The 249,818-nt window shown below is 38.9% G+C and overlaps 2 protein-coding genes across 11 annotated transcripts; one reads left to right on the top strand and one right to left on the bottom strand.

Moving 5' to 3' along the window:
- Positions 1 to 39,833: 39,833 nt before the first annotated feature.
- Rpgr (retinitis pigmentosa GTPase regulator) lies at positions 39,834 to 152,870 on the bottom strand. Of its 8 annotated transcripts, none has more exons than XM_076918298.1 (18): positions 152,709 to 152,870; positions 84,915 to 85,040; positions 84,123 to 84,215; positions 83,116 to 83,178; positions 82,073 to 82,231; positions 80,416 to 80,565; positions 77,833 to 77,991; positions 75,003 to 75,158; positions 72,072 to 72,196; positions 69,131 to 69,313; positions 68,005 to 68,170; positions 63,619 to 63,728; positions 59,153 to 59,218; positions 56,820 to 57,680; positions 48,611 to 48,823; positions 47,239 to 47,296; positions 45,249 to 45,337; positions 39,834 to 41,913 (listed from the first exon to the last, which is right to left on the bottom strand). In XM_076918298.1, exons 3-18 carry the CDS (start codon positions 84,196 to 84,198, stop codon positions 41,707 to 41,709), a joined length of 2,841 nt encoding a protein of 946 aa, XP_076774413.1. In that variant the 5' UTR covers positions 84,199 to 84,215; positions 84,915 to 85,040; positions 152,709 to 152,870; the 3' UTR covers positions 39,834 to 41,706. The 8 variants fall into 8 exon arrangements, with proteins under 8 accessions (XP_076774413.1, XP_034341689.1, XP_076774411.1 ...); XM_034485798.2 differs by lacking the exon at positions 152,709 to 152,870 and adding an exon at positions 87,719 to 88,111; XM_076918296.1 differs by lacking the exon at positions 152,709 to 152,870 and adding an exon at positions 87,719 to 88,111 and having other exon boundaries at positions 39,834 to 41,882.
- Otc (ornithine transcarbamylase) lies at positions 118,414 to 183,054 on the top strand. Of its 3 annotated transcripts, none has more exons than XM_034485625.2 (10): positions 118,416 to 118,622; positions 130,571 to 130,709; positions 132,881 to 132,962; positions 142,777 to 142,864; positions 163,771 to 163,924; positions 166,575 to 166,697; positions 172,262 to 172,315; positions 172,403 to 172,552; positions 176,029 to 176,166; positions 178,245 to 180,228. In XM_034485625.2, exons 1-10 carry the CDS (start codon positions 118,546 to 118,548, stop codon positions 178,314 to 178,316), a joined length of 1,077 nt encoding a protein of 358 aa, XP_034341516.1. In that variant the 5' UTR covers positions 118,416 to 118,545; the 3' UTR covers positions 178,317 to 180,228. The 3 variants fall into 3 exon arrangements, with proteins under 3 accessions (XP_076774414.1, XP_034341516.1, XP_034341517.1); XM_034485626.2 differs by lacking the exon at positions 178,245 to 180,228 and adding an exon at positions 182,566 to 183,054 and having other exon boundaries at positions 118,422 to 118,622; XM_076918299.1 differs by lacking the exon at positions 172,262 to 172,315 and having other exon boundaries at positions 118,414 to 118,622.
- Positions 183,055 to 249,818: the final 66,764 nt, after the last annotated feature.

The following is a 249,818-nucleotide window of genomic DNA, read 5'->3' as shown; positions in this document are numbered from 1 at the left end:
AACCAGATCTCTGGTTCATCCTTTTCCACATCTTCTCATGATAAATGGATGGGAAGAGGAACTTTAAATGACTCACTCATCATTCCTTAGAAAATGAGTTGTCATGATGGTAAAAGCCAGGAACATCTCCTTAGTTTTCACCATGTTCAAGTGTACTGTAATGATGCCAGGTTTTGTTCTGTACCATCTCTTTGTATACATATATCCAAAACATTGACTCCTATTGAAACAAATGGAAAACCAAGTACAAGGCCATAATGAGAGTTTGGCATGATGTGTTAGATTAATATTTGGCTAAATTTATTGAGCATGATTAACTGGGAAATAATGTTTTCTGGGTATAGTAGATCAATTTCTTGTTAGCTAAGACAGTGTTTACTGCACAGGTCATAGACATTCCCTATTAACTGATAGAAGGCTTTAACTTTTCATTTTGTTATGTTTCATTGTATATATCTATGGAGCTGTAGCTCACATGTCGGCATGGGTCCTGTTGGGCTGAGTTGTGGGTCCTTCATTTCTGCTGCCCCAGGCACCTGGAACTGTGGCTCAGGGGGCAGAAGTGCAGGAATTCAACTGAGTTCATTCGACTGAGTTCACAGCACAAAGTGCTGGACAAATGCCGGGCTATGGGAAGCCACAGAGCTCCACTCTGGGCATGAGGAGATCCCATTCTGAGGTCCTATAGGGGCTGGAGCTCTTGGGATGGAAACCCCCGGGCAAGAAGGCGGGTGGGGATCTACTTGAGTTCCCAGGTGCTACTGAGGGGCCACAGAAGGACCAAGATGTGGTGAGCAGGAGATAAGCTCCTGCGGCCTTATGGGAAAAGAGACTCTTGGTCACAGCGACTCTCTTGGCTCAGCTAGCCCCGCTTGGGTTGGCAGCCTCTCTGTGGCTGGAACATAGAGAAGTCCTCCAAGGTAGATTAGGGAGCAGCTAGTTAGTTGAAGACCTTCTCCATAGTCCCCCATGGTGGGCTCCAAGTAGGAGAGGAAGTCCATGGTCTTAAAAGGTTTATTGTCATGGCAGAAAGTGGATGAAGCTGTACCCTGTGTTCTCAGGGTGGCCTGAAGTTAAATACCTTTTGCAAGTAGGAGAAGGGTCTAGGAAGGAATGCTTAATTGGCTAAGCCCTCTGGCCTTTAGGTAACTCATGAATATGGAGATCTCTTGAGGCTCTGCAGCCAGTAGTCACACTCTCTACCTGTGCTATGTGACACAAACCTCTCTTTGGGAGGGGCTGTCCTAAGTGAAAGGAACCAGGGCCCAGGAGCAAGGCCAAACACCTACTGTCCCTTTAGGGTCTCTAGGGTTCAAGGCCTGTGCTCAACCAGGTACCCAGCTGCCTCTCACAACCCACCTCCCACATATATCCATGGCCAAGATTTTACAACTGAGAAACACATTGTTTAATGGATCTGATATAAAAAGATCTGACATGCAGTTAAGTATGAATATTTTAAATTAGATTTTTCATATATCAAGTGACTATCAAATGGCTGTGTCAGTTTCTAAAGTCTTATTCTATGTATGTGTACTTACTGCAGTTTGTACCAAACACGTCAGAGAGTAACACTTATACAAGCTGTGAACTGTATTAGACATTCTAAGAATGAAGAATAGATGTACAAGGCAATTTGACATACATTTATTGGACAGGTGATGAAAGAATACAAAATCAAGGTGAGTTTGGTTACTGGTTTATTGGTTTCTACTTAAAAACCTAACTCTGAGACGTCCAAAGTAATCAGGACAGTGTAAGAGTAAGATGTGGTGGAGGGGGATTGCAACACTTTTAGAAGAACAACATGCCAGGCAGTGGTGGTGCATGCCTTTAATCCCAGCACTTGGGAGGCAGAGGCAGGCAGATTTCTGAGTTTGAGGCCAGCCTGGTCTACAGAGTGAGCTCCAGGACAGCCAGGACTACACAGAGAAACCCTGTCTCAAAAAAACAAAACAAAAAAAGAACAACATAAGTTGGCCTGACTTCTCAGTTCTTCCAAAGTCTAGACTACCAACCAAGGTGTGTACCTGGAGGGATCCATGGCTCCAGATATACATATGTAGCACAAGATGGCCTTGCCTGACATCAATGGGAGGGGAGGCCCTTAATCCCTGGGGTTGGATGCCCCAGTGTAGGGGATTCTGGAGTGATGGTGTGGGAGATTGTGGGTGGATGGGAGAGGGCAGATATGGGATGGGTGGTTGGTGGAGGGGTAACCGGGAAGTGTTATATCATTTGAGATGCAAATGAATGGAATGATTAATAAAAAAGATGTGCTTATAATCTTTTAATTTAGAGATTCTCTTACTATGTTACTTAAAATGATTCAACACAAGTAATACAGAATATATACACTGTGAAGTTGCAAAGAAAAACAGATCTGAGATATGAAAAATAATACTATAGAAAGGCAGAGAAAGCAGAAATGATTTCAGCAACAGTTGATTTGATGTATGCAGTGAAGATTCAGGAATAAAATATTTTTATAAAGGATGAAGAGGAAAGCATAAGGAGAATACAGAAATGCCAGAAGGTCAAATTTAAAGAAACAAAATAACTTGTGATAGCTCTTTTTTTGCTTAGAAGACTTTGAAGTTACCCTTACAACCAAAGTGGACTGAATACCCTGGAAAAGGACACCTTTCTTTCTACCCCAAAGAGAACTGAGTTTTCAGGGCAAATTGCCATCTTCCAACATCTGGAAAGACAGACAAGTCAGTGAATCCCAACTGAGATCTGAAACAGAAGACATGTTGTAGCTATAATTTAAATAATAAATCAACAACTTGCTGGAAGCTTAGTGTGGAATAATGTGAAAGTAAAGAGCTCCTAGAGAGTAACCAGAGTCATATCAATTGACCCTCACACCGCTGGGGGGCTTTACCTTCAGGAGTTCTATCAAACTTTCAGGATGAAGGTCTAAGAAAGACCTTTTCAGTTCTGGCGCGGGGGATGGGGGAGGGGGAAAGAAGTCTGATAGTTTGAAATATTCAGAGATGACTTTAAATAAAAGAGGGAAGACTCAGTCAATCCATAAAAGAGAGAAGACTCAATCTACAGCTTTATTCCATCTAAGGAATGGCGTGTTCCTGCTTTCAGGTTGCTTAACCACATCTTATATTACCTATGAGAGGACTTTTTTTTTTTTTTTTAAAGTAATGATCGAGAAGGTTAACAGCCCAAAAGAGCAGCAATACAATGTGTGTGGATTTCAGCTGAGCTGAGAAAAACCCAATGAGAAGGCTTTGCAAAGCACAAAGTCAAGAAAGGAGACAGACAATGGAAATCCAAAGAAGAAAACATCCAGCATCATTGGCTGCAGCAAACATTGATCATGGTCCATGTTCTAGCAGCCAGGTCCTTTCCACTTAAAGACTGACATTGAGACTTTTCTTAGTAAGGAGTCTCCACCCCTACAACCTTGTCCTTGTCCTTGTCCTGGTCTGCAGCACACAATTTGCTTCATGATCTTAATTTTACAGAAATAGTTCCTACTATTCTATTAGATAACATAATCATGGGAGTAGCTTCAGGAAGAAATGGTAAAGATAGCCACTTCAGAATTCTACCTAACACCATCAGTTCTGTGAAGAATACAAGTTGAAAATGTATGCTGACTCAAAGTTTTATTATGTAACTAATCTGTACATATCCTCAAATTTATAGAATTTAGAGGAAGACTTAAAGAAACAGATGCATTATTTTTATGAAAAAAGAGTAAAGATGAATAGGAGTTTAATCCGGGCAAGGGTAGGCTTTGATTTATTTTCCAAAACAAGGTCATTTTTAAACTTCTTTAACTACAGATACCTCAAAACCTTTCTTGTCTTAAGTGTGGGCACATTAATTATTCCAAGTAGATAATAGAATTTGGTTTCCAGATTGTTAGTAAGATCAGCCCAGGTACCAGATAGATGAATGCTTGCTTAGTAATCTTTAAAACAGAAGCTGTTGAGTATACCTCTTACTTTCCTCTTTGGCTGAAACATAGAAAATACTGGTTTTAAATAGAGGCTCAGAACAAGATAGGACTTTTGTATAGACTGGAATGCAAGGTGCTTAATAATTTGGGGCCATACAACCCAGAAGATGCAGTGCTACAAGTAGAAGACAGTATTGCATTTTAAAGTATGTGGCTTAGCCATAAGATGCTTATCACAAACAGGATATTTATTGTTCAACTGCCCAAGCCATAAAACTATGTGTGCATAGCACCACTCTATCATCAAATGGAAGAGGCAGAGATGGTATGAGACTCTAGTGGGCCTGGAAGGCACAAGTAAAATGATAAGAGGCTCCAGCAGGCCATAGGCACAAGTTACATAAAGAAGTAGCTCTATGCTCATGGTCTCTACTTCTGCTACATAGAGTTCAAGTGATAAATTGGCTGGAGATGAGAACCACAGGCCTGGTTTATAGGTGGTTCTACATGACTTTGTAGTCACTTACCTAAAAGAACACAGTAGCAGCGTTTATATGCCTATACAGCATCTTCTAAGAGGCAGCCATAAGAAGAAATCTCAATAAGCATGATTTTAAGTACCTGCTTGGTCACTTAAAAGAACATTTAAACTGGATATGGATTAACCTTCTCTGCCATAGTACTTCTGCCACAACAACCATTTATACCTTGTCCACTGTTATTCTCCTCTACAGAACAGAACTTTCATACCAAACTCAAACTCAACCACAACAAATGAGGTTGAACACTGGGCCCATTTTCATATGAGGGTTTTTATCCGTTCTTCATTATCCTTGATTCAGAAATGTGGACTTGTCTTCTAAAGACACAAGTTTGGCATCAGATAGGAGCTACCACCTTACAGGCCTGGACAATGTCCTCTCAGATGTTTTGAGTCAGAACTCTATGTTGTTCCTCACTCAGCCAAAATTCATGAATCCAGGAGGCCAGGGATGAAAGTAGAAAGGCTACTATGTATGGCAGTGCATGGTACATTCCATGAACTTGAGAGATAGAAGCAAGAAGACTTTTGAGCTGCAGGCCAGACTGAGCTACATAGAGGAACATTCTCAAGAAAAGAGAAGAAAAAGAAGGAAAGGGAATAGGGAATAGATAGGAAGGGAAGGGGAAGGGAGGGGAAGGGAGGGATGGGGAGGGAAAGGGAAGGGAAGGGAAGGGAGGGGAGGGGAAGGGAAGGGAGGGGAAGGGAAGGAAAGGGATAAGGAGGGAAAGGGAAGGGAGGGGAAGGTAAGGTAAAGGATTGGGAGGGAAGGGATGGGGAGGGAAAGGGAAGGGAGGGGAAGGGAAGAGAAAGGGAAGGGAAGGGGAGAGAAGGGAAGGGAAGGGGAGGGAAAGGGAAGGGAAGGAAAGGGATGGGGAGGGAAAGGGAAGGGAAGGGATGGGGAGGGAAGGGATGGGGAGGGAAAGGGCAGGGGAGGGAAAGGGAGGGGAAGGGTAGGGATGGGAAGGGGAGGGAAAGGGAAGGGAAGGGATGGGGAGGGAAAGGGAAGGGATGGGGAGGGAAAGGAAAGGGAAGGGAAGGGATGGGGAGGGAAGGGATGGGGAGGGAAAGGGAAGGGAAGGGAAGGGATGGGGAGGGAAGGGATGGGGAGGGAAGGGATGGGGAGGGAAAGGGAAGGGAAGGGAAGGGAAGGGAAGGGAAGGGAAGGGAAGGGAAGGGAAGGGAAGGGAAGGGAAGGGAAGGGAAGGGAAGGGAAGGGAAGGGGAATTAGAGGAACACTATTCACTATCATCTTTAGTGATCTAATAGCAAAATGTAGCTTCCTGTATCTGTTGGTCAAGAGGTTATAGTTCGAAAGGGACCCAACACAGATTCCATTTAGTGAGATTGTTGCCTGGACACTCTAGGTACAGCATACAATTGAATTAATAAGAATAATAACAAGGGAAATATTGGAAGAAAGCACTTATTGATATCATCTATAACCATTGTAGAAATGAGAACTATTATGCTTAGTTTTTTCCTTATTTTAACGTTTAAGAAAACATTTACTTGTACACTAGCAAGATATTTTTAATTTCTTCCTATTATCTAGCACAAAATAAAATCTCAGTACAGGAGTGGTGGGGCACACCTTTAATCCCAGCACTCAAGAGGCAGAGATAAATAGACCTCTGTGAGTTCTCAGCAAGCCTGGTCTACAAAGTGAGTTCCAAGACAGTCAGGGTTCTGTTACACAGAGAAACTCTGTCTCGAAAAACCCAAAAAGACATCACAACTTAAATATGTAAGTTACAATATATCAAAGAAAGAGTGTGAATCAGCTTGGGAAAAAAATAAAAAGATAAAAATGAACTTTGTAATCTCTTTTGGGGAAAGAACATTTTTCTCAGTTGTACCTGGCAGCAGAAGGCCTTAATATGTCTTTATTCAGAGACTAAGTACATGTTTAGGAGATGTATATGGACTTCAGATTGGTTGGGGGTGGACTTTAATGGTTTTTCTAACCATTCCAACATGCCTAGGCTGAGGTACATTTCCCACAATTCACTCTCTCTTTTTCTTTGTTTTTTTGTTTCCAGTTAGGATCAGCCACAGGGGAGATTTTGGGAAATTTTTGAGACTGGAAGGGAAGCAATGGACATTCTCAAACACATATGTTCCTGCTCTGTCTGCTGAGTCACCTCACTGGTGTGAAACAACAACAGGGCTTGCAAATGACCTGTCTTCCCCAGATAGATAAACTCTCCTTCAGCTCCCCACTCTTAAGCCATGATGTACTTAATGCTGACTAAGGTCAGAATTGAGAAATCACATGATTTCCAGTTCTTCCTTGTGGGGTTTTAGCTCATCCTTGTTGGTTCTGGCCTGTTCTTAATTTCTTCTGCTTTATATCTCTCTCCTTCCCTATTGTTTGTCCCACGTTCCTTTTTCAAGCTCCAGCAGCAGACCCAGAGACAATGGCCACGGAGAGCCTGCTCAGCCGGTTCCCACAGTTCCACGAAAGCAGTTGCCTTTAACCTATCCATGATAGAGTGCTTTAACATACTTCCTACAGATTTTGCTTTTCTGGTTGGTCTTGGACTGCAGCTGTTGAGGAGCCAGCGGGGAGGGAAAAGATGCATTTAATTTTGAGCTTGTCAAGATTACAATGTCAATTGAACAACCACGTGGGGCTATCTAGAAATAAGATCAACTGAAATTCAGTAGAAAAATGAGGGAAGGTGGTAGATTCGAAATGTAAGATATGAAGGCTGCAGCTGTCTTTACCACAGTGCACAAGATCCTTGAAAATAGTAGAGTGAAAGAAAAAGGAACAGTAGGATAGTCAAACAGGGAAGCTATGGTGAGCACTAACATCCGTATGTCAATGGTGGTAGAACATCTGAGTCCCATATCAGTCTGCCTCCAGCTGTGAGCTGAAGAAATATATAGAAGAGAACGTGACTCAGGACAAAGGACATACAGGAGTATGATGCGGGGCCAGGAAAGATAAAAGGAAAATGGAACAAGGTGAAGAAATTTGGGTTAAATGCTTTTTTTAAAAAAAAAAATATTTAATTTATTTTTAATTGTATGTATGTGTATGTCTGTGTGAGGGTGTCTGATCCCCTAGAACTGGAGTTACAGACAGCTGTGAGCTGCCATGTGAATGCTTGGAGTGAAACTTGGATCCTCTTCACTGCTCTTAAGAGGTGCTCTTAACTGCTAACCCATCTCTCCAGTCCCTCCTTTAAAATATAAATGGATGTTTTATCTGCATGTACCTCTATCTGTACACCAGAAGAGGTCATCTGATCCCATGAGATTACGGTTATAGATAGATGAGAGCTATAGATGGTGCTGGGAATTGAACTCAGGACCTTTGAGAGATCAGCTAGTCCTCTTAACCACTGAGCTACCTTGCCAGACAATTAAAAGAACACTTAAAATGATTTATTTATTCTTATTTGATGTGCATTGGTGTTTTTCCATGTATGCATATCTGTGTGAAGATGTTAGATCACCTGGAACTGGGGTTACAGAGAGTTGTGAGCCACCACGTGGGTGCTAGGAATTGAATCAGGGCCCTCTAGAAGAGCAGTCAGTGCTCTTAACCACTGAGCCATCTCTCCATCTCTGTTTGTTTTTAACATTAACTATTTATTGACTTTTTGAGAGTTTCACATTATGTATCCTAATCCTGTTCATCTCCCCATCTCCTCATATCTGATATCTGCCCTTGCAACCTCCACCCCAGTTAAAACACACACACACACACACACACACACACACACACACACACAAAGCACAGAAAACATCACATCATGAAAGTTGCATTATGTCACAGTGTGTCCCCCAGCTTATTCCTCTGTCCACACATCATCTTTGCTTGCAAATGTTCATTGCAATGAGTCATTGGTCTGGTTCAAGATCTCTGGCTTCTGTGATACCATCACTATGGGATCTTCACTGGGACTTTACCTACTTATCTCATTGCTGCCCTGTGTCATGGAGATCCTGCAGCTTTGGATCAGCAGGACTGGCCCTTTCACAAGTCCTAACCATTTGCAGATGATACAAATTTTGGGATGGGCCAACTCTGGACCATGGATCTGGGGCTGGGTGGTAGCTGAGGTGGACAGTGACTTTGCTCTCTGACCTGCACCACCAGGCTGAACTCTCCAGCACTGCTCCAGCTAGGCCACCCAATGCCACCATCAGCAGGAGGCAAGGGCAGCTCTTGGGCCTCCCTTGGGCCTGTTTCTTAATTAATGATTGAGCCCCATAACTTCAAAGACTTCATTCAACCTCCCTTGTACTTTAGTTTATAGCATATATGGTGTGAATCTGCTTGGCCCAGGGAGTAGCAATTTTAGGAGGTGTGGCCTTGTTGGAGTAGGTGCAGCCTTGCTGGAGTAGGTATGTCACTGTGGGTGTGGGACTTAAGACCCTCCTCCTAGCTGCCTGGAAGCCAGTCTTGGCCTTCAGATGAAGATGTTGAACCCTCAGCTTCTCCTGCACCAAGCCTGTCTGCACGTTGCCTTGATGATAATGGACAGAACCTCTGAACCTTTAAGCCAGCCTCAATTAAATGTTGCTTTCACAAAGGAAGTTCCAAAACAGTTTGCTGTAAATTCTGCTCTCTGGTTACTAAAGGTCACTCTTACAAAAAGTATTTTCATGAAAAGGAGGAAGCTCAAAAAGGAAAAAAAAATTATGAAATATATGGTTCAAGTAATACAGGGGGGACCAGGAAATGAAATGGAGCTGAATCCTGTGTTCAAAGATATTAAATTGAATTAAGGGAGTGGTGACCTTGGGGCAAGATCCCACCCAGCTAAATTTAGGTTCAGGCATGGTAGTACAAGCCTTTAATCCCAGGAGGCAAAGGCAAGCAGATCTCTGAGTTCAAGGCCAGCCTGGGAAAGAGCAAGTTCTAGGAGAAGAAAAGCTAAAGTCCAGGCACGGTGGTACATGCCTTTAATCCCAGCATTTCAGGAGACAGGCATGCAGATCTCTGAGTTCAAGGTCAATCTACAAAGCAAGATCCAGGACAGACAAGCTTAGGCAGAGAGGGAGTTGGAAACCAGAAAGCTGGTAATAGAATAAGAGGTGGGGGCGTGTTCCAGCCCCAGCAGCGTTGGACACATAGCTCTGGCTTTAGAGTCCAGAATAGAAGGGACTGCTGGGACAAGTGGTGCTGGTTAGCTGGAGTTAAGAAATCAGTGGTGACTAAGAAGAGACCAGCATCACTGAGGTGAAACCTGGGAAGTGTTTTCTGAGAGCACAGAGAAATTGTGTTCCAGACAGAGCTATAGTCAATGTTGTACCTGTGCTGTAGCTGGACTTGGTAATGTGGAAGAGTCACCCAGGTGGTACTGATTTGAAGACATGAAGGGGTCATGGAGAGCAGCTGAGGTTTGGCACTGTGAGAGGCCATGGAAGGCCATTGGAGGAAGGTACAGCCTCAGCTGTAGTTGATGGCCCAGGACTGAAGGGATCATGCAGAGAAATTGAGGCTTGGCACCATGAAGAGAGCCTATGAGAGGCTATCGGTGAAGCCTAGTTGCAGTGGAAGACCCCAGTGTATTGGAGATACCAGTACCATAAGATGATCACCAAGAACATTAGCAGCAGTGAAATAGAGTCAACCAGAGCCTACAGTACTACAGAGGGCAGAGCTAGAAAGGTGATGCCAGCCCTTTGGAGGAGCCCAGAAGATCATGTATGGATCCCAGACATTAAACATGAAGCCATAACATTGACATTGCCTTGGAGACCCCAAGGTGTTCGATATGTCAGAGCTATGGGCTATCTGCCGAGGAAAGGAAGTGAAACCAGTCCAGGAGAAAGAAGTTTTTTTGCTGTCAATAAAGATGAAAAAGAAGTTGGAGATCTGAAGATCTCTTTGACATCAGACACAGAGTTTGGAGTTTGCCCAGCTGGTTTTCTGTCTTGCTTTGGGGATTACAGTTAAGTGATTGGATGAATCTCAGAAGAGACTTTGAACTTTAGACTTTAAACATTGTTGAGACTGCTATAGACTATGGGGACTTTGGAAGTTGGACTAAAGGTATTTTGCATTATGTTATGTTTAGGTATGGCCCCCATAGACTCAATACGTTTGGACAAGCCTATGGGAGCCAGGGAGTGGAATGTGGTGATTTTAATATTTGGCCAAGGGAGTGGCACTATTAGGAGATGTGGTCTTGTAGAAGTAGGTGTGGCCTTGGTGGAGTAGGTGTGTCACCGTGGGTGTGGGCTTTAAGACTCATTTTAGCTGCTTGGAAGTCAGTATTCTCCTAGCAGCTTTCAGGTGAAGATGTAAACTCTCAGCTCTTCCTGCACCATGCCTGCCTGGATGCTGCCATGTTCCAGCCTTGATGATAATGGACTGAAACTCTGAACCTGTAAGCCAGCCCCAATTAAATGTTGTCCTTATAAAAGTTGCCTTGGTCATGGTATCTGCTCACAGCAGTAAAACCCTATCTAAGACAGCATAGTTACTCCTCTTTCCTATCAGGCAAGTAGTGAAAACAGGAGGTCAGAAAACTTCAGAGGCAAAAATAGCTTAATATGATAATGAGAAAATAATTTGCGTCCTTCAGGCTATGAATTTGAAGAGGACTTTTCTAGCATACAGACTATTGTCAGATGTATGTCTCAACACAAATATAATTATATTGGTTTGCACAGCTCCCTACACACACACACACACACACACACACACACACACACACACACACAGACACACACACACACACACACACACACACACACACACACACACACACACACACAGTTGTTCCTGCACCCCATGTCTAGATCTAGTAGAATCAGCTCAGGTTTCTACAGAGGTAGTTCTGGCCCTGCCATTTTTTACTTACAACCAGGTTATCAGGCTGCCAACTGAATGACAGAGCTGCCTTCCTGCAGATGGCTATATCCTTTCAACTCTCTCCCTGCTCTTCCCAATCTTTGTTAATTCTCGCGATGCTTTGGTACATCCCTGGGGGCTTAGCATTTTCAAATGTTGCTTCATCCAGAAAGGATTTGCTGGAAATGACAACCTTATGACATAGTTCAAGTCAAAGAAAGATGATCGGGAGTAGGTGGAAAGATCTGATGTACCCTTGTGTAATCAATCCAAAAGACAGCATTACTACTGAGTCTTATCCTAGAAAATTAGTTCTAGAATATAGAAAAGTGCTTCCAGCTGTAACAGTTGGCAACACTTGACCATTTTACTCCATCCCTCCTTCTTCCTCTGTATGCATGTTTGCTTATAGGCTGCCATTCATGGTTGTGCCCATGGTCTTTCTCCTCCTTTTCCTAAAGATTTTCCTTGGACGTGGAATACTTCTGACTCATTGGGAGGTCCTCAGGGAGAACAGAGAACACACAGAAACCCTGCTGTTTGGCCAGAGCTCTGAGGGCTGAAGCCAAATACAGAACCAAAGCCAAGTTTAAAAACAATGAGTCCTTCCTGGCTTGCATCATCTTGTTAATGATAACTAATCAAATGCTTCATTTAGCCAAATCCGATGGGACTTTTTGTTCCAAGCAGTTTCCAAGGATCAGTCTTTCTCTGACCCTAGTAAAGAGCCAAAGCAAAATTGATCCATGGGATGATTACATGATTTGCACAAGAGCTGAGCACATTCAAGCCAATAAAGATTTTGAGCTATAGAATATTTTTCATATAGTTGTCTAATGCTTCCCTGATTTGCTCTGTATTCAACCTCTGCCCTGGGCTATTGTGGGTCTAAATTGTGTTTGTGTATATCACATAAGATATATGAAATTCTCCATTTGCCTCATGCTCCCTTCTTTTAAAAAGAAACACACTGTGATATCTTTAGGGCGTATGATCTGGTACTATGAAACCTAGTGTTCAATATATCTGGATTATAGTACATGACAACTTCATTGCTTGGTTCATTTTTAACTATCCCAAAAGCTGTCTAAACTCCTGCTTCAGTTGTAAAAGGCTGCCCCTGAAATAATGATGTGGCCGTTGCTTTTTTTTTTTTTTTTTTTTTTTTTTTTTTTTTTTTTTTGGATTTTCAGCAGCTTTGAATACCTGCACAAAACTACATCCATTAACATGCTCTCATGGAAGGGAAATGGGCATACAAGGTCTTGTCCCTTTCTAAGGATCCCCAAGCAGCTAACCAGTTGCTAGGGAAGGAACAGAATTTTTCAGTGGTATAGCCACTCCCAAATTTACCAGGCCCTTGCAAATAACTTTGTATCCATGCCCCTTTAAATAATCTCAGTTAAATACATTTGTTCACTAAGTGGGACTTGAGTGCAATTCTTTGTTTTGTCATTAGTACCTGGTCTGAGATGAATACACATCTGTTTATTTCTTCATAAAAAGTAGCACAATAACTTCCAACATCATACTCCCGAGGAAAAACAACTCCCATTGTAATGACACGACGTGCACACTGTTGACCCCAGTAGACATATTTTAATTACTACTCTTCTATTCCCTTAGAAAGCATTCACTACTGATAACTTACTACTTCTAGTAATATGACCAGCTATAAGCTGTCAGTAAACTAACATGCACTACTAACTATAGTAATTTTTATTATTTAAGCTTACCTCCAACTTCACATATACTGGACCTCAACTTTTCAAATCTATATCTTTTCTGTATTTCTGTGGTTGACACCACAATCCACCCTTGATTCATGCCTTCCACTACACCCCACTCATCAACCCATCTGTAAGTCTCATTGATTCTTCCTCCTTGGAGTGCCTGAGTCCAGGTATGTCTCTCCATCCTCCTGCAACTCTTTTAGCCAGTGCTGTCTCCCATCATGTCTCACCTGAAGTGCTAGTTATGGACATCTAAGTCATTCTCTGCATCTATTCCTGTTTCTTCTGCATCCTCAGTATTCTCTTCATTTAGTATAATTAGTCAACGCCACCTGCCTGCTTAGGACCTTGACATGTTTTTGGATTAAAAAACGAAACCCTGAACATTAACAAGAAAGTACTGTTTAATCTGTACCTTGTATCCCTAGTACATAACATCAACTTGCCTCATCCATTTTTTTCTGTCCCAAGGGCTGTTCTGTTCTGTCTCGGGTCTTTTCATATATTTTTGTCTGCTTGTTTTTCCTATTTTTTCAAAACATCTCCTTGTTTTCCAGATCTTACCTTATATTATGCTTCTTCAGAAAACTACCCCTGATCCTAGCAGATCATTCTTATATGCCATATGCTATAAATTTTCCAAAATGGCTATAGCCATCACTAATATTCCTTATGCTATTCTTACTATGTGACGTTGCCATTCTTCCTATATAGGGTTTCTGTACCCTTTTCCTTAGTATTAAGACATGAGAATAAGAAAAAGCCCAAGATTGCCTTAACTCCAATAACTGTTCCACTGCAGAGGAATGAAAGGCTGTGTGTAAAAACTGTCCAACTAAGCCAAAGTGACTCATAGGCAAGAAATGATCAGTGTTTATTCAATTTTGACTTGATTCATTACACAACACTAGATAACAAAAATGCCAGCTTAATAGCATCAATCTATTTGTGCAAAGTACTTGGACCCGTACTAGAATTTATTTCTTTGCATTTCCCAGTGGGCTAAAATTGTTTGGATGCGAATGGAGACAGTGTCCCATTTGCTCATCATTATCCTTACACTCAGAATCAGTAAAAAGAACATGGTGTGTACTCAACCTATTTTACTTACTTACTTATTAATTCTATTGTTTATGTAAGTTTTGGAAAATCTTCCATGAGGAAGCTTGAAATAACAGTTTGAAAGTATCTAATTATGAAAATTTCAATACATATTTGAGATGACATTTCTTACAAAAAATGTAAATGACTTAAAGTACAGTGTGATCATTTTATGTTCATTCACCAGTTTGAGAATACTAAGTACTATACCATAGTGGTATTTCACTCTGGTGACTCATATGTGGAATGTTTAAATAATTTTCCCCAAACCATTGATATTCATGCATTCTACAGTTCCTGTTACTATGTTCTAAATGTTTGTATTCCTCTATAATTCATCTGTTGAAACTATAACCACCATGGTAATGATATTAAGAGATAAAACCTGGAGAGATAATTCAGATGATCAGATTGTTCATGAGTGGGATGTGTTGCCTTGTGAAAGAGGACTGAGGGAACATGTTTGCCCCTTTTAACAGGAAATGTACTGACTAGGCATCGTTTATAAATAATCACCCAATCCCTCACCAGAATCAGTTGCATTGCACCTTCATCTCAGACTTCCCGGCATCTAGAACTGTGAAGGGTAAAGTTATTTTATATATATATATATATATATATATATATATATATATATATATATATATCTTAGTTTATGGCATTTTGTTATATAATCCTAAATGTATTAAGATATCTGTTTAATTTTGAAGTTGGAAATTAATGAATGAATTATTTAAATGTATCTTAAAGATTTTGATGTTTATCTTGTGTGCAAACTATCTTAATAACTCTCTAGTGGTTAAATGTTCTTAAAGTGATTATGCCGCTGTGTCCTTGTGGTTACATGCAAGAGTCACTTAATTGTATAAAAATATGATTAGAGAAAAAATCTGGAACAAGTACATATATATGTATATACTGTATGGGATATTATATATATTATACATTATATTTTATATATGATATACTGTATATCCCATATATTATATATAATGTCTTCTAGACTTTGCAATTCTTTGTCAATACTGAATCATAAACATTTCATTTGAACTATTCCCATAGGCTCATATATTGGAGACTTGATCCTTAGTTGTTTTACAAGGTTGTACAAAGCAGAAAATATGGCCTAGCTGGTGAAAGAAATTGACTGGAAGAATGCCCTTAACACATACATGCTAGTCCTAGGATCTGACTGTCCTCCTTTGCTTCTTGGATGCTAAGGACAAATAGACCTCCTTGAAACCAGTCCTGCTTCCATGATGTTTCTGTCTTATAACGGGCTTCAAATCAGAGAATCCAGTGGGCCATGGACTAAAATCTTTCAAACTGTGAACCCAAATAAATCTCCTTCTTTTAAGTTTTTTATGTCAGCTATTTGTCATGGTGAAAGAAAAGAGAGAAATAACCCCAAGTATTTGCCATGTAACACTATGAGTGGTACATAGGAAAAAAATTCAACATGGGCTGGAGTAGTTAAGAAAGTCATCATTGGTTCTTCAGAAAATTGGACATAGTATTACTTGAGGACCCAGCTATACCACTCCTGGGCATATACCCAAAAGATGCCCCAACATATAACAAGAACATATGCTCCACTATGTTCATAGCAGCCTTATTTATAATAGCCAGAAGCTGGAAAGAACCCAGGTGTACTTCAGCAGAGGAATGGATACAGAAATTGTGGTACATTTACACAATGGAGTACTACTCAGCTATTAAAAATAATGAATTTGTGAAATTCTTAGGCAAATGGATGGAACTAGAAAAAATCATCCTGAGTGAGGTAACCTAATCACAAAAGAACACACGTGGTATAAAGTCACCGAGAAGTGGATATTATAGCCCAAAAGCTCACAATACCCAAGATATAACTCACAGACCACATGAAGCTCAAGAAGAAGCAAGACCAAAGTGTGGGCGCTTCAGACCTTCTTAGAAGGAGTAACAAAATATTCACAGGAGCAAATATGGGAGACAGAGTGTGGAGCAGAGACTGAAGGAGGGGTTTTCTTGAGACTTTTTCACCTAGGTATCCATCCCATGTGCAGTCACCAAAGGCAGATGCTGATGTGGATACCAGGAAGTGCATGCTGACAGGATCCTAATATACCTGTCTCCTGAGAGGTTTTGCCAGAGCCTGACACATACAGAGGCTGATGCTTGAATCTAACCATCGAACTGATCATGGGGTTCCCAGTGGAGGAGGGAGAGAGAAAACTGAAAGAGCTGTAAAGGTTTGGGGCCCCATGGGGAAAGCAACAATACCAACCAACCAGAGCTCCCTGAGTCTAAACAGCTAGCCTGGGAACACACATGGAGGGACCCATGGCTCCAGCTGTATATGTAGTGGAGAATGGCCTTGTCCTGCATCAGTGGGAGAAGAGGGCCTTGGTTCTGTGAAGGCCCCAGTGTGGGGGGAATTCGAGGACAGGGAGGTGGGAGTGGGTGAATGGGTAGGGGGACATCCTCATAGAAGTAGGAGGGGGATTGTATAAGGGTTTTTGGGGGTGGATGGGAAAATGGAATAAGATCTGAAATGCAGATAAATATATTATCAAAAAAACAGATACTGGAACTGGCTATCTCAGTTGAGCATTTGAGACTTTTTGTCAGCAACTTAATATTATCCATATTACTGGGATTTTCTTATAACTGTCAAGGACAAGGGACTGTGGAAGGGGTCCATGGACCTTTAAAACAATATCATCATAAAATAAAATTGGGGGAGGTGTATCCCCATACACCACAAATTTATTTAAATCATGTTCTTTTTATTTTAAATTTTTTAAAAAATTTGGATGCCAAGGAACTTTCTGCTGAGTGTCTATGGCACTCTACAACTAGGCATACTTATGCCTAGTTGAAAGAGAAGGATCCACTTACTGGCATATGGCATGATCCCGATCAGGTATTTAATATGGGGAAGAGGGCATGTTTATGGTTTTTTTTTTTTTTTTTTTTTTGGTAGGATGTTGAAGGAGCATGGTGGCTTCCAGAGTGATTGGTGAAACATGCTGATGCTGGGACAAAGAATGATGCTGACCTGTGAGCTTGCTGAGTGCCCTGACAATGGTGACTGCGAAGCTGTATTGGATGTATGTTCCTGACCCACCTTTGCTTGCCTATATCCCAGATGGTACAAGCTGCTTTGCCTCAAGTTTTTAGACTTCGAGGGACAGAGAATCAAAAAGAGAAGTTATAATGACTCTTGTATATTTCTTAAATGTGACCAGTTATTCTGACTCAATCATCTAGAAATCAATCCAATATTGGAAATAACAGTCTTCATTTGGAAGGCTGGTTCTGGATATTTTCAGAGACATATTTGGAAGTTAGCTGCAGTTCTCTATGATGTTATATTAGCAAGAGATAAAGTTTGGACAGGATCTGAATTTCAAACAAGTGTTAGTACATGTGTTAAGGCTCTTTTAATTGTCAAGTTAAAATTACTTTTGTTTCTTCTATAGTATTTAATGTAAGTTGCATTAATTGTACACTTTCTAATTGTGTTAGTGTATTGAAACCCAGCAATGTCTGTTATGGAAGTCTATAAACCAGTTTTTGTTTTATTGCCCTGAGTATCACAGAACCTTGGTCTACTGAAAATAGCTTGCAAGTACTGGAAGAAGTGAGTCAGGCTTTAAGTAGAAACAAGAGGGTAGTGGGCTTGATTATTGCTGGCATAACAGCTTTAATTACATTAACCACTAACACCACTGCTTCTGCAATTGCTGTGACACAAGAAGTTAAGACAGCTACTTTTGTTAATCATTTAGACAAAAAGGTTATTAATGTGTTGAATATACAAGAGGATTTAGATAGGCATTTGGAACAACAGATTGATGCTCTCTATCCTATTCAAATTATTGGAAGGAGGTTCAGAGTTTAAGGGTAAGGAGCCAACTCAAATGCCATGCCAAATACCATTGTATTCCTGTTAGTTCTAAAATTTATAGCCATAGACATTATAATTAGGAAAAAGTTTAAAGACACTTGCAGTGTATTTGGCATAATTCTAACACCTCTCTGGATGTTTTAACTTTGCATAGTGAGCTTATGAAGAATGCTGTTCTGCTGAGTTTTGAAGCAGCAGATACTGTTGATAAAATTACCCATGACCTGAGGTCAATATTTTTATTTTGGTCAAGGTTCAAGAATGGCATATATAGCTTGATCATGCTAGCTCTTTTTGTCCTGGGATTACTTTTATTTCTTCCCATCGTGTTAAAGCTTGTCTTTAACAACATCAACATGTTGGCAGCCAAAGTACATGGCTTGAAACTGAAAATGGAACCCCAGACAGAGTTATTAAATTAACAGGCTGACAAGCCAAGGACTGGTAAGATTCTGCACAGAGCCTTATCAACCTAAGACATAAGTGCATTGCTTTTGATAATGCATATTCCATGATGAGTAAGGAAGGCATTCTTGTCAGAAACCTAAGACGGACTCAGTCTTGTTTATGAAATAAAAAAGGGGGAGAGACAAAGAGCTTTTGGGGCTGCTTGGCAAGAATCTGACATGGGCCAAGGACAAGGAAATGGGCTGCTTGGCAAGAATATGATATTGATCAAGGACAAGGAAGTGAGCTTCAGGCAGGAATTTGACATTAAGCTAGAACAAAGAAGTAATTTCAGGCAGGAATCTAAATCTTAGGCTAGAACAAGGAAGTAGGCTTCAGACATGAAAGTGACTTTGGGCAAGGACAGGGAAAAAGGCTCAAATATCTTGGTCATCCTGATAAGCCTTTAGAAACAGTGACCATGGGAGTTATCAGGGAACTTTGTTTATTGCCTTGCTTGTTCTTTGACTATTTGTGTTTATTGTCTTGCTGTTCTTTGACTATTTGCATCTCTTGTATTGCTAGTTCTTCAACCTACAACTGACTTTAATACTTGCATGTAATTAAAATGATATAAAAACAAAAAGGAGGAGGGGAGATGGGATAGGGGTTTTCTAGGGAGGGGAAATGGAGAAAGGGAATGACATCTGAAATGTAAATAAATAAAATATCCAATAATAAAAACAAAAAAATCTTAGGCAAATGGACGGAACTAGAAAATGTCATCCTGAGTAAGGCAACCCAATCACAAAAGAATACACATGGTATATACTCACTGATAAGTGGATATTAGCCCAAAAGCTTGGAATACCCACGATACAACTCACAGACCACATGAAGCTCAAGAGGAAGGAAAACCAAAGTGTGGATGCTTCAGTGCTTCTTAGAATGGGGAACAAAATACTCATGGGGGGAAATACAGAGACAAAATGTGGAGCAGAGACTGAAGAAAAGGCTATCCAGAGACTGCCCTACCTGGGGAATCCATCCCATATACATTCATCAAACCCAGACACTATTGTGGATGCCAAGAAGTGCTTGCCGACAGGAGCATGATATAGCTGTATTCTGAGAGGCTCTGCCAGAGCCTGACAAATACAGAGGTGGATGCTCACAGCCAACTATTGGACTGAACATAGGGCTCCCAAATGGAGGAGTTAGAGAAAGGACTGAAGGAGCTGAAGGGGTCTGCAACCCCATAGGAAGAACAAAACTATCAACCAACCAGAGCCTCCAGAGCTCCCAGGGACTAAACCACCAACCAAAGAGTACACATGGAGAGACCCATGGCTCCATCCACATACGTAGCAGAGAATGGCATTGTTAGGCATCAATGGGAGGAGAGGCCCTTGGTCCTGTGAATGCTTGATGCTTCAGTGTAGAGGAATGCTAGGGCAGGGAGGCAGGAGTGGGGGGGCACCCTCATAGAAGCAGGGGGAGGGTGTAGGATAGGGAGTTTCCAGGGGTGTGGGAGGAAACTGGGAAAAGGGATAACATATGAAATGTAAATAAAGAAAATATCCAATAAAAAAGTCATCACAAGTCTCTAATTGGCCTGGTTCTTGCTTGGCCATTCTGTCAGTCTCTGCTGCATCCCCTGTCCCTACATTTCTTATAGGTAGGATAAAGGGGAAAGGGGCTCCACAGGAAGACCAACAGAGTCAACTAACCTGGACCCTTGAGGCTCTCAGAGACTGAACCACCAACCAAAGAGCATACAAGGGCTGGACCTAGCTCTGCCCACCTCATCCCCAAACTGTAGCAGATGTGTAGCGTCAGTCTTCATGTGGATCCCGAACAACTGGAGTGGGGGCTCCTACTAAAGCTGTTGTCTGTATGTGGAATCTGTTCCCCTAACTCAGCTGTCTTGTCTAGCCTTAGTGGGAGAAGCAGCACCCAGTCCTGCAGAAACTTGATGTTCCAGGGTGTGGGAGATACCCAGGGGTGGGCTCTACTTTCTCAGAGGAGAAGGGGAGGATGAAGGAGTAACTATTGGAGGGGGGACTGGGAGCAGAGACAGCAATTGGGATTGTAAAGTGAATGAATGAATAAATGAATGAATGCAAGTCATCAAGAAGTATTTGAGCCTTCTGGTCTGGGCCCAGGAACTGAGCAGATCCCGGACAGCAGCTCTACCCCCAATCACACAGAACCCAGAGGAAGTGGGGCTCCCAGAGCTCTAACCTAGGCAGTATCCTGTCTGCGCCTGAGCACTGAGCAGATTTTGGGCCCCAGCTTTTACTCCAGTAGTAACGTCCACCCCACACAGTTCTGATACAACCAAGATAATAGAAAAGACAGGCTCCAGTCAGAGACAGGGCAGGTAGCACTAAGGAGATACAGATGGCAAAAGGCAAGCACAAAAACATAAGCATCAGCAACCCGGGGTACTTGACATCAACAGAACCTAGTTCTCCCACACTAACTAGAAAGTCCTGAATTCCCCATATTACTAGGAAAGCAAGATTCAAATTTAAAATCCCTTCTAATGATTATGATAGGGGACTTTAAGAAGGACATAAATAACACTCTCAAGGAATTTGAGAAGAACACAGGTAAACGGGTAGAAGCACTTAAAGTGGAAACACAAAAATCCCTTAAAGAATTACAAGAGAACACAACCAAACAGGTGAAGGAATTGAACAAAACCATCCAGGACATAAAAATGGAAGTAGAAACAATAAAGAAATCACAAAGGGAGACTACCCTGGAGATAGAAAACCTAGGAAAGAAATCAGGAGTCATAGACACAAGCACCACCAACAGAATACAAGAAATAGAAGAGAGAACCTCAGGTGCAGAAGATACCATAGAAAATATTGACACAACTGTCAAAGAAAGCACAAAATGCAAAGGGTTCTTAACACAAAATATCCAGGAAATCCAGGACACAATGAGGAGACCAAACCTAAGGATAATAGGTATAGATGAGAGTGAAGATTCTCAACTTAAAGGGCCAATAAATACCAATAAAACTTCCCTAATCTAAAGACCGAGATGCCCATAAACATACAAGAAGCCTATAGAACGCCAAATAGACTAGACCAGAAAAGAAATACCTCCCGTCACATAAGAACCAAAACACCAAGTGCACAAAACAAAGAAAGAATATTAAATGCAATAAGGGAGAAAGGCCAAGTAACATATAAAGGCAGGCCTATCAGAATTACACCAGACTTCTCACCAGATACTATAAAAGCTAGAAGATGCTGGACAGATGTCATACAGACCCTAAGAGAACACAAATGCCAGCCCAGGCTACTATACCCAGCAAAACTCTCAATTACCATAGATGGAGAAACCAAGATATTCCACGACAAAACCAAATTTACACAATATCTTTCCACAAACCCAGCATTACAAAGGATAATAGCAGGAAAGCTCCAATACAAAGGAGGGAAATTATATAGAAAGAGCAAGAAAGTAACCCTCTTCCAAAAAATCCAAAAGAAGATAGCCACACAAAGATAATTTCACCTCTAATAACAAAAATAACAGGAAGCAACAATCACTGTTCCTTAATATCTCTTAACATCAATGGACTCAATTCCCCCAATTAAAAGACATAGGCTAATGGACTGGATACATAAACAGGACCCAGCATTTTGCTGCATACAGGAAACCCACCTCAGTGCAGACAGACTCTACCTTAGAGTAAAAGCCTGGAAAACAATTTTTTCAAGCAAATGGTCCTAAGAAACAAGCTGGAGTAGCCATTCTAAAATCTCCAGCCCAAGAACACAAAGGGAGGGACTCATGGCTCCACCTGTATAGGTAGTTGAGGGTAGCCTTGCCAGACATCAGTGGAAGTGGACAGCCTTGGTACCTGAAAGTTTGGATTCCCTAGTGTTGGGGAATTGAAAGAGCAGGTAGGCTAAAATGGGAGGATGGTGGGAGCACACCCTCATAGAAACTCCCAGAATTATATGGATTAGACATGAGAGAGGCAGGCTGCCAGAAGACTAGATTCCAGAATTCAAACAACTATCTTGATACTAAAATTTGTTTTGAGAATTATATATTGCAGAACACATAGCCTTGGTGTATCTACTCATCAAGCAAGCTGAGAAGACCTGCTCGAATCTCTGATGTTCTGGAATTCCAGTTGGATGCAGTGAAGACACAGTGTCAGAGGTTTATCAATTTACTCTTCCCCCCACCCCTATTCTAATATCTCAACACCCATAATCAGCTTGAAGAAGTTAATGAAGAGTCAGCACCCCTATTCCCTGGGCTTGGGGACTGAGGTGGTAAATATTGGGCTGTCTTTCTAGGGAAAAGTAGTGGTTTTGGTGGAACAGGGAGGATTAGCTAGGATTTATCGCATAACCATAATCTACTGGTAGAAATAAGTATAATTGTTATTAAGATGAAGTTATAATTTCTTAAATGGTACAAAATTTACTTTGATTTCAAATTTATATAGAGAGATGAATATTGTTACTATCATAGGCATTGCACCTGTTTAGACATTTAGACATTTAGAAATACAAGGCTTAGACCCAGTCCTTCTTTAACTTTTTTAACTTATTTGAGATGGTTAGCCTGTGAGTTAAGGGCCTATAGCAAATTCATGGCTTTGAGTTTATTGTTAGGGTGTTTTCCATGTTTTCTTTAGAAATAGCTGAGAGGAGTTAACAGACAACAGTCCAGATTGCCTTACACGGATAGTTGGTTTTCAAAACATCAGAAGTCCACAGAACTGACGTTACAAACATTTCTATATTAATGTTCATTTTGAATAGAGACCTGTCTGCTCCTGAAAGCTTCCTGTCGTGGATTCTTAGAAAAAATTGAGCATCCTTGGAGTTACTCCAGTTGTGCAGTGAGAGCCACTAGGCAAGAATTGCCCCTTTCCATCTACAGACAAATCACTGTCCAGAAAAGGACACACTTGCAGAAGGACACACTTGCAGAATAGTCGACTGATTATATCTGCCAAGACAGAGTAATCAACCCTTAATCATTCTGCATCACTAGGTCTGTCAGATGATCCTGGGCCAGAAGGCTGAAGAGCAGATGCTCCAATGTTCTGTAGTATAGGGACTGTCCAGGTGTTCAGCGGTCTCTATAAATTGGCTAAGTTTTAGAAGCTATGCTTTGTGCTTCCCATAATTTCAGTTAACTCGGTCATTCTGGATTACTGACAGGGTTGAAAACTTATAGTCTCATAGCCAATCCTTGCTATTTACTTTGAGGGAAAAGATTTGAGAGGATGGTTTTCAGCTGACATTCATTCTAAAGCCAAGGAAAAAAGCCAGGTTCAGAACTAAGTCTTTTAGTTAGGAGAGATGACAGAGGTTCTGCTTAGTCAACAAAATGATGGACTGGGTATTAGGACTATCTTGTATCTTACTGACGTAAATTGGTATAGTTATGCTTTAACTGTATTTTGAGAGAAAAGTTTCATTTTAACAGGAAGGGTGATATGTAGGAGGAGCTAAGGTGGGAGGAGTACAGAGAGGAGGAGTATGGAGAGGAGGAGAAGAAGGAGAGGAGGAGCTAGGTGATGAGAGAGAAAGAGAGAGGGGGGACAGACATGGAGGCAGATGTTCACATGTCTCCGCCAGTCAAAGATAGTTGATATATCTAGGCTGGGTATTAGGTTACACTTCTGATTGATATTGAACATTACCAAACTTATAAAGCCTTTGGTTAACATTAAAAAAATGTATAAAAGCAAAAAGGAGAAGGGGGCATGGTATAGGGGTTTTCTAGGGAGGGGAAATGGGGAAAGGGGATGGCATCTGAAATGTAAATAAAATCTCCAATAAAAAATAATTTAAAAAAAAAGTATTTGTGGCTTAGCTTAAGTTTTGAAATATGGAAGCAGAAGGAGGAATGTGACCAGAAATCTAGAGGTGTGCTGTGTAGCACAGTAAGTCCACAATTAATTTTGCAATGCTGTGATTAAAATATCCAAAGAACAATACAAAGGAGGAAAGGTCTATTCTGTACACAGTTTCAAAGATTTCAGTCCTTACTCCTTAGTTCTGCTGCTTCTTGGCTTAAGGTGAAACACAACACTGCGGTGGTGGAAAAGTGTGGAGGAGCAGGAGGATGGTCACCTTGTGGTAGACAGGAAACAGAGGGGCAGGGCTAGAGGCCAGGTTTAATCTTCAGAATTACACTTTCAGTGACCTACACCTTCCCATCTCTTAAGGTTTTTCAGAACCTCAGCAAGTGAATTCCAGCACTTGAGGGCCAAGTGCTCGATACATGAGCCTGTGGAATGACAGTTATCTTAGATCTAAACAGTAAAGGGTGGAATAAAGTTACCATGGGCTGGGGCAGTGGGAAAGGGAGGTGAAAAGGCAAACTGGAGCCCCAAATATGTTGCTCTTTGTAGAGGAGACTGCAACCTGTTTGACCATAGAGCCCAGAATTACAGGTGAGTGCTTCTCAAACACTAAACAGCTTCCTTATGTGTCTAACATAAGCTTTGGAAAAGCTTGAGGTGTACCAGTTCTGTGTTCCTTCCGTGCTCAAATCGTGAGCAGCAAGCTTTTCTTCTGTGTGTGCTGAATAGCCTAATAGCATGTTTTGCTTTCCTGTGTGAGTTGAAGAAATTACAATGAGAAAATTAAAATTATCTATAACATGATGTATGAATATCGACTGAAGGCTTTTTAGGTTTATACCGTTTATAATACATGTGTAAGCAGTATGTGTAATTGTTATCCATTACATGAATAAAAGCGTCTGATGGATTAGCTATGGCAGTGGGTACAATGAATAATAAGAACAACCTAGAGGTGGGAAGCTGATGTTTCAGACACTGTTAGTTGCCAACATGGTATCCCTTGCATACGGTTCACTGCTGCCAGAGCCCCAGTTCGGATCAGTTCTAATGTCTTCATTATAAGACTTAGGTAGGAGACATTGATTCCAATCCACCTTAGAGGGCAAATTCACTTGTAATCCATTTCTGACAGTGCTGTTCTCCTTAACAAGAATCCATCTGTTACAGGTGTGCATTTGTTACTGAAGGACACCAAAGTAGAAGAGGAGACCTGTGAATGTTCCTTCATTTCTCATTGCAAATAAGGTTTCCCGAAAAGTGGACTCTGAGACAGCAATGAACAGGCAGGAAGTTCACAAAGGAATGAACTTGGACAGATGTGGGATGAAAGTAAAGGCCATGATGTAGTTTTAGTGAACACCCCAGGCAACATGGCAAGAAACTCTGAAGGTAGAGCTATGCATTTGTTTTGAGTTTTGATGAGGCGATTTGAACTGATAGACTTGGGGCAAAGAGTTATTAGCCTTTGACTGCTCCCAAGAAGGGAATAACAACTTGCACATGGCAGGTATCCTTCACAAAGGGAATTTACATAAAGCATCAACATCTGCAGGTATTCTGCTGAAAATCCTCCCAGCATATATGTGATAATAACAACTCCATCGGTCATAAAGATAGTTATAAGCTGCATATTGCAGTTCCCACTACAATCCTAAAACTATCATACAGCCAAGGAAAAACGCTTTTCCCCTCTGATGATCCTGAAATGTTATAGCTATTTCTCTGCATGCTCAGATTAGAACTGACACAGGAAGAGGAGAATGAAGATAGCTGCAAGGTAAACAGAAACAGAGGCCATGCACATGGTGCATGAAAACTTCACTAAGGCCCTGGACACCTTCATAGATGTAGCTGTGTTTCTACATAGATCTGACGAGTTAGGCTTTATTCTCTTAGCTGCCTTTTAACAGCCTAGCCAGGGCATCAGCCAAATATGACCTCACTTAGGAACATACAAACATTGAGGGGAAGAAAGGGAAAATGCAAAAACCATTGCACTGACCTCTGCCAAATCTAGTTGATGGCAGGATATGGGGTAAAATGGTGATGTCTTTGCCCCAAGCTTACTTGTATTTGGAACTGCCAAAGAAAGTGAACAATAGATTCATTCTTCTGAAAACCATTTTAAGTGATTGCTGTGGTAGATAGGTATTTGGTCATAGTCATGTGCCTCTTCCATGTGTGTCCCAATTCTTTTTAGAAAACTTTTCTCATATGTGTGTGTGTGTGTGTGTGTGTGTGTGTATGTATGTATGTATGTATGCATGTATTGATATGGGAGCTTAGAATTTTTCTTCTCCCAATTGTAGCCCCAAAGACTAAGGATTTTCAGAAATGTGGCACCCATCTGATTTCTCCTTATTTCTCCTATACAATGTAAGACAGCTACATTCTCTTGGCTATTGGACATAGAATCTATGCTCCAAACCAAGAAATGACATGTGGTTATGCCTTTAACTTTTATAGCAGCACCCCAATCATCCCCATAGAGCTTACATACCAGTCCTATGCCCCTCCCACCACAGCATCCCCTTTTTGCTTGTACCAAGGCACCCAGCTTTCCTACCAACACAGTACTCTCCTGAAACCCTACCCTTCACTAATATCCAGTCTCCCTTCCTCTAGTTATATAACTATCTCCTTTGTTTTAGCCAGATACTGGGTTTCTCAACTCAGGATGATATTTTATACTTCTTTGAAATTTGATGTGCTCATGAGACTAAATTTTGTTCACTGCAGGTAAGAAAAAATATGCTACTTCCAAGGTATCACTCCATAAAGGGAAGTTCATGTGTGTTTTGGAAAGTTTCCCTTTATTCTTGGCTGGAACACAATGCTGATAAGACAGTTGTCTTGAAAACAGAAAGAGATGCCATACTTTGAGGATCTCACAGTAGCTTGACTAGGCTTATACTGTAAATTTATGCGTGATTCGATACAGGAAAAGAGAGCATTCTGAATAAGCAACTAAACAGTGTGTGTGGTTAGGTTTTTGTCAACCTGATACAAGTTATTCATGTGGGATAAGGTAACTTCCGTTGAGAAAATGCCTCCATAAGACTGGCTGGTAGGCAAGCTTGTAGGGTATTTTCTTGATTCATGATTGAAGTGGGGGAGTCCAGCTCATTGTGGGTGGTGCTACCTCTAGGCACTTGCTCTCGGGGTGTATATTAAGTGAAGGGGAACAAGCCAGTAAGGAGCACTCCTCCATAGCCTCTGCATCAGTACCTGCCTCCAAGTTCTTACCTTTAGTTCCTCCCCTGGCTTCCCTGAGTGATGGAGTACGACCTAGGAATTGTAAGATGAAATAGATGCTTTCCTCCACAACTTGCTTTTTGTCATGGTGTTTATCACAGCAACCAAATCCTAATCAAGGCACAGTGGATCTCGTTTGCTGCATATGCCATATACCTGAGTACATGAACTGAGTATTGGAAACTCAGTTTCCAATAAAATCACAGTCATGAACAAATAAAGTTATCTGGTATGAGCAATACATTAATATTAATGACAAAATATTAATAATATTTAAAACATCTCTGGGTTTTTTTTAGTAATTCAAATAATGGTGGATAGGAAACATTTAAACAGACACTGGAATATTTATATATTCCACTATAAATATTCCAGTGCCACAGACACTGGAATATTTATAGTGGAAGACAGGAAGAATCATGGTATTTGTGTTTCCATAAGATGAAGGAACCAGTTTCATCTTGGATCCACTCTAGACCACTTTCCCTGCCAAAGCCAAACTTGGATAAAGTCCTTTACAAATGTCAAGCAGAAGCCATAGGAGTAGAAAATTAAGTTTCCATTGAACAGAGAACAGAGCCATAGCTCTGGCCATGAGATAATATTTTCAGACTTGCATGATAAAAGCAGTGGCCTTTTGGCAGGGCCCTGAAGGGGACAAATGAACATAGTGATGTAACTGGAAGCCATCAGAGCTTAAAGCAAGCTTTCAGCAATTTCTAATGTGTGTACAACTTTCTATACATTTTCAAAAAAGATCTTGTGTTCCTTTTTAAAAAATCCTTAAATTGTTTGTGTATACATGAGTGTGGTGCATTCACACATATGTATACAGGAATGTTTGAATCTACATTCCTGAAGAGGACAGAAGGGAACATTGGGCATCAAACTCCATCATTCCCAACCTTGATAGTTTAAGACAGGGTCTCTTTCATTGAATCTGGAGCTAGGCTAGTGACCAGCAAGCCCTAGTCATGATACTCTTGTTTCCTGTCTTCTACTGTGTTTGGGTTATAGGCATGTGCAGCTATACATACATGGCTTTTCACATTGATGATGCAGATTTGAACTTAGGTATTCATGCTTATATCATAAGTATGCTTGCCTCCTGACTCAGGTAAGAATCTATGTGTTCCTAGTTATTCCTGGATCTTCTTGCCAGTAAATGGGACCACCCAGATGGTTCTAATGGTAAAGGACTTTCCACAAAATAAAGTCCAGCTCCAACTGAAATTATACCTATTATTGAAGGAAGAGTTTGTATTCTCACCAGCTTTCAGAGAAAATTGAAGGGGGGAAGAATAAGTCTCTGTTCATTCTATGAGGCCAGAATAGCTTTGATATCAAAAGACATTACTAAAGAGAAAACCATAATCAATTTCCCTCAAAAAATAAATATAAAATGTTGTACATTTTTGGAAATTAAATAAAGATATTTAATATAAAATTGAATCATCATGACCAGTTGGGGTTTATCCTGGGAACAGAAATCCTCCATTACTTAATCAAGATAATTCTCCATCTTAACAGATTAATAAAGAAGAAATCGATGCTCTGAGCAGATGCAGACTATTATATTTCTGATAAGATAGTTTGGCAAGCTAAGACAAGAAGGAACCATCAACCCAGCAGAGATAAAAGATCCTTCAAGGGGTTGACAGCTAATACCATACTTGAAGACCAAATCATTGTTCTTTGTACTGGTTAGATTTTTGTCAACTCAACACAAACTAGAGTCAAGAGCTAAGAGAGCTAGGTTTCCTAAAAAGTTAATGCATCCATATTTACCATGGGATCCAGTCATTCTACTCAGTAATTTTGAGTGAATGAAGTTGCATGGAAAGGGGTGCAGACTGTCTGAGCTCATTTACATGTTGTGATGGCTTGAATATGCTTGGCCCATGGGAAGTGGCCCTATCAGGAGATGTGTCCTTGTTGGAGGAAGTGCGAGACTGTAGGGTGGGCTTTAAGGTCTAGTGCTCAAGCTCTTCCCAGTGTGGAATCAGACCCTCCTGGATGACTGCTGAAGACAGTCTCTTTCTGGTTGCCTTCAGATCAAGGACTCTCAGTTCCTTCAGCACCATATCTGTCTGCACACTACCATTCTTCCCACCATGACGATAATGGACTAAACCTCTGAAACTGTAAACTAGCACCAATTAAATGTTTGCCTTTATAAATAGAGTTGCCATGGTGATGGTGTCTGTTCACAGCAGTAAAACCCTAAAGCACATATATTCTAGAATCTGCAAATGAATCTATACTCAGAAACCATTTAAGTGATTGCTAAGGGGAGGGGATGAAAAGGTGTAAGTAAATTTTGAGGAGTAATTAATAAAATATTGGCAAGGCAAAAACATATGCAAAAATGTGATTAAAATGTGTACTTCAAGTGCTTCTGATATATTTATTCAAATTGCACTTCAAGAAATCATTCCTCCTAAATACTGTAAAGTTCAGGATACGAGTGTAGGCATCAGTAAAACTTCTAATCTCTAAAAACTACTTGGGGAAAATATGAATGTGGTTATGAGCTTCTTTATCCCCTCTGGATTTCTTCAGCATTGCATATATAAAAAGAGGGATGCTGTATTCATGATGAGATGGATTAAATCCACTCATTATATATAAAGAAAGAGAAAAATGAAACCAGCAAAACATGTGCCAAATCTGTAAACTATATCTAAAACATGGCCATTCATGAAGTTATGTATCACCTCAAGTGTAATTGCATTTCATCACAGATTGAACATGTGTGTATTCATGTTCATGTGTTCTGGTGTGAATGTCTATGTGTGCGTGTACTGTGTATTTGTATTTATGTGTAGAGGTCAGAGGTCAAGCTCAGATGTCCATCCTCAGGAACCTCCATCTTTTTTTTTTTTTTTTAACAGAGGTCTTTCACTTGCTTGGAGCTCACCAACTAGTCTGGGGTGACTGGCCAGCAAGTCTCAAGTCTTCTTGTCTCCACTTCGCAAGAGCTAGGACTGTATGTGCATAATACAGACTGAACTATATCAACAGCCCTAATATGATTATATTTTAACATTTACAAAATAGCAGTTTCATTAAACATTGTAAAACCAATATATTTTCATCACCCCAAAAGAAATACTATAACAATTAGCAGCCATCTCTCCTTTTCTCTGTCATACCTCCCCAGACCCAATATATGGTGCTTGAGAGATGTCTCAGTGGTTAAGAACACATACTGGTCTATCAAAGGACCTTTTTAGTTTTGATTCCTAGCACGGACATCAGGAATCTAAAAACAAAACAACAACAAAAAAAAAAACCAAAACCACAACCACCACCACCACAACAACATGTACCTCCAAGTAATCTGACATTTCTGGCATTTGTAGGCATCTGCATTTGTGTGTGTGTGTCTGTCTACATGTATGCACACACAAAATTTAACATAATAAAAAGAAACATTACTGTACATTTTCTTTGTGCTTATGTATTCTTATATAAATCGAACTATACAATTGTAGAACACTGGCATTTGACTTCTGTCACTTAACATAATGTTTCTCAGCATCACTTACCCTGTAGCCGGGGTTACAGTTTCATTCTGTTTTAGATGAATAATCTTCCATTACAAGGATACAATGGCTTATTTATTCATCTGTTCACTAATATGCTTCATAAATGCTATTTCTATTTAATGTGCATGAGAGTTTTGCTTATACGTATATGTGTGTACTGTGTACGTTTCTTGTGCCCATAGAGATCAGAAGAGGAGGGTGCCAGATCCCCTGGAACTGGAGTCATAAACAGCTATAAGCTGTTATACAGGTACTGGGGAACCAAACACTGGTTCTCTGCAACAGCATCAAGTACTTATAACTGCTGAGCCATTTGTCCCATCCCACTACTAGCCACTTAAGAGTTGCACACCACAAGAGTAGTCACGATTCTGGGTAAAACAAGTGAAACAGTAAAAAAGAAGACTTAATAACCATCTTGAAACTCTATCATTTTTTTCTTTCAAATATATATACATACAAACATATATATTTAACACCTTTGATTACACAATTGCCAATAATAAAACAGAAAAAGTTACACATACAGAAAGAGGACATATATGTCATTCAAGAACTTAACCTAGGCATGACAAAAGAGCAAAACAGAAAAGAAAGAACTGCTAAAAGGAAGATCTAAAAACCATAAAGATCAGCGAATAATAGCATTTCCCTTGATGTTAGGGCCGGATTCAGAATTTTCTTCACTTACAACAAAAGTACTTCCACTTATCTGTAGGGGAGGGTTTTGGAAGTGCTGAATCAAAGGACTGTTTCTGTGTCCTTTTCCTTTCCAAGCACAGACCATGTTTACTGTCACTATCATGTTATATATGGGATGGAAAGGAAGGCCAGATAATTTTTTTCTCCTTTGCTCTCTAAACCAAGAAAAAAAAAAAAAAACAAGGAATGGCTCTGCTGTAAAGACATTTATGCATCATCTAGAAATAAAAAAAATGAGTTAGATTCATTTAGTAGATGGTACTTAGTGCACTCACTTAGGGAATGGTAGAAGGCAGTTTACATGATGTTTCAGATCAAGTGTTCTGGAAATAGTACCTAATATTCTTTTCTTCAAATTATTTATTGGGGGTCTTTTTCTCTGAATAAAGGAATTTAAAGAGTGATCATCACTCAGGAAGATTTCAGTGGAAAATATGGTATTGCACAGAATAACTTCAGTTTGGAATGCATAATAATTCTGGATTAGTTATCTGAACTTTACAGCAAAGATGACTTACAGAACCCCATGTCATTCCATTACTAATGGAAGTTCACATTCCCTCTCCCAAGGGATAAAAATATCATCTTCTGTTCACTCAGACCTTCGCTCTGGCCAATGGCAACATTCCATAAGCAGTCTTCTCTGGAATTCTCAATATGTACTGTTCCTAAGAATTGTGTGCACCTGTTCAATAAAAGGCATGAAGATGGACCACCAATAGCATATACTACTGGGAAAAGAGAAGCCAAGGGATAGTGGGAGAAATATGGACTGAGGCAGAGACATTTACTCTTCATTGAATATCCATGTTCCCCTATGTTCCAAGTACTCTTTACAGGCAAATGCTCAAAGAATTCGATAGGACCTATCACTGAATCTCAAGCTAGGCTGCCTGGCTTTCAAGCCTCAGTGATTCTTCATTTCTGTGCCCTTACAGTTCTAGGACTAAAATCATATGCAAAACCATTCCTGAGTATCTTTGTGGATTTTAAGGATTTGAACTTGGTTTCTTATACTTACTCAGCAAGTGGTCTGACTGAGCCATCTTTCTAATCCTCAAGCAGCTCTTTATTTATTTATTTATTTATTTATTTATTTATTTATTTATTTATTTGATGTTTTGAGACAAGGTTCCACTACGGAGCCCTGACGGGCTTGAATGTATATAGATAGGCCATGCTGACCTTGAACTCACAGAAGTCCTCCTGTCTTTGCTTCTCAAGTGTTGGAATTAAAGACATGTGACACCATGTGGGGCTCCACCCTCTTATTTTGAGAAAGTAAAATGCTATGTAGTTCAGGCTGGCTTGGAACTCCCTATGTATGTAAGGACAAACAGGAATCAATGTTTTAGACATCACCCCCAGCTTTAACAATATGGATCGCCCACAGACATTGGTAGACTGAAGATCAGGAACTGGCTGTGTCTAACTCAAGATTCAAGAGAGCCCAAGGATGTTAGGAAGGAGTTGAAGATTTCATGGGCCTAGCTGCTCTCCCATATCAACAAAATAAGCTAGCATATCAGGAGTAATCCAGCCTGCAGCATTGCCTAGCATCTTCTACTAGTGTTTAGAAAATAGTGAGTCTTTCTCTCTCTCTCTCTCTCTCTCTCTCTCTCTCTCTCTCTCTCTCTCTCTCTCTCTCTCTCACACACACACACACACCACACTGTGTGTATAGCAATATTAATTAAAGAATAAGAGGTTGTGAATTTGAGGAGGAGTTGGAGGAAGGAGAGGGAGAAATAATCTAAATATAGTAGTCGTGTCAAATTCTCAAAAAAAAAAAAAGAGAGAGAGAGAAATTTTATATACTGGAAGCTAGATTGTTCAGAAACCTATGGTGGAACCAAACACGACTGACAAAAACCAAAGTCAGTGAGATGATTCCTAATGATATTCTGCTATCCTCATAGATTGGTACATAGCTCAGAGAGGCTTCCTCGGACAGCTGATGAAAGCAGATGCAGAGAAACACAGCTAAACATTAAGTGAACTTAGGAGAACCCCTCAGAATAAGAAAAAGGATTGTAGGAACCCAAGAGTAAAGAATACCAGGAGAACATGACCCACAGAATGAACTAAGCAGGGCTCATAGGGGCTCACAGAGACTGAAGTGACAATCACAGAACCTGTATGGACCTTACCTAGGGATCCTCACATGTTATGGTCGTGTAGCTTGGTGTTCTTGTGAGACTTCTAACAGTGGTAGTTGGGGTGTCTCTGATTCTTTTTCCTGCTCTTGGACCCTTTCCCTACTCCTGGGTTGTCTCGTCCAGCCTTGATATGAAGGTTTGTGCCTACTCTTATTGCATCTTGTTATGCCATGTTTGGCTGATATTCCTGGAAGGCCTGATCTTTTCTGAAGGGAAACAGCAGCACTGGGAAAGGGAGGGTGTGGGGGAGGTGTGGAGGGAAAGGAGGCTGCAGTTAGGATATACTTTGTGAGAGAAGAATTAAAAAAAAAAGAAGAAAAAGAAAGAAGGAAAAAGTGGAGGTGCTGTCAGTTATTTGAAGATTTGTGGTCAGTTTCTTATCTCAGATCACAGAACATTTCTAGACCCCAAGCTTCAGCCAATCACAAACTACTTGGCCAGTCTTTAGCCACTGAGGGCCTGACTATCAACTTGTGCCATGTTGATGAAGTTTGTTTCCAGGGTTGGTAGGCCAGATAGAACCAGTTCTGGTCAGTAGTAGCTATGTCCTGAAAGGTGGTGTCCCTCAAGACAAGGGTCCTGCTGCTGGAGCGGTGGGCAGGAATGCACGTCCAATGGAGCACAGCTTAGCCAGCTATGTAGCAGTCCTCCCACTGCCACCCACTCTGTATACAAATATGTCACTGACACAGGATTCCTGAGCTACATAAAAGATGCATTTACATCTGTGAATAATTAGAGAAAAACCAAAACAGCTTAGAGGACAAAACAAAACAACAAAGTCCTCTAAAATCTTCCACGGGACCAGGGACATGTGGCTCCCTGGTAAAGCATGCATCTAGCATTTGCTAGGCTTTAAGGTTCAATTCCAACTACCACTACGAAAATCAAGTCAAATCAAATCTGTCTTGTGGGTACAAAAAGAGCTCTTTCGTCCACGTAGAATAATACATAAAACCAAAGAACTCAGCAAGTGTGGTGTGATTCATCAGACTCAGATCTAGATCAGAGAGAAAGGGAGGGAGGGAAAGAGAGGGGGGAGGTGTGCATTTGTGTATAATCAAATGTTTAGGATCAGAGTTACATTTGGTAGATTTTTACAACCAACTTGGTCAAATGTATCTTCTTTCTTTAATGCATTCAGTGTTTTTGTGGGGTTAGAACTACAGAGCCAAATGGTAAGACCAAACAGATTAAGAAAGGTTTTATGGGGCCATCTCTCTTTTGTTAACATAGATATGTCTAGATCTTTCCTGTTTCTTTTACCAACTATAAGTCTGATGATATATTTAAAATCAGAAGGCTGCATCTGTTGTGTGTGCATGTGGGGTACATTTACTATCTGATATCCATGGATCCCACCACCCAGTTGTATGAAAGAAGACCTCATTTCTAGTGCGCCCTATATAAAAACTATTTCTCCTTCCTTGTTCTTTAACTTTTCAGCTTAAATCAGACCAATGAGAATTTTTTTTCAGTGTCTTGATGTGTGACCCAGATGTTTGTTTTGTACTAACAATTCTCCTGCCTTGGTCTCCACTGTCCTAGAATAACATTTTTAACATGGTGTATTACCATGTTAAAAAATGCACATCTGTATATTTTTTTTAAAGCTGAAATATAAGTTAAGGCAAAGACTTTTGTTTAATGACAGTCTTAAAGGGCTGGTAGTGTGGCTCAGTGGTGGAATACATCAACAGGCAATGGCACTGATTTCCAGCGTTGAATAAACGAGTCCTTTGGTTTTTTAATTAGGGATACTGCATCCAAGACACAGACTACACTTTCTGGCTCCCCTTGTAGAAATGTAAGCACGTTCTTGTGAATGAGAAATGTTGGAAGTTGTTTTTCCCACATTTGGAGAAAGCTGACAAAGGGATAAAGCTAGTTGGGGGTAGATCAGGATGTTTTTCCAGTTTCTTTTCATCCTGAACTCTAGGTATAACACCTGTTTTCAAATCAGTGTGACTGCTGTCTGTTAAAGTCAAGGGAAGCCACAGGATGTGCAGATTATCAAAGAATAAGCAAGTTCTATTATTCTGTTTCCTCCTTGGTAGAGCCTAGTCAATTCCATGATTCCACTTCCTCATTTTCTCACCCCTTCTCCCACCATGCTTTTCACAACATTGCCATACAAGTAAAATCATTGTTTTCACAGTGCTCAGTGGAGGGGAATATGGTAAAGGATACACAAGGTATTTTCTTGCCATATCACTGAGATGCTCTTGCATACAATCATATTCAATCTATTGTATGCACTATAACATCTGGTTCATGTTTTGTGTTAGAGATATTTCCACACGCTATAATAATGTGTAATGAGTTTTTTTTTTTTCACTGTGGGAGGCAGAGAGGGTGGAAACACATCTGTTTAGATATCATTGACTACCCTGCAGCAAAACAGCTGGAAAAGCAAGTAAGCAAACAAAAACCCCTTCTGGGTAAAAGATGCCACTTGAGTACTAGGAAATAATCGGGGGTTATGCTAGTAGGCTTCAGACCTCACAATCTCAACACAGTTTCCAGTCTTCTATCTCTTCTAGTTCCTAGTGGTAGCTGACCCAGATATCTGCCTTCCACAGCTGTTGTTTAAATTCGTCCCCATGAGACAGCTAGACGCAGCTGTGGAATGGCTCTATTGACTCACATACCCTACATGATACTGTGAAGATAGGGTTCAGGAAATCAGCTCAGTCACGGTGGGAATCCAAAGAATTTACATCTACTTGCCCTAAACCACCCCATCACATTCCCTGCGGAAAAACTGCTTTGGTGATTATGTCCTAGATCTCAATAAAGTCTGTGGTTCTACAGTTCCTTTCTCTCTCTCTCTCTCTCTCTCTCTCTCTCTCTCTCTCTCTCTCTCCCTCCCTCCCTCCCTCCCTCCCTCCCTCCCTCCCTCCCTCCCTCCTTGCTGGCAAAACATACATGCTTTGGCTGCCCCATCGCCATTGTCACGGCGGGGGTACTCCCTCTTCTCTGTAGGGTCTGTAAGTACGCACCGTGTTCTCTGCCATATTGCCTCTTCTGTGCCTCACCAGGTCACACACCTGACTTCAGCTATTTCTAGATCCAGGCTTTCACGGAGCCTTGCTACAGAGTAAGTGGCTTTCTTGCTACAGATAAGACACAGGTCAAACAAGAGCCACACATATGTCTGCCAATATAAATAAGCTACTGGGAGAATAACATACTGTCAGGTTTGAATACTTGGACAATAGATTGTCCAATAGGATCAGGAAGTATCTCGTGAAAGACTCATTGTAATCAACCATAATCAAATTTGAGGAAAATGACAATACAAATATGCTTGGAAATGAACTATTTTATGTTTTGTCATTTAAAATGAAGTTTATATCATAACAAGTTTATAACACAGGGGCTCACTTTTCATTGGCACGTGGGGTAAGAATATTTAATTACAATAATTTTCTTGCCTTCCTGAACTCACAAACAAGCCTACATTTTCTGAGTTTCCTTGCAGAATGTTGGGCACATGCCCATGGAGTGTGGGCAAAAAGTATACATGCTACTCTCAGGCCTGTAGATTAAGCCCACTGAAAATGCCAAAGTTACTGGATGATCAGAGTTCAGGTTTCTGAATGATAAGGCCATGCTCTTACCTTTGGTGAATTATGACATCCTCACATTTTCAATTTTACAAGGCACAATGACTCAGATTTGGAAAGATTTTTGTCACATCATGTAAACAACATACATTAATGCAACAATTGTTTTTCATGGACAACAATATGGACATCTTATTAATTATTAGTAGGAGTCAGCTTGTGAGATATAACATCCTGGAATCTCATGATGATTGCTATTCAAACTGCTGCATCACAAGATGCTACTGTAAAGAACATAGTCTCCAAAATGGCTTTATTTGACCTACTGGATCAGAACTAGGCAAGGCATAGTTGTTACTTGCTTGAGTTTTATGGCTCTCACTTCATTGCTTTGGATCCATTTGATTTAAATGCACTGAACTGAGTTACTTAAGATTTGTTTTATAGATTTTAAAATCAACATGCAATCCAGTGCAGCCGTTTAGCTTTATAGTTTTATGAACTGCATACAATTTCATGTAGTAAGCCCCCAGGTCAGAATAGAGAACAGTTTCACTGAAATACTGACCAGGGCTCTTTGAAGAGCCTTGCTTAGCTACCTGGGACCATTGATTTGTTTCCCATTGCTGCAGTTTTGGATTTAGAACAATGCCAACAGAAACAGAAATAGCAGGTAACCAGTGGAGAGAAGTTTCTTTACCCAGCATCCTTTTCAGATTCACTTGAATGGGGAGAATATATCAAGAGTCTATATCTTTTTCAAATTTTTAAAATTTATTTTTTAGTAATTATTTTATTTATATTTTAAATGTCCCCCTTCCCAGTCCCCTCTTCACGAGGCCCCTCTTCTCCCCTCCCCTTTGCCTCTAAGACAGCATTCTCTCCCTTACCCACCCATTCAGTCTCATGTCACCCCTCTAGCACCCTCTTCTCTGGAGCATCAAGCCTCCACTGGAGCAAGCACATCCCCTTCCACTGAGACCAGACAAGGGCAATCCTGTGCTAGTGAAGTATTCTCTCCTAGGGGCAGCTACGTTTTACTTTCCATTCACTGTTGACAGTTATTGGATTCTTTCTGGGCCTGAGGATTATGCCTGAGGCTACTATAAAATATTTAAATACTCTGTGTGTGTGTGAACCTAACTTGTTTTCATTAAGATGGGTTATTTTAAATGTTAGTATTATTGACATTTCGAAGAGAATTGCGCTCTGCAGGAGCATCTTCCTTCCTCTACCTCCCTGAATTGTGACAACCAAAAGCATCTCCAGATGTTGCTAAATGTCCTCTGGGGAAGGGGGATAATCCTGATTAAGAGCTACTGTGTTAGGAGCACAAAAATATTTATTAACACTTTAGTGTAAACTTGGTATAGGCAAATCTTACCTTTTGTATCGAAATGTCTCTATTCACATTTATGAAGGAAATTATCTGCCTATAAAATTCTAATTTGGAAATTGTTTTTAGCACATTTAAAAGTTATTACCTTATTTTCTGGATTTTTAAAATTTAAGTTTTTAGATCATAATTTAATTACATTTCTTCCTCCCCTTTCCTCTCTCTAATCCCTCACATAGCCCCCACCACTCTCCTAATTCATGGCCTCTTTTTTCACTATTTGTGTATATGAATATGCATTCCTAAATACAGCCTGCTCAGTCTGTATAATGTTACTTGTATGTATATTTTCAGTGTTAGACCATTTGGCACTGATCAATCAATTGGTGTGCTCTTCCTTGAGAAAGGACACCTCTCCTGCCCCAGCCTTTCTCAGTTGCCTATATTCCATTGTGTAGCTCAGAGGCCTCATAGGCTACCCCCATACACACACCATGCAGATTGGCATATTCATGGGTGCTATCTTTGTTGAGCTCACATTTGGGGCACTCATGTTCATGAAAATTTATAGGTATAGCTTCTACATTTGCTGTTTGTTTGTTTGTTTGTTTGGTATGGAAGCCAGTTCTCACTATAGAGCCCTGACTGACTGGCCTGAAACTTACTATGTATGCATGCATTGAAAAATCTGAAATTATTGAGGTGAATAATAATTACTCTAGTGAGTTTTTAAGCTATCAATTCCTTATTCAAATTTAATGTCAAATTAGTGATTACTATAGCCAAGATAAATCTAAGGTCTACTTATTTCAACATGTTTTCATTATACACTTAATTTGTCTTACCAAAACAATGCACTCACTTAAAACAGAGGAGGAGAAGGAGGAGGAGGAGGAAGAGGAGGAGGAGGAGGAAGAGGAGGAGAAGGAAACCATAACTTGACTTATCAAATTTTGTATGTGATGACTATGGTTTAGCACTTTCTAGTTTTGCACACACACACACAGAGTGAGAAAGAGACAGAGAGAGAGAGAGAGAGAGAGAGAGAGAGAGAGAGAGAGAGAGAGAGAGAGAGAGAGAGACAGAGAGACAGAGACAGAGACAGAGACAGAGACAGAGACAGAGACAGGGGCAATTGCTATAAAAATTCTAAAGAGAATCACCATACATTTCATAGATGAAAACTCCCTCCATGTACCCATAGTTTCATGAGATTTGAAGGGCAGGTGTATGACCACTGCTCCACTGGGTCTTCTGCTCCAGGGCTCAAAGGACTGAAGCAATATGCTAGCCAGGGCTATGATCTAATCTACAGTCTGTGTTCCTCTCCTGGGCTCACTGGTTTTGGGTAGAATTCAGTTCCCAACAGTTACAGATCTGCAAGGCTGTCCTATACTCTCTGGTATAACACGTTCTCCCATTACACCTGTAAACTCTTTATAATAGAGACTCAGGTAACACAAGCAAGAACGTGTCATTCTATCGTAGTCATTGGTCTCACATACTCAGAGGGAAGGGATTACTCAAGGCATGTGGCACCAAGACTAATCTTAGGGGTCACCTTAGAATTCCATCTACTACCAATAGCATGCTTTAGTATCATTTTTGAGTTTGACTTCCACTTAGCTGTTAAAGCTTCTGCTTCATATACTTTTGTAATATCATCCTGGTACTGAGGCTTCAACAACACAAGTTTTGAAAGTGTGTTTACCTTTAATAAAAATAAGAAATCTACTAAGTGTAATATCCATTCAGAAAACTACATTTTTAAGATTTCAAAACCACATCCACTTTAGATTAACATTCTTTTAACCCTGTAGATAAAAATAAAAAGATGGGGTTCTGTTTTCTTTGTTTAGATGGGGGCAATGATCATTGCAACTGAAAAGTGACATGATTCACTGACAAGGAAGGGTAGAGAAAGTAAGTATGCTTCACCTTTCTAAAGACACAGTGTGAACAAGGTGGCAGCACTCCCATCAGAGCAGATTAATAGCTTTCGCATTCCTATGTATTTCAAGGCATGAGGCAGCACATGTCATTGCTAGAGACAGCTAAAATGAGCAAGCCAGACTGTTTTAAGGTCTTTTATGGTGGCAGGGTTACATTTTCTAGATGATTCATATCTTTGATGAGTGATAAAGATATTTTGTACCTTTTAATTAAAAAACATTTAGGCTTATTTTTTATTTATTTTGATTATTTTGCCTACAGGTATGCCTGCACCATGTGTCTGCCTTGTACCTTCAGAGACTAAAAAAAGGGCATCTGACCCCCTGAAACTGGAGTTAAAGGCAGCTATAAGACCCATGTGGGTGCTGGGAACCAAGCTCAAATCTTCTGCAAGAGAATCAAATGATCCATCTCTTTTTTTGCCACTTATTGATCAATAAATATGTCTAAGTACTTATCCATTTTGACAGCAAAACCAACCAGATATAATTTATTAAAATAAGTTCATTACAATGTAGCCTGTTTTTAAATGTTGTAAATATATTCAAAACTGTTTCAGTGTTGTAATATCATAAACATTGTCTTAGGAAATTACAAAGTACAATAACTGTGTTGGCAAAACTATGAAATAGCTCCATTCGGTTTTCAAATATAAAAATATATTGTTTTATGCAACACTGAGCAGTTTTAAGGCCAGAACACTTCAAAGAGAGTTGGAGGTACATGTATTTTGGAAACTGTTAAGAATATTAACATAAATAAATATGAAAACTGTTCATATTGTTCAAACCAAGCCAAACATACTAATTTATATCTTTTTAAACAGTGTTATCAGGGAATTTCCTTCAGAAGTCACAACATGTTTCAAGTATGAAGAACAAATATGCTCGGTGACCATGGAAACATAAACATACATTTATAGTATTGTACAGGATTTGGACTTTCCCTCCATATTTGGTGTTGCGGTATCCTGAAGATTTTGACCCAAGTGGTTCTGGTTGGCATCTTTCTTATCGCTTTGTAAGGCTATTTGATCTCCTATTGGCTTTATCTCTGGGAGTGGATCGTTAGTATTCTGCATCAGTTTCTGACCTGTCAATGACATCCGATTAAAGAAGGAAATCTAGCAAAAACACACAAACAAAAAAAGATTTCATTTCAGTAAGTAAAATATTCAGAAAGTATGCAGGGACATAATTTTTTTAACAGGCATGAGCATAAATTAAATCACATTCTGGTGTACATATATGTACAACAATGTGTCAACATCCCAAACAGATTTTTATCCCTTTCATAAGGGATGCAGTCATAAGTAAAGTAAGACTAGCTTTCAACACTAATAATACCTTTATCATCATGGTTCTTCACAGGTGAAAATTAAGATGTCACTTGTTTTGTCTTGTAAGAGGAACAGATGAAAACACGGAAATCACTCACTACTGTCACCATTTGAATGTAAGAGGACTAGGTCATTTGGGGGAGACTTTTTCCTGGTACCACTAGTGTACCTCAACTACAGATCACTTCTGTCATGACACTTTAGAAAAGGAGGACATACCTCACATTCCTGAGATCAGAAATTCTGAAAAAGAAATGTCACAGTTGGCAAATGCAGGCCATGTGAGGCCTGTGGGTGTGAGTCAGCAGTGGAGTGATGGAGGGGCTGCACTGGGAGGCCAGCACTGGGAAGTGCAGGACACAGAAACAGATGCAAGTGGCCAGGGTCCTCAGCAGACACAGAAGAGAGCCAAAGAATGGCTTATGAGGAGTAATGAGTGAGAGTCAGGCAGATGTGGCAAGGCATCCCTGAGGACCGAGGTCTATAAGGACAAAATTGGAAAACGAAGGCAGCTTGGAAGTCAGGGAAGGAAAACATACTAAAGAGTATGGGCGACAGGGCCATGTGCAAGAGACAGCGGGTAAGATCATCATCTTACCCATCTCATCTGACTTAGGACCTTTTAAGACTTATCCAGGAAGAAATTAGTGTCCTTTAATAACACTAATGACAAGACCTACTTCTGAAGAGATAGCAGAACCAGGAAAAACACAGGACATGAAAAATTCATGAGGATGTGACTGTTTCAGAAGTCAAAATGGAGCTAACAACAACAACTCTTTAACCATAAGATAGAAACAACATAAAATTTATAAAGACTTCTAGCAAAAGAGTAAATGGATTAAAACGGAGGCACTCCTTGACTTGCTACACTGGAGGGTACACATCTTGGAAAACTGCTCCATTACAAAACAGCAACCCCTCATTAAGTTAAAGAAGTATAACCTTGTAAATATGCAGGTAATTGCTCAAGAATGTAAAGATAGTTCCTATGGGTCCTAAAATGAGAAAGAAACATGCTCCTGGGATGATCACCAAAACAGCATTTAAGAAATTGGAGTTCACAAAGTGTAGGGAACTGGACCAAGTCAACTCTTAAATAATATGGGGCTCCTCAAAAGACTATTTACTCTCCATAAGTCCACACATAAAAGCACCAAGAGACAACGAAAGAGTATGTACCATTTGGTTTTTGAATAAAGAAGAAACATGTTGTTGAGGTAAGTTTGAAGTTCATATGACCAGTGTGAACAGGCAATCTTTAAAACAGACATTGACCAGAAGCCATTTCAGGTCTAACAGAGAGACCAATCACCATTTTCTATGGATGGACTGATGCTTACCTAGGGTTAAGAGGACTTACACGCAAATGTCCTGGTTGAACATGAATTCAATCCAAATTTTAAAACATATACAGAGACAAAGCACTATTATTAGTAAGTGAGCCAAGACAACTTATAGATTAGAAAAAAGATAGAAAATGAGTATGCTTAAGTTATTTAAAGAAGAAATCATTACATCAATGATTTTAAAATAACAAAAAGTTCACTTTTTAAAATAAGAAAAGTTCACTTAAAATGCAAGGGGAAAAAGGCTGGAAAGATGGTGTAGTGAACATTTATTACTCTTGCAGAGGACCCACATTTGGTTCTCAGCACCCATATGGCAGCTACCAGTCTACAAGTCCAGTTCCAGGGCTTGTAATGCCATGTTTTAGCACCTGTACACAAGTGGTATACACACCACATGCGTGCAGGCAAACAAATAAAAATAAAAATAAAAATAAATATATCTTTAAAAGCAATGGGACTGGAAAGATGGGTCAGCAGTTCAGAGACCTTGCTGCTCCTTCAGAGGACCTGGGTTCAGTTCCCAGCAGCCACCTGTTGGCTCATGATCTCCTGTTAATTCCAGTCCCAGGGCTCTGTGATGTCTTCTAGCCTTCATGGGCACTGCACGCATGTGATGCAGGTAAAACATTCAGACACAGAAAATAAACATTTTTAAATGCAAAAAAATCATTAAAATTAAAACTCAAAAGGTATGCTAAAAAGCAGAACAGTTCAAGCAAAAGAGAAAATTTAAAATCAACAAAAACCTAGAAATTACCCAAAGTATTAAGAGACATAGGAAATATTAAACTGACATTAAAAACATGAACAACAGAAAGAAAATGTATGTCATAATCTGAAACAGAGGTCCCATGTTCAAAGACATAATGGAGAACAAATTTTAAAAATATAAATTAAATGACTTCTCAGATTCAAGGGTAATATGTTTCAACTAAGTTAAAATTAAAGATGAATATTTAAAAATAAAGCACATATAAAATTATAAAGCTCTCAACATGTATATGAAAGCAATATTTGTTTTATGGTGCTGGGGAGGGAACCCAGGGTCTCAAGTACACTGGGAATCTGGTCTACCGAGGTAAACCTCTACTCTATTTCTAAAGTAATCTTCTTAATAGCAACAACTGGAACAGATACAATACTAGCCAAGTAGCTATACTATTTATCAGTAAAAAACTCTGACTAAATAAAAATGTATTCAAGTGGATTCAAGCCAAGTGATGCCAGGTATGAGCCACCAAGAGACACCTATGAAAAGAACTTGCAAAGGATCTCTTTGGGGAGAATGAGAACCCAGAAAGGACATCTGAGCAGTAAAAAGTAATGGCGAGCACAACATATGCCATCAAAAACAAGTAACAACTTGGTTCAGAACATCAATAAAATTAAAACATTGGGTACAGTCATTTGTAAAATGAGAAAGAAGGGACAGCAAGGCAGAACATCATTCCAAGATTCTGTGATGGTTTGAGAAAACAATGTAACAACAATGGCCAGTTTCAGACACTAGGTATGCACATAAAACATTCAAAGTAAAATCCAGCTGTCTAGAATATTTACAATGTATCCGTTTAAAATACATGTAAACAGAATAAGGGGTTAAGTATCTCTAGCAGGCAAAGGTTTTTAAACATATGAAGCACAACCTTAAACCCTTTACATACTTTGGGGGTGATACAGCTCCTATAAGAAACTAGCCTAGGAAAAGCAGAGTGTGAATTCAATACTTTGGTCTTAATACCAAAATGAAAAATTCACTTCACTTACTTTTTTAGCCTTTTTTATGTCTTTACTTGTTGGTTCATTACCTCCAAGAATTTCTGAAGAGCTGCTCTTTACACGATCATACATGTGTCCTACAAATGGATACATGTAAAAATATTATTCTAACTAAAGAGAAAGAAATTCTCCATGCTTTCAGGGAAACTGTCAACTCCGAGTTGTGGAATACACAGAAAGAGCTCACTACTGGACAAGTAAGTAATATCATACCACATAGTTCCTGAAAAATAAAGTTCAGTTATGGTAAGATGCTTGGATAACTTAACCAATGCAAAAGTATCTAGATTATGACTATCCAAATATTTCCTATTATGAATAGTAAGCAGGAAATGCCAGAGAAGACACGTGAAAACATATATATTATTTTAAAAGATCTCTCTCTTTCCTCTCATCTCCCTCTGTCCCTCCCTCCTCCCCACCCCCGTGTGTGTGTGTGTGTGTGTGTGTGTGTGTGTGTGTGTGTGTATGTGTGTGTGTGTGTGTGTATGAATGTGTGTGTACGCCAGAGGGCAATGATTGATGTTTTCCTTTATGGTCTCCACATTAGGTTTTGAGACAGGATTTCCCATTGAACCTGGAGATTACTGACTGGGCAATGTTATTCGACCAGAGAGTTTGAGACACCCTCTTTGTCCCTGCCTCCCCAGCACTAGGAATACTGGAGTATGCCACCACACCCAGCTTTTAAATGTGGGTGCTGGGAACATAAATTCAGGTCTTCATGATTACTTTCTGTGGAAGTTATAAGGACAAAATAATCGCGGAAACTATTTCTTCCTCTGTTTAGTTCATACCAGTCAGATATCCAGTCGCATGAATAGTTAATTTATTTATTTCTGAGGTACTGGAGACCAAACCCAGAGTCTTGACTATATTAGGCAAGAGTTCTACCACTGGGCTACATCCCAAGCCCACGAACAGTTTTTTTCCTAATGAAAACACAGTAGAATGCATATGTAGACTGCTGATGTAAAATTACAATGGATAAGGCACAAGCACAGCTGGTCTGCAGCTAAGACAAAGTGCACTCACAGTCTCCTGTACTGTATGGCATCTGCTGCTACACTAATATGCTTAAGATACTTTTTCAGTGCCTGCAGTGACATCAGAGACACAAGTGCAGGTCCTGGAGAAAATAACGAGGCTCTAGGACAGCTCGATCATAATAACTTGTTCCAAGAAGACCCTAGTATTTGACAAGGATTAAGTTGGGATTTGAGGCAAAAGGCCCAAGATCCTACTGCTTGGGTAGGAGGGAAGAAGAGGTAGATTAGTCCTCAATCTTTGACCAGTGACGCATAAGCAGCCATGGCTAATGAGTGTAGAGTGCATCTGAAGACGCTGAGTGGAAAAGTCAATATGGATAAGCCTATTTAAAGGGTCATATGAAAATAAACATAAGTAACAAGATGAGAAGGGGTAAGCCCTTCTCATCTTGTGACTTACTGCTGCCATTCTGTGTACACTGTGGCTTATTTAAGAAAGTGGCGGTTACTCTCCACATGTTCACTCAAATGCCCTGGCCAAGCAAGACTATTCCTCTGTACTTCTAACAAAAGAATGCCATGTACCTTTTCTCCTCCACCCCATTTCACAGAACTAGCTTGTGGATCTCCGTATTTCAAGGTTTTATAGACATATAGAAAACAAATATACTATTGTAACACCATTTTTACCCACATCATATATCTAATTGATGACAAAATAATAATTCTTAGGCAGGTTGGGGGGCTGGAGAGATGGACCAGCAGTTAAGAGGATTTACTTGTTGGGATTCAGATTCAATTCTGTGAATCCACAGCAGACAACTCACAACCCATTTGAAACTCTGGGTCCAGGGGATTTATAGTGTTCTCTTCTGTCTTCCATAGGCACCTGAACTCATATGCACATACCAACACAGACACACAGACATATACAGAATTAAAACTACAATCAATTGAAAATACCATTTGGAAGTCAACAGAGCTTATACCTTTTGGATTTTCATTGTACTCACGAAGGGTCCGTTGCAGAAGGCTGGTACTGTCTTCCTATAACCAATAAAAAAACAATATGGGAAAACACACAAACAAAAAACAACTTGCTTCCCATATTTGCGCTGGTAGAAAACCTGGTTTTGGTTTCAAAGCCTGGTTCTAGAGCCTGCATCTAATTAATGACATAGGCATGTGATAATTTATTTTGCTGGGCTTCTGAGCAATGGGAAACCTCAGATGTTCAGTGATTGCTAATGTTCTCAGTGACTATTCTAAACCAGGCACAGTGGTACATGCCTGTAAGTCCCAGGAAGCAGAAGCAGGTAGTTCCCAGGAGTCAAGGCCAGTGTGGTCTACATAACAACTTTGATGATGGCTAGGTCTGTATAGCGAGACCCTGTCTTAAAAACCTATGATGAAAACAAGTTGTATGAACTTGTGAAAACTGTAGGATTCCATCATCTGTAGATAACTGAGGAATAGCACACAATTTCTCTTAAAAATTTATAACAGCAAATGGGTATTTAATGTTTTCTGTGTTAAAACATTTTACTGGCCACCAAAACCTAGAGTTAATAAAAATTTTCACAAACAGGGTATTTTTTATTCTGTAAGAAAATAATATATACCAGAACATTTTTTTTCCTCAGTGAAAGCAAAAAGTCTTGAGAAAAACAGAAACCAAGGAAACCTGACCTCTACATAGCAATCATATCTTAAATTTAAAATGACAAGGACATAGGTTGAATGTAACTTTAATACCGGCCAAATATAAGGTCAGCTATGTTTTGGTAGTTGTTTATGTTTAGAGAAAGAGAATGAATTTCAAAAATAGTCTTTTCTAGAACAGAAATGAGAGAGTATTTCATTAGCTAGAAAGCATGTCTAACTCAGTGTTTTGTGCAAGTGTTCTGGAAGGTGAAAATGAACACAAGCCATTCCATTTGGGTTGCAGCATTCCACACCTCTCAGCTAGAGTACTGTTGGTAGAGTCCTGACTGCATCCATGACAAACATTATGAATTCAAATACTGCTGTGGCTGTATGCATTTGCATGTGTGTATGCGTGGATATATGCACATTTTAACACACATCATTTCTGTCACTAGCACTAGGTTCCCAACTTTTATTCTTAAGCATTTCAAAGACAGATATCAAGCTTTCTGGTTCATTTCCCAAGAGTATACTACCTGGAGCCATTTTCACTTATATAGGAATAAAATAGTGGCAAGTGCGCTAGATACAAGGCTTGCTTAATTCCTAGACTAAACCAAAATCCTTTCAGCTTATGAAAAAGCTCCCATAGGAAGCTACAATGCACTCTCCCCTTCTCAGGTGCCACCTCAGGACATAACTTTGTCAAAATACCTCTTTAATGTCGGCTGATTTCTCATCATCAGGATCAACAGTTTCTGAGCCTTCTATTTCAGGAAGGCCATTTTCAGGTATACTTCTTTCTTCTACAATCTCCTTCTTTCCTTCCTCCCTTTCTTCTTCTATAGTGTCTTCTACATTCAGGACACTAATTTGCTCATCCATGCCTTCTGCTTCTGCTTTCAGAGTTTCTGAAAGTTGAGGAGTCTATGACAAAAGTGATCACAAAAGATTTTCTCTTTTTAATGAACAGATGTCTTCTTTTAAAAATACAATATATAGAAGTTGTTACTGCAACTTTTATGATCTCAGTGAGCATGTACACTATAAAAATCACATTTAGAAGCCAAAGACATAAAACACTGTAGAACCTATGCTGACCATCACACTACTGCATCACTGAGGGTTTCATGTCTATTGTTCTGTGTATGTCTGCTGCTGTGGGGCAATGCCTAGTATTCCTGAAAATCTCTTAGTACATTTTCTTGGCTTTCTCCAAACAATGATCTTAACCTTAGAAGAAATTAAAAAGTTTTTTTCCTTATTATAGTATGATAATATAATTATACCTATGTACAATGCTCATTTTCTAAATATAGGGATTTAGAGTTCTCCCCCAAACTTTACAATTCACTTATATTATGAAAGTATAACTATTTATAACACAGAAAAAAGATAAAGAACACATTTTAAATGCTATTAAATACTGTATTTTTTACTAAAAGACATTAACTATAGCACTTTGAACTTAAGCACATTTAAAGATACAAAACCACATCTGTATAACTACTATAAGCCACATAAAACACTTACCTTTAAAACTGAGATAATTTAGGAGATATTGGCCGAATACTGGCATTTTATAAAAAGAAAAGGTAAAGTTTCAGTACATTCTTAAAATGATAGTCTGGAATGTTCAAGTACATGTCCTGTGTTATGACCATGGTGAAGAAGTGAATGGGCCTGACAAATGCAACTGGACCATCATTTCCTTGATCGCACACTACAGTGAGCTCTGGTCTTTGGTTTGGTTCAACACATACTTTGTATGTCTCAGGAAGGATATCAATATTCCCTGTGATGGTTCAGTTTGCCAAAGGACCCACTCACTCTGTCTACCTCCATCTCCAAAATCTGTATTCTAGATTAGTGCCTTGGTTGCTAGGAGAGATAAGAAGAAGGCTTTCCTATGCCTACCAGAAACAGCCATGAGACCACAGTGACTGTTGAAGACAAGGAACTCTGGGCTAAAGCTTTAGGCCAGGGTAGTGCTAGAATTTAGTGCCCAATGATGCTGAGGCCCTCCAAGAGAAGCTTATTAGGGAGGTAAATACATAAGAAGAGAAGAGGTTAATTGTCTGGAAAAAAGTCATACAAGTAACTGTCTAAACGAATCTACAATACATGCAATTCTGTGTATAAATATACATAGACAGATGAAATGAAAATTTCTCATTTGGGATAGAAATGCCCCTCTGAGAGTCAAAGACAGACTAACAAGAATCCTAATACCACACAGGATACCAGGCCCTCCTTTGAGTTGTTGGTTGGAGCTGTCCAAGAGACTCCCTAAATTTGAGGTTCTTGCTATTTCCTCTGGTTGCCTCCCAGAGATAGAAGGTTTAAGTCCCTATTGCTGAAGACACTATGCATTTCAGAAACAAGGCATAGAGGCCTCAGTGATGGAACAGACTTGAATGTCCCCTCCATGAAGTTGAGCTTCCATAGTACCAGAAGGCATCATTCAAGCTTCCAAAGGAGGGAAAACAATATTCCTACCCAGCTCTGATGCCTATGAACCACAACAATGATCAGCAAGGCACCACAACCCTAAGGGTGCTATAGTGGCATGCATAACTTAGTAGTAAGTAATAGCTTTCTAATAGGTCCTAAGACCTGTTCAGCAGGGGGGAAATTATGCCTGGTATTGAAAACAGCCAACTACTCAGTGTTAGTAAAGTCATGGATACTGGAGAACCAATAACCACTACTTTACTAAACTAGCATAATAACTAATAATAGTATAGACATTTGTTTTTATACCCACAGATAAGTGTAGTCCTCACCATTTATCAAATAAACTTCTCTTTGCAACAGTTGGAGACCATTACAAAACACACACACACACACACACACACACACACACAATTAAAATCCAGGGTTATGGAATCCAGTTCCAACTGACACATCTATAATACACTCTCACACCTAAGGCTCAGGGAACATTTTGGAAAAGGGGGATTAAAAACCCCTAAGAGCCAGAGGATCAGGGAGGTTGCTTTGAGATTGTATCTCTTAGAAGTATGAGAAGTGACACCCACAAAGTCTCATCAACATGACAGCCTAAATATGAGCTAGACAAAGACACCAATAGATATGCCAAAGAGGACAGGGAAAAGCTCGCAAGGACTCAACACAAAGAACTCAAGTCATGCTCATAGTGGGAGAAAGAGTATTCCCAATGGAAGTGTATAGCAATTGGCTATCCAATATCAGATAGTCAGCCCTGAAATCATACATATAAGTTAACATTAGGCAGACTGGGTGGGTTATATTTTTAGGAATATATATACATATATACACATATATGCACATAATAACAATTGATGAAAAAGGAAGCCATGAAATCGAAAGGGAACAAGGAGTAGTCAATGGGAGAGCTTGGAAGAAGGAAGGGGAAGAGAGAAATGTGACTATTAAAAATCTCAAAAAAAACCCCCACTCAATTCTGTAAAAAAATGTTTTAAACATTTTAGGCAAAGTTATGGAGTTTCTTTTAAAGCTTTTAATATGCTAGCACACCGTAGACTTTTTGAAGTGTAACTAAAGAATTTTTTAAATGAAATTAAAGGTTCAATTTTTTTAACTCACCATTGGGTGATTTGATGCTTAACATAACAAATGAGATCTTGAAGAAAAGTATCTAATTGTTTATATTAAATTCTGTATTTTAATGAAAAACTTAGAGTTCCTGTGGCTTTCCATCCTTGCCAGTATTTAATATGATGTGTCCTCATCTCAAGTATCAGTAACATCTCATTGTTGCTGTAAACAGTACTTCAGACAGTGAGCCAAATCAAATATTTATTTTAATTGATTAGCTATTTTTTACTCAGTTGATCTATAGGGCTTTGTTTTAAAAATAATTTGGCCTGCTTTATTATATTCTATTTGAAAACAAAACACACACACACATACACACACACACACACACACAATTTTAGTGTTTAAAGCACAGAGAAATTGAACCCTCTCTCTCTCTCTATTTTGTTTATATTTCAATATTGACAAACAATTTGAATTAAATAATTTACACCACCATTCCTGACTTTATTCCTGCCAGCTTCAATCATTCTTCATATTGCCACCAGAATAACCTTACAAAACCTCAAGTGCAGTCAATGAATTCTTTTCCCTGTAACATCTTGTGTGAGTATAAAAACCCCTTTGCTGGTGAAGTTTTACTTAAGATTTATTTCAAAATTACTCTGCTAACATACTCTACCGTACTAGTGGATTTCCTGTTGGCTTATAGAGTCCTCTGAAATCAGGGGCCATGTCAGATGACTTCCCAATCTAAGACACAAAAGTTGTCTTCTCTTTAATTAGTCTGTTTTTAAAAAGCAAGGTCTATGTGTATTTTGGAGCTCAATTTTCATCTTAGTGCAGCTTTGGCTAAAGAGTTGAAAACAGGAGTTGAAAAACAAACGGCACTGTTATGTTATGCAGATAATTAACAAGAAAACATGTACAAAAAGGAAATAGTCATGCCAGAAGTACCTTGTAGTTTCCAAGTGTTCTTTGGAAAACCATTTTCAGTCCTCCTGACAGTTAAGACAGAGTAAAAGTGGGCCATGAGAGGTGGATTAATACCTGCCTTCCTTTTTAAGGTCTATCTGACTAGAGGAAGACCACTCATTTGGGGGAGGGGGGCTGATACATAAATATTTGATTCAATAATATGTACCTGATATTAAGCTACATGCTAGGAACTAATCATGCTATAGCACATTGAATTTTCACAATAAAAAGAATGAAGAAAAAGATGACGGAGCCTTCCCTTACTGACACAGTGATTGGAGAGGGCACACAGGCATGTAAACTGATCTCTCCAGTCAATCATTATCAATCAAAACACACTTCAGCGTTACTCACCTTGAGAGCTGTTGTTGAACAACCATAGATGTTCTGCAGAAATTCTTTGTGGTTTACCTGAAAGTCCCTTTCTGCCAGAGTCCACATTAGGAAACGGTAACTCAAGGGATTCTCCACAGATAACGCCTCACATTTACCTCAGTAGTGATCAGTGAGCTAAAACAAGCACTTGAGCAACTAGCACATTCACCACACCTGCAATCCCAGCCCTGGAGAGGTAGCAAGAGAAGGCTCAGAAGTTCAAGGCCATCCTTTGCTACACAGTAAGCCAAATACTTTCTAAGCAAGCCTAGGCTATGAGAGACACTGTCTCAAAAACAGAAAAGGAGGAGGTCTACGTGACCAGCCGCCAAGTCAGGAAGGGCCTAATGGTCTTATTCTTCACTCATGTTTCTTATTTATACAAGCGTCATAATAAAGTCTACTTATGAAAGTTTGTGTTCTTTCACACCCCAACTCAATGGATCACTAACCACCAACAAACTCCTAGCCATAAACTTATTAGGCCTGCCACAATGTATTAGTGTAGTAGGCCTGCCTCGATGTGTGATTTACTGTTAGTTGAACAATGGGCAGAGAAAGTTAGCATGCTTTGTTTAGGGCTACTGCTTACTTCCATATAACTGTTTGAAGACTAGGTGAGTCTTGTGACTAAACTTAAGGCTTCTGTTTTAAACTGAGGAATAGGGAAAGCAGGAATTATGGTGTGACAATGCTCTATCAATGCTGTTCCTATGGATTTCCTTAGGTCTCACATCCTAATTCTGTATGTTTCTAGAAGAAACAAACAAACGAAAACAAAAACAAAAACAAACAAACACCAAAAAGGACATCTACAACGACAAAGAAGCTGGTGTAACTTCACAACAGCTTGAAAGCACAAGTTGTCAGTAGGGCCCTGGAGGCAAAATGACTACATAAACTCTCTTTTGACTGTACCTTGTAGGAACTATTAGTTCTAAAGGGTACCATATGTTTTGGAGCAGAGAAATGTAATGAAACTGGTCAGAAATGCTGCTTAAAAGTGGATATCTCTATCAGTTCAAACAGTGAAACAGATGTACTTTTAGAACATAACTTCAGTACTCCTGGCTGATTCTCTTCATGGAAAACCAATGCCCCACCACCCTACCCAGCCACCTCCCCCTCCTCCGCTGCCTTTGACATGATTCAAAGTTTAGCTTCTTATCTCCCTGGCATTTTCTTATGAATTTCCTTTATGAACTTCATGCTTGCCACCCCTTTTATTTAATCGTTTCAAAACTATTGTTAAATGATCACCTTCAGTACATACACCTTAGCATCCTACGAATTCTACTCTACAAACAGTAAATATGGTAGACTCTGGCCAAGAACTGTAGTGTCAAATCAACATAGTCCATTATTCAGGGATACTACGTGCTATCTTTGTAGCAAGTCCTAATTTACAGACTGTTCTAAGGAAATGCTACTTCATTTGATTCCTGTCCATCTCATGCTCATTCTTACAGAGAATCAAATATCTAAAGTTCAACTACACAACATTTATAATGAAGATATGGAACAGGCTGAGAAAGAAAATCAACTGGAAAAAGAAGTTAAGAACAGACAACCAAAGAAGAGAACAAAAAAAAAAAAAAAAAAAAAAAAAAAAAAAAGAAAGAAAGAAAAAGAAAAAAGAGAGAAAAAAAGAAGAAAAAAAAGAAAAAGAAAAAAAAGAAAACCAAAATAGCTCCAATATGTAACGTTAATCAAATGTATCTAATTTAGACAGTTTATCCTCCACAAACAATACTGAGTATATAAATTTAATCTTTATTTTACTTGAAACATTCCGATGAGCAACAGACAAAGAGAATTACAGAAGTCAGTGAAAATCCATTGAGGCTGCATACCACACAATGAGATGGAAGCTCTGATGAAAAAGTTAGTACAGAAATCACTTGAGTTCAGAAATTTCAAATTACAGACGACAGGAGACATGGAAGTTATCACTTTTAAGAGGAGACAAATGAGTGTTAGTGCTTAATGTTATTTCTCAAAATGTTTGAACTTCTCTGAGCCTCTATACTGTGTTTCAGCTACTCATTCAGAAGCTATTCTGTCATGGGCCTATGCAGCAATCACAAGATGTTACATCATTAAGCCTCGAACACCTGAACATAGCTGTCACTTTATAGATTTTTATCAAAGGGTACAAAAAAAGTAAAGGGACAAATGTCATTTCTTAAAATACAGATTTCTCACCTTAGTTTTAAATTATCATCTCTTCTTACAAAATATTTTAAGTCATAGAGACTGAAAAGGGGTACTAAAATATTTATTAAAACCCAGAAGTTTTGATAGCCCTTAGACATCTGTACTGTTTTAAACAGACTGGATTTTATATACATAGTACTTAGAGTAGGCTTCTAGTATATAAACCTGTCATTAATGAGGAATATATAATGTTAACTATAACAAAGGACCTTTTAATAATTTTTTAGTTATGGATTGGTAATTTGGGGGCAGAACACAAGATATGAGTTTAGGAGGAATCAAGACAACACTATCTCCTGTTGCCTTTGACACCTTAGTACAAATGTCATCAGTTGTCTGCTTATTAACCACATGTAAAAGTACCATCATAAGTGATCAGCTTAATAAGATGTAATGAGCACACTTATTATACATAAGGCATGCAACTGACTTCACTGGTCAGAAGCAGGTCAAATTGAGTCTGTTACTTCAATTCCAAATAAAGTGGTAAAATATCATTCCAGAACCTTTTGGAACCTGGGAGCCCATTCTCTAAAAGTTGTTTGGACCTCATTGGCATTTTAGGCGTCTGCTCTTTCCCCCTTCTCCCTGGGTTAGTAATGGACTTTTCTGAGTATGCGCCATGTCTGCCATATTTCATAGACCTGTTTATTTTACTCACTTTTGGGGACTGTTTTCTGTCTTCTGAACTTTCATTGTCAGCCACTTTTCCAATTGCCTCCTTGTATTCTCCTTCTTCCTCTACACTGTCCTCACAACTTCCATGTTCTTCCTTTTTTCTTTCTTCCCCCTCTTGTCCCTCTTCCTCATTTTCTTCCTCTGCACCTTCTCCTTCCTCCTCTTTTAGCTCCTCTCCTTCATCATCTGCCCCATCTTCTACTTCTTCCTCCTCTTCTTTCTCTTTTTCTTCCCCCTCTTCTTCTCCCTCTTCCTCTCCTTCCCCCTCCCCCTCTTCCTCCCCCTCTCCTTCTCCCTCTCCTTCCCCCTCCCCCTCTTCTTCTCCCTCCCCCTCTTCTTCCCCCTCCCCCTCTTCCTCCCCCTCTCCTTCTTCTTCCCCCTCCCCCTCTTCTTCCTCCTCCCCATATTCTTCCCCCTCCCCCTCTTCTTCCCCCTCTCCCTCTCCTTCCCCCTCCCCCTCTTCTTCTCCCTCCCCCTCTTCTTCTCCCTGCCCCTCCTCTTCCTCTCCCTCTTCTCCCTCCCCCTCGTCTTTTCTGTCCCCATCTTCTTCTCCCTCACACTCTTCTTCTCCCTCTCCTTCCCCTTCTTCCTCTCCTTCTCCTTCTTCCTCCTCCTCTTCTTCTGCTTCCTCTACTTCCTCCTCCTGCTCTTGCCCCTCTCCTTCCTTCCACTCTTCTCCCTCATCTTCCTGCCCTCCTTTGCCCTCCCTTCCCCTTTCTTTCTCTTGCCTAGCTCCTTCCTCCTCACTTTGCTCTTCTGATGTGCCTTCTCCCTCTTCCTCTCCTTCTTCCTCTTCTCCCCCTTCTTCTGTCTCTTCTTCTTCCCCTTCCTCTTCATTTCCACCATCCCCTGCTTCTCTTTCTTCCATCTCTTGGTTTCTTGCCTCTCGGTTTCCTTCACCTTTCTCTATTTTCTCACCTCTCTCACCCCCTTTTTCCCATCCTTCATCCTCTCTCTCTTCCATATCCAAGATGCACTTTTCTCTTTTACTCTTACCTTTCTTCCTCTCTTGTTTTTCCTGTACCCTTTGCCATCGGTCTTCTCTTAAACTCTCCTTCTCACAGATTTGACCCCTTTCACTCTCAAATCCATCCCCTCCCTCTCCCTCTGACTCTCCCTCACTTTCACTCACCTCTTTTTCTGTAATGACATCTGACAGAACATCTGCTTTTGCCTCCTTTCTGTCTCCTTCCAATTCCATATTTTCCTCTTGTGCCTGTACCACTTGCTCCACTACTATATTTCCTTCTGAATCCTCTGGTCCTTCCTGCTCCTCTGGTATCCCTGACAAGTGGTCATGCTTAAGATCATACTTTGGAAGGAATCTGGTGGTTCTGAGCTCATTCTCGGTTGCTTGCTCAGCATACTTCCTGCTGTACCATAAGTAGTGCTCAGTCTCTACTTCATCGTCATCTTTCTCTTCGTTACTAGATTCTACTAGCTTGTTCTGCTCCACCTCCTCAGCACTGTCTCGCTCACTATGCTTTTCACATTCCATGTACCTGTCTGGCTCTTCTACCAATTCTGTTTCGCCGTCAAAGATCAGATTCTGTTCACTGCTTTTACTTTCCTCGGCAATATCTTTATTTTCTTCACTCTCAGAATTCATGTCTTTATCTGGTAAGTCATCAAAAAACGAATCTGATTTTGAGTTCTCTTCACTGTCTCTAATCTTTTTCACATCTGCCATTTCCATCGCCTTAGTTTTCTTCTCAGAGACTATTTCTTCATCATTTTCCTTTCCTACTTGCTCACTTTGTAAGCCCTTTACATCAGGGAAGACGTTCGGCTCCACCTGGTCTAGGCCATTACCCTCTTCCTTATCTGAAAATGCTCCCAAAATCTCAGGTGGTCGTATCATGAAGATCCCTTTTGCTAAATATTGTTTGTACACTGTCCCTTCTTTTATTTTTGACATCTCTTCATATTCATAACTATTCTCATTTTCAGTGCACGGTGTACTTTCCGTCACTTCCTCAACCGTGTCTTGATTCTGTAAAGTTTTTGAAGTAACCACCAAACTATTATTAGTTGACAAAGACATCATAGTTATATAAACCACTGCAAAGATTTTACATTTGTATCTACAAGCTTATATGGGGTGAAGGCTCATTAATTCAAACTTTACAAACTGGGAAACATGCTATAACTAGAGGTTCATTAGTATTTGCCAAATAAATTCTTAAAAACAGGAGTTACTAATTAACAAGCTAATACCCAGAAATAGTATAAGAAATACAATCTTTTTTACTCACTAAAGTAGGCCTGACAGAGTCTAATATAAAAGCAATATGTGAAATATGGACAATACATCAGTTTCTTAAAAAGTAATGTCCATTTCTATTGTTTCTAGAAACTTTCTAAATTTTTAAGTTCTTTTTATAATCCTAAGGGAGTCAGGCCCAGCTGCTAGAACTTATTTCTAAATGTATGTTCCCTTCTTGTCCCAGCAACTCAGAAAAACTAAGCCTAGCATCTACTGGAAAGAAAGACCCTGCTTGAGGCAGAGTAGGCCACCAAGGCAGTGAGTGCTCTCAGAGCTTCTCCAACCCTGTCAAGAGAACAGCTCACCCATGTTGAAAGGCATGCTGTTCCCCACTGTGCCTCTCACTTTTCAAGGGCTGGCTATGCATTGTTATAATTAAACAAGATCTTCCTGAATTTTGTAGGATCTGTCTTTTTGTTAAACTAATGAGGTAGCAAAGGCAGTAGAAAATAGAAATTCCATTATTTCCACAGCCAAATGTCAGTTAATTGCTTTATTTTAGTAACTGCCAAACACCTCATATTTTTATTTCATTGGCCCCTAAAGTCATTAAAAGCAAAATGTCAGGAGAAACAGAAAGACCACAGAGCAGGTTTGCATTTATCTAAGGTTATAGAACCACAGACTGATTTTTTTGCTACTAACACTGTTACTAACTAAAATTTCTTCCTTACCCATTTATAGCCTCTTAACAATTTCCAACTTTCATTTTAATCCTGTTTAATGCTAATCCTTCCTTATTACAAAATGGTTATCAACTAGTTAATGCTAAAAAAAAAACCCACATAAAATCTTAGAGCTAGCAACATGGGAATATTATCCAGATAAGTCAGCATAGTGACTCAAGCAAAGTCATTCACAACCAAGTTCAGAGATCCATTCTGAATTGGATCCAATACTAGCCCCTTCCCCAAAGTAAGCTAAGATGGCTAGCTATTGCTCAGTTTAAAAGAATCATTAACACAGGGTAGGTAAATAACTGGAAGAACAAATTCTAGCAGTCATATTCTATGAGGAAATAGCTACCATTAAAAGAAACCAAATAGGAGTCCCCTACATTACAATCCTGTCTTTTAAATTTCAATATGAGTGATTACCTTCTTGTCTTCTTTCCAAAAACTTTTCAAAGAAATAATTAAAACCATTCTTACCCACAACAACAATAATAATATAATATCAGTAACAGCTATGCTTTATACCTGTTGTTTTTGAATTGGTGAAAAATCTAATGACTTCTCATTGGAACTCGTGGTCATCATATGTGTCTGAAATAAATAGAAATATATCTTCTAGATAAATGGAAAACTACAAATGAATAATGAATGTAAAGAAACCCGGGCATTAATACAATCTATCCACACTGTCATACTAATAAAACTAGGGGAAAAAAGCTACTTAGAACACCACAAATAGACTTAGTATGCAAAATACAGCTTAGAGCAAGCCAGTGCCTTTCAGCTTTTCCATATTAGAAGCAAAAGAAGAGCTTCTCCTAGTTCTTTAGGAGGATGAAGAAAGGTAAACGCAGCATGTAATACTCCATACTCCAGTGACAGATTCTCAGAGATGCATGGAGTTAGGGCATAGAAGTGTGAGGAAAGAGGTGTCCCAAAGACCACTCACATGGCAGCTGGCTAAGGGGAGGCATCCTGGGAGGTTAACAGGGCAAGACAAAATGCCCTAGTGAACTCCACGGGGGCAGACTTTGGAACTCAGGGATATGGAAATGCCTGGCGTGAGCTAACAGATTTCTGGTTTCACTCTTGATAGTCCTAGATATAAAAAGCTAAAACCATTTCCTAATCTGACAATATACAATGTGTCATCATGGCATCCCCATGCATGCACGGTATGTGCCCCAGCAACACGTATCCTACCACCTTCCCATACCATTGCCCCTGCCCCGAACAGGTCCTCGTCTACTTTCATGTCACCTTTTCAGTCAAGAGTCCGTCCATGCATGAGAGAAAACAATGGCTATGCGTCTTTCTGAGTCTATGAGCTTATATTTGGCTTCCTTTCAGCTGTGGCACTAATTGCTATTCATCGCTCAGCTTCAGAACTATAAGAAATTACACTTGTGGGCTGGGAAAGACACACAGTCTAGATAGACAAGAGACTTAAAATCAGCACAGCAAGCTCTCTCTGGAGAATTTCTCTATATTTCCAAGATTCTTCTCAGGTGCTGTAACTGGAAAGCCATGTTATGATAGTTTACTAAGATCAACATCTCTGGAAATGAAAACCTCTTATATTTTCCTATCTTTGCAACCATGTTGTGTAGCAATTTCCTGCCAATCAAAGTATCTCATCTTGAAAAAGAAGCTCCCTAAGACTTTGGAAGGAAATAAATCACAAGTCTCAAGTAGTGAGTGACACTTGTGAGATTCCCCCATTCCCTCCTTCCAGGTTACAGAAGCAGTAAGGACTACTGGTAAGGGGAGGCTCTCAGGCCTGCTGAGCCGCCTTGAAGTTATCACAGGGATTCCAGAGAAGCAATTGCTGGGCAACATCACACACACACTGGGATGGGATTTTCAGTAAGAGCATTTTCATAGATGACCTTGGATCATCTATGCACTTGTACTTAACTCCTCATTGTGGGGTTATTCCTGTAAGTAACCCACAATAAACTCATTGGGTCATCTTCTTGGATTTTGGTAGTACTGTCACTTTGGTCTATTGTTAGTTTCCTATATGTAATGAATACATTTGTTCATGCCTCACCAGCAAAGGCTGCACAACAGTTCCAGGCAATACCGCACTAGCTCATAAGCCTACTGTCAGGTTGGCCAGGAAGAAGACATACTGACACAATGCCCCCTGAGAATTCTGTGTAGTGGGGAATCAGAATACAATGTTGAGTGGAAAGAAAGAAGCTTTCCATGAAAATAGGAATCTTTAGAAACCAACTGTCAGAAGCTAGAGGAAAGTTGTATGAGATTCTGCATGATAGCCTCATGTGACTGTACAGAGAGTGGGTTTACCAAACTGACATTGTATACACCTCAGGTCAAAAACTGATCACTGCCAAATATTCTACAAGCACTTTATACTAGAAAGTTCGATCACAATTGAAATCAACACTAGCAGCAAACAGAGACCTCAAGTTATACCATAAGGAACAGGGTGCTTACTAAGGAGGAACTCACATAATAGTGTAAGATACATCCACTCCAACAAATGTGGAGACCTCAACATAGAAACATGTTAGGAAGGCTGTAGCCTTTAGGCCATCATAAGTTCAAGGCCAACCTGGACTAAAGAGTGAATTCTCAGACAAAATAGCTACAGAATGAGCTCTTCACCTCAAAATCAACCAACAACAAACAAGCTATGAGAGAGGCACTCAGTTATATTTAAAGGCAAATCAATTAGAATAAGGTAAGATTTATCAGCAGGACCTAAAGACTAGAGAGAATGGAATGATAATATATTTCATTCAATTAACAGAAAAAATGCCAATAAAAATTACCACACCTAGTGTGTTGGTTAGTTTAGTGTCAACTTGACATAAGCTAAAATCATCTGAGAGAAGGAAACCCCAATTTAAAAAATGCTCCCATAAGATCAGACTATAAGCAAGCCTGGAGGGCATTTTCTCAATTAGTAATTGATGTGGGATGGCCCAACCCATTGTGGCTAATAATCCTGGGTTCTATAAGAAAACAGGCTGAACAGGTCAGGGGAGCAAGCTAGTAAGCAGCACCCGTCCATGACCTCTGCATCAGTTCCTGCCTCCAGATCCCTGCCCTGTATGAGTTCTGCCCTCACTGCTTTTGATGATGAACCGTTATACAGAACTGTGAGTGAAATGTGAAATAAAAAACTTTCCCAAGTTACTTTTGGTCATGGTGTTTCATCATAGCAATAGTAACCCTAAGACTCCTAGCAGGTTTGTCCTTCAAAATCGAAGGAGACCTTTCAAAATAAGTATATAAGCCATGACTAATAGATCATCAGCATCTCAGAAGACAACAAAATACTCTACCCAGAAGAGGAAAATGGGCAAACACAACCATGAGAGCACTGAAAAGAATACATCTTTTAGTCTTGCTCTAAGACTAGGTACATATATGAGAAATATTATCAGTATAGTCAACCACCACTTCTAGGATGAGACAAAGACATTCTACGACAAGAAGAAATTAACTGACCTCTTTATTTTTTGGAAATAAATCAGCAACATATACACACCTTTCAATAAGAATAATCCAAATGTAAATGGTGTCAATTTACCAATTAAAAGACACCAATTGGGTGACTGGATTTAACAAAATAATGGACAATATGCTTTATACAAATGAAAAACCCTGCATCAGCAAAACATACAGAGAACTGAATGGAACAGAAATTTATTTCACAGTGAATTAAATCTGCACATAAGCCGGAGTAGCTATACTAATATCTAACAAAAAAATACTGAAACCCAAAATTAGAAACTGAGACTGTCACTACATATTGAGCAAGGGAACAATTCATCAAAAAGACATTTCACACACACACACACACACACACACACACACACACACACACATACACACACGTACACCAAGTACTGAAGCACTCAACTTTTAATAAAATTGGCTCCAACACAGTAATAGTGGTGACTTCAGTACTGCATTCTTATTCAAGCAAACAATCAATATAGTAATGGTAGTGATAAATTACACTATAGATCAAGTGGATTTAACATATATTTCAACAGATGTAGAATGCACATTTCTTGACATCAATATACAGAGCTTATTCTAAAATAGACCATATGTAAGGCCAAAGAAAACTTAGAAAATTCAAAGACATTTTAATGTCTAACATCTTATCAGAGCATATGGAGTAAAAGAGAAACTAGTGGAAATCAATAGCAAGGAAAACTCTCCCCATTACACAAGCACATGGAGGTAAATAATAGTTCTCAGTGAGCATCAATCACTACAGAACTTCAAGGGAGGCTGAAGGGGTCAGTATGGCTCAGGAGTCCAAGACCAAGTTCTCGGCACAAAGGAGACTTATTTGCTACAGAGATACAAAAGGCATAGAATGAGAGAGAAAGACAGGGGTAGAGGATGAGAGAGAAGGAGAAGGGAACAAGGGAGAGGGAGGAGGGGTGTTTGTCATGGAAAACAAAGGCCTGACTCTGGATATAGGCAACACATGTGGAAAAGGAAAGGGGCAGTTTTTAAAGGTACAAGGGGAAAGCTTCGTTAGGATGACATGTTCAATTTTGATTGGGCAAGTTAATTAGGGTAGCCAAAGGGGGCTTTTGATTGCAGAGAAAGAAGTAGCTAAATAAGGAAATAGACCTGAGCTTTGGGCATTTAATCTAACCATTTTTAGCAAGGCAGAGGGAATCGGGGAGAAGGGCAAGGCCATGTTGCCATTCTGAGATTGGCTAGAGTCCCTTCGGAGGAGTGAAGGAGATGGGAGGAAGCAGGCAGGCTAGCAGAAAGGAATCAGAGGAGGGCCAGGTGGTAAAAGGGAGGGGACACATGATCAAAGGTTCAGTTATTTGGGAATGGAAATGTCACAGTGAAACTCACTAATATTAATATGTACTATCAAATATTAACAGAATCAGCTTTTCACACATAAAAGAACACATACACCAGTTCATGAGGAATTAGAATTCACATATCTCATATCTAAATAGCCAGGAAATAATTACCACATTTAAGATATCAGTAGTTTCACCAAGGTTTTCTGAATCCACTGTTGAAGAATTTTCTGTCTCTGTCTCTGTCTCTGTCTCTTTGTTCATTTTATCTTCAAAATAATCTGAATGAGTAAAAGGGAAAAGTCAAACTCAGGTCTTAACAGAAATGAGAAAAGCAAATGAACAAAACTTCATTCTATAATACATCTGGGGTATAACTGCAGGCAAGGCCCTTTAGTTATGTGGCTGGAGATCAACAGGAGTCATTTATAGTAGTAGCACATTCTCAAGTCTCATATTTAAAGTTTAATTACTTTGTTGCCAACTATGTAGCAACAATTTCATTCACAAGAACATGCAAACACTATTCCTTCAGAATAAATACTTCTCAGCTTAGCTGTATCAAGTACTGCCAGCTAGCCTTAAGACAGTCCCAGTGACCCACACACCCATGACATTCTTTCCTCAGTGTAGTTAAGATTCTCATCCTAGCTGCCTGGAAGCCAATCTTCTGCTAGCTGCCTTCAGATGAAGATGTAGAACTCTCAGCTCTACCTGCAACATGCCTACCTAGATTTTGCCATGTTCTGGCCTTGATGATAATGGACTGAACTTTTGAACCTGTAAGCCAGTCCCAATTAAATGTTGTCCCTAAAAGAGTTGCCTTGGCCATGGTGTCTGCTCACAGTAGTAAGACCCTATACCCTATGACAATAAGAAAGAGCTTCGGTGACTCTTCTGGTGTCTAGTTCCCATCTCAATTCCGTCTGACTCTACAGAGCATGCTGTTTTCAGTAAGTTAAACTGAATCACCCACTTTGATTAATACCAAGGCACTAAGGTAAGATAGTTAACATCTGAGGATTTTTTTTTTTAAGTTTCTTATGTTTAGTAAGGACAAGAACTATCCTTAACATGTGAAACTTTAAAAACTCTTTTATTACTCTTAGTGTGTATGTGTTTGTGTGTGTATGTAACAGAGAGAGAGACATACACAGAGACACATGGGGGGGGTACCTGGAAAAGAGTGTCTGATCCCCTGCAGCTGGAGTTATAGGTGGTTGTGAGCTATCCAGCATGGGTGATGGGACCCTAATTCAGGCCTTCTGTAAGAGCAAGTGCTCTTCACATCTTGCCTTTCTCTCCATTTGACACTTCAGCATGGAAAGCAGCCACTTACAATATACAAAAGAACTGGGATGCCTGGGTTTCCTTACATTTTCACTTACAAAAATAAGACACCAGCTAGATTTGGCTCCTGTTTGTTGTCTCCTAACCTAGATGAATAAGGAAATGCTATTGAAAGATAAAACTAGAAGAGCAGATGGGATGCATATGGGAAATTTTACACTTACTTTCATGAAAATCAGGAATCTTCAAAGGACAAAGAACAGACAGGCATTAAACTACACTACAGAAAGACTGATGTGAAACTATCACAGAAAGATGGAATGTCACACAGAGAATGTAGGCGTGGAAAAGATAGCAACTTATATAGACTGGTATAGCCTTGCCTCAGGATTGACTGACAAAATGTAAAGTTGCCAAACCAGATCTACTTTGTCCTCTCACCTATCTCCCCCCCTGCCCCAACCCTCCGACACACAGACACTTCTCATTTTCCTACTAAAGTGTAGTATATCTTCCTGGCCTCCACAGGCTGTTGTTCTGTGTGCCAGCCTCTCAAGTATTTCTCCAGTATTACCATGCTCTCCTGCACCACTGGTTCACCTCCATTGGCTTCCACATGGTTTCCCATTGGCCTTACAATTCCCTCCAGCAGCTAGGCCAGTTCTTTGGGATGCCTCATAACCAAATAGGCAACAGAATGATCTACATCCCTCTTCACTTCCTCATTCTCCAGTCAAGTCTCAACTATTAACACTCTGGCTTCTACCCAGATCTTTCTCAAGAACTTCTAGTGTTGAGGTTGCAGGTACTCTCCACGATGCAAAATGCATTGGGAACTCAGAGCTATTTTTGTTTGAGCTCTGACCAGTGGTATTTTACATTCAAGATACCACTTTCTCAGATACTAATTTCCTGAGATCATTCTTACTAATATTAGCCCTTCCAAATTTACCTTCTAAATGACACATGTTATTCCTCCTTACAGTTTGACTTCCCTACAATCCACAATGACCCAGAAGTGACTACCTTAAAAGGTCAACTGGACTGGAACACATCAGGTAGAAACCCATTAGACCAAAGAAAAACATTCAATTCAAATAGGTCTCTTCTAACCTATAAAATGAATATTCTTTTACCATGTCTTTCTCCCACAACAAATGCACCTGAATTTCCCCACCACATCTTCTATTCATACAGTGGTTGCCTTTACACTGCCTCCAAATCTTTGTCTCTACTATTTTCTTAGCCTGGAATATGTATATTTTGTCTCTTTGTGTGGCTCTTTTAAATATTTTCCTAATATTTTTTATTAAATTTTAGCATAAAGGTTTAATTTAAACTTTAAATTTAATTCTTATTTATTCAAGCTACAAAAGTATAAAATCGTATATCATTTCCATATATTGAGATCTCTTGAAGTGTGAAATAACTTTCCTAAACTATAAACATGTCTTTTCTCTGCACACATTGCTCAGCAGAATGTGCTACTACTTTAAACATTTTTAAATGCTTCTGAAATGTTTATTTTTGAGAACTTCAAATGTGTATACAATGAAATATGACCATCTCTGCCCACATACCCCTCCTCTAATTCTCCCCACACTCTCTTCCACCTTCAAATCTTTTTATGTCTAGGGTTAAAAACCACCATCTGATGTTGATTCTTATTCCAACGTGAACCCTAAGAGAGGGTATGTCAGACACAGTTCATCATTGACACCCTGTGTATACTGACTATTCCATGATCTGCTCTTGGTGGGTTCCTGGCCCTTTATTAGTTCTGTCATTTGCCTAGGTTCCTCAAAGATACAAAAAGTCATCTCTGCCATGCTTTATCCCCAACTTTTAGGTTTCATTTTCAACATTATTGATTGGAATGTGTGTGTGTGTGTGTGTGTGTATGTGTGTGTGTGTGTGTGTCTACCTATATGATATAGCATAGGGGGTCAGAAGACTAGTTTGTGGAGTCAGTTCTCTCCTTCTAACTTTATGTGAAAACCAGGAATGAAACTCAGGTCACCAGGTCTTCCATAGCAAATGCTTTTAACCCCTAAGCCATGCCACCTTTGGTTTTACATTTTAATCCCCAGACTACTGTTTCTCTGATCTCTTGGTCATGAGGTTATAGTCAAGTATACACTTGTAGTAACAGACAAATTCTCCTGAGATATACTTAATGTCTACAAATAAAATTATGTAGAAGAGGAACATAATAGTAAAGGGTTAAAGATTTATATAATCTGAAGAGAAAGTAGAGTACAAGAGATACACAGTAGTGAAAGAGCTGGGATTGTCATTTCAATAATAAAATCTATAGGTTAGATGCAATGAGGGAGAGGCATTAGTGATCTTAAGTGTATATAGGAAGGGTTTAGAGAGGTGCTGAATGCATTGCCAAGTATTTTACATGCTGGATCTCACTTAACCCACACAACCTCTCTTAATTATGCATTTATATAATTTTTTGAATTATTAGTGTTAGGTATGCACAGTATATGATATACAATGTGTCACATGAGACAACTTTATGCAGTCAATCAGTTCTCTCTTTTGACCTCTATGTGTGTTCCAGAGATCAAAATTAGGTTGCCAGTCATACATAGGAAGGACCTTTATCTTCTGTACCTCTTTCCCAGACCTTTACTTCAGTATTATCAAACCCATTTCAAAAATACACTGAGGCTTTGAGAAAATAAGTTGGTCCCATTATTTAGAAGTACCCAACCAAGCATGCAACTTAGATCAATTGAACAGCACAACCCCTGCTAAGCACATAACAAGTGCTTTAGTGTGTTCCAGCTACACTACAGAACTTCTATCTGTATCCTGTCCACTACATTCATCAGCTCCATGATCGGGAGAAAGCCACTCCATCTCTTTGAGCCTTGCTTTACTTACCAATAAAATAAAGACTATCATTCCCACCTACTTTATGAAATGTGCAGGCCTAAAATGATTCTATGTATATTACCCATTGTTCCATAGTTGCTACTGTGCTGAGAGGTGTATGGTATATCTAGATTTTGGCTCCAATTAAAGATGTCAGACTCTATCCAGGGGCAGGATTGTATAACAAATGTTAGGGGCAAATCCAAGCATTTCATTAATTTCCAGTGCTAGGACTCAATCCTAGGGCCTAACCCTCATTAGGCAAGTACTGTATTATACCAGTGACCTAGGTCCCTAGCCCAGGAGAAAACATCTCAAGGAAAGCATGAAAACAGCAGGAATACAGGGCCCATGTTCTTTGAAAGCAGCCAACATTACCTGAGTCCAGTGGCTCCATGGAGTCAGAGGGGCTTTTCTCTGGGTAGTTATTCACAGACAAATGGAAGGGGACTGAACTGGGGGGAAAACAAGCTGAAGTGGAGGCAGAAGTCCCCTCTAATGGAGGCAGTGTTCCCACCATTGAAGCAGAACATGGGGGTCTCTCCTTTAAAATAATTTAAAAAGACTGTCAAATGCCATTACATACAACATCTGCGCACACTTTCTTACAGTTACTGAAAATCTATGGTGCCCTAAACTGTCATAACAAAGTCTATTTTTCATGCGTTAGGGAGTGTGTTTGTGTTTTATCTGCCTGGTCCAAGAAACAAAACTTTGCTCTTAAGAAACAAAACTTGCCACAGATTCAAGGGACCGTTTTCAGTATTTCCGTGCATGCTTTTCCCTAGTAAAATACAGACTTAACCTTTTTCCCTTCAAAAGGAACACATTTTAGAACTTAAAATAATTTTCAAAGCTTTTAAGTATTAATATTTTCTTTTAAAAGATGTGAAACTTCTATAGCAAATTTCAAGAACAGCAAGAGGGTGTCTAAATGTAGGAAGCCTTCCATGTCTACAAGTAAATGACTTATTTCTTTGTTTCCATGATTCATTATTTAGTCTGTTGCCTTCTACTGCTTAGGAGGCTTAACACAAAAGTCCTCCATATCTGCTATACAATATTACACTATACCTTTTATGCTAATACTGTACTGTACATTCTGAAAGTTGTGTTACATGAATAGAAATGTTCTTACCACAGTATTAGAAAAAAACATGTAACAATTAATCCACATATAGCTTAGAAACAATCAAGGAACCACTCACTTTGAGGTAAGGAAGATCTATAAAAATATGCTGTGTGTTTTTGTTTAATAATGATCTATAAACAAAGGTTATCCAGGATAATCATTTATATTCTTTAATATCTTAATTTGAACTTACTATAAAAGTTTAAAAGACTTTACCTCTGACCATTTTATTACCGCTTTCATCTTGAAAGACCCTCCTTTGACTTAAAAAGTAAACAAGTTTGTTTTTGCAGTGGTAGATAATACTATCATACAGAACGGAGCCCCACTGTACCCGCTAATGCTATCATACAGAACGGAGCCCCACTGTACCCGCTCTCTTCGCCGCAGACGTGCGGATAAAGATCTATTCAGTGAACTTCCTGGGGAGAGGTCACTGATGGGCAAAGAACCTGTACTTATATAAGGCTCATACACTTCTTCAAATTCAGATTCATCTATTGTACCAAGTCGTGGAGTGGCAAAAACTAGCATGTGACATCCACCACAGGCAATCTGTAAGCATAAGTCCACAGAAAAATTCATCAATGTTAACATCAAACACAAATGGGCTAACACTTACCAAATTAGCACTAAGACATTTTCTTAGAAGCAAACTTAGAGACTGTCTGGTTCACAGCTTTTCTCTATCACTCTCCGTGTGTGTGTGTGTGTGTGTGTGTGTGTGTGTGTGTATATACACACAAATAGACATATATGCATGCATCTATATATGTATACATGTATAGAAATATACATATATATGGATTAAATATATATTCCTTAAACATTGACTAAAACTTAAAACCAATTTAATCTACCATTTACTTTCAATTTAATATAGAGAAAATGACCTTGTTGCAGGTATCTCATAACTTTGAAAATGTTATGTTTTGATCTTGGAAGAACATTAAAAAGCCACAAATATCCAGAGAGTAATTACTAGGGAAATTACTTAAGAATAACTATGTATATGACCATTATAATAAATATACAGCAGTTATACATATCTGTAAAAAGTCTTCATAAGATTGGGTACTTCAACAAGTGGTCAAGGAAGAGGGAGAGGCACCCATGAAATCCCACTCTGTTCTAAGGGAACTATTGGCAATTAATGGTTACAGAGGGAGAGGGAGACATTTTCTTTAGTGCTGAAGCTAGTAGTATGTTGGCCATGTTCTAGCAAATAGCCTATCATCATGCTTATGTAAGCAATCCTAAATTCAGCTAACCAAAAAAAAAAAAAAAAAAAGAAAATGACAGAAGAGTAAGAGATGTACTAGTTGAGAAGAAAGCATTAAGGAGAAGAGAATATGACAGAGTAATGAGATAAACACATTCATAACAAACACACATATATACATATATACATATATACATAAAATTTCCAAAAATAAATAAAAAGAGATTATGTCTCCAAGCCTTTTCCTTTCAAGAATACTTTCTAAATTAAAGGCTTATAAGTCTTTAGAGGAAAGTATAAGCACACTGGATGAGATAATGAAAAATATAACTACCAATGAGTTTTAAGAAGTAAATGCTTTCTAGAAAAATGTTAACAAAAACCCTGTACTAACACCTGCAGTGAGAGAGAGAGTAGTCTTCTTTAGCCAAGGGGGTCAGCCCTACATTATGTACATGCAAGCAACACTGAATAACTCAGCATTTTATATAACATATATACATTTATATATTACACACACACACATTGCTAAAGAAGGAGAGGTTGGGAATTTAGGAGAAAGGGGTATGGGAGGAGTTAGACAGAGAAGTGATATAATTATGTTTTTATTAATGTTTTACTTATAGGAATTAGAAATTTATCTCAATAATAATCCTAAATATAAATGGTCTTAACTTGCCAATAGAAGCCATTGAAGAGAGCCTATACTATCTTTCAGCCTCAGATTTGAGCCACTTTGGAGGGCTCCTCCTGGTGACAGAAGAACTGCATACTTTCAAAACATCTTCTCCATAAAGGTCACCAAACAGTGATCTGAATAGTTGGTATTTTGTTCATCAGTGAGTAACTTGTATTCTTAATATTTAGACCAATATCTTACACACAGTAGGCTTTCAATGGTTATTATCTTATTTTTCTCTTCCTGTTCTTGGGTTAAAATAACCTGAAAAAAGCAACTTAGGGGAGAAAGGGTTTATTTTCGCTATCGGTTGCAGATTCAGAGCCACCATGGCAAGTAGATCCTGGTGACAGGAGCTTCAGGGAGGTAAACACATCATACCCAGAACCAGGAGCAGAGAGCATACATGCCAGTTAGGGCCCAGCCTGTGAACTGGTGCTGCTAACATTCAGGACAGGGCTTCAGATGACAATGAACCTAATTAAGAAAATTCCTCAGAGGTATGCCCACAGGCCAACTTAATGTAGACAACCTCCCCAGGTGATTCTAGATTGTGTCAAGCTGGCAACTAAAACTATCCCAGTTATGAAATGAATAAGAGAAGTGCCACAGTATGAGGCACTATGTCTTTGGAGAGGCAATAGGAGTACCACAAAGTAACCAGAGCTTACATGTCTACTGTTCCCTTTTAAAAATATTTTTAACATTTTTATTTTATGTGTAGAGATGTTTTGATGCATATATGCCAGTGTCCTGTGTCAGATCCCCTGGAACTGGAGTTGTAGACAGTTGTGGGCTGCCATGTGGATGCTGGGAATTGAACCTGGGTTCTCGGGAAGAACCGCCAGTGCTCTTAACCACTCAATCAGCTCTCCAGCCCACATCTATAGTCCTTAACTGTCAAAAATTCTAGAAACAAGAAAACTGGAAGGCTGATGGTGATGTGGCTGTGGGCACTGAAAAGATTAATTCTTATCTCAGTGTTCAATCAATAAATCATTTGCAACATTCTTCATTTAGTATCAAGTCTCTTCTTGTGCAGGCTTTGAGAGTGTCCGTCCAGTGACACTGCATTTGCCCTGGAGTTAGCATTGTGAACAACACATTCTACGGTGCTTGCTACATGAGACACAAAGCTTAAAGATGTGGCCCAGTCCTACTTTTCAAGAAAAGTTAAAAGGAAGCAGAAAACTCAGTATTTGTAGAAAAATGTTAAAGGAGAAAAATTAGAAAAGGAGCTTTTTCAGAGGGGGTACAATGCCCATGGTTCGCCTCTTACAGACATGCTTATAGTTAGTAGTAGCCGTGCCTAAGAAACCCTCACACAGACAAAAATATGCATTTTCTATGAGATAACAAAAGCCTCAAATCTAGAAATATAAAATATACAAGAGGGAATGTGAAGCCCTTACCAATTGAACTGTAAATCTCAAAAAATTAGAGCACAAAGTAGGGAAGAACTGATTGGTAAAATTCTCCATCCCAAGTCCTAATTTTCCATGTCGGCCGTCTCCGAAAGTATACATAAGGCCTATATCTACAATGTAAACAAAATTGATGTTATACAAGGTCCATTTCTAGTTACAGACAAATATATCAAGTTCTACTGCAATTATAATCTTTTCATAGAATTCTAAATTAAATTCACTCTGCTCTACTGAGCCATGCAAAGTATAGTGTTTATGGTTCTACATACAACAGTAGGCAATCAAACTGAGAATGGACCACTACATCTTGGTGGTCAAAGTATCCTTGTGTGTCTGCCCTATGCCTTGCAGTCTGTGTACCGCCATCACTAGCATTTGTCCACTACTTGCCAGTAGAATAACTCCTTTCTGTAGCAGTGAAAATCAGAAATGTCCCCAGACATCACTTATGTCTCCCAGGGTTGCAAACCTGTCACTGGTGGAGAACTATGTCACTTAGAATACAGCTGTCTCTTTCGTTATTTTAGCTCTTGGGCTGTGGAATGCTGCCTAAGCAATGTCAGAGGTGACAACCATTCTAACTAATCCACATATCAATATCTGAGTCCCCTCCTGATGGGCATAAAATGATAAGCAATCCTGGTACCTCTCTCTAACCCTGTCAGATATTAACACAGTGTTACATTTAACTTTTGCACTTCTTCACTAGCCCCCCCCTTCATAACCTACATTTAAAAGATGTGGGGCAAGGGCCACAGAAGTGGAAGCCAATCAGGGTACAGAGGAGGAGAATTTCCCGCTAGTCAGGGGATTAGAGAAGGCTGTCATAGTGAATCTTAAAAGATAGAATTTCTCTATGAGAAAGAAAGAGTGCATACTCCAGGAAGAGTCAGCACTACATGGGAAGGTTTGTATAATAGAAACCAAAGGTTAGACAAGAAGCTGACCGGTAATCGGCAAGCCAAATGAGTAAGACTGTTGGAGAGTCGGGCTCTAAGGGAGTAAAGCAGGGCCACACTAGGGACAGGAGAATTTGTTCAGGTTATGCATTCTTTCATTGTATTTGGAGAGTGGTAAGGTTTTTGTAAAGTATATAGCTTCAAGCTGGGAAACAATCAGCTCATATCTGGGGATTTCTGAATGAAGAAGGCAAAGCGGTTACACACTCAGTGAATCTCCAACACCTCACTCAAGACTGACTTGAAATGTTATCATTCAGTAAGATGGTAAGTACTAGTTTAAATTACAAAAATAAACAAATTCCTTCTTTTGACTTTGATTTATCCAAGGTCAAAATTCATCCAAATTTTGATTATCCAAAAATTATTTTTAATGTGTGCTTTTCCAAGGTGATTTTCCTCCAGAGAGTAAACCCTAATCTCATTTGCTTCACTGTACTTCTAAGCTCAAAAAAGATTTACGAATATAAGCTGTTGATAGGTGCTTGCGAGAACTTCAAACTCACTACATATATCTCATTGTATGAGAGAGAAGAAAATCTGTAACACTTATTTCCTGGGAGGATGCAAGAGCAAAACGGCAGGCAAACATAATATGCAGTTTTTTTGTGCCAGACTCTCTTCATAAGGAAAGGCACTATGCAAACTTAACAATCTACAGTAAGACACAAGATTCACACAAAGGATAGTCCCCATCAGTGATAACTTAGAGTCGATGAAAACTGGTGCTCTGGACAGAGAGCTATCATTAGGACACCACAGTGAGGAGCACGCATCAACAGCTCCTATAGGAAGGACAATGAAGGTGTGATACATTTTCATACTCTACATCATGTTGTTGTATGCTATGCAAAGGAAATCAGCAATACTTGATAATGGGCAGGTCCTTTTTCTTGAAGAGTTCTGTGAGAAAGAACTATTTACAGTAGTAAACTACCAGAAGAACTATTTATGGTAGTAGCTCATGCTTATCAGTTTCTACTTTTTTCTAAACAAATGCTGTTACACGAGCTCCACTCTTTTTGGAGCTGTTTTGGATAGAAGGAGAGTCTGGATTATTCAATATACGAGAACTATTTCTGACTTTTCATGTATTACTTTGTTTTTACATAAAACAATTGAATAATAGGTCCTTTTGCTACAAAGCACTAAGTCACTTCAAGGAAGATTTTTATTGAGTCCCACATTGTCAACAGCATCTAGTTTATAACACTGAGAAGTAAGTAGGCCAAAGGAACATCTCTTTTGGTAAGTAGGCCAAAGGAACATCTCTTTTGGTAACAGAGAAGGCAACAAAGAGGACGATGTATTTGCTCTGTAGTTTTTACAGTGCTCTTCTCCCTACTACTTTGCCATGGGAAGTAAGGAGTCAGTGCACAAACGCCCCCTGGTGGTCACTGCAATGCCCTTCTCTGTCTACTACTTTCCAAAGGGAAAAACGGAGTCAGTCCTGAAACGCCCCCTGGTGGTCAAAGCATCCTAAAATGTCACTGAGCATTAACTACAGCTCTTCTATACTGAGTATAGAAAAACAAGCTTTTCTTATATGATTTCTCTCTCTGGCTTGAGAGAAGTTGGTAAAAGTTAAGAGCCTTTCAACAAACACAATTTCAGAAGAATTTTAAGGTCTTACTCCTCATCAAAGGTCTACTTTAAGGTTCTAAATGTGGCTAATTTTTGGTTTGGGTGCTGGGATTGAGCTCAAGGCCTCAGAAAGCTAAGAACATGTGTTGCCACTGAGCCATATTACAGCACCATATTTATTTTAGTCTGAATTATACCTTAATTGACTTTTAAATTTATTTATTACCTTATATTTAGAATATCAATCCCATAATTCCATTTTCTCAGGCATAAATTCCATAAAAAGTTAGATACACTCATTCTACATTATCATTCATATTATGATAAACTATATCCAATTCTAGAAACAAAAATTAGAAAAATGATCTCATACCTGTCATCAAAGCTGTATGGTTTTCTCCACAGGAAATATGACTTATTTTCTGATCCTTAATACGTTCAATAATTTTGGGTTCTGGTGTTTCAAAAAGAAAAGTGCCAAGGCCCAGCTGTCCAAACTGTCCCAGCCCAAAGGCATATACAACTTTCTCTGAGAGGAAGTGAACACATAAATAGAGTTGCATGGAAATACATCATATCTGAAATACCTGGCATTCAAACTTTTAGAATGTACATTAATTGCCTGCGAAAGAACTGTTCATAAAAATACTGATATGAATGAAGTGCAAGTTTTCAATGATGAAAGAGGAGAAAAATAAGTGTTATAAAATAATGATCTGGGTCTGATTTTGTCTTTTATGAATAACCATAAAAGGAATTATTGTAATCATCAGGTAGGTTATAAGATGTATAATTCAGAGAACTACCTAAAATGCATTTATAATTACATCAGCTCAGAAAGCTCACCTGATATCAACCTATTTCCTTTCACTGCCACAAACTAAAAAAAGAAGTTTCCTACAAAGATATTCCCTTACTTTTAAAAGTGGTTTAATAAAATTCTGTGAAACACAATTTGTGAGCTGGAGGTAAATCACAGGCCTAGCATGCACAAGGCCACAGGCTCTACCTGTTGAACACAGCATGCATGTGCAAATCAAAACACATGAACACACAGAGACACACATGCACACAGACACACACACATACATGAACATGTGCACGGCACACACAGGCACACATACAATATCAGAAAATTATTTGAAGAAGAATTAAAATTTATAGTAGCTATGCTAGATGCATTCATAAACAAATTGTCTTTAAAATACCAGAGGGGAAAGACTTCCTCTATATTGTTGCTATAATGAGGCAACAGCAAATGTCCTTCAGTATTTCAATAAATTTGAACTCACTTATCATCTAGAGATGGGAAGTACAAAACAGGATATATGATTGATTTAAAAGTTACTGATGAAACAATCTCACCAGTTAATATGATTCCCAGTTACTGGGAATCGTGATGATCACTTTACTTTCTTATGTGGAATCTCATAGAAAGGAGAGCACAAATTCCCCCACTAAAGCCAGAAGCAAATGTTATTATTGCTAGCTGCAGCCAGTGGGAAAGTTCTTCTGATCATCTGGTGTTAAAAGCCTAGCTAATAAATCCTACAAAAACATCTATCCAGGTAAATTTTAAAATATTCAATTGTGAAGATTTATTTTTTAAAAAGTAGCTAATCAGCTCCTCTGAGAACAAGGGCTGCTAATGAACACGTGATAATAATTCTCTCTAATAAGAATATTGGAAATATAAATAGAGATAAAACCCCTTAAAGAAACTACATTCATAACAAGGATATAAAGGTATGTTGAGGCAATGGCAAGAGATTCTTATTTTAATATAGCATATCTCTTAATCAGTAGGTTATATATCATATTGCCTGTTCTAACTGTACTAATTTTATCTACACTTTTCCTTTATCACAATATTTTCTTCTGTACCTCCCCATTCAATCTTGCCTACCACAGTCAGACAGATAGGAAATGGCTATTCAAATCTTTCTAGAGCATTTTGAATTCTGGGTTGCTGCAGATTAAGCAATGACTATGTGTGCTTGTGAACCATATGCATGTGAGTGTCTATAGGGGCCAGAAGAGTGCACTGCATACTCTGGAACTGGAGCTGCAGGCAGTTAGGAGCCCAATATGGGTGCTCAGAATGGTACCCAGGTTCTCTGGAAGAGCAGTAAGTGCTCTTAACCACTGAGCCATCTCTCCAGCCCTTATTAGTTTTTTTTATTTAAAAATCCATAATAAAAACACATCATCTAAAGACAATACTACTTTCGTAAATTAAACCTGATGATTAACAAATTTGGAGACAACTATTTGGTTTTCATATTACAAAATGCTGAGTATAATTCAACATATTGAATAGAAACCCCCCAAAACTGGCATATCACACTAAATAAGAAATTCACAAGCCAAACTGACACTATTTTGAAGGTTTCAAATTTCTTTTTTACCTTTAAGTAAAACTTTACCACCTTTAATGAATTATTATAACAGAATATAAAATCACAAAAATTATTTACATTTACACATTATAAATATATAAAACATTATTACAATCAGAAAATAGCATGAAGACAGCTTCTTGAAATGGAAATAGTTTAAGAAAAATAATATTAATTTTAGATGCATATGATTCAGCAGAATTCAATTTTTCCTACTTAAAAAGGTTTCTCCTGAGCCAGAAATATGTATTAACTATATATATGAAAGGCAGGAATCATAACCAAAAGACATTCAAGCCTGCTTCCTTATAGGATCTCCAGGAGTCAAACTCATAGAGACTAAAAATGGTAGTTTCCAGGAGCCATGGAAGGGTATGAGGTTGTACTGTAAAGCAGACAAGTATCTCAGTTATATCTAAGAAAGGTTTCAAAAATACAGCATCATATGTATATATAACAATCCTACATTATACTTTAAAATCTCTTTAGAAGTTATAGCTCATGTTAAATACTCCTCTTTTTAGACTTACTTTATTATTTATGTGTTGTGTGTGGAGGTGCCCACTTAGACCGAAAGAAGGTGTTTGGTCTTTTAGAGCTGGAATTACACAGCCATTTGTGAGCTGCCCAACTCCAGTGCTCGAGTCCCAACTCAGGACTTCATGATAGAAGAACAAGTGTTCTTAATCACTGGGCCATCTCTATGGCCTTAAGTATTCATATCTTGTCACAGTAAAGAGGATCATTTAAATGTCCTTAGCTACTACTGAATACAGGGAATAGAGCAGCGCATTGCACACATACCTGTGAGAACCACAGTGTGCCCTCCACCACAGGCTACTTGAATGACCCTCTCAGGAATCCCCAGCACACGCTGGGGTGATCTGTGATTGATCAGCAGCTGATTGGGAAGGCCCAACTTTCCATTCTCAGGTTCTCCAAATGTGTACAGCTCCCCGTCCACTGTTGGAGGACAAGCACACTGATTAATGGGGACACAAATAAACAGAATGCTGGTCGTCTGCCACATGTTCTCATGCTCCATGAAACCTCATCTAGTAATTAAGAAAATCTGAGCTTTCCTAAGATATCTGTCACTACAAAGTTAAAAAAAAGACTGGATTTTTTTCTCTTTATTCCTCAGTTATTTTAATTTAGTACCCTTCATAAAGAATTCATTACTATAAAGAATTGGAAAATCATTTTAGCTGCTTCAGAAAACATAGCAAAGACTACCTCACATATTCCCTATACCTTTGTGGCATGCGTGTGTGTACCTGTGGTGATGGTGGTACTGGGGATTAACTCTAGGGCCTCACACATGTTAGTCACAAGCTGGAGCACCAGTTCAAACCCAAGTACCCCTTTATACATTTCAAATGTTGAGAGTGGGTTTTACTAGGTTTCCCACGCTGCCCTTGAACTCACTCTTGTAGCAGGCCTTGAACTTGGAATCCTTATCTCTTAGCTTTCTGAGTAGTGAGAATTACAGGCCTTTGTAGCCAGGCCAAGACTGTTTGCCTTTGTTTTTTAATGATACTTGCTCTAGAAAGTTTGGTTATGTATGAAATACCTTATTTAAATTACTATGAAGATAACATTGTATTAGATAGCACTACCAACTATTTCCACCTTGTCCACACTAACACTACTTTCTTTCCTCTGTATTAGTTATCACATGAGTGTGAGCTTCTTGAAAGCAGAGACTTTCTTATTCTTTTATTCACTTCCATAATCCTGTAACTTATTTTCTGAGTCCACTAGTAATCACTGGTGCTCTGAGATCACAAGAAAAGAGCCCACATCTTGGAGTTGCTGTTTCATACAGAGAAACAAAATAGTGACTAGGCAAGTACTGAGGAGATCTAGGCAGTGATTATTCATTTTGAGTTGCTGTTGGATCTTCTGCCTCATTGTGTGTGTGTGTGTGTGTGTGTGTGTGTGTGTGTGTGAGGAAACTGCATGCTGAGAGAAACCATGAAGGTCTATAAAGTGTAAAGATCAATCAGGCTTGGTAACTCATGTGCGCCATCACCTGGGCTCTAGCTGGTGGTATATGAAACCACAGAAGGCACACATTTCACACAAAGTTGTTGGGAGAGTAAATAAAATATCTTTGGAGTTTTAAATGCCTTCTAGATAGATAAACATTCGATATCTTGGAGCTTTAAACTTCTAAATGATAAGTACTATGCTTTTATCAACTTAATTTTCTACAGAACACTGGAAACTTGCCTCTTCTTATTCTTTTGACAATTGCATGCCTGTAAACCCCTCATCCCTCTCCCACCAAGGCACTTCTCCCACTTCCACCCCTGTGTTCATTTCTTTTGTCTGTTTGCTGATCCACTAATTGGGGGTTCTCACATGAGCACTGGTACTGAAGCACCGGTCACCTACTAGCAGTGACTCCACTGCAAATAACTGACTCCCCCTCTGGCTGTAACCATTAATTAGCTGAGAAGGGATGGTGCCTCATCAGTCCTCCCAATCCATGATAGCCCCCCATCTTGTGCAGGTCTTGTATGTGGGTAACCCCAGCACTGTGACACACATGTCCAGTGCTACATCACGTCCAGAGACGGCATGTCAAACATTCCTCCCTAGCTTCCAGCTCTTACATTTTCTGTTCCTAAGCTTTTGAGGAAGTGATTTGGGGCTGAGCACTTGGCAACCACGTATTCTCAGCACTCTGTCCAGTTATGAGTCTCTGAATTAACTACTATTCTAAGAGAATCCACTGAACTGTTTCATCTGGGCATCTAATTATTAAGGAAATCCACGATCATCCTTCCACTGTTAACTAGTATAGCTAGGAATTTAGATATCAACATAGAAGTAGACTTCTGTGTTGCTTCCAAGAAAAGACTATGAATAGGCCCAGAAATGAAAAAAGCTGCAGATACTGTCGATACTGCAGATACTGAGAAATGCATTACCAAAGGGCCAAGGCCACATCCTTCTCCATCAAATCTTCATCCTGGTTCTCACAAGAATACTCTATGACTCACTTATTTGAAACAATTAAAGAAGTTGGCAGGAAGAATAGAGCAGGTCAAAGTATAGAAGTACACCCAGGGGAAAATGGCTCATGAGTCTTTGTTTTTAATGCCATACAAGGCTATGAAGTTTGAGAACCAACATTTAGAAAAGGTTCTAAAATAGCAATTTAAAATTTTTATAACAGACCTAGTATTCACTTTCTAAAAAGTTGGCATGTCAGAGAATATTTGAAATTATACTGTCAATACAGAAACAGATAAATGGTTTTAATTAAAACATACATTATTTCAGTAGTTGAACAACATGTGAACTGCAAATAATTTTATTAGCAGCAATAATTGAGAAATGAGAGACAATATAATGAATCCAAAATGTTCATCTTACTTGTTACAAAAGCTGAATGGTAATATCCACAAGAGATCCATGAGATTGGCTTCCCAACGGTCACTTCATGAGGGATACATACATTACTTTTATTTTTTAAACCAATCTGTCCTTCAGAATTGTCACCCCACATAAAAAGTTTTCCATCCTCTATGAAGAAAGCATAAGGGAAGAAAAGTCTTTAAAGAGCTGGCCAGGCACTCGAGCCATAACATTTCCTACAGACTATTATATGCCTTCTGGATTACACTTTTAGTCTTATTTTATTCTTTACTAGTATATAGTAACTATAGATATTTATGGAATGTGATATGATACTTCAAAATGCATGTGTGTGTGTGTGTGTGTCTGTCTGTGTGTGTATATGGATATGTGTGTTAATGATCAAATAGGGTCATTTGTATAGCATTAGTTTTTCCTTGGGTTGAAAACACTCAAAATCCTCTGTCACTTTGAAAGGAGTATCAGCTCATGTCTCTAATATGAGAGAGAGCTCAAGGGGCTGTGACAGGAGGACTGCTTCAAGTGAACTTAAAGCCAGTCGGAGCTATGTAATACATACCAAGCCAGCTAGGTTTACCAAGTAAGACTGTCTCAAAACAAACAAAGAGGAAAAAGTAATACACAACACATCATTATTCTGTTCCTCCTTTGAAACTCTAACTCAGTATCGGAAATGGTATGTCATAAAAGTAACAAGGCATTTACACCAACTCGGGACCTGGGAGTTCAATTTCTACTGCCATATGCTCTACAAGGATAAAAAGCACAGAATGATGCTAAATCACTATAGTTACCATATTTTTCTCAATAGTAAACACAGAATGCCATTTCCTTCGTGTCCTTCTAATGTCACCACACAGGAACAATTACATCCTTCTAGGTAGTCTGGCTGCCACTGAACTGAGAGACAACAAAAAGCACCTACTATGTAGCACAGGCTAGCCACGAAGTCATGATCATCATGCCTCTGACCTTGAAGTTAAAGAGATTAACACTGCAAGAATACCCAGCAACTTCTTTTAGTGAGTTAAAAAGTGGATCCTTAAGATGATTTAATAAGCCAAAATTAAAATGGGAAATAAAAACTGAAGAAGTAAGATTGAACAGTAAATTATTATAGTTGACAAAGCAAACAGAACTCTGGTTTTCCCAGTGGCCAAAAGAAACACTAGATCTGTACAGAATCTCTGGCTTGGAAGAAAGCTGCAAGCCAGCAGCTTCCTGAGATCACATGGATCATGGCTCTGAATTTGAAAGCCTAGTTCTCATATCTACTTTAGAAAAGGAGGACACAGGAATGTAACAAGCATTACAACCCACACTTTAACAACCTACATCCTAACTGATTTCAATCGAGAACTCTGGTACTAAGCTCAGGTAAAGGCTGCAAGTATGCTCTTCAGAATATGCAATGATGATAACCTTTAATAATTATCTAAAAGAATAATGGATAGCTAGCATAGCACAGAACTTATTTATCAATCACCTTCTACATGTGTATTTATCTCCCTCTCAAAATATACCTATAGCTCTACCATTCCATTTTTAGTCTTTTGGATGTACATAGAATGCTGATGCTGCCATCATTTACTGAGTTGGTGTATCCTGTCTGAAAGAAAAGATGTGTCCAGCCAGAAACACAAATCTTACTCACCAGTTAAAGCAGCTGATGTATTAGCGCCAGCAGAGAGCTGTTTAATGGTATCACTAGGTGTAAAGAAGCCAATTTGATGAAAGGTGTCTCTGTCATCAGTGTCACCAAGCCCCAGTTGGCCTTCATTATTTCCACCAGCTGCATATACACAACCAGTATCTGTACATAGGAAAGAAATATTAACACTGTAGTCACCCTACTTCTGAGACATGGCACCAAACAGCAGATATCTCCTGTATTAACAGTTAAAACATATAGGCAAAGGTAAGAGAGGTATAGCAAAGCTCCAGCAAAGAGAACAGCTAGGAGACAGAAGTAAGCAGGGGAGGAGAGAGCAGGAGGGACTAGTAAATACGGCACTGCTGACTCGTCAACAGCATGTGGAAAGAATAGTATACTTTCCTCCACTCAACTGTCCCCAAACGTTAGAAATCAAGTGTTGGGGCTACAGCTTAATAGGAGAGAACCTAGCAGCAGAAATTAGTTATACATATATGCGCTGGCCTGCTTCTCAACACTACTGTGCTTCATTAAGCTTTATCTAATCTTCATCAATACTGCATTTCCATAATTATTGTAGCTTTATGACAGGGACTGAAATCAGAATACTGTTAGCCCCAAATTTTGTCCTTTTGGAAATTGTTTTGACAAGTGTGTCTCTCCTTTGATTTTTCTATAGAAACTTATAAATCACTTTATCAGCTTCTAGATAAACTATACTGCTTAGTTAGATTTTGATTAAAATGGAGATGACTGCTATCAGTAGATATTCCTGTGGCTTCCACGAAACGTCTGTCACAAAGAATGGAGAACAAGAAACAAGAGCAGCATGCACTAATGCTCCCCCTTGATCTTTAGGTACTCGACACTTCCTTGTATGGTCACAAAGGCAAACACATGTACTAAACACCTACATTGTTCAAACTCTATTCTACCTACCACCAAAGTCCAATGCATATCAATTTTAGAAAGCCACAAATACTACTAAAGTGAGACCTCAGTTCTCAAGGCTGGATACAAGTTGTACAGGATGAATACTGTACCTGTTGAAACTAAGGTATGGTTCCTTCCACAGGCAGCAAGTTTCACCTTTTCAGGCTTAAGAGCTAGACACGAGAATATGACAATTACGATATTTTATGGATATGAAAATAATAAATAATCCAGGTCATATGATAAGTAACTGGTAAAACTGAGATTGCTTCATTTACTGTACTTCAAGGGATAAAACCCAGAGCTTTGAGCATACTAAGCACTCAGAAACTTAACTATATCTGTAACCCCACAACCAAAGTTTAAAACCCTATATATGTCACTGTAAATCAGTGTTTTTAAGTACTAATCCAGGTTAATACACAGTTTATTGTATATCATAAAAACCAGTGGAGTATGGTAGTGACTCATTGAGTCAAAGGTAGGCTCAAGACATCTAATTTAAAAAACTTTAGGTAACTAATACATCAAGGTCCAGTACATTCTATACTGTGTTGCTTCTCACCAATTGCCATATTCCACAAAGGCTCTAAGATTAATAGTTCTAAGCCTGCACTTGGGTTGAAGTTGTTCATCTACATATTTTGAAACATTTACAAATATCTCCTATTTAATTGGCAAAGCATCTGCACAGCTGACCAAGCATCTCTATGTTCATGGATCTCACAATCCACAATAATACTCTATTAGGTATTTGTAAGGGCATGGTGTTTAGTAGTCTGTGCCCATCTAAATGCTTTCTAACCATAACATTAGAAGTTCAATAATAATGCATATAAATAGCATGATTATGATAAGTTTGCAACAACATTTTAAGCTGAAACTGAAATTTGGGCCCTGAAGATAATGCTGTTCCGATTACACCCCCAGAACTCTCCACCCCTACTAAACGTAGGTGCTAAAAATATTCAAGTAAATCTTACAAAATAAAAACATTAAAGATCATTTCATTTATAATATTAAAGAGTCAAAGAATCAGTAACTAAAATTACTTCTTGTAATCTGGAAGATATTTTTTAAAAGTATATAAGTAACATAATATAGAAAAGAGCCAAACCTTTGATACATGTTGGTTTGCTGATAGCGGCTTTTGATCCTAATCCTAACTGACCCCAGTTGTTACTGCCAAACATGTACAGTTTATTATTTCCTAGTGGGACGGAAAAAGAAATAACAAGTTAAAGCAATCTGCACATAGATAACAAGAAATGAATCACAAGGAAATAAAAAATATACACTTAAAAATATCAAAGAACAAAAAGTAGGAGTGGGTTATCTTGTCTCTGTATGCACATATTTGATTCAGTATGGAGTTTTTAAGATTTTATGGTAACAATTTTCTATTGTAATGAAGTCGAATCCAAGAAAGGTATGCATGTAGAAAAACCACTTAAGCATACAAAAGTAGGTTAAAGGTGAAAAGGCTCTCTTGAATCAATTTATAAAAAAATTCTCTGACAAGTACAAAACCACATTCTATATACTTTCAATATGTTTAACACACGATAAAGCCTCTTCCCTATATATACAGTAACAGTAATGTTTAAGTCATTTTTAAAGTAAAAATATAGTCAAATGAAATGCTAGAAGATCATCACCCTCCTTGGGGTCCCTGGGTTTCAAATCTATGATATTTTTAAACATAAAACAAATATACTAGAGACAATAGAAAAAATCAGAATTTTAAAATGTATCTTTCTGTGTTGAAGCAGGTTACTATGTATGAGCTGACTCTATTAAGTGTAAAAGTTCCTAACATTAGGCAGAAAAAAATTTTATTAAATACAATACTAATAATATTTAGGTTTCTCAAAGAATTACGGTCTTCATTTAAGATTATAATACTAACCTGTAACAATAGCAGTATGTTCATCTCCACATGAAAGACATATGGGTATGTCATTTTTAAACCAGAATTTGCTTGGAATATTTTCAGCAAATTTAGTTTTTCCAAATGTAAACACAGCACCTGTATCTGCAAATGTAAGACAGTTTTGACTTCACAACTTGAACCGTGACATGTGTTAGTAAAATATTTCCAATTACACACGTATAAACCTTTTCTCCCCTGAAGGCTCTGCCTCTGCCTGAACACTGTTTAAGCCTTCATTCCTTCACCTTAATTCCATCCTAATCCTCAGACTTCATTTTAGTTTCATCAATGACACCTGTTAATTTGAATATGTGCTATTCATTGAGACAAATTTATACAATGACAAAAAAGTATCATCCATTACTAATTGTTCTGCTGTAACTCAATGGAAAACCAATTTCTGAATGAGCTGATACAATACGTACCTTCTACTCACTCTGGTTAATACCCCATACATAGTCTGGTTCCTGACTGAGGACCTTTTTCCCACACTCAGAACCGAAACAGTATTGCATTTTTTCCTTTACACTACAGGAAGTTCATGGGAAGGGTCTATCTGAGTGAGTTTGGATTTTCTTTACTCCTTCCAAGGAATTGCCGGTGTCTGCATACAAGGAAGGGATGCTTCTACAAAAACTGAACTCTGACTCGCAATGCTCGGAACTATCCATTAAAGCTAGGTGCAGGGTAGACATAAGCACATAATTTACATACTGTCTCACTGGCATTAAGGGAAGCTGAGCCCCAGCACCCACATAATAAGAATGAACAGACTACAGAAATTTGGCACACACAGTGAGATAGAAGAGAGAACGTTTTAAAATGGAAGGGTAATCATGTATTCAAATTGTTAATCTAATAATTAATATGATACTCAATGGGTTACTTTACCAAACCTTAACTCCCTCCTTTAATCACTAAGGTTATTAGCAAAGGGTGTTTAAATACCATTACACCTTCTTATATGCCTTGAATCTAACACAAGTACAAACAGGTTTACTGTACACAATCTATTTACAATAGTGTAAGCAAAGGGTTGTACTAATCTCTCTTTTATGCATAAAGAATCGAGTACAGAATCTATAATCTCCAACGTATTTGCTTATGGCTATAAAGTCCGATTACAAACATTGGAAGTTACTGGTTTTTCAGAATCTTGCAATAGAGGCTATATGGCAATTAATGATGCACCACACAGTAATCTCTCCAATTAAATCACTACCAAAATATTTATTGATAGAGTATTTTATTTGTTCAACTGTATTACTGATAGTGTAGGTTTTCCTTAGTACTTATACCCATCGCACAAGTTTCACTGAAGTCTGTGCTAAGTTTCAAACAGAAAACTTCCCTTCTACACTATCTATCGCCAGACCACCATTTTTACATCACTAGAATGCTTTCAAAAAACACAGCTTCCAACACTTTCAGTGTGAAAGATAGCAGATTAACCAGGTTTTAACATGGAAACACTCGAGAATTCAAGTTACGGATCAGGCCATAGAGATTGGAGATGGGTGCTGAGATTTAACATTCTTAAATTGCCATTGTCTGGTCTAAGGTATATTCACAGACTTGGACCAGTACCATTTTCAAAAGACTAAATATCTTTTAACATTTCCAAATAACTATTTTAAAACACATATGCATGCATGCATGCATGCATGTGCACGTGCACACACACACACAGACACACACACACACACACACTCAAATAGAAAGCCAGATCCAGTTTGGGGTAAACTTCCAGAGAAAGCATACTGAATGTAAATATTAATAATATATATCTATGTGCAAGGGACTAAATCACTCTTGAGAACTACTACGAGGCAAGCCAGTTCAACTCAGTAACTGAGCCTTGGGAGGACAGGACCTAGAAATGATTCAAGGCTTCCCTGCAGGGAATTATTTAACTGTTTATATTCTGGTTCCCCCAAATGTCTTTTCAGACACTCCCCTAACCCAACAACCAGGGCATAGTGGCTCCTTTCTATCCTCTGGCATCTAATGTCAAGCCTATTGTAACTTTACTTTCTTGTACCCTCACTAAGGTATGGGCTCCAGGTGGTGTAGAATCAAATTGTTTGAGCCAAGACCACAGCAGAAAGTGCAATACATATTTAAATATCCATTTCTGCTCTAATATAGTGGTTATTTTTCAAAATGTTAGTAATAGCCCATTAGAATATATGTGAAAATCAATTCAGTGGATTATGACCACCATTTTAACTGAGCAACTCTGCATTCCATTTATAATAAATGCTGCTTCAGGAAATGTCTACCTGGGCTACCCAGTACGGAAGCCGTACGGAGTCATAATTTTAAAAGACTTAACCACAATCTTAAAAAGTCACTGAAGGGCCTCCTTCTCCCTTTATCCAGTTCGCTTCTTCCAATCTTTTTTAAACTTTCATCCCGTGTTCCACTTATTACTGCATTCTGTACCTAATTGGGTCCTGGGGACATTCCACATGCTCAAGTGTTTAGAGACCCTGGGATGCTTGGCGAGAGAATAATGGCTGCCGCCGCCGCCGCCTCCAAGAAAAGTCATGAAAAGCTTACTAATAACACACACAGAGTCCCCTGTACCCTAGGTCCCTGTCCCTTCCTCCGATCCCGATAAAGGTTATTTATTCCCAAATGCAAATATAAGACTGTTGGACTCAGGCTCGGGTTGCGGCCTGTCCACGACAGGACCGGCCCGGAGGCGGGGCCTGGCCTCTCGCCTGCTCGCGGACCCCTCCCTCCAGGCCAGCCACCACGATGGGGGCGCGACTCACCGGGCACCAGTGACTCAGGTTCTGCCATGCCGGAGACTGCGAACGGAATCTGTGCCTGCTTTGGAAAGACAGCAGGGGCGACTCGATTTGGCCTAAGGTACTGTCCAACCCCCTGGGGCCCCCATCGCGACCCTCTTGGCATCGACCACTGCTGCGCTCCCGGAAGTCAACAAACAGACGCTAGGGGCAACGGAGGCGGAGCCTTGCAGGGCGGGGCGGGGCGGGGCGGGGCGAAAGGTGGTTGGAAGGAAGGAGGCGGAAGAGCGATGTTAATGCGGCGCAAGCGCAGATGTCCTGGTCGAAGTGGTAGGTGACCGCGCGCCCTCTAGCGGCCACGCCACAGGCTGCGAGGTGTTGGGAGCGCATCTACTTCTGAAGGGATCCTGGCCATGCAGGGACCTAGAGGGGATGGTGACAACATCATGTCTTACATAGGCCTAACTTCTGTGACACATGCAAACGTCAACACACAGCTTTGACAACACACTAACAGTAACAATCTGTAGCAGAGCAAGGCACTAGGCGTTTTACATCCTGAATGTCGTTTGTAGTCCTAGAAACAAAACAAATATACTAGATGTACACATTAGATCTTTATTGAATAAATGACCGATCGTAATAAATGCTGTTATAACCGTGCAAGTTGAATATCACTCCTGCTTGCAGAGATGCCAAATATACATAGGAAGAGAAGCCCAGTTAAGGTTGTTTAGCCTGAGGGCTAAACAGTCTGCCTGCATCTCCCATAAAAAGGAAAAGGCCAAGATACATAAAATTTCCTCTGAAATATTATGTTTTTCTGGATAGACCTTGGTTTACCATCATAACAGTTGGCCACAATAAAATAAATAGGAAAAAAATCTTTCAGGATGAGTACATTTCTATACCTGGGGTAGTCAGGTCTCAATCAAGCACAACTGGATTACCTGAATTAGAGAATATTACCTTCACTTACTCAAGGCATTTTTTTTATTATGAAGGCAAGAAGGAATCAAATCGAATCACTTGTGTACAAACTAAAACTGGGAAAGAGATACAAGTAAAGAAGCTTACCCAGGAGCACCAGCCTGGGAACACGGATTTTAAAAGACAAAAGCTTGTCTGATGAAGACTTAGTCAGTGTAAGGACTGAAGACAAAGAAACTTAAAAGGAATTAGAGATCTCTGGACATAGCCAACTGGACGCAAAGACTCATTAAGTGATTGATTCTTCTCAAGACCTTGATGGGGCCGATTCGAGGTGAGATGGCGTGTTAACAGAATCTGATGTTTTATCCTAAAGACTAGGGGAAATCATGGAGGAGCTTCAAGCCCAGAAGTGACAGGAAAGGACCAGGTATGCATGTTCTTGAAGTGATTCTGCCTGTCCTGGCTAATTTTCTGACAGGCATTTTGAGCAGTGAGAGGCAATGTAAAGGCAATTACAGGTATTTAGGTACACAAAAGTGGTCAGACTTCCAGAAGTTGAGTGTTTTAGCACACAGGAAATAGTGTCTAGTTGTCAACTCCTGGAAAATGCTCGACTATTAAATAACTTCCACCAGTAGAAAGGAACAAAAACGGTAGTGTAACTTACTTTGAGGAGGACTTAATACTCATGCTTAAAAGCTCATAATAATCATGATGAGAAAAATCAGAATATTTAAAGACTTGCTTTCTGCATCACTAAGGTCTGTCAGATGACTCTGGGCCAGAAGGCTGAAGAGTTGATGCTCCAACGTTCGGTAGTATAGGGGCTTTTCAGGTGTTCAGCGGTCTCTATAAATTGGCTAAGTTTTAGAAGCTATGTTTAGTGCTTCCCATAACTTCAGTTAACTCAGTCATTCTGTATTTCTGATGGGGTTGAAGACCTATAGTCTCATAGCCAATCCTGGCTATTTACTTTGAGAGAAAAGATCTGAGTAGATAGTTTTCAGCTGACATTCATTCTAAAGCCAAAAAAAAAAAAAAAAAAAAAAAAAAAAAAAAAGCCAGGATCAAAAGTAAGTGTTTTAGTTAGAAGAGATGACAGAGGTTCTGGTTAGTCAACAGAATGATGGACTGGGTATTAGGACTATCTTGTACCTCACTGGTACAATTAGGAATAAGTATGCTCTAATTGTATTTTGAAAGAAAAGTTTTACTTTAACAGGAAGAGTGATATGTAGGAGGAGCTAAGTGGGAAGGAGTACTGAGAGAAAGAGATGGAACAAGGAGAGAAGATGAAGAAGAGGAGAAGCTAGGTGATGAGAGAGAGAGAAAGCGGGGGCATGGAGGCAGATGTTCACATGTCTCCACCAGTCAAAGATAGTTTTTATATCTAGGTTGTGTATTGGGTTATGCTTCTGATTGAGCATTACCAAACTTATAAATCCTTTGATTAACATTTTAAAAAATCGTATAAAAGCAAAAAGGAAAGGGGGGGCCTGGGACAGGGGTGTTCTAGGGAGGGGAAATGTGGAAAGGGGATGGCATCTTAAATGTAAATAAAATATAAAATAAAATTTTAAAAAAAGACTTGCTTTGTTTATACTGTTATTTCATTTACTTTTAAAAATAAATTTCAGAATATAATAAAGGCAGGTGTGGTGCTGAGTACTTCCATGCTGGTTTCTCACATAAGTGACTAGGAAAGGGTGGTGCCATTTACAGAGATGAGAAACACTATGCACGGAGCAGAGGAGGTTAGAGTTAGGTCAGTGAGGGGATGGAGAAGATAGTGAGTGAGCTCAGCCCTTGAACACATAGGAAAGTCAGGTGGAGTTGCTGAGCAGAGCGAGCAGTTGCTGAGCAGAAGTTCCAGATGGAGCCAGACATATGGAATGCCTGGACCAACATGATCATGACAGTCTCGGGGAAAAGAAAGAAAGGACAAAGAACTCTAAGATGGATCATGAAGAATGCCAAAGTGTAATATCCTAGCAATGGGCCATAAAAGATGACGAGAGAGAGAGAGAGAGAGAGAGAGAGAGAGAGAGAGAGAGAGAGAGAGAGGAGGAGGGACCGAGGGAGAGGGAGGGAGGAAGGGAGAGGGAAGGAGGGAGGGAGGGAGAAAGAAAGGCTGCAAAATACTGCACCAAACAAGAATGTAGTCAAGTTGTCCGCATAATGTGAACGAATTAAGTGAAACCTAATTATCTTCTGAGGTCAAAAACATGATGATCATTCTCTGTGTTAAAAAAAGAGAGCAGTTTGGTGGGGCAATGGAAGAAGAAACAACGTTGGAGTAGGAAGTTGAAGAAGCTGAGGGAAAAGCATCCCCTAGGGCAACAGCATTCAAGACCTTAATTCAGAGGGAGAGAGGGAGAGAGGAAACAGCATTTGAGCAGTGAAGGGAGGCGGAAGGAGGACTTCCGTGAAACTAGAAACTGCCTGATAGCACTGGGAGATCAAATTGAATAGATGGGGAGAGAATACTTCTTTGGAAAAGCAATAGAATAGAAATCCTGGAAGACAGCAAGGCTTTGCATCCAGAGAGTGTGGTGGAGGAGATGACATAAGCTCAGACACACAGCTTTCTAGCAAATAGGAAGAGAGGAAGAAAGCTTTCTTTACAATATAATATTATATTTACAATATAATAATATTGATACTTGTGATTCATCTAATATTTATAATCTAAGGGTGCCACACACACATATAGCTATGATGGTACCTTAGATTATTTATATTATATAATATCTGTTAATATGCTCTGTCTCAGAACATTTCTTAGAGATACAAGGTAATGAATGTCAAACTTCTATCTTAGTGCCTGGAATCAAGTAGCACTTAATACTATTAGGTATTAGTAAGAAGACAAAGTTGGCTATGGTCACTGTACTGGAAGGTAAAACCCAGGCTGAATGTGCCACAATGGAAACAGCACTTGCATCCTGGCAACAGCACAAAAGTTTCATTTTATTCCTACCACATGCCTAGCAAGGCTCAATGGCTTCCCTGGGTCACATGGGTGCCTGGGCTACTGATGCAGGTGTATGCATGTTTTAGCTGTGTTTTAAGCATGACCTCCTTGTTAACCACATGAGGGCAAGAGAGAGGAGCTGGGAATTCTGTTTTTTAGATCAGAAGAGATTTTTTTCCACTTTTGTGTGCATTCCAAGGGGACTGGAAAATAGGAGAGAGCCGCTGGCTCTTCAGAAATAATAAGGGCCTCTTCCACAATCCTGACAGTTACACTCTTTGGACCCATGACACCACCTTTCTCATGTCAGAGAGACTGAAGTCCCCGATTTCCAAACTGTGGTTTGTACTATCCTAAGGGGTCATGAAACTGAATGTGGAGGGCCACAAAATGTTTGCCAATGGTGAAAGGTTTTAGAATACATTATGACCAAAAGGTAAATTTAGAATCGAATGTGTAATGAGCTGAGGGGTTTCTGGCCATCAATTACCTGTGTAGTCTCCTGTGACTTTACCACAGCCTCACTCCTAAAACACAGGACCTGTGCACTTTGAACTGTGTGTGTTCTTATGCCATACAGTGCAGTGATGGTTTGTATACTATTGGCCCAGGGAGTGGCACTATTTGAAGGTGTGACCTTATCTGCCTGGAAGGCAGTATTTTGCTAGCAGCCTTTAGATGAAGATGTAGAACTCACAGATCCTCCTGTGTACCATGCCTGCCTGGATGCTGCCAGGATGATACTGGACTGAACCTCTGAACCTGTAAGACAGCCCCAATTTAAATGTGTCCTTTATAAGACTTGCTTCAGTCATGGTGTCTGTTCACAGCACTAAAACCCTAACTAAGTACCAACAAACTTCTGTGGTTCCTCAGCTTAGAGGCATATATATATATATATATATATATATATATATATATATATATATATATATATCCTGTATATATATGCACTGCATGGCATAAGAACACACACAGTTCAAAGTGCACAGGTCCTGTGTTTAGGAGTGAGGCTGTAGTAAAGTCACAGGTGACAGGTAATTGATGGCCAGTTTATGCTATAAACTTTACATGTAGTGTTTTATTGTACTTGCAGGAACATGGTGCTTTAATTCTTAAAAAAACTTTTTATATTTTCTTAGTGTCATTTCTCAGCTAGTAAGCATCAAATTAGTAAATATTTGCATTATGTTGCCTTAGAATATTTGGTTTTCAAAAATCACTATTTTAATTGAAGACTGAAATTTCATTTTAGAAAGTCATTAAATAAATTTTGTTGTAGGATTAGGACAGATTTTTCCAAGAATTTTTCAGATGGTCTTAAGATATTTCTACCATTCTGAATTGTATATTTATGCAAAATAGCATTCTTGGCATTGGTGATCCTAAAAATCAAAACATTGATTAATTTTGAAAGAAAATTGAAGATGCCATGTCCTGAAGTATGAACTATTAGGTCAAAAAGGAATTCTTTATGTAAAAATAAATGGGCATGGCCATTTTACTAGGATGGAAATTCGCATGCTTCTTTAATAAATGGTAAAAGAGAAATCTCTGCTCTTAGGTATATTCGTGTCACTCTCAAAATAAATTGTATTCCCTTCTGATGCCCTCTGCACACACAGTCAAAATCTCAGATAATCCTGGGAAATCATGTTGATTCTCATGATTTTTCACATATCTGAGAAAAAAGTAGAACTCTTGGCTATTAACTGTATTACATCTAGCTTGGAGTAATTTCTGAGGGCGTTTGTGTCAACTAAAAATAGAAGCATGTATGAACAAGGAAGACATTTGATGTACTGTGTTTTCTTCCTGCATTGCCAGCTTTGAAGAAAAGCTTCCAGGATTTGCATTTTGAGTCACATTACAGTGCAGCTGCCTTCCCTGGTTCTCAGGCTGCAGGAACATCAGCAGGTGTGACCATACTTCGAAAATCCCACTGTGAGATCCCCAAACAGCCAAACTCACTGAGAGCTTCTAATATATTTGATTTCTGAAATGTTTTAATCATTAAATAAAATATTATAAGATACAACAAAAACAAACACACTGGAATTGGACGAAAAAAGACAAGAAACAAAAGGAAAAGAGCCTGAGAGCAAGCACAAGAAACAGAGACCCACTTGTTTGCACACTCAAGAATCTCATAGAAACACTAACCTGGAAGCCATAATGCATATGAAAAGGACCTGGGCAGGCCCTGCACAGGCTACTTCAGTCTCTGTACATTCTTATATGATACCTCTAGCAATTCTTTTATTATTTAGGATAATTTTAGCTATCCTAGGCTTTCTGTGGATTTTATGAAGCTAAAAATTGTCTTTACAAAATCTGTGAAGAATTGAATTGGGACTTTGATGGGGATTGCATTAAATCTGTAGGTTGCTTTTGGTAGGGTGGTCAATTTTGCTATATTAATCCCATCAATCCATGAGCATGGGAGATCTTTCCATCTTCTGATAGCCTCTTCAATTTTTTTTTATCATATAAATCTTTTACTTACTTAGAGTTGCTCCAGGATTGGTTATAGTATTTGAGGATATTTTAAAAGATGTTGTTTCCCTGATTTTTTTTCTCAGTCCATTTGTCATTTGTATCTAGGATGGCTACTGAATTTTGTGAGTTAATTTTGTTTCGAACCACTTTGCTGAAAATGTTTGTCAGCTATAGGAGTTTCCTTGTAGAACTTTTAGAGTCACTTATGTATACAATCACATAATTTGTGAATAAAGATTGTTCAACTTCGTCATTTCCAATTTGTATCCCCTTGATCTCCTTCAGTTGTCTTACTGCTCTATGTAAGACTTCACGTACTATATTGGATATGTATGAAGAGAGTGGACAACCTTATCTTGTTCCCGATTTTAGTGAACTGCTTTGAGTTTCTCTGCATTTATTTTGGCTATGGGCTTGCTGTAAACTGCCTCTATTATGTTGAAGTATGTCCCTTGTATCCCTAGTCTCTCCAGGACTTTTATCATGAAGGGTTGCTGGATTTTTTATTAAAGGCCTTTTCTGCATCAGATGAGATGAACATGTGGCTTTGCCTTTCAGTCTGTTTATTTGGTGAATTACATTAATAGATCTACATATGTTGAACCAATCCTATAACTCTGGGATGGAGACTACTTGATAATGGTGGATGGTATTTTTGATATATTCTTGGATTTGGTTTTCAAGCATTTTATTGAGAATTTTTTATCTGTGCTCATAGGGGTAACTGATGTCTAATCCTTTCTTTGTTAGTACTTTATGTGGTTTAGGTGTCAGGGTAACTGTGCTCTAATAAAACACACTGGACAATGTTTCTTCTGATTCTATTTTGTGGAATAATTTGAGGATTATTGGCATTAACTCTTCATTAAAGGTCTGGCAGAATTCTGTGCTAACACCATCTGGCACAGGACTTTTCTTGGTTGGGAAACTTTAAAGATTGCTTCTTTTTCACTAGGGTTTATAGGTCTATTTGAATTGCTTGTCTGATCTTTATTTAAATTTGGTAAATGTTATGTATCTAAAAAATTATCTTTTTTTTTGGTCTTCCAATTAGTTGGAGTTTAGGTTTGTAAAGCACACCTTTATTATTCTCTGGATTTCTTGGTGTCTGTTGTTATGCCCCCCTTTCATCACTAATTTTGTTAACTTGGATATTCTCTTTGCCTTTTAGTAAATTTGGATGAGAATTTATCATTCTTCTTGATTTTCTTAAAGAACAAACACTTTGTTTCATTGAGTCTTCATTTTTGTTTCTATTTTGTTGATTTCAGCCATGAGGTTGTTTTTATTTCTTGTCATCTACTCCTTTTGGATGATTTTTTTTTTTTTTTTTTTTTTTTTTTTTTTTTTTTTTTTTTTTTTTTTAGTTTTGGTTCTAAGATTTTCCAGTGTGCTGTTAAGTTACTTGTACAAGGTCTCTGCAGTTTTTTTATGTAGAAACTTAGTGCTATGAACCAGATCCACTGTGTCACATAAATATGTGGATGCTGCCTATACATTTTCATTCAATTCTAGGAAGTCTTTTATTTCTTTCTTAATTTCTTTCTTGACCCATTTTGCATTCAGTAGAGAGTTGTTCAATTTCCATGAGTTAGTAAGTTTTCTGTTGTTTTTGTTGTTGTTGACATGTAGCTTTAATCAGTGTTGGTTTGATAGGATAAGGGAGTTATTTCAATTTTCTTTTATCTCTTCAGACTTGCTGTGTGTCTGAAACTGTGGCCAGTTTTGGAAAAGATTCTGTCCGGTGCTGAGAGATATATTCCTTTGTGTTTGGGTGAAATGTTCTATAAATATCTGTTAGGCCCATTTGATTTAAAACATCAATTAGTGCCAGCATTTCTCAGTGTAGTTTTCATTTGAATAATCTATCTATTAATGAGAGTGGGGCATTAAGCTGTAGTAGTGTTTCTTTTATAAACTTGTGTGCCCGTGTTCTCTTGGTGGATTTTTCCTTTGATGCATATGTAGTGTCCTTCCCTGTCTCTTCTGATCAGTTTTGGGGTAAAGTCTATTTTGTCAGATATTAAACTGGCTATACCAGCTTGGTTTTTTTTAGGTACATTTGCTTGGAATATCTTGTTCTATTCTCTTACCCTAAGATGATGTTAATCCTCAATGTTACGCTGTATTTCTTAAATGCAACAGATGGATGGATCCTGTTTTCTAATTCATAATGTAACTCTTTATCTTTTCACTGGAGAATGGAGTCCATTGGTTTTGAGATATATCAACTTGTTGAGATCTCTTCTTGTGTCTGTTGATTCCTGTTATTTTGTTCTTACTGGTGTTTTTGTTTTGGGGTGTGTGTGTGTGTGTGTGTGTGTGTGTGTGCATGCTTCCCCTCTTTTGATTTGTTAATCTGGAATTATTTATTCCTTGTGCTTTTTTTGGCATAGTTAACCTCTTTCAATTGGAGTTTTCCTTAGAATACCTTCTGTAGGGCTGAATTTGTATACCAATATTGCATCAATTTGGTTTTTTATTGAATGTCATTTTTCACTATCTTTTGTGATTGAAACTTTTGCTGGGTATAATAGTCTGGGATGGCATTTGTGGTCCCTTAGAGTCTATAGAACATCTTCCAAGGACCTTTTGACTATTAGTATCCTTGTTGAGAATTCAGCTGTTATTCTAGTAGGTCTGCTTATATGTTACTCAGGCCTTTACCCTTGCAGCTTTTAATAAATACTTTTTCTTTTTATCTGTATGCTAAGTGTTTTGATTATTATGTGCCAAAAGGACTTTCTTTGCAGGTCCACTGTATTTGAAAAGAAAAGACTGTTTTGATAAATTGATTATATACACAAACAGAGGAAGGACAGAAACCTGGAGGCAGGAGCTGATGCAGAGGCCATGAAGGGTGCTGCTTACTGGCTTGCTCATCATGGCTTACTCAGCCTGCTTTCTTAGAGCACCCAGGACCACCAGCCCAGGGATGGCCCCACCTACAATGGGCTGGGCCCTCCCACATCAATCACTAATTAAGAAAATGCCTTAAATCTTATGGAAGTATTTCTACAACTGAGGTTTCCAGAGGACTCTAGCTTGTGTCAAGTTGATTTAAAACTATTCAGCTTTAGTTTTAAAACACGAACAAGGTTCAGTTCTCAGCACCCACAAAGCAACTTACAGCCATTTGTAATTTAACTTCAGGAAGTCCAGCACCCTTTTCTAGCCTCTATGGACACCAGGCATGCACACAGTACATATACATACATACAGGCAAAACACTTATACACATAAAATACATAAAAATATGTCTTAAAAACTATCTAAAATCTTAGTTATGTGAACATGCGCATGAATGTGCACACACACATGCGCACGAGCACACACACACACACACAGACACATACCACCTGAAGTAATCATTCATATGATTCACTTTGGAATAAGAAAATAAGAAGGCAAGAAGGATGAGCAGTGAAACTTCATTCATATCTATAATTGAAGATGAGAGATCTAAAACAAATATGGCACAATTTTATTAACTTTTTAATTAAAAAGAAGGTTATGTGTTATTCTCTATATTTTAATATGCATCTGTAATGTTTTACTATTTCAGGGGGCAGAAGAGCTGGCCCTGCCTACTCACTGGCTGTAGCAGTCAGGAGAGCAGGCCTTGCACCTCAGCACAGTGGCCCTGTTGGCAAAGGTGCAGCCGAGCCAACCCCAAGGGTGTAAGAGCAGAAGAGCTGTCCCTGCCCCTCACAGCCTGCCGCACTTGGGAGAGTGGACGCTGCACCTTGACTGGGCAGCACAGTGGAGCTGGCTCTGGAGGTGTGAGTGTGGGTGAGCTGGACCAGAAGACATGAGAACAGGAGAGATTACTCTGCTTCCTGCTGATGAGGGCATTGGATGGCCTAGCCAGAGCAGTGCTGGAGAGCTCGCCCTGGTGGTGCGAATAAGAGAGATCCCTGAGGCTCTATTGCTACCTACGCCTAGATCCAGCGAACTGAGTTGGCTCACCCTAAAATTAATATCATCTGAGAATGGTTGAGATGTGTGAAAGGACCAGTCCTGCTGATCCAAAGCTGCAGAATCTCCGTGACTCAGGGCAGCAACAGGATGACTCGGAAGAGTTCCAGTGAGAATCCAATTTTGATGGTGTCACAGAAGCCAGAGATCTCAAACCAGACCGACGACTCATGGCAATGAGCATTTATTTGCAAGTGAAGATGTGTGAACAAAGAGATATACTATGGGACACACTGTGACATACTACATCTTCCACAATGAGATGTTTTCTTCTATGCTTTGTTTTTTTTTGTTTGTTTGTGTGTTCTTTATTTGGGGGGGTTTGCAAGGGTGAAGGGCAGATATGGAGGGACAGGGAGATGAATGGGATTGGAGTGCAAGATGTGAAACTCAGAAAGAACCAATAAAAAGTTTTTTAAAAGAACTATTTCGTCTCTTTAAGTAGATTTCATTGAGGTATAATTATATGGAATAAATTAAATATATTTACTTAATATAATGATTATAAAATAATAATTCATTATAAATATCTTAAATATATTCAGTATATTCTTGGATGAGTCTCCTCCCAGTGGATATTCACCGTGCATGGTCCTGGTATGAACAAAGACATTCTTATCCAAGTATTACGTGATTTGACATCATTGACACAGGACCATTTCTTTTCTTCCCCATCCATCTGCCTTCCTATTAACCTGCTTTGTTCTCAAAGACAGTCTCACTTTCACTTCTATTGCGTGTGTGTGTGTGTGTGTGTGTGTGTGTGTATCATACAAAATCTAGGAATCACAAATGAGATAGGGAATTTGTGCAAAAAAAAAAAAATCCAAATTTCATTGAGTGCATGCCTTTAATCCCAGCACACGGGAAGCAGAGTTAGGTGAATCTCTGTGAGTTTGAAGTCAGTCTGGTGCACATAGTGAATTCCAGGACAACCAGGACTATGTAGAGAGAGACCAAATGAGAGAGGGAGACAGAGACAGAGAGACACACAGACAGACAGAGACAGATGAAAAAGAAAAGAGAAAATCCAAGCATATTTACCATTAATATAACCCAAGTTGCACATCTCCTACATATGAGCTGGTAGGCCTAGCTAAGTCCAGCCCATGTAAGTTCTTTGGTTGGTGGCTCAGTTTCTGAGACCCACAGTGGTCCAGGTTGATTGGGCTTCCTGTAGAGTTCCTATCCCCTTTGGGGCCTGCCATCCTTCCTCCTATTCTTCCATAAGAGTCCCCAAGCTCCATCCACTGTTTGGCTGTGGGTGTCTGTGTCTGTCTCAGTCAGCTGCTGGGTGCAGCCTCTCAGAGGACAGCCATGCTAGACTTTTGTCTGCAAGCAGAACAGAGTATCATTAATAGTGTCAGGGATTGGTGCTTGCCCATGGGATGGGTCTCAGGTTGGGCCAGTTATTGGTTGACCATTCCCTCAGTCTCTGCTCCATACCCCTTGCCTGCATTTCTTGTAGACAGGATACATTTTGGGGTTGGAAGTTTTGTGGGTGTGTTGGTGTCTCTATCACTTCCACTGGGAAGTGCCTGACTGCAAGAGGTGGCCTCTTCAGGTTGCATATCCCCAATGCTTCTAGAGACAGCTAAGGTCACCCCATTGATTCCTGGGCACCTCCCTTACCCCAGGTCTCTGTCACATCCTGAAGATGCCCCCCTACCTCCCCACCTTAGTCAGTTGCAGGTTTCCATTCATTCTCATGGCCATCTGGGCCTCTCTTATCCCTCTTCACACTTGATCCATAGCACCCTGTTCCCCTCCCCACCCCCTGTCCCTCCTAGTTCCCTCCCTCCATCTGCCTCTTACGATTATTTTATTCCCCCTTCTAAGTGAGAACAAGCATCTTTGCTTGAGCTGCCCTTCTTGTTTAGCTTCTTTGTTTCTGTGGAATGTAGCCTCACTGCACAGATGTAGCAGATGTGCAGCTTGGTCTTCATGTGGGGCCTGAACAACTGGAATGGGGACTATCCCAAAAGCTGTTACCTGGACATAGGATATGTTCTAGCTCTGCTGCCTTGTCTGGCCTCAGTGGGAGAGAAAGCACCTAGCCTCGCAGAGACTTGATGTGCCAGGGTAGGGAGATACCCAGGGGGGCCTCATCTGCTCAGAGGAGAGGATAGGGGAGAAGGAATATCGGAGGGGGTGACCAGGAGGGGACAGTGAGTGGGATGTGAAATGAATACGTAAAATAGTAATAATAATGATAATAATAATAATATCTATATAAATAAAAAATTATGAAATTGTAAAAAGGTAAAATCTGGTTATTGCAATACCTTTTTAAAGCCCTTTCTTCCAAATTCATATTCTTTTATGATTTACAGAGAAGCTATACTGATTTCTTAAAATAGAAAGTAAGTCATATCATTTCCCTGCCTAGCAGTTTTTAAGGGTCTCTCATTTCATATTTAAAAAAAATTCCAAACACTTTTATTTTGTATACACATACCCAGAATTTAATTCTATTTTAAATAAACTGCACCACTACTATGTCTTTGGATGTATATTGAGGAGTTCATTTTGTTACGGATTTCCTGGCTTTGTACTTTTCTTGTGTGCTTATTTGCTCAGTTGCAAATCAGCAATGAAGCTCAGCAAGGAAGCAACAACAAAAATGTAACCCAAACCAGCCCAGCATGGTACACAGCCAGTTCTAGAGCTAGGGTGCATTAGCCAGAGGATCTATGAGGTAGAGGCCAGCCTGATCTACAGAGAGAGTTCCAGGACAGTCAGAGTTATGCAGAAAAACTGTCTCAAAAACAAAACAACAAACAAACAAAGGAAACAAAACCAAACAACAAAGTTGCTTGCTTTTTGGTTTTGGAGGTGGGGGAGGGTTGCCTGTTAAATTGACAAATTAGCCATAGTGATGTATGGCTTCAATTCCATCACTAGGGAGACAAGGGCAGGTGGATCTCTGTGGGTGCAAGGGCAGCCTGGTCTACAGAGTGAGTTACAGGCCAGTCAGGGCTACGCAGTGAGATCCTGTCTTAGAAAACAGAAGAAAGAAGATTCTCTGCATCAGGATTTAAGCTAGTGAATCTAACTTTTCAGCCTTTCCAAAACACAATTTGACAATAAAATTACAGTTTTTAAAACTCTTTATAATGCTTACTAAGCACAATTACTTCTTTAGACTAACTCCCTCTAAATTGTTTCACAAACATATAGATATATGAAATGAAACTAGTCTAGCTGTGGCTAGTCCGTGAATTTTTACTCAGCTCTCAAGAAAAAAATGAAATGGTGACATTTTCAGGCAAATTAATCTAATATTATGTTATGTAAGGTAACCTAACGTCAGAAGGACACATGGCTCTCATTTTCTCTCAGATGAAGATGATAACTTTTAATGTGTGATGCATTTAAATAAGGAGCCGTGAGAATGGCATAGTTTATGAAACTACATAGGAGGCCAAGTGGGGGCAAGAAGTGTTGAGAATGAGGGACAAGGGGGCAAAAGGTCACATGAAACAAGGAAGTGGAAAGAAGGCTACTGGGCACAGGTGACAAAAGATGGAAAAGAAGATCATGGGGTGGAGAAACAACAATTTATTTTAACAAAATGTTTCTGTTAGCAAATAATATGTATTTAAAAGTATATCATTGGTTGAATAAAATTACAGATGTCTAAAACCAAAATATTTCAAGCACTCCTTTTTTTGTAGTAAGGGCTGTGGTCCCAAGAATGAAACCTAGGCCCTGGCACAGACTCTCTGAGCCGATCCACACCCTTCATTTTCCCTTTCATGTGGAGGGCAAGGTCTAACCAGGTCAGCCAAGCAAGCCTTGAATTTGCAATCTTCCGACCTCAGCCTCCCAAGCAAGAGAGATTATAGGTTTGCACCACCTGGCGTGACTTAATAAATATGTCCTAGGAACTATTAAATCACTTTCTAGAGGTTAGTGATCTGTAAGTGATTCTATTAGAAAATATTGGCCCATGATTCAGTCCTAGTTTTATTAGACATGGATGACTGAACCTCTTCCATTACACCATGCTCTAATAAAACGGTGCAATTTTTGCAGTACCTGGAGCATTATTTTCCTATAGGCATAACTTATGCATCCAAATGGGACATTTACTGTCTTTTAGTAGGTCACACAGCCTAGCAGTGCTCTCATTGCTAAGAATTTTTTGACTCTTCATTTTAAACAGGTGCTAGAACATAAGATACGTTCTGATACATTACAAAAAGCCATAGGCATATAGCAGTGGTTCTCAACCTGTGGGTTGTGATCTTCTTGGTGGGGGGGGGGGTGTGTGTGTCAAATAACCCGTTCACAGGGGTCTCCTAAGACAATTGGAAAACACAGATATTTACATTATAATTCATAACAGTAACAGTTAGTAATAAAAATTAACTTATGGTTGGGGGTCACCACAACATAAGGAACTGTATTAAAGGTTGCAATTAGGAAGGTTGAGAAGCACTGGGCTAGGGAATAACTTACTCTTCCCATTTAAACACTATTTTGAAAATAGAATTACTTTATTTCAAGTTTAGAAAACAAGGTTACTTTGAAAAATTATTTGAAGCTGAAGCTGATGGACACTTAAAACACTATCAAGAAGAAACAAAGTATTGTCATTGTGCTGGTTAGGTTTTTTTGTCTTTTTTTTTCTTTTTCTTTCTTTCTTTCTTTCTCTTTCTTTCTTTCTTTCTTTCTTTCTTTCTTCCTTTCTTCCTTTCTTCCTTTCTTCCTTTCTTCCTTTCTTTCTTTTTGTCAACTTGATACAAGCTTGGATCATCCAAGAAGGGGGAAATCACAACTGGAAAAATATACCCATCAGATTAGACTAGAGGCAAGCTTGTGGGGGCATTTTTTTTGATTAGTAATTGATATGGAAGACTCTATTCTACTATGGGGAGCACCACTCCTGGGCAGGTAGTCCTGAGTATATAAAAACAAAAAGTAAGTTGAGCAAGCCATGGGGCTGCGGGGGTGGGGGGAGCCAGTAAACATAGTTCCTCTATAGTCTCTCTCTTTTAATTTCTGCCTCCAAGTTCTTGCCCTGACTTCCCTCAGTGAATCAGATTTTGTGAGCCAAATCAACCCTTTCCTCCCCACACTGCTTTTGAGTATGGTGTTTATCACAGCAATGGACAGAGAACTAGGACAGCAGGCATAGCTAAATGTTCTATTATTTGCTTTCTCCAACCAAGGTAGACTGACTTGAACACTCCCAGGGGAGTCGTCACTCCCTGCAATGCTCATATAAGAGAACAAGCCTGATATAAGCGAGGCTTTACATTCCTGTTTTGTTGTTATTTTTCCGTAGTACCCCAGGCGAGTTGTTTCTTCCCTGTCTCTTATTCTTCATCTGTTTAATCAGGATCCAAACTTGTAACTTGCAAGATTGTGTGCTTTCAAATGAGAGGGTGTGAACAAATCGTACAGTGGCGGGCTTCCAGCAAGCTCTTTACACATTTCTTACCTTGCTGCATGGCTTTCATTCTCATTACTTGTGTCTCGTGACCTGTTTTTCTAAAACCATATGGCTTGTCCAAGCTTTCATAATCAAATGGAGGCAGCCCTGCAGTTAAACCTGGTACATCTAGATGGAGCCAGATTAATAGCTTTCTCGTGCTGCCTCATTCCAAACAGAGCACAGCTTTTCTTTTTGATAGCAAAGAACACTGGAGAGGAAGCATCTGGTAAAAACCTATGTTCTTTTTGAGCAGCACCGTAGGATCAGAGAGGGCGAACCTAATGACTGTCAGATGTTTCAAAATAAATGTCCCAACTGTTGACCAACTGTATGTTTGTGAACACAAACCCTCTCTTGTATCAGCTATTAGTCATTGTCATTTGTGACTGGAAATCAGGCTTTTAAAATTTCTAAGTGTCAATTGAACTCTTTTCAACTGTGCTTTTGAGTGACATTTTTATTAGCATATATTCAGGGAAATGACAGGTTTCATAAATGATGCTTTCATCCAAGTACATGATATACTTTGACCATATTCGTGCCTCATTAATCTCTCTGGTTCTCTTCCTCTTCTCTTGGCCATTGATGGCTTTTGCCCAACAGGGTCCTTCATATATATTCAGTCTCATTTATAAGACAGTTATTTATAACTGTTTACTTAAAATTTCACCTTTCATGTCAGTTCTGAGGTTTTGTTCCTTCTTGGTCCTCTTCCTAGTATGCTAGGTCTGTTGTGTTTCTTTATAAGCATGATATTAACCAGAAAAAGTTTGCACTTGCATAAGTTTCTAACTAACAAATAACAGTCTATTATTAAGCTAATTGGTGGGTAGAACAAACAGAAAGCAATGGTACTAGGACTCAGAGCTATAACGTCAGTGGGGCTGTTACTGCTGTGTGGCTTAAAGCAACAAAGAAAGAGAGCATTTGTTACAACCCAAATGGCGAGAGTCAGGGTGGGGCCACCTTGAGGAAAATAGTGCATTTGTATTAAGAATAGGTCAACCTAAGAAGAGTGGAAGAATTGGAATGTATAGCTTCACTTCACTCTATCCCTCCATTCTCCTTCTGTGACTCCAGTGGCCAACCCCATCCAGAAGCTGGAAGACATGGCAATTCACTGATACAGGCTATGCACATGTGTTTCATAGGCACTATATGCACCACTTAAGACTATCGGCTGATAACGAGATTAAATGAGAAGGCCAGGCTCAGAAAAAAAAAAGAAAGAAAGAAAGAAAGAAAGAAAGAAAGAAAGAAAGAAAGAAAGAAAGAAAGAAAAAGACAGGGATCTAGATCAGCAAGGTAGCAGGACCAAACTGGATAGGACACCAGTGCCAGATGCAACAATTGCTTTCAACATGCTGCTAATGTCACGGTCCTTTATATTTTGCTCAAGAGCAAAGTCCTGAGTGAGAACATCCATGTGGGTGAGGTCAGCACCCCTGCCTCCATCTTTGCTGAAGAATAAAGTGCCCTAGTGGGAACCCATGTGCTTTCTTCTTTAAATACTCATTTTTAATTTTTTTAAAAAAGCTCACATAACTGGAGATTTCTAGATATTAAAAAAAAATGAGTTCAGGGTCGGGGGTACAACTCAAGTGGTAAAGTGCTTCTTACATATGTATGGGTGCCGAGTTGAAGCCTCAGTACAAGTAAATAAACAGAATTCAGAAAGAATGTTCTGTCCCTTCTTTAAAAAGAAGCTGTCACTACTAAATGACCTCTGAAATCTTTATTAATCTATGGCAGCAAGACAATTGGGAATGAAGTGGGCTGGGGTTTGTATTTGCAGTTTCATATCGTCTCTCTCATTTCCTTCCTCCGTTTCCTGTGCTCAAGAATTCCTCTTCGTCCTTTATCGTTCTAGATCTTTAGACAAAAAGGCAGGGACTGCTAAGTTACACATCTGGGTTAAGAGTTCAAGCAGTGGGTGGTTGAAATACAGATACGAGAGCTCCCTCCGCCCTTGGGACTGCTGCTTTAGAAACTTCAATGAACATGACTTTCAATATCATCTTAGGGCTTTTTTTTTTTTTTTTAGCCACCATTTATGAGACACTTATAAAATGTTTCCATACTTACAATGCAACGTGACGTTTGTAAGAGTCAGAGTAGTTTATTCAGAAATATAGAGGAGTGATAAAGAGGACAGACTCAAGGTTCCTCCATGTGGTGTGTCTTCCAGTGCACCCTCAACAGTCTTAACCTAGGAAAAGGCCATATACATTTTTCTGAAAACCCTTCTTGCCACCAACCCTTAAATTTATTCCCCCTTTCCCACCTCTCTGGAACTATTAACCACTAGACTAGACGTGAAGGATGCATGGTTAAGTGCCTCAGCTCTTCTCTCCCTCTAAGCGAAAGACCCCATGGGAAGCTTTGCTCACTGGATTCCTCGCCTTATGTATACCTGGATTTGGGATAGCTGCCCAGTCTACAAGGAATTCCGAGGTGTTAGATCCACACTCATCTAAGATTGCATTTCTCAGCAATGAGCAGACATCCTCGTAGTCTCCGTGTACACTTCTCTGAGCACACACTTTCCCATGTAGTTGCTAGGGTTTTTTTTTTTTTTTTTTCCCAAAATAAAATAGAAATCTAGAAATGCGTTGGCTTTCTCTGGCTTTTGACTTTGTTAGTACCGCTTCCCCTGGGTTAAATCTGACACATGTTAAATCTGACACAGACAGGGAAGTGAGGTGAGAAAAAAAAAAAAACCCGGCTTCACATTCCAAGGCAACAACTCCCTCAGGTGAAATACTAGTTTCAAGCAAGGTAACAAACAGTTTCGTCACACAAGGTAGGAGAGATTTCTTAATCTGGCAAGGGAGATTGAATGAGAATTAAGGATTCAGCCTTCACAGGGCCTACTAAAATCCTCTCATATATTTCCACATCAATTTCTCAGCTTTCAAATTAAATCAGATAATACCACAATATGCACCTCTAAAATCTGTCAGGGCTGTGAATGTCACCAATATTATAATTCATCAGCACACTGGATCAAAGTCTGAATTTATATTTGACTGTCTAAGTTCAACTGAGGCAAATGCCTTTTTTTCACACTCTAAAGCTATTTATTCTAAAGAACAGCCACCTCATTAGCTGTCACTGAATTTCTCAGGCCCTTTCTACAACTCTCTCTGAATCGGATACAGGATGGACACCGCAGGTGACTATTGGCAACTGATAAGCTAGTTTGTTGCTGTGTTTCTGAAGAGGGCTGTTAGTGCCTGTCAACCAACTGTGATTTTTAATCAAGATTTTTCTGCAGCTTGGCAATTTCTGAATCACTCAGAGTTCTTGGAAGAAAACAGATTCAGTAAGAAAACATAAGGTAAGGCAGAATTAACAGACATCCTGAAGAGAAGTGCCCTGAGAGAGAGTAGTAAACTGGGAAGGAAGGCAACAGAGGAGCAGGTCTGAATACAACTGATGCCTTTGCGTAGTCTATGGGTACTATTCATAGACCTTGGTTGCCAAGGCAAGACCTGGGTGAGAATTTGACAAAACCAGGACCGCTTATTGTTTACAATACTACAAATCTCATCTCAACTGTACAGTTTCTTCAGTGATCCAAGTTTCAGAGTCCTAGGTTGGAGCATCCACTGTGTCCTCTGTATTCTATAACTTGGCTTTCACCCCCTCTAGGGTATAAAGAAGCACTAAAATTATACAGTAAGACCCATGGTGGGGCCTGGATATGAGAGTCTGCTGTTATAAATTAAAAACTCCTTCTTTTTTCTCGGTCCATGGTGGAAGAGCTTTTATTAGGAACCCCAAAATTATTTTTGATTTCTCACTTTCTCCTCACCTTTTCTGAATGTCACTGTACTTTTCTAGTGTTTCTGGAGACTAGAATTTAGGGTCCATCACTAAAACACTATGATTGCAAACATCTCCTGACTGCATTTTGGAGGGTACTATGCTCATATTAAGAATATAAGAAATACACCAAGGAAGATTTTCCTTTTTTTATACAATGGATTGTTTTAAAGGATCATGTTAAGCCAGCTCCTCTTTGAATATGAGACTTTTCTACATGCTAGATTCTATATATTTATTGAATTTCTCTATGATACTAAATTAGAAGCATTTTCCTTACTTGCTTCTTGACACACTCTTATTGATTTTAGTAGTTTCCTTAATAACCTGCCTCCTCTTTATCTATATAAGATGCATATAAAAATCAAGGTGAATCTAACAGAGGTCAACGGTAAAGGAAGTTGGCATTTCAGGAAGCCTTAAGGTCTTATCAAGGTTGAGGAATCCGTTTTACTTTAAATCTCTTATCTATCTAATTATTTCACCACTTTGATTAACTAAAGGTAAAATTGGTATTGACGAAAACAGAGAGCACAATCAGACAAGCAGATAAGCAAATAATTGAACACAAATAACTTTTAATTATACTTACTTAATAGAGTTAAGGAACAATGTCAGGTGCCAACTTCACTTTAGCAAAACAAAAGGCAGTGGCAGGATGGAAACAAGAAAATATCCGAGTGTTTAGAAGATTTTTGCTTAGTTTCAAAATTGCGAAATACCTTTATATTAATTTGGTTCCAGAGTGGCCCTAAAATATGAATGAAGGGCATGTTCAAGCCCTTCAGTGAAAACACAAGGTTTTGGTTTTCTTTTTTCATCCTTTCACGCTGTGACCATTTGTAGACTCCTATGAAAGTCCCCAGGTTCCTTCAAACCCAGAACTGGATGGACTTCCAAGGAAGAAGTACATGCTGACAGGAGCCTAATACAGCTGTCTCTTGAGAGGCTCTGCCAGAGCCTGACAAATACAGAGGAAGAACATAGGAAGAACAACAATATTAACCAACCAGACCCCCCAGAGCTCATAGGGACTAAACCACCAAGCAAAGAGTACACATGGAGGGACCCATGGTTCCAGCTGCATATGTAGCAGAGGATGTCAGACATCAATGGGAGGAGAGGCCCTTGGTCCAGTGAAGGTTCAATGCCCCAGTGTAGGGGAATGCTAGGGCGGAGAGTGGGTGGGTGGTTGGGGGAATACCCTCATAGAAACAGGGGGAGGGGGATGGGATAGGAGGATGGGGGGGAGATAGAAACTGGGAAAAGGGATAACATTTGATATGTAAATAAAAATATCTAATAGAAAAGTGTTGTCATACTTCAAATGAAAGCAGGATAACTAGCAAATAGCTTTCTTTTAAGTATATCATATGGTTTCATTTAAACTAAATAATGCACTTATCCTTCTGTTCTCTTCTTAAACCAAGATTGCCTGGATTAGTTATCCTATCTATCCAGGGAAAAATGATAGTGAGATTTGTCTTAGCTTGTGATTTATAACCAGTGATATGAAATAATACACATTTAACAGAAAATGAACATGCAATCTAATTTTAAAACCCTTTTCAATCTAATATCATAAGTCTGATGAACTCCTGTGTTAGATATTAAGATCAAGCCACAGTGCCCACTCAACTGCATGATCCCAAAGGGAAACAACTAGCAGTTTACCGTTGCTAAGCTACGACTTTCAGTAAAGTAGGCTTATTGAATGCATGAGTTTATATGGACATAGCCCTGTTATAGTTGAAGAACATTTGAAAGCTAACCAATACGTGCAAAAGAGATGTGAACAGCACATTCATTAATTACAGAAAGGGACTCTGGCTTAGGTGATTCGGTGACATCAGAAATTGAAGGTAATCTTAATAAATTACTGTCTTCGGATCTTGATTGGGGAAAACCTACTTTAGAAAATGACTGAAATGCTTTCATGTTTCTTACTGCTTTGAATAAGCAGTATTTAATTGCAAATTTTAACTGGAAATACAGGGTTATGGGCATAGTAGTGAAGCAATTTTATGAACCATGTTTAATGTACTTCTACTTTACACTGGAGGGTTCTAGGCATTATAGAGTGCTTTGTATTTTTGAAGCACTTCAGGATTGTTAATTACATTATCTCCTTTCTATCTCAAATGAGATAGGTTGATTAGCATGGCAGGGCTATGTAAGAACAATAAGAGATTAGAAACTTGCAATGTTAGGCAGTTGACGAACTGAGTGAGAACAACATTCTTTGTTTTCATATCATTTATGAACAAAAGGAACGCTGAGATGACACCACTTCTCACTGAGAAATGTTGAATTTGGTTTTTTTTTTTGTTTGGTTTTTAATTAGTTTAGAGGATGGCAATTTGATTTAAAAGTGACCCTTTTAGGGAAGAAACTGAGACTTTAGAGAGACTGAATAATTCATGCAAAATAAGACCCTCTCCAACCTGTAACTGACTCCAAAACCTTTGGGTCAGTTCTCTTTATAGTGAATCCCATGTGACCTGACCTGAATATTCCTTTATGGCAGTACTATGGATAACAATCCAGAGTGACAAAATATCCATGAACTACTTGATTTCCTCAAAGAAATTTTCCAGCTGAACTCCACTGAAGAACTTTGAAGGATTAAAATCAATGATGGTGAATATCTAAATCTAATAAGCAAGCCTTGAACGAGTTCTGTGCAAACTTTCATGTTGGACACAAAAAGGTTTTCATAAAGTCTACCTTCAGGATATGTCTAGGTACCATTTTATACACTGCAAAGTTGTTAATAGAGTGACAATCTTAGGAAAAGATGGCTGCACCAAACCAAGAGCTTAAGGTAAGGCAATACCTTTGTTTGGCTAGCAGATATTGACCGAAGACAACTTAGAGCAGAGGAAGAAGAATTCACAAGTAGGCTTTAGTATCAACCAGAAAGGTGACTACAGGATCCCTCAAGAACTAGAATTGGGAAAGAAGGCATTCACCAAGCCTTTGAGGGTATTCAAGGACTTGTGACCTGCCTGCCCTCCAAGAGTGAATATTGTCATGGAAATTATTACCTAGATAGTGCTTTTATACTAAGCACTTGTCAACGGGAAACATTGGCAAAGTTCTCACAAGGCCTCCATTATCCTGGCCTTGGAAGTGTCTGTTACTCACTTAGCTGTTAGATGAACTTTAAACCTTTGTGATTTCCATGTTTGTTTAATGCCCGATAGCCTTTGGTGTGTTAATAAATCTCCTTTATGCACAGCTTGACCTCTGAACTTCTAAGGGGTGGGATAGGAATCAGCCTATGGGAAAGGAGATGGCTCTAGAATTCTGAGTGGGATCATGAGCAAACAAAAGGTATCCTTGGAAGAGATTGGCTCTTTTCATCTCATTTGCCTCAGATACAAACTTGGATCTGCCTTTTTTCCAGTTTTATTAATTGTGCTGTGCATTTCATAATCTGGTCTGCTTTACCAGATCACAAAATAAAAAGCATCTGGAAACGGTTGAGATTTTTCTATTGCTATCTAAACACAGAAAAATTCCTAGCTCTGCTCAAAATGAAGTACTGCCAGGGTAAGTGATAGAGGGAGACTGACTTCAATGGTAATGTCCTCTACTAGAAATGTTGGAATTAAATCCCTTAATCAGCATTTCACATTGTTCAGAACTTTGGTCTTCCAATGTCTATGTTGAAAGAGTTTAGTGAGGAAGGGGGTGGAGAAAATCTTTACTGATTTCACAGTTTTCCCTAAGGCCTGACTATTTGAACAAATATTTAGCAATGACGTATAAAGAAAACATCCCTAAGTCAATATTTTTAGTCAAAGTCCCATTACCATCTGTTAATTGAACAGTAATTTTCAGAGTTTCTATAAATCATGAGCTCCTTGGATGACATATTTATACATAAAAAGAAAAATATAGCCAGATGATAGGTAATGTGGTTTTTCACTATCTTGATTCAATTTTATTTCCTATTGCCAGTTCTCATACACATCTAAGCTATATACAGCTTATGACACACTGCCAAGATACTAAGAATTACTAAATTCTCCAGAATGTGGTTATGAACTAGGACACAGAACTTGAGCAAATTACATTTATTTATTTATTTATTTATTTACTCTCCTGAGAATTTAAAAAAGCTATATTCAATAAAGGAGTTGTACCAAGAAAACACACACACACATGCAAGCACATGCATGCACGTGCACAAAAAGGTGCACGTGCATGCATGCACATAAGCAGTAGATATGTGTGCTAAGAAAACAAGTCAATTTTGACAGCAGGCAAAAGATTTATCTTATATTTCACAAAAGAAGATATAATAATGACAATCACAGAAAAATTTTCTTGACATTATTAGTTTTTAGAAAAATGCAAAATATTACCAATTAGAATGACAACCATGAAAAACTAATGACAATACCATATTCTGACAGGGATGTGCAGCAACTAGACCTTTGTTATATTCCTTAGGATACTGCAAAATCATGCAGTCATTCTAGACATCCCTGACAGTTTCTTCAAAAGTTAAGCCTATATCTACTGTTTTATGAAGCCGTTCTTTGATAAGTGTTTACTTTAGACAAATAATATTTATATTCTTTGCAAAATCTATATATAGATGTTTGCAGAAGATCTATTGACAAGCTCTTTAAACAAGAAATAAATGATACATTCCTTAATGGAAGAAACTGGGAAAGAAATTAATATAGCCACACAATGAGATACTATTTCACAATAAAAAGGAACACAGTAGTAACAGTACAATAATTATGGATAAATGATAAATCTCTAAGTTGTTACACTGAGTGAAAGAAGCAGTGTCAAAAGATTATAGCTGTATAGTTCCATTTGCATTTTGTCATGGAAAAAAGCAAAAATATAGGGAAGAGAGAAATGATTAATATTTCGTGGCTTATGATAGAAGAGAATGTGGTTATATTCTGTTGCATGTGATTACATGTTCATTTAAAAAGGTAGTTTTATCTTTGTAGACTGTTCTGTGCCCAGTTGTATTGGTGATTACCCAATCTGTACTATTCACACAATAATAGTGGGGTGCTTCGGTAGTCTACTCTCAAATTTGGATAGGTCTTAAAAAAAACACTGAACAAAGTTTATGATATACTAATTTACAACTTTTAAACAATAATAAAACACATCAGGCTGGAGAGATGGTTCAGTAGTTAAGAGTACTTACTACTCTTAAAAGGGACCCAAATATAGGTTCCCAGAACATACCAGTAGGTTCTGTATCTCTATCTCCAGAAGATCTAATGCTACCTTCTAGCCTTCATGGGTGCCTGCATTCCCACACACACACACACACACACACACACACACACACACACACACACCACTGAGAGTCTCTCTCCCCCACATACACACACACAATTACATAATTAAAAATTAAATAAGTCTCTAAAGATCAAATATATTCATTTAAACAAAAAGAAAAATTATGTGTATTGTTTTCCATTTGCAAATGAGGTAACTACTTGTTCAAGGGCATTTAACCAATAAATATGGATCTGAACCAGAATTCACACATTTTGGAAAGATTTTGATATTTTTGTGTTGTTGTAGGAGAAATAAATTTTCAACCCCTAAGATAATTTTGTGTTGTTATTTGACTACCAGTGCACAATTTTAAACTAAAAAAAAAATCCAACTTCAGAATAATTTTAAATAGCAAGGGGTGGTGGTGATATGAAAGATCATGAGGTTGGCTGGTGTTGAAATTTAATAAGGTCATGAATGAGTGAGATTCATACCCTCTTCTAAGACTGCTAGTTGCAACCTCATTCTCAGGTTGCTTCCCCTTCCTGCTCATGTGATGTGCATATATCTTCTCAGACAAGCCTTTCTTGTTCAATTCCATCTTAAGTTATATTACCCTCAACAATTTCAGAAAACTTTTAGGATTCAGATATATACTGCATTCAAACACTATGGTTTCTAAGACTCTTCAAAGATTTATTCTTATATAGGTATGTGGGAAGGTGTCTGTGTGAGTGTGTGTGTGTGTGTGTGTGTGTGTGTGTGTGTGTGTGTGTGTGTTCCTGCAGATTCCAGAGGCATTTGGATTTCCTGAAGCTGAACTTATAAAGGCAGCTCCACTCAAAGGGAGTTCTGGAAACTGAAATTGGGTGCTCTAGAAGAACAGGGAATGTTCCTAATAACTGAGCCATCTGTCTGGTCCTGATTTTTAAAAGTCATGAAGATTACAGACAACAATTATTCATGCAGGAGCTGGAGAAATGGCTCAGTGGTTAAGAGCACTAGCTGCTCTTTCGGAGGTTCTCAGTTCAATTCCCAGCAACCACATGGTGGCTCACAAATATCTATAGACCTGGTGCCCTCTTCTGGTGTGCAGGCACACATGTAGGTAGAATTCTTTATACATAGTAGGTAAAACATCTTTTAAAATTATTTATGCAATTAGTAACACTTTGTAGTAAATCAAAACTCCTCTCTGTAGTAATTTAACTTATTTGTACAGATCTAAAATTTGTAATCTTTTAAAATATATTTATTTTATTTTTATTTTATGTGTATGGGTGTTTTGCCTGTATGGACATCTGTATAGCATGTGCATGCTTGGTGCCTTTGGATATCAGAAGAGGTTATTAGTTCCCCAGGCATTGGAGTTACAGATGGTTGTCAGCAATCATGTGGATGATGGAAACTGAATCTGGGTTCCTGTAGGAGCAGCAAGTGTACTTAGCCACTGAGACACCTCTACAGGCATCATGTGTAGCGGTAAGCTTTTGCTACATCACTTTGGCTCCTGATGGATCTCACACGTGCACCTACTCAGGAGCTATTTTTGGATCCATGAATGAAAGATGCAAACTCATTAGCAGCAGATGTTAAGCTCCACAGAAGGGAGAAGGTAGGGAGAATGAGTGAACAAATGCTTTAACGATATTTAAGTCTTGCCAGAGTAAATTCTCAGGATCGTTGAATGTGGTCAACATGGGATTTCTGGGATTGTCAGCCAGGTATGACAAATATTAGAGCCTAGAAATAGGCTTATACAGTAAGTAGAAGGGAATTTAATTGAAGTTAATTACACAGATGTATAAAGTATTGAGGCATTTTATCTTAAAAACAATTAGATTGAAAGCAGGGGATAGGAAGCCTAACCTATCTCAGATAGCAGAAGCTTGTGCCTTGAAAATTAAATAAAGAGAAAGGGGCATACTACAATATGTACCCACGGAGATATTAATCTCCATAGTAGGGAGGACTTACTTATAAATAGATGTATAATATATTGAAGCTTTTGATCTTAAATTATATGTCAAAAAACAGGAGGTGGTAAAGAAGCACTGTCTCAATGTTTAATATTTGTTTGAATTGCTTTAACTGGTTTTTATTGTTTTAATTATCAAAATGCATGTGGTTATGAGTTTGGAGGTTATATTAAAATTCCTCTGGGAGAGAGGTCAAGATATATCATTACTGATTTCTGGCTACTGAGCCAAGGGTATGCCATTTTGGGAGAGAGGCTCTGTATTTGTGTTGACAGGAAAGGAGAAAAGGCTCTGGACCCATTTCAGAGTGAGATGGATCAGATATGACAGTGGAAGACCTCCTGAGGATCTCAAAAGATTCAAGAAAATCGAAAAGGACAGGTAATCTGATCTGCCGATTCCTGGACATGGAAACACCCAGGATCTGTCTTAGACATAAAAATGTCTCTAGCCAAAACTTCAGCTAAAATGAGACAATAATTTTTGTTGGTTATAGAATCCTTAAGATTCTTCGTACCCTCCTTCATATGGCATGAATGAAGATTTACTACAATTGATTAAATTGATTTTACAAGTTGATAAAATTAACTCATAATAAAAGACAGTTGTCTTTCACATGCTCAAACAAGGAGCAACATTTCATCCTTAACTGATCTGTGCACCCTGAACAATCCATAAAAAATCTCTTAATGGTACTAACATTTTGGTTGTGAGATGCATATACTACAGAATGTACAAGATTCATCCTCAGAGATGCTGAACTAACCTGCTGTTCCAGCACCCTGCTTCCTGATGCTGTCCAGAGACTTGCTTCCAGAACAGCTTCAGGAATTGTTACTGCTTCCAGATGATTTCGCCTCATCCAACCTTTCAGACAGATCCAGTCAGAACTTCAGTCAAGCCCTGAATCTTCTAAGCATAGAGACTGGATAACAGATGCTAAAGCCAGCTTTCTTAAGTCTAACCAATATTCTAATTTTTCTATCCCTCCCCACCCCTTGAAAGAATTTCTCATTGTACCTATTCAGCAGGAAGAAGCCATGGAGAGTCAGCCCAATTCCTTGGGTTTGGGTGTCTGGTTATGGCTATTTTACAAATCATAGGTTATCATTTTAATCCACCTAATACCACACAGTAGTCTGGCCCAAGCTAGGGAAGTGGGTGTCTCACGTGTCCTGAAGTGAAAGAATAAGTGGCAAGCCACCTGGGGCTCAGTTAAGGTTTATGTCCAGAGACAGAAGCTGGTGTGCTTAAGTCATTTCAAATCATGAAGATTACATAGACAGTGGCTCATCTTCCCCGTTCATCACTATGTTTCTCAGAGACCATCCAGAACAGGGATTTAGCATGGCTGCTTCTCTCTCTCTCCTCTCTCTCTCTCTCTCTCTCTCTCTCTCTCTCTCTCTCTCTCTCTCTCTCTCTCTCTCTGTGTGTGTGTGTGTGTGTATAGGTGTGTATGTGTGTAGTGGAGACAGATGAATGAGTGTCAGAAAATAAAGGTGGGGAGCCAAAGAAGGCAGCTGATGCTCAATCAGAGAAATGGAGGGATCAATCAGTGCACATGAATGAATTCTGAGGATGAACACTGTGATGATAAATCTTGATTATCAACTTGATGGGATTCTGAACCACCATGGGAACAAATGCCTGGGTCTGTCAGATGCCCTATCTAAATTAGGTTATTTGAGGCAGAAAACCCATCCTGCATTTGAGCAATGCCATTCCAAGGACTTGAGTCCTAGACTAAATGCAAAGAAGAAGATAAACTAAGAGCTAGCCTTCATCTCTTTCTGCTTTCCAACTGTGGATACAATAGGACCAGCTACTTCAGGCTCTCCTACTTGGTACATCCATCCTCTATCTCCTTTCATGTGGCTTTTACGAACAATTGCTTCTGCCTGGAGTGCTCTTTCCAGACTCTATTGCGGATTTTCACCATAATAAAGTTTCTCGATCAAATTCTAAGAGAAAGTAATCCTTTTATTCCTTAAATTGCCCTTTCTTGGTGTTTCCTGGCAACGGGGAGACAAGTAACTAATACAAACACAAAAGCCTGCAAGGAAAAGAGCCCCATGTATGGTTGTATCAGCGGAAGCGAGCTACTTGAGATATACTTCCCTAGTCCACTCCAATAGCTTACCGTTTGAGATTCAGTGAAATAGCCATGTGCACCCTCCCAACTGCAGCACAGCCCCTCAATTCCCATCTCTGTGCTAGTTTCAGTCTCTCTTAGCCCCCTCTGATGTTGGGCTTCTACCTTCTTAAAATTAGAAGGGCTGTTGAGTCGCTTTGTAAAATGCTGCCCACATTTTCTAGCATAAAACTACAGACAAAGCTTGCCCTTTTGCCCAAACATTGTTTCTATGCATTGTTTGGTAAGTACAAATAACTAACAATGCGCTAAGCTGGAAGCTTTCTCTTAGTGTGTGCTCTTCAGACTCCTTAAAAGCAAACACTTTCCTTCCTTGCAGTATAAGAATACTTTCAGTCCCTGAGACCTGTCCAGCTGGCCTGCCTTTCCACTTCAAAGGAGCTTTCCTGTCCTTTCCAACAAGCAGCCATCTATTCTCCTACCTGGCATGTTCACCTTCTACCTCCTTTCTTGTGATTTTTACAAACAATTGCTTCTGCCTGGAGTGCTCTCTCCAAAACATATGATTTAGCAGAAGTTTGGAAATTCGATTTTCTTTCTGATCATCCAAAATCCTTCTCCATAAGTAGAAGGCAAGTATGTTGAGATTTATTTCCTTGGCAATATCAATGATAATCTCATAACCATTTTCTGCTCCTAAAGCAGCCATAGCTGACTTTCAAATGACATTTACTGGTGGTATTCTATAAACTTCTAGCAAGTACACATCAGGGTTTGCTAAGGCATATGAATTGACGATAGGAGGCACCTGCCTCCCCTCTCCCTCGTCCCTCATCTTCTACCCTTCCTGGCCTAAAGGTTTCCCTCTTCTGTGTTACGAAGGACGACGTTATCTGGACCTTTCATATGGGCCTGGACTAGGACGATTATTTACAAATGTGATCACCCTTGTTGAAATCTTAAGCTCTGCCAAGATGAGATCATTTCCTCTTTTGAAATTCTAGTCTCCCCTGATGTCTCACACAGATGAGAATTTCAAGCCAGTCCATTTCAAGCTGTGGCTGAATGAACAAATGTGAAACTTTTTTTTTTCAGGCCCTTGGTGACCTGAGGAGTTGCTGAGGTGGTGGTGGTGGTGGTGGTGGTGGTGGGCACTCACTGGTACTTGATGGCAACTCACACCAGAATCAGTAAGTGCCTACTGACTTACTAAACACCTATTATGTGCAAGATATAAAGGGAACCTTGGGACTGAGATCTTTTTATTATACCTCTACACCTCTCTAACGTGCTGCCATGGAAACCCAACTTTGAGTCCATCCCTTTCTATTTGTTTTTGTGGACCGGATGGGAGTGCTAGGTAGGAAAGTGAAATCAACAGGAATACACAGGGCTGTCACAGCTCCATCTGGGGTTTTGTACTGTCAATTTACATTTTCTGAATGCGTTATTGTTATTTCAGTGTACCTCCACAGCAGCCCCAGCACGGCAGTGCCTTGCTTGCATAATTACATGCTCAATGGGTACTTGTCAACAGATTTTTATCCAAGCAAGTGACAGCATAAATACATTATGAAAAAACAAAGAGGCTGGTCTCTGAAAGAGTTAGGAATCTTTCTTTAAAAAAAAAAAAAAGAAAAAAACAACCCCAGAGTTAGGCTTAAAGTTCAAGTGCCCCTGTACCCTGCCCTGCTCTATCTCTAACCAGGCTGATCTGATAAGGTAGTAGAAGGGTGCTGGGACCTTTGCTCCCTCTCTGCAACTGAAAGCATTCGTAGCTTGCCAGTGGCCCCCACTGCCTGCCTGACTGTGGAGCTCTCTAGACCATAGATTCCTCCTTCACTCTAGCAAAAGAAGATGTTGTCTAATCTGAGGATCCTGCTCAGCAATGCAGCTCTTAGAAAGGGTCACATTTCCGTGGTTCGAAACTTTCGGTAAGTGACAGAGACTGGGTTCAGGTCAGTGGTGAAAAATTGGAATTTTGTTCTGCAGGGGAATGTCCCTTTCAGCAAAGTAAGTGTAGCGCCACAGTTAGCAGTTGCACGAGACAGCTGTCTCGAATTCTAGCTAAGTTTTGCATCTCTCACTCATGCTGTAGTTGAATGGTACCATGCTAACCATTTAGTACAACAGACTAAATGCTCTTGACATCTTCCATTTCTGTACATTCTAAATGAGCTACTGGCTGAAAGCACTCTGCACAACGACCTTGACCTCCCTGGATTACTAAGGGAAGGTTCTCACTTTTAAGAAATGGATCTGTGATGGTGGTCCTGGGTTTCCTTGCTCTCAACTACATTGATAGACCTAAGTTCACTGGACCTAGATGGTGTCTTTAGCACCCCTTTCTTTGGTGAGTATAAGGCTCTCAGATGCAAGCATAATATTATTCATGATATTATCAATGAATCCCATGTTATCAGACTTAGCTGAGAACTCGAGTCATCTAATCATGAATTTGCTCATTTTATAGGTAGGGTAAGCAGAACCCAGAGAGACTGCAGGGAGTCTATCCATTAGTGCTAATCACATCATATAAATAAACTTTAAAGATCACCTGGAACAAAACACAACCCAGGATTTAACAAATTATAAGAAATGATTCTTAAGGTATAGTCTCACCCCGAGGTTTTGGAATCTATAAACCTGGGCTCCAGGCTTAGCGTTACTAATTGGGTACAGGACCTTGAGCAAGTCACTAAACTTTTCTGCAATGTTTCTTCACCTACACAATGGATAGGGTATAATATATGCTCCATGTTATAGAGTGATTCAATCATTCAATGATTATTTATCGAGTACCTATCTTGTTTCATTCACTATTCATTGTGTTAAAATGCAATGGTAGAGTCCTTGGAGAGGAGGGAGTCTCAATTGAGAAAATACCTCCAGAAAATTGGGCTGTCGGCAAGCCTGTAGGGGATTTTCTTAATCAGTAGTTGATGGGGATTGTGGGTGATGCCACCCTTGGACTTGTTGTCCTGAGTATTATTAAAAAAAAAAAAAAAAAAAAGAGGCTGAACAAGCCATTGGGAAAAGCCTGTACATAGCACTATTCCATGGCTTTTACATCAGCTTCTGCCTCCAGGTTTCTGCCATGTTTGAGTTCTGGTCCTGACTTCCTTCAATGATCCACAGCAAAGTGGAAGCACCATCTAAATAAAGCCTGTCTTATCCAAGTTACTTTGGCCATGGTGTTTCATCACATCAATAGAAACCCTAACTAGGACATAAGATACTCCATTCCTCCAGCCACATGAAGTCACACTCCAGTGATAATCAATAAGATAATTTGTGCAAAACCTGGAAAATAACAGATGAGTGCTCTCTGTTTTTCATTCCGCCTCACTGAGTAACATTGGATAAAAGGATGAGTCCAATTTACTCCACAGGTTTTAACACAGGAAAATCACTGAATTGAGGATACTACGGTGCCTGCTGACTTGCTGTTTATTAATAACCAATTTTAAAGCTTAGCCATATATCCCTTTCAGCATATATATGTATATGCATACATATATATGTGTGTTTGTGTGTCTATATATATGTATATATATAATCTACTTTATTTTTTGTAATCATAGCACATTAAATTTTACATTTATAGTTGCCCTCTTGATCAATACTAATATTTTCAATGTGTACCAGCCTCAGCATTGATATTCTCTTCTTAATATCTGCTAGCCAGATTGCATTTCTAAAAACTCTAGTTAGTTATTTCTAAATCTAAATAGGATCTGGAGCAAAATCCAGCTGAACGAGCCCAAATCTGTCTTCAGCTTTTTGAAAATATGGGAAAAAAACCTAGACTTTTGAGAAACTCAATATTATTTGTCCTATTAAAGCTAACATAATAGTATGCAATGGTTAATCTTTTTAAGCTGAGGTAGTTGAACACCAGCAAGTAGGACGTTCCTAAAGTGCAGCCCAAGATGTGGTAGAATGATCTCATTGGGAAGCCTTGCCAGTTCTTTCTGCTTTCTGGCCACCATGATGTGAGCTACTCTTGTTTGACACATCTTTTCCAACAGATTGAACTGAAATTCTCGAAAGTCTGAAGAAAATGATTTTCTCTCTTAAGTTGTTTATATTGTTTATTTCATTGCAATAACGCAGAAGCTATGACTAGACACTGAAATGGTTTTCATAGGATATTCTCATGTATTATGTATATTTGGCACCCCTACTGCACCATTTAAGCATATTGTCTGCCATATAGATTTACTCCAAACTGTTGATCTCGATCAGGACCCTCAGACTTTGACAAGCCTCCTTCATAACAGAGAACAGCTCCTTGTCAACACTGTTACACTTTTGCTTTACCCAAATTTGACTACTTTTCTCTCTTTTCCATCCCTGGAGGAAAGTAGAGGATCCCTCTCATACAACATAACATCTGAATTTACCATTAGAGCTGACAGGAAATGTGTGGTTAAGGTTTGGCAGTGCCACAAGAGCTGAGGTTGAAGTTTTGAAGTGAATAGTCATGTATCATAATGTGCATACTAAAATGACAGCTAAGGTGAGGCCGAAGCCATCCACACAGATACTTGGATTAATCAGTTTTAGTCAATTATTTTTTCGTTCTCCTTTTTTTTTTCTTATTCTACAAAATCAATAAGATCAGACACCAGGGATGGTGAAAACATAGAATCAGCAGGCACGCTGTCTCAGGCATGCGGTTGTGGAGCCTGGCTGGGTTGGGATAATAGCGTTCTATGATTTGTTGCCTGTTAGGAAAACCACTTATAGCTTTTAAAGAAACCACTAAAAATCTCTTTCTTTGTCAGAGAAGACCAATTTATAAGTTCACTTCAATTTCATCTTCCAAATAGAAATTTCTTCAGAGAATATTGAACTAAGCCAGCCAATTCTGTGGAGGTTATAGATTGGAGCCGGAGGTGACTGGTTTTCAGGTATTTCATTCCAGACCTCCATAAAGGCTCACATAACTCATTATGCTTCCGTCGTACCCCACCCCACCCCCACATCCACCCCCACACATGGACACTCAGGTGAAGTGATCACTGACTGAACATAGAGAGACAAAACTGAATGATCTTTGTGTTTTAATGTCAAAAATTAAATTGCTGAAAACGTTTTTCCCATTCTGACCTCAGTAAACTAACTATACAAGGCAAAAACTGGAATGGAGATACAGGATCTCCTTTGGAAAACTGTATTTTTTCCCAACCTACCATTTAGTAATTTAACAAAAATAATGGAAGTCATATACTTTCAGCATTCTCTTGTTTTAGATAAGAAAACTCTTCAGGCTTTTGATAATAGGTCCATGCAAAGCTAGTCCTGATCTACATTCTTCAGTTCTCAAAGACTTTCCACAATTTGGCATACTGAAGTTCTAAAATGTTTCAGAAATAGTCATTGAGTTATCAACAATAATTTATAGTACAGATGGGTATATAGCACCAATAAGAAAGTTTTCAAATATTTTTTGTTAAAAAATTATTATAACTGCTAGCAACAAAAAGTTTGTAAATTTGGAAAAGGACTTGGGGATTTCTGTTCACACCAATGGGATCCATTCAAGGGTTTTGTGAAAATAAGGTCCCTTGACAGCTTTCTAATGTGCCTTTTAAAGAAAGTGAATGGGATTTAAAGGAGACATTGCAAATTCTCATACTTACTAACTTCATGGATGTTTCAGAAGACAAAAGCATAAAGAACCATTGACTTAGTTCTGTGGTTTAGCTTTTCAGATAAGAAAGTGAGGTCAGAACTGGCAAATGACCTTCTCAAGGTCATAGTTTATTACTGTGTCTGGGCTAAGCTGGAACTGCAACTCAATACTTTAAAAAAGGTAGTTTTCCTATTTTGGCCCTTTGATCCCTCCAAACTGATGAAGGTGGCCAACCTACAAAGGTCTGGTATCCTTTTTTTAGATAAAGTCAAAATACATAAATATAAACAAAAAATAAGTAAATACACCCTAACTTTCACATCACTGCAGCATAAAGAAGCATCAGGATCGTAGCCATAAGACCCATTGGCTCTCTTTAAGGTCTGCAGATGCTAAAGTCTTTATCTTCAATTCTCTATAGGGACCAGGGGGGTCATTTTCCACTCAAGCTTTCCTGCTCTGGAAAAGTCAGTTTCTAACCGCATACATTTTACTCAAATCATGCAGTTTCTCTTCCAATAAAATACAATGATAGCAGAGAAACACATCCAAGTCTTCCCCACCTCCTAAGTAACTTGTCAGAAGTGGGTGATGCAGACTGTAGTGATGAAAGGCTTTATTGTGCCAGTAGTCCACGCTCTCCCACTTCCAGTTAGATATTTAGGTAAAACTAATCTGCAAATCTTCACTCAGCGTGTTAGTATTCAGTGGTTTGGGGGTAAGAAGCCTCTGCACATTTATTTTTTTTCACATGATGCAATGTAAGGAACTAATTGTGCTTTTCTCAAAGGCTGTGGCTCTAATTAGACTGCAAATTGGCTTCTAAATCTTACTTGATTTTTGCTTTGAATTTGGCAGATGGTATTTGTATTTATTTACAAGGTACGATATCTTTTGATTCATGTATATATTGAGTAAAACCCAAGTATAGGTAATTAGTACACACATCACCTTGATATTGTTGGTGGGAGAATTGTACATGATTCTCATTGGCTCCAGGGTTGTATTCTTTCTGTTATATGTGCTCAGAAAAATGATAGTATGTGACTATAGAGGTACCTCACCGGTAGGGGCTTTTCTGGCATATGAAAATAAGAGAAAATAAAATATATTTCTAAGAAAGAGAGCTAAGGTAGCTCGGATCTGATTTGAGAGATGACTTTTTGTTTAGTTTTAGTTTCTTTCTTATATAACTTAGTACAAGAAACGTAAATACTTCATGGGAAAAGTAAAGTGGTTTGTGTGGGGCTGAAGGCTAACTCAGTCGTTAAGACCCTATACTGCTCTTGCCGAAGATGTTGAGTTTGTATCCTAGCACCCACATCTGGCAGTTTACAAACTTCTGTAACTCCAGCTCCACAGGGACTCCAGGGCCCCTAGCCCAAGCAGGCACCTGCACTTCCATGGACATAGACCTCTCTACCAACCCCACAAACAAAAACAAAATACATCTCCTTTTAAAAAGAGTGATTTGTGCCTTCCTTTAGTTTCTCTGAGCTAAAGTGGTCTGGGTCTGATTGGAAATGAAACATAGTAACATTATGCCAGCACCTTTAACTGGCTAATTTGAAATGGGGGTTTATTATCCCCAAACAGAACAATGTTTAATAAGGACAAGAAGAAAAGAGGTTTGTGTCATAGGTATCTTAATATGGCCTAGTTGTGGAGCTCTTGCGCTTTTATGTAATTTTTATGAGCTTAGGAAAGGGGTGTGACAATATGTTTTTGGAGCCAAGGGAAGTTCTATGAGTGGATAACAAACAGGATAGGAGTTAGACTGAGGCCATTGTGTTTGCTTTCCTTCTAATGATACATTTTCCTGGTTAGTTCTTGATATCTATAAAAAAACAACTCTTTTCCCAAGCTACCATTTCCTGCCCCACCTCCTGGCTAGAATTCAGAAACACAATGACTACTCTAATGAATTTTGAATGGTATAAACAGTAGAGTCTCTTTATCAGTTGATTACATTTAATCTTTTTTTTTTTCGTAGTCAATCAGTTAAGCCCTCATATGTTGGTGTTTTAAAATGTAACATATTTATTTATCTACCCTTGTTGGCACTGAGAACCATGGCACCTTTTTATATTGAAAAGGGGCTTGTAGGCTGCTATTACCATGCTTAAAATTCAGCCATCTTGATGCTGATGTGATACATGGATCCATCTGTTTCTCCCATCAGTTTTTCCTAGGTCTAGAGATATGCGTAGGGTGTAAAATAGTGCTCTCATTTCTGAATGCATGCCCATTCATTGTTCTCAGAACAAATGCTGTCACAGAGTGGCTGAGTCCCAGGGGGTTTTCAGCTTTAGCAATATCCTAGGTCACAATTAATTATTATGCATGCCTCACAAGTCTTTGAGTTGAATCTACTTGTAATTGTAGAATGAACAATTGGCAACGGGATTGGTGACTGAGCCTCTGTGTGAAGGACACTAGTTATACAGCCAGAGCAACTCAGTGAAGAATGATGCATTGCTATAAATGCAGAAAACAGTTGAAAGGAAAGAACAGACTCGACTATGAGGAAGTGGTCCTGACTACTTACTTGATGTTAAGAGAATTCCAAAAGACAATATACAGCCTTGAATGTGCACAGGACAAACCATTAGAAGTTAATCCAGTCTTGAAAAGAACATGAGAATTCACCAAATAATAGAACAGAGGCTTGCTCTGTGTTGAATAATGAATGACAAAACACCAAACAGTGTAAACTACTCTTGCTAGATGTTACAAAGAAACAAAGCATTGCAAATTTTGCTAAATGTATGTGTGTATACATATACATGTATATATATATATGTATATATACATATATATACACATATATGCATATATACATATATATACATATATACACATATATGCATATATACATATATATACATATATACACATATATGTATATATATACATATATGTCTGTATATATACATATATATGTACATATATACATACATATATATATAATTCCAGTATACTAAAGATACATCTGCTGTCATGCTTTTGGGATTCTCTACACATCTATAGTGGAAAATAAGAGAGCTTTTAATGCTTTGGCAATGATTTTTTTTAAAAGTCACAGCATAATAGTAATTTTTCCAGTAATTATTAAGGTTAGTTTTGTCTTGTTTCAGACTTAACAGTTATTTATAATATAACACTACCATGCTGAGACAGAAAATGCCCTTTCATGTTTTATAAGTCTTTAGAGGATCTTATGCTGAGTTAAATCAGCAAGCCTCAAAAGGACCGATACTACATAATTTCACATACACATCACATCTGAAATAGTCACTGCTTGATGAATCAGAGTCTGCAGCCATGGTTATGAGAGGCTGAAGAATGAGGGATATGAATGTGAAGTTTTAGTTACACTATACAAACAAGTTCTGAACGTTCTGTCTGGTGCACTAGTTGTAATTACTAAGATAGTATTTTCCACTTCAACACTTGTGGAGACTAGACTTTCTTACTGCATAACAAAGCCAAAAATGGCACAAGGAGCCTTCAATGGGGAAAGTATATCAGCTCCTGGTTGTTGCTAGTACATTCTCTGGGCAATGAGTCAGGCCGCCGACATCAGCTGTTGCTGTTGAGACTCGAGCATGTGTTGTGCAGAGAATCTGCTGTCTTTTACGCTCTGTTGGAAGAATTAATAGTTTCTATTGTCTATAAATTAAACATTAAAGGTTTTGACCAAAAGATAGCCAAACATGATGTTTGTCTGCCCCTTGTACCTTTGTACTCAACTCTTCTGTTAGTGGAGAAATATCAGTATCAGCATCTTACAATGAATCTCAATGGCAGGACACTGACCCTAAGCCTTAACATGAGCTTTTGATTTTTGACATATACAAGAACAAATATGAAGAAGATCTAGAGGCCCTCCAACCTACCCACCTACCTTTCTTTCTTTCTTTCTTTCTTTCTTTCTTTCTTTCTTTCTTTCTTTCTTTCTTTCTTTCCTTTCTTCATTCCTTCCTTTATTCCTTTCTTTCTTTTTTTAAAAAGGAGTAATAAGATCTAGAAGTTAGAATTTTTAAATCACTAAAAAGCGTTGGTCCTTAGGGTTGTTTTTTGTCATTGAAATTAGGAATAAAATTTAAGGTCTTTGAAAAATTATTCTTTTGATTTCATGAAACTCAATAAGAACAGTACAAGTCAAAGGTCTATGGTATTATTATTATTATTATTATTATTATTATTATTATTATCCCAGAGGCTAGAAGCTGCCCTGGAACTGGAGTTACAGATGTTTGTAAAGCACCATGTTTATACTAGGGATTGAATCTGGGTCTTCCTGAAGATCATCCAGCTGAGCTACCACTGCAGCCCCACTCTATGGCTTTGTTGTGGTTTACTTTAGTGAAACTGTAAATTCTGTGAATGCCCAGAGATTGGAGAAGCCTTCAGAGGATGGTAGGAAGAACAAGGGTACTGAATCCTTTAAAGACACAGGTTTGAAAAACCAGCTTTCGTAGATTCCAAAAATAACCAGAATCCTGAGCTTGAATGCCAGGCCAAAATTAAGGCCTTAAAATGAGCCCATGAGTTAGTTCTCCTGTTGTTGATGAATGTGAATCCATCAGCTATAGTGATATTTCCTTTACTCCCTGAAACATTCACATTCCCCCTTTGTTAGGAATCCCACAAGAATATCAAGCCCCACAACCATAACATAAATGCAGAAGACCTAGATCAGACTCCCTGATCTCTGTGAGCCCACTTGAGTCTGCCTTTGGGACCCTTTCCCTTCAAGTGGGTTGGCTTGTCCAGGCTTGATGTGAGAATATGTGCCTGGTCTTATTGTAGTTTGTTATACCATATTTGGTTGATGCCCCTGGGAGGTCTGCTCCTTTCTAAGGGGAGGAGCAGGAGCATGGATCTGAAGGAAAGAAGAGATGAGAGAAAATGGGCGTGGGCAAGAAGAGGAAACTGCATTTGTTCTGAAAAAATATGTACTCACTTATTGAACTTAGACAAAAAAGTCAACTCCACTAGACAGTTATTTAGTGAAATTTATCCAAGTTATCATAGATTATGACATAGAATTAACAACTGGAGTGAATTTGTGATTTTCATACCTATGACCATGTCATATTGCAAAAATGTAATCATAAATCTCAAAGGAATATATACCCAAACTGTTTTCTTATGATTGAATTCAAGTATTATTATTTTGTAGCAGTTATTATGCTCCTTGTAAAACTTAATGTTTAATAGACATGCTAAATCAATTTTCCCACAGTTTCTCAGTCTTTCTAATTAGTATTCATCTCCCCTAGTGTGATACGCATCAGTTACTATTAAATAAAGATAACACCATGACACTGGGAACAATTTAATAAAAGCTGCTCATTTCATACATTTCATATAGTGATTACCTCAAATAACAGGTATTACAATGTGATAGAATGCTAAGAAGGTCTATTCCTCTCTTAGTTTGTACCCAGGCCAAGCCAGTACTGACACGGTTCTCAGTGAGTCAAACTAGAAGTCAGAATCCCCAAAATAGACTTGCAAAGCAGATAGACAAGAATCAGTTTCTTAAAAATTCAGTCGAATAATATACACACTATCACTTACATATTATAAAATGGGCTACAGAAACCAAGCCACTGAGTTGAGTGTTTACAGGGAATTTTTTTTTTTAAATATGAGAGTTCAGTCATCTTGACAGACATTAATCACAAAAGCCAAGATAAGGAAACAATCTAAGTGTTCATCAACAGATGAATGGATTGAGATGTGCAGCATCTGTGCACGCGCTGAAATGCAGGAAATTCTTGCACTCCTGACAACACAGACTAACCTAGAATACCATATAGTAGGTGAAATAAGCCATGAACAGCAGAGGCATATACCTTAGGATCTGACTTGTATATGAAATGTGAAAAAGTTGAACTCAGAAATTGAGAGTAGGTATTAGGCCCCCAAACTAAAGACCAACTGTAAAATAGGGCAGTGTTTTATTTTCCTTTACACCTTAATAAATACTTCTTGATGACTGCACATGGGGTAAGGCTGCATGGTAGTTCAGAAAGGTCACAGTAATGGTGTTTTCCTGACAGCATGTAGTCTTCCATAGTGAGTGGAATGACTTGTATGATGTCACTGTCTTTTTTGTTTGTTTGTTTGTTTGTTTGAGTCAGGGTTTCTCTGTATAGCCTGGGCTATCCTGATGATGTCACTGTCAAACCAGCAAGACTGCCTTTATGCACCCATCGTTTTCAGGATGACTTACATGTTAATAAAATTTAGTGACTGAGTAGCAAGTGTACAAAAGCATACTAAGCACTAGGTATGCAGCAATACAGGTTCATTACTTGAAAAGCCACCAGTGTAGCTGAAAGTTCCTGTAAAGGTCAAGTATTTCCTATCTTGATGCCATTAATCCTGAAATACATACATGGTAGTGTTTAAATTCATAAAATATTACATTAGAAGTCTGAGAGAAGGTAAATTGGATGAAAAATTTTCACAACTCAGGTTGTCACTTGTAATTAATGCTTCATGTGGTACTTTCAGTGAACTCAAATGCACTTCCACCATTTGCTATATTCTAAAACTAGGGAGTGAACCTACTGAGAATTGGCTTAGATAATTCTTGACCATGTACCAGTGACTTGAGATGTGGCAGCTAATTTAAATTGAAGGTCATGATTTGGGGCTGTAACTTAATCTACGTTCTTAAGAGTGTATATGATATTAATCTGTAATCACCATATTGCTTTAAATTGTTTATTTTTTATAAATCTACTTTCATAATACAAAAAAAAGAAAGAAATTGAGAGTAGGCCGAGCAGTGGTGGCTCACGTCTTTAATCCCAGCACTTGGGAGGCAGAGGCAGGCGGATTTCTGAGTTCGAGGTCAACCTGGTCTACACAGTGAGTTCCAGGACAGCCAGGGCTATACAGAGAAACCCTGTCTTGAAAAAAAAGGAAAAAAAAAGAAATTGAGAATAGAACAGTGGTTATCAAGGTGAGATGAAAGGATGAGAGATGTAAGTCAAAGAGTACTAAGTAAGGCAGAAAAAATAAAATAATAGGTTCTAACTAGTTCACTGTTTTGATGGCAGATTAAAAGAGGTGTCTCTAATAGAATGAACCTTACTCTTGTCAGGTGAAGCAGTATGGAGCAATTCCCATGGGCCAGGGTGGAATAAGAAAAAGAACCCATAGCATGGCATTGTTGCTGATCATGGCAAGTGATGTTCTGGATAGGAGAAAAGACCACATCGGGGTGGTGGTGGCTGGATAAACAGAAAACCTTTAGTATCCTAGGAAATGGTTTTATCTCCATCAAAGCTGTTCTGGGAGAGTCTCTCTACAGGTCTCCAGTAAATACGATAAACAGTTACCTTCAAACACCTACACCAATACTAGAAACCTAGCAAACAATTAGATTTGTTCTCAAATTGACCTCACCTTGAGGAACTGAAGGAAATGAAACAGAGCAAACAGGTCCTGGCTTGTCTTTCCCCAATAAAGGAGGTCAATCTGAAGCAGATATGAGCTGGAGGCAAAAAGTTGTCAACTTGCATCATATTTTCCAAACTTAAGAAATCATTACCATGTTATATTATTATTTATTATTTTGCTCTAATTCTTGGGATATAAAAATATAACCATAGAACTTTAAAACATCTTTCTACATGACACAAGAAAATCTCCAGGGCAGGCTGTGGTTTCACCCAGTGACAAAAGGAGTACGAGTCTTCACAAAGTGATATGACAGGAACAGGGATAAACGACATACTTTTCTGTTGTATGTTATAAAGCTTACACCAATTTCTATAACAGTAGGTAAGCTCTACATAATGCATATTATACTGAGCATGGGTTCACATGATGCAAATAACTATATTTTCACAACAACACTATAAAACTACTACACTCTTTTGGTTGATGAGAAATAGCTCCAGAGAGACGTTGGGTAACATGCTTGAGGTTGCATGATTTAGTAAACAGCAAACTTAGCTGTCCAGCCAGCTAACTCAAGTGTGTCTGAATTAGATTTCTTTCCACAGAGTATTTTATTCCTTCAAAAATAACAATTATTGCACATATATAATGGAAACCAGAGCCACATTAGTTTTATCAATGCTTTGCAGAGAGACATGCTACACCATGTGATTTGCTATGTTTGATTCCAAGAATAGGCCAATGAACCACCCAACAGCAATTTTTTTTCCAAAATGTATATTGTCCTTTTCTGTTGTCTCTCTTCTTTTGTAGGTGTGGAAAGCCAGTACAGAGTCAAGTACAGCTGAAAGGCCGTGACCTCCTCACCCTGAAGAACTTCACAGGAGAGGAGATTCAGTACATGCTATGGCTCTCTGCAGATCTGAAATTCAGGATCAAGCAGAAAGGAGAAGTATGCAATATTTGCCCTTTTGTCTCTTTCATTACAAACCAATGGGCCCCTTTTAGACCGCTTTCCTAAAGCAGAGGGAAAAGAGAGTAGATTAAAATTCCGGAATGGTAGCTAAGTAATGAACCCTCACAGGCAAGGTAATTGCTTAGCACTGAGTGTCCAGGCATATAAACAAGCATGAAAAGCAGTTATTCTATGACAAGTCCTGGCCATTTTTCTTTCAGCTGAATGCTTAAATGCATTAGTAACTGGATCTGAAACTGAGATATCATTTGCCTAGAAAGATTTTATTCTTATATGTCCCTTCTCTCTGTGTGTGTTTTCTATCAGCTAAATCTTAAAGACAATATGTTGTTGTTTTAGCAACACACTTCTGTTCTGGATATATATCAGATATGTTCATCATTAGGATGATATTCGTAATGATGGAATTATGTTAAAAACATTCCAATTATAAAGAGACAAGTAAATTTGAGTCAAATAGGGGAAGAAATTGAATGTGTTGCTTAATGATGGGCATTGTTCTGCATTTTGAGCAATTTATGTTTCAAACTGCTAATGCAGTGGCTTCATTTAGAATGTTTAATTGTGAAAGCAGATTTGTGTAGTGGGAGATATTTAAATCTCCAACCCGAATATGACCGGTCAATGAAAACACAACTCAGTAATTATGAATATATTCTGTAAGCCTAGATTGGGCAGATACCCCTACACTACTCTGTTCCCCAGCTATGAGACCCTTATAACTTGAGGGTTTTCCAGATCCTGCATTTGTCCTTTTACCTCCTGCTTCCAAGTCCTCCTCCTCCGTTGTCCTCTGTTGTCTTCTCTCTCCTCTCCTTCTCCCTAGTTGTCCTCTCTCTCTCTTCTCTCCCCAGTCTTCCTCCAGTCGTCCTTCCCCCTCTTCCCACCAACCTTTATATCTCCACCTCCCCTTTCTCTGTCCAATCACTAGCTCCAGCCTTTATTTTACAAATTAAAATGGGCAGAAGGTTCACTAGAAATCACCTGTGTAATGACTCACACCTCCTCTGCAGCCCTTCACAGGAAAGGGGAATTAGTATCAAAATACAAAGCTGGGGCTATTTATTTGTTTATGAGACTGGGTCTCACTCTGTGGCTTTGACTGACCTGGAACTTGATATATAAATCAGACTGGCCTCAAACTCACAGAAATCCATCTGCCTCTGCCTCCCCAGTGCTGGGATATGTCACTGTGTATGACTCAAAGTGTTTATTTGTTTGTTTGTTTTTAAGATTTGGTCATAGGCTGAAGAAGTTTGGTATGACTCTGACTTTCTTATCTAGTTGGCTAGCTCTTCAAGCTCCGAAGAGACCAGGAGATGCTCCAAATTCTGTGGGCTGATGTTCTTGTAAACACCTGGAATAGGGAAAAGGCATCCTTAGGTCTTAGACCATTTCCCTTTAAAGGTTTGCTACCTGGAGACCAGAAGATTATATAATACATCTTACGTGGAAGTCCAATCATACATGAGAACGGAGGAAGAGCTCCACCCAACACTCAAGCTCCCAGAGTGATTTCAAATGACTTCCAGTAACAAAGCCTTTATGTTTTCTCACGAGGGAGACCAAGAAACATGAAGCTAAAAACCGAGGCTCATCAGTGTCCTAAGTAGGACTCTTAGTGTCCAGTGTAGGACAGAGTAAGATCTTACTAATTGAGAAAGTCCTTCTGAATCAACCATTTTCATCACTGAAAATGTAATGGGAATTTCAATATAGTTAAGTAAGATAATGAATGGCCCCAGTGTGAAGTATTCTGCTTTGGAACAAGCTCCCAAATTGAACTCCCTCATTAATAATGCTGTATTTCAAGCATAGGGACACTCATCTGTAACCCTAGGTCTTCAGAGGTGAAGATAAGATGATCAGGAGTTCAAAGCCTGCCTCTGCTACACAGGAAGTTCAAGGGTAGCCGGGGCTACCTGAAAAACCTATATCGAAAAATAACATTAATTTCTAATTTCATCCTAATAATCTGTATGTAGTGAATATGAAACACCTTTAAATTCAGTTTTAAACAATATTGTGACCACTTATTCAGAAGTAGTAGTTAGTTGATTTGTATTTTTATTAGAATTTTGAAATATAATCCTTGATGTTGGATTGTAAATGTACCTTGCATTTTAATCATACTTTTTGGTTTTCAGTATTTGCCTTTATTGCAAGGAAAATCCTTAGGAATGATTTTTGAGAAAAGAAGTACTCGAACAAGACTGTCCACAGAAACAGGTGAGTCTACTGACAAGCTCACTTTTGTGTTGAAGAACTAGCCTGGGGATTGGAGACTTCGAAGGCTTAACCTGGTGGGGAGCTTTGTGTGTCTTTTTAGCAGCCACAGAGAACAAGTGTTTCGCTGGAAGCAGCAATACAGAGGTGCCTTTCAATTCACATAGTAAGCTATATGCAGTAAAATTAGCTTCAACTGTAGGAAGCCTGTGAAAAATTAACTAGAAACTTCAGACATTGCTTTACGTTGATGTAAGTGGACACAAATCCTGAGGCCCTAAACATATGGGGAAAATGTGTCTACTTTTACTCATCAACTTTTCCCTCTGTCTCAATACTATGTGGGAACTGAACCCTTTCTGCATTAGGGTAGCCCTTATGTGTCTCGGAGTTTAAGTTGTAGATACCAGGTCTCCTCTCCCCCTTTCCAGTTATACCTAAGCCCTGGTAGATATTAGAATGTCTCAATAGCTCAGGATCAGCTGGTGTGCTTGGTCATCAGGGGCACCACCACTGAATATTTTACCTTGGGGCCTCCTGGGACAGCTTCATTTCTATTGGGTCTGCAGTTTGATGAAGGCTCTGTTGCACTCTGATTGCAAGACCTTGTTAAGATTCTCTTGTTTTAGCTCCTGAGAGCATTCCAAACTTCACTGGCATAAGACTATCTTTGCCTAAGTGTTCCTTTCTCAAGGACAGTGCAAAGGAACATTTATTGCCTATTGGAGCTCCGTCTTAAAGGCATAAAAGAGATGTTCTCAGCACTGGAGTTCCTTAAACTCTCATGAGGGTTCCATGTTCCCTTAAAAGTTGGTCTGGGGCACACACAGTATGTATGTATAGTGATAATGGTCCACCTAGTTCTACTATTGTTACCTCTTGTGCTTTCTTCGTTTCCATCCCAGGTTCAAGTATTTGAGGTCATATGAGGAAAAGACTAGCCGGAAGCAAACCAGCTTCAAAATCCATTACTACTGTTTGTGCCTGGACTTCAGGCAGGCAAAATGCAAGTGGTTGTCATTTTCTAAAGCGATTATCTCCACAATGAGTTTCAAAGGGTTGATTTTGAAACTGACAAGCCATGATTTACCTCTTTTCTGTTTTTTTTTTTCCTGCATTTCTCTGCCACCAGACCTCCATTGAATCAACCATGTGACCCAAATGAACAGTCAGAGTTGAGAAAGAAGCGCCACAAAAACATTGGCAAATTCTTCCATCCTCAGATGCCTTACCCTGCCTTAAAAGCATCAGAGAGCAGTTTCTCAGACTTAGATGTTAACTACAACTTTATTACTTATGATTTGGTCTGATAGTAACTAATAATGAAGTTCATCAAACAGCCGAAAACAAAACAAAACAGTGAATTTCACAAGGATTAAATGACCTCTAAGTTCACTCAGTAAAAACAGCACCAAGGTTTGGAGCTCAAGACCACTTTTCTTATTAAAATATGTCCTTTGCCCCTTGAGAGAAGGAAACAGGAAGAGGAGAAATATGTAAGATATCACCTGATCTTAGAAGTTCTAGGAAGGAAACAGATGGCTCTATTTTTCTCTTTAAATCTGGCTCCTCTAAGACATCTCTTTGGCATCTGAGCAATAGTGGAGAGAAATGAAGAAACCTGTCAGTTATTCTTAAATTCTTCCAACATTGATCTTCCATGAATCTAGCAGAATTTTATCTTTGAGAAAAATGTAACCATTGTTCCTTTAAAAGAGATAGTCTTTTTCCAAGCTACTCCAAAAAATTAGTATAATAGGAACTTTTCAATTTTCAATTTTTAAATTAATATGTTTTGGTTGTTTCTATAATTATCTCTGTTTAAATATTATGCTTGATATTGAAATATCCTTGGACAAGTTCCTCCACAATGATGTATTAAATCTGTCAGTAGTGGCAAGAATGAGGCTATAACATAATTTTTTATAAAGACTCTGTGACAAGCGCTCCATATTAATTATATGGTTCACCTCACTCCATCCTCTCTACAGTGCTATGAAAGTAAGAGGGAAGAAAGCGTGTTGAACTAGGTTTAGGAAATGGTCCAAGTACAGAGAGCTAACATATGGCAGATATGTGATTGGATGCTATTATTAAGTGTATCTTTAAAAATAGCTAGTTCAGTGAAAGCAGGAGATAGTCCCAGTTTATTCTAGTGAAACTGTTGCCACAAATGGCACTGAGCATTTTGTTAGATGACAATTGTCTGTAAAGAAGCACTCTAAAACAAAAATTGCAAACTCTATTAGCAAATGCATGGGGGCAGGACTGTTTGGCCTTTAAAGTGTATGCAGTTGTCATTACCCTCAGTAAATCCCTATGGATCTAATTGAACATGGAATGCTGCCAGCTAAACTCAGTAACAGACCAATCAGAAGGAGAAGCTGCTTTAAATGCTTACAAAAAAAATGACAAAGCCCAATGGAAGCCATGACAAAACTGTTCTGCTGTGTAAATGTGCATCACTGGGGGATAGACATGGGGATCTTGCTTGTGCACCTTTCCCCAGCACTGCACCCCTACTTTCGTATGTGAATAGTAATGGTGGTCTTCTGGTAGACTTTCTTAACAGATACAACATATGTCCTTGGTATTGAGAATGAAAATACACAGTAATAGATGATTGTATCAAATCATCTATTACTAGTGCAGAATTGAACTATCCCCTGGGATAGGCTGATTCTTATAGTCTAGTCCTTGAGGATTCCATCTTAAGCCTGAGATCCAGGGATCCAGCAATGTTTCTACTTATCTCTGGAAACAGAATGTAGCTATCGACTCACATTAATTCTTTTATGAAACATGTATATTAAAGTCTAACAAAATTACAGGGAAGTGTACATATCAATAGGTATATTCAATAGGTATGTTCAGTGGCATCTTACAATAAATACATCACTGTTACAAACCCAAGAAAGCACAATGTTAACAGCACATAGAAGCCCTTTGCTCCAACCCTGCTTTTTCTTCAGGCTGCAGTGCTTCCATCCAAGGGTAACCATTACCTAGGTTTCTACTACCCCGGATGGGCTTCTGCCTGTTTTCAACCTTTATATTGAAAGAACCATTCAGCATGTGCTCTTTTGTGTCTGGCCTCTTTGCTCTGCATTATGTTGGTAAGATAATGTCTCTGTCTCTGTGTGTAGTTTTAGATCATTCATTCCACATCTCTCAGTGTATGCCCCCCCCCCCCAGCAAACCAGGCAATTCTCCTGTGTATCTACTGGCAATTGTATTCTTTTATTGCAAATTAATTGGGCTGATAGACAGATGCTTTTTAAAAATCTTAGTAAATGCAGTAGCTTATAAAAAATGCACAGGGAATTACAAGTGATGCTTCTTCCCATTATTTAACATGGGCATGTCACTTTCAAGGTGAAATTGAAGTTGGTACTGCGGCAGCTGTTTCAAATTCATCATTTTTACATAGGCACAAATACAAAAAAATGAGATGCTATTCTGAAGCTATGATGGCAAATCATAGAGAGGTTAATGACAGCCTCAGTCCTACCAGCAAGATACATCAGATCCCTCCTAATTATACTGAATAAATTCTTACTTATATCCCATGTTCCAAAGCCCACAGGAATATGCAGAGAAAACAAAGAGCAACGTAGTAAGATTTACTGCATTTTCTCAAACCAAAATTGAGAAATTGACAGGAGAAAACCATTGAACAAAAATAGCTGCTATGAAAGCAGGAGCAAATGTAAGAGGTAGAAGGATTCGTCTGAATGAGGGGTGGCAGGAGAGTGGAGAGCCATCCTTCCATCCTCTCCTCTGCTGTAGCTGCTCATGTGGTTTTTCAAATCTTTTAACAGCCTTTGAACCATTGTTCCGCGCGCCTCTCGTGTCCCCTTCACCCGCGAAAGAGAGACACGTGAGGCAGTATTCGGGTATTACCACAGACGAGGCTTTACTTGTAACAGCAGAAGCGGAAAGACGGAAAGACAGGAAGAGGCACAGCTTAAATACACCCTAGAGTGACGTATTCACTTCTGATTGGCTGTTCACTCATCACCCCATATTACACCCGGGGATGGGCAGTGACTTTGGCACGCTTTCTGCCTTTTGCACCTTCGAAGTCAGTTGTTTACTAGTGGGAGGACAGGATGTCCGCGCCATCTTGGAATGGCGAATGTTGACATGCTCACTGCGGCTCCCAACAAACCATCATGACCCAGACCTGATAACTTAGCAAATAGTTGGACTTGAGTCTTTGGATAGGCATCTGAGTTTCTTTCTGACCAGTTTTTAAAGAGAGAGAGAGAGAGAGAGAGAGAGAGAGAGAGAGAGAGAGAGAAATCCCTTCTCAGAAGTGGTAGCTATCCAACCTTTAGCAATTTACATCAAGTTACATGAGAAAATGCCTCCATAAAATTTTCCTGTAGGCTATGCTATAGGGCATTTTCTAGTGATTGATGTGAGAGGTCCAAGCCCAGTGGGATTGGTGCCATCCCTGGACTGATGGTCCTGGGTGCTATAAGAAAGCAGGCTGTGTAAGCCATGAGGAGCAAGCCAGTATGCAGCACTTCTCTATGGCCTCTGAATCAGCTCCTACCTCCAGGTTCCTACCCTGTTTGAGTTTCTTCCCTGACTTCCCTCAGCAATGGAAAATGACCAGACAGCTCCAAGATGAAATAAGCCCTTTCCTCCCCAAGTTGTTTATGGTCACTGGTTTTTATCACAGCAATAGAAACCCTAAGGCAGGCCCCACACCTTTTGTCTTTCTCATGAACTAAAGCCTTCTTAAAATGCTTTCTCTCACAGGTTCTTCCTACTCCTGTCACTCGTGGTCATGCTAGATATGAGTCTACTTTGTAGTACAAGGAGAGAAGTATAAGGATATCAGATTAGTCCCAAGTTGCCACCACAGAATGACTTCTACCTGATATACTATAGTGTGGATCAGACATGACAAAAGCCTTACTCTTCCTCTTGTGTGTATATGTGTCTATTTCCCATGTGCTCAGATGTTTGTGTGTGAATGGTGCATATATGTATATGCATGTACAGAGCACAGGACAACCTAGTACTGGTATCATTCCTCACTCACTATCCACCTTTTTTTTATTAGTTTATCTTATGAGACCAACCATCTCACTGGACTGGACCTCACAAGACAGGTTAGGCTGATTGGCCAGTAAGCCTTGAGGGTCTGCCTGTCTCACCTGCCCAGCACTGGGATTATAAACATATTACACCGTGTCCAGTTTATTTTTATATGGGTTCTGGGCATCATATTGAGGTCTTCGTGCTCACATGGCCAGCACTTTAGCAAATGAGCTCTCCTTTAAGAGTCGTTGGATTGACTTTGCCCTCTTTCTTCACTGTCACAACCCCCAGTAGTGCCTATCATTTGGCCTGGCATATGGTAGAGGTGCACAATAAATATTTTCTTGATGAGTATTCAGTACTCAACTTTGTTCAGGTTAACTTTGCATGTTTATACACAAATGCAGTACTCAAGAATGGCCATCATTTACAATCATCACTGACTTCACAGAAGTAGTTGACTTAACAGATTGGAAATTTCTGTTCTTCCCATCAACACTATAGAGATGTTTGAGGGAGATGAAAAGAGTGAGAGCTACCAGTTTGGGGAATGGGCCCGCTCTCTAGAGTCAATGTCCTTCCTTCATCCATTAATGCATTCAACAAATATTCCTGCTACATTTCGAATTTGACATCTTTATATTAAATGTTTGTGATTTGATTAACAGTAAACAAAGCATGGGAAACCCTCTGCCCTTATGAAACTTACTTTCTAGTAGGCAGAGAGACAGAAAATAATAGGCATAATAAATATGCAAATGATAGAGTCTGTTGAATAAAAATACATACTTTCAGGACAGAGAATAGGTCTAATGATGAAGCAGAAAAATTTGCATCATTAATAGAATTGGTGCTTTTACCCTGGATGAAATAGAAAAATCACCTAGGATTTCCAGGGAAAGGTGGACCACAGACTAAGTTGCATTTTATAAGTTACCCTTACTACTCTATTGAAAATAGACTGTGGCTATAAGGGGGATGGAAACAAGACAAATATTCTGAAGTGCATCAGTGTGGGGAGAGCAGGAGATGGGGGAGGCTAGAACCAGTGTGGTAGTAATGAGCAAGCTAGGAAGGACAAGTTCTAAATATGCTTTGAAATGAGATCCAAAGAGGTTAAATTTACTTGGCAAAAGACAGATGTTAAAGATGACTTCTAGATCTCTGCCTGAGAGATGCTGAAAGCTGCAGGCAGAATGTGTGGAAAGGCAATAAACAGACACTCATTATTGCTTGTATTGAGATTGAGATCTCTGTTCCACATACAAAGAGAGATGTAAAAGAACATGAACATAAGTCTGGAGTTTCCAAGTAAGACCCAGAATACACATGTTTAAGGATCATCATCATAGAGATAGCCATGGAACTCGATTTAGTGACTGAAGATGGAGAGAAGAGGACCAAGAATTGACCCTATAATGTTCCAATGTTTACAAGTCATGGGAAATAGTAGAAACCAGAAATCAAGGGTGTTTAAATAAGGCACTACATTCACTTTCAAGTACCAGGACCAAGAAGGAAAATTACCAATGAACATAAAACCAAGAAGGTGTGATATCCTGCGGTTTATAGAATGAATGTTTATCCAGAAGAGACTGGTGCACATCTTTGTTGAAAAGATTGAGAAAAAAAGAGGGGCAAAAAGATGGAATAATATGGAGGTCCTGGTAATGTTGAGGAGAGGAGTTTTGCTTCAGTGGTGGCTAGCAAAGCTTCATAAAGCCAAGTTTGATGGAAATGAGAAGAAGAGAGAATGGGACTGATTAGAGAGGAGCAAAGAATTGAAGTTATTCTTGAAAGTGAATGTGGTGCCAAGGAAAGTTGTTTTTATTAACTATTGGGTGTAGTTCTTGGAGGCGAAGACATAAGAGATAAAGAATTGATAATGTCCATGAACACTCAAAAGGGGTTAACTTCAAGTCTATGAATGGGGGCATGAAACAAAGATGACACACAGATTGTTAAGCATTTTGAGTAAAGATCTGAAGAATGTGGGCAAGTTGGACATGTCAATAAGACATGGAAATGCAAGAGATGAGAAGTTCATTTGTGTTTAGTGATAAATAAAGCAGAATATGTGGATACAGATGTTGGCAAGTGGAAGTTCTCTGATAGCTGTAATATGCTCATTGGGGTAGTAAATAGGCCCAACAGTTGAATACTGAGACTACTTTCAAAATACTTACATATCAGTCACACAACCACTTTCTTACTACTGCAGCTGCAGACATTCTGCTCTGAGTTCTAAACGTTCATTCAAACTTTACAAATGCCTCTTCTAACTGGTCTCCTTGACTGTGACTCATTATTTATATGGTCCATTAAAACCAAAGCCTATTTGTGCTACTCTTCTGGTCCAGCCTTTAGATTTCCATTTTCCTCAGGCAAATATCAGTTTTTGCCTTTTCTTCCCACCTTCTACTTCTCACACACTTGTATTTTCCATGCCCACCTTCTTGCTATCTCTTAAATCAACCAGTTATGACCATTGCACAAGACAGGTAACTAGTCTTCTGCCATCTCATATGTTTCTCATGGTTCCTACTCATGTATTCCTCAACCTTCACTCAAACACCCCTCACTCAGTGTGGCTTCAATGACCATGGCACTTACAATAGCAATTCTGGTTTTTTATTTCCTGCCACCCTTTCTTACTCAAATTTTATAACCCTTATCAGTATATAATGTATAATATAGTCAGTTTACTCACTCTATAATCAGTCTTTCACCACTAGAATATGATACAGGAAAGCAAAGAGTTATATTTTATAAAATTCTTACAATAGCATCTACTAGACTGTTTCTCAGGGGAAAATCAATGGAGACAGGTGTATAAAGTGCCAGCAAGTGCTCTTGATTTGTATTGTAAGATTCAGGACACACTGACTTCTAGTACAAACGACAGACATAGCAACATAAAGGATGGTTACTGTAGCTTTTAATGCTTAATTTTTATAATAAAAGTTTTCGAGTAAATACAGATGTAGAAAAATTATCCTAAGGAACACAATACTCCTTATAATGAGTCTTAACAATTGTTAGATTATTGTTTGCCTTAGTTTGTCTACTTCCTCTCATTGCTGAGGTATTTTTAGAGAAAACTGAAACTATGGCATTTTATCTCCCACAACATTCCTTAACATTATTAAAGTATTCAGAATATTTTCTTAGTAGTTGCAATATCATTAGCAAAATGATTCCTTAATAATATTTAATAATACTCTGTCTTGGTTTGGGTTTTTATTGCTGTATAAAACACTATATACAAAAACATCTTTGGGAGGAAATGGCTTGTTTCCTAGTAATTAGAACTGTGAGGTCAAAATTTGTCATGAAAGGAATTCCGGGCAGGCACTTAAGACAGGAACCTGAAGGCAGGAGCTGATGCAAAGGCCATGGAGGGGTGCTGCTTACTGACTTCCTCCTCCTGGCTTGCGCAGCCTGCTTTCATATAGAAGTTAGGATCACTACCCCAGGGATGGCACTACTCACAGTGAGCTGGGCCCTCCTGCATCAATCACTAATCAAAAAAATTCCCTACAAGCCTGCTTAAAACCTAATCTTATCGAGATTTTTTAAAGCATTTTCTCAATTGAAGTTCCTTTCTCCCAGATGACACAGGCTTGTGTTAAGCTGGTAAAAAAAAATCTAGCCAGGAAATATTCCATATTGAAATATTATTATTCAAATTGTGTTAATATAACAGTGAAGAGTGTCAGAGAATTTTATGCCAAATTTGCAGTTTTTAGCCAAACTTCCATTTGTGGATCCAGAATTCCTCACCCAATTCAATGGGCGATTAATGATTTCCTTCTCATAAACTATCTCCCCCAAACAGATGAGATTAACAAGTTATGACAGTTATATGTTTTGCAGACTCCTATGTGTGCAGTCCTCTTCACCCTATCAATAGAATGTGTTGGGAGAAGAGGGTAGCAGCCAGGCTCCTGTGCTCAGGCATCTGTAATGCACAAAACATGCAAATATAGTGGGAAGTCAGGGTGGTAATATTCTAGTTGGTACTGAGCTTTGTTTTTATTAGAAGATGAAGGCCAGTAACCCTTTATCTCTTAGTGACTTTAAACTTCCATCTTAGCACTTGTTTTTACTTATTTTTAGTTTTTGCATACTTTAAAAACTTTAAAAAACTATGTATTATTTATACATAGAAAATGAAGATATTAAATGTGCCCCTCAAGGTTGACCAATGTGCATGTCAGTGTAACCTGGGAGCTCTATGAAGATGTAAAATATTTCAATAATACCCTCCCAATGCTGCAGCAACAGCTATTTTATTTCCTTCTATTTCTGATCCTTATTCCTAGACATTTTCCAACACTATATATTTACTCTTTCATTTAGCACAATGTTTCTGAAGGTTCGTACTTTTTTTATTACTGATTAATACCCCACTATAATCCAGGTATCCCATATAGCTTCAGTGTATTTCTCTGTCCTCCTAGAAGGATATCTTTTTATAATTTGAAGAGTTAAAAGATAGGCATTGTTCCTCCAAAAGAGCAATGTCCCATTATTGCCACCTCTTGAAAAAATGGTGGAGAGATATAAGCATGCACTAAAAAGTAAGTTAATTTTGCTATGCTTGGGAATTTCCTACCAGAGAGGATGAAGAGCTTTGAGGTGAAGATTTTTCTATTGAGCTAGATGGTGTTAGTGCTGATGCCTCATAATTTTGGTTTACGTTTTAGTTCTTTTTTTGTATCCTCTCAAAACGTTTACTGTCTTTTTTCTTTTATTGTAGGCTTTGCTCTTCTGGGAGGACACCCTTCTTTTCTTACCACACAAGACATTCACTTGGGTGTGAATGAAAGTCTCATAGACACAGCTCGGTTTGTAAAACTTTTTTTTTCTTTCCAAAGTTTATTTCAAACTCTGATGGATTACTTTAAACAAGAAGATGCTGCTTCTCTTGAAATAATGGTTTTCCTTCTCAGTGTCTTTTGTACTTTCTCCCCTTAACCGGACTCTTTATTTAATGTTTGAAATGCCTCTCTTTCATTCGAGTGTCTTAGTTTGCTCCCATTGTTATGATAAAGACCAAGGTAAAAGTAACTTGGGCAGGAAAGGGTTATTTCATCTTAAAGTCCATGTGAGTCCATTTTAAGATGAAATAAACCTTTTCCTAACCAAATGAAGAAAGCCAGGACAAGAACTCAAGACAGAAACCAGAATGCAGGAACTGAAGCAGAGGCCCTAGAAGAGTGTTGTTTAATGGCTTGCTCAACCAGCTTTCTTAAATCATCCAGGACCACCTGCCCAGGGATATAGCATCACTCACACCAAGCGCGCGCGTGGGGGGGGGGGGGGCGCTCTTCTATTGATTGGCAATCAAGAAAATGCCCCCGCAGGCAATCTGATAGAAGCATTTTCTCAATTGAGGTTCTTCTCTCCGATAGAATACAGCTTCTGTCAAGTTGATTAAAAAAGAAAAACAACCTAACAAGGACAATGCTGAAGTTTTTATTTCTTAGTAATTTACTTTTTATTCTATGTGTATGGATGACCTTCTTGTTTGCACGTCTGTGCACAATACAAATGCCTGGTGCCCTCTGGGACCAGAAGTAAGCATTAGATACCTTAGGATTGGCATTTCAGAGGGCTGTGGGCTGCCATTTGAGAGGGAGTTGAACCTGGGTGCTCTGGAAAAGCAAGCAGTGCACCTAACCATCCCTTTTAGAAGTTTTATAGAGAATTATTATAAAATTCCAAGTTAATAAAATTAAAAATATTATCAAGATGACTCTTACATTTAACAATCAAAGAAGCGGGAGTATAAGGAAACTGTCATGTTTGGTGAGTCATAGCTTGTCTGTATCAATGCTATGGATAGCTAACACTTAATGGACACTAACTATAGGCAAGTGTTATCTTAACTTATTTAACCCTATTAACAATCCAAACAGAATGACACATGAAAGTGATACAACATAATCAGGAACACACATACTAGCTGTGATAGCACAGGGTCTCAAAGTCTGAGGTATTAATATAGCACAGATTGCTAGAAGAAAATGACAGACCATTAAAATACACACTCACTGAGAAATTAGCACAGAATGGCTCTACTCCATTCAACATGTAAGGTCACCGTGTATACTAACCTGCACCCAAAACCTAGGAGAAGAGAACACGAGAAAGCTGTGTTTATTTCCAAGCCACCTTCCAGAGAAGGACCACAATCAATGGCAGCTACACTACATTGGCTAATACTAGTAGGTCACACTCAGCTAGAGGAAAGCTGGGGGTGGGGGTGGCAAATGACTCTAGCTCCCGTATAATGTTGAAATGTTAAAACACAGGTCTTCTGACTTCCTGTGAAATAAACTTATAACTATATCTCCTTTAGCTCATAAATTCAAAGAAAATGTCTTTGTTAAATGTTTTATACCAGTAGAGACATCTAACTTTTCCCCTAAACAACTTATGACACAAAGCAACTCTTTCCAGATGATATGTGCTTTTCATGACAGCTCCTTCAGAATATGCTAGAGAATTTGCCTTAGGTGACTTGCTAAAGAGATTTCAACAACTCATCTTCAAGCCTTGGATGTTTGAAAATGTCACATTATTTCATACAAAGCAATTGAGAGCACTAAAACGTGATGTCATTGTCCTCTGGACAACGGGGACACAGAGAATAACTGAACACATATTAGAATATATTTTCAAATATGCTGCTACTAACTGAGATTATATTTGCCTAGTAATTCTTATTCCACAAAAGTAAAGAAGACTTAATTTATAAGCAAATAACCAAAGCAAATGAAAGGGAAAAGACAAAGTTACCCTTAGGAGAGAGGTTTTGATGGAATGGCTCCAAAGAGCACCAGGTGAGCAGCGGTGAATAAATCGTGTGTGAACTAATGGCTGCATCAGTACCCAGCTGAGCGAGCATCCAAGAAAAGAGAAAGCAGTGCACACTGGCAGCTAGAACACTCATTCCTGAGTGGACTGTTAAGGATGCTCAAAGCAAAAGTCAAACGTCTAACCACAGTTGAGAGCTGGGAATTAATATTTCTTTGCCTGCTCTCCAAAGCAGTCCCCACAGCCTGGGAGGCTTTAGAGAAACTCCACACATATCCTGAGCAAAGAAATCTATTCACAAGCTCCAACAGACCTGTGACCTGTTGAGTTCTTATAATTACTTCTATTGTTGTGTATGGTAGAATAAAGATAAAATTGGATCTATATAATTCTTTCTGATCACTAAACCCAACATAAAAGGTTAAATAAAAATAGTAGTTACTTCTTCAATAATACGTCTTCAAGGATGTTTACCACAGACCTCTTGTGGTAAACTTTTGTAAAATTTTTTCGAATAAACATTATTTGGCCGAGATTTTTAGACAAAGAAGCTGTGGCAGACAGAAGTGATGAAACTTGGCTGTTAGGTCGGCATTTGCATATTTTGATTACCCATGGATTCTGCTTCTATCCACAGAAAGAAATGTTATAGAAACTCCTGACTTGGAGCTCCTCGAGACCATGCTGAGGGTTGGTCTTTGCTGACATGCTATATTAGCCCCTGTAAGACTCAGCACAGTCATACCTGTGGCTATGATTGATTTTAACAATAAAATGCCAAATACAATCAGCAATGAAATTGATACATGCAGTAGAGTTCAGGAGAAACTGGGTGGAAGCTTCTAAATCTGTTCTTTTGGAGCCATGCAGGATATATTTAATTCATTAAGCAAGGCCATGTGACACTGTATATGAAATATTGACAAAGGCCTACAGTAGACTCACTTCTCAAGTTTTGCTGAAGACTGGTCACATTGGCACACCCTACCTGGCATGTAACCAAATTCCTGCCCTGATCCCTCCTGACAGAAAGTATGTGTTTACTTCAAATCATGTGGTTTATAAGAATATTTTGGGCACAGTGTTCTCAGTTCCTGGGAATGGTGAAAACTCCTCCAGTGAAGTCCCCAGATGTTATTACAAGAACCAGCCTTAGTTCAGATCTTTTAAAGGTTAACAGGTTGCTTTTCTTTGTTAATTAAACATTTTACAACATTGCTTCCTCTATTAAATGAAGGACTTCTAATCCCTAAGAAGATGAAAATGATGGGGAAAATGATGTTATCTGTTTCTTTCATTTGTGTGTGGCCAGCAGTGTGTGTGTGTGTGTGTGTGTGTGTGTGTGTGTGTGTGTGTGTTTGACAGCATACATGTGTGCATGTGGAGATCAGGGAACAACCTGTAGGAGTTGGTTATCTCCTTCCAAAATGTAGATTCTTAAGATTGAAATCAGGCAGCCAAGTGCCTTTTCCCACCAAGCCTTCTCACCAACCCTAAAATTCACCAAAATGTATGTGATATATAATACAGATAAAGTTCTCATTACTAAACAGAAATGTGCCCCAATGTAAGCATCTGTACATATTGAAAGAACTGATTTCAGCATGATACCCCAAGACCAAATTCTCAGTACAAATTTATTTGTCCCAGAGGGCAGGGAATAAGAGACAAAGACAGGAGATAGAGAATGAGGAAAAGGAAAAGGAAACAAGGGAGAAGGAGCAGGAGTATTTGTCCTAGAAGTAGAAGAGAGGCAAAGGACTGCCTCCAGATAAAGAGGGGACAGAAGGCAGCCCATAGACAAATTGCAATTTATAAAGGTAAAGGGGGATTAATTTCGATTGGACAGGTTAATTAGGGTAGGCAAAAGGGCTGGACTTCAATATTTTGATAGCTGGATCTTGGTAGTCAGCCTTAGGAGGAAGAAGTGGTCAAGTAAGGGAATAAAACTTGGCAGTAGCTTTAGAAATGTGATCTAATGATTTTTAGCAAGGCAGAGGGAATGGGGGAGAAGGACAAGGCCTGCCAGAGCCATGTATCCTATGCTTGGGCTTGCTAGAGCTCCTTCACCTATGTGAACACTTTATAGAGTAATCTGAATCCTGGTAGAAATGGAAGGTAAGGAGATTAATACCAGGAGTTTGAAAAGCTAATTTGGGAGTCGATAAGTTTGTTAAAATGTAAAATTCTCACCCAATCCTTACAAGTTCCAGTTCTCCAGTTAAGTTTTGTGATAGTTTATAGAGCTCCAATGATGATTTAAGTGTAACTGGAGTAATTTTGAGAGACAATGTCTGGGGAGAAGGCTTGTTCAGCAAAGTGCCTGAAGTGCAAGCATAAGGACCTATGTTTTGATCCCTGGGATCTACAGATAAGCAAGACATGATGGCACAAATATGTAACCTGGTGTGGAATGAAGAGAGGTGAACCCTTGTCATTGGTTAGCCAGCTGGCCAGCTTAGCTGAATCAGTAAGCTTCAGGTTCAGTGAGAGGGCCTATATCATATAAATAAGGTGCAAGCCATACCAATGGCAATGTCTGACTTGCACTCACACACACACACACACACACACACACACACACACACACACGAAAATGTACATATATCACATACACAGGAGAGAGGTGGAGTGTAATGAAGAGGTGTAGGAAATCCAGACTGTTGTGCAGCAATATAGACTAACGAAACCATGATAATAAATAAAGAGATAGATAATAAGATATTCACATAGCTTCAGGACAACTGCTGATTATAAAAGGTGAAATATAATGATGGTTAAATTATTCCAGATTGTGTGTGTGTGTGTGTGTGTGTGTGTGTGTGAGAGAGAGAGAGAGAGAGAGAGAGAGAGAGAGAGAGAGAGAGTGCATGCATGTGTTTCTACTATTAGGAAAAGGAATAGGTTAGTTATTGGGCATCTTGCATTGAAAGCCGAAGCTCCAAGTACATATATTTACATGCCAGAAGAGATAAGACTCTTGGGTGATATTGAGAGCTGGAGAAGTATGTATTTGCTCAGTGACTTAAAAAAGGAACTCCACAGGCTCCGTGTGAGATAACTGGGAAGGTCATACCTCAAGGGCAGATACAATTAGAGTGAAAAGAGAATACATGTATTCCAAACTGGACTGAGAGATGGGGCTTCCAGAAAAGAGTAGCAGTTCTTGTAGAAATGTGACTTTCTTCTGCGTATCCCATGACTGCTTATTCTGCCAAATTATCTGACAAACAAGGTATTCTGAGATGTAGATATTCAATAAACCCAAATTGAAAAAAGACAAAAGAAATCCACTGCCTTCCAGAGAAGTGATTGAACAGGAGAAGGAGGAGGGAAGTGAATCTTAATGGCATCTACCCTGCGATGTGCACTGAGCAACCCTTAGCAATTGGATCCTTTGCCTTTTGTATAAGTTAACTTTGGAAGATGCAATGGCATTGTGGGGTGTTTGAATGACAGTACTCGCCCTTTCTAGTCAAGAGAACAGTGCACATCTGACACTGATTGATGGCAACTGCTTTTCCAATCTACCTGTCTGGCTGCTCTGGGGACCTGGGACAATAAAAAGTGCTTGTGTGTTGGTGGAAGATGAAATTGGGGTGGAGATTCAATAGATGTAGCCACTGAATGATGGGGGATAAAAGCAAAACTGGCCATTCTCTCAATAACTGTTAAATTCAGTCTCCAGAATATCACTTATTCTTTTAAATGATTTAATTATTCAAAAATGGTTGTTGCATGCCAGTTTTTTCTTAAATCAATCACTGTTTTAGCATTGAGAATCAAATGCTGATTATGTCAAACAAGATGTTTTGGGGGGTGGGAATATATGGTATTGCTTTGGTAAATAAGTAAATAAAAGTAGATTGAAAGATATTCTAGAATGGAGACAAGGCAGGGTGACCTACCTTACATGGGATGGTCAGGTTTGCATGTGAACATCAAGCTGAGAGCTTAATTAAAAGAGATAGCCAGATATAAAAAGCTATAGGAAGAGCATCACATAGAGAATGAAATTCTGGAGAAAGGCCTATGGCAGCAGCAAGCTGGTTATTAAAAACCAGAAGGAAATCCTGAAATGTCCTAAAATTAGCAGATAAATATATTTTAAATCTAAAAAAATACATATATACATATATGTATATATAAATATGGGTGTCCTCATCTTACTTACTAAAGGGAGGAAAATTAAATGAAGCCATGTGCACTGTGTGCCTCTAATCTCAGCACTTGGATGCTAAAGCAGGTGGATCCTTTATTCAAGGTCTGTCTGGGCTACCTAGAAAGACTGCTTCAGAAAATCAAAACACAACAAAAAAAATCGACCAGGGAATGGAAAAACTGAATGCTAAGTATCTAAATATCACAAGGCACATCATATGGAATGCCCCTGAAATGGTATTCATCCATTTGTTATATCATCAGGCTGTCTAGGCCTACTAAACAGCAGCTCTGACTTCCTTCCATGTCATTATTTCCTCAGCTCCTTAGAAAACACCATTCCACTCATTACTGCTGTGAGTTTACCTCTTTCAAATATGTCATCTGGGTGGGGATTGTACCACGTGGCCTTCTGTGGTCAGCCTAGTTCATTGGGCATAATGTCTCCCAGGCATAGGTATGCTTCTGCAAATGGCAGGAGTTCCTCTCACTGAAGGCTGACTGACACTTCATTGCATGCATCTACATTTTCATTGTCTACCCATGTGTTGGTCTGGTGGCTTCCCCGTCTCAATTCTTATGGCTAATGCTGCCAGGAATGGGAAAATACTAATGTCATAACATCAATTATTTTGAATAAGTAGCCAGAATTGTCAGTAGCACAGCCTATTAAAAGCACCATTTTTAATATTCTGAGGACACACTTTATTCTTCTCCCTAATTCTTATTCCTATTTACATTCCCACCCAGTATACAAGGCTTTGCTGTGCTTCCCACCTTTGCCTCCACTTATCTTCTGTCTTTTTGATGCCATACATTCTAACAGGTGTGACATGGTAGCTCAGGGTGGTTTTGATTTGCATTTCCCTTAGGATCACTATTGGACATGCTTCGTAAGATATGTTGACCACCGAATGGCTTCTTTGCAGAAATGTTCACTCAAGTGTTCATTTTGAAAATTAGGATTTGCTTCATTATTGAGTTGTAAGAGTTCTTTAACTATGATGTTATGTTAGCAAGAGATAAAGTTGGGTTGGGATCTAGATTTCAAACAAGTGTTAGTCCATGTGTTAAGGCTCTTTCAATTGTCAAGTTAAAATTACTTTTGTTTCTTCTACAGTATTTAATATAAGCTGCATTGATTGTACATTTTCTAATTGTGTTAGTGTGTTGAAATCTGGCATGTCAGTTACAAGGGTCTATCAACCAGGTTTTGTTTTATTGTCCTGAGTATCATAGAACCTTGGTCTTCTGAAAAAAGCTTGCAAGTACCAGAAGAAGTGAGTCAGGTTTTAAGCAGAAGCAAGAGGGTAGTGGGCTTGATTATTGCTGGTATAACAGCTTTAATTACATTAATTGCTAGCACCACTGCTTCTGCAATTGCTTTGACACAAGAAGTTAAGACAGCTACTTTTGTTAATCATTTAGCCAAAAAGGTTACTAATGTGTTGAATATACAAGAAGATTTAGATAGGCGTTTGGAACAATGGATTGATGCTCTTTATCCTATTCAAATTATTGGAAGGAGGTTCAGAGTTTAAGAGTAAGGAGCCATCTTGAGTGTCATGCCAAATACCATTGAATTTGTGTTACTTCTAAAATTTACAGTGGTAGTCATTTAATTGGGAAAAAGTTTAAAGACACTTGCAGTGTATTTGGATGTTTTAACATTACATAGTGAGCTTATGATTTTAAAGAATGCTGCTCTGCTGAGCGTTGATGTGACAGATACTGTTGATAAAATTACTCATGGCCTGAGGTCAGTATTTTATTTTGGTCAAGCTTCAAGAATGACATATATCATTGATCATGCTAGCTCTTTTTGTCTTGGGAATACTTTTTTTCCTGCCCACTGTGTTAATGCTTGTCTTTAACAACATCAACATGTTGGCGGACAAAGTACATGACTTGAAACTGAAAATGGACTACCAGACAGAGTTATTAAATTAACAGACTGGCAAGCCAAAGACAGGTAAGATTCTGCACAGAGCCTTATCAACCTAAGACATAAGTGCATTGCTTTTGACAATGCATATTCCAAGGTATCCTTGTCAGAATGACCTAAGACAGGCTCAGTCTTGTTTATGAAATAAAAAAGAAAGTGGGGTGGAGAGCTTTTAGGACTGCTTGGCAAGAAGCTGACATGGGCCAAGGACAAGGAAGTGGGCTTCAGGCAGAAATCTAAATCTTAGGCTAGAACAAGAAGTAGGCTTCAGACATGAAAATGACTTGGGGCTAGGACAGGGAAGTTGGCTCAGATATTTTGGTCATCCTGATAAGTCCTTAGAAACAGTTTATGGAATTTTGTTCATTGCTTTGCTTGTTCTTTGACTGTTTGTGTTTGTTGTCTTGCTTGTTCCTTGACTATTTGCATCTATTGTATTGCTAGTTCTTCAGCCTAGAGCTGACCTTAATACTTGCATGTAATTAAAATCCTATAAAAGCAAAAAGGAGGAGGGGGAATGGGATAAGGAGTTTCTAGGGAGGGGAAATAGGGAAAGGAGATGGAATCTGAAATGTAAATAAATAAGAAAAAAGATCCAGCACAGGAAAAAAGAACAGATGGTAGATAAACATGCAGACAGACAGATAGATTGATCCCTTTCTACTTTAACTTACTTATAATTGTTTTGTTAACTCTCTATTGCTTCAAATTGACTTTTTTATATTTCTTTTTTTAGATTTTTAAGAATTACTAAGTCTTGGAGAATTTCATACAACAAGAAAAAGAAAAAAATGAAGTGACTCTAGCTGCAGAGAGAGAGAGAGAGAGAGAGAGAGAGAGAGATCCCTAAATATTTGGCATTTTGACCCCCAAATACATTTTTTTCTTTTTCTTTTCTTTTTTTTTTTTTTTTTTTTTTTTTTTTTTTGCGGATTGCCTTTTTGCTCTTCTGAATGATTTTCTCATTCAGTTCTCCTGTTACATGTTTCTCACATTAAAAAAAATCATATTTAGAGTCAAGCAAGATCTTAAAGATTAGTCCATAATAGAAAAATACCCCAAGGAACATTTTACAATTAATGAAAAATATTCCACTTCTTTTCTTCTTGGTTTGTAATAATATAAACTTACTTATATTGTATAAGATAATGCTGTATTATTACACAAGATAGTGAGGATAAATCCCCCTTAAATAAGCCTTTGTTGAATACTGTCTATTCTGAAGGTGGGTTAATGTAGACAATGGGACTAAGCTGTCCAGTGGTATTTGGGGGAAGCTGGTATGCTGACTATTTTCAATGTCACATACAGGTTCAATGATTCTTTAGGAGACAAAAGCTTCCTGGCCAAAATTCCTGGCAGCTAAAACTCCAAGAAAAGATTACAAAAGGAGGGTGGGTGGGGGGGTACAATAAGCATTTGCCTAGTATGTACAAGGCCTTGAGTTTCATCCTTAGCACTGTGGGATGGTGGGATAGGGGTGGGATTACAAAGGGAAAAGATATATGAGACAAAATGTGGACCAAACTATGCATAAGCTTCTCTAAGTTTCCACTAGTAGAAATCACACAGGATGTACTTAAATCATTCAGCAAACAGTTTGCAAAGTTTATATTGGAGGCTGTAACATAAGCATACTTAATTACTCCTCCAGAAATATAGACCCAAGGATTTTTATTGGGGATTCACTACTTCAGCACTCTGCCAAGTACAAATCTACATTCCAGTCTCCTAGAAGGAAGGAGGAGCATGTACAAACTTACCAGTTCAGGAAAATTCTCCTAGGCTCTACATTTTCGGAGAGCAACCCAAGGCCACCCCAAGAGCTGGCCTCCAAAGGACAGTCCTTTGCAGACATTTTCTGCACAACCAAGCTTTTCAGCCTTGCTGCTCAGGAAACAGTAAGAGGAAGGTTTGGTTGTACACAATGCTACCATTGAGAGCTTTAGAATCCTTCTAAACAAATGCTCTGTGTTTTAATTTTCGTTCAAAGCAGCTAATGCCCTAGAGGATATACAGGCTCTCTCTACAGTGTTTACTGACAAAGGGGTGATTTCCCAGTGACAAAGCGAAACCAAATTTAGAAAATGGTCAGAGAACTTGAATTTATCCTATACCATGCAAAAACAGCCTTAAATTTTTAGATGTTTCCTTAATGGAGCATGGACCACTGAAATACAGGGACCCCCACAGGATAAGATCAGCTCTGTTGCATGCTTCTGTTTCTTTAAAATCTTTCTTAGCAACTCTCTCCCAACACCTAATGTATCAGAAAACACAAAGCATACCCATGTACATCCCCTAAAATGTGCTTCAGATTTGAAGGTATTTTCAGGTTCCCCAGTGTCCTTCTGGGGTTAAAAGTTGGATAGTCTTTTTTTTTTCCTTGCTCTGAAATTGTACTCTCAGGTGTCACACCAGGCGTGACACCCCACTGGGACTCAAATCACCAAGTTATTCTTTGGAATTTTAAAATCAGATAGAGGAACTGAGCAACAGCGTGGGCATTATCTCTCCAGTTCTAGGCTTTGTGTTTCTTTCATAATGACAGCTGCGCATGCTTAATGTGCTGAGTGCAGGATTGAAAGGTGCATAATGGCTTCACAGTCATTTTCACTTTAATACAGCACTTAGTAGTATGGCTTCAGGAGCCATATGTATGAGAGGCTCCATCTAAAACCCAAATAGTGTGACGTTGTTCAACTCTAATTAGTTTCACTCCAGATGTAATTTACTTACAGTGATGATTGTTAGAGTGGTCTGCTGTTGAGACAGTAAGAAAGCCAGCAGAAACCACTGCATTCGTTTTTTATCTACCATAAGGAACTGCCATACACTCAGACAAGGACATTCTTTACTCTCTCAGAATTCTAAAAGATATAGAGCCCAGATTCATGTGTTACCAGCATCCTGGTTCTCTTACCATGATCTCCCAGCAGTTTCTTGACTTGTAGCTGTATCATTTCCTTCCACTTTCACCTCAGCTTTTTGTCTCTCTGTGTGTCTATGTATCTCCTCCACTCAACCGGAGCTGCAGCCCTTGGGTTTAGGAGTTCTACTGTAGTATCACTTCATCTTACCTAATATAGTCTCCAAAGACCCGACTTTCTTTCTGTTTTGTTTTTTTCCCCATCAATCAATTTATTTATTCACTATTATTTATTATGTGGACCAAACTATGCATAAGCTTCTCTAAGTTTCCACTAGTAGAAATCACACAGGATGTACTTAAATCATTCAGCAAACAGTTTGCAAAGTTTATATTGGAGGCTGTAACATAAGCATACTTAATTACTCCTCCAGAAATATAGACCCAAGGATTTTTATTGGGGATTACATCCCGATTGCAGCCCCCTCCTCCCAGTTGCCCCTCACACAGCTCTTTCCCCCATGCTCCTCTTCCCTTCTCTTCTGAGAAGGGTGCAGCTCCCCACTGGGTACCAATCCACCCTGGCATCTCAAGTCACTGCAGGACTGGGCACATCCTCTCATACTGAGCAAAAAAATTCTACTTTCAAGCAAGGTCATATTCTTAGTTTCTGAGTTGCCAGATGTATTGAGGGAACAACAGGCAAACTACTCTGGCTATGTATCCACTTATCCTTATGCATCATGGAAGAATTTCTTATCCGTGCTATGCTGATATTTTAAACAGTGAACTTTGGGGAGGGATTTGAGCATGGGAACAATTAAGAAAGGAGTCAATCATTTTATTGAAAGGAATGCTACAAAAAGATGAAATGTTATTGTAAAAGTATTTATGTTGGTGAAAAGTATTTATCAGAAAGGTAAAATTTTTTAGCCCTTTTGTAAAACATTTTCAAAGTTGTACTTAACAAGAAATGTGTGCCTAACTACATACTAATAAATTAGTATGGCTGCTATGATGTGTCTTGCACAGCTGTATAGTCTTGGTTAAATGGTCACAAAAACTAGGTTCTTTAAGCTTGAATCATGCTATGTTCTCTTAAAGGAACCACAGTGTAGGGTAAAGTGCAAGGACTTTGAAGCAGGGCCAGTTTTGAGTTCAGCTCACAGCTTTTCCACATAGTAGCCTTTGTGGCTTGGGTCAATGATTTCTGATTTGCAGTTTCCTGAGTTATAAAATAGAGACAATAATATTTCATGGGTTTCATTAAGGATATAAGTTTATGTTGTAACAGACATGGGTACAAAAGGAGTTCATGTAATGTTGATTGAAGCAAGTCATAGTTTAATTCAATCTCAGGACACTTTGATGACTCAACTCCAGCCACTTCTGTGATTCCCTAGACAGCTTTCACAGACACCAACTCTGTAATTACTAAGGGACCTTATGAGGAGGTCATTCTGATTAACATAAAGGGTTTTCTCTGGTATCTTCAAACTCAGGATCTAACATCTAAGCCAAAATAAGCTGGCCATTTGAGATAGTTTCATAATGAAATGAATATGGCAATTGAATTCACCCCTAATTTTTCAACACCAACCCATTCAAGAAGATTGCATTTCGGTTTCTTGAAGCTATACTTTTTGTTTCTTTGTCAATTTTCATTATTAATAAAGTACAAGCAGGCCAAGGTAATTTAAATCTGGTCAGAGATGCTCGAGGGATGAGATATTTTCTTACCTGGAGCATACTCAGTTAAAGAGGATTGATAAATTTAGAAGGGAAAGATTGCCTGTGTGTCTTGTAGAGCCTTGGACTACTTGGGAAAAAACATCAAGAAGAAAGAGGGGAAGAAAAAAGAAAGAAAGAAAGAAAGAAAGAAAGAAAGAAAGAAAGAAAGGAGGGAAGAACAAAAGAAGAAATTCACCTCAAAAAATGTTCTCTCTGTTGTTATTATGCACAACCAAACTTCCTTCCACTGTTAGCTATTGAATAGTCAGCTATTCAAGTACTATGTGTCACTGATAACAGACTGGAGTACAGAAAGTCCACAGTCAGGATGAGGGTAGGATAGGAGCAATGGGAGAAACTAATTGTAGGACCCTATTAGAATAAACCTACATTTGCCCTTGGCTTTTATAACCTTGTAGGAAATCTATCTTGACCTCACTTGAACATCATAATTTGTGGCGTTTCTGATTGTCCCCTAAACCATTCCTGTCTCTTGATAAATACACAAAAACCATGAGAACAGTGGTATGGAACTTTCCAACAAAATCCTAAAGTCGTTGGTGCTGAAGTATGGCTGGTGTTCTTTTTTTCATTTTTTTATCTTTATTGGATATTTTATTTACATTTCAGATGCCATCCCCTTTCCCCATGTCCCCTCCCTAGAAAACCCCTAATCCATCCCCCTTCTCCTTTTTGCTTTTATACTATTTTTAATGCTAATCAAAGGCTTTATATGTTTGGTAATGCTCAATAACAAGATGTCCATACACTCAGAAGTGTAACCCAATACCCAACCTAGATATACCAACTACCTTTGATTGGCAGAGACATGAGAATATCCGCCTCCATGTTCTCTCCCCCTCTCTTGTCACCTAACTCCTCCTCTCCTTCTCCTCCCTTTACTCCTCCTCTTCTTCTCCTTACTCCTCCCACCTTAGCTCCTCCTACATATCACCCTTCCTGTTAAAATAAAACTTTTCTCATAAAATACAATTAGAGCATAACTATACCAATTTGGGTCAGTAAGGTACAAGATAGACCTAATACCCATTCCATCATTTTTTTTTTTTGACTAACCAGAACCTCTGTCATCTCTCCTAACTAAAAGATTTAGTTCTGAACCTGGCTTTTTTCTTGGCTTTAGAATGAATGTCAGCTGAAAACCATCCTCTCAAATCTTTTCTCTCAAAGTAAATAGCCAGGATTGGCTATGAGACTGTAAGTCTTCAACCCCGTCAGAAATCCAGAATGACTGAATTATCTGAAATTATGGGAAGCACAAAGCATATCTTCTAAAACTTAGCCAATTTACAGAGACCGCTGAACACCTGGACAGTCCCTATACTACAGAATGTTGGAGCATCTGATCTTCAGCCTTCTGGCCCAGGATCATCTGACAGACCTAGTGATGCAGAATTATTAAGGGCTGATTACTCTGTCTAGGCAGATATAATCAGTCGACTGTCCACAAGTGTGTCCTTTTCTGGACAGTAATTTGTCTGTAGATGGAAAGAGGCAATTCTTGTCTAGTGGCTGTCTCACCACAACTGGAGTAACTCCAAAGATGCTCAGTTCTTCTTAGAATCCAAGACAGGAAGCTGTCAGGAGCAGACAGGTCTCTAATCAAAATGAACATTAATATAGAAATGTTTGTAACGTCAATTCTGTGGACTTCTGATGTTTTGAAAACCAACTATTTATGTAAGGCAATCTGGACTGTTGTCTGTTAACTCCTCTCAGCTATTTCTAAATAAAATATAGAAGACACCCTAACAATAAACTCAGAATGGCTGGTGCTTTTAATGTTAAATTGTGTCAGCATACGATCAGGTACATTTCAGCCTGATTGCTAAGCATCTTTGTCCTGGTCACAATGAAGAACACAGTCCCTGTTCTGCAAATCTTCCTTCTTCACTTGACCATCAGAAAATCCCCAATAAATTGTACCCTGTGCAGTGTTTGATCTAAACATGTCTTGCTGTATTCTCTGGGCACCTTGTGGCTGGTTTTCATATACCAGATATCCCTCAATAAGTTCCTGAAGGAATGAAACCTGCTGTATGATTATTTATCTCCTCAACAGCTACATTGGTTCTAAAGATTCGTCTCAGACCATGACCTGTGTTTAAAAAAACAATGATAAAAATTGTTCACTTAATCCCACAGACTCTGTATCAGACCTCCTAGGGACCATGTGAGACTTACTTATTTGGTTTTTTATTGTTGTTGTTGTTTTTAAACGGTATTTAATTCCCAAATAATGTTCTAGTCTTATGTAGGAGTAAAACCTACCTAAGAACAACAGAAACAATGTGCTGTCAAATCAACCACCCTTGACAAGTTTCTTTCATACCACCATTTCAAGATGGTCAGAGTTCTGCATGGTTATACCAATCATCAGAACACTCTTTTTTTACAGCTGCATTTCTTTATATATTCGATGTATAGAATACTTTGTCTGTCTGTCTGAACATAAGATAAAGGTATCTGATATCACTATAAGTGGTTGTTAGGCACACTGTGCAGCCATCTTTCCAGCCTCAAGGCACTCATCATATTCTGAACAACCTTCTTCCATTTTTAGTATCACCTGGCTTTTCTAACCAAGAACATAGACAGCTTAAGAGATTTCTTTCAATTGACTGGAAATTGGTCCTATTAAAATTCTTAATATTCTTCTATTTTAACATATTTATGAAACTCATGGATTTTAATATATTTGAAAGTTTTAATACACACAGTCAATTATCCTTATGGATGTACATATCCTCCCATACTTGGCAAATGTGATATGTGTTCTAATTTGCTCAGTTTGAAACAAACTCCATCCATCTTTGATGACAAGACATTCTAGAATCATCTCATTTCTTTAACGGGGCCAAGATTTGACTATTATTGTAAAAAACACTATGCTTCTTCTGATTAGTTTTTAAATCATATTAGAGAGAAATTTTCTTAATGCCTATAGTAAGTGAGCACCCTTATATCCTATATATATCTTTAGCCTGCCCTGCCCCCACTCCCTTTTGAGACAGGTTTAGTCTGTATTGCTTGGTGGCCTTGAGATCACAGTGCAAACCAGATTGACCTTGAACTTTCAGCCAACTTCCTGCCTCAGCATATTTTGTGTTGGTATCACAGGCATGAACCACCACCAGGAACAGAAATGTTTCATTTGTTGAATGATATAGTTATTTTCTGATTATTGCAGTAACACTCCCTTACATAATAACCACTGTAAAGATGTTACTGGAAATGATAGCACCACCATCAAGAAAAGAGTCAGTGTTAACACTCGTCCTATAGCATCTTCACATTGAACAAAGTCAGCCATTCCTCCCTTTTACTGTGTAGAAAGGAGCACATGTCTGACATACCAAACATTTACACAAAAGAGGATGAATAAATATTTTAAGCTGTCTGTATTTTTTGAAAATTTTCAACATTAGCTATTAGATACCTATGGCACACTGTTGTTTGTAGGACATTTTAAATACAGGAAATATAGGTTGTGCCAATGCTGTTTCGCTATAATTGTTGGTAGAGGCCTGAGAGAATCTGAGACCTGAGAGCATCTGAGAATCAGGAATCTACTTGAAACCAAGCAGAACACCATTTCTATTCAATAGAAATGAAAAGAGATCAAAATGACAAATCTTTCCAGAGCCAGGAAGTATTTTTAACTTGTCAGCCTTTCCTTTGTAACAAGTATAATCAAGCTCTTAAGATGTTTAAAGCTGGGGTTTTAAATAGTGAGCTGCAGGAAGCCTCCAGCTCTAGCTGCAAGCTTGTCATTGTTTTCGATGAGAGGGCTTGTTTATATTTTAAAATGATCTTTATTAGCCTAAAAGCATAAAAAGAGTGAATTCTCTGTGTCTAGAAACTTGAAGCATGAAGGAACCAATGCTGCAGAAAATAATATGCACTAATCACATAAAGCATCTTTAATATCTTTGTCCCCCCAAGTGTTTCTAATGCAAAAAGCATTCTGGAAACTGCTTCTCCCAGTTGGTCCACATCATAGCCATACCATTGGATGCCACCTCACTTGCAGCATTTATGACTAAAGGAGGGTCAAGTGGTGCTTTCGATAAATATTGACATTTCCTTTTTATGGTGCATGAATGTCCATGGAACTTTTTGTGAATACAGTAATATCCCTTACACTGTCATTTGTTTCCAGTTCAATCTATTAACAATATTAATTTGTGAAACATTTACAATTCCTTAAGGCATAATTCAGAATGCATTCTTCTAAGTCACTTATTCTGAAAACATGGTTACCAAAGCAAAACATAAGCAACCCTTGGGTGCTTGTTAGAAATGAGAACTCCTCCGTGTCAACTCAGACCTTATGAATGAGGCATCGAGCTGATGATGCTTTGTCAGCCCTCCTAGGGACTCTGCTGTGCACTCGGAGTTTGCATTTCTTTAACAATTTGCATGTAAGAGCTGACTGTATAGCTCAGTCGTCGTCGTGCACTTGTAGAATACATGAACAAGGTCCTGGGTTCTATCCCTAGCACTACAAAAAGCAAAAACACCCATACAGCTTACCCAGTCAAATGTGTAAGATGTAAACAAAGCCCAACTCAAACATTTCCATATTGATTGCAAACTTAAATGCTTTCAGTACTTAGTCACAAAGGAAATTGAACCCATTACATATCATATTGACTGCAGAGTCAATTGATATCTTGATGATAAAACAGCTATAATGTTCTTACTACTTTTATTGATATTATTTATTCTTATGCCTCCTTTTGTAGTCTTTCACAGTCCTGGAATTAAAACATCCTTTGGTTACAGATGCTTTTACATCCTTTCAAGGTTTTTGTAATTTAACCAAGATGGAAAGAAAAAAGAATCCCTTAGGAAAAAGAATCTTAGGAAGACAGGGATACAATTCAAATGCATTGTCAAGCACTTGATTCTGATTGGTTAGTGAGAACTGATAGCTAAGATCAAGGGGAGTTGAACTCCAGCTGTTGTCTACCTGGCTATGTATCTTATCAAAATAGTTTTCAGTTTTGTCATGGGGCTCTATCTAGGTTTTGTTGTTTCTTTAACATACTATCCCAAATGTGGTGGCTTATGCGATTAAAAAGCAAACTTACTATGTTGAGGATCTGAAATTTAGAAGAGGTGCCTCCTTCTGGAGGTTCTGGGGAAGATTTGAATCTTTGACCTTTCCAGCTCCCAGAGGTTGCCCACATCCTTCAGCTAACCCCCAAACCTCTCACCACTGCATCATCTCCCATTTCTCATCTGTTTCTTTCTCTTATAAAGATATATAGCTTATATGAAATCCAACCCAGGGGAATCATCCTCTATCCAAACCCTTGTTTTGATTATATCTACGCACTTTATTATGTAAAGATTTTGCAGTTTAGAACATGGGCATCTTTGTGAACTATTATTCTGTTTACTACAGGATCCTCGTTATTATCTTTCATGTCTATTCTTTTAAGAAAATTTGAAGATGAGGTGTTTTTTTGGTTTCATTTGTTTGCCTTTAATTTTTGACTGTACATGACCCATTACCACAGCTTTGTAATAAAAGATGCATGTCTTCTCTTAACGTGTTAAAATATGAACCTTGTTTCTTGGCATTGGGCTAGAATTAGTTAAGTCAGGAAAAGATTTCCCTTTCAGAGAAACAAGAAAGTGAATCTGGAATGCAAGATTGACTGTTAACTAAGTCTTTATTTTGGAATAACAGTTCAATTACATTGGAAATCTCATGACAACTGGTGCTAATTAAATGCTGGAATCTCTGTTACTTCTCTTTTGTAGAAGACCACAAATACTGATAGAGCCTATTTTTGGAAGAGTTTTTATTGTTTCAAGAACCAGTTGGCTGATAAATTAGCTTACTTCATTATGTATTAAGCAGATTGAAAATTATATATATTTATATATGCTTAACATTCAGAAAATATATTTAACAAAATACTCATAAAATATCTCTTTGAAAATACATATATATATGTGTGTGTGTGTGTGTGTATGTACATATGTATGTATATATGTGTTTCCACTTGTTTAAATAATTTTAAATGTAGAGGTACAGTCATTTTTCATATTTCTCTTTTATGTTTCTATATTCTCTGTATATTAATTCATTTCTTACAAGTATCAAGGCATTTTACAAATGAAACTTGCATCATGAAAAATAAATTTTACTGCTATAAATAATTATAGCTTGAAAGTGGAAGCTTCTTTAAGATGACTTCCTCCTCATTAGCAGTGCCCTTGCCATTTAAAGGCCTCTCTTGCTTCCTGGCAACAGTGTGATGTTACAGACGTATTGTGATTTTATCCTGCCAAGAATGCTGAATTGAATATCCTCTAATAATTCATTTTCTATATATATTTTAATAGAATATTGTGAAGGACCAAATTCTTTGTCCTAAGGATGCTTTCAGGCATCTGGGGGCTTAAAAACACCAGCTTCTGTACTGTCACTCTTGGTAATTGACTGAGATGAAAGAAAAATACTTAATGTGTGTATAAAATCTTAATCCACCTAGTATAACACATCATGTTGTTATCAGGGATTTGAGTAGCTATAACAGATCAGTAGTGAGAAGTGTTCATTCCTGAAAAAGTGTACCATTTTGTTATCACAAACTTCTGTTCTGACTATGGGATCTGCATCATCATAAAAGAGATTATACCAAACATCATAAAAGAGATTATATTTTTATAAGAAAAAATAATGTAGATTTATTTCTATTTGGTGTACATGTGTGTGGTATGTGGGTGAGGGGGTGTCTTACTATGAAACCAGGGTTGGCCTTGAACTGGTAGTGGTCCTCCTGCCTCAACATTCAGAGTATTGTAAATACAGGTATGCCCTACCATGCCTGACTTTTTCCCTTCAGTGTTGGTGGTAGAATATGCCCCATGCATGTTAGATAAATGCCCTATTGACTTACTCCCTCAGTCCTGTCTGCTGGCTCTTTCATCTTTCCATTCCTTTATTGTGACATCAAACTTGTAGAGCATATGTTAACAGACATTTCACGAGTTCATTCATACTTCTCCAAAATGGCTCAGCAGCTGGAATACTGCATATGTTGATTTGCTTACTTGTTTGTAGTGTAACTACAAGATTCCACTTCCAGACTCTTTGCAACAGTACACTGTAGAGAATTTTCTAGAGTATAATCCTCCCATGACACATTACACAGTACTTGCCTGCTCCAAATCCAGGACCATGTCCGGGGCTATCTTCCTCTCACCTATAACTATATAAGACTCCAAATCAGATACGTTTTCTCCCTGTGTGTGGGTCCTCTTCCAGTTTGAACTGGACATGACCCCCCCCCCAGGTTCATGTGTGATAAATACTTAGTTCAGAAGAAATGTTCAGAGATGGGGCTTTGGGGAAGGGATTGGATCATATGCACTCTGGCGTCATCAATGGATTAACAGATTCGTGAATGAATCAAAAGTTCCTGGAATATTGGGAGGTGATATAAACATGAAGCAAGGATAGGGATAGAGCCTTCATATCAGCATGCAGGTTGGACCCATGTACATGAGAAAATAAAGAAAAAGATATGGGTTGGAGAGATCTAAGTGTCACTGTTGCTTTGGACAAAAAGTTTGACTGGGCTGTGGGGCTCTCCTCTGCTGAGCCAAGTCTCTTGGTGGGAACAGCCTGAGGAGAAGGTACCCTTGAAACTACAGATGCAGATAGTGACATCCAGAGCCTATCAGTGGATGGTTTTGTGTACAGAATGTTCTTTCTTGTAGGGTTTCTGTGTGTGTTTCCATACCTGCTACATGGATGTTTTATATATTATGAAAAAAAATTTCCCCCTGTGGGCTAATGTAAAAGAAAATTAGCCACATACCAAGTCATGAATGCTTTTTGGAATGTCTTGCTGTTTGGTCTTGTCCCTTTAAACCTAGGTAAACTGAAAAAGTGGCATTTGTCAGTCATACTTTATCATCATGTCTGCTGGGTTCACAGTTGATTTCTTAGCTCCACAAAAATGTAACATGGTCACCAAATAAGATGTGGGTGGAAAAACGTCTGTCCTCCATAATGACTATATATTTAGTGTTAGCTTTTCAATCTGTCACATTCTTAGGTATATTGTAATTCACCCATTTTCATTTATTGGCACTTATCCATATCTTTAAGAAGCTTGTATTAAAGAACAGGTTATTGAGAACAATTGTTAAGAATGTCTCATCTTGGTTTGCCACAGTGTATTATCCAGCATGACAGATGCAGTGTTAGCTCGAGTGTATAAACAATCAGATCTGGACATTCTGGCTAAAGAAGCATCCATCCCAATTGTCAACGGACTGTCAGACTTGTATCATCCTATCCAGATCCTGGCTGATTACCTTACACTCCAGGTTGGTGTATTTCTTTGCTTTACAAAGCAGAAAAGTTAACAAATAATTCCTAAATATCATCAAGTGGAAGCTTATTTAAATGATGCTTAGTTGTTATTATGAATAATTTCTATTTTTAAAAGTATGCATATGTGTGAGTATTATAGATCTAGAAAACAGAACATTGCTCTAAAGAGACTTTATGACCTTTTCTTCCCAATCCCGTTTCCAAACACCTAGGCCGTCTCTCATCTTCTATTCTTTCAATTGTTTTGCTTTCTGTTGCTCAATTTAACAATGAATGAATAAGACATGAGTTTGCATGTAGAATCAATATGACTTATGTGACTGTGTGGTTAGCATTCTCAGCTTATGAGGATTTAGACTAACCTAAATGACAAGCCCTCTGAATATGTCTTGGAGTCGTGGTTTACAATAGATCCTTAGAGGTGGAAAGAGCGACTTTATGGGTAGCATGACCTGGGGTCCTAAAGTGAAGGAAAAGGAGGAAGTGAGCTAACTGCTAAGGACTCCCCTTTCCCTCTCCTTTCTGACTGTGGATGCAATGGGACCAGCTGCATCAACCTCTGGCTGCCCTGACTCCTCCACAGTGATAGACAGGATCCTTGAACCTTTGAACCCCACATAGCCCGTTCATTCCTTCCTTAAGTTGCTTTTTGTCAGGTATTTCATCCCAGAACCATGGAAAGTAACTACTACAGTGATCCTACAGACACCAGACTCTGTAACTTGGAAATAAAGAGTAGAGAAATTAGTTTAAATGTCCAAGATGGTCTACTACTGTTTAATAATAATAGAAAGGGGGCATTTTCTGCCATTTTATAAAATGATTAAAAATAGAAAAAAAAGAACATGTAGATTTAATAGTATTAAGTGTCTAATTTGGCCATGTCTGCCCAAATCAGACACTTGAATGACTTTTAAGACTTACATTATTTATTTGGGTTGACACAGCTAAACTACATGTTCTTGTCACTCAGAATTTTTGTTTGTTTGTTTTTTCGAGACAGGATTTCTCTGTGTAGCCCTGGCTGTCCTGGAACTCACTCTGTAGACCAGGCTGGCCTCGAACTCAGAAATCCACCTGCTTCTGCTTCCCAAGTGACTCAGAATCTTAACAATCAGGGTTTCCACGTCTCTGGATGATTTTGAAGAGAAAAAGGCAAACTGGATATAGGTCCACCTTCCTTCTCATTTGAATGAGCTGTGAACATTTAAATGAGAGGTGAAACACAAAGAAACACTGTTCAGAGGTGAAGACAAGATCCACACAGAGAAAAAGAAATAATGTCAGATGAAAAGTTGATGTTTTTGAAGGAAACCTTGTGTAGACACTAGATGGCTTCATGTTTCTCTCTGGGACTTTATCATTACTAAATCATGAACTCACTGAGTAGGCATGAGCTGCTCTATTCATCATAGGGTCTTCTGCTGGCCCTTGTGTAATGCTTGATTAAGGCTACATCGAGATATAATTTCAGTGACTGAAGAGCAGTTTATGAAGATTACAAGGTCTAAGTGAGGTGAACCTCTCTTCCCACCCTAGCTTAGCCACCTACTAGTTCCGTGATCTCCAAACGACTCAGCCTCTCTTCTTCTTCTTTGATCTTTACACGGATTTAACTTTAAGTGTATTAAGCCTACAGACATTTTAAGACAAATAAAAATGGGCGGCTGGGGGAGCTCAGTGCATAAAGAAAGGCATTTGTCACCAGTTCTGGGAAACCACAGGATGAAATGATGGGAGGATGGTGCCTGAGGTTGTTCTAAGACTTCCACATACATGCCGTGGCATATTCTTGCCATTCTTCCATTAAAAAAAAAAACCCAACTTTTTAAACTTAAGAGATAAAACAAATTCTTATGTGTACATTATACTGCTTTATCAATTTTTTTTCTTTTATGGTGCTGGGGATGGAACCCTGGGCCTCATGCACGCTTGGAAAACTCTTTACTACTGAGCCCCCCACATTTAGAGCTGTTTTGTTCATTTCTAAAGCAATGAGGCAATTGATTTAGATTTATTTGTTGTTCTAAAATAAAATGATTGAGTTTAAACCTACTATGTCTATTCTTTTACTCCCACCCACAAAGAAGTTGTTACCATGATATTTGTATTCACAATCCCCAGGAGTGTCTTTATACTTTACATACAAATGTATCCGTAAACAAAGTAATGTTGAGCATGGATTTTTCTTTTTGACCATTGATGGTGGCCTTTTTGACCATTGATGGTGGCAATGCTCTCAAGAGTCACTATGCTCTACTGTTTCTTGTGTATGACAGCAGCCACTTCTTTACAATAGCACATGCAAGTTACATAGAAGTAGTGCCTCTTTGTTTCATTGTCAGCAGCAAGGTTGGTATCTGACCATTGACAGCATTAATTCCTTAAATGATAAAACAGAGTCAAAATTCATGAAGATGAAAGCCTCATGACCATGTCTTGGCTTAAGATATTAGAACCTTTTAGCTCTACAGTTTTGGGATTGTGTGTTCATGTTACTGAGTATAATTCCAAATATAGTCTATTCCTTCCCATAAGGCATTTATTTCTAGGTAAAATTTTCCCTTTATCTTAACTCTAATAATTGTTCCATAAAAGTGGGTGTCCTCCCCATATTTAATGCCTTTACCTCTTGTTTTGTAGGAACACTATGGCTCTCTCAAAGGTCTTACCCTCAGCTGGATAGGGGATGGGAACAATATCCTGCACTCCATCATGATGAGTGCTGCAAAATTCGGGATGCACCTTCAAGCAGCTACTCCAAAGGTAGGAACACTGACTGGCCTGAAAAACTTCTCTGTTGATCAGAAGCTATTACCCAGTGAAACAATGCTTCTGATCAAGGCAGGCATAGCTGAAGGCATGGAATTTAAGCTATATTACCAACTCTTCTGTTGAATAACTATCTAGCTTCTTAAGAACCCCATTTTCCATTTCTATAGTGGAAACAAGTCTTGGCTGATGCCTTTTATTTCATGAGTCTGTGACAAAAGCACATCTGAATTCTGCCTTTGGATGCCCTGATACCGGTCACTATGATGACTAGCATCTTTGTGTGTTATTATCACACAGGCAGAAGAATGCAGTGAAAACCAGACCATGGAAAATCTTCAGGGCATGGAAATAGTGTTGTAATCTTATCAATGCAACAATCTGATTAAAAAAGTTAAAGAAAGAAAAATGTCTGTCCTATGTGAAGCACCCATTGCTAGCATCCAGCTTTAGATTTCAAGCCCCATCTCCAGGGGGTCTCTTTAGAGTTTTAAATATGAGTCTCATGTGCCCACAAAAACTACCCCTACATGTTTTTTTTTTCAAATCCTGATTATACACTCCCATAGAATGTATGATAAGCACACTCTTTCATATCTGAACTCTTGTTATTTAAGAAAATGGTGATAGTTGTTGGCTCTATATAGAACTAGAAGGTTCAAGGATAGAGGTAGCAGAGAGTTCTTTCCTCTTCCTCCTCTTCCTCCTCCTCTTCCTCCTCCTCTTCCTCCTCTTCTTCCTCCTCTACCTCTTCTCCTTCTTCCTCCTCCTCCTCCTCCTCCTCCTCCTCCTCCTCCTCCTCCTCCTCCTCCTCCTCCTTCTTCAAGGGATATCCTTTCATATGATTTAAATTTCTTAACATAGATGTTTGATTTGTTTAATAACATACATGCATAAATAAATTCACATTAAAAAGCATGTGCATCTCCCTAGAAGTAGTCTTACATTACGATATCCTTGTTCTGTGAAGAATAAATGGGACTTGGGAAAGGTATTAGCCCCACAAGGAAATCAAGCACAAGCCAACCCTAAAGGATCTGCTGAGAATGTTTTAAACACTCCAGATCTACTGTTCTCTTCTCTCCATTATGTTTCTTATTTAACTTCTGATGTGCTTACAGGAGTCTTTTAAAAAGGAAATTTTCCTGAGTAGAAACCATTTTGGAAACTAAGTGTTGATTTGCGGTCAGAGAATTGGCCTTCACATTAGGACACAACTGTTCACCATGATCACGTGTCCTGTCAGCGTATTGCTCATCAAGCATGTATTTGGTGTTTTTCATGTGGCTCATTCTGGTATGAGTATAGGGGTCTTCAAATTTTTTTCTTTATTCTTCTGTTTCTTGAATTTGTGGTGTTTATTTACCAACTACCAGGAACATAGTGTGGAGATGACTCTCTGGATTTCTCCAATAGTGATCACCCAGTCCTTGAGTATCTCCTGCATGTTTCACCCACCCCACATCTGTCCAGTGTCTTCAACTGAGTTTCCTACTAACATATCCATGCCTAGGAGACTCGTAAGGAAGATCTAGAACAAGATCAGAGAAAGGGAAAACCAAGGAAGGATCCTATTTATAGGTACCAAACATCTCGGTTTCTCTAGACCTGGGGTATTTCTGAGATTAGAAACATTCAATGCTAAAATTTCAAGAGTATTTGGAAAACCAGGAAGATTTGGTCACCCTAGTGCCATGACATGTTCAACCCAACATAAAGAATCTTAAATTGATGCAACAAATGTGCTCCAGAGTGTCAGGTATGCTTCAGAATTGTCCCAACCTGGAGTCAGGAGTGCAGGTTTTCATCCTTCTGGACAGTAAATGCTGAGGGACATCAGTCAGAGTGGAGTGGCAAGTTCTCTGCCACTTACGATGATACTTACTGTGACTACTACAATGGTAGCCAGAGTGGCCTTCTGAAAAAGAACAGAAAAGCTTAAGTTCTGTGTTGAAACACACTTATGTGGCCTGTTGTATTCCAAATAAGTAAATAAAATCATTTTCTCTCATGTCGTAGCTGAGTCAGTTTGGGTCAATGCATCCTTCTCTCTTAGTTTCCTAGGCCAGAACAAATTAGAGCAAACTGGGTGGCTCAGAAAGCACAGTAACATGTTGACTGAGATCTAGGTGCTGGCACAGCCTAGCCTCATTGCATTCTTAATTGGCTTCTTCCTGAATTACTCCAAGCCTTTCTTCTATCACCTTCATTCTGTGTCCATAGATTTCTAAGTGCAAATGTCCTTGTTCTTCAAAATAATAACCTCTTAAATTTAGGCCTACTATCACTCGCCAAGGCCTCAGCTTAAGTGCTTATATATGCAAAGATCCTATTTCCAAATAAAGTTACATCCAGAGGTTCCCTTTGGGCAGTGTGTGTGTGTGTGTGTGTGTGTGTGTGTGTGTGTGTAAGGGGGGGTGGAGGTTTGTGTGTGTGCTGTGTGGTGTGTGTGTGAGAGAGAGATATGTGGTGTGTGTATGTGGTGTGTGTGTGTGTGTGTGTGTGTGTTGCAGTGACATCAAAGCCGGGGCCTCATATATTCTACCTAAGTACTTTCCACTGAGTCATGCCCTACCTCTAGGGCATGACTTTTCTAAAAGCATTGTTTGCTGAGATGCACCTGCTATGCTATAGAACAAATGGCAGGCACATGCAATAATAGCGTGCTCTGGAGGCTCACCTATTACATCAAATTTTAGTAACTCGGAGAAATGGACCTTCCAACAAATCCTCTTTCTCCTTTCATTTAACATGCACTGGGAAAAAAGCTCAACTCTGACATGTTTGAGCACACTCTCACTAGAACTCTAGTCTGCAGAAGGGCTCCATATTAGGACAAAATGTGAATGCATTCGCTTTTACAGGGAAAGGTGCATGTAAAAATAATTGTTCCCTGCTCTAAGGAAATTTTGGAATGGCTCCATTTTGTTGAAGAAATGCACTGCTTAAACATTGTCTTACATGTCAAAAATGTTTTATTAACATTAAAAGAAAATTTCCAATATTACAGAGTAATTTCAGTAATGTTCATATACTGAAACTCATTTACATGATAAAGTGTAGCAAAAGCCATTTAAATCTTGGTGAGATCAGGCTTTTTGGTTTTGGTTTTTTTTTTTTTTTTTTTTTTTTTTTTTTTTTAAGATACTGCTGTAAAGTCTGATAGTGCAGAAGTTGACCCATCAATTTGTAAGTCTCCTCTTGTTAGTAAAACTATTTGCCTTAAAGATAAAGCTAGATTTATTGTAAATTTAAGAAACAGAAGTAATCCATTTTCTCATGCCTCAACCAAGAATAACTTACATGTTCCAGAAAAATATTATTCCGTCCATGATATGCAACAGTATTCCAATAAGCCACGGATGGTGATGATATTAACATTGTTCTAAGTGAATATTTAGACTGGTTTGTTAATCACCTTCTTCATCTGGTTGTAAGATTTATGCAAAAGCCAATGGGTGATTTAGTATTGAAAAGTGAGATGTGAGTGAAAAATTTCTCTCTGCCTTCTAAGTCACAGTTCAGGGTGGACAAGGTTGGCTGATTATTTAATTTCCAAGCCTCTTTCTCAGTTCTGTAAGTACTTATTGATTCCTTCTCTAAGAATGATTATTCTTAGAGTCCAATTCCTCTGCCCGGAAGGCAAGACTACATTATCAGAGCAGTAGACGCCTGGTTTAATATCCATGGCTCTTCATGTATGTTCACCTATATGAGTGTTCACAGCATTAGTTTCCAAATTCCAAATTGTGAATTCCAAATTCACAAACCTTTATTAATTACGCCCCCCCCCCCCAAACCCCCTAAACAAGCCAAAAGCTCATGGCAGTTTGAATGTAACAAAGCTTGCTTTAAAATGTCTGCAGCCTATCCAAATCAATATCTTGGCAGTTTCTTTTTTCCAGAATTTGGTGAAGAGAAAAGAACTATGGTAGACACAAGTCTGTGTAAAGAAGCCAGATTTCAGATGAACAGACCTGGGCATGCCTGTCACAAGCTGAGCTTCTCAGAAAGCAGAATCTGAGAGTTTAGTGTGTAGCATGTATAACATGTCCACGCCAGTATGTCCTTGAAATCAATGGCTGTGTGGAGAAAGGGCAGGGTAAGGAAGCAGGAGCGTTCAGAGGGAGAAGTTGAGCATGATGTGGGCCTAACCCACAAGCTTAGATGACCTATGGAGGATTTTGTATGTGGATGGGTCATTTGGATCTGCCAGGGCTTGGGCAGAAAGGGCCTGGTTTTAATATCTTCCTATTAATCACTCTGTGAATAATATGGGGCCATACCTAGAAAAGTGTGCTTGCTTGAGTGAGGTGACCTTCTATAAATGAAGCAGTGTCCAAAGGGGGCAGACAGATGAAAGCCACCATCTGACATCACCATAGCAACTTAAAGAAGTAAGTCCTTTTATCATGATTACTCACAGTGGTGGGAACATTCAGCAGAAATCCATACTGAAAATGTAAAAAAATCGATTCATAGTAGGTGCTATGAATTCAAAACATTAGAAAGACGGAGGACGGTGGGTCTAGCTGTGGGGGTTGAACTGACACGAATTGCATATGAGCTCATGAGCTGACATGTTCTGATGAAGACACCCAGGAGGAGATAATCAAGGCTGAAAGGCTGGGGTTGTAGAAAGGGGCAAAATGTGTAAAGGGATGAGAAGATGCTTGGCTTTCCTGTGGTGGTATATTGACAAGAATTAAAGGAGATAGAAGCAAGGGATGTAGGCAGAGAGGCTTGAGGCTCTGAATCGGCTTTGACATAAGAAGCAGGTAGTAAACAATTTATACAGACAGGAGGGTGGGGAGGAACTGTTCATGGCAGCATGGCAATAGTTTTAGCTACTTTAGCTGTCTGCAGAATGTCCATTACAGCTGGGACCAGGGTGAGTAAGCAAGACACCGAGGATGGCAAATCATTGAATCCTAAGAATAGGTACCTCTTATAATCACCTTGCTTACCTCACCAAACTATTCTAAACATATGTATAAATGACATTTTCAAGTGAGTCTCACTTTTCTGGGGAAAGAGTAAGTCAGGAGCTCATTAGTATTTAGCTGTAGTGGCTACAGTGTACTTTTTCTGTGGAGTGGTCATTAAAGTCGAGATTTCAAAACTTGCTCGTGGAAAGAGTGAGGGAAAGCATGTTGGAGAGAGAGAGAGAGAGAGAGAGAGAGAGAGAGAGAGAGAGAGAGAGCCATGTGTACAAAGGCATAGATAATGCATTAAGCTGTGCAATTATCTATATAGCCTTCTCGTGCCATTAAAGGGTCAAGGAGAGGTCTGCCATGAGGTAGAAAGTGCCATGCTCTGTTTGTCTTTATGACTGAAAAAGACATAGTCCAAAGGACACCGTGAATGCTTCAATGTGCTCTACTGAATGTGGATAAGCTATGTCTTTTCAAAGAGAAGAGAGAGCCTATTCTTGGGCTTTTTTCTTGTTTTGTTTTAAGACATACTAGATAGTTGTTAAATCTAAGAGCTATTAAACAGTGTCATGTATAATTAAACTAACTAATCACCTAAATAACAGCTAATGTTTCTTCTTGCAGGGTTATGAGCCAGACCCTAATATAGTCAAACTAGCAGAGCAGTATGCCAAGGAAGTATGCTTTTTATTTATAATCTTCTAATTGTCTTTCTCTGCTCCATGAAGTTTTTATATTTTTAACCAGCAAACTTCTCTGTGCTAGAATGGTACCAGGTTGTCAATGACAAATGATCCATTGGAAGCAGCACGTGGAGGCAATGTATTAATTACAGATACTTGGATAAGCATGGGACAAGAGGATGAGAAGAAAAAGCGTCTTCAAGCTTTCCAAGGTTACCAGGTTACAATGAAGGTACAAATTGATGCTTCTCTGAAGGTTCATTAATTGCATTCATAAAAACTAGAACTACCTCATCACTCATTCACTTTAGGGGCAGTCAACTGACCTTTCATACCCTATTAAGGATTCTCTGCAACCCAACAAAATCTCTTTCCTCCCAAAGACTAGTGATATTCTATAGAAAAAAAAAACCTGTTATGATAGACAAATCTGAAACCTGGCCTGTAGAGGAGCAAGCTTTTCCTTCTCTAACAACAACAGAGATTCCAAAATGCTTTATTCTACGTAAGTTCAGGGACATTGGGTTACTTCAGGTGCATACAATTTCTTAAGATTTCTTCCATAAGAAAAAACCCCAATAACTGCTTGCAACATTAGCTCTTGCTTTTACTTTTATTTTCTAATGTTTCTTAAATCCATGGTAGTTTTGCCAACTGTCCCCAGGGATCCCTAAGGGACACCTTTTCAATCTAATGCCTTTCTGGAAGATCAGAAAAGCTGTATATCAATCTTTCCTTTTTGCTTGCCTCCCTCTCTTCCCTTAACTCTTTCGTTCGTTGTCTGCAGTGCTGGGCATCTGCATGGAGCCCAGGGCCTAGAGCAAGTTAGGCAAAGAACTCTACCACTGAACAATTCCTTCCTCTGTACACACCATACTCAATCTCGAGCAACCATCAGAGCGACCTGTGTGTATAGTTATCCTCAGCTGGATGGCCCCAACCCCAGGGGCTCTGATTCAGTGGATCATGCATGTAAGAATTTGCATTCTATCTGATTCCTAGGTAATGCATTTCTGCTACTTGACGGCCATACCTTGAGAACCTCTGTTGAAAGCATATCCTGAATGACAGGAGCATATTGGGATGGAGACAGTGATTATATAAAAACAAAAAAATATGAACAAAGTAGCAGAAATCATTTTCTTTTTATTACATATCAAAGTATGAAAAACAAAGCAAAAATGGTTCCCCCTTTAACAAGGTATAAAACCAACATGTTTATTTTCTTCCCACCCCTCAACTGTGACTATTTCTGTCGCGCCCCGCTTGTCCAGCAAGGAAGACGCGACAAACCGGATCCTTCTCAACAGCCTTTATTGGAAGCGCTCTTTTAGATTTCTTGGGAGAGACTGACTCGAATGCCCAGAATGGGCTGCTTATATACCCCCAGCCCTGGGCGTGGCAAAGCGCATGGAGGTGTCTGATTGGTCAATTTGCAATGACTCATTAGCATACTCATTAGCATACCCCGCCCGGGAGGGGGTGATTGGCCAGGTTCATGGTACCCTAGTGGCACCTCATTTGCATGCCTCGTTCGGAAGGGGCTGGAGCCAAATTGAACTGCGCATGCGCAGGCCTCTGGTAGTTCCTACCAGAGCCTAGGCAGGTGCCATCTTGGATCGCCACCTCAGAGCGGCTGGCGCGTGCAAATGTGCGTCCTTGGCCCGCAGAGTTGACGCGGTGCAGCATTGTTTTGGTCAGCCGTGTCAACTCTGCGGTGCCGTTTTATTCAGCCGCATAAGGTTGGCGGCCTACATATTTCCACAGATAGAATTTAATGCCCATTTACAAATATTTGTCCATTTACTTACAAGTATTGGTTTGATATTTGTTACATGGTACTTTAGACATACTATTCTCACTTGGTGTTTTCTACTTGACAAAACTGAGATTTTCTTATTAATTCATTGAAATATTTACGGTTTGCAAAAACACTTTTACTTTCATTTTTATTTTATGTATTTATTTTATTGTATGAGTGTTTTGCCTCCATGTGTGTCAGTGCACTGCTTGCATGCAGTGCCCATTGAGCGTTGGACCTCCTTGAGCTGGAGTTACAGACAGCTGTGAACCACCTCGTGGGTGCTGGAAACCAAGTCCAGCTCCTGTGGCAGAGCAGAGGCTTCTCTTAACTGCTGTCCCATCTCTGCAGTCCCTGGATAGTTTTAAAAAGTTTTTATTAGGGAATGGCATGCATGCAAGCAAAAAGCACAAACCATAATTACCCCATTTCCAAAAAGTGAACTTCATCTTGGCATCTAGATGGAGAAACATCACCACTACCCCTGACATGTGCTTCCAGTCACAACTCAATTCCAGAGGAAACCTCCGTTCGATATTTTATTCTTTGCAGCATTGCACCGTGAATTCCAAAATACAAGTGGATTTGCCTACAATGGTTCTTATTGATATATTTAAAAATCTTAATTTCAAACAATTCTACAAAGAATGGTTTTACTCATATTTCTTTGTGAAGTTTTACTAGAGAAAAAATTCTTCTGAAGGAAGAATTTTTCTTTGATGTCCTATATACTTGAAAAATACCAGTGATGTTCATCCAAACAGGATGAATAGTTTAAACACTTCCAGTTGTAAATTACAGTTCTTTCTCCCCACATCCATTCTTTGTTATTTAGATTTTCCATCTTGTAAATTGAAGAGAAAATGGCATCTTGTGATTTCTAAAATTTGCATTATTTCTGATCATGCTAAGCATTTTTCAAATTGATTGGTCATTCCATTTCTATGTCTTCATATCTCTGTCATCTCTTTACTTAATTTCTATCTGCTCTCATTTATCACTGGTTGTATGAGATTTTTTTTTATATGCCATGGTTAATTTTTTGTCATATATGTTTCAAATATTTGGTAGAGCTATTTTAATTTACATACATTTTGTCTCATGCTTGGCTTGGGCCATTTTCTCGTGCCGGTACTGTAAGATGGAAGAATAATAATTTTCCTGACATATGACAGGTATAAATGCTACTTCCTTTCCATCTCATTTGCCAGTACTTTAGAAGCTCAATTATTCTCAACTTAGAAGTGAAATAAAATTTCAGCACAAAGGCAGTAATTTTGAGGTAAGAACGTATGAGGCAATGTAGTTTTAAATGTGTAAGTGAAAAACGGAAATGGATGGGGGGGTGTTACTTTTGGGAATTAACTGCGGGTGGAAATTGAGAGTGCTAGCACATTTGCATTTGGAAGAAAGTAAGCAGTGCAGAGCTCTCCGAATCCTCTTCAATGCACTCCCACCTCACTGCTTTCTTCAAAATTATTTTAATTTGTGACAAGGTATACTTCATATGCCAAAACTCATCATTTGAAAAACAGCTCAAAGTACAATTGCCATGGCATCGACGTAACTTCTTGACATTTTGGCAACTTTTGCTATCAGCTACATATTAACCAGCCTCATTATTAAAATGTCCATTGCCTTACCAGGAAGAATATCGGAGAAGTAAATTGACTGGTTTAACTTGGAGTGACCTCTCAAATTTAGAAGAGTGACTACAAAATGCCATAGGTCGGAGGGATTGATGCATTATCCTGGGTGTCTTCAGCTAAAAGCTTCACTCTGCCCATTTGCTTTGTAGTGATATATAATGCCAGGACAAATGTGTTATTACATCCTGAAGAAGCTATATATGACTGCCTTGTCTAAGAGTTCATACTTAAAATGTGATCTTGTCCCCACTTCTTTAGACTGCTAAAGTGGCTGCGTCTGACTGGACATTTTTACACTGCTTGCCAAGAAAGCCAGAAGAAGTGGATGATGAAGTGTTTTATTCTCCACGGTCGTTAGTGTTCCCAGAAGCGGAAAACAGAAAGTGGACAATTATGGTAAGGATGAAGGGAGCAATGGGAGGGTAAGGAGCTCTAAGCGTGCTTTCAACTTGGCAATTCATGTTTTGGGGTAAAGAATAAACATCCAAGGTTGTCCAACTCTACTGATTGCTCTTCTGGCATCTATTTCACAGTTTTAAATTTGTATTCAATTTAATTATGTTTCAGTGTGCAGGGGGTGGCACACACTTAACAAACAGTGTAATTGGAGGTAAGAGGAGTTTTACCCAGGAGTCAGTTCTTTGCTTTTTACTGGGTGGGTCCTGGGGCTCGAACACAGGTCTTCAGATTTGGCAGCATGTTGTCTTTACCTGATGAGCTGTTTGCCAACTTGCTCTTTATTTTTGTTCAGGAAGATCATGGCCAGTATTTCTTATTAGCATGCATAGTACAGTTGAATGAAGTAAAATTGATCCCCTCCGAAATTCATCAATTTTAATCAAAATACTTACTGCCATGAGCTAGCTACTCTTATCAATCTGTCTATGTTCATTGGAGCTGCTAATTCAGTGCCTAGTATAAAATGGGCATTCAAAAATATCATTTCTTTATTCAATTTCTCCTTTTTCATTCTTTTCTTGATACATTAACCAAAGAACTGTAGTAGTCTGAGTTTGGTCATAGAGATAAATTTGTTTATAAGTATGGAACATTTCTAAAATTCATGGCAAATCTTATGTCAGATGTTATTCATCCATTTCAGATGAAGCCATTGTTTATCTTTACCACTGGTACGCTAAGAAATATTATCATGATATTGTTTTTGCAATATTCATAGGGAAATGTCTATGGAAAACTGAATATACACAAGCTATAAGTTAGCTCCTCCATTTTAAAGGGATTTAGCTGATCTCTATTGCTGTACTAGCAGAGTCTTAGTTGCAAACAACAGACTTCATCCTACATGGATATTGGAAAGGGGTTCATAGACATTAAAAACCTCTTGGGAGAGGGGATATAGTGAATCATTATGGAACACCACATAGCAAGGACATCACAGGCTGAAAAATATACAACAAGTCACTGGAGATGTTTTATAGCCAGAAAAACTACAAATACAACCACCCACAGCCTGATATCTAGGGCCACTCAAATCAGATGCACTAGCTGAAACAGATACTTTAACCTGCATGCACATGGAACAGAAGATGTAGTCTTTCAGACAATGGCTTCTATTGTACACTGTTCACTTGTATATACAAGTGTTCACTAGATGTAACTTATTACCAATCTTTTACTAACACTTCAAAGGAAGTCTGGAAAAATGTAGCATTAGCTTCTAATCACCATAGTATGGTAAACTAAGTTGGGAAGGACTACCTGTTAATTCTTTACCAGTGGTAATAGGACCATTGTGATCATTGAATGATGCATGAGAATTTTAGTATAGTGCCTAATGCAGTATAAATATTAGGATAATTAGCATTATAATTATTTTCTTCAGGCTTGACCTGATGCAGTTAATAGCAGGACCCTAATTTTAGCTAGAGATGCAATCGCTCTGTTACCTAGGCTAGTCTCTGAAGCTTTAGTGATCATTTCAGTATTTTGTTAAGAGAAAGTTTGATTTACTAATTTTGAGATTGGGCTTGAGAGTTGGCATTTTTAATGAGAAGCTAGACAATTCCGGTGCTACTGTCTTATGGACCACATTTTAAGTATTAAAGAGCTAAATGATGTAAAATAGAAAATGGAAGTTCTCCAACATTCACCTTAGGGAAAGACATTGTAAAATGTCCCTTCAAACTCTCTCTCTCTCTCTCTCTCTCTCTCTCTCTCTCTCTCTCTCTCTCTCTCTCTCTCTTTTTTTTTACCAGAGGACAATTGAAGTTCCAAAGATGATGCAAATAAATCTGTTGAGGAAGGTTGTATAAACACTAGAGGAAATGCTTAAAAATGCTCAAGTCTCAACTGTGGAGATAGTCTATCTTTCTGAAAATTTAAAGCATATTATACAACATGTTTAAATGAAGTTTCCTTCCAAAGTTTAATCTATAATGTTTTAATGTGGTTAACATGTTTACAAGAAATACATTCACACAGGGAACTTTTACAGCCCACTTTTATCCACTTAGGTCTCACTGGAGTCTCACCGGAGTCTCACCGTGCCCATTGCCTTGGACCACTCTTATTATAAAAAGACTTAGCATAATGTAATAAAATTCCGAAAGGGGCAAGCTATACCAAAGTGACTGCAGAGAGTCTAACGGTGCTGCCCTGGCTGTCAAGAAACCACTTCTACCAACTGGCTTCAAAACAAACCATCTGTGTCATCTTGGATAAATTGTCTCAACCTTCAGTGGACTCACCCATAAAAATGAGTCCACTGAGTCACAGAGATTACAAATGAGGGATAATTTTACTTAGGTCATGAATGTCATCAATAGGCTAGTTTGAGCCCTATGTGGAGAGGAATCTTGGGTCTGTCTATGGTATAGAACAGAAAGAGAGGCATAACTGATGAATTAACACTCTTGACTTGAATGCTGAGAAGGTGGCAGTCGATGGCTGTGTCCTTGTGCCTGTGTAGGAGGATTTGGAGGTCTCCTGGAGTTCATTTCCTTTCCATCACGTGATTTGCGCTTCTAAACTTTGCCAGATTCTCTGCCCGGCATTGTGGAATTTAAAATGAAAATAAAAAAGAGCGATATGCATCCCTCAAACAGCCTGTTACAATTTTTTTTAAGTGCAGAGCATTTTCAAGCAGGATGAGACCTTGGAGGTCATTTGGACTGCATTCCTGTTTTAAAGGCAATAAAATTATTCTCTGCTTGTTCAGAATGGCCTTTAGATTCAACACTGCTGTGATAATTTGTTTTTGCAGGATGCTTTAAATGGACAATATCCTACAATTGTTCTGTCAATCCAGAAGCCACTGGGTACATATAGCTATTTAAATTTATATTAAACTTTTAAAAATTAAAGATATAATTCCTTGGCCAAACTAACCTCCAACCCCACATTAAGTGTTCAGTATTGTCCGTAGCTATGGCTACCATATTAGACAGCACAGGCAGGGCATTTTCACCAATGCTGACAGTTTTAATGAACAGCACTCCTCTAGCGAATGATTTTCTACTAAATGACTTCATTTAAAATCAGGATAGAAGCAAGAAGAAAAGATACTACCTGGCTTCCACACTTGAGATACATTGTAAGGTATATCATTCCAAGAATGTAGAGAAAGCCTGTTCCTAACCTGTGTAAGATCACCAAAGCAAAAGTGTGCTGTAAGAGTCTCTTTATAAGGCCTCTACATTAAGTATTTTCCAACAAATCTACTCCCAACACAATGTTCGCTCCATAGTGCACATATTTTTTTTAAATCAGAAACAAAAAGCACACATGTTCCTCCGCAGAAAATTTGTTTTTGTATTTTTCCGTGATTAGTGAGAAAGCAATACTTACAAAACTACTGATACATTTTCCCCCCTGTATACATCTTTTTAACATATAGTACAAAAGTAACCTAAAGAGACTCTTTTTCAAATGCTACACTTAACGGCACTGTTATCTGGATGGATGTCCTGAAGTATGTAACACCTTTGCAAATACAATTCATAATATTCAAAATCATTCACCCCTCTCCAAGCTAAGACTACCATATAAAATACAGTATGCCCAGTTAAATTGCAACTTCAGATAAACAATTTTTATATAAGTGTGTTCTGCACACTATTTATAACATACTTATAGCAAGAAAGCGTATTGTTTAAATGTAATTTTTGACTGTTTGGCGAAACTGTCCATTCCTAGTTTTTTTTGTTTGTTTATTTTGTTTTGGGGAAGCTAAGCTTGACATGTTGTATGACTCTGCACAATAAAGGAAAACCTGAGATGCAGACCTGAAACCCCTAAAAGAACTTGAACAGTTTTACCTGTTACATGGCCCTCCCTTCCCCCAGAATGTCCTCCCGGGGTCCTTTTTGACAGTGTCCTGCTTTACCAAGGTCTCCTTAGGCTGTCCAATCTCCAGCATCCTTTTAACCACTTTAAAATTTTATTGTCTATGAGTAAAACCTTGTAATTTTGTTTCCTTGTTAAAACCTTGTAATTTTGTTTCCTTGTCTATTCATTGTTGTCGCACTGAAATGAAAGGAAACGATCATGCCTAAGAACAATAATCACGACCACGTCCTTGATGTTCTGCAGTATGGTGGTAGAGTGCTGGCAACATAGCCTGGATACGCATTTGTTTTCACTCTGAAGGCATATATGATACTGGTTTGAGAATGTAGGCTTTGAAAAAAAAGGGGGGGGGTAAATTTGGTTCCCTGATCTTGGAAAAAAAATAACCTTAATTTCATTTAACCAAATCTACTCACATGAAGCAAACTGAGGCTAAAACAGAAACAAATTCAAAATGGTCGTGAGGATTTAAGGAAATAAGAGTCAGCTGAGCACAGAGGTCAGCGTCTCAGGACGAGCAAGTCAGCATCCACTGCTTACTATCACGCAACCAGAAGAATTACACCTCATCTTTACTGTTTCCAGTTCGTATTTCTTACCCATTCAGACAATATACAAAGTTTTGAAGTGGTATGATGCACAGAAACCACTCAGAACAGGCTAGCTGTTTAAAAGTACATTCAGGGTGCTGGAGAGAGTGCCTCAATTAGGAATGCATACTGCTCTACAAACAGGACAGGAGTTCAGTTCCCATCATCCACAATGAAGCTCCTAACTACCTGCTGACTCCACCTCTGGAAAATCCAGAGCTCTCCTCTGATCTCTGAGGGCACTGGCACATAACTACAATCACGTGCACATACCCACACACAGATGCACACAGATAGACACAATTACAAGAAAATAATTGTAAAAGTGTATTCAGTGAATTTCTTTGAACTGCAACACTGCCTTTCTGCTGTAGCCTGTGGACACTAGTACAGGACACTTGCATGAACTGCAAGAGAATTGCCTCAGAGGCAATAAAACTGCTTCTCAAGAGTAAAATCAGAGAATTTAGGTTTAGACACATTTCTGTACTATCTGCCTTTTGGTTTCTAAGTAATAATGAAGGAAGCCACCTTAGCAGGTCATTTCATTAAATAAGAAAATGCATGGAAGTTCATTTTTAATGCATCCAATGCAAGCCTGGTAGTGGGCAAATATTTTTGACTGACACATATACTGACAAGTACCAAAATGTGCACTCAATTTGATATATATATATATATATATATATATATATATATTATACATAATATTATAATACATATTATATATTATGTATATATGTATTTTATGTATATATTATGTATGTGTATAATACATATAATATATCATGTATGTATTATATTATATATTAGATATCATAATATATGTAATATCCAGCACATATAATACAGGTAATGTAATACATATAACATGCAATGTATGTTATATATATTAGATATCATTATATATATATATATATATATATATATATATATATATATATAAAATCCAGCATATATAATACATGTAATATAATACATATAACATGCAATATGTTTATATATAATATTAAAATACATTATATATTTAATATAATAAAATAATATAAATATATGCTATATATCCATATATTCACTAATATATTATATATTGCTATATATCCATATATTCACTTATATATTATACATAATTACATATATATTCTTTATATAGTATATATTTTATATATTATTATATAGTGGTTATACATATACTCACTAATTTATATATGCTATGTATTATATATGTTATATATAGTGATACATATTATATAAATATATATTAGTGAATATATGTATAATCAATGTGATTGTTTCTGGTGATATTTCTACTGTCCCTAGCATGAATATTGGGAAAAGTAAAAATGACAATACCTGTTTGTGGTTGACAGCCCAAGACCAAGTTATACTCTTGTCTATAAAGATACTCTTTTCCAGGGGACAAAAATTCAGAGAGGAGGCATTCATTAGCTTGAATAGTTTACATTTATTACTTACATATGGCTTCTCTCAAACATCTGTAGGTTTCAAATGGCAAAACTACAGGTTAAACAAGGGGAAGTGGGTTAGGGGGCATTATTTTGCTCTAAAACCAGCCAGAACCTATGTTCCAACTAATGACTGGAAAACCCACTTGTTGCAAGTACCACAGCATCACACTTTAAATCTCTGACCTGTAATGAGTCTTAAGTAAGCATGGTGTTCATGCAAATATTTGGGTATGGCTAATCCCTCTGTACCCTCCTTCAGCTAAACAAAAATAAGTATTAGTTAAGACCTGTTCCCTTATCCTTTCCTAGGGAAAACACATTTTAAATTCTAAGCCTGCAAAACTGAAATCTAATTTTCTTGGTTTAGGTCCCAAGGCAGACTGTTGCTAATATTTATCCATTTGTTTCTCTTTCTTTTGTCATCCCAGGCTGTCATGGTATCCCTGCTGACAGACTACTCACCTGTGCTCCAGAAGCCAAAGTTTTGATGACTGTCAAGAGGACACACACACACACACACACAACCAAAAACCTCTGCTGTTTATCAACAGACTAAATCAGTTTATATGGAAAAGAGAAGAATTTAAAATTTCAAACACATCTCTAGTGCATGGTATGATTATGTAATTGCTTTGCTTTTGTGAGAATTTCTTAAAGCTTTTAGTTTAAGTGCTGGCCATTTTATTATCCTGCTTGACTTCGTTTAAACACTCTCTTCAATTCACAACTTCTGAATGACATCTGGGCATCACATTAATTATCATTCCCATTTCCTTCCACTAAACATTAAACACTATGCTTACAATGCAGAATGTCTAAGTCATTAAATGTAATCTATGCTTATTACCTTAATAAGTGATCATTCATGCTCATTTATAAATAAACGTTTGTCAGGCAGTCAACTGCCGGTAAGTTCATGGGCCTTAAGACCAATGAAGAAATCAAATGACATACATCCTGCAAATGAGTTCAATTTTCAAGCCAACGGGGAAGACAGTCACAGAGAGATTATGTAATTTTTAAAAATGACAATTTGCCCATACTGAAGTATTTTTCTTTTTTCAAAATTATTTTTATTGGATATTTTATTTACATTTCAGATGTGATCCCCTTTCCCCATCCCCCCCCCAGAAATTCCCTATCCCTTCCCCCCTCCTCCTGCTTCTATGAGTATATGATTCCACCCACCCACCCATCTCCCCACCCTCAAATTCGCCCACACTGGGGCATCCAGCCTTCACAGGACCAAGGACTTCCTTACCCACCTTTGCCTTACAATGTCATCCTTCCCTACATATACAGCTGGGGCCATGGGTCCCTCCCTATGTGCTCCCAGGCTGATGGTTTAGACCCTGGGAGCTCTGGTTGGTTGGTATTGCTGCTCTTCCCCATGGGGCTGCAAACCCTTTCAGCTCCTTCAGTCTTCTCTCTAACTCCTCCATTGGGAACCCCTTGATCAATTCAATGGTTAGCTATGAGCATCTGCCTCTGTATATGTCAGGCTCTAGCAGACCCTAATTCTAATAATTTTATGGAAAGATTGGAGTCTGTCAAGTGCATATATCTCTCTATGTATCAGCTACTTCATGTTGTAACTGGAAAGGTTTTTTAACATATGGTAGAGCCATCCAGGAATGCGGGTCCATTACAGACTCATGTAGTTCATAATTATAATTTTTGTATTAGGAAAAATTTAATTTTTCACATCTGTGCATATCACAAATCTACTCATGCCACATATTAACTATTTCCATAAATCTACTATTTGCCAAATTTTAACTTGCCTTTTTTCTCCCTCAGTGTGATCATCAGAATTTGAATTGATCTCCTTTGTGGGTGATAAAATTGTCAAATGACTATGAAATAATTATAAATGTTTTTAGTTGATAATTTAAATAACATAAGAGGTTGTTCTTAAAATAACACATTTTATGCAGGACCAAATAATGTAATTTACTTCACGTTCTACCCCTATTTAAAAAAAAATGTTTCCAGTCTGGTTGACTGATACTCTTTAACAGACATTGATGACTTAAATGAGTAAGCAAGAGATGAATAAAAATTAGATATACAATGAAGATACAATAAAACATTATTCTGTAATATCATGACAAATATCAAACTTTCCAGTAAATGTCAAAAATGACCTTCACATCAATTGACGTTTATTGGAAGCACTTAAGAGACAAAGAAAATGAGGTTTACTGGAATATCTTCTTTTAACAAAGAATATTGGAACAATTCAAACAGCAGGTATTATATGAGCTATGAAGGCTCACCTTCAAATTACTACTTTAAAAGTAGTGGAGCCAGGGTAATGGCAAAGTTGGTAAAGTGCCTGCCACACAAACATGAGGACCTGAATTCTGATCCCAAGATTCCATGTCTAAAAAGCTAGGTGTGCTTTGTGTACCTGTAACTCTAATGTGGCATGGGGCGTGGAAACAGGCTGATACCCAGAGTTCATTGGACAATCAATCTAGGCAGTGGGGGAGCACCAGGTTTAGTATGTCCACTCATCCTAAAAGACAATGTGGAGATTAATTGAAAAAGAAATCAGATGTTGATGTTTGGATTTCATACTCACACATGGGCAAATATGCAAAATCATATTCTTCCATGTACCACACGGTCTCCAATGGTGATGGGATAGCATACTTTTTCTGAACAAAATTTATGGTCTAGGGTTGGTCCTAAATCAGAAATAACTTTTAATGTTTTTTTGTTAAAAATGTAGTTAGTTTTCCCTCAAAATTCTCTAAGCTTTTTGTTCCATACAATTTAATTTCTATTTCAAACAAAACTAGAAGGAAATTGTTAGATCTGAAAACATTTAAAGAAAATGTTAGTTATATCATCATGAAAAACACAGCGAAGGAAGACAGTTTGACCTTAAATTTTATCAATTCTATTTTTATCTTTTTTTTTTAGACTTTCCTCTTTGTCTTCTCCTTTATATAACTAACTACAATTCCAAAGGTTAACAATACTCGAACAGTGATCCCTGGGTCTCTGACATATATTAGAAATCCTATCCATTTAATTAACAAAACTAGCCAAAGAATTATATCTTCCAGGCTCTTTTCATTGTGACATTGGAAATAGAAAAACACACATAATTGTGCTGCAATGATTTCTACATTGAGAAAGAATTGTCAGTAGGATTGTGGAATTTTTGGTGATTAATTTTTAGTAGCTCCCAGAAAAACAATTTAATGTCATAAACATATGTTATCTCATACATCCTGGCCACAGTTCACTCTCCCACCACTCCAATCAGTTTCTCCCTCTTCCTCTCTCCCCTAGATCCACTCATCGTCTGTTTCCCTTCAGAAAAGTGCAAGCCTCCCAGGGGTAGCAACCAAACATGGCATAACAAGTTACAATAAGATTAGAAACATATATCAAGGCATGAGGCTGCCCACTAGGAGTAAAATGGTCCCAATTGCAGGCAAAAGAGTCAGACTCTTCTGGGCACTCCCACTGTTAAGAGTACGATAAGAACATCAAGCTATGCAACCATAATATATATGCAGAGAACCTAGCACAGATCCATGCAGGCTGTGTGATGGCCACTTCAGTCTGTGAGCCCCTATGAGACCTGCTTAGTTTATTCTGTGGGTTGTGTTCTTGTGGGGTCTACAACCCCTCTGGCTCCTACACCACGTCCTCTCCTTTTTATGTGTGGTTCTCTGAGCTCCACCTAATGTCTGAGTGTGGGTTTCTACATCTTCTCCCATCAGTTGCTGGATGAAGTCTCTCTGATGACCCATGGGCTAGACCTATGAGGATGGCAGAACACTGTGGTGGTTTTAATATGCTTGGCCCCAGGAGTGCACTATTAGGAGGTGTGGCTTTGTTGGAGTAGATGTAATCTTGTTGGAGGAAGTGTGTCACTGTGGGACTGGGCAAGGAGACCATCCTCATAATCACCTGGGAGCCAGTCTTCTCCTGTTTGCTTTCAGAATAAGATGTAGAACTCTTAGCTCCTCCTTCACCATGCCTGTCTGGATGCTGCCATGTTCCTGCCTTGATGGTAATGGACTGAACCTCTGAACCTGTAAGCAGCCCTGATTAAATGCTGTCCTTATAAGACTTGCCTTGGTCATGGTGTCTGTTCACAGCAGTAAAACCCTAACTAAGACAAATATCATTAATAATCATTGACTTTATGGCCCATTATGTTTGGTTCTAGCTGAGGTCTCTGGGCTATCCAATCTCTGTTAATTCTAATGATTTGACTATTACAAAATCCTGGGGTAGAGTTTCCCAGAAGATCAACAACTGACACCGTGTTATACTTCACATTCTACTTGCATGTGTATTAGTTCCTTCCTGCATCACTGTGACAAAAATACCTGACAAAAACAACTTTTGGCTTGCTTCCTGGAGGTCCATCTGGGAAAGCATGGCAGAGCACTAAGTCATGGTGGTGGGAGCTTGAAGTTTGTTCATGTCTTGACAGTTTAGGAAGCAGGAAGCTCAGGGAGCATAGAACCAGGCTATAATCCTCAAAGATCTATCACCACTGACCCGTCCTTTATCTGTGAAACCTCCCATCATGTAAGTTTCACAGAATCCCAAAGTGTCCACCTATTAGGTACCAACTGTTCAAATACATGAGCCCATGGAGGGACATTTCACATTTAAACCATAATGGCACATAACCCTTGAATCTTAATTAACATGCCAGGGATTCCTTGATTCATTGCTGAAATTCCGAGGCATGTCTCCTCACATAGTAAATAAGAGTGGTGAATGTATCGATTACTTCTTTAAGCCATATCTTGAGACAGGGCCCGACTCAGAAGTCCTTTAGGACTAATATTTTTTTGACAAATATGAAAGATCATCCTGAGGAATGGAAAGTCAATCATGTGACAGTGATCGGGATCCTACGAAAGGAAATGTCACATGGGGCTGTGGAAGCTGTACTCTGTGCAAAAGTCACAAGTAAAACATTCAAGTCAACTTTGAGACCTGATCAGCATCAATGAGAAAATCCTTCAATGTTGCCTCTCCAGGTCTCTCCTCCAGAAGTGCCTTTTATTGTTGTTGCTGTTGGAACTTCTCCCCCTAAGTGGGGGCATTTTTCAGTATTCCATATGCCTGGATAGGTGCCTTGTTTTGGATCACACAAAGGTCTGGTATCCACTGGCAAGTAGATCAACCATCAACAATTTACGTCATGAAGTTTTTCAATACCATCTTGCACTTGAAGACCAGATCCACAGACACAATGCAGCAATCCTTTGAATGTCTTGCCTCATCTTCTGTTGTCATGGGCTCAAATGTTTCCAGCTTATTAATACTTGATTTTTGTCAATAACACCAGATTTAGTTTCTAATGTATGCTTTTATGCAACGACTGTTTTCTGAACAAAACCATTAGGCAAATGAATTTTAAAAATGGAACAGGATTTAACATAATTTAGTCTGAAGCTTCATTTTACAGGGAAAAACATACGAAATAACAACAATGTTTCTAAAATTAATATATATATACAACTGAGAAGAGTAATTATTGGACTAAGCACTTTTTTATAAACTGTTTAGGATATAGCCATTTGGCTTGATAGATGTGGTTGAGAATAGGAAACTGGCTGGTCCATAGTTATGGCTTTGTGGGGTCAGAGGCTAGATAGAAGGAGAAGATCATGTAAGGCAACCATAGTGACCAGCATCAAAAATTATGAAGAGTCACAGAAACATCCATGTAGTAGTTGCTGGTGGGGTTCCATCTGCATTTCTTTGCTTGGATTTATCCATTTACCTTGCCCACCCCGAGTTGTTATTATGGTTTTCTGATAATGGCTCTCCACTGCACATTTCTCTAAAATACTGCTAAGTGTTCAGAGAATACTCTTAGCCAGGAAGTCACATTCACTGCCACCCTGAAACCAATATAGTTGGCTTCCCCTCACTGCTTGAATCTGTTTCCTTTCTTCTGAGAATGCTTCCTCAATCCATCACTTACATCAGAATTTCCACCCCAGACTCTGCTTCCAGGAAGTTGGATGGAAGATGTATTTGATTAAGATATTTTGGGAGGTGGTAGGTACCATATCACTTGTCCGTCTGGCATCAAAGAAGTAGCATGAGGCCCATTAGATGAATAGTGACTATACACTGGTGTTGCAAATATTAGTAGTAGCAAATATTTTCCTCACACATGTTCAAATTCATAATAGGGAATGTATCGCCTACATGGGACAGAACTGAGCCTAGACTACTTCACTGCAGAGTAGCAGATCTAAGCTAACTGACACAGTAGTTGTGATGTATTACCTTGATGATCTATGTTGCTATAGCTATGTAATCCTTACAACTGTTTAGTGGTTCTGCTCTTTGTTTTGGCTTTCTGAGGTAGTGCTGACAGACTTTAGTACTTCTTCCAACTGATGGTGCAGCAGAATCCTCTAGAGCTTGACAGCATACTATACTGAATCCCATTCCCAAATTTCTGGTTCTACTGGTCTAGAGTGAGACCTGAAAGTCTCTGTTTCTTTTTTTTCTCTTTATTTTGTATTTTTCTCTCGTGCAGTATATCCCAACCACAGCCTCTCCTCCATTCTCCATTCTTCCCAGTTCTCCCAATATAACTCCCTTTCCTCAACATAATTCACTTTTCCTCTGTTTCCCTTCAGAAAAGAGCAGCCTCGCCCCAGGGATAGCAACTGAACAGGGCATAACAAGTTACAATAAGTCTAGGCGCAGACCCTCATATCTAGGCTGGATGAGGCAACTCAGTAGGAGGAAAGAGCTCTCAAGAGCAGGCCAAAAAGTCAGAGACACCTCTGACTCCTACTGACATCAGTCCCACAAAAGAACACTATAACATATATGCAGAGGACCCCTGCAGGTTCCATAATTGTCACTTCAGTTTCTGTGAGCTCCCGTGAGGCCTGTTGCCATTTTTAACCAATTCCCAGGGATACTGGTAATGCTGGTTCAAGTACAACACTTGGAAGATCATTGGTCTGACGTAGATCTGAACATTTATGGAATCTGTTTTCATCCTTATAATCATGAAGTACAAATGTCAAAAGGTCAACACAGCGTAAGTCTCTAACTATTGCTCAGTCTTTGATGTCATTGATGCTTGTGTTTCATCTTTCTTTTGTTATACTCTTATTATCCACAAAATGCAAATAATAATATCCATCTCACCTCACAGGGGTATCAGGAAGATTAAATGAATTAATGTGTGGATTAGTATATGGTCCAGAACGTATGCTAAGTAAATGTTATTTGTCTTTCATTTGTCTGAAATTTTCTAATACTTAAATTCTTTTTAAAGAAATACAAAGTGTGAACACACACACACACACACACACACACACACATTCTATCATGACAAAGATATTGAGTAGGATAGCTGATATTAACATAAGTACACAGAATGGGCTCACCAGAAAAAAAAAAAAAAAACCTTTAATACAAGCTAATACAAACTTACAGACTTTGAAATTTTTTTTAAATGCTCAAGTTTGTCTTTGACAGTAATTATTTGATTTCTTGGAAGCAGCAGCCTTCCTTCCCTCTTTGTTTTAGCAGGAAGATATCTTATAAATTTCCAAATCTGAATAACCACAGACATTTATTCAATAAAATGAGTATTCCAATTTTAAAAAATAATGGCTTGCTTAATGCATAATTCAAAGAACTGTGCAAATGTCCTTTTAAATATAATTTTACCATCATATTTTATTATGCAGTACAAGGTCTAATGTCCACTCTTAATTTCAAAACAGAGAATATAAAAATGATGTGTATTCACAGGTTGAAATTTGGTACTAATACTTTTTAACCACTTATCAAAGACCTTTTCAAGTGAACCTTGATTTATTTTTTTTGTCCAAGTGCCTTTGTGTGATTAGAAAGAATACAATAGCTTTTGGTTGTCCATCTTCAATTTTTGCTAAAGTGTCAAGAATTTTACCCACCATTCCATTGGTATCATTCCAGGTCCAGATACTACATTTTGTGAATCATGGTTTTATAGTGCCCTTGGGAATTTTTTTAAAAAAGACCAAACTTCCAAAAACATCCTCCTGGATAAGAAAAAGTGTGTGATTCACTCTTACAAAGAAGATCTTACTAGTGTAAGAATTTTGCCCCAGGCTTGTGCGAGGCATTGTGTTGAGGTCTGGGATGAAAGCAATTGGAAGGAAAGATCTGTTTCTTGTTCTCATGTTGTCTGGCCTAGGAGCTGAGACTGACAGCCATGTGTAAAGGGAAGTTGTGACAAGAGCTGTGTGGGAAACACGTGTCATAGAAAAAAGAAGGGATATTATAAAAGAAGTACACATTTAGATCAGTAGGTCTCAAATTTCAGTGGGCAGAAGGATCCCTTAAGAGCTAAGTGAAGAGTACAGAAGAGGGAAAGTCTGGGCTTCTGTAGCTTTAGAAAATGATTGCCAAAAAGTTAGAAGTACTACTTGAAATGTAGTACCCAGTGCACATGTCTCAAAGACGGTGGCCTTAAAAGGTAGTCAGGATTTATTTTTTATTCAATAGGGAAGCCAGACTGCCCTTTGGCTTTGGATGAGATTTGTTGGAGGTGATGCTATTCTGCTGAAGGCCCACTGGTAGGATTGGCAAGTTCCCCAAGTCACTAAGTGAGCCCGTTCCATTACTTTATTTTATGTATATGGGCGTTTATGCCTGCATAAATGTCTGTGCACCGTGCACATGCCTGGAATACATGAAGGTCAAAAGAAGGCATTGGCTCCTCTAGAACTGGAGTTACAGATGGTTTTGAGCTGCCATGTCGGTGCTGGAAATCAAACTAGAGCCCCCCCCCCCCAAAAGCAGTCACTCCTCTTAACCACTGAGCTCTGCAATCTATATCTTATTACAAATATATTTTATTGCAGAAGTTAATGGCTTCAGGTTTCTTTAGAAGATATGTTTTAAGCATAGATGGTAATAGAAGGTATTCAAAAGTCTTATCATGGAATATTTATCTCTTTAAAATTGGACAGACATACCAATTGGATCCAGTACCAAATGATCAGCCCTGAAAACATGCATACAATTAACATTATACAGATGGAGGAGGTTGTATTTAGAAAAAAATAGGTATATAGATATGTATATACATACGTATATATACAAATATATACAGGTATATTCATGTAAGAAAAATTAATGCAAAAGAGGCCACGAATTTTAAAAAGAGCACGGGGGCATATGGAAGGGTTTAGGAGTAAAAGGAAGGGAAAAATTATACAATTATATTATAATCTCAAAAATAATGTGATCATATATCTAATGTATGCAACAGATTTAAATGTGCTTACTGACCATTAAAGTTCTATTTTTTATTTTTTTAAATTATATATTTTATTTACATTTCAGATGCCATCCCCTTTCCCCATTTCCCCTCCCTAGAAAACCCCTATCCCATACCCCCTTCTCCTTTTTGCTTATCAATCAGAAGTGTAACCTAATACCCAACTTAGGTATATCAACTATCTTTGACTGGCAGAGACGTGAACATCTGCCTCCATGTCTGGCCCCCCTCTCTCTTGCTCTCTCATCACCTAGCTCCTCCTCTCCTTCTCCTCCTCCTCTCCTTACTCCTCCCACCTTAGCTCCTCCTACATATCACCCTTCCTGTTAAAATAAAACTTTTCTCTCAAAATACAGTTAGAGCATAACTATACCAATTTATGTCAGTAAGGTGCAAGATAGACCTAATACCCAGTCCATCATTTTGTTGACTAAGCAGAACCTCTGTCATCTCTTCTAAATAAAAGACTTCATTTTGAACCTGACTTTTTTTTCCTTAGCTTTAGAATGAATGTCAGCTGAAAACCATACTCTCAAATCTTTTCTCTCAAAGTAAATAGCCAGGATTGGCTATGAGACTATAAGTTTTCAACCCCATCAGAAATCCAGAATGACTGAGTTAACTGAAATTATGGGAAGCATGAAGCATAGCTTCTAAAACATAGCCAATTTATAGAGACCGCTGAACACCTGGACAGTCCTTATACTACAGAATGTTGGAGCATCTGATCTTCAGCCTTCTGGCCCAGGATTATCTGACAGACCTAGTGATGCAGAATTATTAAGGGCTGATTACTCTGTCTTGGCAGATATAATCAGCCAACTATTCTGCAAATGTGTCCTTTTCTGGACAGTGATTGGTCTGTAGATGGAAAGAGGCCATTCTTGCCTAGTGGCTGACTCACCAAAATTGGAATAACTCCAAAGATGCTCGATTTCTTCTTAGAATCCATGACAGGAAGCTGTCAGGAGCAGACAGGTCTCTAATCAAAATGAACATTACTACAGAAATGTTTGTAACGTCAGTTCTGTGGATTTTTCATGTTTTGAAAAACAACTATCCATGTAAGGCAATCTGGATTGTTGTCTGTTAACTCCTCTCAGCTATTTCTAAAGAAAATAGAGAAAACACCCTAACAATAAACTAAAAGGCATGAATTTGCTATAGGCCCTTAACTCACAGGCTAACCAACTCAAATAAGTTAAAAAAGTTAAAGAAGGACTGGGCCTAAGCCTTGTATTCCTAAATGTGTTATACAGGCGCAATGCCTATGATAGTAACAATATTCATCTCACTTTTATATTAATAAGAGGCTCATACCAATGAAAACCTTGAATTTGAAATCAAAGTAAATTTTGAACCATTTAAGAAATTATAACTTCATCTTAATAACAATTATACATATTTCTACCAGTAGGTTATGGCTATGCAATAAATCCTAGCTAATCCTCCCTGTTCCACCAAAACCACTACTTTTCCCTAGAAAGACAGCCCAATATTAACCACCTCAGTCCCCAGGCCCAGAAAATAGGGGCGCTGACTCTTCATTAACTTCTTCAAGCTGATTATTGGTGTTGAGATATTAGAAGAGGGGTGGGGGGAAGAGTAAATTGAGAAGCCTCTGACACTGTGTCTTCACTGCATCCAGCTGGAATTCCAGGACCTCAGAGATTCGAGCAGGTCTGCTCAGCTTGCCTGATGAGTAGATACACCAAGGCTATGTATTCTGCAATATACAATTCTCAAGACAAATTTTAGTATCAAGATAATTGTTTGTTTGAGTTCTGGAATCTAATCTTCTGGCAGCCTGCCTCTGTCATGACTAACCCATATAATTCTGGGAGTTTCTATGAGGGTGTGCTCCCACCATCCTCCCATGTTTGCCTTCCTGCTCTTAAATTTCCCAACATTAGGGAATCCAAACTTTTGGGCACCTAGGCCCTCTACTTCCATTGATGCCTAACCCCTTACCCCATTCCCCCCCCCTCCAATTACTATGAGGGTGTGCTCCCACCATCCAATCATTCCCACCTCCCTGCTCTTGCAATTCCCCAACACTAGAGAATCCAAACTTTCAGGTACCAAGGCTGTCCACTTCCACTGATGCTTGGCAAGGCCACCCTCAACTACCTATACAGGTGGAGCCATGAGTCCCTCCCCCCCTTGTGTTCTCGGGCTGGAGATTTTAGAATGGCTACTCCAGTTTGTTTCTTAGGACCATTTGCTTGAAGAATTGTTTTCCAGCCTTTTACTCAAAGGTAGAGTCTGTCTTTGCATTGAGGTGGGTTTCCTGTATGCAGCAAAATGCTGGGTCTCGTTTATGTATCCAGTCCTTTAGCCTATATCTTTTAATTGGGGAACTTAGTCCATTGATGTTAAGAGATATTGAGGAACTGTGATTGTTGTTTCCTGTTATTTTTGTTATTAGAGGTGAAATTATCTTTGTGTGGCTAACTTCTTTTGGATTTGTTGGAAGAGGGTTACTTTTTTTGCTCTTTCTAGGGTATAATTTCCCTCCTTGTATTGGAGCTTTCCTGCTATTATCCTTTGTAGTGCTAGATTTGTGGAAAGATATTGTGTAAATTAAGTTTTGTCACAGAATATCTTGATTTCTTCATCTATGGTAATTGAGGGTTTTGCTGGGTATAGTAGCCTGAGCTGGCATTTGTGTTCCCTTAGGGTCTGTATGAAATCTCTCCAGCATCTTCTAGCTTTTATAGTCTCTGGTGAGAGGTCTGGTGTAATTCTGATAGGTCTGCCTTTATATGTTACTTGGCCTTTCTCCCTTACTGCATTTAATATTCTTTCTTTGTTTTGTGCACTTGGTGTTTTGATTATTATGTGACGGGAGATATTTCTTTTTTGGTCTAGTCTATTTGGCATTCTATAGGCTTCTTGTATGTTTATGGGCATCTCTTTCTTTAGATTAGGGAAGTTTTCTTCTATAATTTTGATGAAGATATTTATTGGCCCTTTAAGTTGGGAATCTTCACTCTCATCTATACCTATTATCCTTAGGTTTGGTCTCCTCATTGTGTCCTGGATTTCCTGGATATTTTGTGTTAAGAACATTTTGCATTTTGTGTTTTCTTTGACAGTTGTGTTGATATTTTCTATGGTATCTTCTTCACCTGAGATTCTCTCTTCTATCTCTTGTATTCTGTTGGTGATCCTTGTGTCTATGACTCCTGATCTCTTTCCTAGGTTTTCTATCTCCAGGGTAGTCTCCCTTTGTGATTTCTTGATTGTTTCTACCTCCATTTTTATGTTCTGGATAGTTTTGTTCAATTCCTTCACGTGTTTGGTTGTGTTCTTTTGTAATTCTTTAAGGGATTTTTATGTTTCCTCTTTAAGGGCTTCTACCTGTTTACCTGTGTTCTCCTCAAATTCTTTGAGAGTGTTACTTATGTCCTTCTTAAAGTCTTCTATCATCATCATTAGAAGTGATTTTAAATCTGAATCTTGCTTTCCTGGTGATATGGGGAATTCAGGACTTTCTAGTGTGGGAGAACTAGGTTCTAATGATGCCAAGTACCTTGGGTTACTGATGCTTATGTTCTTGTGCTTGCCTTTTGCCATCTGTATCTCCTTAGTGCTACCTGCCCTGTCCCTGATTGGAGCCTGTCTTCCTATTATCTTGGTTGTATCAGAACTTTGTGGGGTGGGTGTAACTACTGGGGTAAGTGCTGGGGTCCAAAATCTGCTCAGTGCTCAAGAGCAGACAGGATGCTTCCCAGGTTAGAGCATCTGGGATCCCCACTTCCTCTGTGTTTATAGAGATTGGGGGCAGAGTTGCCACCCAAGATCTGCTCAGTGCTCTGGCCCAGGCCGGAAGAAACCAGTGCTCCGGGACAGGAGTGACTTCCTGGGTCCTTGTGGGTCCCAGTTACTCCCTATTTGGGGTGAATGTTGCTGTCTGCTTACCTAAGATACTGCCCGGGTTAGAGTTCCTGGGAGCCCCGCTTCCTCTGGATTCTGTGTGATTGGAGGCAGAGCTGCCATCTTGTATCTGCTCAGTTCCTGGGCTCAGACCGGAAGGCTAAAGTCCCATTTTTTAAAAAACAAATGGGACAGATTGTACATGTTTAAAAACTTTTGCCCTAACAGAATATTTTTCTCACAGTATCTTTTTACATGCTCAGTAGACTACAAATGTTCTCTAAAATTCACTCCATTGTGTTGCTAAAGTTAACAACCAGAATGACACTGAAGACCCCCCAGACTCGGGAGACCCTTCCTCAAGTCTAAGGAAATCACGACCACCCAAAAGCCGCAAGAAACCATACCTGGATGCAATTAGCAGAGGTTTATTAGGGAAGAAAGCTGGCAGCCAGCGGTCTAACTACACACTCTCGCAGGAGTAGAGTTTGACCCAGCCAGCCAGTCTGAGGAGGGTTTTAAAGGGAAAAACCACAAACCAGGCGAGTGGGAAGGGGGGTGAGGGGTTGTCAAGGATACAAAACATAAAAATAGTGGAACATTTCAGAGGTACTCACCCTAAATGATTAGAGTCATGTGAAAATCACTCTGCACACTCATTCCTCTCAAAAATGTAGTTCTACCGTCATTACCAACTATTTCAGGTTCACTATTTTCACTTCTTCTGGCTATAGCCCCACCTAGATGGCTTGCATCTTTCTCTGTGGTCAGGAATGTGTCTTCCTGCCTTTTGGCCTTTTCCCACCCACAGGTGGGGTCTACTCCCTGAGGCTTGAGGAATATAATCCAGTAAGTGTCCTCTGATTCAGGGATAATGTCCTCCACCCGGAATGTGTCCCAGGGTAGTGAAAATCTTACATTCAGTTCCGCTTTCTGGAACTTACATTCTTTTGCTCAGGTCTAGGGTAAAGAAAAAAAAATATATATATATATCTTTATAATTTTTCACTCTACAACACTTCAAATTAATTCACAAAGTACATGTGCTAATAAGATTATCTTCCCTTAAGGGTTTTCATTAAACATAATTGTAAAAATTACATTGCTTTAACTAAGGTCAGTAACAGAAATTAAAGTATTTAATATCTGATTCTTATATAATTAAGTGCAGAATGCAGAGGAAGAGAGATCCAGCTGAAGAGACTAGTGACTGGATTGGTGTGTGGAGGAAAGGGGGACTGGAGTCTTCAAGGATCTGAAAGGGCCAGGTAGTGAAAATACAGTGACGAAGAAAGAAGACACATTCTGGGAAGTTGGGCAGGGGTTCTACATGTTGACTTTGAGGCTATTGGAAGAACTCTAGTTTTTATTCTCAGTGCAGAAAGAGGGCGTTAATAGTGCCTGTTTATCAGTAGTGGTCTATGAAGACAACCCTGAGTCAATATATCATAAAATCATGCCATTGCCTGTCATAAAATTTAGTCATTATTAATAAATACATCTGCTACATGTATGATTGCATTGATTATTCCATTTAATTTACATAACTTAGTCCCTGAAGTTTACTCAACTTTGACAAGCCAAAAGAAAGAAAGAAAGAAAGAAGGAAAGAGAGAAAGAAAGAGAGAGAGAAAGGAAGGAAGGAAGAAAGAGAGAGAGAAAGGAAGGAAGGAAGGAAGGAAGGAAGAAAGAAAGAGAAAGGAAGGAAGGAAGGAAGGAAGGAAGAACGAACGAACAAACTTGTGTGAATTTGTCCATATAAAAAGAGTATTCTGGAGACTGTCAACGTTGATAGAAGTAATCAATGTTGATAGAACTAACATTTTGCTGGTTCTTGTTTTGGCCTACTTTGTTTCTGCATTGTTAGTTTCCAATCTTTGTTTTGTTTTGTTATGTTTTGTTTCCTGTTACTGTGATAAAATACTCTCACAAAATAAACAAGGGAGAGAATATTTATTTTAACTCAGTCCATCATGATGGGGAAGTAAAGGCAGAAAGACCTTGAAATAGCTTGCCCATTGTACCTATAACCAAGAGACAAAATGATGGATACAAGCTAATTCTTAACTATTTTTTTCCATTTTACATGTTCCCGGATCCTCTGCCCAATGAATGATCCAGCCAAAATTAAGATGTGTCACATCAGTTAATGTGATTAGGATAGTCTCCCACAGGCATACTCAAAGGCCCACATTCCAAGTGATTCCTGCCACACAACCTTCTCTGTTTCTCTGAAACTTCATATTCCTTCTTAAGTACAAGACAGTTCAGGTGATAAGAATACGGACTATTCAAATCCTACTTCTCCTCTTATTGGTGTGGCAACCTTTGCTAAGATCTGTAGCATCAAATCCATTACCTATGAGTAGTGAATTGCTGTGCCTACAAAAATAAACATGCAAGTTCAAAAAAAAGAACTTAGTGCATGTTCTGCTATGTAATACATGCTAAAAACTTACCAATGTAACTTTGTTACCTATTTAAAATGTTCATGTTTACGTCTTATATTTTCTCCTCTTTCAACTTAAGGAATATATCAGCCATTTCCAAGTCTACTATGTCACTTTGCACTCTGTAAATATTTGTAGACTACTTGGAAATAGAGTAACCCTCAAGGAGGGAGGGAAATTACCACCTTTAAAGCCAATATGAAAATTGCTCAATGCCTTGTGGTGACAGCACACAGGGAGAGGCAGGTGGAACTCTGAGTTTGAGGCCATCCTGGTTCCAGGACGGTCAGGGCTATACAGAGAAAGCAAGCAAGCAAGCAAGCAAGCAAGCAAGCAAGCAAGAAACAAAGAAACAAAGAAACAAAGAAACAAAGAAACAAAGAAACAAAGAAACAAAGAAACAAAGAAACAAAGAAAAAGGAGAAAGGAAGAAAGAGAGAAAGGAAGAAAGAGAGAAAGGAAGAAAGAGAAAGAAAGAAACAAAGAAAGAAACAAAGAAACAAAGAAAGAGACAAAGAAAGAAAGGAAAGGAAAACTGTTCAAGTCTGTGGATGAATGCAAGTCAACTATTGCCAAAAATGGATAGGCATTCAGGTTGACAGGACTGTGAGCCATTATATGAGATGAGAATGTTCACTGCTTATTTGATATTGTACAATTAGAATTAGGGGATTTGTATGTAGAAGTATTTGGGGAAGTTTGTTAGTATTAAACTAGGGGGCATCTTTATCAGCACAATCTTAGGTTTGGAGGGTTGTGTTTTGTTTTGTTTTGTTTTGTTTCTGTGAGCTTTGAACTAAGAGGAACATGCCATCAAAGCAGAGTTGCATCACGGTTGATCTGGCCATACTCTGTAGACTTAGGGGTAGGGGAAGTCAGGGTCATGACACCTGTTCCTTGAATTAGACAGCAGTTGTGGAAATGGAAGACTTGAGCCAAGAGGAGAACAGCAGCACTTTGTGATTGCATCTAAAATCAAAGCAAGGACTAAACACCGACCTTGAATTTATCACAAGGAAAAGAAAAGCATCCCACTTTGCCTATTTGCTGCCGTGCTGCTACACTTAAAACAGCAAAAGTAGACTGTGTGGTCAGGCACTTGGTTCTTGCTTCATAGAAATGGAACGAGTTTAAGCATGACGCGGGCTCCTTTATGGTACTTATCTAGTACTGTAAGTAAAGCAATTGGTAGGTGTCTGCTCATTTGAAAATTAGTTTTGCCATTAGAATAGAGCCTGATAGCCAAATCAAGACATTTTGGTAGTAGCTAAAGGGAATGATAAAGTAGACACCAATCTGCTCACGTCTATTGCCTTTAAATTTGACTTCTAATTAAATACATCAAATAAATATTGTTTTCTTATTATTCTGACTAGTGGCTTCCCTACCCTCCTCCTTCCATCAGTAAAAGCTCAATAGCATTACATTATTTATTTGAACATCCTTGTTTCTTAGACCCAACAAAAGTCCAAATTCTTTCATAATCAAATGAATATTCCTTTAAATGCCACTGGAAGGAAATTATAGGTATATTTAAACTAAGAGTGAGAAGTTGTTCTCGGTAATAAAAATATGATGTATTCTCTTCTCTAGTTCTGACCACTTCTTTAGTCCTTGAAATGGTTATTTTTATCCTTGCACCACTTCAGTTTTGGCTGGAAAGCTAACTTTCAGTTTCCAGGGATCACTTCCAATGGCCTTTTCCAAGTCCAGTGCATTTATAAAACATTAAGAATGTCTTAATATATAATCAATAAAATGAGTCCACACTACGGCTTGAGTTCTGAAGCAAGATGGAACTATTCCAGGTGAAGAAGCTATCAGAGCACAGGTCTGCAAACCAATCACAGATCAGTTAGTCTCACTTAAAACTGGGCAATCCTCATCCAAAGGGCATACTTCTAAAGAAATCAAAATTCCTGCTGTCTGTGGGGTTAGATGGAACAACCAAAAGCCTTATACTTCACCGATGTAAATGTGAACTGCTACAGTCACAGTGCAGACACATCTGGCAGTATCAACAATGCTAAACATACATCCATGAGCCAGTTATAGCCCGTATTCTGGCAGACGGTTGGGTGACCATATTCACAAAATATTAAGGAACCCTTTCTTTAACATATCTGTACTTGGGTGTATTTAAATTTCAACTTAGTTGACATTATAAAAGTAACCACACATTGTAAACATTAAGTAGATACAGAAATCCAAAGTATAGGAACTGAATGAGGCACCAAAAGCTATATTTTGTGTAGATTTAGAAGTGTATGAGACTCTGCTGCTTTAATTGCACCGCCTACCTGAAAGGAATTACATTTGAATCACCTCATGTGATTAAAATAATTGTTTATAATAACTAGATCTGCAAATGCTACAAAGACAGAAAGCAGAGTTCAAGATGGAAAATTATCTGCTCTTTGCTACTTCTATGAACTTGTCAAAAATTAGTAATAATAAAGTGATTTATCAAAATTATTTCTAAAATAGGATTAATTGACTTGCCACTCTTGTGTGATACCCATTCAACATATTCCAATTGCCTGCGACATATGTCACTGTTCCTCACCTTGAGTTTGTAGCCCCTCCCTGCACTTTAGCAAAAAGGTTATTCACATTTTGAAAACTATTATATTGCATCTTCCTGCAATAGCAAAGTACCAAAGACTGGGATAATTCAGAAACTAAAAAAAAAAAAAACATTTTTCACAGTTTTAGAATCTATAAATCCATGATGAAGGTGCCATCATACTGACATATGCTCTTGTCTTTAAAGATAGAACCTGTTGCTGAGCCAAAACTTAGCAGAACACATAAAACAGTGTCTGAATCCACATCTATAAGGGTACTGAGCTCATTCATGAGAAAGGAGTCTTCATGACCCAACTGCTGTCTAAAGTCTACAATTTCTAATACAATTTCCTTGGGATTGAAGGTCCAGTGTATGCATATGGAATAGTAAATCCATTAAAACCACAGCAAGAATCTATAGTGATTTTTTTTTTAAAAATAGGTGTATATCTTTCAGCCCATAGCAGTCTGCCCTTCCTCAACAAGATCAGTAATAAACTGTGAAAATGGTTTCTTACCCTCCCCATGGTGGATTTAAATATTCTAACACGGATCTTTGAATCCAGTGATATGAGTCATTTTTACATATATGTTAGTGTTTTTATGGGAAAATAAAGGAAAATAAAGCTTTTGTGGAAGTCATGAAAACACACCTGCAAGGATTACTCCTAGTGTAGTATAGGACTGATAGACCTAGCACTCTGAAATCCAGTACCAAGTTAAAGAAAAGGCCACACTTCCCATAGCCGGCTCCTGCTACTGATGTAGGACTTGCCTGTTGGTAACTCCGGCTTAAGACCTCCTTGAGAGTCTTGTTGAACTGTAAGAACTGGACTTCAGTCTTGGGTGTTTACATTTAATCTTCCCTCTGTTTTCTTTCTGTCTTATCCTGCTCTCTCAGAGCTGCTTTGAAGCCTCTAGCTTCTTCTGGTTCCCTCTCAACTTTCCTTATAGATACTGTTCATATTACCCCTCTTGCATGGCTAATCCCACTGTAGTATCTATTTTATGAAAAATGTGGATTATAGAAATAGTACCAGGTGGGACATGATAATATAAGAAGTAGGATGTGAAATTGGGACGCAGGCATTTACTATCCAGTGTGTAAAGAGGGCATTGTACTGGCTGATAGGTGGGGCATAACTATTCCCTAGAACAAAGCAATGTGTGGATCACTGTTAATGTCTTCAGGGATAGACACTTGAGAGAATGTCCCAATAGAGGAACTCAGTGGGCAGAGATATGATGGACCACTCTCTCCAATGGAAAAAACAGTAAAGCAAAACAAACATATCTGCGCTGTCTCTTACTAACTAGACCAGTTGGTGTTACAGTTGTTAGTGATGGAAAATGATGCAACATGGATTTCATGATCCAATGGGAGAAAAACAGGGTACGTCTTAGGAGTCTGGAGCAAGAACTTACAGTCTACAATAATTAATGATATGTCTTTTGAGAAGCACGTCCTAGTATGTTACTAGGCCATAAAAAAGGTAGTGTACTTGACACTGGGTGGCAAATAATGGAGCTCAAGTTATCTCTTATGAGTGGGTACCTTGTGGTAAACCAAGTTAGAAAGTCAAACAGGCCTAATGTCAATCAATCTCACCATGGAAATGAAATATCCAGGATGGAGCCTGAGTGAAATCCAGGGACACGAGTAAGCTGCATGAGCAGGTAGGCCAAACTCTCATGTCCTCCTTGTGAAGTACATTGATACTCTCTCCTATGCTTTTCACCTATACTTATACAGTGGAGGAATCTTCTGTAAATGTATAATTGTATAAGAAGAATAAAGGCCCTGATTTGTTTTCAGGGGATCTACTCAATATGTGAGTGAAAGCTATAAATGAATGATGGTGGCCTGAAAGATAGTTAGAGGGAGAAATCTCTAAAAGTGTGGAGCTGAAGCAGCACCTCTGATCATCCATTGTATGGGGGAGGAGAAGTAGGCTGTGTTGAGAACACATACAAATTAATAGGTAGCTGACTATATTTTTCTGGCCATATGGTCATAAGGCTGAAAGAGAAATCTAGATTAAAAGATAAGAAGTCCCAGGAGGGAAGCTGGTGGAGAGAATTATGAGAGTAAATTTAAGCTGTAAAAGATATTCCCATCACACGAATATATCACTAGTACAGGAGATAACTTCCTAAACAGAATACCCAGGCACTAAGATCAACAATTAATAAATGGGACCTCATGAAATTGAAATGAAATTGAAAAGACAAAGGACACCTTCAATAGAACAAAATGACAGTTTACATATTGGGAAAATATTTTCACCAACTCTACATATGACAGAGGGCTAATATCCAAAACATATAAAGAACTCAAGAAGTTAGATGCCAACAACCCAAATAATCCAATAAAAAGTGGGATACAGATCTAAACACAGAATTCTCAACAGAGGAATCTCTAATGGCCAAGAAACACTTAAATGTTCAATGTTCATAGCCATCAGGTAAATGCAAATCAAAACAACTATGAGATCCCACAGTACACCTATCTAAATGACTAAGATAAAAAATGCAAATAACAGCACATGCTTGCGAGGATGTGGAGCAAGGGGAACACTTCTTCATTGCTGGTGGGAGGGCAAACTTGTACAACCACTCTGGAAATCAATTTGGCAGTTTCTCACACCATTAGAAATAGTTCTACCTCAAGACCCAGCTATACCACTCCTCGGCATATTCCCAAAAGATGTTCCACCATCTCACAAGGAGGTCACTTGTTCAACTATGTTCATAGCTGCTTTATTCATAATAGCTAGAAACTGAAAACAGCCCAGATGTCGTTTTGCTGAAGAATGTATAAAGAATATGTGGTTCATTTACACGATGAAATATTACTCAGCTATTATAAACAAGGACATAATAAAATTTGCAGGCAAATGGATGGAACTAGAAAATACCATCCTGAATGAGGTAACTCAGATCCAAAAGGATGCATGTTGTGTACTCACTTATAAATGAATATTAGCCATAAAGTAGAAGATAATCATACTACAACCCATAGACCCAAAGAAACCAAAAGAAGCAAGGTAGGATTCTGAATCTTTCTCAGAAAGGTAAATAAATTAGACATTGGACATGGATGGGGGAAGAAACTAGGTGGGAGAGGGAATGGGAAGGGAAATGAGTTGAGGATAGGGAAAGAGAATGGAAATCAGCTACAGGCATGGGGGTCCTTTCTAGGACATGCTAGAGATCTGGGATAGGAAGAGGCCCCAGAGAGTCTATGAGGGTGATTCTAGCTAAGACTCCTAGCACTGGAGTATACGGAGCCTGAAGTGACCACCTCCTGTAGCCAGGCAGGACTCCCAGTGGAGGAATAAAGATGCCAACACACTGACAAAACCTTAGACCCAAAATGTATCCTGCCTATGAAAGGTGTAGGAACAACGATGGAGCAGAGATGGAGGGAATGACCAACCAACAAATGGCCCAAATTGAGATCCATAGTATGGGCAAGAACCAATGCATGACACTATTAATGACACTCTGATATGCTTCCAGACAAGAGCCCAGCATGGCTAGACTCTGAGAGATCTGCCCAGCAGCCAATGGAAAGAAATTCAGAGACATACAGCCAAACATTAGAAGGAGCTTGGGGAGACTTGTAGAAGAGTTGTGAGAAGGATTGAGGCACCCGAAGGGGATAAGGACACCATAAGAATACCAACAGTGTCAACCAACCTGGACCTTTTGGGGGTTCCCATAGACTGAACCACCAACCAAAGAGAAAACATGGGCTGGACCTAGATCCCCTGCACATATGTAGTAGATTTGCAGCTTGGTCTAATACAAGTCCCCCAACAACTGGAGCTGGGGCTGTCCCTGAACCTGTTGCCTGCCTGTGGAGCTTGTTCTCTTAACTGATCTGCCTTGTCTGTCCTCAGTGGGGGAAGATGCACTTGGTCCTGTAGTGACTTGATGTGCTAGGGTGGGGTGATACCTAGGGGGGTGGCTCCCCCTTCTCAAAGGAGAATGGGAAGTGGAGGTGGGGGAGGAGATCTTTGAAGGTGGGATCAGGAAGGAGGGGCTGCATTCAGATGTAAAGTAAATAAATAAAGAAACAAACAAATAAATAAATAATTATCACCAGTAAGCACCCATCACAGAAAGTGCCACTAATCACCTCAGGAGATATAGTTATTTGGCCACTTAAGCAATCTTCTACACCATTTACAACCAGGACAACAGGCACAACATATAGGATGCTCGTGGCTGCAAAGACATAGACCAGTAATGTTTGTTTCCCAAGGCTGAGCTACCTAAAGATGCTTTTGAATGGTCAACAATGTTAGCAATAGTGACAAATACTGAACTCCTCAAATATGACTCATAGCTCTTCCTCCTGGTCCCTTCGTGTCTTAGGGTTTCTATTGCTGTGAAGAGATACCATGACTACAGCAACTCTTATAAAGGACAACATTTAGTTGAGGATGGCTTGCAGTTCAGAGGTTTAGTCTATTTGCCATCACAGTAGGAAGCATGGCAGCACGCAGGCAGACATGGTGCTAGAGGGGCCAAGAGTTCTCCATGTTGATCCACAGGTAGCAGAAGGAGACTGTGTGCCACACTGGGTGTAGCTTGAGCATAATCTGAGAGCCTACCCCCAGAGTGACACACTTACTCCAACAATACCACAACCTACTCCAACAAGGCCACACCTCCTAACCCATGCCACTCCTTACAGAACAAGTATTCAAACACATGAGTCTATTAGGACCATACCTTTTGAAACCAAAATACTTGGTTTCAAATTGACAATATTTGGCTCTTCCATAAGGGGTTAGCAATTTTTTCTCACACTAATGGATACATTTTCCAACCTAAGTTTGTCTTTCCCGACTACAAAGCTTCTTCTAGCATTCCCATCCAAGGATTATGGAAGGCCCAATTTATAAGCAAAGATTTCCATGTAAAATAAGAGCCAACCAAGTGCTATGTTTTGGGTGTGGTCTGAGTGTATACTTACAGTCCACTGTGATTTAAGGTTTGGTTCTTAAGGTGGTACTGTCGGGAAACCTTGGAAGGTTGAAACTAATGGGAGGAAGGTCCTTAGGTTATTGGGTATATAAGATAGCTTATGGGGGATTCTTTGATAATTATAATCTGACTCTGAGTTCTTGTGAGACATTTTTTTTATAAAAGAAGCAAGCCTTCGCCTACTGCCTTAGTTTTCTATTGCTGTAACAAAATACTATGACCAAGACAACTTATGATAAAAGCCATTAAATTGGCTTGGGGGGTGTTGCTTACAGTTGTAGAAGGCTAGTCTATGACCATGACAGCAGGGGATGTGCTAACAGGCAGGAAGGAATGGACATGGGCTTTTTGAGATAATTCTTCCCAAACAGTTCGCCAACTGTGGACCAAGCAAATTGACCAAAATTTGCAAGAGAAAGAGGGGCTGACTTTATCTAATGAGCAACTACTGTGTTTTGTATCCAGTTATACCGGATTGCAGCAATCTTAAGTTGTAATCACTATGGCTATCTGTAAGTATCACTGCTGTTTCCTTTACATAGTACTACAAGGAAACAACAACATGTTTATGTTTATGGCCAGATGTGCCGTGGTCAGCACCCCATGAATGCACCTAATATTTTTTACTTTACCTTGAAATAAACCAGGTACATCTCAGCTCAGATAAAAGTTACTTTTATCCTAACCACTATATAAGTCTTCTTATGATGTGAATTTCAGTGATCCACTCACTGGTCTTGCTGATATACCCATACTACACTTTTATTTGTGAGTCCCAAATGAATGGAACTCTGAAATCTGTATCTTTTTGACTCATTGTTCTCATAACACCTTGTGGCCAGTTCTCATATGCTAGGACTAGATTTTTCTGCACCAATAGCTGCTTGGATGGTGCTCAGTACTCCTTTGCCTATTGATGAGTATGAGTGGGCAAGTATAGTGGCCCTAACCTTTGAGAGGATGATTGTCAAAGACTTAATTCACTCCAGGATGAAGGACATCTCAGGTCAAACTAGGTGATAAAGCCAGTAAGATCTGTATGGATGAGGGCTCAGGGTGATAGAAAATTGGAATGGCTGGCATCAGAGAAAGAGGATAGGCAACAACTGCAGCCCCAAGTCCAATGTAATCCCAAGGCTCATAATTCAACTCACTAATCTCTTCCTGAATTTGACTGCAGAGGAATACCTGGTCTATGATTCACAGGGGTTCACTCAAACCATAGCCACCCCTACTTCCATTTTCCTCAAAGGCCTTTCTCTAAATTAATCTCTCATGTAGTCAGTCCGATCTCAGAGGATCTGAAACAACATATACTGCACTATATACTTAAACATCTGTAAGTAAAGAAAAACAAAAAAACAAATGATAGCCCATTGGCTGCACGCCAAGTTTGCATTACTGCCTTGCAAGAACCAGAAAGAGAACATGAAAGAATTCTTGACCAAAACTGCAGATAACCTCTTACTATATCCCCAACACTTTACTACAGCATCTGAAAAAAAAATGAGTTAATGCTGGAATAAGTTTACCCCTCCCCCCTCAAAATAAATTCTCTTCACTTTGACCAGTTAAGTCACCCTTCCAACAGGGCTAGCCTTATTTTCTAAACAATTGGCACTCATTTAGAATGTCACAGAAGCAATTAAACTGGAGAAACAGACTGCTCTAAATTTACTTATTAAAAGAATACCTTAAAGAACTAAAAATTCTTCCACTATCATGTAAGCCTTCAGTGTTATCAGTCACTCAAAGAAAGTAAAATGTACTGCAAACAAAAGGCACGTATGTTCTCCATCCTGAAAAAGGCAATGACAAGATGGTTGTAAACCATTTATAGAGAAAATTAAATACATATATTTCAGGGTTTAGACATATATATACATATACATACATACACACACACACACACACACACACACACACACACACACACATATATATATTATCCCTAGCCAGTCTTGAACATTTGAACATTTTCTATGACATTGTGTTCTGGTGCAAGAGAGAGGGGATGGTATAATAATAGGCATGTTCCCCATGGGAGAGGATTTGGAGGATGGCAACTCCCTTCTCTCATATTAGTGACAGAACTAATTCAGAGGACTCCTCTTTGACCAAATTATTCATGCATATATTATTAGAAATAATACCAAGATTTTAGAGCATAATAAAATATAAGTAGTGTCAAGCAAAATCCATACTGTCTCTTCTTCTCATCCCATTTTGTTCTCTTTGCACCTCAAAACTATTATGTAGAGTTTTTTGGGGGGAGTCTAAACAGTCCATAAAACACTCTCCTTGAAACTATAAGGATTAAACTTTGACCCCTAGGATTCATGTTACAATGTTGAATGTAATAGAGTAAGCTTGTGAAACTTGAGCTGGGGAGGCAGAGACAGGAGAATTTCTGGAATTCTGCTGGCCATACAGTTTACCAGGACCGCTGAGCTCAAGGCAAATGCAATATGCTGTCTCAGTGACCATGGATGGCATCACTGAGGAAGATGGCTGAGGCTGTCTTTGAGCCCACACATACAAACACACACACACACATGTCTGTGACCACATGCAAACTTGCATAGACATATTTTAAAAGTGGAATAAAAATCTTACTTTATGAAGCCTCAGTGCCCCAGCATCTCCAGACGCCAGCACAATTTTTTGTAGCTGACTGTATAGATTTTTCAGGGTCAGATGTGGGAAGAAGTAAGAGGCTGAGGCTGAGGCTGGAATCTGGAACCTAAGTAGAAATGAAGCCTTTTCATGAAAGCACAGGAATGAATAAATGGTCAGCCATGACACATCTGTGAAGCATTCAGGTATTGGTAGCAAGAGTTGGGGATAAAGAGGCCTGTGGTAAAAAGCACACTGATGGGAGCGCTCATCATTTTGTGCCCATAGCTATCATCCCCAGTGGCCACAATTCTATGGTCATTCTGCTTGGGACAAAAATAAATGTATTAGAAGTCCATGACAGTTCTTCAGTTGCATTATTCAGTAGATTCAATTCCACCAAATGACCCTAGATTAAGCATATATATAATCGTTAGCACCTAAATTTAGCCATTTGTAAAACTAATACTATGTCACTGCCCAAGTTTTATGGGAGTCAATGTTACAATGACCAAAAGTAAAGAGTTAAGAGTCTATGATGCACCAAATGTTTCAATATTATTAAAAGAAGATGTAGTAGCTCTGGTGTAGAAGGTACTTTGAACATTGACTACTTTGATAGGGACAGGACAAATGTTACTAGTTTATATTACTAGTTTAAAGAAAGTAATAAACTAGTGTTGCTAGAACAATTCATCATGTGGCATTGTCTTTACAGGAACATATTTCCTAGAACTTCAATAGGCGAATTGCATGATAAATTTCAGTCCATGAAAGAAAGCATGTAGACCTGACCTATCTTCTTTAACTTCATTTCTTTATTCTTCATGCATAAACCTCCATCCTATAAACAAGCAAGCCACAACAGGTGTTCCTTTCCAAAAATGCCTAATGGCAACAATCCACTTATTACATATAACTCATGGTTCTATGAGACTCTTGTCCAAATGCTTTATTTCACCGTTTTCTTCTGACCCTCTAACACTGATGTTCTCAAACCAATCTGTCTTCAGAAGTCTCTTCTTGGTGGAAAAAAAAAAGAGGACAATAACAAGATAGCCCATTTGAGAGGAAATCTTGAGGGGAGTAGCCAGAAACTGTCAAATTTCTAGAAGCTAGGCTCCATCCCAATATGATCTGGCTCCTATCCACCCACCATATTACATATTAATACACTTAAAACTTGTTTCTAGTGCTCTGGCTGCTTATTACATAGAGTGATGGTTTTCTTTATTTTCCAAAACAAAGTCATTTGACAGGGGAATAACAATAGCTGCTGTTTCTCCTTGGTCAACCACAGCTCCAACAGTAATTGAGATGGAAGATTTCCAAACTTCATCAAAATTTGTTCATGATGATATCAATTAGAAACTTTCTTCTTTTTCTTTTTTTTTCTTTCTTGGTTAATTTTTTTTTTGAGACAAATTCTCACTATGTATCTCAGGCATGCCTTGAACTAACCATGCCCCTTTTTCTGCTGCCTAAGTACTGGGAAACACAGGCCTCTTTATCTCCAAATCTTGCTACCAATACCTGAATGTTTCACAAAGGTGTTACAGTAGACCTTTAATGCATTTCTGTGCTCTCATAAAAAAGATTTCACTTCTGCTTAGAATCCAGAACAAAAACCTAAGCTTTTTGTTTCTTTTTAAATTTTACAAAACACCTTGCAAAACAAATAGCAGGAAAAAATAGATTTGGGTACATATTTTCTTTATTAAAGAAAAATCATTTCAAATAGTCCACAAGCACGAAATAGTTCATTTGACATTGTGTGGGTTGCATATACCATTCTAGACAGGTAGGTGAGGTTTGGGGAAAATCTGTTCATGTTCTTTTGTGGCATCAGAACAGGGACTAAAGAAAGCAACATCAAAATTAACATTTAAAAGAAACCAGTTTGCAGAGAGAGAGAGAGACTGGAAATCTCTCCCTTCCAAGCTGTGTGCAACAAATAGAGTATCTTCAGAAAACAAGCAAACAAACCACAATACCCAAATAAAAGTGCTAGATAAATATTATGTAGTCATGAGCTTTGTGGCCCAACACCTTTTGAGCACATGCCTTTTCCCTGCTCACTAGTCCATTCTCATTCCCAAAAATAATTTCCTGTCCTTAAAAAACTATCTTTAGTTTTACTTCTAAACATGTATCCCCAATATGATGTTTGTCTTAGGACACAAGATCCTGGACACTTCAGTGGACTCCCTCCAAACTCACATCTATCCCATAACACTGTGAACTAGTTTTTGTGTTAGCCTACATCCTGTATTCTATACTATGTTAAGATTTGTCAATAGGTTCATCTTCACTAATTCACGAAGCTGTTGACTACCATGGCAATAGGTTCCTTAGAGTGGGTATTATCTAAAGATGTGCTATTTAAAATGTGTCATGATTAAGGAACATGGAAAAGCACTATGCTGGTGAAGATGGGGGACCATTAATGATCTGAAGGAAGTGAAGCCTGGGTGTTTGAGAACAAGAAAGAGTTTGCCATCTGTTTTATCTTTCTCTGGAGTCCTTAAAGCTCAGAATTCTCAACATCTCCTTAAGCTCACTGTATTTCAGTCTGCCTGCTGTTGATTCGATACAAAAACTAGGTCACTGTAGCCTTCATTTTGAGGATGCTCATGAGCTTGATTGCAACACTAACCTGTTTTATATTACTTGTCTTTCCTTTCCTTTTCTTGTTTTGTGCTAGAAGCTGAACACCAGCCCTTAAACATGCCAAATACATGTTTGATGACTCAGCAACCACGCCCTATTCCTTCAGTCCTTCCCATTTGTCTTTAACATGCAGGAACAATTGAGTTCCTAGCTTCTTCTTTCCTTTATGCCTATTAAACAGGCAGACTTGGACTAAATGGGCTATAGACCCTGCTTACCCATTGGTAGATATGTACAGATGACTAAATAGGAAGATAGCAAAGAAAGCATTTATCCCTCTAGTTGCTTGCATTCTGTGTTAGCAATGATTATGATGCAGGCAGAGACACGGTTCCACTCTGTGTGTTGTCCTGGCCTCCACAATGGTCTAAGAAGTTCCCTTTCTCTTTAGGGGATCTCCGTTCAGGCAGAACTGGGATTTGTGGCCTTGATGAAGAAAAGAATTTCAGGATAAACTAATATGATGCGGATTTTGGACCTTATTAAAAACAGAATGGTGCCCCCCAAAAGAAAACAGCACACGTACTTTGGTTGATCATGACTTCTTAAGATAAAGTTGCTCCCAACTGTCTTTACAATGGGTATAAACAGGCTACTGATGGCTTTCAAGTTTCAGCTTCAATGATTCCACAGAGGATAGTTTGCTACAAGGTTAAAAGTTAAAGATTTCTTCCTTGTACACAAAATTGTAAAACAGATTTATGAGGGACATTGTTTAGTGTTAGAAATGAGAGGGTTCAGGGGTTATATGTCACTTTGGCCATAGGTAAAATGTTTATGTAATGTTTTGGACATCCTTGATTGAGCTGTCCTCAGGAATGTATTAGTTGAGCCTAAGGATGCACAATTTATACTGTCTTTGACAAGATGCCTTTTGAAAAACATATATTGCCTCCAAGAGCCATTTGAGCCTTTTAGTGACATCTGAGATTTCTTGATTTTCTCAACAGAAAAATCAGATAAGATAGTGATTTTATTACATCAAATGAGATAAGATATCCCGGGTCTCCTCCCTCTCCCAAGCCTCTCTTCCCACACATTTCTGCATAATTCCTTCTCTTTCTGTCCTTCCTCAGTTACATAGCTCTACAAAATGGCACTGCCCCTACTAGGTTGTCTTCTCTTACAGTTGTAACTCTCCCTGTCTAGGTCCTAGTAATTTAGCCCTTCCTTTCTTCAATTTAGGATTTAGGTTACTGAGACTCAGTCATCAGAATGTAAAGGTGCTTTATTATTCCTTGAATGTTTTCCTTGGATTTGCATTGTTCCCCACAAGTGCATATGTTCTAATACTTGTTCCCCAGTATGTGGTGCTATCCCGTGAAGTTTTGGACCTTTTGAGATATAGGGCCTTGCTGGCAGAGGAGGGTTACTAGGCGTAGCTCTTTAAGGTTATACTTGACTCTGATTCAGTCTTGTTGTTGCATCCTGTCTGTTACAGTATGACCAGTCACCTCATGCTCCCAAAATGGACTGAGCAATTCTAGCTCTTATTTGCCTTCTGTACCATAATGGACTTGAATCCCTTCCTTTCTTACATGGTTAATGCTACATATTTTTTTCAGAGCAATGGAAAAGTAGCATCAGTTTGGTAAGCAGTCTTTTTATTAAACTATCTTACATCTTATTTGACAATGCTTCGTTCTATGATGTGACTTTACTGAAGACACAGGGTTAAGTTATTGTTTGATGTGACTAATGATTTGGACAACTTATACTTATTCTTACAGTATGTTGTTCACCAATTATACAGCTTCTGCAGATATGGCTTGTATAAAAATAGCATAAATGTTTGATTGGTTTTATTTATCAACTTTCAGATTAGTATTGATACTCTAGAATTCTCCAAAGAAGCTCCTCCCATTTCAGAACTTACAAACTCATAGACACTTATGTATCTGGAATGCTCCATTACTTCTTTTGATGCTCAGATTGGCCTACATGACCAATGGTAGTCCCTTCATGACCAATGGTAGTGTCCCTTCATGCTGTTACCATTTCATCATGACCTAGAGAGGCTGTGATAGCTTCTTTGCCTCAGATTCCTTTTACAAATTATGCTTAACTTAAAATGCCAATCTTAAAACCAAACAATACTCTGAGAAGTCCAGATTCTTTTTTTTGGCAACTACTATTTAGAGATCATAATTGGAGCATTGGAGACTCTCATTCCTACTGGGCTTTCATGGAGTCTATATTTCTTTCACTGAAAACAATTTGGATACCTGTATATTTTAGAAAATTACAAATAATCCTGACTATATACAGACAGTTCCAAGGCAAATTTAAGTTGAAAGATTCCTATGACATATGTATCATGTAATATATTCCTATTTTAGATATCAAGTTTCAGAAATAACAATATTACTATTAAAATAAGGCTATTATGTACACTATAAAAATTGATCATGTGTTTATTTGTATTTTAGACTATGTCTCAAAGCATGAAAGGCAATTTGGAAGGAATACACTTCAAAGTCTCAAGCTTTTTCCACCAACCTGACTATAATTAGATTTGTCATTACAATTGTTTTACATTTCATTGGTTGCTGTTTCTTATTCTAATATTTTTTTTGTCTAAAACAGTTAAAGAAGTCAAAGTTGAAATTATAAAACAAGCTAGATTCAGAGAATTCTAGCTTCCATTGTTCCTTTCAATATATTTCTACCTGCCCTCTATAAATCATAAAATTTTTTAATTCCCTCTACTGTATGTTACTGGAAAGAAAAACAAGTATGTGTGTGCAGGTGTATCTGTGTCCCAACCCCTTTCTTTTATCAAAGGTACCAAGTGTCCTTTATTTTGGCTTTTATATATTATCACAGCTAATATTATATAGCAAAATATAGACATCTTCCTCCTTTTAATGTAAAGAAAATTTTCATTATTAAGAGTTATTGTGGTTTATTCAGTCAGTATCTTCTTTAGAACCCTTGTCATCAGATTTCTGCTACTTTGTGGGTTCCTTTATCTCTCATCCTTTTCCGCACTTCTTATTCCACACTTTCAACCCCCTAACACTAGGTAGGAGAAAAAGAAGGATAAAGGGATGAGAGAGAGAGAAAGAAATCCCCAAGTAGAGTAAGGAGTAGAAAAGGGGCCGACAATATAGGTAAGACTACTTTTTTCTTAAGTCAAGTACCTTGGAGTAAGTTTGATTTTCACTATCAGGATAGCTCATTTCTTCTTGCTGTCTTTCTAGGCAGGACTACTTCACAAACTGCAACTAACAGCATCCAACCACCAACCAGCCAGCAACCCCTATTGGGATGATAGCATTTATCTATCCCCTGAAAAGTCACCAGAATTCCAAATGTCACAGCATTGCAGAAATTATCTGCAGCTGGCAAAAATCACACCCCTGTGGACGCACAAGACAAATCATAGCGGCTGTGGTTGGCCTGGAAATATGTAGCCCATACTGGTCTTTAATTTGCTGCAATTATTCTGCCTTAGCTTCCCTAGTGCTTCAAATGAGCCACTGTTCCCAACTGACATTTACTTAACATTTTATTACATTTTAAAATTGTTTTGAAATTTCTCTTGCAATATATTTTGAACTGGATTATTTTTCCTACCCCAGGTCTTCCAAGATCATCCCCCACCTTCTTGCTCACTCAACTTCTTTCTCTTCTTTAATTTTTCTTTTATTGAACATAGATTATTTTCTCACACAATAAAATGTGACTATGTTTACCCTCCCTCCATATCTCCCAGTTTCTCCCTACCTTCTTTTCCTTCTGTATCCCCCTTTCTGTTACTTATTAGAAAAGAACAAGCTTCTAAGAGATAACAATCAAACAAGACAAATATAAATATAAAAAGATAAAACAAAAATCATCACATCAAGGCTAGATAAGGCAACCTCTCAGAAGGAAAAGATGCCCAAGAGCACAAGAATTAGAGACCCACTTGTTCACACACTGGGAATCCTGTAAAAACAGTAAACACACACACACACACACACACACACACACGCATATATATATATATATGTATATATATATATATATATATATATATATATATATATATATATATGCAGAGGGCCTGGTGCAATCCCTTCCAGGGACCATAGAAGTTGCTTCAGTCTCTGTGAATTCACATGTGCTTTGCTCAGTTGACTCAAAGGATCTTATTCTCCTGGTGTGTCCTCCATCCTCTCTGGCTCTTATACTCTCTCTGCTTCCTCATCTGTGGGGTTCTCTGAGTTCTAAAGGGAGGAATTTGATGGAGACATCCCATTTAGGGAAGTGTGCTCCAATATATCTCTCTGCATAAAGTCTGGCTGTGGGTCTCTGTGTCTATACCCATGGATATATGCAGGATGAAGCATCTCTGATGATGGCTGAATGGGGCACTGACTCATCTATGAATATAACAGAATATCACTAGGAGTCATTTTATTGGTGATTTCTTTAAGCCAGTAGTATTTTGTTTTACCTTTGGGTCTCTGGGCTATCTAGTCTCAGATTCTTGGTTACCAAAGCAGTGTCGGGTATGGGTTCTGTCTTGCGGAGTGCATCTTAAGTCTAATCAGACACTTGTTGGCTACTCTCACAGCGTTTGTGCCACCATTGCCCCAGCATATCTTGCAGGCAAATCAAAATGAAAGAAAACGATTCTGTGGCAGGAATGCTGCCCATGTTTTTTTTTTTCAGTAGCCTGCAGAATACCTTGCCATATTAAAGCATTAGAATGTAGGGGTGAAGGAGCCATGTAGGCATCAGCTTGACTTCTTAATGTTCAGTTAGTTGTGTGGGTGTTGTCTGTAGCTCTAGAGCCCCATTGTCAGTTTATGGAGAACAGCCTATCATCATGGCAATAGCCTGGGTTGTCTGGAGATTTCCACAGGACTCCATTGGTCAACAACTCAATTGAATGTAACCTAGCCCAGGTACCAGAGGCTTCATTTGATGACAAGAGATAGCTAGTTAGAACTCAATATACCCCATTGTTCAGAGACCTCATTAGGAATGCCTTCAAATATTTTAGAAATTTTCCACTGCACATATCATTCCTTGAATGACCCCCAATTAGAGCTGTCTCTCCCTACAGTTCCTTCCTGAACCATATCTTCCCTCTGCATCCTTATCTGATACTCCTGCTCCCAGGTATCCATTTCTTTAATTATATCTTCAGTACCTGAGATTCTCTCTTCCATCTCTTGTATTCTATTTGTGAAGCTTGCCTCTGTAATTCCTGTTCAAATTCCTACGTTTTTCAATTCTAAAATTCCCTCATTTTTTAAAATTGATTCTATTTCCATGTTCAGTTCTTGAAATATTTTATTCATTCTCTTATAGTTTTTGTTTGTGTTTTCCTGGATTTCTTTAAGGGATTTATTCATTTCCTCTTTAAGGACCTCTATTGTTTCCATAAAAAGGTAATTTTAAGGTCTTTCTATTGTGTTTCAGCTACTTTGGAATATTCAAGGCCTGCTATGGTAGGCTAGCTAGGTGAAGACATATTACTCTAGAATGACTGTAGGTCTTGATGCTGATTTCTGGGTTTGTCTTTGTTGAGTGAGTGTTTTGCTTCTTGGTTTCTGTTTCCTGTCTGAATCTTCAGGGAATACGATGACTGTGTGATGCCTGGGAGAAAATTACCTGTGGACTTGATAGTTGTGACCACTGAGGGTTGCAGCTAAAATGTGTTTCTGGGTTGTGGGAGCTGACATTTAGGGACAGTGATGGTCTAGAGGTCTGTACAAGTTCTCAGGAGGAAAGAGAGCAGAGTGTCCCACTGGTATCTGCTTGTTTACCCTCCTTGAAATGGGTAGAGACAACAAAGAGAGATCACCCTAGATCACCCCAGCTATGGCATGGCGCGAGGTAAGACTGTGGGGGGCGGGGGGAAAGGTTGTAGCTAGAGAAGCAGGAGAAGGGAAGTTCTACAGGCCACCTGCCTGCTTTCTTGGCAGAAGTGGTCTGTGGGTTAGTGGGGAGTGCCTGCTGGAGTTGGAGGCTGTTATAAAGCAATAAGCAGGGGTGGGGGAGGGCGAGAGGAAAGTCTGTGGGATCCACAGGAGATGTGGGCAGAGGGGAAATCTATTCTGTTGCTGAGGAAGGGATGAAGCTAGAGGATTGGGTTTGGAGGGGAGAAGGGAATGCTAATGGTTTTCTGTTGGCTTACCTATTTTACCTGACCTGCTCAGCTGCTGCATTCCCTGTGCTGGAGTTGAGGGGCTGGGAGAAAGCAATGAGTGAGGAGAGGGAGATTGGAACAAGGTCATCTGTGGGATTCACAGGAGATGAGAACAGCCCTATCCCCAGAGGGCTACCACAGGTGTTCTGCTGCAGAGCTGGAGATGTGACTGGGGACTGAATCTAGGGGAACAGAGAGAGAAGAGAAGACCTGCAGTCAGCCTAACTGGTTTTCTTATGTACTTTCTCTCTTTAAAACACCCAACAAAAAGACAAAAAAATACATACACACTCACCAGCAGCAGCAGCAACAACAACAACAAGAACAACAACATCAACAAAGAAACATGGAGTTAGTTTTGTGTTGATCAATTACTCCTGAGTACCGGGCTTTCCCTAGGGTGTGGTTGATAGACTCCATTGAAGAAAACTGATTTTTCCCTCTCCTATCAGCTAACAATTGCAAGTAGCCTCTTGATTAAGGGGTGGTACTTTGTGTCCACTTTTCCTTTTCCGTACTAAAATTTTGTCTAGCTTGAATTTGTTCAGGAGTCACATGATGTTAGTGACATCTCTGTGAGTTCACATGTGTGTCATCCCTTTTGTGTCCAGAATACTCCGTTTTCTTGGTGTGGGCCACTATTTCTGGCTTTTACTATCTTCTCATTTTCTCTTCCACATAGATCTATGTGGACTCAAGGGGACGGATTTGATGAAGACATCCCATGTACGGCTGAGTGTGTTAAGGTCTCTCACTGCACATTGCCAAGTTGTGGGTCTCTTCATTAATCACCATCTGATGCAAGAAGAAGCTTCTCTGATTATGGCTGAGTGAGGCATCAATCTGTAGTTGCTAGCAATGTGTTATTGGAAGTGATTTTATTGCTATGTTCATTTAGCAGACTAATGGTATTGGATTTTCCCATAGGACCCATGACACATCTAGTCTAAGTTCTTGGCTACTTCAGTAATCTCAGGTGTGAGTTCTATCTTATGGAATGGGGCTTAAATCCAATCAAAAAGTGATTGGATGCTCCAATAACTTTTGTGCTACCAGTAGCAGTGTATTTTGCAGGCAGGTTGCTGTTGTAGTCACAAGGTTTGTAGCTGGATAATATCGATGTTCAGTTTTCTTCTCCAATAGTAAACATAGTACCTTTCAGTACCATAAATGCTAGTCAGTAGGACTGAAGCTTACACTTTCTGGGAATTTCGCTAGAACCCCCTTGTGAAATCTTAGTAGTTCCTGATTTTATCTTATCAATTTAAAATTTCATCAATCAAAGACATCTCCTGAGATACTCTATAGTGTGTGTGTGTGTGTGTGTGTGTGTGTGTGTGTGTGTGTGTGTGTAGGGAGGGTTGCAGAGTTTCTCAGCAACCCTTTGAGACTTAAAGGCCACAAATGGGTATGTATGACTAATGCTAAGACACTTAATTACAACTCTCTCTCTCTCTCTCTCTCTCTCTCTCTCTCTCTCTCTCTCTCAATCAATGAGTATGCTTTGGGTGCGATTTTACTCTTTTTTTAAAAGGTATGTGAGAGAGAGAGAGACAGAGACAGAAAGAGACAAAGACACAGAGAGACGTGTGCAAGAGCCCATAGAGGTGAGAAGAGGGCACCGGGTCCCTTGGATCCTCCTGGCATGGATCTTGGAAACTAAACTCAGGGCCTTTGGAAGAGCAAAAAGCACTCGACCGCTGAGACATCTCTCTAGCCCCTTTATTAATTTTTAGTACATCTCTAATGCTGCCTTGTGCTGGCTAATCCTGATATTATTATCTTCCATGATGCAAGCCAGACATCCTGGGTTTGCCTGAGTTGGAATGCCAGAATACTAAGGGAACTCCTACAGCTGTTGAAGGTGACAGCATGAAGCTGTATGTCTGTCTCTTCACCAATAACGACCCAATTAAGAGATACAGATGCAGCCTATTGGGAATACAAGCCTGTAGGGAACTAAGGCATATAAAAAATGATAAAGAAATTGGAAACATTATGGGCAGAACACTGGCAGCATCTACTTCCATTTAATGGGAGGTTAACAATGCACACAATGGGAATTATTAGGGATGACTTCAGAACCAATACTCTATTCCAGATAAGTAAGAAAATGTCGTTGGTATTTTATTTACTTGATTTGCCTTCACAACTGTTTGCTAATCACATGCTGAAAGAAAATTACAGAGTATTATGAATACTGGGGTTTTCCCTAGTCACACAGTGTTGAGTCAGATGGCTCCTATGAGGCTGCCTTTGAAATTTCACAGCCATGCAAGGTAATCCCTCTGTGTGAAATCAACACCCAGACTTGTGTTGGAATTAAACCAGAGTTCCCCTGACAGTAGCGAGAGGAACAAACAGAGCTTTGTTTTCCTGTTAATGAGAGCAAACAGCTGGATCCCTGGTGGCCTTCCTTGGAAGTTTTGCAACTGTGAGATGAGAGGTATAGCTCAAAATTGCAGAATGAAAAACAAGAAAAAGAATAGAAACTGCCAGAGATAAACAAGTACTTTCGCCTGGAGGTGAAAACTCATTGACAAAACACATTTGCACTCATGGGCTTTCAAGTCTGGTCTTTTGTGGTTTTGATTCATAGGAGTGATGCCAGTAGACACCAGGACTCAGAAGGTCCCTCCCAAAGGATTACAGGTCTTTGTGTCTAGAACAAGGAATTGAGTAGAGATGTACAATTGCAATAGAGGCAGAGCGGCTGATTTAGAAAGTGTAAGCTTCAGAGGAGGGGCAAAGTAGATGGAGCTAAGAGAGTTCAGTATCTCAAAGGGCCATGCTGTGCAAATAGCGGGATTTTGGTGCCAGTGGTATTATGAGCTCATTTGCATTTCAGGGGCTTTCTTGTGAATTCTCTATTATATATACTTTTACATACAACTTCACACATTATAAGGTCAACTTTAGATATTCTTGAATGTATTTTTGGAGCATATCCAGACTTTCATTATCCCAACTTGCTAACTCTGTATGTTAATTCTTCAGCCTTTACACAAGACCCTTAGGATCTCATTCTTTGTGATGCCCTCTTGATTCAGGTGGCTCCACAAGGAGCTGCAAGAGTCCAACAAGATAGTCAGCTAAGAGATTTTTCTCCTTCTATTTCTTTTTATTTAACTGAAAACATTTGTTTTATGTGTATGGGCATTTTGTCTACATGTGTATCTGCAAAGAACATGTGCCCGGTGCCCATGAAGTCCACAAGAGGGCGTCAGATCCCTCGGGACTGACAAGAAATGGTTGTGAGCAGCCATGTAGGTCTTGAGAATCAAACCGGTGTCCTCTGTGAGAGTAGCCAGGACTCTTAACCTCTAAGACATCTCTCCAGTCACCATTTGTTCTTTTAGTACTTAAAATTAGTGATCAGAAATGTAAAGTGCAAGAAAGGAAATAAGAGACATTTGTCCAGAGAGTTGTTTTCCACTGTGTAGATAAGACTGTGCTCTGTTCTAAGCTACTGCCTTGCTCTACTTGTCATTATATCATGTGGAACAGTGGCTTGAGAGCCCTGGGTGCTTCCTTGCGAAGCATCAATTAGAACCATTTTTATTGAAAACTGATTATTTTCTCACATGCTATAACCTGATTTATAGTTTCCATTCCCTCTACTCCTCTCAGTTCCTCTCCACCTTCTCTCCCTTCGATCTGCTCCCTAGTGATGTCTCTCACTAGAAAATAAAGCAGGCTTCTAAGTGATAACAACCAAGCATGACAAAATAAAATATAATAAGATGAAGCAAAAATTATCATATTGAAATTGGACACTACAACCCAACAGGAGGAAAAGACTCCCAAGAGTAGGTACAAGAGTCAGAGACACACTCATGCTCATAGTCAGGGGTCCCATAAAATTACTAAGCTAAATCTATCTATCTATCTATCTATCTATCTATCTATCTATCTATCTATCTATATTATAGAGAACCTGATGTAGACCTGTGTAGGCCCAGTGCTTGCTGCTCAAGTCTTTGTGAGTTTATATGTGTCTTGCTTAATTGATTCAGAGGCCCTTGCTCTCCTTGTCCTCCCCCGCGCCACCCCCAACCCCCTGGTTCTTTCAATCTTTCTGCATTCTCTTCCATGGAGTTCCCTGAGCAGTGAGGGGAGGAATTTGATGGAGAGCTCCAATTTAGAGCCCCTCTCCACATGATGCCTGGCTGTGGGTCTCTGCATTTGTTCCCATCTTCTGCCAAAGGAAACATCTATAGTGATGATCTATAAGTATAGAAGGATATTATTAGGGATCATTTTATTGATTTTTTTTAAGACTCATACTGTTCTGTTTTACCCTAGGTTTACCTTGTCTCTGTTTCTTTATCAACCAAGCAGTGTCAGGGTTGGGTTTTGTCTTGTGGATTGGGCTTTAAGTCAAATCAGACATTGGTTGGTTTCTCCCACAAGGTTTGTACCACTGTTGCCCTAGCATAGTTTGCACAGAGGACATATTTTTAGGTCAAGGTTTTGTGGTTGTGTTGCTGTTTATATTTCTCGTTTGGTAGCCTGAAGGATACTGTCCCACACCAAAGACTTAGGAGTAAAGACTCCTTGTAGGCACCTGCTTGACTTGTCCATGTTCAGTAAGATATGTGGGTGTCATCCTCAGCAATGGGACCCCACTGTCATTTTGAGAAGAGCAATCCTTTGTCTTAACAACAGCTTGCCTGGATTGATTGCATATTACATAGGACCCCCTTGATCAACTAATTAATTGAATGTAACTTAGACCTACTATTGGAAGCCTTGCCTGACTAGAAGAGATGGCCAGTTGAGACTCTGTATTTCCTATTACTAGGAATCCTCATTAGGAACACCTTCATAGATTCCAGAAAGTCTCCAGTTCACTGGGTTTCCACCAACCAAAAGTTCCCCAAGTCAAGCCTCCTCTCCCCTCACTCTCTTATTCTACTCCATCTTCCCTCCAACCTGATCCACCAGCTCTTGTCCCTACTCACCCAAGTCTGCCTGTAAAATCAATCCTATTTCCCTCTGCCAGGGAGATGCATGTAACCCTCCTAGACCCCACCTCTTTACATAACCTCTCTGGGTTTAAGTATTGTAGCTTGATTATCACTTTCTTAATGGCTAATATCCATATGTCTTTCTGGGTCTGGGTTACCTCACTCACTCACTCAGGATGATATTTTTCTTGTTCCACCCATTTGCTTGCAAATTTCATGATGTCATTTTTTTAACAGTTGAGTAATATTTCTTTGTGTAAATGCACCACATTTTCATAATCCATTCTTTTTTTGAGGGACTTCTAAATTGTTTCCAGTTTCTGGGCTATTATGAATACAGCCACAATAAACATGATTGATAAAGTTTCCTCATGCTAAAGTGGCATATCCTTTGGTTATATGCCCAAGAGGTAGATCAATTCCCAGTTTTTAGAACTGCCATTTGATTTCCAGATTTCCTGTTTTGTTCATGAAGCTTGCCTCTGTACTTCCTGTTTTAATTCCTAAAGTTTTCATTTCCCAAATTCCCCCATTTTGGATTTTCTTTATTGATTCTAGTTTCAATTTCAAGTCAATTTCAATTTGATTTATTTCCTTACACTCTATTTGTGTTTTCCTGGACATGCCTAGATGCTGATTTCTGGATTTGTCTTTGTTGAGTGGATGTTTTGCTCCTTGGTTTCTGTTTCCTTTGGATTTTAGGAGAGTATGATGTCTTTGTGTTACCTGTTTTCCTGGACTGCTCAGCTCATGTGTTCACAGGGAATGCTTGCTGGTATTGGAAGCTAGGATACTGGGATAAGTTGGGGGAAGGAGGGTTGGAAGAGAAGGTCCCATTGGGGATGGTGTCAGAGAGGAAAGGACCATAGCAGATTTCCAGATGCAGATAGTGTACCATTGTAGCAACAGGGACCAGACAGGGGGATTGGTCCTGGGGAAAGAGAAAGAGAAGATCTGTGGACAGCCTACTTGGTGTTTAGTTAGTTCCATTTGAGTGCAAATACAGAGGTGGGATGAGTCTGAATCTTGCATACCAAATCCATCTCAGAAAAACAAGGTCTGTGAACTCACTGAAGACACCAGACCAGCAAATGATATACCCCTTTTACCTAAAAGGAGGGCTAGAGAAAAGGAGGGACACTTACCACTACACTGGTTGAAACCCCACTGACAAATAGGCAGGAAATGCTCCACTCTCTCCAGAAATTATCTTACACAGTTCCGCTGCTTAACATTGACAACCTGAATTGCTGTTTGTCTCTCTAGACTGATTGTGTCTTGCCTCTACTTGCCTGAACTAGCCCTGCCTTAAACCAAGTCAGCTCTGCACAGCCCTCTGATAGTGTTCCAACAGGGTTCATTAATATCTTCTCAAGCTGTCTGCAACAACTTTCTTGGCATCTCGGTCTGCTTCTACCTTCAGTGAATTCTATTGAACTCTGCAGTTTCTTCAACCCTACCATATACATTCTGTTTTACACACACACACACACACACACACACACACACACACACACACGCATGCGTGCACAAGCACACATGCACACACGCATGCACACACACACACCACTTTATAAAGTATAATGTGAGATATGCAAGTTAATATTGTGATTAACAGCAGTGATACCATCAAGGGAAATGGAGATTACTTGGTAAAGTGAACTCAACAAAACTGATAGTTTGTGATCTGATTGTTAATTAATAAACTCTGACATTATGGAAAGACATGTGTGTCCATCTGTGCTTCTGACATAGCACACTCCTCATGCTCATGACTAGATTTTTTTCCTCCACAGTTCTAAAGTTGAACTCAACTCCAAGGTAACATCTCATTACCGCATATTCTTAAACATAAATGGCTATTCATCCTAGCAATTTCTTGAGTAAGTCCGGTTAGATTAGTCATTTAGGACTGAGTTCCTTAAACCACGTTGTACCCATGTTGTCCTGGGGGTTTTGTGAATTTTCAAATTCTGATTCTAAAATCATGGCATGGAATCTATCTGTATTTATAGTTTCTAGGTGACCCTTATACTTCCAGACTAGCTGTGGACCACACCTGGAGGAGTGAGAGTTCAGGGTAGGAATAATTCAGACAGCAAGTTTTTCTGCCAATCCTCAATACTTCAAATCTAGTCCTGGTTTGTTGCTGTGTTCAGCTTCAGAAATATGCTTATATAATCTTATTTCCTTATGAGCATTCATGATGAAGGAAAGAAAATTAATTTACTAGACAAAATATATTTATGGTTATAAAAACTATTTTAAAAGAAGGGATATTTAATTTATAGCAAAAATATTCTAAATGATAGAAAAATTACAAGTTATGATTGTTTTTCTACTTTGAATGTATTTTATAATAGTCTTTACATTTCTGAACAAGTTTTGTACTTGGTACTATCTTAATTTAACTTTCATGTGCAGGTCGGCGAGTCCACATTCACATGATACTCACATGTACACCATATGCACCTTAACTCAGAGTTGTGCATTCTCATCCTTACTGTAACATCACAAGGGCTCATTTCTCTGTGTTTTTGAAATACTTCATATGGAAACATGAAAGTACTTAATAGGGGTTTTTCCTAGATTGATTTCATTGATTTTATTTAGAATTTCTCTTATTTTCATTTCTTTTTTTAAAATTTTATTTAATCTTTTTTACACTCCAGACTTTATCCACTCCTGGTCTACCCTCTGACCATTCCACATCTCATACTTCATGCCCACATGCCCCTATTCAAGAGGATGTCCCCACCCCCACTCCCTAAGCCCCACCCCATCAGACCTCTAAACTCCCTGGGGCCTCCCAGTCTCTGGAGGTGCATCTTCTCTGACTGAACCCAGACCTGACAGTTCTCTGCTGTATATGTTTGGGGGGCTTTCTATCAGCTAGTGTATGCTGCCTGGTTGGTGGTCCAGTGTCTGAGACATCTCAGAGATCCAGGTTAATTGAGACTGCTGGTCCTCCTACAGGGTCACCTTTCTTCTCAGCTTCTTCCAGCTTTTCCCTAATTAAACCACAGGGGTCACCAGCTTCTGTCCTTTGGTTGGGTCTAAGTATCTGAATCTGAGTGTTTCAGCTGCTTGTTGGGGCTTTCAGGGGGCAGCCATGCTAGGCCCCTTTTGGTGATCACTCCATAGCCTCAGTAATAGTGTCAGGCCTTGGGGCCTCCCCTTGAGCTGGATCTCAATTTGAGCCTGTCACTGGACCTCCTTTCCCTCAGTCTCTTCTCCATTTTTGTTCCTGCAGTTCTTTCAGACAGGAACAATTATGGGTCAGAGTTTTGACTGTGGGATGGCAACCCCATCCCTCCACTTGATGCCCTGTCTTTCTGCTGGAGATGGGCTCTACAAGTTACCTCTCCCACTGTCGGGCATTTCATCCAAGGTCCCTCCCTTTGAGTCCCGAGAGTTTCTTTGGGCACATTTCCCAATGGCAAATCTTTGCTGAATAACATAGTTCATTGATGTCATGAGACAGTTTTGATTCCAAGATAGAAAAGTTTATTTTGAATATTCCTAAATCCTTCTCTATTTAGAGACTTTTTAAATCTCAGTTGCCATTAATAGCTATGAGAGACAGTACCTAAATCCACAGTATACTTTTTATATATTTGTCTAGAATTATTTTTGGCCAGGTTTCTCATATACAAGGAATCCACTGGTAAGTCTATTTGATTGAATTTTATTTCAGGAAAGCAGGTATAGAATCCAAAAAAAAAAAAAAAAAAAAAAAAAAAAAAAACCATTTTATGTTTTTGACATATCATAGTAATATGATGCCTTCTGAAATCATTTCCACTGAATTTCCAAGTCTCTTAGTAGTCAACATTTTTCTGTATATGTGTGAAAATGCCACAAGACATGTAAAGGTGCTGAGGTGAAATCACATCCACTTTAGCTATAGCAAAAGGAAGCTCGAATAAGTTTATTTCATTTACTTGAAAACAGCCTTTACCTTGTACTAGAAACAATCCAAACATTTTTTTTAAATAGCAAAAAAATTAAAATAAGGTTAAATAAAATTAATCTAGAGGAGAAGCCAAAGAAAGGAATAAATATAGAAGTAGCATTCATTTATAGAATCTACCAAGTTTAGGTGCTATATTCATGTCTAAGAGATAATGCAAACCAACTGGTCTATAACACACAGGTCTGTTTCAATGTAATGCTTCAGTACTCTCAAGAACTAATGGCTGCTTGTTCGAAAATAAGACATATTAATGAACTAAATTTACATGCTGTTTATAGACTCTGAAATATGCCTCAGTCTTATTTTTTTTTACATATTTCTTTCATTTTAAATACATTTTTAATTGAAATAGAATTTCATCTCATTCCCTCCTCCTATTTGTCCCTTCTCGGGGATGGAGGCATGCACTACTGTACATATATGGAAGTCAGCTTTGTGGCAAGCATCTATACATGCTATGCTATCTATTGGCCCTAGAGATGCACCTGTTTTTAATGAATATTTTGGTTAGTTTTGACAGACGTATAAAAATGCTTGTAAACTTCACCACAAAAAGACAAAATATTTCCCAACCCCAAAGGCTTTCTTGTACTCCATTCTTGTTGGTCTTTTCCACTTTCAGGTACAGGCAACAACAGGCAGCCTTGTCTAGTCCCTGATCTTAGTGGGATTGCTTCAAGTTTCTCTCCATTTAGTTTGATGTTGGCTACTGGCTTGCTGTATATTGCTTTTACTATGTTTAGGTATGGGCCTTGAATTTCTGATCTTTCCAAGACTTTTACCATGAAGGGATGTTGAGTTTTGTCAAATGCTTTCTCAGCATCTAGTGAGATGATTGTGTGGTTTTTTCTTTGAGTTTATTTATGTAGTGGATTACGTTGATGAATTTCCAAATATTGAACTATCTCTGGATTCCTGGGATAAAGCCTACTTGATCATGATGGATGATTGTTTTGATGTGTTCTTGGATTCGGTTTGCAAGAATTTTATTGAGTATTTTTGCATCAATATTTATAAGGGAGGTTGGTCTGAAGTTTTCTTTCTTTGTTCTGTCTTGTTGTGTGGTTTAGGTATGAGCGTGATTGTGGCTTCATAGAACGAATTGGGTAGTGTTCCTTCTCTTTCTATTTTGTGGAATAGTTTACAGAGAATTGGTATTAGGTCTTCCTTGAAGGTCTGATAGAATTCTGCACTACAACCATCTGGTCCTGGGCTTTTTTTTTTGGTGAGGAGACTATTAATGACTGATGCTATTTCTTTAGGGGTTATGGGAATGTTTAGATGGTTTATCTGGTCCTGATTTAACTTTGATACCTGGTATCTGCCTAGAAAATTGTCCATTTCATCCAGATTTTCCAGTTTTGTTGAGTATAGGTTTTTGTAGTAGGATCTAATGGTTTTTTTTTTTTTAATTTCCTCAGTTTGTGTTGGTATGTCTCCCTTTTCAGTTCTGATTTTATTAATTTGGATACTGTCTCTGTGCCTTCTGGTTAGTCTGGCTAAGGGTTTCTCTATCTTCTTGATTTTCTCAAAGAACCAGCTCCTGATTTTGTTGATAATTTGTATAGTTCTTTTTGTTTCTATTTGATTGATTTCAGCCCTGAGTTTGATTAAAAGTGTGGCTGGATATAAAATCAATTCAAACAAATTAGTAGCCTTCCTCTATTTGAAAAAATAAACAGGCTGAGAAAGAAATTAGGGAAATAACACCCTTCACAATGGTCACAAATAATATAAAATACCTTGGTGTGAATCTAACCAAGCAAGTGAAAGATCTGTGTGACAAGAACTTCAAGTCTCTGAAGAAAGAAATCAAAGAAGATCTCAGAAGATGGAAAGATCTCCCATGCTCATGGATTGGCAGGATTGATATAGTAAAAATGGCCATCTTGCCAAAAGTAATCTACAGATTCAATGCAATCCTCATCAAAATTCCAAATCAATTCTTCATAAAGATGGAAAGAGCAATTTGCAAATTCATTTGGAATAACAAAAAAACCCAGGATAGCTAGAACTATTCTCAACAATTAAAGAACTTCTGGGGGAATCACCATCCTTGACCTCAAGCTGTACTACAGAGCAATAGTAATAAAAACTGTATGGTATTGGTACAGAGACAGGCAGGGAGACCAATGGATTAGAACTGAAGACCCAGAAATGAACCCACACACCTATGGTCCCTTGATCTTTGACAAAGGAGCTAAAACCATCCAGTGGAAAAAAGGACAGCATTTTCAACAAATGGTGCTGGTTCAACTGGAGGTCAGTATGTAGAAGAATGCAAATCGATCCATTCTCATCTCCTTGTAGAAAGCTCAAGTCCAAGTGGATAAAGAACCTTCACATAAAACCAGATACACCAAAATTAATAGAAGAGAAGGTGGGGAAGACCCTCGAATACCTGGGAACAGGGAAAATGTTCTTGAACAGAACACCAATGGCTTATGCTCTAAGATCAAGAATTGACAAATGGGAACTCATAAAACTGCAAAGCTTCTGTAAGGCAAAGGACACTGTCAATAGGACAAAACAGCAACCAACAGATTGGGAAAAGATCTTTACCAATCCTACATCTGATAGAGGGCTAATATCCAATATATATAAAGAACTCAAGAAATTACTCTCCAGACAACCAAATAACCCTATTAAAAATGGGGTACAGAGCTAAACAAAAAACTTTCAACTGAGGAAACTCGAATGGCCTACAAGCACCTAAAGAAATGTTCAATATCTTTAGTCATCAGGGAAATGCAAATCAAAACAACCCTGCAATTCCACTCACACCAGTCAGAATGGCTAAGATCAAAATCTCAGGTGATAGCCGATGCTTGGCCAGGATGTGGAGAAAAAGGAACACTCCTCCATTGTTGGAGGGATTGCAAGCTGGTACAACCACTCTGGAAATCAGTCTGGAGGTTCCTCAGAAAATTGAACATAGCATTACCTGAAGACCCAGCTATACCACTCCTGGGCATATAACCAAAAGATGCTCCAACATATAACAAAGACATATGCTCCACTATGTTCATAGCAGCCTTATTTATAATAGCCAGAAGCTGGAAAGAACCCAGATGTCCTTCAACAGAGGAATGAATACAAAAAATTTGGTATATTTACACAATGGAGTTTACTCAGCTATTAAAAATAATGAATTCGAGAAATTCTTAGGTAAATGGATGGAACTAGAAAATATCATCCTGAGTGAGGTAACCCAATCACAAAAGAACACACATGGTATTTACTCACTGATAAGCGGATATTAGCCCAAAAGTTTGAAACAACAAAGATTCAACTAACAGACTACATGAAGCTCATGAAGAAGGAAGAACAAGTGTGGATGCCTAGGTCTTACTTAGAAGGAGTAACAAAATACCCAAGGGAGCAAATATGGAGACAAAGTGTGGGACAGAAACTGAAGGAGAGGTTGTATGGAGACCATTCCACCTGGGTATTCATCCCATGTGCAGTCACCAAAAGTAGACGCTGATATGGATGACAGGAAGTGCATGCTGACAGCAACCTGATAAGGTTGTCTCCTTAGAGGTCCCCCAGAGTCTGACATACCCAGAGGCAAATACTCACAGCTAACCATTGATCTGATCAAGGGCTCCCAATGGAGAAGTTAGAGAGAAGACTGAAGGAGCTGAAAGGGTTGGTGGCCCCATGAGGAGAGCAACAATACCAACCAACCAGAGCTCCCCAGGGTCTAAACCACCAGCCTAGGAGCACATAGGGAGGGACCCATGACTCAAGCTGTATATGTAGGGGAGGATGGCCTTGTGGGCATAGGTGGGAGAGGAGATTCTTGGTCCCATGAAGGCTGAACACTGAGTGGCGGGGAATCTGAGGGCAGTAGGTGGAGGCACACCCTCATAGAAGCAGGAGGAGGGGGTGGGATAAGGGGTTCCTGGGTGGTGGGGGGAATGGGGTAAGAAGATAAAGTTAGAAATGTAAATATTATATCCAATAAAAGAGGGGAAAAAAGAAAAAGCTGTTAGAACCAACATCCTTAATAAAATGTCAGCCCTCTAAAAAAATTATCTTGATACTAAAATTTGTTTTGAGAATTGTATATTGCAGAATACACAGCCTTGGTGTATCTACTCATCAAGCAAGCTGAGCAGACCTGCTCAAACTTCTGATGTCCTGGAATTCCATCTGGATGCAGTGAAGACACAGTGTCAGAGGCTTATCAATTTACTCTTCCCTCCACTCCTCTTCTAATATCTCAATGCCCATAATCAGCTTGAAGAAGTTAATGAAGAGTCAGCGCCCCTATTCCCTGGGCTTGGGGACTAAGGTGGTTAATATTGGGCTGTCTTTCTAGGGAAAAGTAGTGGTTTTGTTGGAACAGGGAGGATTAGCTAGGACTTATTGCATAGCCATAACCTATTGGTAGAAATCTGTACAATTATTATCAAGATGAAGTTATAATTTCTTAAATGATACAAAATTTACTTTGATTTTAAATTTAAGATTTTTCATTGGTACGAGCTTCTTACTGATATAAAAGTGAGATGAATATTGTTACTTTCATAGGCATTGTGCCTGTAAAACACATTTAGGAATACAAGGCTTAGACCCAGTCCTTCTTTAACTTTTTAACTGATTTGAGATGGTTAGACTGTGAGTTAAGGGACTGTAACAAATTCATGGCTTTGAGTTTATTGTTAGGGTATTTTCTATATTTTATTTAGAAATAACTGAGAGGAGTTAACAGACAACAGTCCAGATTGCCTTACATGGATAGTTGGTTTTCAAAACGTCAGAAGTCCATAGAATTGATATTACAAACATTTCTATAATAATGTTCATTTTGATTAGAGACCTGTCTGCTCCTGACAGCTTCCTGTCATGGATTCTAAGGAAAATTGAGCATCTTTGGAGTTATTCCAGTTGTGGTGAGACAGCCACTAGGTATGAATTGCCTCTTTCCATCTACAGACAAATTATTGTCCAGAAAAGGACACACTTGCAGAATAGTCAACTGATTATATCTGCCCAGACAGAGTAATCAGCCCTTAATAATTCTGCAGCACTAAGGTATGTCAGATGATCCTGGGCCAGAAGGCTGAAGATCATATGCTCCAACATTTTGTAGTATAGGGACTGTTCAGGTGTTCAGCGGTCTCTATAAATTGGCTAAGTTTTAGAAGCTATGCTTTGTGCTTCCCATAATTTTAGCTAAGTCAGTCATTCTGGATTTCTGACAGGGTTGAAAACTTATAGTCTCATAGCCAATCCTGGCTATTTACCTTGAGAGAAAAGATTTGAGTGGATGGGTTTCAGCTGACATTCATTCTAAAGCCAAGGAAAAAGCCAGGTTCAAAACTAAGTGTTTTAGTTAGGAGAGATGACAGAGGTTCTGTTTAGTCAACAAAATGATGGACTGGGTATTAGGACTATCTTGTACCTCATTGGTACAAATTGGCATAATTATGCTCTAATTGTATTTTGAGAGAAAAGTTTTATTTTAACAGGAAGGGTGATATATAGGAGGAGCTAAGGTGGGAGGAGTACTGCGAGGAAGAGAAGGATTACGGAGAGGAGGAGAAGAAGGAGAGGAGAAGCTAGGTGAGGAGAGAGAGAAAGAGAGAAAAAGAGAGGGGGGATATTGAGGCAGATGTTCATGTGTCTCTACCAGTCAAGGATAGTTGATATATCTAGGTTGGGTATTGGGTTACACTTCTGATTGAGCATTACCAAACTTATAAAGCGTTTGATTAACATTGTTAAAAAATTGTATAAAAGCAAAAAGGAAAGGGGGGCATGGGGTAGGGGTTTTCTAGCGAGTGGAAATGGGGAAAGGGGATGGCATCTGAAATGTAAATAAAATATCCAATAAAAAAAGAAAAAACAAACAAAAAAAACAACAAAAAGAACACACATGGTATTTACTTACTGATAAGCGGATGTTAGCCCAAAAGCTTGGAATATTGAAGACTCAACTCATAGACCACATGAAGCTCATAAAGACCAAGTATAGATGCCTCAGTCCTACTTAGAAGGAGTAACAAAAATACTCAAGGGAGCAAAAATGGAAACAAAGTGTGAGACAGAAACTGAAGGAAGAGCCATCTGGAGACCATTCCACCTGGGTCTCCATCCCAGATAAAGTCACCAAAGGTAGATGTTGATGTGATGTCAGGAAGTACATGCTGACAAGAGCCTGATATAGCTGTCTCCTTAGAGGTCTGCCAGAGTCTGACATATTCAGAGGTGGATGCTCACAGCTAACCACTGATCTGATCAAGGGGTTCCCAATGGAGAAATTAGAGAGAAGACTGAAGGAGCTGAAGGGGTTTGTGGCCCCATGGGGAGAGTAACAATACCAACCAACCAGAGCTCCCCAGGGTCTAAACCACCAGCCTGGGAGCACATAGGGAGGGACCCATGGCTCTAGCTGTATATAGAGAGGAGGATGGCTTTGTTGGGCATAGGTGGGAGAGGAAGTCCTTGGTCCAGTGAAGGCTGGATGCCCAAGTGTGGAGGAATTTGTGGGTGGGGAGGTGGGAGTGGGTGGGTGGGTGAGCATAGAAGCAGGAGGAAGGAGGATAGGATAGGGGGTTCCTGGGTGGGGGGTGATGGGGAAAGGGGATCACATCTGAAATGTAAATAAAATATTCAATAAAAAATTTTTTTAAAAGGCATGATGTCAAAGCATATGTATTAGGAAGCAATTAAGGGAGAAAAAAAATATTTCCAAAAAGCACTTAGAATTCCTCTTCATGCAAATGAAGCATTCCCATCACCATGACACCAGCCAATAATGTATGCTCATCCAAATCATCTCTACCAACAAAGTTTCTCTAGCCCGTGTTACACCTAATAAAAGAGTGCTGTTTCGTCTTGGAGACAGCTGTTTCTCGACTGCCCTGTTAAGTTTCATTCTTTGAATCTTGGTGCCCAACACTGCCTGGACAGCTCAAAAGCAGAAGCAGACCTGGCAGCAGGAGTGAACTCTGTTAGCTTTGTGTCTTACTGTTCCATTGTTCACAAGAGACACAACGACCAAGGCAACTTATAGAAGAAAGCATTTAACTGGGGGGCTTGCTTACAATGTTAGAGCGTTAATCCATTATCATTATGGTGGGAAGTAGACAGGCATGATGCTGGAGCAATAGCTGGGAGCCTTGCTGTATAAGAAACAGGCAGAGAAGGAGACTGGACCAGGTGTGGGCTTTTGAAACCACAAAACTCACTCTCAGTGACATACCACCTCCAACAAGGGCACTCCTACTCCAACAAAGTCATGCCATCCAATTGTTCCAAACAGTTCATCATTTGGGGAGTAAGTTTGCGAACATATGAGCTTATGGGAGGCCATTCTCCTTCAAACCACTTCACTTGGCTTTATTAAAAATTGTAAATATGGGGCCTGGAGAGATGGTTCAGTGGTCAAAAGCACTGATTGCTCTTTCGGAGGACTGGGTTCAATTCTAAGCACCTACACGGCAGCTCATACCTGTTCAGTTCCAGAGGATCTAGTACCCTCTCACAGACATACATGCAGGTAAAATATAAGTGCACATAACAATGAATCTTTAAAAAATAATAAATACAGAAAGTGAGATTCTGCTTATAATGTTCTTTAACTTAGCAGCTACCTTCTAACATGTATTTTCTCTCTTGACTTCTTGACTTTTTAGAATAGTATTAGTATTGATTTTTGTACAATACTAAACAGCATTAGATATGTACATTTTCATTGGCAGGAATAAAGGCTTATCATAACTATTGCATTTGGATTAAATTATCCCATGGTAGCAGGCAGAAAGCAGGCTATATTAATCTCCCTCAACTAGAAAAAAAACTTCTGGAAGTGCACTGATAGATTTGACTGTGAGATGTGAGATTTAGATGTGGTTTAGAAGTGAGGTGAGATTTCAATGTGAGATTTCTGGCCTGTGAGATGGCTCAGAATGAGAAAGTGTTTGTCTCCAAGCCTGTCAACCTGATTTCAATCCCTAGCATCCACAAGGTGAAAAAAGAAACCAAATCTCCAAACAAGCACACACACACACACACACACACACACACACACACACACACACACACTTTTAAATACTTTTTAAACTACAATTTCTGTAATATAATAATGACTTCTATTTACAAGACACTTTCTACTTCTTTGATTAACCAGAGGAACAAATCTGATCAATAGAGGTAATTAATTAATACTATGAATTCATGATTGTCTTAAGTCCCATTAACATTTAATTATCTTTGTTAATGGAAAATGGACCGAGTTTGTGTGTAAAATTTACATAGAATCTCAAAACTTAATTAGAGCAAATAGTTTCTTAACTTATCTTTCATTAAACTCTGGCTGAAGGTCTGGTCCTAGAGAGTTTCCAATAGTGGTTAAATTATTTTAATGTCCACATATGCAGGTTCCATTTCCTGTCTATTGGAAGAGAATGGTAGAAGAAGGATGAGCTTAAAATGTTGAGACAAAGAGGTTTTAAACTCTTAAAACTAAGTTTCCAAAAATTGTTGCCAAAATTTGATAGGGTGACAGCATATGCTTTTTAAAGGTGACTTAAAATTCTTCCAAATCAGAGAAGTATTAAAACATCATAGTTTAATATTGAACAGGCACTGAGACCAAGAGGAGATTTGAACACTGTTCTAAATGGAGTGCCAATACGTAGCCTAGTGGTTACAATGAACTTTTGTCCTGTATAATTGCTAATAGCTTCATTTCACTATACAGTGTGTCCTTATTTGGAAGATCAACCATATAGTCATTCTAGCTATAAGGCAACAGTACTAGTGCACTTCCAACACTTCTCTAAGTCTTCCCTCACTATGTTTTTTTCTGTCCCAGAGGTTGAAGATCTGTTCAACAAAACATCTTGCATGTTTTAAATTATAGATTTAAATTTCAATGAGGCTTCTGTTTTCTATTTATTTCTACCTGTGATATAATTGTGAGTGTTCACTGGAATCACTGAGAAGCTTATAAATACCCAATGCCCAAAGAGCATCTTGGTACAATTAAATCAACATCTCTGGGTATGACAGTGTGGGGAGCTGACAGAAGGTGGCTATCATCCTTGTAGCCATCTTGAGCCACATACCCTGGCAAGAGACTTGATTACAATAGCCTACAACAGCTGAGCACACTCTGAAAATATCTTGTTTTAGATACTCAGGATTTTCCCTTGGGTGTGTGAGACTTAAAGGTGTGTGACTTAAGGGTGTGACTTAGAAATCAGATTTAGAGTCAAGACCTAAGGGCATGACTTAAAGGTGTGGCTTAGAAGTGAGACATATAAAAGGCGAGAGGCAGACAGAAGACATTATTATTAGGTATTAGGCACTTGGCACTTGGAGGAAGAACTTGGAATTACGTAATAGGCACTTAAGACTCTAGACAGGCAACTAGGGATTAGGCACTTAGCATTCCGAGACTAGAACTTGGAAATTGGAACAGAGATTAGGACCCGAGCCTTGGTGCTAGGAACTAGGGACTTGGAACTAGGAACTTGGAGAGAAGAGAGAGTGAAGAATAAACAGGATTGAATCACACTCTGTCTGATCTCCATTCCTCATGTCGGTCCTCACTCTCTCTCTTGCTTAAACCCGACTTGCTGACTGGAGCAGCTTGAGGCATTGCGGGCTTTAACAATTTAGCCCCCAAGGCTTTTGGCAGTTCAGGTTCCAACATTGACAGAGCGGTCTGAGGCATTTTGGTCCCCAAATGTGGGGTAGTACAGTTCTCAACAGACAGCTAGTAATTGATGCAGTTTAGAAGCTTCTCAGAAAATTCTAATGTGCAAGCAGGGTTAAGAACTATTGATTGTGATGGCCATTAAAACAACTATTTCTATCACGAGGCATCTGATATTGTGAGTGATGTGTACAACTTAGAATCAATCTCCTTGTAGAAGAAGAGTACCCTAGTTACCCTTAACCAAGAACCATGACACACTCTTCTTTGCTTCATCCTCTGCATGGCCAAGGTTTCTGTTCACTCATGTTATCTTTGGATCACACAAGGAGAAACAGTAACTTCATTGCCTCTAATGATAATATAGCCAAACCTGAACCCCAATTTTCCAAATGAAAAAGATCCTTTACTCTGTGATGAAAGCAACTGATCAGGGAATGTGACAGCATCTCCATCTTGACTACTCATTAGCTGACATTCTGAATGCTTAGACAACTGAAGCTAGGTGGCAGTCCTGCTTAGCAATTAAAGGAACCACTACAACGACAACTCCAAAGAAGAGCCATGCAAAAGGAAACCAAAATGAACTTACCACTACTTTAATACAAGCATGAGTACAATAAAGCAAAATAAACCTGCTAACACTACAACTTTAAATGTGCTCTCCCTCATCAATATTGGTGAGGTTCCCTATGACTATAGTTAACTGACTTTTTTTCAGCTGCTTTTCAACAGGATCCACAAACCTCAATACGCTGTGTTCTTGAGGATGATCACTCCAGGTGAGTACCTACAGCTAGACAGTAGCTAAGTTTTTGTAATATATAAAATGGAAGCAAGTGGAAAAAATATTGTGAATACTGAAAAGTATTTGAAATATAAAGTGTATGGTATACTCAAAATCATGATAAAGTGGGATTTTTTAAAGTGACTGACTAGGACTGGAGACATAGTTCAGCAGTTAAGAGGACTTGTTCTTGCAGAGGATGCAGGTTCAATTCCAAACACCCACATGGTGGACCACAGCTGTCTGTAACTGCAGTTTCAGGGAATTTGATACCCTCTTCTGACCTCTGCAGGTACTGGGCATGTATGTGGCACATATAAATGCAGGCTAAACCCATACACATAAAACCATACAGAAGCACATGACGACTTTTCTAGAAAAATATTTAATGAAATATTAGTAGTGTGTCTATGTAGGTCAGGATATTTGCTGAGATGATTACATTCTGTTTATATGCATTTATCTTTTTAAATTTCTATTATAATAAGCATGTGGTCTTTTCCTTTTAAATTTTGTTGTTTTTATGGAAGTCATAATGCCCTTCAACTTCCAAATATCCATTAGTGATTAGATAATTAGTAGATCCTAACTGCCTTCTGTCATGTCTCTTGTCAGCCCAAGGCCTGCTCTGTATTCATTGATGCCTCCCCTAATTAGACCTGTTAACAGATGAGACTAGTGTGTGCTCATCCCAGACAGTCAATACTTTGTACATGTACTCACTCTAATTTGGAAGGCTAACCAGAAGTTGATGTTTTGGTTTGTTTGCTATTGTTTTAGGGGATACTCAAGATGAGAATAGGGTATATTGAGCTCTGTACTCAGCAAACATTGCAAAAATGTTTATGAAACTATATTAGATGCAACTGTAGGAGATATAGAGTTCAAATTTTAATTTTTTTCTCTTATTGAAATTAGATTTTTTCCCACATAATTTGTCATGATTATGGTTTCTGCCCTCTCTACTCCCCCCAAGTTTACCTACCCCTACCTCCCCTCCCATCTGATCCACTTCTGTTTTTCATTAGAAAACAATCAGGCTTCTAAGGGATAATAATAAAAAAATAATAGTAAGATAAAACAGAAACTAACACATCAGAATTGGACAAAACAAACAAGCAAGGAAATGAGCCCAAGAGAAGGCACAAAAGTCAGGGACCCATTAGTACACACACTCAGGAGTCCCATAAAAACACTAAACTAGAAGTGTTAAGGTATACAGAAAGGACCTGGTGCAGACAGTGAAGGCTCTGCACATACTTCCTCTGCCTCTGTGAGTTCATATGAGCTTTGATCATGTTGACTTAGATGACCTTGTTTACATGGTTTCCTCTATCCTCTCTGGCTCCTATACTCTTCAAGCCTCCTCTTCTGTTGGCTTCTCAAACCCTGAGGTGAAAGAGTCGATGAAGATATCCCATTTAGGACTGAGTATTCCAGGTTTTTTCACTCTCTGCGCAATGTCTGGCTGTGGGTCTTTCTGTATTTGTTCTCATCTGTTAAAGGAGGAAGCTTCACTGATGATGGATGGCTGATCAAGGCAAGAATCTGTGAGTATGAGAATGTCATTATGGATCATCATTGCTAAGATATTTTAGAGCAATATTATGTTATACTCTAGCTCCCTGTGCTATCTAGTCTCAGGTTCTTGGTCACCCAAGCAGTGTCCGGATGGGTTGCAACTCCAGTAGTGGACCTTAAGCTAAATCAGATATTGGTTGGTTACTCCCACAAGCTGTTTCACCACCATTGCACCAGCATATCTAAAGGTAAGACACCAGTATTTATAGAAGGATTTGTGGCTATGTTTACATTTCTCTTGGTAGCAGGCAGAGTATCTTCCTGTACCAAAGATGCTAGAAAGTAGGGGGTAAGGCTCTATATAGGCACCAGCTTGACTTCGCCATATTTAATTAGTTGTGTGGGTATTGCTTTCAGCAATAGTCCTTGCTGTCAGTGTGTAGAGGATAACCTATAGTCTCAACAATAGCCTGGGTTATTTGGTGATTTCCATGGCAACCCTTTGGTCAACAACTCAATTAGATGTAACTCAACCTGGTACTGTTATCAAACTTCATTTGATATTAGTAAGTGGCCAGCTAAGACTTTGCCTTGCCCCATTGTTTTGGTAATTTCATTTAGATCACCCTCATATATGTATATATTTTGGAAGCTTCTGCTATCTTTCCCATATTCATTACCTTGTCCCTCATTACCTTCCTACTTGTTCTTCCCATTCCACCCCTCTTACTTATCCATAATTATCTATTCTATTTCCATTTCCTAATAGAATCTATCTGTCTCCTCTAGTCCCATCCTCAATATTTAACCTCTCTGATTCTACATATTGCAGCTTGGTTACCATTGACTTGATAGTTAATATTTACATATAAGTGAATATATTATACAATTCTCCTTATGGGTCTAGGAACTTCAGTCAAGATGATTTTTTTTCTAGTTCTATCCATTTACCTGTTAATTCCATGATTCCATTTTTAAAGAGCTGACTAGTTACTCCATTGTGTAAATTACCACATTTTCTTTATCTATTCTTCTTTTGAGGAACATGCAGTTTCTTTTGAATTTCTGGCTATTATGAAGAGAACAGCAGCAATGAACATGGCTGAGCAAGTGTCTCTGTGGTGGGATGAAGAGGTCTTTGAGAATATGCCCAAGAGTAAAATAGTTTGATCATGAGGTAGATCAATTTCCATTTTCCTGAGGAATTTCCACACTGGTTTCCACAGGGACACAGGGACAATTGTACACTCCTACCAAAGATGAGCAAGTGTTCTGCTTACTGCTTATCCTTGTCAGAATGAGATGCCTCTTGTTTTATTATCTTAGTCATTCTGAAGGGTATAAGATGAAATCACAAGGTAAATTTAGTTTGTATTTCCCTGATAACTGGGGATGTTGAGCATACCTTTAAGTGTTTCTCTGTCATTTGCGTTTCCTCTACTGGGAGTTGTCTATTTAGCTCTGTGCCCCCATTTCTTAATTGGCTTATTTGTTTTTTACTACTTAGTATTTTGAGTTCTTGATATATTTTGGATATTGTCCCTTTATCAGACACGGAGTTGGTAGAAAAAATTTTCCTTCTGTAGGCTGTCACTTTGAATTACAGTGTTCTTTGCCTTGTAGAAGCTTTTCAGTTTCATCAGGTTCCATTTAGTAATTGTTGATCTTAGTACCTGCTCTAATAGTGTTAGCTTCAAGAAGTCTTCTCCTATCTCAATGTGTTCAAGGCTATTATACCCTAGGGCAGAAATTTCCTTGCCCAATCTATTTGCAGTGGGAGGCCTATGATTGGACAGGAAAAAGGAAGGCGGAGCTAAGGGTGGCAAAAGACAGAGTTGGGGGAGGGAGAGGGAGAGAGAGAGGGAGAGAGAGATGAGGCGAGCTAGCGAGAGGCAAAATGGCTGCAGACGTGGACCCACATGGCAACAAGTCAATTGGTAGATATGAAATCTAAAGGTTAAGAATATTTGGATACGCTTCAAAATTGTGTGGGCATCTTGTGACTTAAGTATTTGCTGAAACATAAATCCATTGGTTAACTTTAACCATTAAGAGTCTTATGTCTACCCAGTACTGGGTATTCTGATATCTACCGCTAGGATAGCAGTTATTGTCTGGGGTTAAGCCAAGAGCCATGGGGGGTGGAGGAGTTGGCTCAGGGGCCATGCCAAGAGCCATGGAGGCTGTGGAGTTGGCTAGCAGAGGCAGCAGCCAAGCAAACATCTCATGGGCCCCGGGCCAGTGCCATTGAGGTGACCAGCTGGTACCAGACTCCAGTGGAGGAACGGTGGCAGAGCTGGGAGCCAGCAGCTGACCTTTTTGAATATTTCCTGCTACAACTCCCCCCTTTTCTCCTGTATGGTATTTACTATATTTGGTGTTACATTGAGGTTTTTGATCCATTTGGAGTGGAGTTTGGTGCAGGGTGGTAAGTATAGCTCTATTTGGATTCTTCTACATGTAGACATCCAGTTTGACTATCACCATTTACTGGATTTGTCGTTTATTCAGTGTGTATTTATAGAGTCTATAGGTGTATGAATTTATGTCTGGGTCTTCAATTCAATTCCATTGATCAGTGTATCTGTTTTATTCTAATACCATGTTGTTTTTTTATTACTATAGCTTTGTAGTGCAACTTGAAATTGGGAATAGTGATACCTCCCACATTTCTTTCTTTGTTCAGGATGCTTTAACTATCTTGGGTTTTCTGTTTCTTTTTTTTTAATTGGATATTTTATTTACATTTCAGATATTATCCCCTTTCCCCATTCCCTCCCCCCCGAAATTCCCTATCCCTTCCCCTCTCCTCCTGCCTCTATGAGGATGTGCTCCTTACCACCCATCCACTCCCACCTTCCTGCCCTCGAATTCCCTCACACTGGAGCATCCAGCCTTCACAGGTCCAAGGACCTCCTCTCCCACCTATGCCCAAGAAGGCCATCCTCCCCTACATATACAACTGGAGCCATGGGTCCCTCCCTATGTGCTCCCAGACTGGTGGTTTAGACCCTAGGACTCTGGTTGGTTGGTATTGTTGCTCTCTCCATGGGGCTACAAACCCCTTCAGTTCCTTTAGTCTTCTCTCTCACTCCTCCATTGGGAACCCCATGATCAGTTCAATGGTTAGCTGTGAGCATCCACCTCTGAATATGTCAGACTCTGGCAGACCTCTAAGGAGACAGCTATAGCAGGCTCTTGTCAGCCTGCACTTTCTGACATCCACATCAGCATCTACGTTTGGTGATTGCACCAAATACCCAGGTGGAATGGTTTCCAGATGGCCCCTCCTTCAGTTTCTGTCCCACACTTTGCCTCCATATTTGCTCCTGCGAGTATTTTGTTACTCCTTCTAAGAAGGACCAAAGCAACCTCACTGTGGTCTTCCTTCTTCATTAGCTTCATGTGGTTTGTGAGTTGTATCTTGGGTATTGTGAGCTTTTGGGCTAATATCCACTTATCAGTGAGTACATACCATGTGTGAGTTTTTTTTGTGATTGGATTACCTCACTTGGGGTGATATTTTCTAGTTCCATCCATTTGCCTAAGAATTTCTAAAATTCATTGTTTTTAATAGCTGAATAGTACTCCATTGTGTAAATGTACCACATTTTCTGTATCCATTCCTCTGTTGAAGGACATCTGGGTTCTTTCCAGCTTCTGCCTATTATAAATAAGGCTGGTATGAATATAGTGTAGCATATGTCCTTGTTATATGTTGGAGCATTTTCTGGGTATATGCCCAGGAGCTGAACATTGTCTTTTCAAGATCTGTGAAGAATTATCTTGAAAATTTTGATGGGAATTGTAATTTTCAATTTTCTTGAAATTTTGATGGGGATTGCAAATTTGATAGGATAGGATGGTCATTTTTACTATATTAGTCCTACAAGTCCATGAGGATGGGAGATCATTCCATTTTTTAATAGTTAATCTTATATCCAGCTACTTTGCTGGAAGTGTTTATCGGCAGTAGGGAGTTCCTGGTGGAAATTTGTGGGTCACTTATGTATGCTATCATATCATCTACAAATACAGATACTTTTATCCCTTTGATAAAAATTCTCTAATTGCTCCAGTTAAGACTTCAAGAAGTATATTGAATATATATGGACAATTTTTTTTTGTTCCTGATTTTAGTGGAATTCCTTTGAATTTCTCTCCATTTAAGTTTATGCTGGCTATGGGCTTTCTGTAAACTGCCTTTATTATGTTAAAGTATGACTTTTGAATCCCTAATCTCTCCAGGAATTTTATCATGAAGTGGTGTTTGATATTGTCAAAGAGTTTTTCTGCATCTAATGAGAAGATCATATGCTTTTGTCATTTGGATTGTTTATATGGTGTATCACATTTTGTATATGTTGAAGCATCCCCACATCACCGCGATGAAGACTACTTCATCATGGTGGATGATCTTTTTGATGTGCTCTTGGATTCGGTTATCAAGTATTTTACTGGGAATTTTTGCACCTGTGTTCATAATGGAAATTGATCTGTAATTCTCTTTCTTTGTTGGGGTTTGATTTAGTTTGGATATGAGGGTATCTGCTGCCTCATAAAAACAAATTTGGCAATGTTCCTACTGTATCTATGTTGTAGAATAATTTAAGCAGTATTGGTATTAACTCTTCTTTTAAAAGTCTGATAGAATTCTGCACTAATACCATCTGGCCCTGGGCTTTTCTTGGTTGAGAGAATATTTCAGTAGGGAATATAGGTCTGTTAATGTTGTTTGTCTGATCTTGATTTATTTTTGGTAAATGATATGCATGGAGAAAATTACCTATTTCTTTTAGATTTTCCAAGTTAATGGAGCACAAGTTTTTAAAGTATGTCTTTAGGATTCTCTCTGCATTTCTTCACTCTCTATTGGTATGTCCCCTTACACTTTTAATTTTATTTATCTGAATAGTCTCGCTTTGCCTTTTAGTTCATTTCAATAAGGATTTGTCAATCTTACTGTTTTTCTCAAAGAAACAACTCTTTGTTTCATTGATTCTTTGTTGTTTTACTTTTTTGTTGCTGTTGTTTCTATATTATTGATTTCAGTACTGATTTTGATTATTTCTTGCTCTCTTTTGGGTATGATTTCTTCTTTCTGTTCTAGACCATTGGTTCTCAACCTGTGAGTCATGGCCCCTTGAATGTTTGAATTTCCCTTCCACAGAAGTCACCTAAAATTATGGAAAAAACACAGATATTTACATTATAATTCATAGCAGTAGTAAAATTACAGTTATGAAACAGAAAGCAATAATAGCTTTATAGTTGGGGATCACTACCATATGAAGAACTGTATTAAAGCATTTCAGCATTAGGAAGGTTGAGAACCACTGCTCTAGACTTTCCAGGTTTTCTGTTAAGTTTCTAGTTTGAGATCACTCCAATAATTTTTATAAAGCTTGTTTTTATTTTATGTATATGAGTACACTATAACTGTCTTCAGACACACCAGAAGAGGGTATCAGACCCCATTACAGATGGTTGTGAGCCACCATGTGGTTGCTTAGAGTTAAACTCGGGACCTTTGGAAGAGCAGCCAGTGCTCTTAACCTCTGAGCCATCTCACCATCCCTAATCCTTTTTGTTTTTTTAATGTTGGCACTTTGTGCTATGAACATGCCTTTATTATGTCTCACAAGTTTTGGCATATCGTATGTTCATTTTCATTGAATTCTAGAAAGTCTTTAATTCCTTTGTAATTTCTGTCTTGAATCTTTTTTTTTTTTTCATTTAGTAGAGAGTTGTTTGGTTTCTAAGGATCTGTAAGCTTTCTGTTGTTTCTATTGTTGATATTTAGCTTGAATCAGTGTGTGTGTGTGTGTGTGTGTGTGTGTGTGTGAGAGAGAGAGAGAGAGAGAGAGAGAGAGAGAGAGAGAGAGAGAGAGAGAGAGAGAGAACAGGCACACATAGCACCATAAAGCTTGCTTTGTGTCTAGGCATCTTCTCAGTTTTGGAGAAAGTTCTGTCAGGTGCTAAGAAGAAAGTATATTCTTTTGTGTTTGGGTGAATATCTGTTAGGTCCATTTGGTTTATAACATAAGCTAGCTCCAGTATTTCTCTGTTTAGTTTTTGTTTGGATGATCTGTCTATTGGTGATATTGGGATATTGAAATTGCCTATTATCAATGGGTCAATATGTGATTTAAACTGTAATAATGGTTTCTTACAGAATGTAGATAATCTATCCAGGCCCTTCTGGCTTTTAGAGTCTCCACTGAGAAGTCAGGTGTTATTTTAATAAGTTTGCCTGTATGTTACTTGGTCTTTTTTCCCTTGAAGCTTTTAATATTTATTCTTCATTCTGTACATTTAGTGCTTTAATTATTATGTAACAAGGGCACTTTTTTTTGTCTAGACTATTTGGGTGTTCTATATGCTTTCGGTACCTTGGTAGGCATCTTTTTCTTTAGATTAGGGAAATTTTTTTCTGTGATTTTGTTGAGAATGCTTTCTGGGTCTTTGATCTGGGTTCCTTCTCCTTCCTTTCATTCTTATTTTTCTTAGATTTGGTATTTTTATGATATCCCAGACCTCAGGGTGTTTTGTGCCAAGATTTTGTTAGATTTAACATCTTCTTTGACTGAGGTATCCATTTCTTCTATCTTATATTCAAAGCCTGAGATTCTCTTGGTCATCCGTTTGTTGTATTCTGTTGATGAGACTTTGCATCTGTGGTTCCTATTCAAGTTCCTAAGTTTGTATTTCTAGTTTTCCCTTAATTTGGCTTTTCTTTATTGATTCCATTACTACTTTTAGGTTTTGGATAGTTTTATTTTTTCTACATTTTGTTGTGTTTTCCTGGATTTCTTTAAGGGATTTATTCATTTCTTCTTTGAGGACCTCTATCATGTTCATAAAGGTTAAATTAATGTCTTTTTCTCGTGCATTAACAATGTCGTAATATTCAGGGCTTGCTGTGGCAGGGTTGCTGAAGTCTAGCGGAGACATATTGTCCTGGTTGTTATTGATTATATTTTTTTGTGCTGGTGTTTGCAATTCTAAACGCTGATATCTAGTCTTGTCTTTATTGGCTGAATGTGTTATTTCTTTCTTTCTTTTGCCCCCTCTGGTTCTGAGGTGAGTGTGATGGCTATGTGTTGCCTGGTAGGAAATACTTCTGGGATCTTAATAGGGTTGTCCTCTGGGTACTACAGCTAAAGTGTGTTTCTGGGTATTGGGAACTGACTCTTAGGAATGAGAATGGGCTGGATGGGGGTGAGGACATCTACAGGAGGGAGGAAAGCAGGTGTTCCAGTAGGATCTGCTTAGAGCCCTGGGCATGAGGGCAGGGGGTGAGAAGAGGCTGCAAGCAGGTGTTCTGCTACAGAGCTGAGTATATGACTAAGGGACAGACCGAGAGATGAATTATCTGTAGCCAGTCTCCAGATGCTATGACTTGTGTGGCCTGAGGGTTCTCGGGGAGTGTATACTTGGATTGGGGCCTGGAATAAAGCAACTCCTGAGGTTAAAGAAGTTTAGAAGGGCAGATCTCTGTGCTTCACTGAAGGTAGAAGGGGAAGGGAAGGCTGCAAACAAGTGCTCTGATACAGAGATGGGGATAAAACTAGGCAAATGGACTTGGAGTAAAGAGAGAGAAAGAAAGAGAGAGAGAGAGAGAGAGAGAGAGGAGAGAGAGAGAGAGTGTTAAGATCTGCAGTTAGCCTACGCCCGCTTCCCTGGCTGGAGTAGGAAAGTAAATTCTTACATCAGAATTAAGACCTGAAGACTATTTAGTGGTGGCTGGGGAGATGGTTCAGTGGGTAAGAGCGCATGCTCTGCGAGTAAGAGGTCTGAATTTAGCAGCCACAGAAGAAAGCAGGCATGGCCCACTGTGCCTGTAATCCTATCGTTGTTGAGTAGAGACAGATGGATCCTAGGAACTTACTGGCCAGCCAGTTTACCCTAATGGATGAGCTTCACGTTCAGTAAGAAACTGTCTCAAAAATAAGGGGAAAGCAATGAATAAGTGGCCTCCAGAGGCTCTTTCATGAGATCATACATGGCAAATGTAAACGTCACACACATATACACACACATACACACACATACACACACATACACATACACACACATACACACACATACACACACATACACATACACACACATACACACACATACACACACACATACCACACACATACCACACACATACCACACATACACACACACATACACACACATACACACACATACACACACACATACCACACACATACCACACACACACACACAGAGAGAGAGAGAGAGAGAGAGAGAGAGAGAGAGAGAGAGAGAGAGACTCATTCCACATTAATTTTAAAAAGAGAATGTAGTGATTCTTGTAGCATAGAGTCATTTAATTAGTTGAGCTAAAGTACGGTATACTGAGGAATAGAGTTGTGGGCCCAATTGACAGTAATAATTCAGTAACTCTCAGAAATAATCCTTTTCTGTGTAACCAGATACTGAATGAGATTTTCCTGTTTCTCTGGAATTAGAGTTAATGCCCAAAGCTGATGACAAAAGACCAATTAACATCCTAAATCAAAGTTCAAAAAGCCACCCTCCTTTAAGGAAAGTGGTTTGGATTTTTTTAAATCACATGTACAGATTCCCCCCTGTCCAATTCTGGTCACTCTGTAGCTGCTTACCAGGAACTCCAACCACCCTCTGGGACTTGCTAGATCCCAGACTTTGCTCATTACAGACCCTCTGGCCTACCCAGTGTTAGAAACATAGATTAATGCATTTCTCAGTGTTAATTGGAGAGGAGTCTATTTGTAGTTGATGGTGATTAGCAAAGAAACCCACAACTGCCCAGGGTGCAGAGAATAAGAGACTTGCAGAATGTTTAGCCCTAAATGAAACATTTATACTGTATAAACTGATGGCATGATTGCTCCATGGCAGGGTGAATGGGAAGATTTTTTTTATAAGAGTGAGAGAACAGCCAGAGGCATCTGGAAGAGTCAAAGAGAAAAAGTAGTATATGAACCATGCCCAGCAGATAGTACAAAATTCTCAAAGAACTAAACGGATTTTTAAAAATGAAAGACAGATCTAACAACAAAGCAGAGTCTATCCTACATCTGTTCTAGTCAAAAGAACGGGAAAACTAGATCTGGGGGTTGAGAGGGAGATCTCTTGGCTCTTTAGTATCTATAAAGTAATTCGTGTTGTCTCCTTACCATTTTTATTTTCCTTTCTCTTACCTGATTGGAGAGATGGTACTTCACATTTTCAAACCCGAGATGGAAGCCTCAAGAAAATCACATTAAGTTGAGTTTCACACTTTCATCAGGTGTCTCATTTGCCAGCTAACTTGTAGAGGGTATTTCTATGTTACCGAAGAAGAAAAATGAGATTTGGAAGGTGTCTTAGTTAGGATTTTGCTGCTGTGAACAGACACCATGGCTAAAACAACTCTTATAAGGACAATATTTAATTTGGGCTGACTTACAAGTTCAGAGGTTCAGTCTATTATCAAGGTGGGTCCCCGTGTTCTATTACATCATCACCAGCTTCTTGTTTTCCAACTCCTTCATTGCCTATGCTTGGCTGTCTAGAAACTTGCTCTGTAGATTGACCTTGAACTCAGAGATCGGCATGGCTGTGTCTACTGAATGCTGGGATCAAAGGTGTATACTTTAAGGTGCTTTGACCTAAACTTAGCTGGGTGGGATCTTGCCCCAAAGGCTCCACTCCATTAATCTGTTTATCTCCTTGAACATAGGTTTCAGCTCCATTTCACTTACTGGGGTCTCTTTATTACTTGAACCATACATTTTATATTTTTTCCTTTCTCAGCTTGCTCCTTTTCATTACAGCACTCACCATAAGACTAAAGCAGAGAACAAAGTCTCTGCTGGGCTTTTATGAGACTTCCTTTGTCAATGCAATTAATTGAAATCTCTTTACCTTAGCTTCAAGTAGGAGCCTCAGACAAAGGCAAAAAGAAGTCACATCCTTCACCAAAATATCACAAGAACAGTATCTAGGCCATATACTGAAATTCTTTGTCACTGAGACCTTTGGGGCCAGCAGGCCTACAGAGTTCAAATCAACCTCAGCAGCACTGTCTTCCACATTTCTGCTATGATGGTACACTAAGCCCCACTATAAGCATTTCATTGTTTCCCAAATCCAAACTCCTAAAGTCCATATTCCTCCAAACAAATGCATGGTCAGGCCTATCTCAGCAATACCCCAGTCCTGGTACCAACTTTTGTCTTAGCTAGGGTTTTACTGCTGTGAACAGACACCATGACCAAGGCAACTCTTATAAGAATAATATCTAATTGGGGCTGGCTTACAGGTTCAGAGGTTCAGTACATTATCATCAAGGTGGGGACACCCAGACAGGTATGGTGCATGAGGACCCTACAGTTTAACATCTTGTTCCAAAGGCAAACAGGAGAAGACTGGTTTCCAGGCAGCAATGACAAGGGTTTAAAGCCCATGCTCACAGTGACATACTTCCTCCAACAAGGCCACATCTACTCCAACAAGGCCACACCTTCTAATAGTGCCACTCCCCTGGCCAAGCATATTCAACTACCACAGAAGGAAATTGAAAAATTGGAGATAACCAAGTAGAAAGACTGACAGACTTTGTGTCTCAGGGATTAGTGGTCATAATGGCTATCTCACAGTGGAGAGGCTGACAATCTGACACATTCTTGGTCCAGAAGGGTGGGTGCTTCAGCTGTCCTAGTCTGTTACTGAAAATGTGGAAGTCTCCTGCAGAGCTTCACCAAAGAAAGATGCTTTGTTGAAGAAAAAAGAAGTTTTTTTTTTTACCAGGATTAAATCTGGTATCTTACACTGCACTGCTCTTCTAATCCCACTGCCTTAGTCAGTGTTCTATTGCTGTGATGAAACACCATGACCATGGCAACTCTTATAAAGGAAACCATTTAACTGGGGCTTGCTTAGTGTTTCCGAGGTTTAGTCCAGTTTCATTATGGCAGGAAACATGGTGGCATGCAGGCAGACATGGTGCTGGAGAAGTAGCTAGATCTATAGGCAGCAGGAGAGATTGAAAGAGACAGAGATAGTGTGTGTGAGAAATAGAGAGACACCTGGCTTGGGCTTCTGAAACCTTAAAGCCCACCCCCAGTGACATACTTCCTCCAATGAGGCTACACCTCCTAATCCCTCTCAAGGAGTGCCACTGCCTGATGACCAAGCATTCAAATATATGTGCCTATGGGGGCTGTTCTTATTCAAATCAGCACATCTACTAAAGTTCAGAAGAGTGTCATGTATGAATAAGAACAAATAATCTCAGACCTAAGAAAAATGCTAATGGTTGAAATCAAATTGAATATTTAAAAATATTGACATCTAAATAATATAAAACTAACATACTGAGCAATGGTTTGTATAGAACGCTGTTTTGAGAGAAATTCTTGGGGTATTTGGGTTGCTCAAAAGGAGAGTAAACATGTTTCTAACTTAACATATTTTAAGTCAACGTGAAGATGTAACTTACTAAATTTGTATATGCCATGTAAGTACATGAATATGAATATAAGAAAAAATTAACAAGTATATGATTTTCATAGAAAAATACTGGCAAATTTGTCTTAGAAATTAAGGAAAGTAAGATGCAGAGTTAATTATGACAATCAGAGTGTTCAGCCCAGTCAACACATAGTGAGCATCATACTCCCAATCTGGCTGTCATCTCAGATATATATAGTAAGGAGAGCCTTTTTTAAATAGGAAGTTAGCCAATCTTGTTCACATAAGCAGTACTTAGATTTGGGTGTCAGTAAAATTTAATAGAGTAAATCAAATTAAAAGGAAATGCTCCAATTAATTTGATAAGGATAGAATAACCTTGACTTAATAATCAATCAAAGATGGTAGAGGAAGAAAAAAACTCATGATTTCTTATCATTGCTGAGTATACATGAAGGAGCCTTAAACAATTATATTAACAAACTTAAAATGTATAAAAAGATAACCATGAAAAATAGAAACAAACAAAACCAAATGAGTTTTTTAACCTCAAACAAAACCAAAACATACATAGATAGATAGATAGATAGATAGATAGATAGATAGATAGATAGATAGATCATTGCTTAGTTGACTTCAGGAATTCAAATTGATTTGATATTAGAAAAAT

This window comes from Arvicanthis niloticus, chromosome X (genome assembly GCF_011762505.2).
Source record: "Arvicanthis niloticus isolate mArvNil1 chromosome X, mArvNil1.pat.X, whole genome shotgun sequence".
NCBI classification, from domain to species: domain Eukaryota; kingdom Metazoa; phylum Chordata; class Mammalia; order Rodentia; family Muridae; genus Arvicanthis; species Arvicanthis niloticus.
This window is presented reverse-complemented; position numbering and strand designations above follow the sequence as displayed.

Excerpts from the sequence above, each read along its gene's own strand:
- Otc (XM_034485625.2), top strand. The coding sequence starts at position 118,546 with ATGTTGTCTAATCTGAGGATCCTGCTCAGCAATGCAGCTCTTAGAAAG. Across the intron at positions 142,865-163,770 it reads AGTCTCATAGACACAGCTCG|TGTATTATCCAGCATGACAG; the intron begins GTTTGTAAAACT and ends GGTTTGCCACAG. Across the intron at positions 172,553-176,028 it reads GTTACCAGGTTACAATGAAG|ACTGCTAAAGTGGCTGCGTC; the intron begins GTACAAATTGAT and ends CCACTTCTTTAG.
- Rpgr (XM_034485798.2), bottom strand. The coding sequence starts at position 87,860 with ATGCCAAGAGGGTCGCGATGGGGGCCCCAGGGGGTTGGACAGTACCTT. Across the intron at positions 85,041-87,718 it reads ACCTGAGTCACTGGTGCCCG|ATACAGGTGCTGTGTTTACA; the intron begins GTGAGTCGCGCC and ends TTACATTTGCAG. Across the intron at positions 68,171-69,130 it reads GTCTGCGGCGAAGAGAGCGG|GAGAGACCCCCATGTTCTGC; the intron begins GTACAGTGGGGC and ends ATTATTTTAAAG.